We start from the raw sequence: 243127 nt of genomic DNA on the forward strand, positions 1-243127 counted from the left end.
TCCTACAGCTGATTATAAACCACATTTTAAAGAGGATCAAAACAAGACAGTTGTCTGTGAGTGACAAAAAAATCTTAGGACAGTCACTATTAAAGCCAAAATTGACTAAGAAATTGGGTTACTTCTTGCTGGCTGTCAAGATGGCTGAATAGGAATAGCTCCAGTCTGTAGCTCCCAGTGAGATCAATGCAGAAAGTGGGTGATTTCTGCATTTCCAACTGAGGTACCCAGCTCATCTCATTGGGACTGGTTAGACAGTTGGGCGCAGCCCATAGAAGGCAAGCCAAAGCACGATGGGGCATCGCCTCACCTGGGAAGCGCAAGGGGTCAGGTAACTCCCTCCCCTAGCCAAGGGAAGCTGTGAGAGACTATGATGTGAGGAATGGTGCATTCTGGTCCAGATACTATGCTTTTCCCACAGTATTGGCAACGTGCAGACCAGGAGATTCCCTTGGGTGCCTATACCACCAGGGCCCTGGGTTTCAAGCACAAAACTGAGCAGCTGCTTGGGCAGACACTAAACTAGCTGCAGGATTTTTTTTTCATACCCCAGTGGCACCTGGAATGCCAGTGAGACAGAAATGTTCACTACCCTGGAAAGTGGCTGAAGCCAGGGAGCCAAGTGGTCTAGCTCCACAGATCCCACCCCCATGGAGCCCAGCAAGCTAAGATCCACTGGCTTGAAATTCTCACTGCCAGCATAGCAGTCTGAAGTCCACCTGGGATGCTCGAGCTTGGTAGGGGGAGGGGTGTCTGCCATTACTGAGGCCTGAGCAGGTGGTTTTCCCCTCACAGTGTAAACAAAGCCACCAGGAAGTAAACAAAGCCACTGAACTTGGCAGAGCCCACCAGAGCTCAGCAAAGCCACTGTAGCCAGACTGCCTCTCTAGATTCCTCCTCTCTGGGCAGGGCATCTCTGAAAGAAAGGCAGTAGCCCCAGTCAGGGGCTTATAGATAAAACTTCCATCTCCCTGGGACAGAGCACCTGGGAGAAGGGGTGGCTATGGGCTCAGCTTCAGCAGAGAAACCTTCCTGCCTGCCAGCTCTGAAAAGAGCAGCAGATCTCCCAGCACAGTGCTCAAGCTCTGCTAAGGGGCAGACTGCCTCCTAAAGTGGGTCCCTGACCCCCATGCCTCCTGACTGGGAGACACCTCCCAGCAGGGATCGACAGACACCTCATACAAGAGAGCTCCGGCTGGCATCTGGAGGGTGCCCCTCTGGGACGAAGCTTCCAGAAGAAGGAACAGCCAACAATCTTTCCTGTTCTGCAGCCTCCACTAGTGATACCCAGACAGGGTCTGGAGTGGACCTCCAGCAAACTCCAGCAGACCTGCAGCAAAGGGGCCTGACTGTTAGAAGGAAAACTAACAGAATGGAATAGCATCAACATCGACAAAAAGAATGCCCACACAAAAACCCCATCCAAAGGTCACCAACATCAAAGAACAAAGGTAGATAAAGCCATGAAGATGAGGAAAAACCAGTACAAAAAGGCTGAAAATTCCAAAAACCAGAATGCCTCTTCACCTCCAAAGGATCACAACTCCTCACCAGCAAGGGAACAAAACTGGATGGAGAATGAGTTTGACAGAAGTAGGTTCAGAAGGTGGGTAATAACAAACTCCTCTGAGCTAAAGGAATGTGTTCTAACCCAATGCAAAGAAGCTAAGAACCTTGAAAAAAGGTTAAAGGAATTGCTAACTAGAATAACCAGTTTGGAGAAGAACATAAATGACCTGATGGAGCTGAAAAACTCATGAAAAACTTCATGAAGCATATACAAGTATCAATAGCTGAACTGATCAAGTGGAAGAAAGGATGTCAGACATTGAAGATCAACTTAATGAAATAAAGTGTGAAAATGAGATTAGAGAAAAAGAATGAAAAGGAACAAACAAAGACTCCAAGAAATATGGGACTATGTGGAAAGACCAAACTTACGTTTGATTGGTGTGCCTCATAGTGACAGGAAGAATGGAACCAAGTTGGAAAACACTCTTCAGGATACTATCCAGGAGAACTTCCCCAGCCTAGCAAGACAGGCCAACATTCAAATTCAGGAAATACAGAGAACACCACAAAGATACTCCTCGAGAAGAGCAACCCCAAGACATATAATCAGATTCACCAAGGTTGAAATGAAGGAAAAAATGTTAAGGGCATTCAGAAAGGTCGAGTTACCCACAAAGGGAAGCCCATCAGACTAACAGCAGAACTCTCTGCAGAAATCTTACAAACCAGAAGAAAGTGGGGCCAATATTCAACATTCTTAAAGAAAAGAATTTTCAATCCAGAATTGCATATCCAGCCAAACTAAGCTTCATAAGTGAAGGATAAATAAAATCCTTTACAGACAAGCAAATGCTGAAAGATTTTGCCACCACCAGGCCTGCCTTACAAGAGCTCCTGAAGGAAGCACTAAATATGGAAAGGAAAAACCGGTACCAGCCACTGCAAAAACATATCAAATTGTAAAGACCATTGACACTATGAAGAAACTGCATCAACTAATGGGCAAAATAACCAGCTAGCATCATAATGACAGGATCAAATTCACACATAACAATATTAACCTTAAATGTAAATGGGCTAAATGCCCCAGTTAAAAGACACGGACTGGCAAATTGGATAGAGTCGAGACCCATCGGTGTGCTGTATTCAGGAGACCCATCACACATGCAAAGATACACATAGGCTCAAAATAAAGGGATGGAGGACTATTTACCAAGCAAGTGGAAAGCAAAAAAAAAAAAAAAAAAAAGCAGGGGTTGCAATCCTAGTCTATGATAAAACAGTCTTTAAACAAACAACGATCAAAAAGGACAAAAAGAGCATTACATAATCGTAAAGGAATCAATTTAACAGGAAGAGCTAACTATCCTAAACATACAAGCACCCAATACAGGAGCACTCAAATTCATAAAGCAAGTTGTTAAAGACCTACAAAGAGACTTAGACTCCCACACATTAATAGTCGGAGACCTTAACACCCCACTGTCAATATTAGACAGACCAATGAGACAGAAAATTAACAAGGATATTCAGGACTTGAACTCAGCTCTGGACCAAGCAGACCTAATAGACATCTACAGAATTCTCCACCCCAAATCAAGAGAATATACATTCTTCTCAGCACTGCATCAAACTTATTCTAAAATCGACCACATAATTGGAAGTAAAACACTCCTCCAGCCAATGCAAAAGAATGGGAATCATAACAAACAGTCTCTCAGATCACAGTGCAATCAAATTAGAACTGAGGATTCAGAAACTCACTCAAAACCATACAACTACGTGGAAACTGAACAACCTACTCCTGAATGACTACTTGGTAAATAATGAAATTAAGGCAGGAATAAATAAGTTCTTTGAAACCAATGAGAACGAAGACACAACATACCAGAATCTTTGGCACAGCTAAAGCAGTGTTTACAGGGAAATCTATAGCACTAAATGCCCACAGGAGAAAGCAGGAAAGGTCTAAAATCAACACCCTAACATCACAATTAAAAGAACTAGAGAGGCAAGAGCAAATAAATTCAAAAGCTAGCAGAAGACAAGAAATAACTAAGATCAGAGCAGCACTGAAGGAGACAGAGACACAAAAAACCCTCCAAAAAATCCATGAATCCAGAAGCTGGTTTTTTGAAAAGATTAACAAAATAGATAGACCACTAGCAAGACTAATAAAAAAAGAAAAGAGAGAAGAATCAAATAGACACAATAAAAAATAATAAAGGGGATATCACCACTGATCCCACAGAAACACAAACTACTATCAGAGAATACTATAAACACCTATGCAAATAAACTAGAAAATCTAGAAGAAATGGATAAATTCCTGGACACATACACCCTCCCAAGAGTAAACCAGGAAGAAGTCAAATCCCTGAATAGACCAATAACAAGGTCTGAAATTGAGGCAGTAATTAATATCCTACCAACAAAAAAAAGTCCAGGACCAGACGGATTCCCAGCCAAATTCTACCAGAGGTACAAAGAGGAGCTGGTATACCATTCCTTCTGAAACTATTCCAAATAATAGAAAAAGAGGAACTCCTCCCTAACTCATTTTATGAGGCCAGCATCAGCCTGATATCAAAACCTGGCAGAGACCCAAAAAAGGAAAATTTCAGGCCAATATCCCTGATGAACATCGATGCAAAAATCCTCAATAAAACACTGGCAAACCAAATCCAGCAGCACATCAAAAAGCTTATCCACCATGATGAAGTCAGCTTCATCCCTGGGATGCAAGGCTGGTTTGACATATGCAAATGAATAAATGTAATCCATCACATAAACAGAACCAATGACAAAAACCACTTGATTATCTCAATAGATGCAGAAAGGGCCTTCAATCAAATTCAACACCCATTCATGCTAAAAACTCTCAATAAACTAGGTATTGATGGAATATATCTCAAAATAATAAGAGCTATTTATGACAAACCCACAGCCAATATCATACTGAATAGGCAAAACCTGGAAGCATTCCCTTTGAAAACCAGCACAAGACAAGGATGCCCTCTCTCACCACTCTTATTCAACATAGTATTGGAAGTTCTGGCCAGGGCAATCAGGCAAGAGAAAAAAATAAAGTGTATTCAAATAGGAAGAGAGGAAGTCAAATTGTCTCTTTGCAGATGACATGATTGTATATTTAGAAAACCCCATCATTGCCAGGCACGGTGGCTCACACCTGTAATCCCAGCACTTTGGGAGGCCAAGGTGGGCAGATCACCTGAGGTCGGCAGTTTGAGACCAGCCTGACCAACATGGAGAAACCTCATCTCTACTAAAAATAAAAAATCAACCGGGCATGGTGGCACAAGCCTGTAATCCCAGCTACTCAGGAGGCTGAGGCAGGAGAATTGCTTGAGTCCGGGAGGGAGAGGTTGCAGTGAGCCAAGATCACACCATTGCACTCCAGCCTGGGCAACAAGAGTGAGACTCCATCTCCAAAAAAACAAAAAGGAAGAAAGAAAGAAAAGAAAACCCCATCTTCTCAGCCCAAAATCTCCTTAAGCTGATAAGCAACTTCAGCAAAGTCTCAGGATACAAAATCAATGTGCAAAAATCACAAGCATTCCTATACAACAATAACAGACAAACAGACAGCAAATTATGAGTGAACTCCCATTCATAATTGCTACAAAGAGAATAAAGTACTTAGGAATACAACTTACAAGGGATGTGAAGGACCTCTTCAAGGAGAACTGCAAACCACTGCTCAAGGAAATAAGAGAGGACACAAACGAATGGAAGAACATTCCACGCTCATGGATAGGAAGAAACAATATCATGAAAATGGCCATACTGTCTGTCCAAAGTAATTTATAGACTCAATGATATCCCCATCAAACTACCACTAACTTTCTTCACAGAATTAGAAAAAACTACTTTAAATTTCATATGGAACCAAAAAAGAGCCCTTATAGCCAAGATAATCCTAAGCAAAAAGAGCAAAGCTGGAGGCATCACGCTACCTGACTTCAAACTGTACTACATGGCTACAGTAACCAAAACAGCATGGTACTGGTACCAAAACAGAGATATAAACCAATGGAACAGAACAGAGGCCTCAGAAATAATGCCACACATCTACAATCATCTGATCTTTGACAAACCTGACAAAAACAAGCAATGGGGAAAGGATTCCCTATTTAATAAATGGTGTTGGGAAAACTGGCTAGCCATATGCAGAAAACTGAAACTGGACCCCTTCCTTATACCATATACAAAAATTAACTCAAGGTAGATTAAAGACTTGAACATAAAACCTAAAACCATAAAAACCATAAAAGAAAACCTAGGTGATACCATTCAGGGCACAGGCATGGGCAAAGACTTCATGACACAAAAAGCATAGCAACAAAAGCCAAAATTGATAAATGGCATCTAATTAAACTAAAGAGCTTCTGCATAGCAAAAGAAACTATCATCAGAATGAACAGGCAACCTACAGAATGGGAGAAAATTTTTACAATCTATCCATCTGGCAAAGGGCTAATATCCAGAATCTAAAGGAACTTAAATAAATTGACAAGAAAAAAACAAACAACCTCATCAAAAAGTGGGAAGAGGATATGAACAGACACTTCTCAAAAGAAGACATTTATGCAGCCAACAAACATGAAAAAAAGCTCATCATCACTGGTCATTACAGAAATGCAAATCAAAACCACAATGAGATACCATCTGACTCCAGTTAGAATGGTGATCATTAAAAAGTTAGGAAACAACAGATGCTGGAGAGGATGTAGAGAAATAGGAATGTTTTTACACTGTTGGTGGGAATGTATATTAGTTCAACCATTGTGGAAGACAGTGTGGCAATTCCTCAAGGATCTAGAACCAGAAATATCATTTGACCCAGCAATCCCATCACTTGGTATGCACCCAAAAAATTATAAATCATTCTACTATAAAGATACGTGCCCATGTATGTTTATTGCAGCACTATTCATGATAACAAAGACTTGGAACCAACCCAAATGCCCATCAAAGATAGACTGGATAAAGAAAATGTGGCACATATACACCATGTAATACTATGCAGTTATAAAAAAGGATGAGTTCATGTCCTTTGCAAGGACAGGAATTAAGCTGGAAACCATCATTCTCAGCAAACTAACACAGGAACAGAAAACCAAACACCGCATGTTCTCACTCATAAGTGGGAGTTGAACAATGAGAACCCATGGACCCAGAGAGGGGAACATCACACACTGGGGCCTGTCAGGAGGTGGGGGGCTAGAGGAGGGATAGCATTAGGAGAAATACCCAATGTAGATGACAGGTTGATGAGTGCAGCAAACCACCATGCCACATGTATACCTAAGTAACAAACCTGCACATTCTGCACATGTACCCCAGAACTTAAAGTATAATAAACTTTTTTAAAAGGAATTTGGTTACTTCTATGGCATACAACAATTTTACATAACAATTATAACTATTAACATACACTAAGTCATATCAGAATTATAGGAGTTTCCCATAATTTTGGAACACATACCAATAATATATTTATACAAATATAGCCCAAAGAAAGCCAAACAGCACTTCATATTTGAGAATAGTTTTTGTATGACTTTTATACCAAATAAGTCAAATTTCACCTTTAGATTAGTGTACTCTTATGTTAAATCCAATTCTTAATAAAACCTTATAGATAAATCTACCTAATTTTAATATTTGACCATAAAGTAAGATTCTCATAAACCTTTTATAATCCATTACAAATTTTTGTGAAAGAACAGATAAGTGCTCTAAGAAAAACCTGTTGTGTTCAATTTATGGAAAAACTAAATAATATCCCTTTTACTTTGGCCAATATGTTCATACAGAGAATTTTTTACAAGATTAATTTTTCACAAGCTTTCCACAACTTGTTCAAACTTTCAGCTTTATACTACCTAACTTAAAACAATCCTTTAGCCATCTAAACTAGGCCCAAGAAAACCCACAGTCCATTGCCTTCTTATAATCTCTTACCAAAAACACATTTCACTTTGCATGTAAAACTGTTTCTTCAGTAACCTACTAAAAGTCATTACAATTTTTATTTTTCTGACAAAATATTTGATTTAAGCACTTATTATTTTTAAGCCAATTAATCAGAGCTCTTTCATATATAAACATCACACACAGCACATATAAATACACAGACAGACAGAAGATCCAGTAGTTGTAGGGTTTTTCATTTTCCAGTTTCTTATTTAGATTACTGGTTTCAGGGTGGAGCCCTTGGAGGAACAGGGCCAGGAAAGCATGCAGTTTCTACAGCCTAATAATTAGGCACAACTGGAAGGCAAAAAAATCCCCAAAATTAAAGGTCCTATTTTTCATATTGGATCCTAGATCCCCAAAAGAGAAACACTACAGAACAACGTGCAAAGATTTTACCATGCATTTCATTGCAATGCAATCCAAAGACAATCAGCACATTCTATGATTAGCCCATCCCCCTGTGAGTCTTATCTCTCACTGTGGGGGTGGGGAGATTTTCATACCTTCTAGGTAGCCAAGAGCATGCTTCTCTGATCCAAACGTACAAAGAGCTGAGTATCTCCCCATAACTGCAATTAGCCACCCCTAAAAGTATATTTCCTACCTAGTCATTACACACCAAAGCTCTCTCACAATGTGAAGTAATATCTGGTACCCCCAGAAGTCAAAAATGTTGGCTAACACAATGCAAAACAGAACAGAGCTTTAGATTTTGAGAGAGATCTATCCACTTTCAGTTCCTGGGGTTTCATGAGGAAAACAGGTTTTTCCCAAAACAGGGTCTGTGGCACCTCCTATTTTTCTCAAGGAGTTCCAGGCTGTTAGAGCTTTAATATGTGGTTTTAATTAAGCTGACTTTTAACCACAGTGCTCTCTTTAAAAATCCTTTTAAACCTCTTATTACCCAACATTAGTCATGCCAAATCACCAGTATTTCTGGCTTTTGAACTTCACCAAACATAACCTCCCAGGTGCTCAGAGAAAGGAAAATTCAAGATGGTTCATGGAGGGGAGGAGAATCAACAAATGGTAAAGGTCATGTAGATATCAAACAAGGAGTGACTCATTCCCTAAGCCAGGAATTGAACCCTGAACCCAGGCTGTCATTGGAAACAGAAAAAGCCTTAGCCACAAAGATTCAGCATTGGGCAGTTTCCACTGCTATTCCCAGAAGGGGCCTAGAGTAGTCAGTTTTGAGCTTGCAATGACTTTTAACTGCTTAGGATAATTTTTAGAGCCAACTATGACATGAATTCCAAAATTCCTGTTCTCTGGATGGTGGAGACCAAGAGAAAATACTGCCACGTGGTTACAAGGTCAAGCTCCCGAGGACATGAAACAAGATGAGAGGGAAACTTCATCCAGTATTTTTTTTTTCAGAGACCTGCAGCAAGGTTTGTAACTGACCAGTTTGCTGGGCTGGCTTGTACAGCAGTCTTATGGGGTCCTAAGCCTGTGTTCAATCCTAAGATACTCCTCTTTATGACAGGACAATACAGAAAGACAAATTTATAGCACAAAGTACACCAGATTTGCCACTCCACTTAGCACCCAATATCAAACTGACAAGGCTCAAACTTGCCCCCAGATGGGCCCTGTCATGTTTAATCCACTGTACTCCAGTGGTGCTCATATGTGTAGGAAGAGAGCCATGGATCTCTTGGCCACACTTGTCTGTAACAGAGCTTCTGCAACATGGAGCTGGGGAGAGATGTGAGATGCCATCTACTATGGTGAATCCATAGCCCAAAGTCAGGAGCTCAGGTAGGGAGGGAGTCCATCTCGTTGACCACATCCACCTGGAGTCAAACTTCAAGGAGGGAAAGGAAGGAGATCATGGATCAGTGCCACATACCCCACCATTCTTACCAATATTTAGTAATATTCTTGAATAAATGCTTTTCCATTTGCAGTATGCCCTTAGGAGAATTTCCAGAGATTTTATGTGGCTGTTTCTTTTCAATAATTTTCACCAATGATGGTTGTTTTGCTTGGGAGAGGGTCTACAGAGCCCTTCATGACACCATTCCAGAAGTGCACCTCCAGGGGGCAATGAGTTGGGGCTGGTATAGCACTGTTTTGGCAATAGCTGACTAGTACAACAAGCCTACTTCCTTCTCCTAAACTACCATCTAGCATTCACTGTTTACTCTTTGCTACTCATGGGGTAGATATTGTTTTTAATCCCCATTTTGCACGTGATAAAAGTAAAGCTCAGAGAAATTGAGCTTCATCTCACCATCAAAGAGCTGCTAAAGCACAGTGGTAGAACATGAAGCAGAGCACATTTAAGTACATATCCTACTGAAAGAGCCGTGTTATTCACATGTTAGTGTGTGTGTGTGTGTGTGTACATGCTGATATTTATTACATATGAGGAGAGTCACCTTCTTCCTGAATTTGAAGTATTTTTTAAAACATATTATTTGGGGTCATAATGGAGTATGAGTAAATAGTTAAGATATATTGGCCAGGCATGGCAGCTCACACCTATAATCACTTTGGGAGACTGCGGCAGGAGGATTGCTTGAGTCCAGGAGTTCGAGACCAGCCTGGGCAACATAGCAAGACCCCTATCTACAAAAAATGAAAAAAAATTAGCCAGGCGTAGTGGCATGTGCCTGTGGTCCTATCTATTAATACTTGGGAGGCTGAGGTGAGAGGATTCCTTGAGCCCAGGAGTTCAAGGTTGCAGTGAGCTGTGATTCCACCACTATACTCCAGCCTGGGTGACAGAGAAAACCCTATCTCAAAACAAACAAAACAAACAAACAAAAAGATCTATCAATTATAATAATAACTTTTCTGCATTTAATTCATAAACAAGAGGCTTCCAAACTTACCTAATAAAATGCACTTATGTCAGGGTCTCTCCCTCTTGACAGATTTGGAGGGAAAATGGGGGCTGCGGGATGTTCTCCTGTCTGAGCCTCCTCTTCATGATGGGAATGCAGTGCTCAGCAAAGCACATCCTGGCCGATGGGAGAAGGGAGGGAGTAGGCTAGAATAGCTCTGAGCTCCCTTTCTGCTCCCAAACTTTAAGATTCCATGAGCTAGGATGTCAGTGACTCTTTGCCCTATGGCCTTCAGACCCTAGTTTTCCAGCACCAACTTTAATCAGCTCCAACCACCAGCATCTCATCTCTGTGCCAGAACCTGCAAATGCAGCAGGTCAGACATGCAGAGGGATTCACACTCAACAATGACTGACAGGACCCAGTGTATAAATACCCCAGCTCCCTCCTGCCTCAGGCTCCACATCCTAACCAAGGCAGCGTGAATCCAGAAGTGTTTATGTGAAGCAGAGGAAATGTGACTGAGCAGAAAGCAGGAGCAGAGTTGTGTGAAGCCAGGAAGAGGAGGGCACAGCCAAGGGCAGCCCCTGTCTGGGCAAACTGTGGGGTCAGCAGTGCAGGAAGAGCAGGGGACTCCAGTCGGAGGCTCAAGGGTCAGCTCTTATTGCATGACATTCCAAAATACAGATCATCCCTTTTTGTTCATGATCTAAGGTGTGGCAAGCTCAAAATTGGGGGCACATCATGACCTTTCAAAAGTTACAAGGAACTTTGACACAAAATGGGACCTCGGAGCTGTAGTAACCTCAAGCCAACCCAGCCCTGGCTCTCCAGAGGGAGAGTGCCAGGCCCAGGTCAGCACCAGCCACATCTCACACCCATCCTCAGCAGAAGTCACCCCTGTGGGAATGCCAGGGTCCAGGGGACACCATGCCCAAGCAGACATGACAGAGGAACTCCAGGCTTAGCAGCTCCGCATTGACATTTCTGCCTACCCACTGTTACCCCTCTTTCAAAGCCAACCTCCTCCAGGCCCAGCCACAGCACTCTCCCTCCTATGCAGTCACTAGGAGTACTTGCCTGGAACCAGGCCCACTGGGTTAGGATCCTGGCTTGTGAGTATGACTTTCAGCAAGTCTTTTTTTTTTTTTTTTTTTTTTTTTTTGAGACAGGGTCTCACTTTGTCACCCAGGCTAAAGTACAGTTGCGTGATCTCAGCTCACTGCAGCCTCGACTTCCAAGGCTTAAGCAATCCTCCCACCTCAGCCTCCCAAGTAGCAGGGACCTCAGCCTCCCATGTAGCACCACCACACCTAGCTAATTTTTTATATTTTTGGTAGAGAAAGGGTTTCACCATGTTGTCCAGACTGGTATCAAACTCCTGAGCTCAGGCGATCTGCTTGCCTCGGCCTCCCAAAGTGCTGGAATTACAGGCATGAGACACCGTGTCCAGCCCTGGCAAGTCTTTTGTGCCTCAGTCTTCTCATCTGTAAAATGAAGATAATAATAATTATCTCAGGAATTGATTTAAATAGTGCAGTTACCAAAGTCAAGAAACCTGGCAGACACTGTCTTAACTAAGTGATCAAAGTTAACATCACCAACAAGGAGACATATTGACATCACAGGCCTCCTGAAAAGATGCATTACTTCTGTGGCATTACCACCGAAAATGTATAATCTGAATTTAATCATGAATAAACATCAAACAGACTCAAACTGAGAGGCCTTCTACAAAGTAACTGGCTCGTACTCTTCAAAAATGGCAAGGCCGTGACATATACAGAAAACCCGAGGAACTCTTCCACATTGTAGACAACTAAATGCAGTGTGTGATCCAGAAGGCAGTCCTGGGGCAGAAAGGATGGGGGAAAAGGAAAGAAATTTTTGGTTCTGTTTTGTTTTTGCTTTGAAAGACAGGACTGGTACAGTCAGTGAAACTTTGGATGCATCGATTGGATGGCCGTGTTGTGTCAGTGCTAAATTTCTGGTTTTGATGAGGGGACTGTGGCTGTGTAGGGGAGTGTAGGAGCCTAGGAAGAAGACTGACTCTCCAGAGGGAGAGGGCCAGGCCCAGTTAATAACTGTAGTTATTAAACTCTGGAGCAATTGCTGTCTGCCCCACACAGTCTATGATTATAGATAGTCTTGTTGCTTAACTGCTCAGCAGACAGATGCTTGATTCCTGGGGCCATTGCATATTTGTAACACCTAGGAGGTCTAAAATATTGGCAGGCAAGTTTGTTTATCCAACACTGAATGAGATCTGGATTTGCCAGTCACTGTGCCAAGCACAGGGAAGCAAAGGGACCTGAGGCCCAGACCCAGGCCTTTGTAGAATGTGCCCATTCCAGCAGGAGTGGCTGGAGGGCTCCCCACAGATAAGGACAGGATGGGGTGCTCTGTGCCAACTGGTGAAATGAGAACAACCACAGGAATGCAGAGGAGGAAAAGGAATGTGTGTGGAAAAAAGACAAATGACACGGAGAAGTAGTAAGAGCAGAAAGACCCTGTTTAACGTGACCTTCAATGCATTTTCTTTGAGATGAGTGTGGGCTTGCCTGAAAAGGTGAGAAGACAAGATATGTTCAAGGCATTCAGCCATGATGGCACCATTACACTCCAACCTGGGCAACAGAGCAAGACCCGATCTCTGAGGGAAAAGAAAAAAAAAGAAAAAAGAAAATATATATATATATATATAATAATGACTTTTCTGTATTTAATTCATAAGTGAGAGGCTTCCAAACTTACCTTAAAAATGCACTATGTCAAGGCACAGTCTCTCACTTTTGACAGAACTTGTGAGGAAAATGGGAGCTGCAAAATGTTTTCCTGTCTGAGCCTCCTCTTCACGATGGGAATGCAGTGCTCAGGGAAACACATCCCAGCTCCATGAGAGAAGGGAGGGAGTGGACTAGTATAGCTCTGAGCTCCCTTTCTGCTCCAAAACTCTAAGATTCCATGAGCTAGGGTGTCAGTGACCCTCCCCCAGTGGCCCTCAGACCCTAGCTTTCCAGCACCAACTCCAGTCAGCTCCAACTGCCTGTATCTCATCTCTGGGCCCGAAGGCTCTTTCAAGAACTTGAGTGTGCAGCAGGTCAGATATGCAGAGGGAATAACACTCAACAATAACTGACAGGACCCAGTGTATAAACACTCCAGCACCCTCCTGCCTCAGGCTCAAAGCATTATGACTTATGACTCAAGGCATTGAGTCATCATTTGTAATAGAAAAACTTGGAAATATATGGCAAGATATGTAATAGCCACACAACACCTCTCTCTTCCTTTGGAGTGCAGTGGTGCAATCACAGCTCATTGCAGCTTCTCCAGCCTCAGCCTCTCCAGTAGCTAGAGGTCTTGCTATGTTGCCCAGCTGGTCTTGAAATCCTAGGCTCATGTGAACCTCCTCCCTGACCTCCCAAAGTTCTGGGATTACAGGCATGAGCCATGGTGCCAGGCCAAAAAAAAATGTGTAGACAGCCCCAGCCTCCTCCTTGTGATACTATACTGCCGCCTAATGTCCTCTCAACAAATGACACCAAATACATTCTCCACGTGGATTCAGAAATAATTGTATAAACAAGGTTGAAGTTGAACCATTTTATTGTGATAGAAAAACATTTTGGAAACCAGTCTGCACATATGCACGTATGCTTGTGCATTTATGAAGTATATCTGGAGAACACAAATAAGCTGTTAACAGCAGATGCTTCCAGGAAAGGGAACTGGCAGGCTGAGAAATCTACCAAAATCATGGTGATGACGATGGTGATGACGTTATTTTGTATCTTTTAAATTTTGAGGCATACAATGTCCTGCTAATTGAAAAAAATTTTTAACTTAAAAAAACATTTATTAAATTTTGCCGCTATGATGACTAAGGGGCCATCTTTTCTTCATTCATTGATTAGTGTTCTTAACAAATACTTACTGAATGCTTCCTGTGAGGGGGGCACTGTTTGGAGGAAAAACAGTGAGGAAGACACGCTCCCACCCTCCTGGAGCAGAGATGCTCAGAGGACTGCCCGGGACACCGCATGGTGAAGGTGGCCGAGCCCACGGCCTGGGTCTTAGGCTGGCCGGCCACGTGGAGCGGCACCCACCCAGCCCTGCTGCCGTGAGTCAGTGCCGTGGGGAGCAATCACATGCATGGGCTTCAGACCTGCATTGGGCCTCTTTATTTGGGCACTTCAGCCTTATCCTAATTAATATGACACTTCACAAGCAGCATATAAGGGACATTTTATTCACCCAGCAGGTGCAGCACACACATTCTTCTCCAGTGCCATGGAAAACTTGCAAAAAGTTACAAAGAGGGATACAAAGCTCATGTCAACACCCTCCACAGAGTGGATATCAGAAATGACACTCCCTGGCCACAGCTCAATCAAGTGAGAATTCACTGATTAAAAGGTAAATTTAGAAATTAATTCAAAAATTTAAAAATGTTTCTTTTTTAATCTTTTTTTAAAGTTTATTAGCAATCTAAAAAAAATACTGGTTCATAGGACATAAATCAAAGAAACCACTAACTTGCTAATCTCTATGACATACAAGTTCCATTTATGGTCATGAACTTCATAGTAGGCCAAATTTAGGATTTAAAATCCAAGAAACAAAAAAAAAAATTATAGAATTTTAACCTCACAATTATTTGAATGTCATTTTGGAAAAGTGCTACCTGAGACGCAGACACTGAGGACATACCTGTATGTACATGTTGGTCCTGACCTCCACCTCCCTTTGTACTCACACTAAGAAGTACCCCAGTTACTAGAGTAAACAGAATAGAAGGAAAGAAGCTGTGAATAATTACTTATGAGAAAGGGGACACGACCATGGCACAGGTGCTTCCTAACTCGTACTGTGACATACTCTCTCTTCAAAAACTGTCCTTAAATGTTTGAGGTGATGTATATCCTAGTTACCCTGATCTGATCATTACACATTGTACATATGTATCAAAATATCACATGTACCTCAAAAATACATAAAACTATGATATAGCAAGTTTTTTTTATACGTTAAGTTCTAGGGTACATGTGCACAACGTGCAGGTTTGTTACATAGGTATACATGTGTCATGTTGGTTTGCTGCACCCATTAACTTGTCATTTATATTAGGTATTTCTCCTAATGCTACCCCTCTCCCTGCCCCCTTCCCCACAACAGGTCCCAGTGTGTGATGTTCCCCACCCTGTATCCAAGTGATCTCATTGTTCACTTCCCACCTATGAGTGAGAACATGCGGTGTTTGGTTTTCTGTGCTTGCAATAGTTTGCTCAGAATGATGGTTTCCAGCTTCATCCATGTGCCTGCAAAGGACATGAACTCATCATTTTTTATGGCTGCATAGTATTCCATGGTGTATATGTGCCACATTTTCTTAATCCAGTCTATCATTGATGGACATTTGGGTTAGATCCAAGTCTTTGCTATTGTGAATAGTGCCTCAATAAACATAAGTGTGCATGTGTCTTTATAGTAGCATGATTTATAATCCTTTGGGTATATACCCAGTAATGGGATCGCTGAGTCAAATGGTATTTCTAGTTCTAGATCCTTGAGGAATTGCCACACTGTCTTCCACAATGGTTGAACTAGCTTACACTCCTACCCACAGTGTAAAAGTGTTCCTAGTTCTCCACATCCTCTCCAGCATCTGTTGTTTCCTGACTTTTTAATGATCGCCATTCTAACAGGTGTGAGATGGTATCTCATTGTGGTTTTGATTTGCATTTCTCTGATGACCAGTGATGATGAGCATTTTTTCACGTGTCTGTTGGTTGCATAAATGTCTTCTTTTGAGAAGTGTCTGTTCATATCCTTTGCCCACTTTTTGATAAGTTTGGTTTTTTTCTTGTAAATTTGTTTAAGTTATTTGTAGATTCTGGATATTAGCCATATGTCAGATGGGTAGATTACAAAAATTTTCTCCCATTCTGTATGTTGCCTGTTCACTCTGATAATAGTTTCTTTTGCTGTGCAGAAGCTCTTTAGTTTAATTAGATCCCATTTGTCAATTTTGGCTTTTGTTGTCATTGCTTTTGGTGTTTTAGTCATGAAGTCCTTGCCCATGCCTATGTCCTGAATGGTATTGCCTAGGTTTTCTTCTAGGGTTTTTATGGTTTTAGGTCTAACATTTAAGTCTTTAATCCATCTTGAATTAATTTTTTGTATAAGGTGTAAGGAAGGGACCCAGTTTCAGCTTTCTACATATGGCTAGCCAGTTTTCCCAGCACCATTTATTAAATAGGGAATCTTTTCCCCATTTCTTGTTTTTGTCAGGTTTGTCAAAGATCAGATGGCTGTGGATGTGTGGTGTTATTTCTGAGGCCTCTGTTCTGTTCCATTGATCTATATCTCTGTTTTGGTACCAGTACCATGCTGTTTTGGTTACTGTAGCCATGTGGTATAGTTTGAAGTCAGGTAGCGTGATGCCTCCAGCTTTGTTCTTTTTGCTTAGGATTCTCTTGGCTATGCAGGCTCTTTTTTGGTTCCATATGAACTTTAGTTTTTTCCAATTCTGTGAAGAAAGTCATTGGTAGCTTGATGGGGATGGCATTGAATCTATAAATTACCTTGGGCAGTATAGCCATTTTCATTATATTGATTATTTCTATCCATGAGCATGGAAAGTTCTTCCCTTTGTCCTCTTTTATTTCCTTGAGCAGTGGTTTGTAGTTCTCCTTGAAGAGGTCCTTCATATCCCTTATAAGTTGGATTCCTAGGTATTTTATTCTCTTTGTATAACTGTCAATGGGACTTCACTCATGATTTGGCTCTCTGTTTGTCTGTTTATTGGTGTATAGGAATGCTTGTGATTTTTGCACATTGATTTTGTATCCTGAGACTTTGCTGAAGTTGCTTATCAGCTTAAGGAGATTTTGGGCAGAGACAATGGGGTTTTCTAAATATACCATCATGTCATCTGCAAACAGGGACAATTTGTCTTCCTCTTTTCCTCACTGAATACCCTTTATTTCTTTCTCTTGCCTGATTGCCCTGGCCAGAACTTCCAACACTATGTTGAATAGGAGTGGTGAGAGAGGGCATCCCTGTCTTGTGCCAGTTTTCAAAGGGAATGCTTTCAGTTTTTGCCCATTCAGTATGATATTGGCTGTGGGTTTGTCAAAAATAGCTCTTATTATTTTGAGATATGCTCCATCAATACATAGTTTACTGAGAGTTTTTGGCATGAAGCACTGTTGAATTTTGTTGAAGGCCTTTTCTGCATCTATTGAGATAATCACGTGGTTTTTGTCATTGGTTCTATTTATGTGATGGATTATGTTTATTGATTTGCATATGTTGAACCAGCCTTGCATTCCAGGTATGAAGCCGACTTTATCACGGAGGATAAGCTTTTTGATGTGCTGCTGGATTTGGTTTGCCAGTATTTTATTTATGATTTTCACATCTACATTCATCAGGGATATTGGTCTAAAATTCTCTGTTTTTTGTTGTGTCTCTGCCAGGCTTTGGTTTCAGGATGATGCTGGCCTCATAAAATGAGTTACAGAGGATTCCCTCTTTTTCTATTGATTGGAATAGTTTCAAAAGGAAGGGTAGCAGCTCCTCTTTGTCCCTCTGTTAGAATTCAGCCTTGAATCCATCTGTTCCTGGACTTTTTTTGGTTGGTAGGCTATTAATTAGTGCCTCAATTTCACAGCCTGTTATTGGTCTACTCAGAGATTCAACTTCTTCCTGGTTTAGTCTTGGGATGGTGTATGTATCCAGGAATTTATCCATTTCTTCTAGATTTTCTAGTTTATTTGCATAGAGGTGTTTATAGTATTCTCTGATGATAGTTTGTATTTCTGTGGGATCAGTAGTAATATCCCCTTTATCATTTTTTATTGCATCTATTTGATTCTTCTCTCTTTTCTTCTTTGTTAGTCTTGCTAGTGATCTATCAATTTTGTTGATCTTTTCAAAAAACCCGCTCCTGGATTCATTGATTTTTTGAAGAGTTTTTTGTGTCTCTATCTCCTTCAGTTCCGCTCTGATCTTAATTAGTTCTTGCTTTCTGCTAGCTTTTGAATTTGTTTGCTCTTGCTTCTCTAGTTCTTTTAATTGTGATGTTAAGGTGTTGATTTTAGTTCTTTCCTGCTTTCTCTTGTGGGCATTTAGTGCTATAAATTTCCCGCTACACATTGCTTTAAATGTGTCCTGGAGATTCTGGTATGTTGTGTCTTTGTTCTCATTGGTTTCAAACAACATCTTTATTTCTGCCTTCATTTCTTTATTTACCCAGTAGTCACTCAGGAGCAGGTTGTTCCGTTTCCATGTAGTTGTGTGGTTTTGAGTGAGTTTCTTAATCCTGAGTTCTAATTTGATTGCACTGTGGTCTGATAGACAGTTTGTTCTGATTTCTTTTCTTTTACATTTGCTGAGGAGTGCTTTACTTCCAACTGTCTGGTCAATTTTGGAATAAGTGCTATGTGGTGTTGAGAAGAATGTATATTCTGTTGATTTGGGGTGGAGAGTTCTGTAGATGTCTATTAGGTCTGCTTGGTGCAGAGCTGAGTTCAAGTCCTGGATATCCTTGTTAACCTTCTGTCTTGTTAATCTGTCTAATATTGACAGTGGGTGTTAAAGTCTCCCATTATTATTGTGTGGGAGTCCAAGTCTCTTTGTAGGTCTCTAAGGACTTGCTGTATGAATCTGGGTGCTTCTGTATTGGTGCATATATATTTAGGATAGTTAGCTCTTCTTGTTGCATTGATCTCTTTACCATTATGTAATGGCCTTCTTTGTCTCTTTTGATCTTTTGTTGGTTTAAAGTCTGTTTCATCAGAGACTAGGATTACAACCCCTGCTTTTTTTTTTGCTTTCGATTTGCTTGGTAGATCTTCCTCCATCCCTTTATTTTGAGCCTATGTGTATCTCTGCACATGAGATGGGTCTCCTGAATACAGCACACTAATGGGTCTTGACTCTTTATCCAATTTGCCAGTCTGTGTCTTTTAATTCGCGCATTTAGCCCATTTACTTTTAAGGTTAATATTGTTATATGTGAATTTGATCCTGTCATTATGATGTTAACTGGTTATTTTGCCGGTTAGTTGATATAGTTTCTTCCTAGCATCGATGGTCTTTACAATTTGGCATGATTTTGCAGTGGCTGGTACTGGTTGTTCCTTTCCATGTTTAGTGCTTCTTTCAGGAGCTCTTGTAAGGCAGGCCTGGTGGTGACAAAATCTCTCAGCATTTGCTTGTCTGTAAAGGATTTTATTTCTCCTTCACTTATGAAACTTAGTTTGGCTGGATATGTGATTCTGGGTTGAAAATTCTTTTCTTTAAGAATGTTAAATATCGGCCCCCACTCTCTTCTGGCTTGTAGAGTTTCCGCTGAGGGATCTCCTGTTAATCTGATGGGCTTCCCTTTGTGGGTAACCCGACCTTTCTCTCTGGCTGGCCTTAACATTTTTTCCTTCATTTCAACCTTGGTGAATCTGATGATTATGTGTCTTGAGGCTGCTCTTCTCAAGGAGTATCTTTGTGGTGTTCTCTGTATTTCCTGAATTTGAATGTTGACCTGCCTTGCTAGGTTGGGGAAGTTCTCCTGGATAATACACTGAAGAGTGTTTTCCAACTTGGTTCCATTCTCCCCATCACTTTCAGGTATACCAATCAAATGTAGATTTGGTCTTTTCACATAGTCTTGTATTTCTTGGAGGCTTTGTTCATTTCTTTTTACTCTTTTTTCTCTAAACTTCTCTTCACCCTTTATTTCATTAATTTGGTCATCAATCACTGATACCCTTTGTTCCACTTGATCGAATTGGCTATTGAAACTTGTGCATGCAACACATAGTTCTCATGCCATGGTTTTCAGCTCCATCACGTCATTTAAGGTCTTCTCTACACTGCTTATTCTAGTTAGCCATTCGTCTAATCTTTTTTCAAGGTGTTTAGCTTCCTTGTAATGGTTTCAAACATCCTCCTTTAGCTCAGAGAAGTTTGTTATTACCGACCTTCTGAAGCCTTCAGCTCATCAAAATCATTCCCCATCCAGCTGTGTTCCATTGCTGGTGAGGAGCTGCGATCCTTTGAAGGAGAAGAGGTGCTCTGGTTTTTAGAATTTTCAGCTTTTCTGCTCTGGTTTCTCCCCATCTTTGTGGTTTTATCTCTCTTTGGTCTTTGATGTTAGTGACCTACAGATGGGGTTTTGGTGTGGATGTCCTTTCTGTTGATGTTGATGCTATTCCTTTCTGTTTGTTAGTTTTCCTTCTAACAGGTCCCTCAGCTGCAGGTCAGTTGGAGTTTGCTGAAGGTCCACACCAGACCCTGTTTGCCTGGGTATCACCAGCGGAGGCTGAAAAACAGCAAATATTGCAGAACAGTAAATATTGCTGCCTGATCCTTCCTCTGGAAGCTTCATCCCAGAGGGGCACCCACCTGTATGAGATGTCAGTTGGCCCCTACTGGGAGATGTCTCCCAGTCAGGCTACACAGGGGTGAGAGACCCACTTGAGGAGTCAGTCTGTTCATTCTCAGAGCTCAAACACCATGCTGGGACAACCACTGCTCTCTTCAGAGCTGTCAGACAGGGATGTTTAAGTCTGCAGAAGTTTCTGCTGCCTTTTGTTCTGCTATGCCCTGCCCCCAGCAGTGGAGACTACAAAGGCAGCAGGCCTTGCTGAGCTGCAGTGGGCTCCGCCCAGTTCAAGCTTCCCCAGCCGCTTTGTTTACCTACTCAAGTTGCAGCAATGGCAGACGCCCCTTCCCCTGCTAGGCTGCTGCCTCACAGGTTGATCTCAGACTGCTGCACTAGCAGTGAGCAAGGCTCCATAGGCATGGGATCCACTGAGACATGTGCGGGATATAATCTCCTGGTGTGCTGTTTGCTAAGACCTTTGGAAAAGCACAGTATTTGGGGGACAGTGTCCCATTTTTCCAGGTACAGTCTGTCACGGCTTCCTTTGGCTACGAAAGGGAAATCCCCCAACCCCTTGTTGTTCCCAGGTGAGGCAATGCCCCGCCCTGCTTTGGCTCACCCTCTGTGGGCTGCACCCACTGTCCAACCAGTCCCAATGAGAAGAACCAGGTACCTCAGTTGGAAATGCAGATATCACCCATCTTCTGCGTGGATCATGCTGGGAGCTGCAGACTGGAGCTATTCTTATCTGGCCATCTTGGAATGGAGAGAGCAAAAATATTTCTAAATAACACATGGACAGAGAAACACTGTAATAGTGGACTTTAGAAAATGTTCCAAACTGACAATTACAAAAATACAACATAGCCAAATGTGTGGGACAGAGCTACAAGGGTGCTTATAGGAAATGCAAAGCTCTAACTGCATTTCTTATAAGATAGGCTGAAAGTTGACTTCGAGTAAGACAGCAGCACGTAGCTCCCACTGGGCAGCCTGGCTTGGGGCTCCCTAGTAGGGATGGTTTTTGAGGGGGACCTCGTCATAGTTCTGGGGTCATGTGGAGGACACTCTGGTGTTACTGTTTCCAGTGCACCAAGGGTGAGTGTCTTCTGGTTACCTAGCTACCTTGGCCCAAGCATTCTGGAGCCTGGGAGACTGGGAGCCAGGAGATAGGTGGGAGGAGGGGCAGGCCCCAGGTAATAGGAGAGCAGGGCTAAGGAACAAAGATAGCCAGCCTGAAGCAGCTCCCTCAGCCTCTGTGCTGAGAAATCTCGTTCTCCACTTCTCCGCCCTGAGAAACCTTGCTGTCTGGAATCCTGTCACCTGCAGATGCTCAGCCATGCAGGCCACTCCACACAGAGAAGCAGCCTGGAGCTCTCACCTTGGCTCACAGCCTCAGACAAGGGGCTTCCAGATACAACATGGTGCCTTTGTCTTGAGCTTGGGCCCCCAAGTCAGCCTCTCAGCCCAGTGTGATGTGTCGCCCTGTGACCCACAGCCCTGCTTTCAGCCTGTCAGAAATGGCTTCATTTTAAACTTCACCTGAACTCCTCCCTTCTCCGCAATCCTGTCTATCCCATGCTGAAGGCAGGAGGCCTCTGATGTGGCTTCCTCGCTGCAGTTACTAACCCTCACTTTGTCGTGGACAGCTGTGCCCTGGCGCCATTCACTGAAGGGGCTTTATCAGTCTTCGGAAACACCCTTCCTGAGGGTGAGGTGCTGGGCTGTAAAATATACATACATTCTTTAAAAAGGCAAATGCTTGATGATACAGTGCTATTTGGACTTCATTTTTTTGAACCTTAGCAATGCCCTTTCTCAACAAAACAAAACAAAATTTGACTTGGATTCTTAGATAATGGAATTGGCTGCAGGAAGCATTTGTTTTGTCACCCCTTGAATGTTAAAAATAACCCTGAGAGAGCTATCTGTACTGAGCATGAAGGAAATAATATATACAGTGGTCCATTTCCAAGACAAAGTGCCTTGAATTGGTTTAGGTCAGCAAACTACAGAAGAAACAGGATACACTAGGCCCCTGCTTGGATAGCCAATGCCTGCTTGTCGCCTCCCCACCCTCCCCCTACCCCACTGCCTTAGTTGCCCTCAGCCAAACCAAAGAAGTTTAGTCTAAGATGAAAGTTTACTAGCTTGCAAAATAGCTCACTTTGTCTGTTCTTATCAGCCTGCCCAGATACTTAGGTCATAAGTCAAGTACTTGAAGAGCCCTTAAGCTAACTAGGATTGCAATGTATTATGGCTGCAACAAAATGCAGCAGAACAATCCTAAAGAAAATGCCTAAAACCCCTACCCAACAACCAATAGGCAATGTCCAGGAAGACTGTGACCCCATAGTACTCAGCCTATGAGAAACCAAGGGAGGGACCTGCACACTAGGGGATAAATTGCTTTTGAAACTGTACTGGGTGTGCCTGCCCATCAGACACCCGATCTTGCAAGATTGTCATTAAAGTCTCGCTTCCACTGTTCTCTGGGTCTCTGAGCCCAAACTTTGGGTTTGGACCAGTGAGTTTGTTTCTCACAGCATGACCTACTCTCCACCATGATGTGCAGCATTGCAGCGAGCAGAGAACAGCCTCCCTTCCCACTCACCCACCTGCCTCTTGGTTAGACATAAGTTCTCTTGTAACTTCTTTTGCTTCATTTATTTTAAGTAAGAATAATAAAGTTTTAGTCTTTAAAAAAAAGAAGATAGGCTAAAAATTAATATGTGTTCAGCTTAAACTAGAAAATTTTAAAAAACAACACACTCTAAGTACAAAGAAAGAAATAATAAAGATGAAATAAATTTAAAAATATTAAACAAAGATACAGAGGAGTTCCACAAAGCCAAAAGTTAGCTCTTGGGGAAGAGAAGTAATAAAACTTAGGCATTTCTGGAGATGCTGACCAAGAAAAAAAGGAAAATTTACAAATTAATTATTATGAGTGAAATGGAGGCTATCGCTGCAAACGCTAAGAAGATGTGAATAATGTTATACCAATAACACTGAAAACTTAGGTGAAATGTGATGATTCTTTTAGAAAGATGCCAAAACTGCCTGCGAAAGAAGTAGAAAGCTTGATTAGAAATAGAATCAGCAGTTTAAAATATTTCACACAGAAAACAGAAATATTCCATCAAATATTCAAGAAATAGAAACTTCAAAACTTAAACCCATTTAGAAGATTTAAAGGCAGAAAATCTCCAACTCATTCTGTAAGGCTAATTTAATCTTGATAGTTTCTAAACAAGTACTATATTAGAAAGAACATTAGAAGCCAATCTTTTTGTGAATGTAGGAGCAAAGAACCTAAACACAATGTTAGCAAGTCAAATCCAGCAATGTATTTTAAAAGTACGCTTTATATTGGGAATGCGGGAATGATTCAACGTTAGAACTTATCATATTAACAAATTAGTGGGCCAGGCGCGGTGGCTCACGCCTGTAATCCCAGCACTTTGGAAGGTTGAGGCAGGTGGATTGCCTGAGGTCAGGAGTTCGAGACCAGTCTGGCCAACATGGTGAAACCCCGTCTCTACTAAAAATACAAAAGAATTAGCTGGGCATGCCAGCGTGTGCCTGTAATCCCAGCTACTTGGGAGGCTGAGGCAGGGGAATTGCTTGAACCAGGGAGGTGGAGGTTGCAGTGAGCCGAGATCATGCCACTGCACTCCAGCCTGGGTGACAGAGCGAAACTCCATCTCAAACAAAAAAGAAAATTAGTGGAGAAAAATAATAATATCATGTATAGATGAAGGAAATGCACAAAATAAAATTGAACATTCATTAATGATTTTTTAAAACTCTTAAACTAGAAATAGAAGAAAATTTTCTTAATCTGGTAGACGACAACCTATACAATGTAAAATGCTAAAGGCCCTCATGGAGAGAAGACATTAACAGCTACTCTAAATGGGACAATCTGTTCACACCAGTCTCCCCCTACCAGGACAGTCAACCAATTGCCAAGAACAGTATTACCTGTTTTACAGCTGCACTTCATGTGGTCCCAACAAGACTATCACTACAGTGCAAGGTGACGTCTGTTGGATCATCCATGGGGAAGCTAAAAGAGACCACACAATGGCCCATGTGGCAGGCAGGAATCATAAATGCCAAGTTCTCTTGGGGAAGAGCAGGGTTTCCCTCACATTTTTTCTTGTTTGTAGTAGATTTTGGAAAATGGAAGGCTAGCCATGAGCAGGGAAGATCTGACTTTTTTGGTGAGTTACAGGAAAAATATTTGGTAGAGAAAGCAGTGATTTGTGGTTATAGATTTCAGGGAACCAGAGGAAGAAATCAGAGCAGTGGCTAAGATGTTTTGTTTGATATTATTAACAAATGACCTATGAGTGATGGTATCTTAGGTTGAATTCTTCCAAAATAAATTCTAAAGAATGATTTGAGTGCAAGTAGTTTATTTAGGAGGTGACACCAGGAAAAACCAGTAGAGGAGTGGGGCAGTGAGACAGGGAAAGGAGGAAAGCCAGTATGGGTTACCGCTCTGGACCACTGTGTTCAATTCCAAGTAGACATGCCGGAGAGTTGTCCTGAGTGGAAAGGGAGCCAGGGTCTTTGCACCTGACATGGGCTGAAACTGCTCTCAGAAGCATTACCTCCTGGCATTTCCTCTGCCAAAAGAAGGCCCTGCTGTGGAGAGTCACGGGAGCACACAGTGGGACAGACACGGGCAGGAGGCCTGACAGCCTCTGCTACAGAGACACTGCACAGTCCATGTTCTGTTCCTTCACTGAGCAGACAGCTTTGCAGCTGTCCTCCTGGACTTTTGTGAGTAGGTGGACACATGTGAGCAAGCCACACACAATAGAGGGCTTCCTCCACTATTACTCAAGTTAGGTAAATTGAGGCAGCTTGGTAACTCACCAACCTCTTCTAAAACATTCTCACCCCCAAAAAGCAGGGCCAGGCACTCCCCCCTGCTGTCAGAACACTTGCATACATGTTCTGCTGGAGCCCATGTCTCAGTTATCTGCTCCTGCATTCCTAGGGCGGGTGCCAATTGGCTTCCTTCACCTTCTGCCTGCAGGGCTGAGCTGCTTCTGGCTGACAAGTGAAAACATTAGAAGCACCCTCATCAATCCATCCATTTCTTCAAGAAATATTTTGTATGTTGACTTCATTTGAGTTTACCCAAAGGCAGTTTGAGTCAAGAGCTTAGATGCAGGTAGTTGACCTGGGAGGTGATTCCCAGAAGCAGGAGAGAGAGAGAGAGAGAGAGAGAGAGAACCGAGGAAGATCGGAGGACCAACCCAAGGGGGCATTACTGAGCTGATCACCACTAAGGGTCACTGAGGCTCACTTCTACTGAGGACTCAGAATTGGTCCTCTGGGGACAGAAGGCTGAGGTATATATCCCCAGTTAGTTAAGGGTTGCTGGGAAGGAGGTTCACTGTGCACTGGTTACCAACATGTCTGTGTTCAGTGAGAGAGAACGCATTCATACTCAATAAGTTATATGAAGCAAATTTATTACTTACAGACAGGCAGCAAGGGACAAGAGGAGCATTCATTGCAAGCTGGTTGCCCAAGGCTCAGGAAATCTGCTCAGGGCAAATGGAGTCTCAACTGGCCATGCCCCACTTGCACCACAGACGAGGAATGCCAGAGAGCAGCCTGCCCTGGGTTTAACATCCCAGGGTAATGTGATTTGCTGGGCAGTGTTGAAGGACAACCTATTTTCAGCAGGAAACTGGAACTGACCTTGGGCTGTTCAGCCAGTTCTCCCTTATCTCAAGATGCTGCAATCCTAGCACATTCTGCAGTTATTCCTGAGAACTACATGGTAAAAAGGGGACTGGGTCTGTCCAAGGCCACCCAAACTGCCCTGCAGTTGCCCCAGGGATGTTAAATTTCCCTGAATTCCAGGCTGCGCCTGCTCCCAAGGCTTCCGGAGAAAGTCGTAAGATAAGCCCTAAAGAGGACAGCAACGAGATGCTTGAGGTGGCAGCATTCAGGGGAACTCTCCACAACAATCAGAGAGCTGACGGCAGAGGCAGGCAAGGGACATTAGCACCAATAATGTATGCTACAGGCACCTACCATGTTCTAGACAGAGTGCCAGACATGCAGCAGTGAGCAGCACAGACCAACTTATTTGTTCTCATGGAGCTTCATTTCAGTAGTGGAACAAAGAATTTACCAATAAACAAGTCGGCAAACAAGTAACGACGGTTGTTGTGTCTTTGCAAAAATTATGACAATAAGAAAAATATGACATAGGAAAATTACAACAGTGAAAGAAAGCTGGCCTAACCGACTCCATCTTCTAACCTCCAATCTGCCTTTGCACATTCCTGGGCATAGGCCAAACAAATCTGTGGAGAAACTTAGTTTATAATTTCACTTTAAACCAAATATAACAGCCCCTCCCTGAAACAAACCTCCTTCTTGCTTGGGGACCAGACCACCTTTGTGAAACTAACAAATTAGCCACAAGATTAAAATTTATGGGCCGGGCGCGATGGCTCACGCCTGTAATCCCAGCACTTTGGGAGGCCAGGGTGGGCAGATCACCTGAGGTCAGTAGTTCGAGACCAGCCTGGCCAACATGGTGAAACCCTGTCTCTACTAAAAATATAAAAATTAGCCGGGCGTGGTGGCAGGTGCCTGTAATCCCAGCTACTCAGGAGGCTGAGGCAGGATAATTGCTTGAACCCGGGAGGCAGAGGTTGCAGCGAGCCGAGATCGCACCATTGCACTCCAGCCTGGGGGACAAGAGCAAGACTTCATCTCAAAAAAAAAAAAAAAAAAAAAAAATTATGGCTTAGGAGTCATGCAGCCTGAAGCCACAAGATTCCTAACCTCCCTAATTGCTCCAATAGATAATATTACTATTATATAACATAAGATTGGTGTTCAAGGTATTTTTCAGACCCCACATTGTGATGGACTAGCCACCCAGACTGGTAAACTGGCTATCTGGTCTTGTGACCCCAACCCAGGAACTAACCCAGAGCAAGACGAAAGCTTCATCTCTTCAGGATTTCATCCCTAACCCAACCAATCAGCACTCACCATTCCCTAGCCCCCTGACTGCTAAACTATCTTTTAAAAACCCTAGCCTCCAGACTGGCACAATCCCAGCACTTTGGGAGGCCAAGGAGGGCAAATCACTTGAGAGCAGGAGTTCGAGACCAGCCTGGCCAACACGGTGAAACCCTGTCTCTACTAAAAATACAAATAATTAGCTGGGCATGGTGGTGTGCGCTTGTAATCCCAGCTACTTGTAAGGCTGAGGCACGAGAATCGCTTGAACAGGAGGTAGAGGTTGCAGTGAGCCTAGACTGCACCACTGCACTCCAGCCTGGACAACAAAGCAAGACACTGTCTCAAACCACCCCCCCAAAAAATTCCTTAGACTCCGAATTTGAGGAGAGGCTGATTTGAGGAGTAATAAGCCTCTGCTCTCCTGTTTAGCCAGCTCTATGTGTATCGAACTCTATTGCAATTCCCATCTTGAAAAATTGGCTCTATCTGGGCGACAGGCAAGAAGAAGCTGTTGGGTGGTTACAGTGTGATGAGTGCTATGAAGGAAATAACATAAAAGGTGACAGAGAATAACTAGAGGAGGCCATTCTAGATAAAATGGTCTGAGGAGGTGACATTTGAGCTGAGTATTAAACATTGAGAAACAATCTACGAAGGGAAGATGTGGTGCAAGACCTTTCCAAGCAGTGTATAATACACACAAAAGCCCATGCCAGCAAAAAGATTTTACTTTCACAAATTCTAGAAACTCTAAGAGTAAACAGTGGTGAAAAGAAAGGAAGTGATAACATATGTTGCCCAGTGCAGCAAGCAGAAACAGGGCCATCACCACTTCACGACAGGATCTCAAAATACTAGGAAGTGTAAATTAAAACCGTGAGATATAGTTTTGTCATTATTGGATTGGGAAAGATCCAAAAGTTTGGAAAGACCCCACTGGTGAAGATGTGTGGAAACCCACAGTCTTACACATTATTTGCCAGAGTGTAAATTAGTAGTGTCTAAGGGGGGCAATTTAGCCATGTTTGGCTAATATATTACTTTAAAGGACATATCCCACCATAGCCAATTCCACCTCTAAGAATATTTCTGACAGATATACCCACATGCATGCACAAAGACAGTCCACGGGATCCAGTCACATTATTCCTAACCCAAAGCAACTGGGAAACACTTCAAGGTCCATCAGTGAAGGCCCGCATAGGCTAACCTCTGTAATAACCAAATCTCAGTGGCAGTGTCCAACCAGGTGCTTGTGGGCAACCTTCCAACAGGCACCGCATTGCCCGGCTGCCAGGCCTGGTCTGTATGCTGTCCCCGCATCCCATACAGCTAGCACTTATTCACCCTCAAAAGCGTCCCATCCTGAAAATAAACTCTTGCCCACTTGGTGCTTCAGGAACCTGGGCTTATTCCACCAATAGCTCTCCCAGGTGCCCCAGTGCGCAGGTGGGGCCGTCCTCTAGGACCAGGCCTGGCTGGGGCGCACCCACACCTCCTTGGCCAGACGCCATGGGCCGGGAAGGGGCTCTGGCCCTTGCGGGAATGAGGGCGCCTAGCACAGGTGTGCACGTGGGCAGCCCCCACCGTGGGGTCCCTAAGTAAGCTGGAGCCTGTGAGCCAGGACAGTCAGGAGTTGCAACCTTGGTGATTTCTAGGAAGACAGAAAATGGGGTCAAGGGCCGGGTGTGGTGGCTTATGCCTGTAGACCCAGCACTTTGGGAGGCCGAGGCAGGCGGATCACCTTAGGTCAGGAGTTCGAGACCAGCCTGACCAAAAGGGTGAAACCTCGTCTCTACTAAAGGTACAAAAATTAGCCAGGCGTGGTGGCGCACGCCTGTAATCCCAGCTACTCAGGAAGCTGAGGCAACAGAATCGCTTGAACCCGGGAGGCAGAGGTTGCAGTGAGCCGAGGCCACATCACTGCACTCCAGCCTGGGTGAGACCCTGTTAAAAAAAAAAAAAGAAAAGAAAAGAAAATGGGGTCAAGAAACGGTGGGAGGAGGGCAGATTTCATGAACCTGCCTGCTATGATGTGGCTGCATTTCCATCATGCATTGTCCTAAAAAAAGAAAAAGAAAAAAATAAAATGTAGACGTGGAGGGATGGGGGAAATTGCACAGGCCGGTCCAGGCTGTGAGGCTGCCCCCTGCCAGGGACGACGAGGGCCAGCTCCGCCGCGCCGTGAGGAAACTGGCCAAGGGAACCCCTCGAATCTGGCGAGGGCCCGCCCTGAGACGCTCGGGGAACCAGACTGCCGAGCCCCCCTCTCTGGGCCGACGCCAGCCCGGCTGTGGACTGGAGAAAACCGCAAGACCACCGCAGAAAGAAAAGCCAGCCACCGCGCCTACGCAGCTGAGAACCCATACTCCGCCCGCGCCTGCGCAACTGGGTCCCCCGACCCCCACCTCCTCTCCCGCCTGCGCCTGCGCGGCTGGGTGCGCCCGCCCCGCCCAGCCTGTGACGCCACGTGCATGGGGCGGAGCCCAGGCCCTAGGGAATCGTGGGGTCGTATCCCGCGGGTGGAGGCCGGGGTGGCGCCGGCCGGGGCGGGGGAGCCCAAAAGACCGGCTGCCGCCTGCTCCCCGGAAAAGGGCACTCGTCTCCGTGGGTGTGGCGGAGCGCGCGGTGCACGGTAAGCGGCGGGCCGGGGCGCTGGCGGGGGCGGCCGGGGATCACCGACTGCAGGCGGGCCTCCCCACGCGGGCGCGCTGCGCTCCGGAGGACGGCTTCGGGGTCACTCGCACCCCGGGTGGGTCACTCGCACCTCCTGCTGCCTTCCTGTCCAGGCTCCATTAGGGCTCACTGGATGTCTGGGCTCCGCTGACCGGTGGGGGGCAAGTCCAGTGTTTTGGGCCACAGGGCGGGCCAAATAGCAGGGGCCTCTAGCCCCAGGGGGCCCCAGCCCTGTTGCGTTCATTCATTCAGCCCGCTTTTGCGGACCCGCCCCCAGTCTGCGTCAGGGACAGGCCCCTCCGCCCTGGATGAGCCCGGCGGGGAAGCTTCGCGTAGCACTTTCTGGGAAACAGGTAGGATCAGGCCGCTCGGACAGGACTGAGGGTGTAAGGACGATTCACCCTGGCATTGGGGTGGTGTCCCGAGGAGCTCATAGGTGGTCAGGGCGGTTCTGCCCGCGCTGACCTGTGAGCCGCGGATGCCCTGGACCGAGGGAGGGAGAGCCCCCTAGGTGGACAGACTAGACTCCTTCAGTGGAAAACATTCAACAGCCAGGAGAGCGTGGAAGAGGAAGGAGAGATGGGAGGGCCCAGGGGAGCGTGGAAGGGAGGGTGTTTTTATTATAAGTGCACCTGTAAGTGCAAAGTGCAAAGGAAGCAGCCACCGGGAAGTGCCTGGGCAGCTCTGGGTGTCCCTCCAGGCACCTGTATTCCAGCCTTACCTGCGCGAAGCCACACATCCCACGTCACACAGGATACGGGGAAGTCAGCCATAGCCTGCAGGCGAGGAATCTGAAACCTCGCGCAGGAGTTCCTTGGGAGAGGTGGATTACAAGGACTCTTCCTCCCACCCGCTGTGCAAGAGCCATGGGCGGCCGGTAGTCATTTTTGAAGGACCTGGCAAGCACGGTACAAATCTCAAAATTGCTTTTTGTCCCCCTCCCCTTGCCTTGGAGAGAGTGGCTGGCTAGTGTGTGTGTCGTCTGCCTCCTGAAGGTTCGGGTAAAGGACCAGGGAGGTGGGCAGCCCTTTGTGTCAGGAGATCTGGAAGCGCCTCCCCTCCCACCGCCTCCTGTGTAAAGGAAACAGCAGGTGGTGTTGACGGGCGGTTCACGCACCGGTTTTTGCCAAGGAGAGAAAAACCTACTGAAACCCACCAGGAGGATGAGTGGAAGTTTCTAATGTGCTTCATTTTTTGATACAGCGTGCATGGCAGGCATTTGCATTCATGACCCTTCCGTGTACTTGAACTGAAAACCTGAAGAAACTGGCCAACAGATTAGGCAGCCATCAATCCACATCAGATGGCCCCTGTATTTCCAAGAGGTGGCCTGCCATCCCCATCTCCTAGAAAGCCAACCAGGGGACAGGGTAGCTCCTACCACCGACAACACTGCTCTACCCTCAGATTCTCTTCTCTGACTCCTGCCTCCACCTGCTGGAGGGTGGCCTCGGCAGGAGCCACACACCTCTCTGTTTGCCTGTGTTGCACCCTACTTCCTACCCCTGCCTCCCCTCAGTCCCCACCCGCTACCTTCCTTACAGCCTCATCCCACCCTGTCTCTCCTTTAAAGAACAGACTGAGATGACATTGTTTTCCTCAAAGAGTCTGTCAGGGAGAACCTGATCAACACATTCACGCTGTGGTGTTAGTGGTTCCCACAGAAACCCCATTTCCTCTCCTGCAGGTGTCTCAGCCATGGGCAAACACCTTAACCTAGTGGAATGAAATTGGTGTTTAGATCTGGGACACAGGTACATGGAGATGACCTGTTCCTTGGGGAGAGGGGATGGTGAACATGATTATAAGAACTCTTCTTCCCACCCTTGTGCAAGAGCAAGGCTGTTCCTGGTTCTGTGCTCTCTCAGTACTGTGTTCTAGTTGGACTCTTGCTTTTGTCTTCCTGAACTTGGTGTGTAACTTCAGTAATTATGTCTATGTAAGGTATGTCTATGTATGTGAGTGTTTTTTGGATCTCTAAAGTCGTGATAAAGCACGTTCAATTTGCGGACTGAAGCCAGGGACTCTTGTGTGCTCCGCCACACACTGACTGCAATCTCAGACAGTTTCGTTTACACACATTCCCAGGGCCTTGGTGCTGTCTTAGGGAAACCCAGGGCTGTGAGGCAGGCTTTGTGGGGCGCTGGACACAGGGCATGGCACATAAAGGGTTTTTTAAAATGGGTAGACAATAAATAACGAGCAACTTTGCCTCTAGATTTAATATACCACCTGTGAATCTGATCATGTAGAATATGGTTCTTAGACTAACATAGGACATGATAAGATTTGATAATGGGCCAGGTGCGGTGTCTCACACCTGTAATTTCAGCACTTTGGGAGGCCGAGGTGGGCAGATCATTTGAGGTCAGGAGTTCAAGACCAGCCTGGCCAACATGGTGAAACACCGTCTGTACTAAAAATACAAAAATTAGCCTGGCGTGGTGGTGCATGCCTGTAATCTCAGGTACTTGGGAGGCTGAGGCAGGAGAATTGCTTAACCTGGGAGGCAGAGGTTGCAGTAAGCTGAGATTGTGCTACTTCACTCCAGCCTAGGTGATAGGTGAGAGAGTGAGACTCTGTCTCAAAAAAAAAAAGTCTTGATTACATAAAGAGGATTTTATTAAACGTATTCACAGTTGTAGGGTGTTACTATTGCTTTTTGTCCTCACTATTCATCCCTGGAGTGTTTCAGAACTTTCTCAAGAAATACTGTAATTTAATTAAACATTTGATGATTACTTAGAAACCTGAAACTTTGGGTTATAGTCTGCTAAGGAAGGGAGGCTGTTGTGGTATGGGAGGTGCTACTTTGGAACGGACATTCCTAGTGCCACGTCTCTTCTCCCAGTCTCAGCTAACGTTGCCTTAATGTGCATCATTCCCAGCCCCAAACCTGTCACCTCTCATAGGGCCTGTCCTGTTTCCCACTGATGTCCCGCTGGCATATCAAACTCAGCGTGTCGAAAACCTGATCACTGCTGCCTCCTGCCAAATGGCCCCTTCCCAGATGACCTGTTTCAGTTCATGGCCATCACCCAGTCCTGTGGCATCTGTGATGCCTGCATCTTCCTCCTACTGCCCGTTCTCCCCCTCAGTACACTGCTGAGCCATCAGCGGACCCCCTTCAACAGGTGCTGGCTGAGCAGCTGCTGGGATCTGGTTTTGTGTTGGGTGCTGGAGGTTCTGGGATGGGGGCTGGTCCCTACTCCTGGAGTAGGCGTCATCTAACCAGAGCCAGAGGGGCCTAGAAGAACTGCACATGTCATGTGCTGTGGAAATGGCAGAGCAGCCAGCAGCCCAAGGGAGGAGCTCCGCCAGCACATTTCAGCAGGAAGAACCTTAGTCAGGCATAATCTGTCTCCTTCGTTGAGAGAGTAGGGCGTGAGTGTGATCAGAATTGTAAAATGTTTTGTATTTGACACAGTGGGTGGGCCCTGCCCTCTTTATCCCCATCCCTCACCCCACAGAGTGCCTTAAGTCCAATACCCACAGAACTTCTTTCTGTTACCTGCCTGGCCTAGCCATTGAAGGATTTTAGAAGTTGCCATAAAATACACATAACACAAAAATTAGCAACGTAATCCTTTTTAAATGTACAGTTCTGTGGCATTAAGTACATTCACAACCACCATCACCATCCGTCTCCAGAACTTTTTCATGTTCCCTGACTGAAACTCTTTACCCAATAAGTCCTCCTCACCCACTGCCCTCAGCACCTGCCCTTCTACTCTCTGTCTGTGTGATTTGACAGCTCTGTAACTCATGTAAGTGGAATCCTACAATATTTGTCTTTTTGTGACTGGCTTATTTCACTTAGTGAAATGCCTTTAAGGCTCATCCATGTTGTAGCACATGTCAGAATTTACTTCCTTTTTAAAACTGAATAATATTTCATTCAAAATTCAGTTCAGCTCTAAATTGAATTTTGTGTATCCATCTGTCGATGGATGTTTGGATTATTTCTCTCCTGTCTGTTGTGAATAATGCTTCAGTGAATGTGAGTGTGTAGATATCTCTTTAAGATCCTGATTTCAACTCTTTTGGAAGTGGGATTGCTGAACCATATGGTAGTTCCAGCTTTGATTTTCGGAGGAAGCTCCATGCTGTTTTCCAAGGCAGCTGCACCATCTGACTTTCCCACCAGCAGCGCACAAGGGTTCCAGTTTCTCCACATCCTCACTAATACTTGTTATTTTCTGTTTGTTTGATAGTGGCTGTCCTAATATATGATGTGATAGCTCATTGCAATTTTGCACTTTGCTAACGATTCATGATGTTGAGCCTCTTTTTGTATGCTTTTTATCTGTTATTTTTTAAACAGATTGCTATTTTTGTGGTTGACTTTTAAGAGTTCTTTATATATTCTAATTATTAACCCCTTTCAGAGCAGATGTACTATTTACCTATTTTCTCCTGTTCTGTAGGTTGTGTTTTCATTTTGTTGATTGTTTCTTTTGCTGGGTAGAAGCCATTTAGTTAATGTAATTCCACTTGTTTATTTTTGCTTTTATTGCCTGTGCTTTTGGTGTCGTATCTAAGAAATCATGGCCAAATTCTTTATTATTTATCTTGGTGGATTTTGTGTTCAGGAATTTGTCCGTTTCATCTAGGTTATCCAGTTTGTAGGCATACAGTTGTTCGTAGTAGTCTCTTATAATCATTTTTATTCTGTAAAATAGGTAGTAATGTCCCCTCTTTCATTCCAGATTACAGCTATTTGAGTCTTCTTTCTTTATTCCTTAGTCAGTCTAGCTAAAGGTTTGACAGTTTTGTTGATTTTTGAAGAATCAAATTTTAGTTTCATTTATTTTCTCTATTTTTCTATTCTCTATCCTCCTGTAATCTTTATTATTTTCCTCCTCCTTTTTTACTTTTTTCCTCCTCCTTTTTTCCTCCTCCTTTTTCTAGCTTTATGTTTAGTTTGTTCTTTTACTAGTTACTTAAGGTGTACAGTTAGGTTGTTTGAGCCCTTTCTTCTTTTCTAAAGCAAGTGTTTACAGCTGTACATTTCCCTATTGGCACTGTTTTTGCTGCATCCCATAAGTTTTGGAAGGTTGTGTTTTTGTTTTCACTTATCTCAAGGTATTTTCTAATTTTCATTATGACTTCTTCTTTGACTCTTCAGTTGTTGAAGATTGGGCTGTGCTGAATTTCCACATAATTGTGAATTATCCAGTTTTCCTTCTGCTGTTGATTTCTGGTGTCTCCCCATTGTGACTGGAAAAGATGCTTTGTATGGTTTGGATTGTTTAAAATGCATTAAGGCCTGTTTTGTAGCCCACCGTCTGGCGTTGCATGTAGGGCGCTCCGTTACACTCTTGCTCTGTAGTGTCGTTTGAGTCCTCTGTTTCTATATTGATCTTCTGTCTCATTTTTCTGTCCATTATTCAAAGTGGGACATTTCAGTCTCCTAGTATAATAATATTACTATTATTGATAGTTGTCTATTTCTCTTCAATTTTATCAGTGTCTGGTTCATATATTTAGGGGTTTTGATGTTTACTGCGTATATGTTTATAATGGTTTTATATTCCTGGTGAATTGACTATTTTATCATGATATAATGTACTTCTTTGTCTCTTGTGACAGTTTTTGACTTAAAGTCTCTTTTGTCTGATATTGGTACAGCAACCCCTGCTCTCCTTTGGTCACTCTTTGAATTGACTCTTTTCCATTCTTTTACTTTCAGCCCATATGTGTTCTTAGATCAAAAGTGAGCTTCTTGTAGATAGAATATACAGCTGACCTTTGAACAACATGGGTTTCAACCCCTCACCTGCAGTTGAAAATCCAAGTGTAACTTCAGTCTAGAATGCAGTGGTGTAATCATGGCTTACTGCAGCCTTGAACTCCAAGGCTCAAGTGATCCTTCCACCTCAGCCTCCCCAAGGAGCTTGGGACTACAGGCGCACACCACCATGTCCAGCTAATTTTTTTATTTTTTGTAGAGACAGTGTCTCCCTATGCTGCCCAGGCTGGTCTCAAACTCCTGGGCTCAAGAAATCCTCTCGCCTCCGCCTCCCAAACTAGTAGCCTACTGTTGAAGAAGCCTTACTGATAACATAAATAGTTGATTAACACATAGTTTGTATGTTATATGAATTATAATCTGTATTATTACTATAAGGTAAGCTAATGAACAGAAAATGTTATTATAATAAGAAATCATAAGAAAGAGAAAATGTATTTGCTATTTATTAAGTGGAAGTGGATTATCATAAAGGTCTTCATCTTCATTGTCTTCATGTTGAGTAAGCTAAGGAGGAGGTGAAAGAGGAAAGGTTGATCTTGCTGTCTCAGAGGTGGCAGGAGTGGAAGAAAATCTGGATATAAGTAGACCTGTGCAGTTCAAACCCATGTTGTTTGAGGGTCAGCTGTAGTCAGGTCTTGTTTTTTAATCTATTCTGTCAATCTGTGTCTCTTGATTAAGGAGTTAATCCATTTATATTTAAAGTAATTACTCATAGGGAAGGACTTGTTTTTGATATTTTGTTATTTGTATATATTTTATAGCTTTTTTTGTCCTTCATTACTACCTTATTTTGTATTTAGTTGATTATTTGTAGTTTCCGTTTTTGATTCCCTTCTCAGTTCCTTTTGTGTGTATGCTACAGACATTTCCATTGTGGTTACAACCATAGGGATTACATACATAACAGCCTAAAGTTATAGCAATCTATTTTAAATTGATATCAACTTAATTTCAGTCAGACACAGTAACCTCTCCTTTACAATTCCATCTACCCCCACTTTGTTATTGATGTCACAGATTACATCTATATATATTGGGTATGTACCCATTAACATAAACCTGTAATTATTTTTATGCATATATCTTTTAAATCCTGAAGAAAATATTAAGTAGTGTTGCAGACCAATTGTACACTAATACTAGTTTCTATATTTGTCCCTCCATTTGCCTTTGCTGGAGATGTTTGTATTTTCTTACAGCTTTTAGCTGCTGTCTAGTGCCCTTTTGTTTTAACTTTCAGGACTCCCTTTAGTAGTCTGGTAGGGCAGATCTAGTGGCAATGAACACGCACATCTTTTATTAATCTGGAAGTGTCTTAATTTCTCCCTCATTTGTGAAGGACAGTTTTGCTGAATGTAGAATTCTCTGTTGACAGATTTTTTTGTTTGTTTGTTTTAGCAGTTTGGGGGTATCATCCCACTGCCTCTGGCCTCTGAGGTTTCTGCTAAGACATTGGCTAACAGTGTTATTGAGGATTCTTTGTACATGATGAGCCATTCTTTTGCTGCTTTCAATATTCTGCCTTTGTCTTTACACAGTTTGATTATATTGTGTCTTCGTGTTGGTCTCTTTGGGTTTATCTTATGTGGGGTTTACTGAGCTTCTTGGATGTTTATATTCATGTCTTTAGTCAAATTTGGGAGGTTTTTAGCTATTCTTTCTTCACATAATTTCTCTGCCCCATTCTCTCTTCTCTTTCTTAGACTTCCATAATGTGCATGGTGCACGTGAGGGAGGCCCCTAAGTCCCTGAGGCTCTGCTCACTTTCCTCATTCTTTTTGTTCCTCTGACTTGATATTTTCAAATGTGCTATGTTGAAGTTTGCTGATTCTTCTACCGACTCAAATCCCTCTGGTCAGAGTTTTCAGTTCAGTTTTGTATTTCTCAGCTCCACAATTTCTGTTTGATTCCTTTTTATAATTTCTCATTTTGTTGTCATATGTTATTTTCTTGATTTCTTTTCATTCTTTATCTGTTTTCCTTCAGCTCTTTTAGCATATTTAAGACAGTTATTTTTAAGTCTTGGTCAAGTACATCCAGTGCCTGCATTTCTTCAGGGATGGGTTCTGCCACTTCATTTTCTTCCTCTGAATGAGCTGTGTTTTCCTGTTTCTTTGTATGCCTTGTGATTTTTTTGCTGAACATTGGGCATTTGAAAAACAGCTCCTTGTCCCAGTCTTTGAAGACTAACTCTGTATTGGGAATGGCCCCCACCAAATAGCAGGATCTGCCTAAGCGTGGGGATCAGCTCTGGATGAAGGCCAAAGTTTCCTCTGGTTTCTTCTGAGGATGCATCTTCCCTGGGCCTGTGTATGTGTTTTTTTCAATTTCCCCATATTGGTGGCTGTTTCAAAATCTCTTACTTTCATTATGAATACTTTCAAGCTTCCCTTTGGAATATACCAAGAAATGCATTTGAGTTACCTTTGTTTTTCTATCATTGTAAATTTAGATTCTGGAATTGGGGTTTGGTGGTGTGATGTGTTGCTCACATGTGGCCAAAACTCCTGTTCCTAAAAGGACTTTGAGATCAAGGAACACATATTTAATCTCCCCTTTATGCCTTGGTTTTAGTTCCTCTTTCCAAGTTGAATAACCAATTTGTCATTGCTGTTTGGTTTAAGTTGGTGCTTTGAAGCTTAATCTCAGTACCCTTAACTCTGAATTGTCGAATTTTGATAAAAATGTGTGCCCTTATTTTTTGGTAAGAGAAAGCAGGTCTTAATGTCTGCCGGAACACAATTTATTTGCCTTGTTGGCTCCATTAAACTTTTACAAAGCTTTATATATATATATATATATATATATATATATATCTTACTTTCTCAAAGTCTCCCCCAGTCCCTCCTTGGGCCTCAGATGTTCTACTGTATTTCTCACCTGTCATTCTTGCCCCAGGTATGCGTGGGGCTATAGTCATCCTACAGCTTTGCCTAGCAGTGCCCATAACCATTTCCCTGACTTCCTATCTGGGCTCTGAGCTCAGAGTCAGGTGAAACAGAGATCTGTTCCTCAGGCAGCCCAAGACAGATTAGGATGTTGCAGAAAGGTCCGCTCTGCTCCCTCCAGTTCAAGGGAAGGAATTGGGAACCGGGCTGCCGCTTTCATCAGGTGGTGCCATGTTGGGGAGGCCTGGGGCAGGGGTAAGTGAAACACCCCAGAGTTCCTGACATCCTGAATGTGGCTGCTTCTGGGCTGGGCATTCTCTTGGTTGCTGTAGATCGTTGCCTGTTTTGCAGAGCTCCTGTGCAATATTTTAACCAGTCTCTAGTTGTTTTTAGTGTTTCTCTGTGGGGGAACAAGGGCCTTTGAGCTTCCTCTTTTGCCGTCTTGCTGTGTCCTCTCCCTGTTTATGGATTTTCTACAGGACTCTGTTGTGTGTCTGGTGACGTTATAGAAGGTGCGGGGGTAGAGGAGCAGCCTCTTCCATTCTAGAGAAGGGCTTGGATGCCATGCTGGGCAGCAGCAGCACAAGACATGCTGAGTCCCTGCCCTGGGGGCTCATGGCCTAGCGGGGAGACACAGACCTACAGGAATCAGGTCTATGAATACTGGTTTCATCACTGCTGGTGGTGGGTAAAGGGAGCTCAGAGAGTGCGTGATGGGGCATGTGCAGGTTGGGGGCATCCGGGAAGGGGATGGCAGTGACATTTCAGTGGAGGTTTCAGAATGAAGACACGGTGCCAGTGTGGTGGGACAAGTATTCTGGGAATGCGTATCACTCTGTGCCAGGGGCCTGAGGCAGGGAGAGGCTGAGTTCTAGGGGCAGAAGAAGGCACTGTTCTCAGAGCACTGTGGGCAAGGACAAAAGAGGAGTGCGATGAAGCCACAGGGGCCGGCAGGGACAGGGGCCGGCAGGGACAGGCCCAGGCAGAGGCTGCAACATGATCCTGAGAGCTGTGGGAAGCCCCCGAGTGTGGTGGGACCCAGGCCCAGAATAGGGCTGGGGAGGGGCTGCACGTTGGCACCTGCCAGGAGAGGCTTTTTGCAGCCCTGCCCGTGGCAGATGCTCAGGGAAGGGTGGTTTTTCCTGTCTCCTGCTCCAGTGTGGGCGGCCAGGCCACTGGTGAGGCCTCTCCCCTCAGCACGGGGCACTGTGGCAGTGCTTGTCTTACCTCTCTGGGCCTGAGGATATCCAGCTGTGGCCACAGGCGGGACCTCAGGAAGGAGGGGCCAGGAATGGCCTGCTCCCCGTGCTTTGCCCCGCGGGCCCTGTCCTTCCGTTCTGCTGTGCCCAAACAGCCTCAGGTAGCGCAGGTCGCTGCGGGCTTGCTCCTTTGACTGCTACTGCCCCCTCCTCAGCAGTGCAGCCATGCTGTCCTTGGTTCCACAGAGATGTCACCTCCTGCTGCCCTTCTGTAAAGCCCGCATGTGGCACGTACTTTCCCTGCAGCCTGTTCTGAGCACATTGAATCCCCACAGTCACGAGGGGCTCTCCAATGAGCAGCCCCACCTTGCAGATGAAACTGGCCCCCTTGAGGGGCATGTTGCCCACTGTCACACGTAGCTGCGGGCAGAGCCGGTGCCACTTCCAGCCCGGCATCCTCCTGATCCCTGCTCCCCTAGGAGTGGCCACTCACCAGGACCGACTGAGAGAGTGAGGGAGGGACAGGCTGATGGACGTTCCCCAAGGTTGGGGGCCCTAGAGTCGGCCCGCACTTCTTGTCCTTTGAAGCCTCAGGTTCCCACATGCTGCCTCGCACTGGAGCAGCCAATGAAACTTGAACAAATGCTTTCATTTTGGGTATATCGAACCAAAAACAATGGCACCCAGTGAATTTATTTTGCTACTCTAGTAGAATTTTTGTAGGCTTTGGAAGTACACAGACATTATTTTCTCCTTGGCAGGAATGGGCTATGTGAATGAAAAAAGGTATCCGTTATGAAACTTCCAGAAAAACGAGCTACAGTTTTCAGGTTTGTCTGGGGCTCTCAGTAGTTGCCCAAGGGACGGAGTTTAAACCTTTCGAAAAGTAAATTGCCTAAATAGAAGTATAACTGAGGATTGAAAGACTGAATCAGATACGCGCTTCTGTTCCCATGAACAGTTTGGGGACACCATTTACATGTGGCTTCTTTTACATAAATCGCCATGTGTCCCAAGCTGGTGGGACCCTCCCTTAGAGGAGCCAGCCACTGTGGTCTGTACACCAGGTCAGCACCTGCAATGTGTGCGACCTTGAGCAGGCTGTCCTGCCTTTATAAACCTCAGTTCCTCTTCTGTAGGATGGGGATCACACCTTCTGGAATAATTATGAGGCTCAAATGAAGCTTCTGATTCCTGGGGGGAACACAGAGCAGTTTCAGGTTGAACATTTTGTCCCTGGGCCTGGGGACGTCTGACTCTCCTTGGATCCTGGCACCCTAACGTGCTTTTCCTGCCTCTCCCCCCTTCCCACCAGCAGCCGCAGCACGGTCCTTGGCAAACAAGGATGAGAAAAATATCCAACCACGGGAGCCTGCGGGTGGCGAAGGTGGCATACCCCCTGGGACTGTGTGTGGGCGTGTTCATCTATGTTGCCTACATCAAGTGGCACCGGGCCACCGCCACCCAGGCCTTCTTCAGCATCACCAGGGCAGCCCCGGGGGCCCGGTGGGGTCAGCAGGCCCACAGCCCCCTGGGGACAGCTGCAGATGGGCACGAGGTCTTCTACGGGATCATGTTTGATGCAGGAAGCACTGGCACCCGAGTACACGTCTTCCAGTTCACCCGGCCCCCCAGAGGTACCCGCCTCTCATGGCAGGGATCTCCTCCCCTATGCTACAGTGTTGGCCGGGTCCCCTGCCACAGACTCACCTGGGAGCTTGTCTAAATGCAGTTTCCCAGAGATGCTGACGCTGGTATGGGCTGGGGTCCAAGCATCTGAATTTCCCGGGAGTCCCAGATCACTCTTACACTAGTGAGTGGTGACCATGCTGAAGGGCAGCTGAGACCTTGAGGTGTTTGGTGGCCTGTCCCCTCCCCACATTCACCAGGAGGTCAGGTGGCTAGGACCATGATTTAGGCCAGTGGTTGTGTTTGGGGCTTTGTGGGGAGTTCAGGCAGGAAGTATCCCCAGATTCAGTCCCATGGGAGCCAGAAAATCAGGAAAGTCAGATAAATAATAAAGGCTCCTGGGCTTGACCGGGAGCTGCCAGGTGGGCCAAGATGGCCAGGGGCAATAGCCGAGAGGGGTCTCAGCTGGATAAGGGAGCTGGAGCCTGGGCTTCGTTGGCTATGCTTCTAGGGTGGGCCTCAGGCCGGGGTGGGCGGCTTCTCTTGAGGGGTCCCCCTCGCTACCCGGTTCCTCTGCTCTCCAACCACCCTCTTCCCTTGGTTCCCTGATGCCCCTCTCGTGCCCGTGACCCTGAGGTTCACCCTCCATGTCTCTCTAGCTGTAGCCAGTGAGAGTTTGCAGCCCCTGTCAGGCAGGTCCCCTGGGTGTCCCACGCTCTTCTTGGCTGACCTGGAACCTGTGGGGTAGACACCATCCTGGCATTGCACGGTTCTGCTGGTGCTGGACACTTCTAGCTGCTGTCTCCAAAGCTGAGTGGTATATTTTATTTACTTTTGACTCCATCTGCGTTATTTTTTAACTTATTACAGTAGTGAAATATTTAGATGCCATATCTGCTTATCTCTAAAAGTGGCTTCGAAGCCTGTAATCCCAGCTATGTGGGAGGCTAAGGCAGGAGAATCGCTTGAACCTGGTAGGCGGAGGTTGCAGTGAGCCAAGATCACACCATTGCACTGCAGCCTGGGCAACAAGAGTGAAACTTGATCTCAAAAAAAATTTTTTTTTAAGTGGAACTTTTTAAAAATTAGTAATTAATTAAAAAGTAAAGCTTCTTCGAAGCTAAGTGTGCAACAGACATCAGCCTGCGATGCTTTTGGAGCCATGTCCCAGGGTTTTCTCTTTGGAGAGAAAAGACTTTGCAAAAAGTTTTGTCCCTGATCTTTTCTGGTCCAGTCTTCGCGTCTGAATTTAGTATGCCTCCTTATTGTACGCACAAGTTCATACCACTCCTAATAATTTAAAACACTCCATTTTTTAAAATGAAGAAAATACCCTAATCTTGAGAACCCTTTAATAAATTCATTTCAGAATCAAGGAAACGGTGTTCCTATTTTCAGTTTGGAGTCACTTATCCTATTCCGCTGTTTATTGAATTGGCAAGAATTAACTATGTTAAAATTTAACACTGATGCAGTTGTTTTGTATGTAAATTATCTTCAGTAAAGTTGGATTTTTATTTTTTATTTTATTTTTATTTTTTTTGAGACGGAGTCTCGCTCTGTTGCCTAGGCTGGAGTACAGTGGTGCGATCTTGGCTCACTGCAACCTCCGCCTCCTGGGTTCAAGCGATTCTCCTGCCTCAGCCTCCTGAGTAGCTGGGACTACAGATGCCCATCACCACACCTGGCTACTTTTTTTTTTTCTTTTTTCTTTATTTTTATTTATTTATTTATTTTTTTGACATGGAGTCTCGCTCTGTCGCCCAGGCTGGAGTGCAGTGGTGCAATCTCCGCTCACTGCAAGCTCCGCCCCCCGGGTTCATGCCATTCTCCTGCCTCAGCCTCCCGAGTAGCTGGGACTACAGGCACCCGCCACCACGCCCAGCTAGTTTTTTTGTATTTTTAGTAGAGATGGGGTTTCACCATATTCGCCAGGATGGTCTCGAACTCCTGACCTCGTGATCTGCTCACCTTGGCTTCCCAAAGTGCTGGGATTACAGGCGTGAGCCACCGTGCCCAGCCGTAAAGTTGGATTCTTAAAAAGTAAAATGCAGGGCACATAGCTTGCACCTGTAGTCCCAGCTACTCAGGAGGCTGAGATGGGAGGATTGCTTGAGCCCAAAAGTTCAAGACCAGCCTGGGCAACATAGCAAGAGCCCTTCTCTTTAAAAAAATTAATTATAATAAATATAATCTTTAAAAAATAATTATAATAAATAATAATTTAAAAAAATAATTAATTAAGAAGTAATGTTCTGGCCAAGACATTACGTATTATACTCATCTTGTTCTGATGAACAAAGAGTCAGAATTTAGACAAGGAATAGCTGAAGGGCCCCTGCCACTTGGGGATTGGTCTGTGTTAGTGTCTGTCTTTAAAAAGTGTGGCTAGTCATGATTGTATGTGTTCTCCTGTGTGTATTCATAGTTGTACCCTTTTCAACATGTTTTCCCCTTAGAAACTCCCACGTTAACCCATGAAACCTTCAAAGCACTGAAGCCAGGTCTTTCTGCCTATGCCGATGATGTTGAAAAGGTAAGGATCCTCTCCCGTGTCTCCCTGTTCAACTGCGGAATGTGTTCAAGCCCGTTCTTTTCCTTTGAATGTGGTAGGCTGTCTTCACAAAGGAAGGGGGCTTTGACAGTGCTGCCTGGGCATTTCATGCCATTTGGGATGGTCAGAAGAGAGAAGTTGTGCAGCGCGCGAGCCCAGAGGAGAACGCGCCCCCACCCGGCCCCATCCTCTGACTCCACCGTGCCAGCGCTCACTTCTCCAACGTGGGGGTCCCGAGGTCTTGGTACAGGTCAGAAGCACAAATCCTGCAAACTTACAAAAATCATTATTTGATAGTTTGCTTATTCAAATTTTTACACTAATTTAGTCTTGTGAATTTTGCATAATACATTTTTAATTTTTTGTTGTGGTTTCTGATTGAAGATAGCAAACATTGACTGAAAAAAAAAAATTAATGTTGGCCAGGCATGGTGGCTCACACTTGCAATCCCAGCACTTTGGGAGGCTGGGGCAAGAGGATCTCTTGAGCCCAGGAGTTCAAGACCAGCCTGGGCAACAGAGTGATAACCCTATTTCTACAAAATTTAAAAATTAGCTAGGCATGGTGGCACACACCTGTCATCCCAGCTACTTGGGAGACTGAGGTGGGAGGATCACTTGGGCCTGGGAGGTCAAGGCTACAGTGAGCCATGATTGTGCCACAGGTGACAGAGTGAGACCTTATATTTAAAGAAAAAAGTTAAAAACGTATTACAGGCCAGGCACAGTGGCTCACGCCTGTAATCCCAGCACTTTGGGAGGCTGAGGCGGGTGGATCACCTGAGGTCAGGAGTTCGAGACCAAGCTGGTCAACATGGTGAAACCTTGTCTCTACTAAAAATACAAAAATTAGCCAGGCATGGTGGCGCACGCCTGAAATTCCAGCTACTCAGGAGGCTGAGGCAGGAGAATCACTTGAACATGGGAAGCGGAGGTTGCAGTAAGCTGAGATTGCGCCACTGTACTCCAGCCTGGGGGACAGAGTGAGACTCTGACCCCATCCAAAAGAAATGTATTATGCAAAATCCACAAAACCAAATAAATCGAAATTTAATTAAAATTGTCAAATAATGATTTATGTAAGTTTGTAGCATTGCTACTTCTATCTAAAGTCCTTAAAGCTTACAGCTGCACTAATACAGGATGCCTGGTTTTCTACCAAGGCACTCACAAAATGGGCTATGGAGAGAGTTGTAACTTCCTTTTGGTTCAAGCATTTCTTAAGTCATGAACTAGTACATTGCTCTTGTCCACAAACGTGTCATGGTCTCAGACAATGTAGTTCAAGCCTTGCTTTCCTGTAGCTTAGTTAAAAAAGAAATTGAAATTAGTGATTCTAGAGTGACCTTACAGTTAAACCTGATTAAATTAGATAAATTTAGAATAAGCTCCTAGGATTTTTAAGGCCTTACTTGTTTGAGTAGGTGACACACATTCAAGTGGGACAAATGTCCATGCTCCCCAGGGTAATAACACAGATGTCCCTCCTACTCCAGGCTGCCTCGGAGGCCCATGTCCTGGCTCTCTTAGCATCCTTTGAGGCTGGTTGATGTGTATGTAAACAGAGTCACCTGTATTCTTCTCCCCATTTTTACTTCACACCCATGGTGGTGTCCACACCGAGGCCTTTGGCTTTGCTGCTGAGCAGGATAATTAGAGAGCGTTTATGTCGGCATGTGCAGAGCCTCCTTAGTTTTTTTGGCTGAATGTTATTGCATGGATGCTGCACACTTACCTCATGGAACCAGTCCCCTTCTGAAGGACATTTAGATAATGTCCAATCTTTCTCTCTTGACAGTAGAAAAAGGCTGCACCTGACACATACTTCATTACCCACACATGCAAGGGGCATCGCTCAGATGAATTCTCTATTTTTTTTCCCCGAGATGAGGTCTCTCTCTATCACCCAGGCTGGAGTGCAGTGGCACAATCACAGCTCACTGCAACCTCTGCCTCCCAGGCTCAAATGATCCTGCCACCTCAGCCTCCCAAGTAACCGGGACCATAGATGCACACCGCAATGCCCAGCTAATGTTTAAATGTTTTGTAGAGATGGACATCTTGCTGTGTTGCCCAGGGTGGTCTTGACCTCCTGGGCTCAAGTAATCCTGCCACCTCGGCCTCCCAAGATGAATTACTGGAGTGGAATTTCTGGATAGGAGGAACGTGTTTTTCCCTTGGACAGATGCAACCCACGTGTCCCCACAGAATCACACCTGTCTACAACAACCGGCCACATTCCCAGACCTTCACTTTCATGCACACACTGACATAGGACCTTATCCAGCCTTGGGTTCTGGATCCAGCACTCTGGCAGGTGAAGTGGCTCCTCGTTGTAGTTATCATGGGGTTTAGTGCCAGGAGGGACCCCAGAATTGCCTAGTGCCACACCTTTGCAATGTCCAGCGGAGCTGAGGCGCACCTGAGATCACCCGTGAGGATTGGCACAGGTCTGGATGTGGGCTTGGGTCACCAGGCTGCAGTAGAACAGCAGGCTTATTCTCCTGACCTGTCCTCCCCCTGCCATGTTTCACCTGGTCCCTGTGTTCCCACACACCTGCCAGTACCACTTGCATCACTGTTTCCTGCAGATTTTGAAAATCAGAAAAAAAATATTTATAAAAGCAAAGGCCAGGGATGGTGGCTGACACCTCTAATCATAGCACTTTGGGAGGCTGAGGCAGGAAATGGCTTGAGGCCAGGAGTTCAAGACCAACATGGGTAACACAGAGACACAGCGTTTCTATAAGAAGTTTTTTTTTGTTTTGATTTGTTTTTTTGGGATGGAGTCTCACTCTGTCACCCAGGCTGGAGTGCAGTGGTGCCATCTCGGCTCACTGCAAGCTCCACCTCCTGGGTTCATGCCATTCTCCTGCCTCAGCCTCCCGAGTAGCTGGGACTATAGGTGCCCACCACCACGCCCGGCTCATTTTTTGTATTTTTAGTAGAAACGGGGTTTCACTCTGTTAGCCAAGATGGTCTTGATCTCCTGACCTTGTGATCCGCCTGCCTTGGCCTCCCAAAGTGCTGAGATTACAGGCGTGAGCCACCGTGCCCGGCCAGAAGTTTTTAAAAATTAGTCGGGCATGGTGGCTCACGCCCTTGTCCCAGCTACTTGGGAGGCTGAGGAAGGAGGATCACTTGAGCCCAGGAATTCAAGGCTGCAAATGAGCTGTGATCAAGCCACTTCACTCTAGCCTGGGCAACACAGTGAGACTCTGTCTCCAGAAACCAAAAAAACCCAAAAGGGTGGAAGCAGCACGTGTGACCCTGTATGCTGCACTTGACAGACCCTGCTTTGCTCTTACCACGTTCACAGAGCGCTCAGGGAATCCAGGAACTACTGGATGTTGCTAAACAGGACATTCCGTTCGACTTCTGGAAGGCCACCCCTCTGGTCCTCAAGGCCACAGCTGGCTTACGCCTGTTACCTGGAGAAAAGGCCCAGAAGTTACTGCAGAAGGTGAGCCTGGCCATTCCCCAGTGCCATTAGCCAGCCCTCAGGGGCAACTGATGACTGAAAACAACTGCTGTCTCACCAGTGCCGCACCATCAGGCAGGACACAGATGCTTCTGAAGAAAAGTTTGCAGCATCACTTTTAGGTGGAGGGATGGTGGGCAGATGATGCTTTGTTCCTTGTGACATTTAAGGTTATTCATGTTTTCTAGAGTGAATCTGTGTTTTATAATAAGGAAAGCAACTTGATTTTAGAAGTGTACTGTGGGCCGGGCGTGGTGGCTCATGCCTGTACTCCCAGTAATCTGGGAGGCCAAGGCGGGCGAATCATTTGAGCCCAGGAGTTCAAGGCCAGCCTGGCCAACATAGCAAGACCCCATCTCTACCAAAAACACAAAAATTAGCTGGGCATTGTGGCGCATGCCTGTCATCACAGTTACTTAGGAAGCTGAGGTGGGAGGATCGATTGAGCCCAGGAGGTCAAAGCTGCACTGAGCTGTGATTATGCCACTGAACTCTAGCCTGGGCAGCAAAACAAGACCTTGTCTCAAAAAAATAAGTAAAAGCGCATGGTGCCTTCAAGGGACTTGATCCTGGTCAGAAGTTTGTGTGTGCTGAGCCCCGGTGCTGCAGCTGAAGCCTGCTTGTTCCCCATGGCAGCTGCTCATCCTGCTCCTGGTCCGATGCTCAGATGTGACTGTCGAAGGGACCCTGTGGCCTCTCCCAGTCCCGGCACGTCAGGGCCAATGTGTCTCCAGCTGCCCAGCATTCCGCAGTGGGTCCTCCTCACCCTCCGTGCTGCCTCCACTCATTTACCTGCAGGAGGAGGGCACAGGGCACGCCTATCACGGTCCCTCACAGGGTTGGATTGTGCACACGTGCAGGTGGGGTGTGCAGAGGTGCTGAAGCTTCTGTGGGTAGATCTTGCTGAAAGGTGGGCAAGGAAATACCCCCCGAGGCCAGGGCCCTGGTGAAGGTGGCCATCTGCCTTAGAGGGCTTCCGGCTCCTTTATCTCACATCCCAAAGCAGGGCAGTGTTTGGAGCCCAGCAGGCCCAGTGTGCCCCAGCTTCCCCCAGTCTATGCAGCCCCCAGAGCCCTTCTAAGCCCCAGCGGGCTTAGGACAGGGTCTCCAGGGCAGCATGGGCCTCAGCGAGCCCGGGCGGTGGATTAACTTGCAATGGATTAGAGAGGCCTGAACACACTCACAGAACATGGCAGGTGCCCCTGGGGTTTCGTTACTGCCTGCCAATAGCATGATGCAAAACCCTTAACCATAAATTCTAAAGGATGAAGAAAGCCGGTCTGAGTGCAGTGGTATTTACAACTAATTGATCACAACCAGTTACAGATTTTTTTGTTCTTCTCCACCCACACTGCTTCACTTGACTAGCTAGCTAGCTAAATAAATAAATATATTATTCATTCATTCTAAAGGATGAAGTAACATCTCTCTTTACATTTAGGTGAAAGAAGTATTTAAAGCATCGCCTTTCCTTGTAGGGGATGACTGTGTTTCCATCATGAACGGAACAGATGAAGGTAAATGGCTGGAAGCACCTCTGTACAGTGGGGCTGTGCAGTGAGGTGGGTGGGAGCAATCCTGCTGCTTCTAACCATCCCCCACCCCTCCCTGCCCCATGTGGGAGCCTCCTCCCCCGTCCGATGCTCAAGTAAAGAATCATGGCTGTTACAGCCCCGTTCTGATTCACAATTGACATGTCACAAAAGGATCTTTTTGGGGTCAGTGTCAGAGACAGATTATCATCTTGACCAACCCAAAACATGGCATGAATGAAGCTTCTAAAAACATTGTGTTTTTAGTTTTAAGAACATTTGGAGAGAATCTCCAGTTGCCACCACATTTAGAATGTTGTTGCGTTGTTAATTCTAAGAGACATTTAAGGTTCCTCACTAGCTCCTGATAGGTCTTCAGTATGACCTTGAGAGTGAGTGTGTCTGGAGGAGGAAGGGGAGCACTGGGTTCTTTTTCTGCTTCTTCCAAAAAGAGGAGGCCAGTAATAACCAGAGGAGAGATGCAGCATTTGGTGAAGTGCTTTAGGATTCAGCATGCTGTGTCTCAGGACAGTCGGCCATAGCTGCTGGATTCATTTATGAGAAATGCTCCTCTCTGCCGATGATCTGAAGGCTGGGTGTAGTGCGGAAGTGATCCCTTTATGCTCCCCAGATCTGCAAATAGTCATTTAATGGTCCTGTGTGTTATGCTTTCAGCATCTCAAGTGATTAAAATAATGCCTGTGACACTCTCTTGCAGGCGTTTCGGCGTGGATCACCATCAACTTCCTGACAGGTGTGTGCACACTGCATCACAGAGGCTAGCCGATCACAGACACCTGCGGAGGGCTCGACTGGGCCTTTCAAGAGCAGGAGCCTCATTTCTGCTCTTTAAGATAACCCCTCAGGGTTTGGCAGTGTTGCTGACTGACCATAGGGTGTTGGGGATGGGTGGGGTCACCCACCTGACTCACAGGTATAGATGCTAGGAGTGGGGTGCTTCTCTGCAGGTCTGGGGCATTTTTCTCCCAGCACAGCCCCTGCCCTGTCCCCTGCAGAACATCCACCAGGACCCCCATCCTCTCATTTCTAAGAGAAGTAACGAATCAAACCAGTCATATCTTCCAATATTGAATGTGATGTGAATGCTATTCACCTTCTAATTGGATTCCTCTGCTGTAGGTGGAACAGGGAACAGAAACATCTGTTTTTAGAAACAAGTGACAAGGAGTCATTTTTCTTAGTGCATGTGGATTTTTTGTCCCTTTGCTGGAATTATGGGAAAGAGCAGTGTTTCTGATGTACAGACAAAAAGGAAAGAAGTTTCCTGTCAGGTTTGCCCATTTGCCACTTTGGGGGATAGAAATGTTAGGAGGTGGGTTGGGAGCCTCCGCCTGAGATGCTCTGGGGAGTGGAGATGGGCTGATCAGAGCAGGGCCCAGCTCTTCCTGGGAGCTAAGCCAGCGGCCTCCCTCCCAGCTGATACGGCAGTTTCAGTATCTCCCCTGAAGGTTCATGCTGTCCCGTCAGGATCCAAATTAAACCACAGCTGGTGGAGCCATTACTCTTGTCCCTTAGATATATAGTGTACCCTTAAATGGAGATTTGTCAATAGCTGAGCTACTTCTCTGTCTTTTCTTTCCCCTGAGGGCCTGGCTTTCACCCTGGCTTTTCTGCTGTTCTCGCCATCTTACTAATGCCCCTGTGCTGTTTTTGCTTACTGTGCTCCAGGCAGCTTGAAAACTCCAGGAGGGAGCAGCGTGGGCATGCTGGACTTGGGCGGAGGATCCACTCAGATCGCCTTCCTGCCACGCGTGGAGGTAACAAGCCCTGCCGACCACAGCGCTCTTTCTACCCCGAGGCCACACCGCCATGGGGGTGCAGGGTGGGGCCTGCTGAGGTGCTGCGGGGTGGGGTGGGGGGTGGGGTTGGCCAGGTCTCTGGACCCCTGCGGTCATTTCCTCTTCTGAGAGCTGGACTCACTCACAGATGATGCTTCTGGCTTGGAGTTTTAATTCCACCAGGAAAAAAGCCAAAAACAGAAATTTGATCTTTAGAGGGGTGATAAATTAGGGAATAACTGGAAACGTTTGGGCCAGAGGATATGAAGTGCTGCCTCCCTCCCCTTCAGGGTTCCGAGAGGAACAAGAGCAGAAAGATTTTGTCCAGTTCATAGGTTGGGAGGAAGCTTCCAGCCTTTTCAAGATAAATATCCTAAAGGAGATGAAAACACTTCCCATTGAGGCACCTGCTGCTTTAAAAACAGTTCTCTCCTCACCCACTCATCCTCCTGTTATGGGTAGTTTTCCATGGAAGGGTGGGCTCGTAGGTACTGATATGATCGTCGTCATGTCTGGGCCGTGTTTGTCAGCATGGGAGAGGTTGCCTGTGGGAAGGAAGCACCGTTCTTCACTGGGATATTGGCTCCTCATTGCCTGCTCCTGTCTCGCAGCCAGCGACCTAGTGAACAGCTCATTTAATTGGCTGCACCTGACCATCCCCTTTCTTTCAAATGAATTCAGTGGGTGGAGGAGAATTTTCTAGAAAGACCAGCAGGAAACATAGTTACCCTCGTTCTTCTCCAGGGCACCCTGCAGGCCTCCCCACCCGGTTACCTGACGGCACTGCGGATGTTTAACAGGACCTACAAGCTCTATTCCTACAGGTCTGCTTTCGGGAACAGGCGTGGGGAGGCGCCATGGGGTGGGTATGCAGCTCCCAGGGACTCGCATGGCCCTCTTGAGGTCATGGATGGCAGATCTGGGAATCCGTGCGCTGGGAATCCACCCAGACCTCTCTCTCCTCCTCCTCCTTCTCCTGCCTCCTCTGTCCTCCTCCTTCATCCTTTAATGTGTCTACAGTATACGCACATTCACCCAGACCTCTCTCTCCTCCTCCTCCTCCCACCTCCTCTGTCCTCCTCCTTCATCCTTTATCTATAGTATACGCACATTCACCCAGACCTCTCTCTCCTCCTCCTCCTCCCGCCTCCTCTGTCCTTCTCCTTCATCCTTTAATGTGTCTACAGTATACGCACATTCCTCCTTGTGCACATTCCTCCATGTGTGCTTATTCTGCTCTACTTTGGAGAAGATTTGAGAAGTGGGAGGGACCATGGGCCACAGGAGTGTTCCGGGCCACCTATTGCCACGTGCAGTCTTCAGTCGATTCTTGTTATAAAGCAGGAGCATCCCAGACTGGTGTCGAGTCGGTCCCACTCACCACAGTGTCTGCAGCTCCTGGATGAGCTCCTGCTGTATGATAGGCCCTCGTGTGTTGAATTAATTAGCTAAGTTTCCTCAACTCTACAGAAAGAGGCTTTTAGAAGGAGCAGAGAAGCTCACTAACTGCCTTGCTGCAAGCTCCCCCTTCCCCACTCGGGCTGGGTCTCAGAGGTGAGCCTGCCATGACCTGTACCTGCCATGGCAGCTGCTCTCACTGAGGTGTCGCTCTCACTGAGGTGTCGTTCCCACAGCTACCTCGGGCTCGGGCTGATGTCGGCACGCCTGGCGATCCTGGGCGGCGTGGAGGGGCAGCCTGGTGAGTGGACATGTTGCCCCGGGCCCACTTTCACAGCCTCTGCCCTCCATTCTCAGTGGGAACGAGGAGCCCCTCGGGAGGGCAGCAGCTTGGCCCTGCAGGAGAGGTCCCTCCGCCCCTCCCACCCCACTGCTGTCCCGCTGCATGCTGGGCACCCAGCCAGGCCAGGGCATGCGAGTGGAGGGGTGTGCTGCAGATCTTGTTGGTGGCACCCTGATGGGGCAGGAACCCAGGGTGGTGTTGTACCTGTCCACCTTCCAAGGTATTTCTTTCTTTATTTTGAGACAGTGTCTCACTTGCTCTGTCACTCAGGCTGGAGTGCAGTAGCATGATCCCAGCTCACTGCAGCCTCTGCCTCCCGGGTTCCAGCAATTTTCATACCTCCGCCTCCCCAGTAGCTGGGACTACAGATGTGTACCACCACTCCCAGCTAATTTTTGTGTTTTTAGTAGAGACGGGGTTTCACCATGTTGGCCAGTATGGTCTCGAAATCCTACCTTCAAATGATTGCCTGCCTTGGCCTTCCAAAGTGCTGGGATTACAGGCATGAGCCATGACACCCAGCCCCAAGTTATTTTTTAAAAGATGCTGATGAAATCCCTTCTGAAGCACTGAGCTGAAACTGAGGGAACCAGGGAACTGCACACTCATCCCCTACATTGGGAGCTGGCTTTAGGGATGTGAAGACAGAACCTTGTACAGACAGCACAGGAGGGCTGTGGGGGGTGCTGGGCTCTCGCCTTCAGGGAAAGGTTTTCTCTCTCGCTCATGATTCCGGCCTTGCAAGAACATCCCTCCTCCCTTGCTCTGCGAAGGGTCATGAAATGTGGGCTTGGCCCTTCCTGAGACATGGATTTGACCTGGGGACACAGCCTGCATCAGGGCCAGGGCCTCTGCTCCTTATAATGGGCATCACAGCGGGCATGGACTCTTAGGAGATCTCAGGATTGCCATGGTCTGCTTCAGGGGCTGGGGCACGGCCCTGAGGCTGGTGGTGCCTCTCTTCCCTGATGGAACTGGCCAGGCCAAAGAGGCCTTCCCAAGGCCTTAGTGTCTGATGTGTGTATGAGGCGCTCACCAGCACCTACATGTGCTCCAGCCAAATGCCCTTACCTCAGCCCCCAGTGCCCCATTGGCCCAGCACCCCTGCCCACTTCTTCCGAGGGCCTGGTATCTGACAGGGTAGGATGTTCAACTGGAATTTTCATTCTCCCTTGCATGCCCTACTTCAGTTCTTTCTTTCAAATCCTGGTGTTTATCTTCATAATGGTATTCCTTTTGTTGCAAACAAAAACCATGTCTATGTCTCAGAAACACCTGCAGCCCTTATTCTGGGGCCAAAAAACACCTATTATTTAGCCAATGAGAAAAGGCAGGTACCTCTTTGCCCTTTGTGGTTCCCAGGGAGTCGTGGCTCAGACCCTGAGTCCTCTCACACCCAGCAGAGCAGCAAGAAGGTCTCATGGTCTCCTCGTCAGGCTGTACAAAGTGCCTGTTTTAGACATTTGGGGGCTGTGAGGACCCAGGAGAATGAGTCTCTGTTTTGTTACCGGTTATTGCGTAACAGACCCCCCAAGTAGAGTGAAAGAACAGCAAACAGCAGTCACGGCTGGAATCTCACGGCAGACCACACAGGCTCATCTGGGCAGCACCTCCGCTGGGGTCCTGGGGATCTGTGCAGCTGCATGTGGCTGTGGCAGCTGTCTAGACCCTCCCGCTGGGGTCCTGGGGTTCTGTGCAGGTGCATGTGGCTGTGGCAGCTGTCTAGACACCCCCTGCTGGGGTTCTGGGGGTCTGTGCAGGTGCATATGACTGGGGCAGCTGTCTAGACTCCCTGCTGGGGTCCTGGGTGTCTGTGCACATGCCTGTGGCTGTGGCAGCTGTCTAAATCCCCCGCTGGGGTCCTGAGGGTCTGTGCACGTGCCTGTCGCTGGGCGGCTGTCTAGACCTGGGCGCTCTTCCACATGGCCTTGCCCCAGCAGAGCAGCCTGGGACGCTTTTGTGGTGGCTTCAAAAAAGGAAGGCTACCCTGATGCCACCATTTCCTGCCCATTCCATCAAGGAAAGCAGGTCCAGGCCAGAGTCCAGGGATGGGACCAGCACCTTTCGGTGGGACAGCAGCCTGCCATCCTCGAAAGGTGATACTGGGGCCAGCCCTGGGACCAATACGCTTCCTTTGCTGGTTTTGAGCCCCCAGCTTGTGTGTATTGGAGCAGCAGATTCCATTCAAGGCATGGTGGCACCTGGTGGCACTTGTCCTGGCCCTGCCACCAACCTACCAGCTACTCACAGCCTCAGTCACCTATAAAACTGGGTAATGATGGCTCCCCTCCTAAAAGGACTGTCGTCACACTTCACTGAACAGCCCTTGGCCCAGTGCCTGGCACCCGGTGTGCCCAGGGCCGTGAGCTGGGCATGGTCCTGGTAGCGGTGTGCTTCCTGGCCAACGAGGCTTTGCTGCCACTTCCCAGGGAGGTGTTGCCTTCCCAGTGGACCTGGAAGCCACTCAGGTTCCCCCATCCTGTGTCAAGCCAGGGCCTCCGCGACTCCTAGCTCAGCCCTAGTCCATGGCGTAATATACCTTCCTTTCTCTTTCCTTTTTAATCTCTGTTTCAGCTAAGGATGGAAAGGAGTTGGTCAGCCCTTGCTTGTCTCCCAGTTTCAAAGGAGAGTGGGAACACGCAGAAGTCACGTACAGGGTTTCAGGGCAGAAAGCAGGTACGGGGAGGGTTGCTGCTTGTTGGTTTCTGCGGGTGAGAGTGGTGGCCTCCTCTCCCCCTTGCCTTTCCCACATCCCATGGGACGTTCCACGGGAGGCTCCTGACCTCTCTTTGAAGAGCCTGTACCTGCCCTGGAAGTGAAGGTGGTTTGGCTGCAGGGGCCTGTGTCTGTGCTGAGAGCCAGCTCCTTCCCTCTGCCTCTGTTCAACATTCCCCTGACTGTCACCAGAAGCTTCCTCCTGAGGGCTGATTTCCTAACAGGCCTGCAGGGAGGAAGGACTGGACCAGCTTGGGGCTGAGATGCAGGGCTGGGACTGGGAGCCCAGGCACTCTGTGCTGTGCTGGGCGGGAATAGAGGGAGGGTCTGCTTCCACCCATCCTGCTCGAGGCTCTGGAGCCCGCTGGCCCTGGGCAGGCTCTGGTGCTCTGCACCCTTGCAGTTTCTTCTGAGAGAAATGTTCAAACGCCATTCCCAGACTGGGCACTCGGCATGAGGGGTGCATGCCTTCGCGAACCGTTCAGGTCCTTCCAAGTCAGTCACCCACTGGTGCGTGTACCGGGGGGCCGCATCAGGCACAGCAGGACTGCACAGCTGTGTCCCACAGGAGGAGCCAGACAGTGAAGCTCATCGGGAAAGCCTTCCAAGAGAAATAACACGGGGCGGGGATCTGAGAGGGCGATCGCAGCTGTAACTAGGACAGCCAAGGATGGCCTCGTGGGGTAACATGGGATCTAAGACAGGAGGAGGTTTCAAGAAACTGCGCAGATCTGAAGCAGCAGCACCCCAGGCCACGCAAGCAGCACACACCGGGGCCCTCTGGCAGCTGCTGTGTTTAATGAACGAGGAGGAGGTGGTGTGGCTTGGTGAGGGACACCAGGAGGAAATGAGATCGAAGGGTTGGAGCATGGGTCTGTGGACCATGAGAACCCTGGAAGCACTCGGAAGGACGGGGCCTGGTGGAGGAGGACTGGGAAAGCCGGGAAGCCGGGTCAAGGTGTGGGGTGTAGAGGCGCCCTCAGATGTCCACACGGTCCATTGGCCTCCGGGGTCCTCTGTTCCTGCTCTCCCTCAAGCCACGGGAGCTTGGCAAGTGAGCTGGGCCTCCACTTCCTTATCTATGACATAGGGAGGGTGCAGGCCCCCCTGAGGAGGTGGGACTCAGGGCTGGCGGAGGGGGAATGTAGGGCAGATGGTCCCAACAGGCCAGAGGCCACTGGTGTCAGGCATCAGCAGCTTCCTCCTCAGAGTCCAGGTCTGCCGCTGCCTTCGTGCCCACGGTCTTCACTCCCTGCGCCGGGACCAACAATGCCCTGGCTCCTGAGGGCTGCTTTTGACCTGTGCGGGGAGCAGCCCCAACTTGGGGTGGGGTCTTACAGGCTTCTGGACCTGCCTTTTCCTGACAATTCAGGTCAGAGTCTCAAGTCCCCTGGGAGGGGCCCCAAGCAGCTGTGAGGCCTGGGTGCTCGGAGCCCACTGACCGCTAGCCTTGTGCTTGTCCCCAGTGGCAAGCCTGCACGAGCTGTGTGCTGCCAGAGTGTCAGAGGTCCTTCAAAACAGAGTGCACAGGACAGAGGAAGTGAAGCATGTGGACTTCTATGCTTTCTCCTACTATTACGACCTTGCAGCTGGTGTGGGCCTCATAGGTAAGGGGGCCCGGATGGGCTGAGCAGGAAGGTCAGGGCGGCAGGGGGCGGGGGTGGAGGGCGTGTGCTCCCCGAGGCAGAGGGCTGGTGGCAGGCAAGCAACCCTGTTGTCACATCCCTGCAGGAGGCCAGAAGCAGATGTGAGAAGGCGTCTCATCCTGAGTAGGAAAAGATCAGTTCTTTGAGCCCTTCAGTAAAACCTCGTGGCTGGTGACTTGCTGTTGATTCCAGTTCCTGCTGGAAGGCAGGTCCTGCCGTGCACTGGCCCACGTTGTCTCAGACTCAGCCACTCTGCCCTACCCTGCAGCCCTGGCTACAGGAGGCCTCCTGTGACCTGCAGGTGGCTGCCCTGTACCCATGGGAGGGATCAGCTCACTGAATGTGGAGTCTCTCTGACTCACCCTGCACAGCCCAGGAAGCCAGATTAGGGCGGAAAAAGGTATTCAGAGTTTGCTGAGGCTAGTGGTGGTCAGGCTGTGTGGGAACTCTGGAGGGGGTTGCAGAGTCACTATCATGGTGAGAACATCAGAATGTATGGCCTGTGGTAAGGATAAGAACACTACTGTTTTAAATAAGCTGACATGGTGCCGGCTCTCTGGGCCCTGCGGCCTCCGGCGGGTCTCTGTGCTGACAAAGCTACCACTGACTGGGCCTGGGTGGAAGGTGGGTGGTCAAGGTGGAAGGCCACCAATAAACCACCCCTCAGTGTATTTTTCAAGAACTTTTTTTTTTTTTTTTTACATTTGGGAAACTGATACCAGAATACTGTTGCTGAGCTCAGTTCTATGGCTTCAGGAAACATTTCAATTTCCCTACTTTTATTTTTCTTAACTTAAAATTTTACTCAATTTGGGGTCCCGGGTTCCTGGTGAGCTTTCTCGGGGGGCACTGCAGGGTTGGGTTGTGGGGTGACCCTCTCAGCCCCCAAACCTACCCCACACCACATCACCCAGAAGCCGTCCTCAGAGCACGTGAGTGCCGCCTACAGCTGGAGGGCCTGCCTCAGAAGCCAGTCAGTGCCTTGGGGCTCTTGGGCTGGCGTTCCCCGTGCCAGCCTCACGTCTCAGTGGCATCGCCAACCTCATGGTGCTCCTGCAGACTGGGTGTTGTGTCTCCCACAGATGCGGAGAAGGGAGGCAGCCTGGTGGTGGGGGACTTCGAGATCGCAGCCAAGTACGGTGAGTGATGCTGCAGGGGCCATCTCAGCAGGGGCAGGCGCCACGTGATGCTCGTGACGCAGGCGCTGGCCCTGACTCTCCTGGGTGTAGCCCCTCCTAAACAATGGCCACAGGCAGGGGCCTCGGCCCCAGCTGAGAAAGGACCACCGTCCTTGTCCCACCCTCATGGGGTCGTGAGGAACTGGGTCCCTCGATTCCACTTCCTCAGATGCCATTTTACTGCTACTAGGGTAACCCCAAGAGTGATTTCCCCTGGGATGTCCCAGTAAGTTCATGATTGTCACACAACCCTTAAGAAGCCAAGGCCCTACAGAATGGAGCCTGGGATGTGGGGTGGATGGCTGTCCCCGGGGTCGCAGGTGACCAGCCCAGCAGACCCTGTGCCACACACTATGCCTCTCCACTGTCTCCTTCACGCCTGGCCCAGCAGCCAAGCCTTGGTGAACATGTCCTGCTCTTGGTTGCCCTTCCCAATGTGTGGGTCCAAAGAGCTCAAATTTGTACATCTTTCCAGAAAAAGTACTACCCTTCCCCTCCCCCAAAAGTGGCTTTTTTAAAGCTTTCGTGTCATTTTCCCATTTGTGCCCATGGACACTGGGTATCCACAACTACAGCAGGAAAAGGCTTTGAGCAGAATCCCAGGACAGCTCTTGGTGGATTTGTCCTTCCTCAAGAGCAGGAGTGGATTGTTCTGAGCTGGCTTTGGTGTTTTCTTTCCCCAGAAAGCTTAGGTTTTATGCAGCTTGACACCTGGGAGAGGTGTCCAGGGTCTTAGATGTAGAAATGTGGCTTGGGAGACATTGGCCCATGACCCTAACACCAGGCATGCAAATCCCCTTGGAGCCCAGACCCAGTGGCGGCCGGGGTTGCCGCCCACCTGCCTGTGCTGTGCACTGGGTGCCTTCTGCGCTCAGCTGCAGCCTTGTCTGTGAATCCGGAGTGCGGAGCCAGCGGGTGCCTGTAGTGGGTGGAATTGGGGTCTGCACTTGCCCCTCCGCCCCTGGGTGGGAGTCACCTGGAGCGTGAAGGGACGTGTCTCATCCCCAGTGTGTCGGACCCTGGAGACACAGCCGCAGAGCAGCCCCTTCGCGTGCATGGACCTCACCTACGTCAGCCTGCTACTCCAGGAGTTCGGCTTTCCCAGGAGCAAAGTACTGAAGGTAAGGGTGCCCTCAGGTCACGCCCCAGCCCCTTTATGGAATGAGGGGCCTAGAACCACTTCTCCAGTTGCTGGGGTCATGTCCCCCAGCCCATCCCTGGCTTCCAAGGAGCCGCAGCCTCCTGATGCACAAGGCTTTCCTGTCTGTGTGATGGTCCCCTCTCCCTCTCTGTCTTTTCAAGCTCACTCGGAAAATTGACAATGTTGAGACCAGCTGGGCTCTGGGGGCCATTTTTCATTACATCGACTCCCTGAACAGACAGAAGAGTCCAGCCTCATAGTGGCCGAGCCATCCCTGTCCCCGTCAGCAGTGTCTGTGTGTCTGCATAAACCCTCCTGTCCTGGACGTGACTTCATCCTGAGGAGCCACAGCACAGGCCGTGGTGGCACTTTCTGCACACTGGCTCTGGGACTTGCAGAAGGCCTGGTGCTGCCCTGGCATCAGCCTCTTCCAGTCACATCTGGCCAGAGGGCTGTCTGGACCTGGGCCCTGCTCAATGCCACCTGTCTGCCTGGGCTCCAAGTGGGCAGGACCAGGACAGAACCACAGGCACACACTGAGGGGGCAGTGTGGCTCCCTGCCTGTCCCATCCCCATGCCCCGTCCGCGGGGCTGTGGCTGCTGCTGTGCGTGTCCCTGCGATGGGAGTCTTGTCTCCCAGCCTGTCAGTTTCCTCCCCAGGGCAGAGCTCCCCTTCCTGCGAGAGTCTGGGAGGCGGTGCAGGCTGTCCTGGCTGCTCTGGGGAAGCCGAGGGACAGCCATAACACCCCCGGGACAGTAGGTCTGGGCGGCACCACTGGGAACTCTGGACTTGAGTGTGTTTGCCTCTTCCTTGGGTATGAATGTGTGAGTTCACCCAGAGGCCTGCTCTCCTCACACATTGTGTGGTTTGGGGTTAATGATGGAGGGAGACACCTCCTCACAGATGGCAGGTGCCCACCCTTCAGGGAGTCTCCCAGCATGGGCGGATGCCAGGCATGAGCTGCTGTAAACTATTTGTGGCTGTGCTGCTTGAGTGACGTCTCTGTCGTGTGGGTGCCAAGTGCTTGTGTAGAAACTGTGTTCTGAGCCCCCTTTTCTGGACACCAACTGTGTCCTGTGAATGTATCGCTACTGTGAGCCGTTCCCGCCTAGCCAGGGCCATGTCTTAGATGCAGCTGTGCCACGGGTCAGCTGAGCCACAGTCCCAGAACCAAGCTCTCGGTGTCTCGGGCCACCATCCGCCCACCACGGGTTGACCCCACCTCCTCCATGGACAGTGTGAGCCCCGGGCCGTGCATCCTGCTCAGTGTGGTGTCAGTGCCGGGGCTGAGCCCCTTGAGCTGCTTCAGTGAATGTACAGTGCCCGGCACGAGCTGAACCTCATGTGTTCCACTCCCAATAAAAGGTTGACAGGGGCTTCCCCTTCTCTGGGATTCCTCTCGTTGAGCGACAGTAGCATTTGCCCACCTGGCACCTGAGATCCCTGTTTACTAAACCTTAGAAAAGCTGCCAAAGGGGGTGGCGTATTTCCAGTCCTGTCGACATCCCTCTCGAGGACGCAGCAGTGGAGGGCCCCTAGGGGCTGGGGCTGGTGAAGGGTCTGGCTGGTGGCCCCGGCCCTCCCAGCGTCTGTTGAGCACAGAGCTCCTCCTGTGCCAGGCCAGCAGCCCACACCACGGCCAGGTGAGGCCTGGGCACATAACCTCGAGTGAACTGCAAGTCCCCACGTCATTGTGTTCAGCAAGGATCTGGTTTTGGTCTGGAAGCATCCCAAAGGTGTCGCATGCCAGGGAAACTGCAGACCAGCCCACACCCCGAGTGCTTGTGCCTGAAGCCCCCCCCCAACCAACTGTCACAGGAGGACAGGATCTGGCCCTAGGGCCTCCCAGGGCTGCAGCGAATGCTGATGGAGCCACGTGGTGGAGGCCTGCACAGAGCAGGAAAGGACAAAAGACAAAAAGAGGAACAGTTTCCTCCCTCCCGCCTGGGCTGGGTCCCCGCCAGCGCCTTTACTTCCATAATATCCAACAGCTTAAATATTTAAAGAACTCCGGAGGCTGAGAATCAGACGCATGAAGGTAAAGCCAAAATCAATTTGGTCCATTTAAAGAAGGTCGGTGACCTCATGCCTGAAAAAGGCAAACAACTGGAAGTTTTCCAAAAGTGCACCAAATAAGTCATGGAATATTTCTGGGCCCGGCAAAGTATGCAAGTCATTTCTCTCTGAGTGTCTTTTGTGATAATGAAGTAGGCTCTCATTTGTCAGAAATAGCTACACATGCACATCGTAAAAGAAGCAAACTAGGGTTGCTTGAAAATTCTGTTCCCTCAGGATGTGTGCATTGACAAGCTCAGACAGGTCTCACACGCCCCACATGCCACCCCAGCCCGCGTACCCCACATCACTTAGCACCCATTGCTGCCCACTGAGCTGCCTCAGTCCTGCAGTCCCCGTGTTTGGATGGCAGGATCCCAGGGCAGTGAGTTTCAGGGCATAAGCAGACGTTGCCACGTTGCCTTCAATCCTACTGCACAAGCATCGGTGCTAGCCTCCCCCATGTCCTAACAGCTACAGCCAGTTTAATCTTTGCCATTCTGGCAGATTTTAAAAAATGATAACTGGTAGTTTTAATATGCATGGATCTAATTCATCTGGTATATCTAAGTTGTATTTCCGTGAAACATCTGTTCATATCCCTTGCCAATTTTCTATAAGATTGTCATCATTTTTTTGTTAATTGTAGATCTTTATTTATTAAGGAAGTTATCCCATTATGATAGAACGGGTCCAAAAATTTATCTTTTTGTGACTTCTAGGTTTCATGTCATAATTAGGAAGGCTTCTCCACAGAGATAGTTTTAAAAGTTAACCAAAAGGTATTTTTATATTTTAGTTTCTTAACTTTTGTTAAGAAACTAAACGTGCCTGGCCTTGTTTTTTAATTAATTAATTACTTTATTTATTTATTTTTGAGATAGAATCTCCCTTTGTCACCCAGGCTGGAGTGCAGTGGTGCAATCTGGGCTCACTGCAGCCTCCACCTCCCAGGTTCAAGCAATTGTCCTGCGTCATCCTCCTGAGTAGCTGGGATTACAGGCACCCGCTACTGTGCCCGGCTGATTTTTGTATCTTTAGTAGAGATGGGGTTTTGCCATCTTGGCCAGGCTGGTTTTGAACTCCTGACCAGGTGATCTGCCCATCTGGGCCTCCCAAAGTGCTAGGATTACAGGTATGAGCCACCATGCCCTACCTTAACATTTTTAAATATGTTCAGGCACAACAAATCATTGTTGCAGGGTGAATTTTATTTTTAGAACCATTTCAGAGTCATCAGAAGGCAAATGTGGCCAGGCATGGTGGCTCACGCCTGTAATCCCAACACTTTGGAGACCGAGGCAAGTGGATCACTTGAGGTCAGGAGTACGAGACCACCCTGGCCAACATGGCGAAACCCCGTCTCTACTAAACATACCAAAAAAAGAAAGAAAAAAAAAAAGCCGGGCATGGTGGTACGCTTCTATAATCCCAGCTACTAGGGAGGCTGAGGTACGAGAATTGCTTGAACCCAGGAGGCAGAGGTTGCAGTGAGCCGAGATCGCGCCACTGCTCTCCAGCCTGGGCAACAGTGAGACTCCGTCTCATTTAAAAAAAAAAAGGTAAATGTGATATTCAGACTAGGGTAATACCATTTTTGGATAAAATTAAGGACGATGGTCGGGTGTGGTGGCTCATGCCTGTAATCCCAGCACTTTGGGAGGCTGAGGCGGGTGGATCACGAGGTCAGGAGTTCGAGACCAGCCCTACCAACATGGTGAAACCTCGTCTCTACTAAAAATACAAAAAATTAGCTGGGCCTGGTGGTGCATGCCTGTAGTCCCAGCTACTCCAGAGGCTGAGGCAGGAGAATCACTTGAACCCGGGAGGTGAAGGTTGCAGTGAGCAGAGATCGCACCACTGCACTCCAGCCTGGGTGACAGAGCAAGACTGAGACTCCATCTCAAAAAATCAAGGATGATGAAAGAAATGAGGCAGTTCCAGGAAGGAGCTCTCAGGAGTGTGCAGGTCGCAGCCATCAGTGGCAGAGTCCCCAGGCAAGGTCTTTGAGGAGCCACACTTGGCGTGCAGTCTCCGGTAGAGGTGTTTAATACGACCTGTGTGGAGGCCATGAGATGTGGGGCATGTTTGAAACAACTGGGGCTGTTCATCCTGCAACAAGGAGCTTTTGGCTGGACAGCAATATAACAGGTGTCTTCACTATTACTGAAGGATTGTCAGACGCTGGCGTTTGCCGTGTGGCTCCAGAGGCGGCGGAAGTTATGGGGACACCGCTGTCAGGTTTCTCACTCAAGCATTGCTCACTCGCGCGATGAATGATGTCCAGGGCTAAGGCGGGCTTGTCCTTGGCATGTGCCCCTTCACCTGCGGGCATCGGGGTGCTTGAGAAAGGAGCCTGCGTGATCAGGTTCTTCCAGTGTCTTCACACTCATCAGATTCTTGGATTCGCCTTGAAAATGATTTTGAAAATCATGGTCAGGTAAGCATACTTACCTCTTTCTTCCTTAATTGTAAATGAATAACGGTAGTCGTGTTTATGGAGTGCTTCCTGTGTGTCAGGCATGAGGCGGACTGGACTGTGCGTTGTGTGGTCAGAGATTGAATCCTCAGCCTCAAGGCAGGTACCGTGCATCTCCGCCCTGCCGCCGAGAGAGAAGCAGGCCTGCAGGAGCTTGGGGACTTACCTGGACCCACTCAGATGCGGTTCTGCAGGCTTCCTACACCCAAACAGTGGGCTGCCTTACCTCCCAAAGTGGCAGGTGTTTCCAGAAGAATGTTTACTGATCACATCAGGCCGTGTGCTCATTATCAAAGGCAGGTCTCTCCACTGAAGAATCAGCCGTCTCCATAACAGTGTGCTTGTAATGCTTACAAAAATAGTTACACAGTTGAGAGAAATAATAATTCCCTCTAGGCCTCACTGCCGCTTTATCATTTTGACAGCCTCTGATTATTTTCCTGTTATTGATTCAGTGGATAAAGGTTTCCGTTTAGGAGCTTAAGTGCAGCCTTGTGAATCTTAGTACCTGCCACATGATTTACATATTTCAGAAGCAGACATCCCCCTATAAGGCCTCCTGTTTCAAGAAGCCTCTCTAGAGGTCAGAAGAGCCCACAGCCAAGTTTTATGGCACAGCACAGGGTGGTAGGATGGCTCTAAATACGGCTTCCGAGAGGGTCGAGTGCTCAGCTGGCACAGAGATGTGGTTCCTGCAGACCCACCAGGGAGGACAGCCAGGGATCGCATGGTTTTGTAAATTAAAATGCCCAAGCTCAGAGGCCTGCAAGGACTTAGCTTAAAGCAACAGGCAGGCCAGGTGCGGTGGCTCACAACTATAATCCCAGCACTTTGGAAGGCTGAGGTGGGCAGATCACAAGGTCAGGAGTTCGAGACCAGCCTGGCCAATATGGTGAAACCCCATCTCTACTAAAAATACAAATATTAGCCAGGCATGGTGGCAGGCGCCTGTAGTCCCAGCTACCTGGGAGGCTGAGGCAGGAGAATGGCTTGAACCCAGGAGGCGGAGGTTGCAGTGAGCCGAGATCAAGCCACTGCACTCCAGCCTGGGCGACAGAGCAAGACTGCGTCTCAAATAAATAAATAAGGCAACAGGGAGAGTCTGGATGCAGTGGCTCATGCCTGTAATCCCAGCACTTTAGGAGGCCAAGGCAGGCAGATCACAAGGTCAGGAGTTCAAGACCAACCTGGCCAACATAGTGAAACCATGTCTCCATTAAAAATATAAAAATTAGCCAGGCATGATGGCCCATGCCTGTAATCCCAGCTACTTGAGAGGCTGAGGCACAAGAATCACTTGAACCTGGGAGGCGGAGGTTGCAGTGAGCCAAGATTGTGCTGCTGCACTCCAACCTAGGGGGCAAAGCAAGACTCTCAAAAAAACAAAAAACAAAAAAACAGGGAGAGTTTTCCTGTTGATAGTCACCTGGGCTGTTTCCTGTTTGGAGCTTTATGAATAAGGCTTCTGTGAACATTCTTGTGCAAGTCTTTTTATAGGCATAGGTTTTTATTTCATTTGGATGAATATCTAAAGGCAGAATGGCTGGGTCATATGGCATGTGAATGTTTAACTTAATAAGAACCTACTGGGCTCGGCACGGTGGCTCACGCCTGTAATCCCAGCACTTTGGGAGGCCGAGGCAGGCAGATCACGAGTGTCAGGCCTCTGAGCCCAAGCCAAGCCATCGCATCCCCTGTGACTTGCACGTATACATCCAGATGGCCTGAAGTAACTGAAGATCCACAAAAGAAGTAAAAATAGCCTTAACTGATGACATTCCACCATTGTGATTTGTTTCTGCCCCACCCTCACTGATCAATGTACTTTGTAATCTCCACCACCCTTAAGAAGATTCTTTATAATTTCCCCCACCCTTAAGAAGGTTCTTTGTAATTCTCCCAACCCTTGAGAATGTATTTTGTGAGATCCACCCCTGCCCGCAAAACATTGCTCTTAACTTCACCGCCTATCCCAAAACCTATAAGAACTAATGATAATCCACCACCCTTTGCTGACTCTCTTTTCGGACTCGGCCCGCCTGCACCCAGGTGAAATAAACAGCCATGTTGCTCACACAAAGCCTGTTTGGTGGTCTCTTCACAGGGACGTGCATGAAAACGAGGTAAAGAGATCAAGACCATCCTGGCCAACATGGTGAAGCCCTGTCTCTACTAAAAATACAAAAATTAGCTGGGTGTGGTGATGTGTGCCTGTAGCCCCAGCTACTTAGCAGGCTGAGGCAGGATAATCGCCTGAACCCGGGAGGCGGAGGTTGCAGTGAGCCAAGATTGTGCCACTGCACTCCATCCTGGCAACAGTGAGACTCCATCTCAAAAAAAAAAAAAAAAAAAAACCTACCAAGCCATTTTCCAACACGCCTGTAACATTTTACACTCCCATTAGCAGTGTGTGAGAGTTCCTGTATAATATAAACTAGGGTTTTCAGCTTTCTATAAATTAAAGAGATTTCAAAGGACTTTTTTTACTGACTCTCCAGGCACTGGCATAGTATTCAGCCTTAAAAAGAACTGAATTTCTAGCCGGGTGCCGTGGCTCACACCTGTAATCCCAGCACTTTGGGAGGCTGAGGTGGGTGGATCACAAGGTCAGGAGTTCAAGACCAGCCTGGCCAACATGGTGAAACCACGTCTCTACTAAAAATACAAAAATAAAATTAGCTGGGTATGGTGGTGAGCACCTGTAATCCTAGCTACTCGGGAAACTGAGTCAGCAGAATCACTTGAACCCGGGATGCAGATGTTGCAGTGAGCTGAGATTGCGCCATTGCACTCCAGCCTAGACAACAGGGTGAGACTCCGTCATAAAAAAAAAAAAAAAATTAGCTGGGCGTGGTGGCACACGCCTGTAGTCCCAGCTACTTGGGAGGCTGAGGCAGGAGAATCGCTTGAACCCAGTAGGCGGAGGTAGTGGTGAGCCGAGATTGCGCCACCACACTCCAGCCTGGGCGACAGAGCGAGACTCAGAAAAAAAAGAATTGAATTTCTGACCCATGCTGCAACATGGTGAACCTTGGAAACATTATGCTAAGGTGAAAAAAGCTAGACACAAAGGACTCTGTAGTCTATGATTCCATTTATGTGAAATGGCCCGTCCACAGACTGATTGGTGGTTGCCAGGAGCTAGGGTTGGGAGAAGGAAGAGTAACTGACTGACTGGTGCACAGGGCTTTTGAAAAAGTTTAACACTTAGATTATGGTGCTGCTCACACAACTCCGTAAATATACTGTAAACCATGGACTTGTGCACTTAAACAGGCAGCTTTCTGGTATAAAAATTACATCTCAGTAAAGCAGTTTGAAAAATGAAGACTCGAACTCTAGAAGGCAATAGTCTGAAAACAATAGGTTTCCTCCAGAAAGTTCCGCTGAGGTAAAGCTCATTCTAGTCTGAGAGCAGATGACCTTCTCTTGTCTTTTCAAACCTTAGACGTCAGTGTTGTCCTTGCCTCACCTTAGACCCTGAGAGGAGCATCAGACCTGCTCGTTCGCTGGTGAACCCAAGTCCAGCAGGTGCTGCCCTGGGGCAGGGGTCCCTCAGCCACCTGTTGAGTGACGGGAGGTTGCCTCTAAAAAGGAGAGGAATTGAAATCCTCACACTGGGGATATTGGTCCTCCTCCACACCCCCACCCCGGCATTTCCTAGTGCAGCCAGCGGTCCTCCTGTTTTCTCAGTGGGTGCGCCTGGCCTGGACTCCACCCAAGCCAAACAGCCGAGGTGAAATGGTTGGGCAGAGCAAACAGGCTTTTGCCAGGAGCCTTGCTTTACTTCCCCTTGGACAAATCACACTGGGCTTAAAGCCTCCACTGGAATTCCTCCTGCTGCTGTGAGGCCCAGAGTGGCCACATCCCCTGCCTGATGGGGTCGTGAGTCACTAGCTCTCTCTAGGTTTTACCTTGACCTACTGAATGTTTTTCTAAGAATATTTTATTATTGAGGTATCATTTTCATATAATAGTGAAGGGGTGGGTTGCCCCTCCACACCTGTGGGTGTTTCTCGTTAGGTGGAACGAGAGACTTGGAAAAGAAAGAGACACAGAGACAAAGTAGAGAGAAAGAAAAAAGGGGGCCCAGGGGACCAGCGTTCAGCATACGGAAGATCCCACCAGCCTCTGAGTTCCCTTAGTATTTATTGATCATTCTTGGGTGTTTCTCGGAGAGGGGGATGTGGCAGGGTCATAGGATAATAGTGGAGAGAAGGTCAGCAGGTAAACACGTGAACAACGGTCTCTGCATCATGAACAAGGTAAAGAATTAAGTGCTGTGCTTTAGATATGCATACACATAAACATCTCAATGCCTTAAAAAGCAGTATTGCTGCCCTCATGTCCCACCTCCAGCCCTAAGGCGGTTTTCCCCTATCTCAGTAGATGGACTGTACAATCGGGTTTTACACCAAGACATTCCATTGCCCAGGGACGAGCAGGAGACAGATGCCTTCCTCTTGTCTCAACTGCAAAGAGGCGTTCTTTCCTCTTTCACTAATCCTCCTCAGCACAGACCCTTTATGGGTGTCGGGCTGGGGGATGGTCAGGTCTTTCCCTTCCCATGAGGCCATATCTCAGGCTATCACATGGGGAGAAACCTTGGACAATACCTGGCTTTCCTAGGCAGAGGTCCCTGCGGCCTTCCCCAGTGTTTTGTGTCCCTGGGTACTTGAGATTAGGGAGTGGTGATGACTCTTAAGGAGCATGCTGCCTTCAAGCATCTGTTTAACAAAGCACATCTTGCACAGCCCTTAATCCATTTAACCCTGAGTTGACACAGCACATGTTTCAAGGAGCACAGAGTTGGGGGTAAGGTTACAGATTAACAGAATCTCAAGGCAGAAGAATTTTTCTTAGTACAGAACAAAATGGAGTCTCCTATGTCTACTTCTTTCTACACAGACACAGTAACAATCTGATCTCTCTTTCTTTTCCTCACATAATAGGACACACAGATCTTAGGTGTACAGTTCAAATCATTTTGGCAAATGCATGCACCCATGTGGCTCACACCCCCATCAAAATAGAGAACATTGCTATTACCCCAGAAAACTCTGAGAGTACCCTGCCCCTGGACTCTAGCAGCCCCTATCTGATGTCCGTCGTGACATATTACTGTCACCCGTTCTGGAACATTATGTAAATGGCATCATCCAGTGTCTGCTCTTGTGTGTCTGGTCTTCAGCGAAGCATGATGTTTGTGAGATTCATGCAGGTGGATGCATGCAGCTCATTCCTTTTCATTGTTGAATAGTAATCAATTATTTCAACATACCACACTTTGTTTCTTCATTTGCCTGTTGATATTCCCCTGGACTGTTTCCTCTTTGGAGCTTTAATGAATAAGCCTTCTGTGTCCATTCTTGTGCAAGTCTTTTATAGGCATATGTTTTTATTTCTTTTGGATGAATATCTAAAGGCAGAATGGCTGGGTCATATGGCATGTGAATGTTTAACTTTATAAGAACCTACCAACCAGTTATAACCGGTTATAAGAACCTACTAATGGCCGGGCGCGGTGCCTCACGCCTGTAATCCCAGCACTTTGGGAGGCTGAGGTGAGCGGATCACGAGGTCAGCATATCGAGACCATCCTGGCTAACACAGTGAAACCACGTCTCTACTAAAAATACAAAAAAATTAGCTGGGCGTGGTGGCGGGTGCCTGTAGTCCGAGCTGCTCGGGAGGCTGAGGCAGGAGAATGGTGTGAACCTGGGAAGCGGAGCTTGCAGTGAGCTGAGATGGTGCCACTGCACTCCAGCCTGGGCGACAGAGCGAAACTCCATCTCCAAAAAAAAAAACCTACCAACATGGCTGTAACATTTTACTCTCCCATTAGCAGTCTGTGAGGATTCCAGTTGCTCCACATCCATGCTAGCACTTGGTACTGTCCGTAATTTTAATATTAACTGTTCTGGGGGGAGTACTGCTGTCCTATTATGCTGTTGTCATTTTTTGAACAGATAGGGTCTCACTAAGTTGCCCAGGCTGGACTCAAACTCCTGAGCTCAAGTGATTCTCCCACCTCAGCTTCGGAGTAGCTGGAACTACAGGTGCATGCCACCACACCTGGCTCCATGGAGTTTTAATGTGCATCACCCTGAGTGAGGCAGTGAATTTTAAAGGAGCCTCCAAGAATCCTCCTGCCCAGGCCAGCCTGCCTCCCCTCCCAAGCACCCTGTTGCCTGGCATGCTGCACAAAGAACCAACGGGACTCCTTCCTGAGGACTCACCTGTGAGCCTGGACGTGCAAGGCAGCGCTACGGATACAGGTTCCTCGCCCAGAGGTCCACACTCCAGGGTAGTGAACGGCCAACTCTTTCTGTAAAGAGCAGCCGGTAAATATTTCAGGCTTTGCAGGCCATGCAGTCTCTGTTTCGGCTGCTCACCTCTGCTGCCGAAGGGTGACAGAAACTTAGACAACTGTAAATGAATGAGAGAAGCTGTGTCCCAACTTGATTCATGGACACTGAAATTCAAATTTCATATCATTTTAACACCATGATTACTTGGATTTTTTTTCAATCATTTAAAAATGTAAAAGGTATTCCTAGCTTGAGAGCCGTACAAAAACAGGCAGGGGATCAGATCCAGAGGCTCCTGTGCTCAGTGCCCCGTTTTAGGCAGGAAGAGCAGCCAGCTCGGGGCACTTCTGCACTAGGCAGGCTCTCAGGAGCGGCTTCGCAGAGAACCAGGCCGGCCACACGGAGCTCCAGCATCCTGCCTGCTCCAGGAGGCAGCTTCCTCAGGATGATTCCAGGTAGGGACCCACACCACTCCCAAGGGAAACACCGAAGGGCCAGAGGAGGGAGACAGCCAGGCTGGGAAGGGCTTGAGAGTGCCCGATTGGTGTCCACAGCTCCTCCCTGCCCAGCAGGCAGCTCCCAAGCTCCCTGATTACGGGCTTCCTCTGTCTCCCTCCGGCCTCCCTGACCTCAGTACTGCTCCCTGCTCGCCTGGCCCCTTTGGAATCCACACATCAGGAGGCCCACTGGTTTTGGCCCAGTGTTTGTCTTCACCCTGGTTACCTCCTCAAGTCTGTCTTTGCTCTGCCCATGCCCAGCCTGAGGACCTGCCAGGAAGGGGTCTGGGTTGGGGGTGTAGGATTCTTGTCTTTTTTGTGAGGTAGTGGTTTGCAGGAAGGGTGCCGGGCTCAGACCTCCATCTGGGGAGTGGAGTCTGCGGCCTGTGGAGGCTCTGAGGAGGGCCCAGGAGGCAGGAGGACCTGTGTGGAGTCTACTGCAGGGCCCCCAGCAACAGGACCCCAAGAGCAGTAGCCACGGGTTGGAAGAGGGATGTGCATCCCCACAAGCAACAAAACACAATGGCTGGGCGCGGTGGCTCACGCCTGTAATCCCTGCACTTTGGGAGGCTGAGGTGGGTGGATCACCTGAGGTCAGGAGTTTGAGACCAGCCTGGCCAACATGATGAAACCCCGTCTCTACTAAAAATACAAAAAATTAGCCAGGTGCAGTGGTGGGTGCCTGCAATTCTAGCTACTCAGGAAGCTGAGGCAGGAGAACCGCTTGAACCCGGGAGGTGGAGGTCGCAATGAGCCTAGATCACGCCAAAAAAAAAAAAAAAAATGCAAGGCAAGTCCTGAGCCGGTGGCCCCCGGCCTCCTCCTGGGAAGACTGGCTGCTGGGCAGATTCCTTGTAGCTTGTGGAGAAGGCCTGGGTGTCGGTACCACTGGCCTTAACAAAGGACCTAGAGCCCTGCTGGGTGTGGGGAGGGCCAGGAGGCATTAGATAAGGTAGGGAGGAAGATGGTGGAAGGCCCATGACCGTGGGATGTGGGACCCCACAGGCCCATGGCCCAGGTCCAGGGAGGTCTGTCACCCACAGATGCTGCCCACAGGTGGTGGTTGCCAAGTGTGCCCATAGTACACTGTCACACTTGTATACACCAGACTGCAATGAAGAGCTTCTCCAGACCCCACTCCTCACAGCCCCTCCAGTTGCATGCAGCGGGAGGTTCAGCCACTGTCCTTCCTAACAGGGTAGAGGTCTGACGCCTGAGGGCTTTGGGGAACAGGATGTGCTCTTTTGGGCTGGTCCCTCACACAGCATTACTCATCCATGTGGGAGAGCGAAGTCATAGGTGACTCATCCTTGTGTTGGTGTGAATATGCCACAGTGTATTTATCCATTCCAGTGATGACAGACGTTTGCATCGTTTCCAGTTTGGGACTGTTCTGAATAGGGCTGTTCTGAACGTTCTTGTACTTGCCTTGGGGTGAGCATAAGTATTCATTTCTGTTAGGTGTTTTCTTTGGAGTAGAATTGCTGGGTCATAGGGAGGCATTTGTTTAGTGAACACTGCCAGTTTTTCAAAGGGATTGTACTAACCTATAAGGAGTTGTGTTGATGTGGAAACTGAAGGCGCTGAGAAGCACATTAGGGTTAGTGGGTGACATCAGGGACACCCCCAAACTGATATTGAGGGTGTCCAACTTGAGGTTTCAGGACCATTTCACAGGTGTCCCAAAGGACAGGGGCTCCAGCTGACACTGTCAGTCCTGACAAGAAAGGACTGAAATAGAATCTCCGGCATTTGCTGTAGGATTTGGATTTGAGGGGCTGTGAAAGGGGAGAATATTGGAAATGCCAGGCTGGGAGTCTGGAGATGGAGAGCAGCATGCTTTGATGCAACTGTGGGCCGTAGTGACACAGGCTGAGGAAGGAGTCAGAGCCCAGGCAGTCTGGCATGCTGGGCAAGTCCCACGGGTTCAGAGAAGGGGCAAGGGTTTGAATGCCTTCCCCTCCAGAACTCGTGTTGAATTTCGATTGCTGGTGTAATGGTATTGGGAGGTGGCGCCTTTAAGAGGCGATTAAGCCATGAGAGCTGCACCCTTATGGTGGGTTTAATGCCTTACTGAGAGGGCTTTGGGAGTGGGTTCTCTCTTGGCTTTTCACCTTCTGCCATGTAAGCATGCAGCCTTCCTCCCCTCCGGGGGACGCACCGTGCAAAAGACACCATGGAAGAAGCAAAGAGCCTCACCAGGCCCCAAACCTGCCGGCATCTTGATTGCGCACTGAGAAGGACACTCCATCCTTAGACTTTTCAGCCTCCAGAACCGTGAGGTTGTATTAGTCCATTTTTGCATTGCTCTAAATACTTGAGACTGGGTAATTTATAAAGAAAAGAGGTTTAATTGGCTCATAGTTCTGCAGGCTGTATAGGAAGTGTAGTACCGATATCTGCTCAGCCTCTGGGGAGGCCTCAGGAATCTTACAATCATGGTGGAAGGCGAAGGGGAAGGCAGGCAGATCACATGGCCAGAGCAGAAGCAAGGGGTGGGGCGCACACTTTTAAACAACCAGATTTCGTGAAAACTCACTATCTTGAGAACAGCATCAAGGAGATGGTGCTAAACCATTCATAAGAAATCCACCCCATCATCGAGTCACTTCTCACCAGGCCCCACCTCCAAAACAACTCAACATGATTACAATTCACCACGAGGTTTAGGTGGGAACACAGACCCGAACCGTATCAGAGGTCTTTGTGTTTTGTGCGGATGTGAAGCTCAGTGCCTGGCTGGCAGTAGGTGCAGTGCAGATGGAGCCAGTGTGTGATGAATGAAGGAAGGGTCCTTTGCTGGTGGGGTCCAGGTCTCACCAACCTGGTGTCCCTTCGCGGCCTAACGGGTGGGAAGTGGCCAGATGGAGGACTCCTCCTGGGTTGTCTGAGGACGCTGGGCCGGCGCACTTGGGTGGCGCAGAGGCAGTTCCTAGGGACACTTGCTTTCCAGCGCCATTTCCACAGGTGCTGTGCTCATCCTTCTCACGTTAATTCAGGCTAGCTGGACAGAGCCAGGCTTTCTCAGCGTGAACTTAACCTGTCCTCTGGAGAGGCCGGACATTTTAACAGCCAGGCCTGTGGGTGCACTGGAACCTTCCACTCAGTGCTATGCTGGCAGGTTTGTGTTGGCCAGACGGGTGGGAGGACCCCTGAGCGTCTAAGTGACGATTTCATCCCGGGCCTGATACAGACTGAGCAGGAAGTGGTGGGGTGCAGACATGCATATCGGTGGCTCAGCCTGGCCTTCTGAGCCCTGCCTCTTGGATGAAACCACCCACCTGGTCACTCTGGGGCAGCGAGGAGTGCAGCCCAGTGCTCAGCTCCACAGTGACCACTACAGCTCCCAGGGTGGGCCCGTTTAACATATACCCTCTCCCCCAAAGTCAGGACATGTTTCTGACTTGGAAGACAGAAGGGTGGTGGCCCTAGGCTGTGACCAGCTTGCTGTCTCTTTAGCATGCTCACCTGTCCCTTACTAACTCCTGTCAGGGGAGGGCTGGGGCAGGGTACCAGGCCCACTCTCGTCCCAGCTCTGGGACTCATCTCACAGTCATTCAGTAGCGGTGGTTAGGCCTAGCTCACAGATGCCTTGAGGCCCCCCCAAGAGTCCCTGTGCCCCCATCCACATACTGGGGAAGTCCTGCTAGAACCGGGCCACTGGGTTAGAAAGGCAGCCCACCCTGTGGCAGAGATTCCCACATTGCACAGTAAAAATATGCCCTAGAGATGGCCGAGCGCAGTGGCTCGTGCCTGTAATCCTAGCACTTTGGGAGGCCAAGGCGGGTGGATCACCTGAGGTTGGGAGTTCAAGACCAGCCTGACCAACATGGTGAAACTCCATCTCTACTAAAAATACAAAAATTAGGTGGGTGCCTGTAATCCCAGCTGCTCAGGAGGCTGAGGCACGAGAATTGCTTGAACCTGGGAGGTGGAGGTTGCAGTGAGCCGAGATCCTGCCATTGCACTCCAGCCTGGGCAACAAGAGCAAAACTCCGTCTCAAAAAAAAAAAAAAATGCTCTGGAGGTGCTCACTAAGCAGGTGGGATTCTGGGTTTGGGGCTTTGGGAATGTGCTAGTCACAAGCCCTGTGGAGAGTTTTTATTTGCAAGTTTGGGAAACTGCCTCAAGTATTATCTGCACTTCTATAAACTGTGTCCTAGAAGCCTGTACTATGTTATTATGTAATGTAATATACTACATATGTTAGTGTATAATATACTGCGTTATGTTACAGCAGAGTAAGTGATGTTTGTCCTTCTTGGTGCACTGAATCAGACTCATAGTGTGGGTTTGTCCCCTGGGTGGCAATGCTAAGTTGTGTCACTTCATGAGGCTGGAGTCTGCCATAACTCTCCATTGCAAATCCCTTTTCCCTTTTATAGCTAATAAAGATAATGTGTAGGGTGAGGCTTTGAGATGGAATGAATCCCCTGTTCCCCTGTGGCCGCTGTCCAGTAGTTCTCAGAATCTCCTCCTGCATTGATTTGGCATCCTGTAGAGAGGAGCGGCTTCCTTCTTCCCCATCTCCATTTCATTTCTTCTCAGTATCACTCTGGTCTCATAGATTGTGGGGAAAAGAAAGAGAGATCAGATTGTTACTGTGTCTGTGTAGAAAGAAGTAGACATAGGAGACTCCATTTTGTTCTGTACTAAGAAAAATTCTTCTGCCTTGAGATGCTGTTAATCTATAACCTTACCCCCAACCCTGTGCGCTCTGAAACATGTGCTGTGTCAACTCAGGGTTAAATGGATTAAGGGCTGTGTAAGATGTGCTTTGTTAAACAGATGCTTGAAGGCAGCATGCTCATTAAGAGTCATCACCACTCCCTAATCTCAAGTACCCAGGGACACAAACACTGCGGAAGGCCGCAGGGACCTCTGCCTAGGAAAGCCAGGTATTGTCCAAGGTTTCTCCCCATGTGATAGTCTGAAATATGGCCTCATGGGAAGGGAAAGACCTGACCATCCCCCAGCCCGACGCCCATAAAGGGTCTGTGCTGAGGAGGATTAGTGAAAGAGGAAGGAACGCTTCTTTGCAGTTGAGACAAGAGGAAGGCATCTGTCTCCTGCCCCTCCCTGGGCAATGGAATGTCTCGGTATAAAACCCGATTGTATGTTCCATCTACTGAGATAGGGGAAAACTGCCTTAGGGCTGGAGGTGGGACATGCGGGCAACAATACTGCTCTGTAAGACATTGAGATGTTTATGTGTATGCATATCTAAAGCACAGCACTTAATTCTTTACCTTGTCTATGATGCAGAGACCTTTGTTCACGTGTTTATCTGCTGACCTTCTCTCCACTATTATCCTGTGACCCTGCCACATCCCCCTCTTCGAGAAACACCCAAGAATGATCAATAAATACTAAGGGAACTCAGAGGCTGGCAGGATCCTCCGTATGCTGAACGCTGGTCCCCTGGGCCCCCTTATTTCTTTCTCTATACTTTGTCTCTGTGTCTTTTTCTTTTCCAAGTCTCTCGTTCCACCTAACGAGAAACACCCACAGGTGTGGAGGGGCAACCCACCCCTTCAATAGATTCTTTTTCCTTTAATGTCAGTGTGTTAAAATCATTAATGTCACTAAGAATATCTGTTGACACACCCCAGTGGAGGGAGGGCATCAGTTCCACAGTGTCATTCCAGCTGGTGGGCTCTTTATTCCCTCGAGCTTTATAATTACCAGCCTCTCAAAAATAATGCATTTGTTATTTATCTCTGTTTCCTGAAAGCCTGGGTCTCTGTTCATTTGCAAACACGAAATTGACCAGCACAGATCTGCCAGTGGCGTTGCTGGGATCCCAGAGAGATTTTCCCTCCGCACCTGCGGTCTCAAGGGCCGGTGGTGCTTCTGAGTCACTCATTTCACCAGCGATCAATGAGACACTCTTCAGGTCCTCAAGAAGCTTAAGCCTAGCAGACCAAAAATGTCTGTTTTCCACACCCCGCTTCTAAGTCCCACAGCATCTTCTTCCATTCACAAGACATCTTTCATCTCTTTTTCTGAGGCAGATGACAGGGGACTTGCTACAGACAGAATCTTAAATACCTATTTAAAAGAACTTTACGCTGGGCACAGTGGCTCATGCCTGTAATCCCAACACTTTAGGGAGACCGAGTTGGGTGGATGGCTTGAGCCCATGAGTTCAAGACCAGCCTAGGCAATATAGAGAAAGCTCATCTCTATAATAAATACAAAAATTAGCTGGGCGTGGTGGCATGCACCTGTAGTTCCAACTACTTGGGAGGCTGGGGTGGGAGGATAACCTGAGCCTGGGAGATCGAGGCTGCAGTGAGCCGTGATCACACCATGGCATTCCAGCCTGGGCAACATCATGAGACCCTGTCTCAAAAACAGAAAGATAAAAGAACTTTAAAGGTAATGTATTATCTCCAACAACACGGAATAGCTCCCTACAACAGTAACGAAACCAGAACCAGCATCCATCCCTTCTTAGTGATTTTTTAAAAATTACCTCCCAAAAGGAGAAGACAGAGATGTAGAGGACAGTCTAAAACAGGGATTCCCTGATGCTGAGGTTAGCAGATGCTCTGGCCTGATCACTGCTCTGATCCAGGCTGCCAGAACAATCTTTCTCTATAAACCTGCTTTTCAGCTTTATATAAAATAAAAGCATAGCCCAATTTCTTTCCATTTTGCCTGTTCCGAAGCCTGGCAGTTTTGTTGCTAAAATGGAAGATGAAGCTGAATCCAACTCTTGGTTATTTACAGAAGGAAAAAAATCTTTTCCCCAGCCCATGTTAGGGTCTCCAGCTAGGGGGCCTCTAATTACACCAGCCAAAGACAATTCAATCAGGCAAGAAAAAAACAAGTTTATTGGCATGTGCATTGCACTTACATGTGGCAGTACCTGGCAATGAATAACCCAAAGTGTGGTCAGGACTTGGGTTCATCTGTCATCTTAGGCTGACATAAAGGAAAAGGCCTGGAGCTTCTGGGCAGGGGAGGCATGTAGTGGGAAGGTGTCTTGGTCTATTTGTGCTGCTGTAACAGAATGCCACAGACTGTGTAATTTATAAAGAAAAGTGGCTTATCTGGCTCATGGTTCTGAAGACTGGGAAGTCCAAGAGCATGGCATTGGCATCTGGCGAGGGCCTTTTATGCTACATTGTCCCATGGAAGGAGGGTGGAAGTACAAGAGAGGGTGAAAGAGACAGAACAAGAGAGGGTCAAACTCATTTTTATAACAACCCACTCCCACAATGGCATTAATCTATCCTTGAGGGTGGAGGCCTCATGGCCTAATCACCTCTGAACAGTCCTACCTCTTAAACAATGGCAATTAAATTTCAACATGAGTTTTGGAGGGTATATTCAAACCTCAGCAGAAGGTGCCCAGGAAAAGTATGGTAAACAAGGGTTGTTTAGGAAGGTTTGTTATGCAGACTTAAGTCAGTACTTTCTTCCACTGATAAGAGTTGTTACAAGATATCCTTTTCCTTGCATGGAAGACGGAGACGTGGAAATTTCCTTTATAATAAATGTGAATTTTTTTTACAAAATGAAAATGGTTTTTAGAGCCTTTCCTATGGTCTGCTGGTTCTTAATGGGCTTTAATTCAAAATAATCCACATGCGAAGAGGCATATTTTGGGGTGGCGTATCCCAATGCCCCTCAGATGCCTCTTTTGTGAACTGTCCAAGTGGATGCCCACCTCAGGACCTTTGCATTTGCTATTCCCCCAGATTCATTCATGCCTTTTTTTTTTTTTAGATAGAGTCTTGCCCTGTCGCCCAGACTGCAATCTCGGCTCACTGCAACCTCCACCTCCGGGTTCAAGCGATTCTCATACCTCAGACTCCCAAGTGCTGGGATTACAGGCATGCGCCACCACGCCCAGCTAACTTTTGTATTTTTGGTAGAGATGGGGTTTCATCATGTTGGCCAGGCCGGTCTTGAACTCGTGACTTCAAGTGATCCACCCACCCTGGCCTCCCAAAGTGCTGAGATTACAGGTGTGAGCCACTGCACCTGGTCCATTCTTTCATTTTTTTTTTTTTAGTCTCAGCTCAGATATCACCTCCTGTAACTAACAGCTCAATCTGCTTTTCTTTACAACACTTAAAACTATCTAAAAATTATTTATTTGAAAATGATGGCCAGGTGCGGTGGCTTACGCCTGTAATCCCAGCACTTTGGGGGGCTGAGGCGGGCGGATCACCTGAGGTCAGGAGTTAAAGACCAGCCCAGAAACATGGTGAAATCCTGTCTCCACTAAAAATACAAAAATTAGCTGGGCATGGTAGTGAGTGCCTATAATCCCAGCTACATGGGAGGCTGAGGCAGGAGAACTGCTTGAACCCAGGAGGCGGAGGTTGCAGTGAGCGGAGATTGCACCACTGCACTCCAGCCTGGGTGACAGAGCAAGACTCCATCTCAAAAACATTAATAATAAATAAATAAATAAATTACCTGAAAATGGCTGAGATAATTAATACTGGGACTCATTTAGCCACTTCAGCAATATTAGCGGCCAGAGGAGGTGAGGAGACATGATGGTGAGAGGGCTCCTTCCTGCGTCAACCATGCGCATTATGAAGAGTCACATCATGAAGATTCAGTATTGGACTAAGTGCTGCAGGAGAGGGGAAGGACCATGGCGGCTCCCAGGAAGAGGAAATGACATCTGGGTAAGATAACTGTTAAAGAAAAAAAAAATCAATAGCATTTGTTAAAGCATGGTACCAAAGACTTTATTCACAACCATCATGATAGGTACAGGGACCACTGCAACGGGATCTTGCAGCAGGGGAGAGAGATTGGGCTCAACTCCGAAAACAGCATGGGCAAGTGGGCATTTATAGCCAAGGACTGGGGGAGGGGTCAGTGGATGGACAGTTACTAAGAGGACACTTCAGGGGTCCAGGTGATTGTGTCTAAACCACCTCATAGGATTCCTGTTGAAGGCAGGCCAGGGTGATTGGACAGCATGGGGGATGGTGGAGCATGGGGAACCTGATCAGATGTCACCAAGGGGGATCAGATATCAGGGGCAGGGAATCCTGCTAAATTGACAAAGCAGGGATTGCTAAAACAGATGTCACAGGGAAGTGTATGATGGCCCTAGAAGTCTCAGAAGCCTGACTAGAGTTTGGTCAAAGAATTTTTGTCAGGATCATGGAAAATTTAATAAAGTGTAGCTATGAAAGAAAGGACTTAAAATTTATTTAAGCAGAGTAACAAAGAATTAAAAGTCAATCCAGTAAGAGAATATATAGGCCTTAAATCAGCAACCATTAGTGAAGTCTGTGGCCTCTAGTTTTTCTTACTAAAACTTACTCCACTTACAAAATAAATATTGTGGAAAAAACAGGAAATACAAAATGTATGGAGAAAATAAGAAAACCCCCCTGATAATTCTTCCATTCAGAAATAACCAATGTTTAGGTTTGGATATACACCTGTGTTTCTAACACAGTAGTCCCTAGCCACATGTGGTTATTTAATTTAAATTTAAATTGACTAAATGAAAGTAATATTCAAATCATTACTGTCATTTCTGCATTACATCCTTATTTTTGTGTTTCATTTATCAGTATTGTGTCATCAATCACACCTTCCTAGCTAGCTATTAAAACAGTCATTCCTTTTAGCAGCACAATGGTTTATGATATTAACTTTGAGCACAGATACATTTTTCTGGGCTTGTGCAGTGGAGCAGGGCTTGGCTGGGGTGAACCTTGGCTGTTTCCCTTATTAGCTGTGTGGGCTTAGGGAAGAGTTAACTTCTCTGTGGCTCACCTTCTCCATTGTCAAGCGGGGGTAATAGCAGGCTATTTGCAGGGATCAGGAGTTAATACGTGTACACTGCAAGTAATGATCAATAAGTGTCAGCGCCTCCATTCTTTGCCAGGTGTGCACCACAGCTGGGGGATTAAACTTTACCACACCACAGCAGAAAACATATTTGCATAACTTGCTTTTTGTCTTCTTAAGCTTTCCTTGAACTCAATTCCCCAGAGTGGTAGAAGTGGTCATAGGGCACTATCATTTTTATGACTTCTGAATTGCCAGATCACCCTCAGAGAGATTGCATCAGTGTTCGGAGCTTGCAGCCAAGCTGGACCCTACAGCCCTGCCATCTGTGCCCGAAGTTCGATCTTGTTGGCTCCAGAATCCCTAGGACATAGTGCAGGAGTGAATCCCGAGCTGGAGCTGGGTGGGCTGTGGGGTCATTCCAGATTGATTAACCTCCGACCTCTGAAGTCTGCAGCTGGAAGGGGCTCCAGGTAAGAAGATAACTTTGAAGCATCACACCAGGAAACCTACTGCACCTGGACTTTCATGACATCTCCTGCGGGCAATTTTTACCTCCATGAAATTCAGTAACCTTTGCAGCCCCTTCAGCCCAAGACCACCAGGAGCAAACCTGTGGTCCCACAAAATCGGGTGTACTGACCCACTGCAATGAGGGAGCGCCTCCCAAGAACGAAGGGAAAGGCAGAGTTTGAAGGGGTTGAGGGAAGGCAGAGTTTAGGTGACCTTTACATGAAGCAGGGTTCCCACAGGCTGAGGCCAGCAGGACTGTGTTCCGCGGGGCCAAGTGCGGGAAGCTGTGTGCAGACGCCCCCTAGCTGGAGCTGCAGCCTGGATTGGGATGACAGAGGCTAAGTCTCGGTTAGTGGCTGAGCTCCCCGGCCAGACGGGCATGTTTCCTTCTCCCTGCTGTAATCTCAAAGCGGACAGCGTCTGCCGGGTGGTTTCGGGAACAGGGTTTCTCCGAGGGCTAGGGGGCTGCGGTCCCTCCGAGGCGGGGTCGTGGTGGCACTTGGCTGTGGCTGCCTCGCGCCCTCGGGAACGGGCGTCTCCAGCTCGCTGGCAGCTGGTTTTCTCCACGTCTGTCATCGGCCTGGAGTGGCAAGCAAGTAGCTGGTATTTTCAGAGCCGCCCTGCCCCGGACAGAGAAGACCGGGCCCAGCAGGCGTTGGTGGATGCCTTTCAAGCTGTAATCAGTTTCCCCGAACGTGTACCAGGTCTCGGCCACAGCCCGAGCCCAGCGCGCTCCCGCGGGGCACCTGGTGACCCGGTGCAGGGCGGGAGGGCAGGTTCCAGGAACCCGAGGGCCGGAGGGCAGGGCCCCCTTCCCGCACCGTCCCCGGGCTGGCAGGCGCGCCCACGACGGCACGCTCCGAGGCCCCGGGTCCCTTGCCCCCTCCAGTCGCTCCCACTTTCTGCCGGGCTTGCCCAACGAGGGGGCAAACACCACTCTCAGGTGGCGTGGACAGGTAGCTGCCGCCTCGGACTACACCAGCGATCTCAGCTATGAGCCTGGACGCCCGCCCCGCCCTCCCGAGGCCCCGCCCCGGCGCGGCGCGCAGGCGCGGCCCATCCCGCCCGCAGAGCCGCAGTGCCGGGCGCCAGAGCAGCGGCGCCAGAGCAGCTGCACCATCCCGGCGTTCGCGTGTGCCGCCGCTTTCCTCCTCCATCTCTTTTCCTCCGCCTCCGCCGGCGCGATGGCGAAGCCGCTGACAGACAGCGAGAAGCGGAAGCAGATCAGCGTGCGCGGCCTGGCGGGGCTAGGCGACGTGGCCGAGGTGCGGAAGAGCTTCAACCGGCACTTGCACTTCACGCTGGTCAAGGACCGCAATGTGGCCACGCCCCGCGACTACTTCTTCGCGCTGGCGCACACGGTGCGCGACCACCTCGTGGGCCGCTGGATCCGCACGCAGCAGCACTACTACGAGCGCGACCCCAAGGTGAGGCGCTGCCCCGCCCTGTGCGCCCGGGCCCGCTGAGAGGGCGCCGGTCCCGGAGCTGCGCCAGCGGGGGTCTCTGCGGGGCGGCCCGTCGGGCGTTACCCGCGCCCCTAGCCGGCCGGCGGCCAGGCACAGCCGACTGGGGAGTCGCCTGGAAGCCGCAGTCGGCGGGGGCCGGGCGTCCCCTGCGCAGGGCCGCGGCCACGGGTCCGCCCCACTGGGAGCCCGCGCCTGGCGGGGTCCGCCGTCCCCCGCAGATGATGCTGAGCCCGGGAGCCTGGCGGACGTTCCTGGTCTCTTTCTGGCCGTGCGCTTCCGCGCTGGCTGCAGAGCCCGTGCTCCCCGCCCCTGCCTCCAGCCACTCTTTGTTTTCCTGCAGCAGCCTGTGGGAGAAAATGGGACTGGAACCAGGCCTGGGCAGCCTTGTGGGTTGGAATGGGGTGAGCTCGGTAATCTGCAGGGAATTGTGAGACTTTTTTTTGTGTACGCTGCTTAGAAGAAAATCACTGAAGATGCCTGCTTCACGCAGGGAGGGGTATGAAGCTCAGAGATGGAGATGGAGCCCTCGAAGAAGGCTCTGTCCGGAGGTTCCCACACCTCCCTTGGAGAAATTTGCTTGGGTTGAAGTTGACAGAGATCATCTTACTAATTGTTACTTTTTATGTCTTGCAAAAATTTGTTTGAGTAGTGAAACGTTAAAGTCACTGATTGTCCCCGTTACTCTTAACCATGTTTACTATGGGCCTGTGTTCTTGCTGTGTTTTTGGTATTCCTAAATATACATACACATTTTTAAAAAGTATAATGCACATACAGTTTTTTAGATTTTCTGTTTCATTCGTAAACATTTGTAACTTTTTCACTGATAAACAGCTTTGCAGGTCAATGGATAGGATGGTAGTTTTCAGTTTGATAGGTACATGGTAGTCTTGCACAGCCCCCTGTTGCCAGTTTTTTGTTGTTGTCGTTTGCTTTTAAACTCTTGACCATGGAGAATTGTCTTTCTACTACACTAACGTAGAGGGAGAACTGGTGAGGAAGACACACTTCCAGACCTGAAGCCACTTGGCAAAGATTTTACTTGCAGTGTACATCTAGGCAATGAGCACTTGCTTTATGGATTATTTTAGAATATTTTTGTAGGGCATTAAGATATGTTTAATACGGTAATTGCTAAGAGATTGACTGCTTTTCCAAACTTATTCTGGGACATTCTTTTTTCTAAAATAGAGATGGTGAAAGGGACAGATTTGTTAGAATACCAACTGGGGCTCTTCATATTTGGTATGCAAAACATAGAAAGAAGTGGCAACGAATGGCCAAAACAGGTTATAACAAGGGCTTGGGATGACTTTGCCAGGAAAAGCAGCCAAGAAGCAGTGGCTCCCCCAGAATTCCCTGCTGTTGGGAGAGTTCTGATGCACAGCACCATTTTTTTTTTTTTTTTTTTAATTCTGAGTCTTGCCCTGTAGCGTGAAGCTAGAGTGCAGTGGCGCGATCTCGGCTCAGTGCAACCTCCGCCTTCCGGGTTCAAGCAATTCTCCTGCCTTAGCCTCCCGAGTAGCTGGGATTACAGGCGCCTACCACCACGCCCGGCTAATTTTTTGTATCTTTAGTAGAGACGGGATTTCACCATGTTGGCCAGGCTGGTCTCAAACTCCTGACCTCGTGATCCGCCCGCCTCGGCCTCCCAAAGTGCAGGAGTTACAGGCGTGAGCCAACGCACCCGACCCGCAACATCATTTTTATTGTCTAAGTGGCGGATGGCAAGGACATAGCTCTGCCTTCACATTCAAGGGCATTTCCTTGGAGCTGGACCAGGACTCAGCTCTACACCTTAGGGTGCCCATTGGAGTATTTATGTATAATCAGATCCTGGAGAGGCCAGCGATGGGCTCAGGGATTACGGAAATGACCTTCATGAACAAGATAGTCCCTGCAACAAAACAGGTTTTTTGATCCTCCGTGAGATCTCTTTTGATTGTCTACTGTGGTGGCTCTGGGTGGAAACCTTTCTCTTAAACCGCACAGTCTGTAAGTCGTAAAGTTGTAAACTTTTAGATCTCACAGTCTGTAAATAAGCTGTGTGCCTATTCTGAATAGGAAGGACATGGAAAATTGGGATTTAACTGCTTCTTTTCGCTAATTCATGATGAAAATAAGCTTGCAATCCTTTCTTTGGAAAAGTTACATGCTTGCTGGTGATGGACCAGCAACCAGTCCCACCAGAGCCAATGAGAGGAGGTGTGCTCCCAAGAAAATAACTGCTGTGCCTCCCCCTCAGCCAGAAATGACCTCAGACATTCACCGGCACACTGCAGACTGTGGTAATGTGACGCTCTAGAGCTCCTAAATAGAACGCTTTTATTTTTATTTTTGTCTTTTTTTAAATTATGCAAGTCCTGAAGGAAAAATTATTACTGGAGGAAAAATTAGAAAATATAGATAAGCCAGAAGGAAAAAAATTAACTGTAATCCTGTAACCCACTTCTGTTGCCCACTTTGTGCTGTAAATATTTTGTGTTCTACATTGTTTTTTCCGTATTGGCAGAAACTTGTTTTTAATACATAAAATAGCATTATACTGAACCTATTGTTTCATAACTCGTAGCACTTTATTTGTGGTACATAGCAGAAAGAGTAGAAGTTGGGGTGTTCGGAGGAAGATTTGTCAAGCTTTGCCATGCTTGGCAAATCAGCACGTCAAAACATCTGGCTAACATGGAGAGCTTTGTGCTTGGCAAGAGGTGGCGGTTGGTCATGAAGACATTTAATGGATTCTCTGAAGTGGTGGCAAGGTGGCAAGAAGAGTCCAACCTGAAACTGCAGAGCCTGGGATTGCGCTGCATGGAGAAGAAAGAGTGTGCGTGATTCCACGCTCCTTTTCATCCTGGCCTTTCCATTCGGTCTGTGCAACTGTGGGCTTGGGCGGATTTCTTTGCCTTTATTGGCCTCAGTTTTCTCATCTTTAAAATGAGGGGAATCAAGCTGGTGATGTTTCCGAAATCTGTTGCCATTCTGAAATGTTAGAGTTAAAATGTTTCTATTTCATGTTGAATTGACATTCTGTCTCTATCCAGAGAGAATTTGAGGATGCTTATGCTAGATACAGCACAAAAGGTTCGCATTAGAAGGCCTCAGAGTGAGGGTTGGGGTGGGACAGTGAGGGTCAGGACACAAAACACAGACCAGGATCCTGGCAATGAAAGCAGCCCATGCCCAGTTATGAGAGTCACGGGATCCCTTCTATAACATCCTGAAAGGACAGTTGCACGGTTTATTCTGTGGGCCTTTGTGAAGCAGTGTTGTCGATGTGCTGAGCCACTGACCTGCAGCACCCCTGCAGTGGATGTAACAATCAGTTTTTGAGACTCTTCCCATAAGCTCCTGGCATGACTACAACACAGATTAAGGAAAAGCAGCTCTACCTTGGGGCCCACACTGCTGTCCTAAATATTCCTAATGAGATAAACACAATGAAATACGATTAATCTTTTGGTTTGGCTGGACCCAGGAGTTAAAGAAAGATGATCTAGAGAAGTGTTTTGCAGACCCTTCTGCTCTGTGATCCCCACTTCTGGGATTTGTTTTAATTAGTCAGTTGTGGTACCAGCCTCCGGAATCCTAACACTCCCAATTTTTCTGATGTATTTCCACTTTTATGTGTGAAGTTGAGCTTGCATCTCCTGGGCAGGCTTCCCTGACAGCAGATCGCTCAAAGTCATTTTCTCTGACCAGTAGCTGATGGTGGGTGCTGTTTTGTGTTGCTGACAGCTAGCCACTTGGAAGGTAGGCCCCAGCTGTCATTTTAGCAGATGGAGAAGCCTACAGTGTGTGCCTTCATTTTCTGCAGAAGACAGCCTGGCCTCTGCCCTTGCAGGCTGTGGTGGCTGGTTTTATGTGTCAACTTGGCTGTTGTGCCTAGATAGTAACGTGGATGTCCCTCTCGGGGGGTGGGGGGGTGGTGTTTCCCACACTGACTGAGCATCTTACAATTCAGTTCCGTTCTGATGCTGTCTACCTGGATGTAGCCTCGGATCCCACAGGCTAAAGGCTCAGTCCCACAAGACTTCTCCACCCCAGATGTCAGTTGCACATCAGGACCTCCCTTCTGACCTCTGACCGACAGCCTCCTCAGGTTTGATGATTTGCCAGAATGGCTCATGAAACTCAGGGAAACACTTCACCTGCGTTTACCAATTACTTACAAAGAATACAACCCAGGAACAGCCAGATAGAAGATATGCAGAGGGCAGGTCTGAGGGAGGGTGCAGGGGCTTCCATTCCCTCTGCAGGTGCCACTGTCCCAGCACCTCCAGGATTCACTGAACTGGAAGGAAGCTCTTCCATCCCCTTCAGTTGGGGATTTTATGGAGGCCGCAGTTACCTAGTGTGATTATTGGCCATTGGTGATGAGCTCAGCCTTTAGCCCCTCTCCCTTCACTGGAGGTTGGGGCTGGCGGGAGGGGTGGGCCTGAAACTTCCAACCCTCTAATTACAGAGCTGGTTCCCCTGGCAGCCAGCCTCTGCCCTTAGGGGCTTGCCAAAAGTCACCTTTTGGTGACCACATCAGGCATGGTTGAAAGGGACTTGTTGTGAATAACAAAAGACACTTCTTTCATTTTTATTGCTCTTATCACTTAGGAAATTACAAGGGTGTTAGGAGCACTGGCCAGGAAGAACAAATAAGTATATCTCATTACATCACAGTTTCACAGCCTCCCATGGGGGAAGGCCTTGCAGAACAAACCCTGCCACCAGCTACCTTGCACCGGAGCTGCAGCTTGCCTGGGTCTCCAGCCTGCTGGCCCACCCCACCCTGTAGGTTGTGGCCTTGCACTTCAGAATCACTTGAGCCAATTTCTTAAATCTGTCTCTCTCTACACATACCTTACTGTTCTGTGTCTCTGGAGAACCCTGACTAATCCACAGGGGCCGTGGTGGCTTTATAAAATATGGCCGGGCGTGGTGACTCACACCTGTAATCCCAGCACTTTGGGAGGCTGAGGCAGGTGGATCACCTGAGGTCAAAAGTTCGAGACCAGCCTGACCAATATGGTGAAACCTGGTCTCTATTAAAAATACAAAAATTAGCCGGGCGTGGTGGTGGACATCTGTAGTCCCAGCTATTCGGGAGGCTGAGACAGGAGAATTGCTTGAACCAGGGAGGCGGAGGTTGCAGGGAGCCAAGACTGCGCCATTGCACTCCAGCCTGGGCAACTCTGCCTAAATAAAATAAAATAAAATAAGGTAACCGACCTCACCTCCACATCTCAGCCATATTTCCTTTTAAACTTTATGTGATTTCAGACCCTTAAAAAGTTGCAAGAATAATATAGAGATTTCTTGTAATTCCTGTTTACCCTTCATCCGGATTCCCCAGATGTTAAACATTGCAACACACTTGTTAGATCATTTTATCACTGTAAGTTCATTTTTCTCTGAATCATTTGAAAGTAAGAACCAGCCTGACCAACAAGGTGAAACCCCATCTTTACTAAAAATACAAAAATTAGCCAGGCATGGTGGTGGGCGCCTGTAGTCCCAGGTACTTGGGGGACTGAGGCAGGAGGATTGCTTGAACCTGGGAGGAGCAGGTTGCAGTGAGCCGAGATCATGCCACTGCATTCCAGCCTGGGCAACGGAGCGAGACTCTGTCTCAAAAAAAAAAAAAAAAACTGAGTCGTAGCCTTGTTGCCCCTTCACCCCCAAAAACGGCAGTGAGTACTCCGGAAAAACAGGGAAGCTCTCCTACACACCCACAGTAGAGCAGTTAAACTCTGGACATTTTAATCAACACAGTGCTGTTGTCTGCAAATCTTTTCAGTGTCACCAGCTGTCCTGCTTAATAAATACAAATAAAATGCAATAATACAATTGTAAAAAATACAAATAAATAATTGGGAGAACTTTAGAAGTCTTTTCAGATTATATCTTTTATTATTATTATTATTAAACGGATCAAAGCTTTAAGCCATTTGGAAATTCAAAGCATCCTAAGACATGCAGCAAATAACCACAGGAGATAGGAGCTGGCTTTTTCTCACCCATGCAGAATGGCATTCTTAGGATACGGTGAAGGGAAGAGAAGTGAACACAGATTTAGAAAGGTAATTGGACAGTAAGAGAAGTTTGGTTAACAGTGTCTTCAGCAGTACCTTGAGTAGGAATGACATGTAATTTTAGGTATAGCTAAGTGGCATTTCTCGGCCTACAAACAGTTAAAATGAAAGATTAAAGTAGTGTTTAAAAACGATGACTGGTAGCTCACTAGTTATAAATATAGTTTGACACGGTCCAGATCACTTAGTGTATGTTGATTAGGCTCTGTCAGTGATAAGGAGAAGGCTCCCATCGCTTTCTGGCTCTGGATTAGTACTGAATAGACTTTTTGTGGAGCTTAATTGCATAGAAGGCGGGAGACAGTGACTTGTGGTAATGTGTGTCATGGAGTGTAGAAGGAATTTGTTTACTACAGAACCAAGTGATCTCTTAAGATCCCCATAAGTTCTAAAGTTCTATAATTCTTTCACATTTGACATTTTCAAAATTGAGCAAACAGACCTGTGTTTGAGTCGTAGGTACTGGAGTGAGAAGGAAATCCACGATCCACGTTGAGAAGCCTGCCCACTGTTCATGGGAAGCCAAGTTTCCCTGGCAGTTAATTCGTTAAGAAAGTACCGTGTGACTTCACAGGCTGGGAGCTTGAGAGATGTGCTAGCTAATCCTCACATCCTTACAGCAGATACAGTAGTGGATTATCAGATTGCTCTGTGAGCAACTCCCCAGAAGCCCCCTCAGACACAGTGGAGTGGACACTGTGACACTGTCAAGGAAACCAAAGACCAACCTCAGCGTCTGGCGGGTGGGAGGCCCCTCAACATCTCTCCTCCCACAGGACCTCGGTTCCCCTGGATGGTATCTGAGACTGCTCAGCTCACCAGCAGGAGCCAGCAGGTCCAGCCCAGGGAGGTGGCCCCTTTGTGTCTGGAGGGGCTGGGAGCCCCCCGCTCCAAGGCCTGGCTGGTGGAACGTGGTGCCCACTGGCCTCTGGCTGGCTCAGTGGCCTGTGTTCCTGTGTCTTATCAGGGCCAGCTCTGTCCACAGTGCCTGGGTGGCAGGGAGGGACACTCTGCCCTGTGAGTCACTCTGTGCCCATGTAGGAACCAGTAGAGGGCGGCTGGTCTGAGGCATGCTGGCACCGATAGAATCGAATACACAAAAGGAGAGTTGCTGTGCTTTCCTGGGGACAGGAGGACCGGTTTCAGACCAGATCTGCCTGCAGAATGAGGCTCTTCATCTTGGTGAAAGCAGCCGCCCAACTCTTTTTTTTTTTTTTTTGAGGTGGAGTTTCGCTCTTGTTGCCCAGGCTGGAGTGCAGTGGCACAATCTCTACTCACTGCAACCTCCGCCTCCCGGGTTCAGGCGATTCTCCTGCCTCAGCCTTCCGAATAGCTGGGATTACAGGTGTGCACCACCACGCCCAGCTAGTTTTGTATTTTTAGTAGAGACAGGGTTTCACCATGTTGGCCAGGCTGGTCTTGAGCTCCTGACCTCAAGTGATACACCTGCCTCAGCCTCCCAAAGTGCTGGGATTATAGGCGTGAGCCACCACACCTGGCTCCAGCTCTTTCTTTTGTTTCCCTGAATGTTGGGAAAGTTCTTTCTTTTTCCACCAGAGTATTAAGACACCAACGTTAAATGAAGACTCTAGTTAAAAATCCCTTCAGAAAAGGGAGAAAAAATTGGTGGTCTCCACAGGCCCAATTCTGTGAATCTCTGTCTGTAAAGAGCAAAATGAGGCTCTGCCGGTTGGTGTTACACTCTCTTTTCAGAGTCTGTTAACTCCTAAGGTGTCTTTAGATGATTGGTATGTTGTGTACTGTTCGTGTTGATCATATTTTCATCTATTTTTGAGCTTTATGTTTTTCTATTATTTGCCTGGTTGTGTAGGCTTTGCATGTGATAAACTCTGTTAAAAAAAAAAAAAAGCGGAGGGCCTGGCTTGAACCCAGGAGGCGGAGGTTGCAGTGAGCCAAGATTGCACCATTGCATTCCAGCCTGGGCAACAGAGCGAAACTCTGTCTCAAAAAAAAACAAAAAACAAAAACAAAAAACAGGCTGGCTTTAGGCTACTTAACACTTGTTATGTCATATTGCAAGAAGGGACCATGGTAGAAAGATCAATGGCCCAGTTCAATCCCAGGCGGCAGGGCCTCCTTAGAGCAGAGCTGCTGAGCAGGGAGGTTAAGGGATCGTGTTGGCATTTTCAGGCTGAAGCAGGTGAGTCCGGTTCTCCAACCAGCGCTCCCTGAGCAGGGAAGCCCTGTTCATGGTTGCACAGGAGGAGCCAGAGGGGAGTGAGTGGAAACAGGCTGTCCTGCAGCAGCAGGATTTGGGGTCATGGAAGAGCTAGGTCCCTAGGCTGTTGCTTGGACAAAGCCTATCCCTTTACATGGTTTTTTTCAGAACTGCCACTTGACAACTTTCTAGGCTTTGCATTTCTCCTTGAAAAGTCTGGTATGGTGAGGCGAACCAGCCTTGCCTGAGTCCTAGCCTAGCCCTGTGCGAGCCCACAGGTGAATGTGGTCCTCTCAGAGGCTGAGTGACTTGCCCAGGTCACCCAGCTAGCCAGGGCAGGGAGCTGGGATGAGACCCCAGCCTGTACCATTCAAGTCTGCATTTTCTTGGCCAGCTCCTCCAGCAAGCCTCTTTTCAGTTTCATGGTTTTCACTCTGAACCATATTAAGGTAAAAGCAAAATAGACACATCTCAGCAAATGATGAAAGTTCTTAAATTGAAACAAGTTGCAGAAAAACCTCAAAGCAGCAAAACACATTGCAGTCCCCAAGGACAGAGCCTGTGGCCCGGCAGGCCCTGGGCAGTGCCTTGGGGGCTGTGCTTCAGCAGGAGGCTGCAGAACCCTCGATGTCTGCATGCAACCTGGACAATTGGAGACGCACAGGCTTCGAGTCTAGGCCCAGCACTTCCTGTGTCAGTCCTGTCCCTTACAAACAGAGATAATCAAGCTCTTGGGACATAACTGGTAAACCTTTTCCCCACAGTAGAAAAGTTCTAAGTAGAAGTTAGGAACTTTTGCAGAGAGAGCAAACTACAACCTAAAAATCCACATTTTAGCCAGGTGTGGTGGCATGCCCCTGTAGTGCCAGCTGCTTGGGAGGCTGAGACGCGAGGATCACTTGAGGCCAGGAGTTTGCAGCCAGCCTGGGCAACATAGTGAGACCGTCATCTCTTAAAAAAAAATACACATTTTTAGTTAAAGGCAAAGTAAAAACATTCTGGTCATGTTCCTGGCCTGTCAGCTTTTTATAAAACCTCTTGTTGATACTTGACCCACAGTATTTTCTCAGACAGCCAGGGTCTAGTTGGGCTCAGTATGATTTCGCACTGGTTAATAAACGCTGCCTGGACAGTGCCTGTGGCTTCCTCTGCCAGAGGGGGGAGGCAGGTGCTATGGAAACCCCATAGAATGTTAAGTTCGTTCAAATGTAGTGTAAATAAAATCCAGCATGATGAAAGTCCGCAAGAGGCCTGACTGTGAGTGACAGCAGCAGTAGTTGTACTTATAGTGGCTATGAGGACTCATTAATTATGCTGCTGTAATTTCCTGTGACGTAAAGGACTTTGGAATTTATACAGTAATGTAGAAGCCTATATTCAGATGATCAAAAAAGTAAAAACAGGCCATTGAAGACAGAGCTATCATTTGTGTGTGTGTGTTCTTTCAATTTGTAGATTTAGGTATTTATAGAGTATTCTTAAATTATGTATTAAAAACTTTATGGGCCTCACCGGCGACCCATGGAGAATTCCAGGGAATCACTACATGGTGCCGGTCAGCGTGGTCAGCTATCTCCACTGTCAAGTTGCTGCCGTTTCCTTTCTGTGCTCCTCAGCAGGGTGTCGCTACATCCAGCCCACCCTCAAGGTGGCAGACAGGGAAGTAAGCTCCTCCTCCTGGAGTGAAGAATATCAGAAAGTGTTTGGCCCCTGGTTAAAACCACCACAGCAATTAGTAAATATTTCAGGGGAGATGTTGGCTGTGCACATATCCTGTTAGTCCTTGGAGTTGTGCCCACTGATCTTAGCATTCAGCCCTGGCTGCTGCAGGCCCGTGGATGGCCGTAAGAAGTACTCGGTAGAGAAAGTAGGGCACCTAGAACCCCGCTCAGGGCCCAGGAGGCACTGCATGGGTGGCTGTCCTTGATACAGCACCTCACTGGCATAGAGCTGGCTCATGTGGCAACCCCAAGCCAGCCAGCCAGCAGGCATCAGCCAAGAGACTTCTGCTGGGGAACATGGATGCATCCATTCAGCTGTCTGTGCTGCGTTCATTGGTGCTTCACGTGGGTGCTAGAAGTTGTGCTCAGGGCTTTCCATTGAGTACTTGAAGACATGGCCTGTGTTACATCTGTGTTAGAGATGTGAAGTAACTTGCCCAAGGGCACATGGCTGGTAAGAGGCTAAGTGCAGACCTGGGTCTGTCCAGTTCTGGGTGCCTTGGCCCCAACCACCAACCTGCCCTGCCTCCCCACACATCATGGAAAGTTAGTGTGTGTTCATCCAGGGACTGGAGGGTCAGGGAAGAGAAGGCCGTGTTGAGGAGGGGTCTCCTGGGTGGGCTGCTTTTGGGGGCTGCAGTCAGCAGGCTGCCTGACAGAGCAAGCCCAGTTTTTGTGCGTTGGGTTGACATAAATGAAATCCCGAGTGGGGGCTTGGCTTCATGGGTCGTGTCATCTCTGTAACCTTCCTAAAGTGTAGAATGGAATGAGAAATCTTATTCTTTCTTCTGCTTCCTCAGCGCATTTATTATCTTTCCCTGGAATTCTACATGGGTCGCACGCTGCAGAACACGATGGTGAACCTGGGCCTTCAGAATGCCTGCGATGAAGCCATCTATCAGGTACAGGGCTTCGTGGCCGGGCTTCTGGGTGGCCCCTCGTGGTGCTTTGAGGTCTGAATCCATTTTCCCACAGAGGTGAGCCCTGATGTTAAGACTAGCAGCTATCTGGGAATCGGGAGATTTACGGCCTGTTCTCCCCTCCTGGAAGGAATGGGTTGGCGGGGCTGCTCTCTGTTTTTGAGAGTAGAAAGTAAGAATCGAACGGACCGCAAGCATGGGGTTGAATTGGGATGCGAAGGTGTGGAGGTTCTAGAGGCCATCCCACACCCCACCCCACCTCTGGGGCGGATTTAGAGCACTGCACCAGTGGTTGGTATTATTCCATTTTGACTTCATCAAACTGCTAACCCATGTCTGGTTTCCCTCCCTCCACCCCTGAGATGACCTCCGGAGCTCACCTTAGTTGTCTAGTTGTAAAAGCACTATTTCTCCCCTAAAAACAAAACCTGCCTTTTCTTGAGAGTTCTTCATTAGCACTTGTTCACTTTGAACTTAATCCTTTCACAGTTCCTTTGTGGTTTTAGAGCAGAACAGCCATTGGCTTCCTGGTCTGTCTTCGCTTCTCTTCCCAGCTGAGTCTCTAGAGTATAACCCTTTACCTGTGCATAGATGGGTGCCTTCATGGCGGGGCCCCTCCACCTCAGCGCCCTGCCACCGCCTTTGCTTTGCTTGGGTTTGGATGTGTGTGTGGGAGGAGTGGGGGTGTTTTGTTGGGGGCAAATGTCTTGCATGGCTGGGAGGCAGCTCAACATTGCCTGGGGCTCCGTCTCCCCCTGCAGGACCTCATAGCTGTGTCTGTGCTCAACAAAATGCAACAAAAACTTCACTCCGCATGTTCGAAATTAGCTAATGGCGCTAAAGGTTACCCTGGCAGGTGACTTGTCATTTACGTCTGTTTACTGAGTGTTAACATTAGGGCATGTCTGTAAGAAGTACAGAACATGTAATATCTTAGTCTTGTCTTTGGATTTTACCATTATAGAATGCATTTTCTTTTTCGAAACACTTTATGCAGTTCTTACATATAGTAAAAATTTTAGGGAATAGTTTGCCTCATAAACATGCAATATGTTTATAATTTTTATTCACAGAAAATGAATGTTAATTATAGAAATTTAGAAATTGCAGGCAAGCATGTATCCTTTTAAACTTTGTACACTTGATGGGAGGTTCCAAGATGGCCGAATAGGAACAGCTCCAGTCTACAGCTCTCAGCGTGAGTGATGCAGAAGATGGGTGATTTCTGCATTTCCAACTGAGGTACTGGGTTCATCTCACTGGGGCTTGTCGGACTGTGGGTGCAGGACAGTGGGTGTAGCCCACCGAGCGTGAGAGCGTGAGCTAAAGCAGGGCGAGGCATTGCCTCACCCGGGAATCGCAAGGGATCAGGGAATTCCCTTTCCTAGCCAAGGGAAGCTGTGACCAATGGCACCTGGAGAATTGGATCACTCCCACCCTAATACTCCACTTTTCCAATGGTCTTAGCAAATGGCACACGAGGAAATTATATCCCGCGCCAGGCTCGGAGGGTCCCACGCCCACGGAGCCTCACTCATTGCTAGCACAACAGTCTGAGATTGAACTGCAAGGCGGCAGTGAGGCTTGGGGAGGGGCGTCCACCATTGCTGAGGCTTGAGTAGGTAAACAGAGCAGCCGGGAAGCTTGAACTGGGTGGAGCCCACCACAGCTCAAGTAGGCCTGCCTGCCTCTGTAGACTCCACCTCTGGGGGCAGGGCATAGCTGAACAAAAGGCAGCAGAAACTTCTGCAGACAAATGTCTCTGTGTGACAGCTTTGAAGACAGTAGTGTTTCTCCCAGTACAGAGTTTGAGATCTGAGAATGGACAGACTGCTTCCACAAGTGGGTCCCTGACCCCCGAGTAGCCTACCTAACTGGGAGGCACCTCCCAGTAGGGGCCGACTGACACCTCACACAGCCGGGTGCCCCTCTGAGATGAAGCTTCCAGAGGAACGATCAGGCAGCAACGTTTGCTGTTCTGCAGTATTCACTGTTCTGCAGCCTCCGCTGGTGATACCCAGGCAAACAGGGTCTGGAGTGGACCTCCAGCAAACTCCAACAGACCTGCAGCTGAAGGTCCTGACTGTTAGAAGGAAAACTAACAAACAGAAAGGACATCCACACCAAAACCCCGTCTGTACGTCACCATCATCAAAGACCAAAGGTAGATAAAACCACAAAGATGGGGAGAAACCAGAGCAGAAAAGCTGAAAATTCTAAAAATCAGAGTGCCTCTTCTCCTCCAAAGGAACGCAGCTCCTCGCCAGCAATGGAACAAAGCTGGACGGAGGATGACTTTGATGAGTTGAGAGGAGAAGGCTTCAGACGATCAAACTTCTCCGAGCTAAAGGAGGATGATCGAACCCATCACAAAGAAGCTAAAAACCTTGAAAAAAGATTAGACAAATGGCTAACTAGAATAACCAGTGCAGAGAAGTCCTTAAATGACCTGATGGAGCTGAAAACCATGGCACGAGAACTACATGATGCATGCACAAGCTTCAGTAGCCAATTCGATCAACTGGAAAAAAGGGTATCAGTGATTGAAGATCAAATGAATGACATGAAGTGAGAAGAGAAGTTCAGAGAAAACAGAGTAAAAAGAAATGAACAAAGCCTCCAAGAAATATGGGACTATGTGAAGAGACCAATCTACGGCTGATTGATGTATCTGAAAGTGATGGGGAGAATGGCACCAAGTTGGAAAACACTCTTCAGGATATTATCCAGGAGAACTTCCCCAACCTAGCAAGGCAGGCCAACACTCAAATACAGGAAATACAGAAAACGCCACAAAGATACTCCTCGAGAAGAGCAACTCCAAGGCACATAATTGTCAGATTCACCAAAGTTGAAATGAAGGAGAAAATGTTAAGGGCAACCAGAGAGAAAGGTTGGGTTACCCGCAAAGGGAAGCCCATCAGACTAACAGCAGATCTCTTCGCAGAAACTGCAAGCCAGAAGAGAGTGGGGGCCAATATTCAACATTCTTAAAGAAAAGAATTTTCAACCCAGAATTTCATATCCAGCCAAACTAAGCTTCATAAGTGAAGGAGAAATAAAATCCTTTACAGACCAGCAAATGCTGAGAGATTTTGTCACCACCAGGCCTGCTCTAAAAGAGCTCCTGAAGGAAGCACTAAACATGGAAAGGAACAACCGGTACCAGCCACTGCAAAAACATGCCAAATTGTAAAGACCATCAAGGCTAGGAAGAAACTCTATCAGCTACCGGGCAGAATAACCAGCTAACATCATAATGACAGGATCAAATTCACATATAACAATATTAACCTTAAATGTAAATGGGCGAAATGCTCCAATTAAAAGACACAGACTGGCAGACTGGATAGAGTCAAGACCCATCAGTGTGCTGTATTCAGGAGACCCATCTCACATGCGGAGACACACATAGGCTCAAAATAAAGGGATGGAGGAAGATCTACCAAGCAAATGGAAAACAAAAAAAAAAGCAGGGGTTGCAATCCTAGTCTCTGATAAAACAGACTTTAAGCCAACAAAGATCAAAAGAGACAAAGAAGGCCATTACTTAATGGTAAAGGGATCAATTCAACAAGAAGAGCTAACTATTCTAAATACATATGCACTCAATACAGGAGCACCCAGATTCATAAAGCAAGTCCTTAGAGACCTACAAAGAGACTTAGACTCCCACACAATAATAATGGGAGACTTTAACACCCCACTGTCAACATTAGACAGATAAACGAGACAGAAAGTTAACAAGGATATCCAGGACTTGAACTCAGCTCTGCACCAAGCGGACCTAATAGATATCTACAGAACTCTCCACCCCAAATCAACAAAATATACATTCTTCTCAGCACCACATTGCACTTATTCCAAAATTGACCACATAGTTGGAAGTAAAGCACTCCTCAGCAAATGTAAAAGAACAGAAATTATAACAAACTGTCTCTCAGACCACAGTGCAATCAAACTAGAACTCAGGATTAAGACATTCACTCAAAACCGCACAACTACATGGAAACTGAACAACCTGCTCCTGAATGACTACTGGGTAAATAAAGAAATGAAGGCAGAAATAAAGATGTTCTTTGAAACCAATGAGAACAAAAACAACATACCAGAATCTCTGGGACATATTTAAAGCAGTGTGTAGAGGGAACTTTATAGCACTAAATGCCCACAAAAGAAAGCAGGAAATATCTAAAATTGACCACCCTAAAATCACAAAAGAACTAGAGAAGCAAGAGCAACCATTCAAAAGCTAGCAGAAGGCAACAAATAGTAACTAAGAGCAGAACTGAAGGAGATAGAGACACAAAAAACTCTTAAAAAAATCGAAGAATCCAGGAGCTGGTTTTTTGAAAAGATCAACAAAATTGATAGACCGGTAGCAAGACTAATAAAGAGGAAAAGAGAGAAGAATCAAATAGATGCAATAAAATATGATAAAGGGGATGTCACCACCGATGCCACAGAAATACAAACTACCATCAGAGAATACTATAAACACCTCTATGCAAATAAACTAGAAAATCTAGAGGAAATGGATGAATTCCTCGACACATACACCCTCCCAAGACTAAACCAGGAAGAAGTTGAATTCCTGAATAGACCAATAACAGGCTTTGAAATTGAGGCAATAATTAATAGCCTACCAACCAAAAAAAGTCCAGGACCAGAGGTACAAGGAGGAGCTGATATCATTCCTTCTGAAACTATTCCAATCAATAGAAAAAGAGGGAATCCTCCCTAACTCATTTTATGAGGCCAGCATCATCCTGATACCAAAGCCTGGCACAGACACAACCAAAAAGGAGAATTTTAGACCAATATCCCTGATGAACATCGATGCAAAAATCATCAGTAAAATACTGGCAAACCAAATCCAGCAGCACATCAAAAAGCTTATCCACCATGATCAAGTGGGGTTCATCCCTGGGATGCAAGGCTGGTTCAACGTATGCAAATCAACAAACGTAATCCATCATATAAACAGAATCAAAGACAAACCATATGATTATCTCAATTGATGCAGAAAAGGCCTTCAACAAAATTCAACAGCACTTCATGCCAAAAACTCTCAATAAACTAGGTATTGATGGAACATATCTCAAAATAATAAGAGCTATTTATGACATACCCACAGCCAATATCATAGTGAATGGGCAAAAACTGCAAGCATCCCCTTTGAAAACTGGCAGAAGACGGATGCCCTCTCTCACTACTCCTATTCAACATAGTGTTGGAAGTTCGGGCCAGGGCATTCAGGCAGGAGAAAGAAATAAAGGGTATTCAGTGAGGAAAAGAGGAAGTCAAATTATCCCTGTTTGCCGATGACATATTTGTATATTTAGAAAACCCCATCATCTCAGCCCCAAATCTCCTTAAGCTGATAAGCAACTTCAGCAAAGTCTCAGGATACAAAATCAATGTACAAAAATCACAAGCATTCCTATACACCAATAAACAGACAAACAGAGGGCCAAATCATGAGTGAACTCCCATTCACAATTGCTTCAAAGAGAATAAAATACCTAGGAATCCAACTTAGAAGGGATGTGAAGGACCTCTTCAAGGAGAACTACAAACCACTGTTCAGGGAAATAAAGGACGACACAAACAAATGGAAGAACATTCCATGCTCATGGATAGGAAGAATCAATATCTTGAAAATGGTCATACTGCCCAAGGTAATTTATAGATTCAATGCCATCCCCATCAAGCTACCAATGACTTTCTTCACAGAACTGGAAAAAACTACTTTAAAGTTCATATGGAACCAAAAAAGAGCCCGCATTGCCAAGACAATCCTAAGCCAAAAGAAGAAAGCTGGAGGCATCACGCTACCTGACTTCAAACTGTACTACAAGGCTACAGTAACCAAAACAGCATGGTACTGGTACCAAAACAGAGATATAGACCAATGGAACAGAGTAGAGCCCTCAGAAATAATACCACACATCTACAACCATCTGATCTTTGACAAACCTGACAAAAGCAAGCAATGGGGAAAGGAGTCCCTATTTAATAAATGGTGCTGGGAAAACTGGCTAGCCATATGTAGAAAGCTGAGATAACTAGAAATGGAATTGCTGGATCATATGGCAGTTCCATTCTTAATTTTTTTTGGAACCACCAAAATGTTTTCCACAGCAGTAGCACCATTTTACATTCCTACCAAAAGGACACAAGAGTTCCAGTTTCTCTACATCCTCACCAATGCTTCTTTTCTGTTTTTTGACAGTAGTCATTCTAAATGGGTGTAAAATGGTATGTTATAGTTTTTATTTGCATGTTCCTGATAACTAATGATGCTGAGCATCTTTTCACGTGCTTGGGGGCCATTTGTATATCTTGTTTGAAGAAAAGCCTATTCAATTCATTTACTCATTTTAAATCAGGTTGTTTGTTTTTTTGTTGTTGAATTTTTTTTTTTTTTTTTTTTTGAAATGGAGTCTTGCTCTGTCGCCCAGGCTGGAGGGCAGTGGCATGATCTCGGCTCACTGCAGGCTTCACCTCCCGGGTTCACACCATTCTCTTACCTCAGTCTCCCGAGTAGCTGGGACTGCAGGCACCTGCCACCATGCCCGGCTAATTTTTTTGTATTTTTAGTAGAGACAGGGTTTCACCATGTTAGCCAGGATGGTCTTGATCTCCTGACCTTGTGATCCACCCGCCTTGGCCTTCCAAAGTGCTGGGATTACAGGCGTGAGCCACCGTGCCCGGCTGATTTTTGTTGTTGAATTTTAAGAATTCTCTATTTGTCCTAGATATTAATAGCTTATCAGATATGTGATTTGTGGATATTTTCTCCCATTCTATGGCTTGTCTTTTTACTGTGTTGATAGTATATATTATATTACTCTATATATAAAGATGAGGTTTCACCATGTTGGTCAGGCTGTTCTCAAACTCCTGACCTCAAGTGATCTGCCCGCCTTGGCCTCCCAAAGTGCTGGGATTTCAGGCGTGTGCCACCGCACCTGGCTGATAGTATCTTTTGATTCACAAAAGTTTTTAATTTTTATGAAGTCTAGTTTGTCTATTTTTCCTTTTGTTGCCTGTAAGTTTGGTGTCATATAGATCAATTGATTTTTTTTAAAAGGAAATAGGTACCAAAAAATTCAGTGGAGAACGATGTCTTTTCAACAAATGGTATTGGGATATTTGGATATCTACATGCAAATAAATGAAATCGAACCCCTACCTCACATTACATACAAAAATTAGCTCAAAATGGCTCAAAGACCTAAATGTAAGAGCTAAAAGAATACAACTTTTAGAAAAATATATAGGGATCAATCTTCATGACCTTGGATTAGAATGATTTCTTAGATATGACACCAAAAACCCAAGCAACGAAAGAAAAAATAGATACATTGGACTTCATCAAAATTAAAAACTTTTGTGCATTAAATAAAGACAACTACAAAATGAGAGAAAATATTTATAAATCCTAAATCTGATAAGAGTCTAGTATCCAGAATATATGTAAAGAACTCTGACAACCACAAAAAGACAACCCAATTGAAAAATGGACAAAAAGACTTGGATGTTTCTCCAAAGATGATATCCACATAGCACAAAAAGATGCTAAATGTGATTAGCTATGAGGGAAATGCAAATCAAAACCACAATGAGACGCCGCTGTATTCCCACAAGAATGGCTATAATCATAAACACAGAGAACAAGTGTTGGTGAGGATATAGAGCAGTTGGTGTGACTGTCAAATCTTGCAGTCACTTTGGAAAATAGTCTGCCAGTTACTAAAAAAGTTAAGCATAGAATTCTCATGTAGCCTAGCAATTCCATTCCATGGTACAGGCCTCAGAGAAATGAAAACATATGTCTACATGAAAAACTGTATATGAATTTCACAGCAGCATTATTCATAACAGCCAAAAGTGGAAACATCCAAATGTTTATCAATTGATAGGGTAGGTAAACAAAATGTGGGCTTAGCCATACAATGGAATAGTATACAGCAGTACAAAGACGGGAAGGGCTGACACATGGCACAACATGGATGAAGCTTGAAAACATGCTTATTGGAAGAAGCCATGAAATATCCAAAATAGGTAGATCCATAGAGATGGAGAGTAGATCAGTGATTGACAGAGGCAGGGGAAATAGGTTATGACTGCTGATGGGCACGGGGCTGCTTTTTGGTATGATGGTTTGGAATTAGTGGTGATGGTTGCACAACTCTGTGAACATACACTTCTAAAAGGCGAATTTTATGGTTAATGAATTATATCTCAATAAAGAGATAAAGGTTATTGGGTGTACTGCAGTGCTCTTTTTCTGTCTTCAGTTCAGAAGCCCACTGCAGCAGAGTTTTGGACTTTGTCAGCTACTTTTTGTGTCGTTGTTGTTGTTGAGACAGGGTCTTGCTCTGTCACCCAGGCTGGAGTGCAGTGATATAATCACGGCTCACTGTAGCCTCAACCTCCCGGGCTCAAGCCATCCTTCCGCCTCAGCCTCCCGAGTAGCTGGGACTGTAGGCGTGCACCACCGTACCCAGCTAATTTATTTTTTATTTTTAGTAGAGACATCTCATTATGTTGCCCAGGCTGGTCTTGAACTTCTAAGCTCAAACGATCCTCCCACCTTGGCTTCCTAAAGTGTTGGGATGACAGGCTTGAGCCACCGCACCCAGCCTTTTTATGTCTTTCTCGAATGCTCACAAAATCAAGGTGACATTTGCCCTCCTAGGTAGGATGAGTGTGCTGTAGGCACTCAATTTAAAAACAGGAAGGAACTAAACATCTTTGATTATGTTGACTCGTAGCCTATCTTTAGAAAAATATGTAGAGATTTTTTAAAAATTTAATGGATTTTTGAATTTAATAGATTTTTTATGAACAAGAGGTTTTATGGTTGGTTAAGTTTAGACCATAAACTTAGAAGTTTTCTGGTTGGTTATGTTGTAGTTAAACTTATTTCTTAACTTTGAGCCAGTAATGCATTATTGAGTAAATCCTAGCACCCCCCTCCCTATATCCAAAGTATTGTTGGTGGAATGTACCCTTTGAAATTGCTTTAGGAATTAAGTTCAAGTCACAGTAATTTGAAATTTTACCCTGAATCAAATTACTGTATGTGTCAATATCATTCAGTTGACTTAGTGTATACTAAATCATTTGTAACTTTGCTGTTGTTATTTAAAATACTACCACTCTTCTCAATGGATATTTTTTTGGTTTCAAAAATGTCCTTTTTTTTTTTTAATTAAACTTTGTTGTTTATGTTAACATGTATTGGGTTTATTATTTTTAAATGAATTCATATGTATACTTTAAAAAGGTCTGCATTTTAATTTGTAATTTGATAAATATCAATATATGTAATTCAAATCAACAAAAGCTCTTTGGATCCTTCTGAGACCAAAAAGTTTAAAGTCTACCAGTCCAGGTAATGTGAGCAATTTGTCAAGTTCGTGCACTAAAGCCAGATTAATGGAATATTTATCCATATGCCATAATGAGAGTACTGAGTTCGGCTTCTGGAATGGCTTTAAGTGTCAATCGTGATTTTATTGCTTTTTCTCTAATTTTTAGCATGACATTGTTTGAATACAATTGGAATCACCACAGGGAAAGTGCTTTTAGGTTTTAGTTTAAAAATATGTCACGTAAATATCTTTAGCCCATGTGAAATTAGAGAATGACAGAACCATTGGTTTCATTTTTAGGATACATGTTATAATTTGTTCACTGTTAATAGGTTAACTACCTGGCAATAAATGTTTTTGAAATATTTGGAAACTTTCATTTCCATGCATTGATTTAACATCAAATTTTAACATTGGATTTTCAAGTCTAACAGAACCCAGACTCTAACTTTTAGCGTAAGCTCACAAGACTTACACATCTTTCAGCCTGTCATTCAAGGGAAAATATTGAGTAACATTAAAATGCTGCCTGTGTTTTTGTTTGCAGTTGGGGTTAGACTTGGAGGAACTCGAGGAGATAGAAGAAGATGCTGGCCTTGGGAATGGAGGCCTGGGGAGGCTGGCAGGTAAGTTGCCCCATCCAGGAGGAGCTCTCTCGGACCCGTTGGCTTGGTTGGAGGCCACGTGGTGAGGCCAGGGTCAGGTAAATTGGCCTCAGGGTAAATTGGCTTTGAATGGATGGGCCAGTGTGTTCTTCAGATTGAAATCTTGCCACTATTGGGGGGAAAGGGGGAAAATGTATGTTTTCTTTCACACAAGGGACGTGTCATCATTATCACGAAGACCAATCTTGCCAGCATGGAGTAAGCTGGTGTTGGGAGGGGCTCCCGATAATGCTGACCACTTTCCAGGGCACAAGAGCCAGTGATTGGCAGACAGCCCAAAGGATGGAAAGATGATTTCTGAACGTGGCCCTGCTTGCAGCAGGCAGTTTCAACTCTGATACAGTCAGCAGATTGCCTTGAAATAACAGGGCTTTGAGGGTCTTCAGCCCTCTCCACCTCCCGGCCTTTGTGACATGTGATGGGTCACGACCGTCTTCCTGTGAGGTCCCTTTTCATCAAATGCAAAACTGGGCTTCCTACGCTCAAGGGAATCTCCAGCCTCTTTTGTCCCCATCTCCTGACAGCCCCAGGGGTGGCCATTCACCGCACGTCTCACCTCCAAGCTGGAGACTATGGACTGCTCCCTCCCCGGCCCCGAGACCTGCTTCCTTTTGGGGTGTTCCAGGTCCTTGGGCTTTCCCAGTCACCTTGCCTGCCCCTTGCCTTCTCCCTCCATCCTTCTCCATGGCCAGATATGAGTAGAGCCTTTGCCTTCTGCCCACAGGGTCCTGTACCCACAGACCCAGGCAGCACTGAGCCCGCCATGGCTTGATGTGCTTCCCTGCTGCAGGCGAGTCCCCAGAACAAGAGTCCGCGAGGCTCCATCATCCCTCTCCCTCAGCAGAGGGCCTGACAGGCATCTGTGTGTTCCCTGGATTGGGCATTTTATTTTAGTTACTAGTGTTCCAGGTGGGTGTGTTTTTGATTTTTTTAATCCTGAAGTTTTTTTGTTTTTGTTTTTGTTTTTTTTTGAGATGGAGTCTCACTCCATCGGCCAGGCTGGAGTGCAGTGGGCGATCTCGGCTCACTGCAAGCTCCGCCTCCTGGTTTCACGCCATTCTGCCTCAGCCTCCCCAAGTAGCTGGGACTACAGGTGCCCGCCACCATGCCTGGCTAATTTTTTGTATTTTTAGTAGAGACGGGGTTTCACCGTATTAGCCAGGATGGTCTCAATCTCCTGACCTCGTGATCTGCCCACCTCAGCCTCCTAAAGTGTTGGGATTACAGGCATGAGCCACCACACCCAGCCAATCCTGAAGTTTTAATAAGGTTGCATCTCACTGTGCCCAGGCTGGAGTGCACTGGCACAATCTTGGCTCACTGCAGCCTCAACCTCTTGGGCTCAAGCAATCCCCCAACCCCAGCCTCCCGAGTAGCTGGGACCACAGGCATGCGTCACTATGCACAGCTAATTGTATTTTTTTATAGAGACAGGGTCTCACTATGTTGCCCAGGCTGGTCTCAAACTCCTGGACTCAAGCGATCCTCCCACCTCGGCTTCCCAAAGTGCTGGGATCACAGGTGTGAGCCACCACTCCTGGCCTCTAAATCTTTATTCAAAACATTGTTTTGTTTTGTTTTTCTTTCAAGACGTTTTGATTGGAACAAGGGCTGGATTTAATGACATGTGCTATAGCGCCTTGGGGCCCCTGGTACTGCGGTGTTTGCACAGGTGGACATTGATTTATATGCGGCCAGCTGCCACTGCTGTGCCGGCTTCACTCAGGAGTAGGGTGAGGCTTGACGTGTTGATGTGTCCCTGCTGTCAGAACAGCCTGGGTTTCAGTGGAACGTGCAAGGGATTGGCAAGGCCTCAGCCTCAACTGGGATGTCTGAGAGTGGGGCAGTGGGGGGCTTCGTGCTTGGAGAGGTTCCAGGCCTGGCCGAGTTCTCTAGGATTCTTCATCCCCCCCATCCTCCCACGCCCTTCGAGTAGCCACCACGTTGATGTCTTCTGCGTGTGGCCCCAGGCTCTCATGGAGAGGCTGAGGGCTCCAGTTTTCCTCTCAGTGAAGCCTGAAGTCAGTGTGATCCCCTCTGAATTTCTGCCTTGCGCCCTGTGGGCTGCCTCCGCATGGGATCTTGGTGCCGTGCCTTCGATTCTGACTGATCTGTGATTGATTTTTTCAGCGTGTTTCCTTGACTCAATGGCTACCTTGGGCCTGGCAGCATATGGCTATGGAATCCGCTATGAATTTGGGATTTTTAACCAGAAGATTGTCAATGGCTGGCAGGTGGGTGAGATTTCATTTCTTTTTTTTTTTTTTTTTTTTTTTTTTATTGATCATTCTTGGGTGTTTCTCGCAGAGGGGGATTTGGCAGGGTCACAGGACAATAGTGGAGGGAAGGTCAGCAGATAAACAAGTGAACAAAGGTCTCTGGTTTTCCTAGGCAGAGGACCCTGCGGCCTTCCGCAGTGTTTGTGTCCCTGGGTACTTGAGATTAGGGAGTGGCGATGACTCTTAACGAGCATGCTGCCTTCAAGCATCTGTTTAACAAAGCACATCTTGCACCACCCTTAATCCATTCAACCCTGAGTGGACATAGCACATGTTTCAGAGAGCACAGGGTTGGGGGTAAGGTCACAGATCAACAGGATCCCAAGGCAGAAGAATTTTTCTTAGTACAGAACAAAATGAAAAGTCTCCCATGTCTACCTCTTTCTACACAGACACGGCAACCATCCGATTTCTCAATCTTTTCCCCACCTTTCCCCCCTTTCTATTCCACAAAACCGCCATTGTCATCATGGCCTGTTCTCAATGAGCTGTTGAGTACACCTCCCAGACGGGGTGGTGGCCGGGCAGAGGGGCTCCTCACTTCCTAGTAGGGGCGGCCGGGCAGAGGCGCCCCTCACCTCCCGGACGGGGTGGCTGGCTGGGCGGGGGGCTGACCCCCCCACCTCCCTCCTGGACAGGGCGGCTGGCCGGGCAGAGGGGCTCCTCACTTCCCAGTAGGGGCGGCCGGGCAGAGGTGCCCCTCACCTCCCGGACAGGGCGGCTGGCCGGGCGGGGGGCTGACCCCCCCACCTCCCTCCCGGACGAGGCGGCTGGCCGGGTGGGGGGCTGACCCCCCCACCTCCTTCCCGGATGGGGCGGCTGGCCGGGCAGAGGGGCTCCTCACTTCCCAGTAGGGGCGGCCAGGCAGAGGCGCCCCTCACCTCCCGGATGGGGCGGCTGGCCAGGCGGGGGGCTGACCCCCTCACCTCCCTCCCGGACGGGGTGGCTGCCGGGCGGAGACGCTCCTCACTTCCCAGACGGGGTGGCTGCCGGGCGGAGGGGCTCCTCACTTCTCAGACGGGGTGGCTGCCGGGCGGAGGGGCTTCTCACTTCTCAGACAGGGCGGTTGCCAGGCAGAGGGTCTCCTCACTTCTCAGACGGGGCGGCCGGGCAGAGACGCTCCTCACATCCCAGACGGGGCAGCAGGGCAGAGGCGCTCCCCACATCTCAGACGATGGGCGGCCGGGCAGAGACGCTCCTCACTTCCTAGATGGGATGGCAGCCGGACAGAGACGCTCCTCACTTTCCAGACTGGGCAGCCAGGCAGAGAGGCTCCTCACATCCCAGACGATGGGCGGCCAGGCAGAGACGCTCCTCACTTCCCAGACTGGGCAGCCAGGCAGAGGGGCTCCTCACATCCCAGACGATGGGCGGCCAGGCGGAGACGCTCCTCACTTCCCAGACGGGGTGGCGGCCGGGCAGAGGCTGCAATCTCGGCACTTTGGGGGGCCAAGGCAGGCAGCTGGGAGGTGGAGGTTGTAGGGAGCCGAGATCACGCCACTGCACTCCAGCCTGGGCACCATTGAGCACTGAGTGAACGCAACTCCGTCTGCCATCCCGGCACCTCGGGAGGCCGAGGCTGGCGGATCACTCGCGGTTAGGAGCTGGAGACCAGCCCGGCCAACACAGCGAAACCCTGTCTCCACCAAAAAAATACGAAAACCAGTCAGGCGTGGCAGCGCACGCCTGCAATCGCAGGCACTCGGCAGGCTGAGGCAGGAGAATCAGGCAGGGAGGTTGCAGTGAGCCGAGATGGCAGCATTACAGTCCAGCTTCGGCGGGGCATCAGAGGGAGACCATGGCAAGAGAGGGAGAGGGAGACTGGGGGGAGACGGAGACGGGGAGGGGGAGGGGGAGAGGGAGATGGAGATTTCATTTCTTCATTGGTTTCCAGCTCTCGTTCACACAATAAAATGGCAGCACTTGCAGTTTGTCTTTTTATACTTCCCACGCCCCTGCCGGGGGACTGCAGGCCGGCCAGGGCAATGTGGAGCAGGTCAGGGTAGCTCCCTTGCTCCGGCTTCTTGGTCCACATGGCCTGGGAGAGCCTGGGCCCTGTGTGAGCTTTTTGCCAGCTGCCTCTGCCTGGTGACAGGGAAGTTGGGGCGTGCAGGACACAGAATCCTGGGTGAGCCTTACAGCAGCTCCCAGACAGGGCCAGTAGCAGCCGGGCAGTGAGGGTCACTCTGGTGACCCTCTGCACCAAAATGCAGAGTGCAGGGTTGTACTTTTGGGGTCAGCCTCAGTGGGATGTTGGCCCTAAGTAGTTAGAAGAGCAGTTGTAGCTTTTGCTCCCACCTTCTCCCTTCACTCCCTGACCCCAGTGAGGGGACAGTGTCCTTGGGGTTAGAGGCTGGACTCTGCATAGTACAGTGGCCCTTGGAAGGAGTGAGCCTCGATCTTGAAGCCTCACACTACAGCTAAGTGAGATGGTTGAGACCATGGCCGGGAGGAGGGCGTGGTCTTAAAATGCAACCTCCTCCTCCCTGGCGAGCAGCTCCCTTCCCATGTGCCTCAGAATGAAAGTCACCACTATTCCATTCGGTTAGAAAATGGTTTATTTAATATCATTTGGGGCCTAAAAGTCACAAATAAAGCTGGTCTGGGATTAGAATCAAAAGATTTGTAGCATCAGAGTGTACAACCCCAATGAATGTGTGCATGACGGGTAGTAGAGATATCCCTGGGGCGGGAGTGGCAAGGGGGGTTGGGCCTCAATGGCAGGTGCAGCCTCCAGGGCTCATCCATGGCGTCTGTAAGACTCATGTATCTCACCATAGAGAAATTAACCCAAAACATAAACGCAAGGAGCTGCTGTCCATGACACGCACAGCCATGTGTTTAGTGGGAATGTGGACTCATATCTGCAGCTTGCTTTAAATGCAACCCAAAATCAATGGATTGGTGGACGGAGAAACAACAGACCATTTACAGCACCTAGGTGTGGGTGCATAATGTTTCTGCATGTTTGAAAACGCTCATAATAAAATGTTGGTAAAGAAAAGAAATGGCTAAAAGTAACCTAAAACGGACTCGGATCCATTGCTTGATTTGTGGAGATGCCCTCTGCAACCTTAGAAAGGCGCCTTTCTCCACTGCCTCCGGACAGCTCTGCCCCAGCCCTCCGCGTGCCTGAGCTCCAGGGCAGTCCAGTCCATGCACGTGTTGATGCTCTGATTCATTCTGGCCCCCAGCAGTCCCCATGTCACGTGTGGGTTTATAAGGCAGAAGCTCAGAGGCTCCCCTTCGCCTAGCTGGTGTTAGGGTTTCCAGCAGGAAGGTATTGGTGGTGGTTTTTGTTTTACCAGGGAGACATTTTTCCTTCTGGTGGTCCTCGTTCCTGTAACTCTTGCAACTTTGTGTGATAGTTTAGGATGATCAGTAAGTGAAGCTCACCCCTCCTCCCATCCCCTTTTCATGGGAACTGTTCAGATTCAGTGGGTTTTTAGTTGGCTTTAGCCATGGAAGAAGTAAATACAGGCAGGGTTGGCCAGCAGCATGTGGCCAGAGGGGCCGCAGGCCAGCCTGCTTGGCACCCTGGCCGAGGGGGCAGGGAGGCCCTGCAAGGGAGACTCAGGCTGCCTTTGTATGTGGGAAGCTGTTGCTTCTGCCGACGACTCCTGGACTAACTCTGCAGATGGCCAGGCCCTGGTGTTGGGGAATCTCACAGCGGACAAGGAGACGCCACCAGAAGGGTCTTGCTGGGAGTACCATGGGGAGGTGCCTGCTGTGCGGAGGGGCCTCCGGAAGAGCACAGCCCAGACAGTCTTGCTCGTGACTCTTGGCGTCTGTGTAGGAACCATGAAGAGGAAATCCCTCAGTGTAGCATACTAGGGCTGCCTGTTCATTCTGAAGAGAAGAGACTTGATCTCATTTCAGTTTTAGTAATTGAGACTTCAGAATCCGCCCTTGCTGCTGTACCAGATGGAGTTACTCTGTCACGTGGTGGTAAAGCAGCCCCCTAGTGCTTCTGTGCAAGGGTGGCTCGAATCTGCAGGGCCGCTTTTAGTGTGGGGATTGGTTTTATGTAGTTACTCGTCTCGAGTGCCACTGGGCACAGATTCTGGGAATAAGCTGCTTCTTGGAAGCCCTCCCGGAACAGCTTGTCTTCCTGGGTGCATCCAGGGCGTCCTCACTGCCAGCTGCCAACTTGGCCCCAGCACTTGCGGATTTGCAGCGTCACTTTCTTTCTTTTTTAAATTTAATTTAATAATTTTTTTTTAGAGATAGGTCCTGCCCTGTCGCCCAGGCTGGAGTGCAGTGGTACAGTCATAGCTCACTGCAGCTTCGACCTTGTGGGCTGAAGCAATCCTCCCACCCTGGCTTCCCAGAGTGCTGGGACTGTAGGCGTGAGCCTCCGCCTGGCCAGTGTGTCCCCGTCAAAGCAATGTCTTCTAGTGATTCTTCTATAACAGCTTTATTGAAATAGAGAGTCGATTTCAGTATATTCAGAGGTGGATAACCGTCCCCACTGTCTATCTTGAGAACATTTTCATCACTCCAGAAAGAAGCCCTGCACCAATTTGCAGTCACACCCAGCCCCTGACAGCCTCTCACCCGCTTTCTGTCTCTGTGCGGGTGCTTGTTCTGAACATTTTCCTGTAAATAGCCTCGTGTGATGTGTGGTGTTTTTGTCTGGCCTCTTTCACTGAGTGTAGGTTTTTCAAGCTCCATCCAGATCGGAGCATGTGTCAGTCAGTGGTTCTTAGTGTCTTTCTTTTTGGGCACGTGTTTCTAAATTTTGAGTTTGTTACTTTAGTGTCCACTGTGTTCATTTTACCCACGTGGGCTTCGCCAGAAGTGGGAATCCCGACCTGGTAAGTGGCTGTAGGTAAATTTCAGTGCCAGGCACTGTGTGATCTCGACCGCACGGTCTGCTGGGTCCAGGACAGGGCGGTGGCCTGGGACATCTGCGCTGGGGGTGCCCTCACAGCTGGCTTCTTTCCAGGTAGAGGAGGCCGATGACTGGCTGCGCTACGGCAACCCCTGGGAGAAAGCGCGGCCCGAGTATATGCTTCCCGTGCACTTCTACGGACGCGTGGAGCACACCCCCGACGGCGTGAAGTGGCTGGACACACAGGTACCTGGGCTGAAATGTCTGCAGGCAAGGCTGGAGCCAGGTGAGGGGGCTGCTGCGGCTCATTTGTAGACAGCTCAGCTTCTTTTGGCTTGGGGGGCTTGCTGCCTCCCTGGAGGACTTAAGGTAAAAGCCGGGGGAGGTTTATTCTCCTCACTCCCCAGTCTCTTACACTTTGATGGGAGCTTCCCAAACAGTGGAAGCGCTGAGCACAGCAGCGAGACTCCATGGGAGAAGCCCCGCTGGGCAGGAGCTGTGTGTTGGGGCTGGGCGTGTCCACTCACAGCCAGATGCTCACGAGAACCCTGCTGCTTAAGGGCAGGCAGGAGGGTGTTCTGATGGGATGGGGGCACGGACCCCCAGGGTGGGCGAAAACAGCTCCCACTATCTCTGTGGAGCACATGACAAGCTCGCTTGGCCTCCTGGCGCCATACGTGGCCCATGGCTCTCAAAGCGTCAACTGTCAGAGCCCCTGGAGTGTGTGCGAGGCCTGGGTGACATCCGGGGATGGGGCCAGGCCCTCCTGCCCAGCAGGGTGCTGATGGGGAATCAGGGCAAGAGCCTAGAGTGCTCGGCAGCGACGGGTGCCAGGCACGCAGAGGCCACGTGAGGGAGCAACCAGTCCAGGCTCAGGGCAGCTGGAAGCCGGGATGACTGGGGCAGGGCAGGGGCTGGCAGGAGAGGCTGCAGGAGAACGTGGGGGCATTGGTGAGACTCAGCCACCTGTGATGGAGAAGGACGGGCAATAACAGGAGAGCCTGGAGGCTGGGTGGTCACTGGTGTGTAGAGGGAGTTGTCCTGACTTTGTAGGACACAGTTTTAAATCAAATACATGGGCTTCGAGTGGCTGGGGCCATGCCATGGAGGCTGAAAATGCCCTGAAAAGTTGTATTTAACTTGCAAAAGCAGGGCAGGGGACCGGCGCTGTAGATGTGTTTGTGGATGAGCATGTCAGTGTGAGTGGGGATGCTGGAGAACCGGGACATTCCAGGCAGGCTGTGAAGATGGGCTTAGCCCCGAGGCCTGGCCAGGATGGAAGGGGCTAGAATGCCTTGGCGGGGACTTGTCGCTCACTTGGGTGTCGCCTTGTGGGGCAGGGGCAAGGGTTGACAGGAGAGAGGAAGGGAAAGGGATACTGGGGTTTTAGTCTTGGTGGCCCCGGTGCACCGCCTGTGTGGCTGTCAGAGCTGACTGGCAGTGCCACAGGCACGTGTGTGCCGGGATGAACCCAAGCATCCCTGAGTGCGCCTGCCGGGGAGCTGGGACCACAGGTGAGCCTCAGCTTTGTGAGCCCCCTCCTGCCCTTGGTGGGAGCGGAGCTGATGTCTCTGGATGCAGGGGAACCTGGGGGCTTGTCAAGGAGAGAGGGAGCCAGGCTGGTGTGGAGGGAGCGCAGCTGGGATTGTGCTGGGGGGCTGGGAACATCGAGGGTAGCAGGCAAGGCAGCTGCAGGAGCAACCTTCCCGCAAGTGGAGCTGAGAGAGGTGATCTGCGGGGCGAGCATCTGCGTGTTGGAGTTGCTAGAGCAGAGTTGACTGAGGAGGGGAGGCGCGGAGGGCAGAGGGTAAGGAGGGAGGTGGGGGTTGGTGCTGCAGCACCTCAGGGAGTCGGGATGGGGATGATTCTTCAGTCAAAGCCATTCCTGAGGAAGGTGAAGTGAGAAGATAGGTCTGGTCTGGGGAGGGTGGTGGGGCGGGTGGTCCTCTCAGGATGACAATGTGGGCACCACAGGGGAGGGCGCGGACGGAGACTGTGGTGCCGAGCACGGGCTGGGTGGATGTGTTTGGGCAGAAGGGGGAGACGGTGGGGGGCCAGCAGGGCGCCAGGTGCCCAGGAGGAGGCTGGGCCGGGGAGAGGCGCAGGGGCCGGCGGGGGCCCTTGCCACTCCGTCCTGAGCAACCCGTTTTGTGGCCAGGTGGTGCTGGCCATGCCCTACGACACCCCGGTGCCCGGCTACAAGAACAACACCGTCAACACCATGCGGCTGTGGTCCGCCAAGGCTCCCAACGACTTCAAGCTGCAGGACTGTACGTTCCGTGGTTCTTGGCACCCTTGTGTCCATGTGGGTGGCTGGTCCCGGACACCCTCGCCCACAGCCTTTACCGCGCCCTGTGGCTCACTGTCCTGGAGGCCGCGCGGCCCTCCTTTAGGGTGTCCCTGCGTCCCAGTGAAGAGCGAGGCTGGTGCAGCTTACCTGTGTGTGGGGCCTGCCCGGGAAGGGCCTACAGGCAGAGCGACCAAGACACCTGGGCCCTGGGCACCCAGGGTCAGCTTGTGCAGATCATGTGCCCTTGGGGAGGAGTGAGGGGGATGGAGTTGTGTGCGGTACATAGGGGAGCTGCAGGAGGGATCACGTTTACCTCCAGGGGTGGGGGTGAGGGGAAGTAATGCAGCGGCTGGGGGAGTCCTGTGCTCGAGCGAGTTTCCTTGGCCTTTGCAAGTAGGCCCCTGAGCGGTTGCGGTGCTGGTGCCAGGAGGCATGTGTGTGTTGACCCCGCTCCATTTCTTCTTAGTCAACGTGGGAGACTACATCGAGGCGGTCCTGGACCGGAACTTGGCTGAGAACATCTCCAGGGTCCTGTATCCAAACGATAACGTGAGTAGCTGGCCTGGGCACTCTTGTTCAGGCCGTATCGCTTTCTGGCATAGAGAGGTGGGCTGGCAGGCCAGGCTCCCCAGTGGGGCCTGCTGTTGGCCTTGGCAAGCAGCCACCTGGTGGCCCTCTCGCCTTAGGTGCACACACGATGCCCTTGGGGAGGAGAGGGTGCACTGTCCTCCATAAATCCCAAGCGGCTCTTCGTGTGCCTCTTGGCAGCTCTGTGGACCTCTCTCCGAGGACACTCTCTGCCACCTTCCCCTCTTATCCACTCCCCTCATAAACACACAGCCGCTCCTTGGGGCCAGCTGCAGCCCGTCAGCCCTCCAGTCTGTGTGCTGTTCTAGCCTGCAGTGCCACTTCCCCAAGCAGGTGATCTGTCTGTCCGGGGGACCGTAGCGCCTACTTGGCATTGATGCCTGGGGACATTTGAAAGGTCCTTGGCACATGCCCTTCCCATACTAGGTGATGGTGTCGCAGCCATGTTCCCCACTGCCACCTGCATTTAGTGCCCAGTGGCTTTCTTTTTGTTGTTGTTGCCTGACAAGTCCTTAGAAGATGCCCTAGTGGGCAGAGCATGTTTAAAAGTGAGCTTTTTGTTTTATGAAAGTAACCTGTGCACACAGGAGCAAAGGCCTGGGTGCCGGAAGGCTCATCAAAGAGTGCACTCCCCTGTCCCCATGAGACTGTTGGCAGACCCCAAGCCCCAGGTACAGAATGTTCCAGAAGGCCTGTGCTTGGACAGTGCAGCTCCTGAGCAGCACTGGCACTGTACTTCTCCTGACGGATGGACACTGTGTCCCGGGGTGTGTCCCACAGGCGGGGTTACCTTCCTCAGTGACCTGAGGGCACATAGGCAGGCCCCAGTGTCAGGCAGCTGGGCTGGGCTCCTCTCGGCCTTCTGCCTGCGCCTTTGAGCCAGGTCGCTGACCTGGGCTTCCTGGGGGAGGAGAATGGCCCTGGGACTGGGTCATGGGGCATGTGCCCCCAGCCTGCACCCTCCAGCTTGCTCTGCTGTGTGCAGTTCTTTGAGGGGAAGGAGCTGCGGCTGAAGCAGGAGTACTTCGTGGTGGCCGCCACGCTCCAGGACATCATCCGCCGCTTCAAGTCATCCAAGTTCGGCTGCCGGGACCCTGTGAGAACCTGTTTCGAGACGTTCCCAGACAAGGTGCATGGTGGCCCTGGGAGGGATCTCAGTGCCAGGGGCTGGGCGCCTTCAGGCTCTTGAGGTTGCTTTCTCATGTCCCAAAAGGGGCTAGAGTGGAATGGCACATGCCCCTTGTCTTGGGGTCTCGTCATTCTGGGCCAGGATCCCACCTGGGCCCTCCCTTCCAGAACAAGGGCCACCGGCCTTGTTAGGAGTCAGGTCAGCAAGGGACACGGTGAAAGGCTCCTGTGCAGTCAGATGTGCTGGGCAGGCTAAATGCGGTTATTCCAAACAAAGCCCTATAGTTCCAGTGAGAGAGCCCCCAGTCCCGGTGGCCACGGCTCCTCCCCTCTGGCTGCAGCACATACCCGCAGCAGAGCACACAGCTGTAGGGCACTCACCAGCAGGCACATCGGGCACAGCGCACACCTGCCACAGTGCGAGCCCGACTGTCCTCCCTGCTTCCTCCGCAGAACCCCTCCCTGTTCTCCAGGCTTCTCAGGGGTGGGGTGGGCTGGGCTGGCTCCTTCAGTTGGGAAGCTTCGTATGCCAACAACCGTGTGTGCCCACATGGGATGAAATGACTGAATGGCACCCCTTGTGCGACCTTCAGGTGGCCATCCAGCTGAACGACACCCACCCCGCCCTCTCCATCCCCGAGCTCATGCGGATCCTGGTGGACGTGGAGAAGGTGGACTGGGACAAGGTGAGCATGGAGGAAAAGGGCGGCACCTCCCCAGAGCCTGGAGCCCGTGCAGACCAGGGCTACAAGGAGCTGAGCTGGGGGGCCTCTTCCCTGGCCTTGGGAGAGCTGTGTGGTCATCATGCCCAGGAGAGACGCGAGCTGTGGGAGGGGTCTGGTTCCAGGAGACGGAGGTTCGGGGGGCCAGAGTATGGGGTCAGGGTGCGGGGGACAGGGCGCGGGGGAGATGATAAGGATAGGGCTGTGACACTTCTCAGGGTTTCCCGTTGGTGCATTCTCATCTTGAAATTTGGTGACAGCTCCCCAAAGCGTTAAGTGTTTAGAGCTCTGTGCTCTATTCATGCACCTGCCCTCGCGATTCAGTGTATTTTGGACTTAAATATGTTTGTGTGGTAGGATTTTCTTAATCTAACCGTTACCAAATCAACATGTGGAACCATAAACAGGCCAATGTGGTGACTCACACCCGTAATCCTAGTGCTTCGGGAAGCCAAGGCAGGAGGGTTGCTTGAGGCCGGAAGTTAGATACCAGCCTGGGCAATACAACAAGACACCACCTCTAAAAAAAAAAATAGCCAGGTGTGGCAGCACACACCCAGAAAAATAAAACCAAAAGAAACCATAAAACAATTTTTTTTTAACTCCGTTTTGTAGAAACCCAAGCCCCTCTCTGGTCTTGGGGTGTGTGCACTCCAGGTGAGGCTGTACCTGTTGTGGGTACCCCAGTTCTGGCCAGCATAGGGCAGGTCTGTGTAGTAACCAGTGTCCTCCCCACCATGTCTGGCCACTTTAGTGGAAATAAATAGAAAACTGCTCAGTGGTCTGTCCGTTTACCAGTGACGGCAGAGTGTGAAGGTGACTCCAGGTAGCAGGCGAGTGTGTCTTATTTGTGTGTGTGTCACGCACTGGACCATAATGTCACACTTCAGTGGGTTGCGTCAGCAGAGTGAGGGCTCTGGGCTGCGTGTCAGGCTTTCAGAGGGCTCCAGATCCACCTTGGAGAGCAGAGGGGACGGTGGCCCTTCCTGGGGTACCCAGCATCTGCCTGGGATCCTGGACGCTCACCCTGCCTAGGCAACTGGCCAGAGAGCTGCTTGTTTCTAAACAAACACATGGGAACATTCTCTAATGGCCTAGGCCTGGGAAATCACGAAGAAGACCTGTGCGTACACCAACCACACTGTGCTGCCTGAGGCCTTGGAGCGCTGGCCCGTGTCCATGTTTGAGAAGCTGCTGCCGCGGCACCTGGAGATAATCTATGCCATCAACCAGCGGCACCTGGACGTGAGTGTGGGCCCAGCTGGCCGTGTAGGGTGGCGGCTACACCCATGCCAATGGCCCCCCACCTGGCCTGGGAGAGGAGATGCTTTACTCCTTGAACGAGGCACCCTGTGTCCAGCAGAGGATGCTTGGGGCTGGGGGCTGTCTCTTGGCAGAGCTATTGGCTGATCCCCACGCCTGGCCCACAGCCTTAGGTTCCTCTTTGTAAATTAAATTGCACGTCCTCTCCCTCAGACCCATCTTCCTCAGACAGCAGCCCTGTGGGTCCCTGGGCCGGGCTGGGCCCTTTCTTGGGCTGGGCCCTTTCCTGGGCCGGGGAGTTGAGTGAGCGAGAGCCTCCTCCTCGAGCTGGGCCTGGGCCCTTGTGAGATGCCTCAGAGGTGCCTGCTGGGGCTGGGAGCACTTGAGGGAGGTCTGGCTGTTGCAGCCCCAGGACATCCCTGGAGGCAGCAGAGCTTCCCATGGGTGGTCATGGAGTGTCTCCTGGTCATGGGGAGTGCTGGGTCTCTGTGGGGCCTCCTGTGCCCACCCACCTGCCTCTGTGTTTTGGCACCAGCACGTGGCCGCGCTGTTTCCCGGGGATGTGGACCGCCTGCGCAGGATGTCTGTGATCGAGGAGGGGGACTGCAAGCGGATCAACATGGCCCACCTGTGTGTGATTGGGTCCCATGCTGTCAATGGTGTGGCGAGGATCCACTCGGAGATCGTGAAACAGTCGGTGTGAGTGGGGCGCTTGCCCGAGCGGGGCCAGCTCTGTCTGACACCCAGGCCTGCGTCTAGGACCATCCACCAAACACATGGACCCAGCTATACAGCATACAACCCGTGCCACTAGGCCCCTGCCTCCATGGGAATGACAGAGCTGCCCAGAACACCCTGTCAGGGTCACGCCTTGTTGTGCGTTCACCGACCAGCACACGGGGGCCTCTGGAGGGATCTGGCTCTGCGGGCAACGGGGAGACGGCTTTGTCTCCTGTTGCTCTCCTGCGCCCCTGCCTTCCTGGGGGTCCAGTCGGAGGCTCTGCACCACTGGTCCACCTGCCGCTGGCAGGGCTTGGACAGGGCTTGAAGGTGGGATTCTTAGGTCAGATCTTGTTCTTGCCCCTCTTAGGTGGGGCGTGATCTAGGAATTACTCCCACTCTTTCACGTAGCATGTGCTGAGCACCTACTGTGAGTACTGAGCAGGCAGCAGCCAGCGGGAGCGGAGGCTTCTGTGCCCGGGGCTGGGCTGCAGGCTCTGTGCGTGGCCCCCGCAGCAAGCTTCTGTGTCGGGCCCCTCCCCAGTAACTATGAGGAAACCGAGCGCAGCTTCTCAAGCCCTGAAGTCCTGCGGTCTCGGCTGTCATGACTTGGACACCTGTTTCCGCACGGACCGCTCTGGAGAATGGCCAGGCTCTAATGCCTGCAAGGTTGTGGTTGGGCAAACCGCACAGCCAGCCACAGATGCCCCGGGGTGCAGGCTCTGCCTTCATATGGCTCCCAGAGCCTGCAGCTGCCGCGGTCACTCTGTTCTCCTTAGAAAACAAAACAGAACAGAACCACTGAGCTTGAGGGCTCCTGGGACCTCCTTAAAAGGACCTTAAGGTCTGTTGCTCACCTGGTTCAGGGCACAGCATTTGTGACAGTTTCCTGTTCTCTGTGTTTGCAGCTTTAAGGATTTTTATGAACTGGAGCCAGAGAAGTTCCAGAATAAGACCAATGGCATCACCCCCCGCCGGTGGCTGCTGCTGTGCAACCCGGGGCTGGCCGATACCATCGTGGAGGTGAGCCCCAGGCCCCACCCGTGCCTGTGGAGATGCCTGGGCTGAGAACCGCGGGCCATGTCATCAGCCCCTGCTGAGCGGTTGCTGAGTAGGCAGGAGTCTGTCCCTCACATGTTGACCTGCAGGCTTCTGGACATGAGGGCTGAGCCCCTGAACATGGGCGCTGAGCTGGGCAGTCACCCATTGGGCCTGGCGGGTCCTGTGTGCGAGTTCAGAAGCCGAGCTTTAGGGAGGGCTGGGGTGTGGCTGAGTGCAGCCACGGGGCCACTGCAAAAGAGGCAAGAGGCAGCTGACTGCCAGCCAGGCTGGGCACCTATTTCCTGTTTGTATGTCGGCTCCTATGCGAGCTCCCCGAGGAAATGAGTGCTGAGGTGTCAGGCCCTGCGCTACAGGCAAGGACCAGCCGCTGGGAGGGTGGGACCGCCCACTTGGGGCTATGGTCAGGGAAGGCTTCCCAGGAAAGCTGAGGTCTGAAGAGGGAATGAAGAGAGAGGGAGCAGCGCTCTGGGGCAAACTGGTTCAATGCCCTGTGCTGGGGGATGGGCCCCTGGGACCTGGAAAGCAGCGTGGCTCCTGTGCAGTCTGAGATGGGCCTGGGCACAGTGAGGAGAGGTGGCCGAGTGTTTGCGGGCAGCACCTGGGTGAGGTGCTGGCTTTGAGGGGACCGCCTGCTGCAGGCAGGGAAGGTGCTGGTGGAGGGCAGCGGGAGGATGGCTTTGGGTTTTGGGTGGTGATGGGATGTTCAATGTCAGAGAACCCTGGGATCGGTGGCTGAGGGAGGGTCGTGTGTTTCCTGTGGACGTTTGAACTGGTGGGACTGGGCCATCTCGCAGAGCCCTCTCAGAAGAGGTAGGAGGGGCTGCTGGGGTAACCCTGTGGCCTGAGAGGTGGGATGCCCGGAGGGGCCGGACAAGCAGATCCCAGGGGAAAGCAGGGGCGTGGGTGACAATGGGAGGAGGGCAGGTGGCTAGGGGGCCCAGCCTCAGGAGGCTGAGGCCCACAGTGAGCGGAACCTTTACGTTCTCCAGAAAATTGGGGAGGAGTTCCTGACTGACCTGAGCCAGCTGAAGAAGCTGCTGCCGCTGGTCAGTGACGAGGTGTTCATCAGGGACGTGGCCAAGGTCAAACAGGTAGGCATGGCCCTGGCCCCAGCCCCGACCCCAGCCCTCCCACAACCAGGCAGGTAGGCCCTGGCCCCAGCCCTCCTACAGGCCCAGCACAGGTCCTGGGGTACCCACTGGGGCTTTAGTGGGGACTCAGAACAGGACTCAGGGTGAGGCTGTTAGGGTTGCCTGAGGTCTCTCCACCCCACTCAGCCTTTCAGATGAGGGCCCCGAGGAGGACAGGTCACATGGCAGATAGGTGAGTGCAGACCCCAGGCCAGCCCTGCCCGTGCCTCGACCCTCCGCCACGGGTCAGTTCTGTATGGAAGCCTCTAGAAGCCGATTCCAGCGTGGTGCCCTCTTTGCCCCTGGAGAGCTGTGCAGGTGCACGAGCTGTCTGCACCGGCAGCAGCCTCTCGGCTAGACCAGGGCCAGTCACGGCAGCCTTCAAACCTCAGCGGGCTGGAGGCCCATCTACACAGCCTGTCGAGCTTGGCCTCCTCATAGAGGCCAGAACTGGTTCTCCTTGTAGTCCTTTCAGCCATCCCGCTCCCGCGCTGCTCCCCCACCTGCACGCCTGGCTCTGCAGTGTCTTCTGCTTGGCTCCAGGCGTGCTCCTGGGCCGGCTCCTCACTTATCCCCTACTCCTGGTGTGGACCCACCTTCAGCATTGCCCTCTCCCCTTTTCCCATGAGAAGACCCCTGGTGCAATCTCTGCCCCTCAGCTCCAGCCTGTATACCCCTGCCCCCTCCCTGCGGCACTCTTCACAGGGCACTCGAAGCAGGAAGCCGCAGGGTCAGTGGATGGAGTCCTGGTGAAGTCTCCAGCCATCTTTCCCTTTCACCCTCCCAGGAGAACAAGCTCAAGTTCTCGGCCTTCCTGGAGAAGGAGTACAAGGTGAAGATCAACCCCTCCTCCATGTTCGACGTGCATGTGAAGAGGATCCACGAGTACAAGCGGCAGCTGCTCAACTGCCTGCACGTCGTCACCCTGTACAACCGTGAGTGCCGGCATCACCTGCACGACCGCGCTGCGGGGCCCAAGGCTTGCCCTTGCCCGCCAGCTGTGCACAGACCCTGGGCCTCTGTCATGGTGGGGGCTGTGTGTGTGTAGGCGTGTGCATGTGTGATGTGGCACGTTTATTTTAAGCAAAAGCCATGTTTTTCTGTGTGCCCCATGCCAGGCCTCACGTGAGCAGGTGAACAGTTAGACACCCGAAAGGCCCAGGCTGGAGTGCAGTGGCGCCATCATGGCTCACTGCAGCCTTGACCTCCAAGGGCCCAGGAAATCCTCCCACCTCAGTCCCCCAAGTAGCTGGGACTACAGGCGCACGCCACTATGCCCTTGTATTTTTTGTAGAGACAGGGTTTCATTATGTTGCCAAGGCTGGTCTCGAACTCCTGGCCTCAAGTGATCTACCCACTTCTGCCTCCCAAAAGGCTGGGGTTATAGGCATGAGCCACTGTACCGGGCCTTCAGTTTTTATTTTAAATTTAGTTATTATCTTTGTGAGACTAATCTTATTTAGAAAGATTATGCTTATTAGAGGCATTTAAAGTATACTTACAAAAATTAAGATAGTATGTGTTAAATTTACACATGCATCTTATATGTCTAAGGACATTTAATTATGAGACAAACATGAAACAGAGACCCCCAAAGGTCAATGTGAATATTTGCTAGGTTTAATAGATAATGAAACCTTAAGGAAAAACTAGGTTTCTAAAATTCTGTAATTTAATAAAGTAGGTATTTTAAAAACCAAAGGAACCACACATCCTCCTTTCCGATACAAAGCTCCTCCCGGGAATAGATCTCCTATTCCCAATGAGTAAGCCTCGATGGGGTGGAGGATCTGGGTGTGTTTGAGACACACATGGTAGGACAGAGGCTAGAGGCCACCCCCGCTGAGGACCCCTCTGCCGTGTGGGCACCATGGGAGGTGCTTCCCGGGGCTGTGGCTTCCCGGCTCCGAGGTGGTGCATGGGAACTTTGCATCATCTTTCCTTGCCCCATTTTCCTCCTGCAGTTGTGATGCTCTGTGTTCCCCTGGTGGTGACCCGGAGTCCTCCGCTTGCACAACGCTTGGTCCCACTTATGAGCGGCAGTGAGAGTCGCGGGTCACCCCCTCCCTTCCTCCCGCTCCGCCGCCCCCACAGTCAGTTGCTGCATCGTCTTCTAGTGTTGGCCCTCAGGCTTTCCAGATGCTCCACTTCTGCTTGGTTGGTTCATTCGTTTTGAACGACATGCTGTGATTTCCAGCCGTTCACAGGAGGCAGCCAACAGGCTGGTGCTCGCTCCCACTGGTCTTCCCCCTTGCTCCATGTCTGTGTGTGCACGCATAAATGTATATGTGCATGCCTGTAAACATGTGTGCTTGTGTCTGTGCATGTACGTGTGGACCTGCGTCTCCTTCCCCCACTGTCAGAGCTCACAGCATCAATACTTTGCCCTTCCTCCTGTCCCCAGCTGTATCAGTTTGAGTCTGCTGGTGAGTATGTTCACTGCTTCTCACGGTCCTTCTGCAAAGTGCTGCCCAGCCCTGCTGGCCGCTTTGTGTCTAGTTCATGACTGGCTCATGGGAACAACCTTCCCGAGTTCTTGCTTGTTCAAAACGGCCTGGACCCTTCACCATGAAGGTCGGTTTGGCTGAAGATGCCAGTCTTAACTCCACTTCCTTCCCCCAGTGCTTTTTAGGGCCCTACCAGGCACTGTCTGGAGGGTGGGTGTGTGTGCAGAAGTCTGGCGATGTCTGAGTTCTCGATCTCATCAGTGACTCACTGTCATTGCTGTGTCTTGGTGTTGGCCGTTACAGGGCATTTTCGCCAATACTCCGGGTGCTTGTTGAACGTGTTGCTGGACTTCAGGGAAGTTGTCTGTTTGAAACGTGTGTTTGGTTCTGTTTGATTTTCTGCTTCTGGGCTGCAGTGTGGCGTGAGGGGGCTTTCTCTGGCCTTCTCCTTGGTGCCTACTTCTCTCAGGACTTGGTTTGTCCTTGTCCTGTGGAGTGGCACTGCTTTCTGGAGTCTCTGCCGGCTGCACTCTCCTCCCGTGCCCTCTGCTCCTCTCCTCTGCTCTCTGCCCCCCTCCCTGAGGACTTGGCATTTGGCTCCATGTCTTTCCAAGTTGGTGGTCACCAAGGGTATGTGATTTGCGAAGGGGTTCACTCCCCTCCTGTGGCCTGTGGCGGGGCTGGGTGCTGACTTCCATTGCTACGTTGGGGTGAGCTGGATCACCTGGGGCTATTCGGAATAGGCTTCTCAGCCCTCCAAGGCAGCTCCTCTGCTGGGCCAAGGCCATGCTTCCCCAGCCTGTGGCTGTGCCTCTGCTGTCTCTCAAGGTCTCACCTGGGTGGGAGGCTCCCCTGGAGGCCAGGACCTGCCTTGTGAGGGTGCCCTTGTGGGAGAGGCACTTGCCCGAACCTGCTGTTCCCCGGGGGCTCCTTGGTGGCCCCCAGGACTGGAGCTCTCTGCCCAGAGTGCCCCTCCCCAGAGGTTAGGACTCCCATGACCCTGTCCCCTGCCCACTGTGACCTGGGGTTTGCGTGGTTTCCTTCTTTCCTAGTTGTGGTGAAATCATCACTTGTGTGTTTCGTTTTTCCTGTTCTCTGCTGATTTCCAGAAGTGACAAGATCCAGCACTTAAGGGGCAGCTGCATTCCTCCTGGAGCCTGGGGCCGGGTGGTACACATCAGCCCGACTCCCTGCTGCCTCACCCAGGCCCGGCTCGCTGGTGAACGCCTGTCCAGGGTGGCCGCTCATCCCCTTTTTGTAGGAACCTCCCGTGAAATCTGCAAACCAATGACCTGGCGAGGACAGCCTGTTTGCTGGGCTGGCAGTGAGCCGGCCGTCATGGCTTGACCCTCCATCCACTTCTGTGAAGAACTTCGGGGGCCCTCACCCGTTGTCCCAGTGAGGCAGAGGGGAGACACGAGGTCTCACCCAGCGCCCCTGCAGGCTGATGGCACCACAGCCACAAGGCTGAGGTTGCCACTTTTTCTTCGTGTCATCCAAACAATGTGTTTAAAACACAATTTAAGGCCTGTGTGGTGGCTCACCCCTGTAATCCCAGTGATTTGGGAGGCTGAGGCCTGATGACTGTTTGATGCCAGGAGTTTGAGACTGGTCTGGGCAAAAAAGTGAAACCCCATCTGTACTAAAAGTGAAAAAATTAGCTGCATGTGGTAACCTGTCGGTGCCTGTAGTTGCATCTACTTGGGAGGCTAAGGAGGGGAAGATCACTTGAGTCCAGGAGTCTGTGGCTGCTGTGAACCCGGATTACACCACAGTACTCCAGCCTGGGTGGCAGAGCTAAACCTTAACTCTTAAAAACAAAAACAAACAACAACAAAAAAAACCCAAGAGTGGTAGAGTGCGAGGCGCGGTAGCTCACGCCTATAATCCCTGCACTTTGGGAGGCTGAGGCGAAAGGATTGCTTGAGCGTGGGAGTTTGAAACCAGCCTGGGCAATGTAGAGAAACCCTCATCTCTACAAAAAATTAAAAAATTAGCTGGGCGCAGTGGCACGTGCCTAGGATCCCAGCTACTCAGGAGGCTGAGGTGGGAGGATTGCTTGAACCTGGAAGGTAGAGGCTGCAGTGAGCTACGCTTACGCCACCGCACTCCAGCCTGGCGACAGAGTGAGCTGCTGTCTCAAGAAACAAAACCAAACAAAACCCACAAGTGTGCCCTTCATGTACAGGGGCCTTGAACACTGGTGACCAGACCCAAGGAGGCTCCTGTGTTGGGCTTTTCTGGAAACTGAGGTGCAGCTTTTCCTCTGAGCCCCAGGGAATAGCATCTTTGCTCGAGTCAGCTGCTGGGTTCGTCCATGGTCCTGGCTGGCCTTCCTCACCAGCTGGGAACCTAAGTGCAGACCTCAGGGTGGCCTCACTCCCTTGTAAGTGGCAGGTTCCTGGTGGGTGGGCAGGTGGGTGGCCAGTGGCCCTGTGCCACTGCCACCCGTGTCTCTGGGGCTTGAAGTACATGGCGGAGCGTGCCTGTCCTGCCTCAGGGTCGGCCTCTGATGCTGCTGGGCCCCGGCAGGGGCTCGTCCGGCTCGCGGTGCCTTGTGTGAGTCTTCTTCCGTGTGTCCTGCAGGAATCAAGAGAGACCCGGCCAAGGCTTTTGTGCCCAGGACTGTTATGATTGGGGGCAAGGTGAGTGACTTCCTCTGCAGTCCTCTCTGTGGTGTTTGGTCTGGGGATAGTGGGTGGGCAGCCTGCACGCTTCTCATGGTGCCACCACATCCATACTCGGGAACTGGATGCCCAGCGGTCACCGGCCGCTCTGGTGTGCCTGTGGGGGTGGGGACCCTGTAGAGAGTCAGAATGGGATGGAAGCCTCCTGCCTGCCCAGCTCACTGGAGGGGTCCCCAGCCTAGAGGGCCAGTCCCCAGTGGGCTTGCTGGTGCCCACCTCAGAGAGGGCAGTGTCCTTTCTCTTTGTGCCCAGTGGGCACAGGGCATTGTGGCTGCTTCATCACCTGCACATGCCCTGAGCATTGCCTGGTTTCAGTTCACTTTATTTACTATGACACATACTTTCAGAGTCCTAGATGTGCTGTCATCGAGTCCCAGGTCACATCGTCACACTCATCAGCCCTCTGCGGCCAGTGTCCCCACCTCCTGCCATGTTTCCCTAGTAGCTTGGTCTTTATCCAGAACTGTGGGGCTGCTGTGGGGTGCAGCGTCCTTAGGAGGGTCCTGCTGGAGCAGTGGCCCTAAGTGAGTCTGGACTGTGTGAGGCACCCCAGCCCTCCACGGCAAGGCCGGGGCCTGGGGGTGCTGGTGCCTATGTGCAGCCTGAAGGCTGCCCTCTTGCTGCCTTCAGCGAGTGGGAAGCTGGTCAGAGGGGTGGGCACTCCTCTGGGCTCCGCCACCTCCTGGCACACCCCATTTGGTCTCTGTCCACTCCTGTCACCTGCTGTTTTTGAAGCAAATTTTGGAATTGTGTCATTTTATTTGTCAGTATTTCAGTATGTAAAGTCCATAGAGATACGGAGTTCGAAAAAGTTTTAAATGTTATTATGAAAATTTTAGGCTGGGCACGGTGTCTCACGTCTGTAATCCCAGCACTTTGGGAGCCAAGGCGGGTGGATCGCATGAGCCCAGGAGTTCGAGACCAGCCTGAGCAGTGTGGTGAAACCCCATCTCTACAAAAAAATGCAAAAATTAGCTGGGCATGGTGGTTCATGTCTGTAGTCCCAGTTACTTGGGAGGCTGAGTAGGAGGATCTATTGTCCTGGGTGATTGAGGCTATAGTGAGCTGTGATTGCACTACTGCACTCCAGTGTGGGCAGCAGAGCCAGACCCTGTCTCAGCAAAAAAAAAGATAAAAAAAAGAAGGAAACATTTGAACCTGGAGAAAAGCAGGAAGAACTGTAGCAAAACCATAAACCTGTCACCCAGACTAGCTGAAGCATTTCACAGTAAACTGCAGACACTCTAGCTCTTCACTCTTACATACGTCAGCATTCCTTTTCATAAAATGATGTTTTCCACCAGAATCACAATGGGAGTAGACTGAAACATCACCACACAGTACCACCATCCGTTACACCTAAAGCATTGGACAGGAGTCCTCCGTGTCCTGAAATGTTCACTCGGGTACTTCATGGGTCCCCTGCCCAGTTGTCTTTGTAAAGTAACAGACATTTCTAAAAGTTGGTCTGAGTGAGGGCCCAGTGAGTCCTCACCTTGGACTGGCCGTGGTGTCTCAGTTCTCTGTAGGTTTTCCCCACGGTCTGTCTGTTACAGACATCAGGTTGTCTGTCCGCCGTAGCCTGGCTCTTTCCGAATGTGTCCCTCCAGTGTGCCCCAGTATGTCCCTAGGGACAGTTCTCTGTTTCCTGTCAGTCGGCAGCTCTAGAAATCCTGGTCTCTTTTACCTTGTAATTTCTGAAAACCTAACAACAACCAGAAAACCAGACTTGAGGCGGACACGTTTCTGGATGTGGTGAGGTGGCCACCATCGTGAGCGCGCAGCAGAGCTGGGGCCTTGGGGCCGGGGGGCCTCCCTAGCTCCTCTACTGACCGTCCCGACGACAGGTTCCTGTGGCTCTAGCCTCACCCCCCTACAGACCCCAGGAACCAGGAGCGCCTCCAAGGGCCTGAACAAGGCGTTTTCGTGCTAAAAACCTTCACCCTCTCCTTCCAGGCAGCGCCCGGTTACCACATGGCCAAGCTGATCATCAAGTTGGTCACCTCCATTGGCGACGTCGTCAATCATGACCCAGTTGTGGGTGACAGGTTGAAAGTGATCTTCCTGGAGAACTACCGTGTGTCCTTGGCTGAGAAAGGTAACCCTGGAAGCCTGTGTTGGACAGAAAACTCACTCCTGCCCGGGAACAGGCGTTGTACTGGCCCCGGGCCTTTCATCCTCAGCCAGTTCAGCTCTGCCTGGACACCCAGACCTAGCCAGCCGGGCTGCAGGCGAGCAGGGAACGGCTTTAGGGAGTGCTCCCCGTGCAGTGCGGAGGACTCACAGTGCGTCCCGGGGCACCTTGCATGTCACAGGCAGTGTCATCCCCCAACAGGGCACCCTTACTACCGCGCCTGCCTGGCCTGCCCTCTGTACCCTCCCTCCCCTGCCCTCTCCTCCTGCCCCTCAGCCGTGCCTTCTGCCCTGGGCCCCTCTGCTGGCAGGACCTGCCTGGCCTGCCCTCTGTACCCTCCCTCCCCTGCCCTCTCCTCCTGCCCCTCAGCCGTGTCTTCTGCCCTGGGCCCCTCTGCTGGCAGGACATGCACCAGGCCAGTGGGGTTGTGGGCCCCCAGCTTCCCCCAACTCCACTGCCCCTCCTCCGCCCACATCCTTGCTCCTCACTGCCTGCCTGCTCTTGGGCCCACCAGTGATCTCAGGTGGCAGCACCTGCCTCATCTGTGCTTCCTGAGGGCAGCCTGGGTCAGTCCTGGGGAGACCCTGGGATGTGCTGCCATGTGCCCTGGAGCCCATCAGTTCCCACCCCTGTGGGCTCTACTGGGCAGGAAAGTGATTTGCCCACCAGATGGTGGGAGATCTGAGCCTGGCCTTCTTGTGCTCCCCTCCTGCCGCCGAGGGCCAAGGGCCCCCCCTAGTTCAGGCCGCCTGGGCTTCCCAGGCTGCCGCAGGTGAGAGGGCTGATCTGCTGTTGTTCTGCAAGCTCCGTGGTGCAGGGGGGGGGATCCCTGGGCACCGTCCCCGTGGCCTGGCTGCTGCCTTGGTGTCCATGTCGCTCCCCCTCTTTAGTGGTGCCTGGCAGGCGAGGTCCCTTGAGGCACTCACGGGCCGGCTTGCCTCCGGCTTGGCCAGGAACTGTGGCTCGTCCTTCCCTGCTCCTCTGACCGAAGCATCTCCTCTCCCCCGTGCTGCCTGAGGCTCCCCTCCTCATATGTGTTTTGGGGCCAGCTGACTCCTGCTCATCTTTAGAGCAGGCCTTCAGGCACCTGGTCTGGAGTCTCGGTGCTGGCGTCAGGGCCCCGTTCTCCCCGGCAGTGTTGCTGTGGCTGACTGGGCTGCAGCCTGAGGTGAGGGTGGAGAGCAGGTTGTATAGTCACTGTGTGCACTCACAGCATGTCTGGGAGCGGTGACCAGTCCCGAGGGACAGGCACAGAGAAAGCGCAGGGCCATGGCATCTGGCAGCTGCTGGCGCCCAGGAGGTCGCCACCCCTCAGCCGCTCCAGCCTTCTGGCTCTATTCCAGTCTACATTCCTCCTGAAAGGATCCAGGGAGCCGCTGGGGCTGATCAAGGTCGCGGTGATCCAGGGAATGACATTGTCAGCGAGCCAGGACTGGCTCCTTGGCTAGGCCTGGTTTTGGGGAAGGTTTTGGTGCACAGATCCTTTGCCACCTGGCTCCTGAGGAGCCCCCATCTTGGACCTTCTGCCTCAAGGCTGCCCCAGTCACGAAGGGGAGCCCTGCAGAGGCGGGTGGCCGTGTCCAGCCTGGGCCCCTGTGGGAGCGGGAGTGGGAGCAGGGAGTGGGGGCTGGAGCGGGGCCACAGCATTGGTCCCTCCATGACCCAGCCCCGGGTGGATGGGCCGGCTTGTCCTGCAGTGAGCCTTGCGGCTGAGGACATTGGGGTCCTCACAGTGATCCCCTCCACGGGCTCCCCTCCACAGTGATCCCGGCCGCTGATCTGTCGCAGCAGATCTCCACTGCAGGCACCGAGGCCTCAGGCACAGGCAACATGAAGTTCATGCTCAACGGGGCCCTCACCATCGGCACCATGGACGGCGCCAACGTGGAGATGGCCGAGGAGGCCGGGGCCGAGAACCTCTTCATCTTCGGCCTGCGGGTGGAGGACGTCGAGGCCTTGGACCGGAAAGGGTGCGAGCCTGTGCCCCTGGGCACCTGGCACCGTGAGGATGGAGAATGAAGGGTGTTGGGCTGGGGGCATTGGCTGGACCGGGCTCTTGGGGCCAGGCCACTGTGTGCTAGGGTCAGTGCCCACCCAGGGCTGTGTGCCTGCCTGCAGGGGTGACCATTTCCAGGTGCATGGAATGGACAGGGTCCGGGCTGTGGGCGAGGCCCATGTGGGGGTGCTGGGCTGCTGCTGTCTCGGCTCTGAGGCTGAATCTGTGGAGTCCAGACCAGGGGCTCCTCCTCCAGGAAAGGCCTTTTCCCCTGGGGAGGGTCTCCTAGAGGGACACCCCCTGGGCACAGGCAGCCCCACAGAAATGGGCTGGGGCTGGGCAGGACCCCACTGCCAGGGGCACTCTGCCAGGGGCACTCTGCTGATTTGGGGCTTGCCTGCTGTTGAGGTTCCCTGGTCTAAGTTGTAACTGTTAAAATTGTTTAAAAATAGTATTTTGGAAACATTTTAAATGTGTAGGCCAGGGTCAGGGGGGTGGGGGGGATGGGGGGGTTGGGGGGTGGCAGAGGGGAGGAGGGAATCCTGAAGACAGCACCCAGAGCTTCATCCACCTTCTCCCCGCGCCCCTCCATTGGCTGCACTGAGCTCAGAGCACTGGCCCTCCTGCAGCCCACACTCCATTCCGACTCCACCGGGGTTCTGTTACTGTCTTTCCCATCCCAGGATCCCATCAGGGCACTCCACTGTGTGTGGCCGTCAGGTCTCCCCAGTGTCATTTGGTCTGTGACAGCTCAGTTTTTCCTTGTTCTTCATGATCTGGACGTTCATGAGGAATCCAGCATGGGCCTGATTCCAAGCGATAATTACAAAGAAAAGGCAGTGTTGCCTGATTGCCTTGAAGCACCGGGGAGCCCGTGAGGCCTTAAGTAGGGTCAGGTGAAACCACATATGCCATCTGAAGTCAGAGCTGTGCCTTGCCGGCCCGAGCACACAGGCCTGTGCTCCCTTTCTGCGCCCTCACACAGCTTCTTCCGCCCGGGCCCCGTCCTGGGATGCCCATGTCTGCCCGTCCGTCCCTCTCCCACTTAGCTCTGCCTTGTCCTGTCTGGTCTTGCTTGCGTTTTTCCTTTTCCATCTTCGAGGTCCCAGCCAAGGTGCTCCATTTCACTTCCTGCCCCTCCGGCCGTCTGTTTTTCAAAAGCTCTGCCCAGGACTTCACAGTGAGCCAAGTTCTGAGTGGCCCTCTCCACTAGGAATGTGGCATCAGCCACTATGTCCTAGCAGATCTGCTAGTGATGACATTTCTTTAACGGTCAAAGGAGCAGGTGGGATTGGCTTTAGACTGACTTCACATCTCTGCTCGAGCAGGTCCCTGCTCAAGGGCCTCGTAGCCACCCATGGCCACTGGCTGCTGCCCTGGACCGTGCAGGCCTTGAGCTCCCAGGGCCATCCTGGGGCAGGGGCTGTGCCAGGCACCAACATGGCTTGTTCTCCAAGGTGGCCCACCTGGGGCGCTGGCTGCTGACTCCTGGCCCATTGCCTCACAGGTACAATGCCAGGGAGTACTACGACCACCTGCCCGAGCTGAAGCAGGCGGTGGACCAGATCAGCAGTGGCTTTTTTTCTCCCAAGGAGCCAGACTGCTTCAAGGACATCGTGAACATGCTGATGCACCATGACAGGTGGGACTGACTTCCCTGGTTGGGTGGCTGGGAGGGAGGGAGGGAGGGAGGGAGGGGTCCTCTTCGTGGGTTGGATATTCCACCTTGTTTGGAGAGCAAAACCCGTGCTTTCAGGACGTCTTCTCCACTGTGCCCATGAGACCTTACTGGGCAGAGCCTTAGACCCCAGCTGGGAGTTTGCGATGGCCTCTGGCAATGCCAGGGGGCCCTGGGCAGCGAGACACAGCAGCACAGTCCAGCCCCCAGGCCTTGTGGACCAATGTGCTGAGCAGGAGGGGGTGTCCTCTGCTGGTTGGAGGTCCCAGGGGCAGCCGTGTCCCAGTAGGCCAGTAGAAGGGAGCATGGGCCCAAAACTCCCTGGGGTGGGGTAGGGGGCGCACAAGGGCTGCGGAACCGCGGCAGGCGTCAGTGCCAGTGACAGGCAGTGGTGAAAATGGATTTCACTTGCAACGATGTCACATTATAATGTAGTTAGTGTTTTATTTCAGTGCAGTTAGCACATGGTATGGTTTATCTAGAGTTACAGACTTTGTAAGGTTTGCAGCTCAGGGCAGTTCTTCACCATTGGCAAAAGTTGAATCCGGCGAGGGCTGGGAATTCACCTGCCCTCCACTTTCAGCTGCCTTTGGGTTAGTTTTGTCTGCTGCTCTTCGATGACCGTGTCACCTGTTGGCTTCAGTCACACCAGCTCTGACCACATGCTGGGATCTGGGCTGGAACCTGGGCCCTGCTGAGGTCTGTGATAAAGGAAGTGCTTTTAAAATTGTGAACTCTGCATTTCGTGAAGTGTGCTTCTGACTCGATAGTGAACCGAAATGCATTTGTAGATTCATAAATCTGGCATTTTTGTTCAGCACATCAGGAACTGCAAGTCAGTATTTCCTGTGTAGGCAAATCCCAGTTAGACTTAAGACGGCAAATGGAGATGCCGTTCCCCAGCGAGTGCCCCCTGCCCTGAGGAGGCGCCATGGGCTCTCCACTGTCTGCCCAGGAGGCCTCTCCCATGTGCAGCTCTAACTGCCCTGCGTGTGGAAGACACATTTTAAATGCCAGTTTATTTAAAGGAGTGTTGGGTTGAAATAAGGTTTTTCTAAAATATTGTCCCAGGACATAAGTGTTGCTCACAGAGAAGCCCTGTGGCCAAATGGGCCTGGTGCAGCCTGGCTCTGACCAGCTGCGTGGGCCCCTTCGCTCCAGACAGGACCAGGTGGATGGTGCCGGCCTCCTGCCCTGGGACTCTCCCCTCGGGGCAGCTCCCTGCTGCCCTGGCCCAGCCTCCTTTCTCCCATTCCAGGTTCAAGGTGTTTGCAGACTATGAAGCCTACATGCAGTGCCAGGCACAGGTGGACCAGCTGTACCGGGTGAGGCTCCTGGGTCCAGAGGCTAGGGGAGCAGCTGGGTGGGTCCATGTAGACGTGTTGGGTCAGATTGTTTATTTCCCAAGCTGAGTAGATTCTTGGCCTGGGCCAGAGGGGTTTGTGATTCTGATCTGTCATCAGTCAGCTATGCCTGCCTTTAGGGAAGCTGTCACTGTCAATGTCACTCCCTCCGTTGAAAAAAACAGCTCCTAATGGCCAAGAAAGGAATGTGCGGCCTGGAAACTGAGTGATGGGCAGGGCCCTGGGAGGGACCTTCTCTTCCCTCAGTCAGGGCTGGCCTCGAGGAAAGGCTGGCCTGGTGTGACCTGCAGCTTGTGGCAGCTGTGAGGCTCCCTGGTGGAAGGAGACTGCCTGGCCATGTCCCCTGGCACTGGATCTGCCTGGGCAGTTCTTACCTGGTGCTATCCCTATCGTCGTCCTGGGGGCCATGCCGTAGCAGGAATTTTCGAGGCTGGGACCTTCTCTCCAGCTCCTTGCTCCCTAGATCTAGAATGTGGTAGCTTTCCTGGTCCGTGGGGTCCCCTTTTCAATGAACAAGTAATTGTAATGTCCTCCTCTTCCAGCGGATGGCCCCAAGGCTCGGAGCTCATTTGGAAACAGTCCTAAAGTTCTGGAATCCCATGTTTTTAGCAGCCCCTAGCCCTGTGACGCCAGAGACTAATTTCATCTCCTTCCCTGCAGAACCCCAAGGAGTGGACCAAGAAGGTCATCAGGAACATCGCCTGCTCGGGCAAGTTCTCCAGTGACCGAACCATCACGGAGTATGCACGGGAGATCTGGGGTGTGGAGCCCTCCGACCTGCAGATCCCGCCCCCCAACATCCCCCGGGACTAGGTGCACCCTGCCTTGGTGGGACCAGCGGGCATTTGTTTTCTTGCTGACTTTGCACCTCCTTTTTTCCCCAAACACTTTGCCAGCCGCTGGTGGTCCCTGCTTTTCTGAGTACCATGTTTCCAGGAGGGGCCGTGGGGGTCAGGGTGGTTTTGAGAGAGCAGGGTAAGGAAGGAATGTGCTAGAAGTGCTCCTAGTTTCTTGTAAAGGAAGCCAGAGTTGACAGTACAAAGGGTCGTGGCCAGCCCTGCAGCTTCAGCACCTGCCCCACCCAGAGTGGGAGTCAGGTGGAGCCACCTGCTGGGCTTCCCCAGAACTTTGCACACATCTTGCTATGTATTAGCCGATGTCTTTAGTGTTGAGCCTCTGGATTCTGGGGTCTGGGCCAGTGGCCATAGTGAAGCCTGGGAACGAGTGTTACTGCAGCATCTGGGCTGCCAGCCACAGGGAAGGGCCAAGCCCCACGTAGCCCCAGTCATCCTGCCCAGCCCTGCCTCCTGGCCATGCCGGGAGGGGTCGGATCCTCTAGGCATCGCCTTCACAGCCCCCTGCCCCCTGCCCTGGCTCTGCACCTGGTATATGGGTCAGGTACCCAGATGGGGCTTTCCCTTTGTAACCATCCAATGGGCATTGTGTGGGTGCTTGGAACCCGGGATGACTGAGGGGGACACTGGAGTGGGTGCTTGTGTCTGCTGTCTCAGAGGCCTTGGTTAGGATGAAGTTGGCTGACACAGCTTAGCTTGGTTTCGCTTATTCAAAAGAGAAAATAACTACACATGGAAATGAAACTAGCTGAAGCCTTTTCTTGTTTTAGCAACTGAAAATTGTACTTGGTCACTTTTGTGCTTGAGGAGGCCCATTTTCTGCCTGGCAGGGGGCAGGTCTGTGCCCTCCCACTGATTCCTGCTGTGTCCTGAGGTGCATTTCCTGTTGTACACACAAGGGCCAGGCTCCATTCTCCCTCCCTTTCCACCAGTGCCACAGCCTCGTCTGGAAAAAGGACCAGGGGTCCCGGAGGAACCCATTTGTGCTCTGCTTGGACAGCAGGCCTGGCACTGGGAGGTGGGGGTGAGCCCCTCACAGCCTTGCCCCTCCCCAAGGCTGGCAACCTGCCTCCCATTGCCCAAGAGAGAGGGCAGGGAACAGGCTATTGTCCGTCCCTGTGGAATTGCCGAGAAATCTAGCACCTTGCATGCTGGATCTGGGCTGCGGGGAGGCTCTTTTTCTCCCTGGTCTCCAGTGCCCACCAGGAGGATCCGTGCACGGTGCACAGCCCACCAGAGCACTACAACCTTTTATTAAGTGGGGCAAGTGCTGGGCTGTGGTCGTGCCCTGACAGCATCTGCCCCAGGCAGCGGCTCTGTGGAGGAGGCCATACTCCCCTAGTTGGCCACTGGGGCCACCACCCTGACCACCACTGTGCCCCTCATTGTTACTGCCTTGTGTGATAAAAACTGATTAAACCTTTGTGGCTGTGGTTGGCTGACATGGGTTCTATGTTTCACTAACTAACTAACTGCAGGTGGTGGTGTGAGACTGTGGGAAGCAGAGAACACAGGCCTGAGGCCCAGGGTGGTGCCAGTGCAGGGATGAGACCTGCAAGTGGGCCACAGGTCCCCCGTCTGAAACTAGAGCCGGGGCTGAATTACACCCCATCATCATTCTGGGATTGAGGGCAGAAAAGTTTGCATTTCCACTAGGTGTGGGACCCGGGGTCATGTGTGCCTGAACGGCTAGTTTTGTTTTTTTGTTTTTGAGATGGAGTTTTGCTTTTGTTGCCCAGGCTGGAGTGCAGTGGCGCGGTCTTGGCTCGCTGCAACCTCCGCCTCCTGGGTTTAAGCAATTCTCCTGCCTCAGCCTCCCGAGTAGCTGGCATTACAGACGCCCACCACCACACCCGGCTAATTTGTATATTTTTAGTTCTGCCATGTTGGCCAGGCTGGTCTCAAACTCCTGACCTCAGGTGATCCGCCTGCCTCAGCCTCCCAAAGTGCTGAGATTACAGTTGTGAACCACTGTTCCTGGCCAAGCTATTTTCTAAAAATCCTATCAATCAAATCCAGCCATTACTAAACATGCTATCTGGGGATAAGAAACACACACACCTTTCTGGTGTGACTTGTGCTGGTCCCTTTGCACCTGCGACTTTTGTCTCCCACTCCTGGCCCTGCGGACCAAAACATCGCCCCTCAATTGTACAGTTGCAGATTAAGAAATCAGGAGAAACGAGCCTAGGGCTCTGTGCTACCCTGAAGACCCAAGAACTGGGATGCTGGAGTGCCATGGGCCTCCTCGGCCTCAGACCTGGTCGTGCAGGGGTTGGTGCTGCCAGGTTGTCCTCATCCCCACACCCACCATGCACCTGGGTGGGCAGCACCAAGATGGTGCCCTGGGAGTCTCTGCCTCCCCAGGTCTGTGGGGTTCTCTCCCAGGGATTAGTTGCTTGGACAACTGAGCTCAGCACCCTGGGTAGGGCACTTGGATGTAATGAGCTGACAGGTGATGGTGGAGCAGCTGCCACACAGTGCACCCTTCTCGCTGTTACCTGCATCATCTGTCAGTTTTGTAAAAAAGACACTAGTAGCTTGGCTGAGTGCAATGGCTCATGCCTATAATCCCAGCACTTTGAGAGGCCAAGGCAGGAGGATTGCTCGGGAGTTCGAGACCAGCCTGGGCAACATGGCAAAACCCCATCTTTACAAAACATACAAGAATTAGCTGGGCGTGGTGGCACGTGCCTGTAGTCCCACCTACTTGGGAGGCTGAGGTGGGAGAACTACTTGAGCCCAGGAGGTGAAGTTGCTGTGAGCTATGATTGTGCCACTGCACTCCAGCCTGGGCAACAGAGTGAGACTGTCTCAAAAAAACAAAAAACCCACCAGGAGCTTGTATTTTTAGTTTGTATCTTGCCTCAGTCCCCCAGCCAAGTATCCAAAGTAGCTTACATAGACAAAAAAAAAAAAATGAGGGAAAGATGAAGGCCAGCCCAGGTAGAGCGGGTCACCTCTGTTTCGTGGTCAGGAGCCGAAGTGTGCGACGAGGCCAGGAGACCAGCCTTGGGCTCCGTGCTGGAGTAAACCTATGTCCTAAAGAAGGGGCTGCCTGGCTCCCCTAGGGGTTCCTATAGCCTCACAAAGACATTCTAGGATGCCACGTGGGTCCCCGGCTCAGATGGCCATGCAAGGAGATCCCAACCCTGGGGCAGGTGGTGTCTCTGGGGCCATGGGTGGGTGGAACAGAAATGACACCCTAATTAGGGACCAGGAGCTGGGGCACACCCTGGCCAGGAGGGGGACCAGTGTTCTCATAAACTGACCTCAGAAGTAATGTCTACTCAGCTGCTCCCCTGCGTAGGAAAAGTGTTTTGTAGATCTGAGAACCGCTGTAGGTAGCTCAGGGTACCCCAGCGAAGGAGTGTAACCGCAAGGACCTCTGGGCTCCCTGCCAGCCCACAGCTGCTGATGCTGGGACTGCAACTTGGAGAAAGGGGCGAGCAGGTGAACAAAACTTCCTACTCCTGGCAAATTTCTGAGCTGCTGGGACTTGAAAATTTCATAGTCTGAGGCTGAGTCATGGAGTGGCTCCAAAGCGGCTGGAGGCTGGGCTGTGGGTGGCTCTGGGGCATGGAGGAGGCAACATTGACCCTTCTCGCGCTGCAGAGAGACAAAAGGACCACCACCACGATTTTATTCTTAAATAAAGCTCAGTCTAAGGCCAGGTTAGGCGTACAGGTAGGTGAAAGGGGAGGAAGTGCAGATCCTGGGCACCTCCACTGTGGGTGAGTGGGCCAGCCCAGGGGAGGCGGGGCAGCTGAGAAAGGCAAGCAGGTACACAGGGCAGGAGGGGACGATGGGACCACTGGAGTCATTCTGCATGTGCTGGAAAGGCGCAGAAAGAACCTGGACCCCACGTTCTCTGTGGGTGGTGCCAAAAAGCTCAGCATGGTCCCGAGCCCCAAGAGTCCCCTGCCCGGGCTCCCCCTGTCCAGCTCAGTGCAGCATCAACCAGGCAGTGATGGCTGCCTGCTGCCATTAAGTCTCCCAACAAGATCTCAGGTTGAGGGGCGGCAAGGAGAGCCACATGCCTGCCACCCACGCTTTCCACACAGCCATGCTCAGGCCTCCGGGCACTGCAGGCCTGCAGGGGCCTCCCCGCCTGGGATCTGAGGTGCTCTCCAGGTGCGAGCTGGGCTCCTGAGCATTGCAGGTGCTGGCCCCCTGGGGCTTCAGGATACCGGGCTGCTGACTGGAGGAAAACGGGAGGAGGGCACAGGTCTTCATGCTTCCTTCCCACGGCCAGGCTCAGTGCTGGTGCTCAGGCTCCGACTTCCCCAGGAATTCCCTAGACCACAGGACAATCAGGAGCCAATCATTTGAGATCAGACCAAAGATCCTTCTCCACAGTCCTCACATTGCTATCTAAGGAAGCAGAGGCTGTGCAGAGAGGAGGCAGCCAAGAGCCCCGTGAGGATGCGCTGTAGCCCAGAGCAGCACTCAGTGAGTTAGGCAGGGAACAAGCAGTGTGGTGCCAAGTCAAAGCCCAACACACAGGCACGGAGACAAGGCCTCTGATTCTTGACCCTCAACTTCAGAGCTATTCTCTGGTCTACATTTTCTACACATATCTTCCTTTTATAATGGGGAAAATTATAACCCCAAAGCAAACCCATACTCTGAGCCCACTGCCCCCTTAGCAACCCAGGTACCTGTGCTAAAGGGACACAGTTTTGCCTCTGGAACTTCCAAAGGCAACTGGAGAAAAGTAGAAGTTTGCAGTAGAATTACTCACAGGATATACAGCACTGGGAGGCAATTCAGGCCACCACTTTCAGTCCCCTGCAGGGAGAAACTGGCACCTTGACCTACTTTTTGGAGCTGACTGGCACAACACAACAAAAAACTCTATCACCATTAGCAGCAGCCCCTCCGTGGGTCCAGTGCTCAGGGTCGAAGTACCACATGCCCTCCTCGGCTCAGAAGCCTTGTCCCATGCACAGGGAGGGTTAGCATCTTGCCCAAGGCCACACAGCCAGGCAGTGGGGTGGGGGCCTGTGTCCTCTGACAGGCAGGTAGGCGAGTCTGGGCAGCAACCTGCATAGGGCCCAGGGCAGTACAGAGGAGGCCGGGGGTTGGTCCATTCCACACACTGCCCTTGTCACTACTGCCAAGGCCTCACCCTCAGGCTTGGGCTCTGCACTCAGGCCCAGGTGGGTACTCAAGGCTCTCTGGGCTGGCGCCCATGTCCTGCCAGTGCAGGGCAGTCAGGAGCACCACGTCCCTTCAAGAAGCAGCTGGGGACAGAGGCTTTTGAGGAGCTGTGTACGTCTGAGAGGTGTGTGGAAGAGATCCGAGGCCTGCAAGTGGCTGTGGTGTCTGTGTCTGAGTGCTCCCAAACATGGCCACCTGTGAGCATGTGTGCCCCGCCCCGTGTGGGTCTGTACATCCTGTACAACATGGAGGCGGCTCACCCTGCACGATCATGTGAACAGTCCTGGAGCAGGAGAGAGGCACTCCCTCAAACCCCTCTGCCAAGGAAATGGAAGGCTCCCAAATCACTGTGACTCTTGGCCCCCGAGCAGCTTCAGCAGCTGCCACCTGCTGCACGTTAGGTGTGAGCCAGTGCTGCCCAGACGAAGCCCCTGGGTGGGAAGAGAATGTCTCACCTCAGTATCCGTGGCAGCTCAGGGCTCTTGTAAATGTATTTGTGCCTGTAGCCAAGGTCTGAATGAAAGGGCACAAACTGAACTTTGAAGTCTCGGAAGCTTCGAGCTGGTGCGGCGATGCTATAGAGCTGGGGAGAGAGGGGTCAGAGCCTGAGGCATGGGGGTCCCAGCCTGAGGAACACCAGCTTGGCAGCCTCCCCTTCAACAGAAACCAGTCCAGAGTCCCACATACACTGCTTGTTGCCACAGCCGGTCACGACCAGGAGGCCCGGGGGTGGGCTGGGAGGAGCCAGGCCCCAGGCTTGGCTCCTGGGCACACACCACTCAAGATACTGTCCTCACACCTTATAGACTACCCTTCCTCTGGGGAGTGGCTAGGTGGATGAGCCAGACCAGGTGCCTGGGAGGCTCTGATGGCAGGGATGGCACAGTCTTGGGGAGCTGGGACAAAAGGTATGTGCCTCAGGCTTAGCTAAGATGGGCTTGATGTACCCATCTCAGCCCCCTCCCTCTCATTTCGGCAAGGGTAGGTGGGCCTGAGCTGTGCGCTGCTGGGCGGCTCTGCATTCTGCCCCTGCCCTGTGTGGCTCCGTCATCTGTGTGCCTTATGGAGCCTGACTGCATGGGGGCTGTCAGAGCAGGAAGTGCTCCCAGCCCTGGGCTGAATCCGTGGACGAGGCCTGCACACACCCAACTAGTTTGCCCTGCCATTACCAAGACCCAGGCTGCCTTCTCTTACCCTACTCTGAGCCACAAATCCAATCCAACTTGCTGACAGTCAAAGCAAATTCAGCAAAAGCAAACACTTAGGCCCCACAGACAGCATGGTCTGGTTCTGGTATCAGCGCAATTCCAAAGGCAAGGAAACAGGCTAGAAGTTTCTGTATCAATTTTGACTGTGACCCCTGCAATGGGCTTGGGAGATCCTCATCAAGGGGTTCTTTGCCTTCAGCCCATAACTGATGAGCCCGTCCAGCTGAGTCCCAGGTTGGCCTGGGCTCTGATAACATACGCAGCCCACTCTGATAACCCCTGTGTGAGGACTGGGAACTATCTGCTTATTTTTCATAGTTCTTGGAGACAGCATCAGTGGGCCCCTGCCCCAACCTTTACACCAGACCTCCCATGTCCTTCCGAAGCAGCCTGCAGGTGACGCAGGGAGGATGAGGTGGCCTCCTGAGCCTGACGTGGCTGGTGCGCAGCCCGTGATGCAGCATGCAGGGGCTGCCTTCCCGCCTGCCCACTCCCAGCCTGGTCCACACACACTGGCTGAGTGTGCAAGATGCCAGCTACACCAGAGGCAGAGGTCAGGACCCACCTTTCTGCCAAGCTGGAAGGGCACCACCGGGTCGTCCTCAGCGTGCAGGATGAGCAGGGGACAGGAGATGTGCTTCACGCTGTGGGAGGGAGAAGGGGCTAGACCAAGACCAGGGAAAGAGCAGAGTTGCCCAGACCCTCTGTCCATGGCAGGGATCCGGGTTCAGGGTGTATTTTGCGAAACAGCCTGATTTCTGCTGGATTTCTTTTTACTAGACAACTGAAAGTTAACTCTTCATTATCTCTATGAACATCTATTACAGCTAGATGACAGGTGTCAATCACAGCTATATAACTGGCCCTCGGAATGTCTTCTGAAAATTGAAAATGATTATTTTTCCACCAGATATATATATTTTTAAGCGGAATAATTCAGGTGGGCCAAGAAACTTAGTGTAAATGAATGTTAACAGGAATCTGTTGGTAAAAAAAGTCAATGTTCTCTAATTTATCTGTGTAAGTGACATTTATGGTCACTCCAACTCTAAACACTTAGAAGTGATTTAGGATTTTCAGTAGGTTTGATAGATCCAAATCCTTCAGCAAACCACATAACAGAAGCATGGGCTGCCAGGACCGGCGGAGCCTGGGCTCTCCTGTGCAGCCCTCACTGAGGTGGCGCTTGACCCAAGTCTCCTTTATCCCCAACAGGGCTGTGTGCTCCGTAAGGGCAGCGCTGGTGCACTCCTGGCACCTGGAGCAGGACCCGGTGGGGAGCCCCCGCCCTGTCTGTGCTGCTGGCAGGAGGCACACACTCTTGCTTCCCAGTAAGGCTTGTCTGATGTGCGAGTCCCTCTCACCAGAGGCTCTGGAGGAAGCGGCAGTACTTGGGATTTCCCAGACCACGGCCCACCTGAGCTCAGGAAAGCCCCTCCTGCCCTCAGAGCTGTGCCCCTAACTTCCAATGAGCTGAGGGGTGGGGGTCTCACCCAGGGTCACCTGTACTCCATCTGGCTCAGCTGGGAGGGTCAAGGCCAAAGGCAGCTTCAGGGGCACGGTACTCAAACTTGCTTTTTTTGTTTGTTTTTATTTTTTATTTTGAGATGAGTCTTGCTCTTTCGCCAGGCTGGAGTGCAGTGGTGCGATCTCAGCTCACTGCAACCTCTGCCTCCCGGGTTCAAGTGATTCTCCTGCTTCAGCCTCCCGAGTAGCTGGGACTACAGGCGTGCACCACCATGCCCGGCTAATTGTTTTGTATTTTAGTAGAGACAGGGTTTCACCATATTGGCCAGGATGGTCTCAAACTCCTGACCTTGTGATCTGCCTGCCTCAGCCTCCCAAAATGTTGGGATTACAGTGGTGAGCCACCACACCCAGTCACAACCTTGCTTTTTAAGAAGGAATCCAGTTCATTCAGATAATTCTTTTTTTCTTTTCTTTGTTGCCCAGGCTGGAGTGCAATGGCATGATCTTGGCTCACTGCAACCTCCGCCTCCTGCCTCAGCCTCCCGAGTAGCTGGGATTACAGGCATGTGCCACCACACCTGGCTAATTTTGCATTTTCAGTTGAGACGGGGTTCACCATGTTAGGGTGATCTTGAACTCCTGACCTCAGGTAATCCACCTGCCTCAGCCTCTCAAAGTGCTGGGATTACAGGTGTGAGCCACTGCACCCAGCCCAGATAATTCTTTTTCAAGTTCCAAAACAGTAATATTTACAAACAAGCAGGGTTTGTTGCTTAAAATATTTGTTCAACTTTTAATTTGTTCTATTTTTATTTTTAGAACCAAAACATACTTGACGGGAAAAAATACTCCATTTTTTTTCATATTCTGTTTCAAATTAAATTAAATATTTATAGGGTGTTTTACTTTCCCTCTTTTTTTTTTTGAGACGGAGTCTCGCTCTGTCGCCCAGGCTGGAGTGCAGTGGCGCGATCTCGGCCCACTACAACCTCTGCCTCCCAGGTTCAAGCGATTCTCCTGCCTCAGCCTCCTGATTAGCTGGGACTACAGGCACGAGCCACCACACCCGGCTAATTTTTGTATTTTTAGTAGAGACAGGGTTTCACTGTGTTAGCCAGGATGGTCTCGATCTCCTGACCACGTGATCTGCCCACCTCAGCTTCCCAAAGTGCTGGGATTACAGGCATGAGCCACCACGCCCAGCCTACTTTCCCTCTTTTTTTAAAGAAATCAAAATTCATGATATAAAAATGTCACAAAGACAATATCAATACAATCTGAAAAAGGTTTAAAAAAAGAACCCTTAACTAGAATACTTAACTTTTGGTTTACCTAATAGATTTTTAACAATAAATTTTGTAATATATTTCTATAACCAAACACAAATCAAATGGCTGAGGCAAAGTCATTTTCTGATTAAGTCAGTATCAGCAGGGCGCAGTGGCTCACGCCTGTAATCCCAGCACTTTGGGAGGCCAAGGCGAGCAGATCACCCGAGATCAGGAGTTCGAGACCAGCCCGGCCAACATGGTGAAACCCCGTCTCTACAAAAATACAAAAAAATTAGTGGGGCATGATGGCGGGTACCTGTAATCCCAGGTACTCGGGAGGCTGAGGTGGGATAATCACTTGAATCCAGGAAGCAGAGGTTGCAGTGAGCTGAGATCGCGCCACTGCACTACAACCTGGGTGACAGAGCAAGACTCCATCTCAAAAAAACAAAAAAAAAAAAAAAAAAGAAAAATCAACCAGTTAATATCACTGTTTTAATATGTGTTTTGGTTTTCACAAACCATTTTGAAATAAAACAACTCTATGGACAAAAACTATGTTATTTTAATATTGCTTTACTTCTATAATCTTTTCAGATTTCTTATTTCTTTCTGTTACAGTTCTTTACTTGCCCCCTGGCCCACAATTTTTTGTTTTGTTTTGTTTTGAGACAAGGTCTCACTCTGTCACCCAGGCTGGAGTGCAGTGGTGCAATCACGGTTCACTGCAGTCTTGACCTCCCCAGGCTCAGGTGATCCTCCTAACTCAGCCTCCCATGTAGCTGGGACCACAGGTACACGATGCCACCATACCTGGTCAATTTTTGGATTTTTTGTAGAGACAGGGCCCTGCTATGTTGCCCAGGCTGGTCTCAAACTCCTAGGATCAAGCGATCTGCCTTCCTCAGCTTCCCAAAGTGCTGGGATTACAGGTGTGAACCACAGTCCCTAGCAGGCTTTCCCTTTTTAAAGACCTGTTTGCTAGAGAATGACCCTAAATACACTGAATTCCATCCTATTTGATTACTGTGACTAAAGAGGCTCATCCAGGGGTTCTCAGAGTTTTTCTAAATAGGAAAATTAGTTCCTGTCCCATAATACTCACTTTTCATCATTTGCAAATTTAATTCCACTACTTGTAATAGGATCAAGGAAGAACCAGTCAAACCCAGGGAAGTATCGATATATCTGGAGACAAGATGGAAACCATTTTCAGAAGCGTTGGTTAAGATATCCAGGCACAGGTCAAGGGTGCAGACAGTTTAAGTTCAGAAATCTACAAGGCGTTGCCCATAACTACCCTACCTAAGGGAGCAGGGGTGACATTGCCAAGGGGCCACCAGAGCTGTGCCCTGGCACCTTCTGCCCTGGCCGTGTCCTGGCTTTGCTGCTAGGGACAGAAGAATCACCCGCCAGGCCCCACAGACTGGCATGGCAGGGGCTGCCCTGCAAATGGGGCTCCCGCACCTCCCAGCCAGGCCAGAATCCACCCCAGAAACCAGTCTTCCCGCAGACACCAGGGCCGCCACCCCTGAGAAAGTGGGGTCTATGGACAGTTTCCTCACACAATTTAAGAAAAGCTGCACCAAAAAGTAAGATAAGATAAAAGGCTCTTCTGGTTGGTAACAGAACAGCATGAGGCCAGCATGGGCTGACACAGGCCCGAGAATCCATGGCCAGTGGGGAGCACATGGATCACAAACCAGAGTGAGAAGGAGGGGAAAATAACTGGCTAGGTTTTAAGGGAAGGTCCAAGGTTCCATTCCCAGCTGGGGAGGGCACAGGTTGGGTGGGGCCTGGCTTACCCAGAATTCCCACTGGGGTTCACCTGGGCCTTTCCCCAAGATAAAACTAGAAGGCCAGACTCCCTGGTCCACACAGTCCAGCCCCCCAAGCACTGTCTCATACACAGAGAGGGGGGCACCCCCAGCTCCACTCCTGAGCAGGAAGGCAGGGCTGTCAATACAATGCAGTTGATGACACCACGTGAGCCCGGCCTCCACTGGGTCCAGCTGCCCTCAAATGACCCAATTATGACCTGTCATTTCACCTGGCTGCAGGTTATAAACTTCTTGGGCAGCTCTGTGGCCAAAACTAGTATTAATTTTTAATGAAATCTGTATTCATTAGAATATTTAAATAATAATTTTTAATAATTATTATAATGTATCCTGTAATTAGTTATTTCTATAATTTATCTTAATAATGAAAAGTTAATTTTTAATAAAATCTGTACTTGCCACTGAAAATGGATGGCTCTTAGCTTCTTCGCGGATATTAGTGAATGGAGATTCCAATATAAGGGCATCTGGAGGCGTCTCTAGATAAACAAACAGTGAGAGGTAGGCAGGAAGCCAGCCACATACATGTGGCCTGTGGGGCTCTGAGGGGCCCCCAGAAAGCACAAGGAGACCACAGCGCCTCCCACCAGGCAACCACCTCAGATAGATAGCAGGCCTCAGATAGATAGCACCAGGGGTGCCCGCCAGGGGACCAGAGATGGCTCTGGTCACTCCTAAAAAGCAGACTTGCTGATGCGGCTCTGGGGCCAGGCCTGTGTGTGTGAGGCTCCCCAGCTCCTCAGGTGTATCATGGGAAGGGTGGCTGGTCAGCCCCGGGCCCCCCAGAATGTGCAGCTCATGCTGCTCCATGAGGACGCTGAGCACTTGCAGCAGGGCCGGGACTGGGGAGCACCCTGAATGCTCACTGCCACGGCTGGGGCCCAACAAGGCACTCACCTCGCTCACAGAGGCGCCGCACCAGATTTGTCGCCACGCTAGGAAAAAAGAAAAACAGCTTAGTTGAGTTATGATAAAATTGTCTGAGATGATATGGGCCTTATGCTGGAAAGTGCTCAGAGGAGCCATGGGGTCTGTGAAGCTACTGGAGTTTCAGGACAGAGTGGGGGAAATGGAGATCCCTCTAGCACTGGGGGTGACCTGGCTGCCCCACCATCAGCTGACCCCTGCAATGAGGGCTGTACCCACAGCCAGTCAGCTTGTCCCCGAGGTGTGTCCTGCTGCCTCTCACTGCCCGTACCCTCCCATTGGCCGGGCCGCCTGTCGGCTGGGGGCGGCCAGCGTCTGCCTGCACCTCTCCTGGAGCCCACCACACCCAGGGCCTCTTGCCATCCCAGGACCACACCTGGTGGACCACGCAGATGGCCAAAGGGATGGCTGGTGCCCCCCACCCACTCCTCTCCTGACGCTTCCCAGCCTGCAAGAGGCCATTCAGGTGCTGGGAGAAGGGCTGCCCCGAAGGGAAAGGCGGCAGAAAGGGAATGGCAGTGAAGGTCTGGGGACTGGGGCCCTGAGAGCAGAGGTTCCCGCAGAGACGTGGACCTCGCATCAGCAGAGATGACTCAGGCTGCCCACAAAGGGAGTGTGGAAGTACCTCCTGTCCTGGCCTCTGTGAGAAGCAAACCACCCACTGTGCCCTCCCTCAGCTCTGAAGACGCTTCTTCCTCAGAGCCAAGTCTCCCTAGGGAGACCCCTCGACCTCCACTGCCTATGTCTGACCTGAGCCACTTCCTGGACGAGGAGCTCAGATCCTTTGGAGTCTCTTTGTAACTTCCCCTCCTGCCTCTGCCATGGGGATGGGAGCGAGGCTGGTCGGGACTAATGGTGCCACAGGGTTTGCAGGGATGGTGGACTCTCTAGATCCAGGCATGGGAGTCACCAGGAATACTGACTCCCACTAAAGGCTGCCTCCTGCTGGGGTCCCTTACCCAGTGCCCAGAGAGTGGCCCCAGATGTACACGGGGTTGTCACCACTTCTTGCTTTGATCCAGTCAAAAACGTGGAGTGCGTCATAGGTCATGCCCCGCTCAGATGGCGTTCCCACTGAGTCACCCCAACCTGGGAGGGAGAAACGGCAGGACGGGGAGGTCAAAGGCAGCTCACAAAACCTGGACAAACACACCTCATCAAGGGGGCCCAGGGCCAAGAGGAGACAGGGAGGGGCCCGCTCGGCCCACCCTTCCAGAGTCCACAGACCCACCCAGGCCACTGGGCAGAGCAAGCAGTGGGGAGAACGGGCACAACCCCACATCCCCACCAGCCCTGGGGAAGGCAGCCCAGCAGCAACCCTGCCCTGCCCCTGCTGACTGCACAAACCAGATGTCCCCTCACAGGGTCACTCTAAGTTGGTGAGCTGCAAATTTGAATGGCAACTAACAGCAAGCTGAGTCAACAGAACAGATCACAGAGCTTCAGAGCTGGCACCGGCATCCTCAGGCCAGGGCTGGGACTTGCCCCACCCTCTAGGGCAGGGGAGTGAGCTCACTTCTCCCTCTCTCTTTCTTAACAGGCAAGCTAGTGAGGTCTAAGGCAGTGAAAGCCTCTGCCACCACCATCCTCAGCTCTACACTTCTCCCCCATCCCCCAGCAGCATCCATGTGTCCCACTCCGAGCCCCAACAAGCAGCAGTGCAGATGGCGTGGTCAGATGAGCAGCCCCCGGGGCCGCTGGCTGGACACCAACCTCCTCAACGCCGAAGGCTTGGTCAGGGGCAGGACAGGGAGTGGAGTCCGGAGGCTCCCAGAACAGGGAGGGCATTTCTGGGTTCAAGGCAACCCTGACCCAGGAAGGGGAAAGGGGCTGTTTCCCCTTAGGGTCTAATTAGCATCTTGTTTCCATAACAGAAAACACTACCATCTCTGCCCCCAAAAATTACAACCTCCCAAGGGTCCCTCCCCCGGTCTCCAGCAAAGGTGGAGTGCAATTATCTTTCCAGCAGCCCAGCAGTGAGTCATCATCAGATGATCTGAAAGCACCACAAAGGTCAGAAAGAGCAGGTTGTGCAGTGTAAGCAGTTAGTGCAGAACTTGCTGTTTCCCGACTCAGACACTAGAGGAGGGAGGAGGCCATGCAGAGGGCTAGGGCCAGGCTGGGAGGCAGGGGTATGGGGACATGAGACAGAAAGAAAAGAACAGAGACAGGGACAGGAGACAGAGACAAACAGGAAGACTGAGAGACAGGAACAGAGAGGCACAGAGACAGGCAAGAAGACTGACAGGGACAGCCAGACAGGCACAGAGACAGGGACAGGAGGCAGAAGGATGCGGACAAAGAGGCAGATGCAGTGAGAGAGACAGAGGGACAGTCGGAGATGGAGCTGGCAGTCTTGGTGCCAATTAGAAACGCAGACTCCACGAGAACTGAAACAGAAAGTGCTGCGTGGGATTTCATTTCCTGACAGAAGTGCGGGGAGATGAATGGGAAGAAGCCACCCCTTCTCCCTCTCCTAAGGTCTCTAGCATGCAGCAGAAGAGAACCAGTGTCAACATGGAGAGAAGGAGAGGGCAAACCACTTCCTTGCTCCTCATTCTGGAGTTTTTCCCAGCCCACAACTGTCATCCTGATGGAACTTTCTTCCCTGTGGTTGGCAGCATGGTGGCCCCCAAAAGTGTCCACGACCTAATCCCTGGAACTTGTGAACGTGTTGGGTCACATGGCTGGGGAATGAAGGGTATGGAAGGAATGAAAGCTGCGAACTGCTTGCCTTGAGATGGGGGTGATCCTGGACAAGCTGGGTGGGCCCAAAATAACCACAAGGGTCCTCATCAGAGAAAAAGGGAGAGGAGTCAGGGTCAGAGCCAGATGACCTGGGACTCAATCACAGAAGGGCTGTGAGCCAAGGAACACAGGTAGCTGGAAAGGGCAGCCAGGCATTCTCCCTGAGAGCCCTGCTCCCACCCTGATTCCAGCCTGGGGGCTGCAGATTCTGAATTTCTGACCTCCAGAACTGCAAGACGCTACATGTGTGCTGGTTTAAAGCACTGTTTGTGGTAACATGTTATAGCAGCAAGAGAGAATTAATACAACCCCCACATCCAGGTGACAGCCTCTCTCCTTTGTCCCTCCCATATCTCCTCTTGGTCTGAGGATAGACACGCCACCTGCCCCCACAAGAAGGTGAAGGCAGCCAGCCACGTTGCCATCAACTCTTTAATCTCTCCAGCTGACGACTACATGGTGGAATACACTTTTTGAAATTTTTGAGACAGGGTCTTGCTCTGTCACTCAGGCTGGAGTGCGGTGGCATGATCTTGGCTCACTGCAACCTCCGCCTCCTGGGCTCAAGCTTTCCTCCCACCTCAGCCTCCTGAGTAGCTGGGATTACAGGCACCTGCCACCACGCTCAGCTACTTTTTTTTGTATTTTTAGTAGAGGCGGGGTTTTGCCATGCTGCCCAGGCTTATCTCGAACTCCTGGTTTCAAGCAATCTGCCCATCTCAGCCTCCCAAAGTGCTGGGATTACAGGTGTGAGCCACCGTGCCCAGCCAGAATACACTTTAAAACAGTCTCGCAGTCAGTTGCAATGGCTCACTCACACCTGTAATCCCAACACTTTGGGAGGCCAAGGTGGGCAGACTGCTTGAACCCAGTAGTTCAAGACCAGCCTGGGCAACATGGCGAAACCCTCTCTTAAAAAAAAAAAATACCTCTCCCTCTCCCTCTCTTTCCACGGTCTCCCTCTGATGCCGAGCCAAAGCTGGACTGTACTGCCGCCATCTCGGCTCACTGCAACCTCCCTGCCTGATTCTCCTGCCTCAGCCTGCCGAGTGCCTGTGATTGCAGGAGCGTGCTGCCATGCCTGACTGGTTTTCGTATTTTTTTGGTGGAGACGGGGTTTCACTGTGTTGGCCAGGCTGGTCTCCAGCTCCTAACCGCGAGTGATCTGCCAGCGTCGGCCTCCCCAGGTGCCGGGATTGCAGACGGAGTCTCGTTCACTCAGTGCTCAATGTTGCCCAGGCTGGAGTGCAGTGGCGTGATCTCGGCTCGCTACAACCTCCACCTCCCAGCCGCCTGCTTTGGCCTCCCAAAGTGCCGAGATTGCAGCCTCTGCCCGGCCGCCACCCCATCTGTGAAGTGAGGAGCGTCTCCGCCTGGCCGCCCATCGTCTGGGATGTGAGGAGCCCCTCTGCCCGGCTGCCCAGTCTGGGAAGTGAGGAGCGCCTCTTCCCGGCCGCCATCCCGTCTAGGAAATGAGGAGCGTCTCTGCCCGGCTGCCCATCCTCTGAGATGTGGGGAGCGCCTCTGCCCCGCCGCCCCATCTGGGATGTGAGGAGCGCCTCTGCCCGGCCGCGACCCCGTCTGGGAGGTGAGAAGCCCCTCCGCCCGGCAGCTGCCCCGTCTGAGAAGTGAGGAGCCCCTCCGCCCGGCAGCCGCCCCATCTGGGAAGTGAGGAGCCCCTCCGCCCGGCAGCCGCCCCATCTGGGAAGTAAGGAGCGTCTCCACCCGCCCCGTCCGGGAGGGAGGTGGGGGCCAGCCCCCGACCGGCCAGCCACCCCGTCCGGGAGGTGGGGGGCGCCTCCGCCCGGCCACCGCCCCGTCCGGGAGGTGGGGGGCGCTTCTGCCCGGCCGCCCCTTCTGGGAAGTGAGAAGCCCCTCTGCCCGGCTGCCACCCCGTCTGGGAGGTGTACCCAACAGCTCATTGAGAACGGGCCATGATGACGATGGCGGTTTTGTCGAATAGAAAAGGGGGAAATGTGGGGAAAAGATAGAGAAATCAGATTGTTGCTGTGTCTGTGTAGAAAGAAGTAGACATAGGAGACTCCATTTTGTTCTGTACTAAGAAAAATTCTTCTGCCTTGGGATGCTGTTGATCTATGACCTTACCCCCAACCTGGTGCTCTCTGAAACATGTGCTGTGTCCACTCAGGGTTAAATGGATTAAGGGCAGTGCAAGATGTGCTTTGTTAAACAGATGCTTGAAGGCAGCATGCTCATTAAGAGTCATCACCACTCCCTAATCTCAAGTACCCAGGGACACAAACACTGCGGAAGGCCGCAGGGTCCTCTGCCTAGGAAAACCAGAGACCTTTGTTCACTTGTTTATCTGCTGACCTTCCCTCCACTACTGTCCTATGATCCTGCCAAATCCCCCTCAGAGGAACACCCAAGAATGATCAATAAAAATAAAATAAAATAAAATAAAATAACATTAGCCAGGTGTAGTGGTGTGTGCCTGTGGTCCCAGCTACTAGGGAGGCTGAGTTGGGAAGATCACTTGAACCCGGGAGGCAGAGGTTGCAGTGAGCTGAGATCACATCACTGCAATCCAGCTGGGTGACAGAGTGAGACCCTGTCTCAAAGCAAAACCAAAACCAAAACCAAAACAAACCAGTCGCTCATTGTTAACACCAAGTATTTCTGTTGCCTATTAAGCCACAGTGTCCTTGGTATATATCAAACTGTGGATTCTTGATTTGTTCAGTGGCAAGCCCTGGTTCATTCAAAAAAGCAGAAACGCTGAGGTGCAGAAGAATCTATCTTCTCTCTTAACAGTTCTTTTTTTTTTTGACATGGAGTCTTGCTTGTCGCCAAGGCTGGAGTGCAGTGGTGCAGTCTCGGCTCACTGCAAGCTCTGCCTCCCAGGTTCAAGGGCTTCTCCTGCCTCAGCCTCTCGAATAGCTGGGACTACAGGTGCGAGCCATTACGCCCAGTTAATTTTTGTATTTTCAGTAGAGATGGGGTTTCACCATGTTGGCCAGGCTGGTCACGAACTCCTGACCTCAAGTGATCCGCCTGCCTCAGCCTCCCAAAGTGCTGGGATTACAGGTGTGAACCACCATGCTCAGCCTCTCTTAACAGTTCTCACTGTCTTCGTAACTTTAACAAGACAAGCTTTGATGAGCATAAACCATGTCTGATGTCCAGCTCTGCAGTCTAAAAAAGACAGTATCTTCTAATTTAAAATGCTGCAGGTTGGGTGCAGTGACTCCTGCCTGTAATCCCAACACTCTGGAAGGCTGAGGCAGGAGGATCGCTTGAGGCCAGGAGTCTGAGACTAGCCTAGGCAACACAGCGATACCCCATTTCTACTAAAAACAAAAACAAAACAGCGGGTGTGGTGTCGCATTCCTGCAGTCACAGCTACTCGAGAGCCTAAGGCAGAAGGATCCCTTGAGCCAAGGAGTTCAAGGCTGCAGTGAGCTACAATCATGCTACTGTACTCCAGGTTGGGTGACAAAGTGAGATCCTATCTTAAAAAAAAAAAAAAAAAAAAAAGTTGCTGACAGGGCATCTGCTGGGGGCTCCAGGTGCTAAGCCTCCCCTACCAGAAGGGGCTCTCCCGACAGCTCCATCAGGGTCTTTGTCAGGACCCAGGACACCATCACAGCACAGCCAAAGCAGGCGCTGGCCTTGCTCCGAGCCTCTTCGAGTGAGGCCTGCCCATGGGATACCGCCAGCAAGCAGTGGAATTGTGCTCAGATGCTCTTGCAAAAGAAATCTCACCTCTGTAGTCAAAGGTGACCACATGGTAACCAAGGGAACTCAGCACCTGTAAAGTGAAAAATAAACATCTTTGGCAACAAATCCAAGCATCTGTATTGAGGGCAGCTTGCCGCTTACTAAACTCATCCAACTTTCTCTCCTCTGCCTTGTACGTAGTGGCAGCTTCATAAAGACTGTGACATGCTGCCTGACTCCTGGCTGGGTTTTATGAAACCCAGATGCCAACTGCCACTGCAGGACTTGCTGACATCCCTGCCTGGGAGCGCAGGAAGGCTCTCCCTTCCTCCTGCTTAGACGCTAGGGGGCCAGGAGCAGTGTCCGGCCGCAGCTCCACTCGTGCTGCAGGGCAGCCTCTGGGGCGGCCTCCTCTGGAGGCAGACAGCTCTCGGTGCTGCAGTGTGATGGTAGGCCCCCAGGAGGAGGGCTATACTGTGCAGAGACCCCATCTGGGGACCCTTGCTGCAACCCAGTATTTCTTGGATTTTAAGCTCTTGTCAATTTTTTTTTTACTGTTATTTTTTTTTAATCCCTACAGACTAGCTGACCTCTTTCATTTAGATCACTCCTCAAACACCCACCCCTGTGCCCTTGCTGGGGTGTGCCCAGAGCAACATGGGAGGCTGCCGCACCATCATGTCACCCAGAATCACAGCTCCCTTCTTTGGGGGGTTGTTGGGTGCTTCACCAGGGCAGCCTGCACTTCCCTGCCAGCTCCTAGCCACCGCAGAGGCTATAACCAGAGCCAACCTGCTCCAGCCCTGTTGACCTCAGCAGGGTGAATCATTTCTTTTAACAGAAACCTGAAAAAAGGACCAATCACTTCTCAAACTCTCCCCACATTTCCTGACTTAATGCAATTTACTCCAGGGGTAAAATCCTCCAATAGCTCAGAGCTGGGTGTGCCCCCGCCTCTGTCTGTGCCCCTGCCTCTGTCTGTGTCCCCTTCTGCCCTGTGGGCCAGTGCAGATGGCCCTCTGAGGGGAGGAGAGTGAGGCTGTTCCAACAGTATCTCTTGGGCTCCAAGACCCAGACAACCAGATGAAGAACAAAACCAAGCAACCAAGCACAAGTGAAGGTCTGCATGCCCTGCCCTAGGCACCCCCTGAATGTGGGGAGACCTGCAGGCGCTCCCACTGTGTGCCTGGAAGCTGATTCAAGTCTCGCCTGCAGCCCTTGCTGGGGTGAGCCTACAACCTGGCAGTCAGTGTAGCACCTGGAGCACCTGGTTTCTCTTTTCTTTTTTTTTTGTTTTTTGAGACGGAGTCTCGCTCTGTTGCCCAGGCTAGAGTGCAGTGGTGCCATCTTGGCTCACTGCAACCTCCGCCTCCCAGGTTTAAGCAATTCTCTGCCTCAGCCTCCTGAGTAGCTGGGATTACAGGCGCCCGCCACCACGCCTGGCTAATTTTTTTTGTATTTTTAGTAGAGACGGGGTTTCACCATCCTGGCCGGCTGGTCTTGAACTCCTGACCTTGTGATCCACCCATCTTGGCCTCCCAAAGTGCTGGGATTACAGGCATGAGCCACCACACCCGGCCGTCTCTTTTCATTTTATACACAAGTAACATAACATTGAAAAACAATTTCCAGTGCTGCTTATGTAGTCTGCCAATATCTGCACTTGGTCTACAAAGCCCATACATTCTGATGTTGGGGCCCAGGCCTAGAAGCAGTGTGATGGGCAGTCACAGCAGAGGCAGCCAAGGCCCTACCTTCCAGCACGCCCATCCAAAGGCAGTGTTAAAAAGCTCAACACGCCTGTCATCCCAACACTTTGGGAGGCCAAGGTGGGAGGCCCAGGAGTTCGAGACCAGCCTGAGCAACATAGGGAGACCTCATTTCTACAAAAAAACAAACAAAAATTAGCTGGGCGTGGTGGCGGCATGCACCTGCAGTCTCAGGAGGCTGAAGCAGGAGGATAGTTTGAGCCCAGGAGGTCAACGCTGCAGTGAGCTGTGACTGTACCACTGCACTCCAGCCTGGGCAACAGAGGAGGAGGACCCTGTCTCACACACACAAACAGCCCAGCAATAGTTAACTCTCAAGCTGTGAGTCTTGTGACTCCCTTCACTTCCTGCCCTGGAAAGAACAGCCCAGGGAACAGGTGTGGGTGCTGCCTGCACTCACCTTGTAAAGCTCCACGCGGTGGTCGCCTCCTCTGGAGAAGAAAACAGGACATGGTGTGAGCACATCTTCTCAGAGTTGGGCCCCAGGTCAACCTGTCCTCCATACCCCAAACCAGGGAGAGGCCAATAAAAGAGGGCAGAACCTCTTCCTTGGGTCCCCCTAAGTAGCCCCACACTCGCCTCTGGCAGTGCTGTGCCAAGGGGGAGATGGTCTTAGCACTTTGGGGGAGATTTCTTAATGAATGCTTTTATTTTTCAGTAGGTAATGCACACCTACAGCCCCAAACTAGAAAGACACTAAAGGAAACACAGCAAGGCCTCATCCACCACACCTCAGCCCCTCCCAGCTTCCCTGTGCCAAGGACACCCTGTGTGGACAGAGGCTGTGCTCCAACAGGACCCGTGTGGGTGACTTCTGCCCTCACTTCTTGCTCTGCACATCTCAGCCGACCTTCAGAACTCTGCTTAGCCACACCACCCTGGCCTCTCATGGTCATCTTGACTGTTTCCCACCTGGCACTAACTTCTGTTTGCTGCTGTGGCCACCCTGCCTTACAGCCCTTCACATGTGTGTGCTCTGCACATGGGATATGCTCCTAGAATCTCCCCAGGGAGACCCTGAAGTGCCGGAACGGCTGCCTCCCGCCCCTCACAGCCAACTACAGCTTCACCGTGCATGTCGCTACTGAGACTAAGTGGGCTCGGCACAAACCCTCCCATTTGTACTTCCTTGTCTGAGGCCTGTCTAGGCTCCCTTCTCTCTTTCTTTCCAGTTGTTGGCCAGCTGTTAACCTGGACCGACCCCACAGCAGGGACATGGGCCACCTGGGAGGAGGGCGGGTCCACACTCTCCACACTCCCTAGCCGTGCTCCTCCTTCCTCAGGAGCGGTCTCAACATTTCAGGTATGGGGTCAGGAGTGTTGCTGGTTGGACACCAGGATGAGATGGAGGAGGAAGCCAATAAAGTACAGAAACAAAAATATAAAGGGTCAGGTGCAGTGGTTCACACCTGTAATCCCAGCACTTTGGGAGGCTGAGGTGAGCACATCACTTGAGCTCAGGAGTTTGAGACCAGCCTGGTCAAATGGTGAAACCCGTCTCTACTAAAAATACAAAAATTAGCTGGCTATGGTGGTGGGTGACTGTAATCCCAGCTACTCGGGAGACCGAGGCAGGAGAGTCACTTGAACTCAGGAGGCTGAGGTTGCAGTGAGTCAGGATTGTGCCACTGCACTCCAGCCTGGGCAATAGAGTGAGACTCTGTCTCAAAAATTAAAAAATAAAGGAATGAGTTTCAAGACAAGGAGGAAACACTGCAAAATATTTTCAGTTATCACTGTAAGAGTTCACAGTGGCTCTAAGTTTCTAAAATTTCCTACATTAAGCAAAAAAGGAACAGTTACTGGAAATCCAGGGGGTCTACACCTCAGGGGGACCCGGGTGGTGGATCCCGCAGACCAGCGAAACCCCAGTGGGATGCACAGGACAAAGAAAGCAGGCAACGTGGGGGTGGCGAGGACTGCAGCCAGGCAGTCTCTGCAGGATTGGGAGGGGGCAGCAAACACTGAAAGTCACGGCATCCCTTTCTAACCTAAAGTTATAGGCAGGATCTTTTTTTTTTTTTTTTTAACCATGTGATGGGCACTGCAGAACTGAACCTTATTCACAGCCAACCACAGTTCTGTCATTTATAAAAAGATGCTGCAAGAGCTGTTTGTAGCCACTTGCTCTTTGAAAAGCAGAAGAGAAACCCGCTGCAGCTTGTCCCAGACAAAGAAGAAAGGAAACTGTGCAGCACATGCATGATTCAGTAGCTAGACACGCCATCCCTGACACAGAAACCGCCTCACGGGCCATGCCGCCAGGCTCTTTCAGCAATGCTCTCTGCAGGGTTCCACCATGCAGACCCCACCTAGGCCTGCTTTCCCCTCCAGAAGTGCCCAGCACAGCTCTCCTTGCTGGCTCTGCCTATAAAATGTTTGCCCCCAGCCCTGACATACCCTGGTGCCACATGGGACCTCGGCCCTGGCCCCGCAGCAGCCCTGTCTCCGTGCTGGGTCTGCCTCTGCGCTGGCTCCTGGCTGCCTCTCTCACACACGAAGACCTTGGTGGTTTTCAAACAATGCTTTGTTCAGAAAATGTATCCCCTCCGCACCCACCCTGGGCTCTCCCACAGAGGCTCTTCTGAACAGCAATCACATGGTGTGGAAGGAGCACCCTTTTAAGGCAGGGAGGCCAACTCCAGGGCAGCCAGTGGAAAGGACAAGCCATTAGACCCACTCAGGAAAAGCATCTGAGATAAAACTGGGCAGGGCTGATTAACCAAAGAGTGCATGAACTTCACCAACAGCCTGTTAGGGTGAGCAGAGAGCTCACACTGTAGGGCGGCCTGCAAAGACCCCAGCACCTGGTGCTTTCAGCCTCTCCCTCCTGCCCCTTCTCAGCACCTGCCACTTTTTTCCAGGAAGTGTGCCACCTCCTCCAGGGCTGCCCTGGCTCCGGCTTCACCTGTCTGCCACCTGGAGCTATCTTACAGGTAACAAAGATCTGCCTGCCACTTCAGGCAGCATGACAGATATGGAGAAAACCAGCTGCCAGTGAGCTGAAGCCGCCCATTCCCAAGAGCGCGAGGCACCCACAGCCAAGTGCCACTATGACCCCTCCTCGGAGGGACCCCAAAGCCCTCACTCTCCAAGAAACCCTGCTCCCCAAATCACATACCAGCAGATGCTGTGACCTTTGAGATTACAACAAGGAGAAAAAAACATGCCCCTCTGGCCGGGGAGCTCAGCTCCTGACTGAGACTCAGCCTCCTTCATCCCAATCCAGGCTGCAGCTCCAGATAGGGGACGGTCTGCACACAGCTTCCCACACTTGGTCCCCACGGAACACAGCCGTGCTGGCCTCAGCCTGTGGGAACCCTGCTTCATGTAAAGGTCACCTAAACTCCGCCTTCCCTCAACCCCTTCAGAACTCTGCCTTTCCCTTCGTTCTTGGGAGGCTCTCCCTCATTGCAGTGGGTCAGTACACCCAATTTTGTGGGACCGCAGGTTGCTCCTGCTGGTTTCCGGCAGACCGGGCCAGGACATTCCCACCCCAAAAAGGAGCCATGCTCCACAGCAAAGATGATGGGCTCCTCTCCCTCACCTGGTACCTGCGTTCCCATGCAGGTACAGAATGATAGGGTGGCTGGAAGCCAAGGCATCCTCATACCACATCTGGTCTTTGCCTTGGGCGTTCTTCCACCAGACTGCAGGGACGGTGTGCCTGCAGACAGAAGCAGAGGGGAGCGCAGGATCAGATGTCCCTTCCGTCCTCATCCTGGCGACTGCACGTGGTGTTACTTAATCAGCTCAAGTCCAGACAGCAGGGAGCTGCAGACCCCATCTAACTACAGGGGAACAGATGGGGGTGGGTGGTAGAAAACTATCCCCATCACTAGAATCAATAACCACGTAACTGCAGGCTGTGTGGATGGCACTGACAGCTTCAGCAGGAGCGTTCCCTGACTGGCACGCCAGCCTCCTCTGGGCCACAAAGGCTTGCAATGTGCCAGTTGCCACTGGGGCCTGGCAGAGAAGCAGCACTTAGTCCATCTTGAGTAATAGCATTTTCCTCATACGTGCCCCACATCCCAGTTAACCCCATGCTTAAATTGTCCACAGTTTAACTCACAATGGATTTTAAACAGTACATGCTGTCACATTTGCTAATTCAGCAACACCAATGTTTGTGAGCCAGACTAGAAACCGGGCCATCGCTGACGCCATTTCTAATGTCAAGTATGCACCACCTTCCCAGTCTGCTCATGGTCCACACCTGGCTGGGCACTCTGAAGCTGCTGGTCTATCTAGCCAAACCCTCCTTCAGAGAGATACTGAGGTTAATTTTAACTCAGGCCACATCGAATACTGTTAATCACTGGGGAGGGTCCAAATTAATCACTTTTCTGTTAAGCTTATTCAAATTCATTCTGGATACCAGTGACAAGAATCTTTAAAAAAATTTAATGGCCAACTTCTTATTTTCTAGATCTTAAGCTTCAGCATCTCATTTCTAACGTCTCTCTCTGATCCGTTCAAAAGGATCACATTTTGGGATGGTTCTAGTCACTATGATCATCACTCCCATACAGTTATAAATTTGAGGGATAGGACGGCACATTTTGAAGGTGCTGGGAGCAGATGTGCTTCCAGTAGCCAGCCGCCCCAAACCTGGGCTCCTGACAAAGAGCCAGGGAACTCCTAGCCAGCAGAGAAACCCATTCCTGGGCCTCTCCTCTCAGCAGACAGGCGATGGCCAGGCATGGCCAGGAATGGCCCCCAGGCTCCACTCTAGGCCTTGAGGCCCTCCTTTCAGGAAGCTGGTGGGAGGGTCTGATGAAGCGATGGTGGGGGCAGTTGGTGAGCTGGGCCTGCTGCTGCCTGAGGGCCCAATGTCATTGTGACTGCCTAGGGCATGAGAGTGGGCAGCAGCCGCACTCACCAACACGCACCCACCAACACACAGCAACACACAGCGTGGCTGTCACTGCCTTGACACTTGCCACTGGCATCACTAAACAAAACCTTTTCTGGTAGCTGATAATGTATGCAGGAGTTGTTAGTACTTCCAGCCTAAGTCTCACCACCATAAACACCCTCCTGCAATAGGACAGACTCATGTTAACCAAGAAGAGGGCTGACCAAGTCCCACTCAGCAGCTTTGTGCAAAAAATGTCATGCTTCAGACAGAAACCTGAGGAGTCCCACAGTCACACATTGGTCAGTAAATGCTAGATTAAATCAAATCAGGAAGTGACAAAAGACTTTAATCCCAGCACCAACTACTAAGAACAAAAATCTCCCTTCTTGTTTTATGTTCTTTACCAAGGACCACTGTTAGAAATGTCTGAATGTTCTCTCATCCACACTGGGAAGCTACTCACAGCATTTCATTTAGAAGCTTCTCACATACACAGTGGTTTGCTGAGACAGCGGAAAGGGACGTTATGGCTACTGAAAAATAAATTCAGCTAGATAAAAGGGCTGTGATTCAGGCTCACTTCTCAGAGAAAAAGGGAAATGCTACAGTGAGGTTGGTCAATTTTAATTCAGCTGTTCAGAAGCACCACTTGTGTACAGAAGAAAACATTAAAATGTATTCCAAGGAGACACAGAGAAGTCACAAGGCTTATGTCCAGTGTAAACTTATGGCTTAAAAAAGTAAATACTCAGAAGACAGCCAACACCATCATCATCAGCTGGTGTGAAGCTATATGTGAAAAGAAATCAAGCTGTTTTCAGTATCTAGATGTTCACCTCTTGGAAAAGATATATATATATATATATATATATATATATATATATATATTTTTTTTTTTTTTTTTTTTTTTGAGACAAGAGTCTCGCTCTGTTGCCCAGGCTGGAGTGCAGTGGCATAATCTCAGCTCACTGCAGCCTCTGCCTCCTGCGTTCAAGCAACTCTCTTGCCTCAAACTCCCGGGTAGCTGGGACTACAGGCGCGTGCCACCACGCCCAGCTAGTTTTTGTATTTTTTTTCAGTAGAGACGGGGTTTCACCATGTTGTTTAGGGTGGTCTCGAACTCCTGATCTCAAGTGATCCACCCGTCTCGGCCTCCCAAAGTGCTGGGATTACAGGCGTGAGCCACCGCGCCTGGATGGAAGATATATTCAAACCAGTGTTTGTGATTCTTCCCTTATATTCTCTTTTTTTTGGAGACAGAGTCTTGCTCTGTCATCCAGGCTGGAGTGCAGTGGCGTGAACTCAGCTCACTGCAACTTCTGCCTCCTGGACTCAAGTGATCCTCCTGCCTCAGCCTCCCAAGTAGCTGGGATTACAGGTGTGCACCACCATGCCTGGCTAATTTTTGTATTTTTAGTAGAGATGGGGTTTCACCTTGTCGCCAAGGCTGGTCTCAAACTCCTGGACTCAAGTGATCCACTCGCCTCAGCCTCCCAAAGTGCTGGGATTACAGGTGTGAGCCACTGTGCCGGCCACTTATATCCTGTTTCTAGCTTCTTTGTTTGCTTTTCGTTTTTCCTAGAAACAAGTCTCTCTAAAAATAATAATCTGTTCACAAAGCCTTTGCTGTTTTGAAAGGCTGGGAATAGAGTTTAAAGCCATTGAATCTCTCAACATTAGGATGGATCAAATGTACTGAGATCTTTCCTTTAGGAAAGGAAGAGGTGAAGATAAAAATGAACAACATTTCAGAGGCCAATGTCAAAGACAGCACCAGCTCAGTCATGTAGGGTCCTTTCCTGCTGCTGGAGGGGCTGCAGAGCTCACTGGCACTCACCAGACTCCAATGGTCACGTCTTCCTCTGGCTGCAGGTAGTAGTTACATGTGTGATTCAAACCTTGATCCTGTGGTTTTTTCAAATCAATGAAATAGGGAACTCTTACTGTAGGAAATAAAGAGATGGAAATTAGGATTACTGGTGGATGAATACACACATGTACACACAAACATGCATACTCACACACGTGCACAGATATGCATCCACATGTGCACACACACACATGCACACCCACATGCACACACTGCAGAAGCTCTCAGAAAGCACCAAGTCCTTTTCCTGTGCAATCTTACAATGGTGCCAGACCTGCAGGCCCAGCCTCAGGCAGGGTATGGGCTGAGGCCAGCCAGCATGGGCAGGGACAGATACTGCAGTGAGGGCAAGGTCTGTGTAGAGACTGGAACGCTAAGGTCTAAGGTCATTCAAGGTGTGAGAAGATGCAAATGAGGGAAGGAAAGATCCCCAGCAGGTCTGAAGGATGGGCCAGCCAGGAGGGAGGCTGGGGAGGCTGAGCCTGCGAATAACTCAGGTGCCTGGTGGAGTGGGAAGGACAGCAGGAAAGGGGATGGCGCTGCAAGACCTGATGACCAACGGAACGTTGGGTGGCAAACAAGGTAAAGGGGATTCCAAAGTTTCCAGGACTGCTGCCTAACACAGAAAAGACAGCAGAAGGTGAGGTGTGGGGCAGCAAGAGGATGAATCCACAGGACCCATGCAGAGCAGAATGAAGTCAGTGCAATGGCCCAGCAGAAGTCCTGCATCTACCAGGTCATCTGCCAGCAGGACAGCGAGTGAATTAACCAGCACCTCACACTGTGGAAGACCATGGGGCCCTTAGACCTGGAGGAACCTCCAGGACCTGCGGGCAGATGAGAGGAGCAAGGTGACTGTGGGTGCGGGTGCGGTAGCCCCACTTTGTTATTGTAAAAACATGCAAATGAAACACGACCTCCACATGTGGCTGGGAGGATATACAGAAAGACAGAAGCCAGGCTGCTCACACAGCTTCAAAGTGTGTGTGGGGGGAGAATGGGGGCAATTTTTTCCTTATATACCATTGTAGTCTTGCTGCTTTTGGTGAACACAACTTTAAAATAAGTTTAACTGAAAAACAAAAAATTTAAAATAAACGCATGAACCCTGAGGTGGGATTTGCCTGCTTTATAAAATGGCAACTCCCAAAAGAGGCAATGACAGAGAGCAGTGTGGGCCTGGCTTCCCTCTGGTGGGTCCTGCCCCCGGGGAAGCTCTGCTGCTGACAGCTGTCTCTGGTGAAGACAGGGGTTGCATGACTCCCATGTCCGTGTGGCACATTGCACATCTAGCCTCACTTCCTCAAATGTCACCAGGCTGGACTCACGAGGACATGGGGACATACACACTCCTTCCCAGAAACTCCCTGAGCGTCTGTCCCAGACCATGTGGGGAGACAGTTCCTACCACCAGGGCTGCTGTTCATACCCCACCTTCTTACTCCATCTCTTCCCCAGGAAGCAGATACATCTTCAAAATTTTAGTAAGAAGTTTCTCTCAAAATAAAAAATGGCAAAGGAGATGATCCACATCCCCATTAGCTCCAGCTGAGCCAGGCTGCACAGTCTCTGAGGCAAGCCACCACCATCACCATCTGATGGCTCCTATTAGATTGCCAGCTCACATGACAGAGCTGGATTTTTTGATACCAGCCTGGGCAACATGGCAAAACCCCACCTCTACAAAAAATATAAAAATTACCCAGGTAAGGTGACATGTACCTGTGATCCCAGCCACTTGTGAGGCTGAGGAGGGAGAATCACTTGAGCCCAGGAGGTCAAGGCTGCAGTAAGCCAAGGTTGTACCACTGCACTCCAGCCTGAGTGACAGAGAGACCCTGTTTCAAAAAAAAAAAAAAAAAAAAAAAAAAACTGGCTTTGAACCCGGCAGCCCGGCTGCACAGCCCTGCCTCCTGGCTGGCTGGACAGGAAGTCAGGGAGGTAATGAGCCTGGCCCCTGAGAGGCCTGGGAGGCCCGCCTGCCCTGTATGGGCTGAGTTGTGCTCCCCAAGAAAGACTATGTTCAAGGCCTCACCCCCAGTACCTAAGAGTGTGACCTTACTTGGAAACAGTGTCTTTATGGAGGTAATCAAGCTCAAATGAGGTCACTGGGTGGATACTAACCCAACATGACTGGTATCCTTATAAAATGGGGACATTTAGACACAGAGACAGAGGGAAGACCATGAGAAGATGACCAAGAAGATGGAGAAGATGGAGGCAGAGATTTGAGGGAAGCTTCTCCAAGCCGGGAATGCTGCCAGACAGACAGGCAAGAAGGGTCCACCTCAGCATCTCAGGAGGAGCTGGGCCCACCCACACTTCGACCTCGGACTCCCGGCCTCCACAACCATGAGAGGATACATTTATTTTAAGCCACTCAGTTTGCAGGTTTGTTTGAGCGGCCCTAAGAAATAAATGCAGCCAGCCAGGCGTGGTGACTCATGCCTGTAAACCTAGCACTTTGGGAGGCCGAGGCAGGTGGATCACCTGAGGTCAGGAGTTCGAGACCTGCCTGGCCAACATGGCAAAACCCCGTCTCTACTAAAAATATAAAAATTAGCCAGGCGTGGTGGTGTGCACCTATAATCCCAGCTACTTGGGAGCCTGAGGCAGGAGAATGGCTTGAACCCGGGAAGCGGAGGTTGCAGTGAGCTGAGATCATGCCACTTCACTCCAGCCTTGATGAAAGAGTGAGACTCTGTCCAAAAAAAAGAAAAGACAAAAGAAAGGAAAGAAGTGAAGGGGAGGGGAGGGGAGGGAAGGGAAAGGAGGGAAGGGAAGAAAGAGAAGAAAGAGAAGAGAGAGGAAGGAAGGAAGGAAGGGAGGGAGGGAGGGAGGGAGGGAGGGAGGGGAGGGAGGGAAAGAAAGGAAAGAAAGGAAAGAAAGGAAAGCAAGGAAGGCTCTTCTGCAACAGGAAACAATTGAAGAAACTGGTTATTTTACCAAGGCTTTGACTGGAATGGCCTGCTTTCCTTTAAGGATTCAAAGGACTTATAGAGCCAATAAAAGCCCCGTGGGTAAAACTGGCTTCATACCTTGTCTATACAGTCCCCATACAGGGCTCCTGACCTGTGGTAAAGAATGTCACTTTCTAATAGGCCCAGGAGGCCCAAGTTATTTTAGGACCTCAAGAGGAGAGGAATTTACCAAACTCATAGGTATTTGAGGATAGAAACCCATGGCTGGACTCAGCTTTTAAAAAGTCTTATCTGAGATTCCTTATGGAACAGAGTTCTATCAAAGCCAATTCTAGAAGCCTATGTAAAAAATAATTACTTGTGTTGCACTTTATGCAAATAATCAGGCCAAGTATATAATAAGACTAAAGTTTATTTTGCAAACAAATCAGTCCTATAATGATTTGTTTTTTAATAAACATAGGGACTGGAGAGAGAAAAATTATGCTTCAAAAACAACAACAACAACAACTATGGTATACCTGTTGTTAGCTGTTCTTGTATTTTTCCTGCAGTTTGGAAGGACTAAATCTTAAATTCTTTGTGGGCTACAAGTCACCAAACTAATGCATTCCAATCTTTACTTTTAAAATTGGGAATTGCACTCCTTACCTTAGTCCCCATTATTAACCTTATAGTACACTGTTCCCTTAAATGCAGTGCTAAAACTATAGATGACAATAGTAATGCCTTTGCCATGCAAGCTGTGGATCCCCAGCCATGCCTGTGTGAGTATGCCCAGAATGTTGCAAAGTGGTTCCATTCCTTTCACCTTAGGGTAAACACCTACCCCCACTACACCCCTGGCCAGCAGGAAGAAGTTAGAGCTGTCTTTGCCCTTTCTCCATCTTCATTAGCTAATGCCTTAAGATTAAGGTGTTATGAAACCCAAAGGGGTGCCAGGCGCGGTGGCGCATGCCTATAATCCCAGCACTTTGGGAGGCCGAGGTGGGCAGATCACGAGGTCAGGAGTTCGAGACCAGCCTGGCCAACATAGTGAAACCCTGTCTCTACTAAAAATACAAAAATTAGCCGGGCATGGTGGTGAGTGCCTGTAGTCCCAGCTACTCGGGAGCCTGAGGCAAGAGAATTGCTTGAACCCGGGAGTCAGAGATTGCAGTGAGCTGAGATCACGCCATTGCACTTCAGTCCGGGCGACAGAACAAGACTCCGTCTCAAAAAAAAAAAAAGAAAGGGAGGGATTGAAACTACCATTGCAAAACTATAACTGAGACAGTGAAAGAGATCTGACCTAACTGACTCCATCTAGCTTCTAACCTCCATGCTGTCCTTGTTCACTCCTGGGCATAGGCTAAACTAATTTTGGGAGGAACTTAGTTTATAGTTTAAAGCGAAGATGATACCCTTTTCTGGAAACAAACCTCCTTGCCTGGGGACTAGACTGCCTTTATAGGACTAACGTTTTGGCCACAAGATTGGAAATTGTTGTGGTTTAGGAGTCATGAAGCTGGAGGCTACAAGACTCTGACCCTCCCCAAATTGCTTCTGGTGATAAAATCACTATTGTAAAACCTAAGACCAGTGCTTGAGATATTTTGCAGACCCTGAACTTGATGGACCAGCTGGCACCATCCAGATTGATAAACTAGCTCATCTGATCTTGTGGCCCCCACCCAAGAACCGACTCAGCGCAAGAAGACAGCTTTGACTCCCTATGATTTCATCTCTGACCTGACCATCAGCACTTCCAGCTCACTGGCTTCCCCACACCCACCAAGTTGTCCTTAAAAACTCTGATCCCTGAATGCTACGGGAGAGTGATTTGAGTAATAACAAAACACCAATCTCCTGGAAAAAAAAAAAAAGAACACAGCCATACAAGAGTTTAGATTTTATCCTGGCAATGGGACCCGGAGAAGGCTCCCGACCAGAGGAATGCCTGGAAAGTGGGTCCACTTCAGGATCTGGAGTGGGAAAGTGAGTCCATTTCAGACTCTAGGGCCCACTCCTGCCACCTCATCCTGGGAATTCACCACACACTTTGGGAGCCTGAGAGCTGCAGCCCAGGGTGCAAGTCTATAATCTGACAGCCGGGAGCGGAGGTGGCCTCCTCAATACAACTGTGAATATCCACACCTGGGGCCCAGTGCCCATCCCACATCTAGACCCACTCAGCCAAATCCTGCCTCTGATGCTGGAACCAGCCCTGACTCTGACAGATGGGGAGTGGGCACCATTGAGGGCCGAGGACACTGGGCTTCCACTGGCTCCGCTTCAGGCCTCACTCAGTTCTGTGTCTGCAGAAGAATGCCAAGCTCTTGGAATACAAACTGTCTAAGGGTTCTGAGAGCATTCCCTGGCCACTGAAAAGTATTTTACAAGGATTAGCAGCTAATTCAGAAAACTTCCAAGCCCAAGAAATCTAAGAACTAGGAACCCAAATTCTGCTCCAGGATGGCCTCATTCCAGGAAGCTAGTCTTCCAGTTCACTTTTACTCATTTTAGAAACAACCATGAAAAGGAGGCACAGTGACTACTCTCCATGAAAAGCATCCCCCAGATGCTGCCTGGCACCTTCTCTTCCACAGCAGCACCTCCAACCAGCGTCAAGTGGCATGGGAAGCATGGAGCTTGGTTGGTCCCAGGGATCACACAGCCCCAGAGCGGGTGGCTGTAGGAACCCCGTGGCCAGTATTACTCTAAATGAGCAGAAATGCCTCAAAGTGAGATGGGTGGTGAGACGGGTTGGCATGTGCAGGGTCACAGGATCCACCCAGGGCCAGAAGCACTGCTGGCTCACTCCTGCAGGCCAGTGCCAGGCGAGTGCCAGGACCCTCTGGCCTCCCACGTGGTCAGATCACCCTTGGCCACTGACTCTTTGTGGCCCCCGTGACTCCAGCATGCTGGCTGGAGTCCACCCTGCCCAGGCACCTGCTTCATCCACAGGCCTGGGGTGGGGACAGAGTGCTAAGCCCTGTGGCAGCCCCACAGGAGTGGCCTGGGCGGTGTGCCCCTTCATGCTCCACCATTGAGGTCCAGCTCTCTCATGGCTCCCTCTCGCAGGCTCTTCTGAACCGGGAGCTCCTCATACAGGCCCCCGCACCATGGGCAAACAAGGCCCACAGGGCTGCTGGGACTGAGGCCTCTGGCTGCTCCTGCTTCCCCCAGTTTTCACTGTCCACCCCCCAGTTTTCATTGTCCACCCTCCAGTCATATCATCATGTACCAGCAACCACAAACATCAACGGGCAGGATGGAGAATGGATCCTGCACACATGGGTGCTGTGGAGGGTGAAGGAGTGAGAATGAGTGAATGGAAAACGACCTGCTCTGTCATACTTCTTTTAGCTCACCTGCAAAATATTTGTTGCGGGAAAGGCTGAAACTACTGAGCTGTGATGGTCTTTGAGTGCTGAGGGTCTGAACAGGGGGCTAAGTCTCATTCCAATCACTGAGTAACAGAGCAGCCTTGATACCGGCAGCCATAAGAGGTGTGGTGTCAAGGGAAAGCCTGGGTTGGTTATTTAGGTTTTATCAAATTCCAATTACCTGATGCAGGCTTACAGGACCTTCCATATGAAAAAAGGGGATAAGAAAAGAAAGGTAACAGGAGTTAACAGGGACTGCTCAGGGGAAGGAAAAAGAGGAAGCTGGCCCTTTGCTTTAAAAACAAATGCATGGAATTGTGTTGAGGCAGGAGGCAAGATGGCCAAATAGGAACAGCTCCGGTCTACAGCTCCCAGCGTGAGCGACGCAGAAGATGGGTGATTTCTGCATTTCCATCTGAGGTACCAGGTTCATCTCACTAGGGAGTGCCAGACAGTGGGCGCAGGTCAGTGGGTACGCGCACCGTGCGCAAGCCAAAGCAGGGCGAGGCATTGCCTCACTCGGGAAGCGCAAGGGGTCAGGGAGTTCCCTTTCCTAGTCAAAGAAAGTGGTGACAGACGGCACCTGGAAAATCGGGTCACTCCCGCCCGAATACTGTGCTTTTCCGACTGGCTTAAAAAACGGCACAACAGGAGATTATATCCCGCACCTGGCTCGGAGGGTCCTACGCCCATGGAGTCTCGCTGATTGCTAGCACAGCAGTCTGAGATCAAACTGCAAGGTAGCAGCGAGGCTGGGGGAGGGGCGCCCGCCATTGCCCAGGCTTGCTTAGGTAAACAAAGCAGCTGGGAAGCTCAAACTGGGTGGAGCCCACCACAGCTCAAGGAGGCCTGCCTGCCTCTGTAGGCTCCACCTCTGGGGGCAGGGCACAGACAAACAAAAAGACAGCAGTAACCTCTGCAGACTTAAATGTCCCTGTCTGACAGCTTTGAAGACAGCAGTGGTTCTCCCAGCACGCACCTGGAGATCTGAGAATGGGCAGAATGCCTCCTCAAGCGGGTCCCTGACCCCTGACCCCCGAGCAGCCTAACTGGGAGGCACCCCCCAGCAAGGGCAGACTGACACCTCACACAGCTGGGTACTCCAACAGACCTGCAGCTGAGGGTCCTGTCTGTTAGAAGGAAAACTAACAAACAGAAAGGACATCCACACCAAAAACCCATCTGTACATCACCATCATCAAAGACCAAAAGTAGATAAAACCACAAAGATGGGGAAAAAACAGAGCAGAAAAACTGGAAACTCTATAAAGCAGAGCGCCTCTCCTCCTCCAAAGGAACGCAGTTCCTCACCAGCAACGGAACAAAGCTGGACGGAGAATGACTTTGACTAGCTGAGAGAAGAAGGCTTCAGATGATCAAATTACTCCAAGCTACGGGAGGACATTCAAACCAAAGGCAAAGAAGTTGAAAACTTTGAAAAAAATTTAGAAGAATGTATAACTAGAATAACCAATACAGAGAAGTGCTTAAAGGAGCTGATGGAGCTGAAAACCAAGGCTCGAGAACTACGTGAAGAATGCAGAAACCTCAGGAGCCAATGCAATCAACTGGAAGAAAGGGTATCAGTGATGGAAGATGAAATGAAGCAAGAAGGGAAGTTTAGAGAAAAAAGAATAAAAAGAAACGAGTAAAGCCTCCAAGAAATATGGGACTATGTGAAAAGACCAAATCTACGTCTGATTGGTGTACCTGAAAGTGACGGGGAGAATGGAACCAAGTTGGAAAACACTCTGCAGGATATTACCCAGGAGAACTTCCCCAATCTAGCAAGGCAGGCCAACATTCAGATTCAGGAAATACAGAGAACGCCACAAAGATACTCCTCGAGAAGAGCAACACCAAGACACATAATTGTCAGATTCACCAAAGTTGAAATGAAGGAAAAAATGTTAAGGGCAGCAAGAGAGAAAGGTCAGGTTACCCTCAAAGGGAAGCCCATCAGACTAAAAGCAGATCTCTCGGCAGAAACTCTACAAGCCAGAAGAGAGTGGGGGCCAATATTCAACATTCTTAAAGAAAAGAATTTTCAACCCAGAATTTCACATCCAGCCAAACTAAGCTTCATAAGTGAAGGAAAAATAAAATACTTTACAGACAAGCAAATGCTGAGAGATTGTGTCACCACCAGGCCTGCCCTAAAAGACCTCCTGAAGGATGCGCTAAACATGGAAAGGAAAAATCGGTACCAGCCACTGCAAAATCATACCAAAATGTAAAGACCATCGAGACTAGGAAGAAACTGCATCAACTAACGAGCAAAATAACCAGCTAACATCATAATGACAAGATCAAATTCACACATAACAATATTAACTTTGAATGTAAATGGACTAAATGCTCCAATTAAAAGACACAGACTGGCAAACTGGATAAAGAGTCAAGACCCATCAGTGTGCTGTATTCAGGAAACCCATCTCACGTGCAGAGACACACATAGGCTCAAAATAAAGGAATGGAGGAAGATCTACCAAGCAAATGGAAAACAAAAAAAGGCAGGGGTTGCAATCCTAGTCTCTGATAAAACAGACTTTAAACCAACAAAGATCAAAGAGACAAAGAAGGCCATTACTTAATGGTAAAGGGATCAATTCAACAAGAAGAGCTAACTATCCTAAATATATATGCACCCAATACAGGAGCACCCAGATTCATAAAGCAAGTCCTGAGTGACCTACAAAGAGACTTAGACTCCCACACATTAATAATGGGAGACTTTAACACCCCACTGAGACTTAGACTCCCACACATTAATAATGGGAGACTTTAACACCCCACTGTCAACATTAGACAGATCAACGAGACAGAAAGTCAACAAGGATACCCAGGAATTGATCTCAGCTCTGCACCAAGCAGACCTAATAGACATCTACAGAACTCTCCACCCCAAATCAACAGAATATACATTTTTTTCAGCACCACACCACACCTATTCCAAAATTGACCACATCCTTGGAAGTAAAGCTCTCCTCAGCAAATGTAAAAGAACAGAAATTATAATAAACTATCTCTCAGACCACAGTGCAATCAAACTAGAACTCAGGATTAAGAAACTCACTCAAAACAGCTCAACTACATGGAAACTGAATAACCTGCTCCTGAATGACTACTGGGTACATAACGAAATGAAGGCAGAAATAAAGATGTTCTTTGAAACCAACAAGAACAAAGACACAACATATCAGAATCTCTGGGACACATCCAAAGCAGTGTGTAGAGGGAAATTTATAGCACTAAATGCCCACAAGAGAAAGCAGGAAAGATCTAAAACTGACACCCTAACATCACAATTAAAAGAACTAGAAAAGCAAGAGCAAACACATTCAAAAGCTAGCAGAAGGCAAGAAATAACTAAAATCAGAGCAGAACTGAAGGAGATAGAGACACAAAAAACCCTTCAAAAAATTAACGAATCCAGGAGCTGGTTTTCGAAAGGATCAACAAAATTGATAGACCGCTAGCAAGACTAATAAAGAGGAAAAGAGAGAAGAATCAAATAGATGCAATAAAATATGATAAAGGGGATGTCACCACCGATGCCACAGAAATACAAACTACCATCAGAGAATACTACAAACACCTCTACGCAAATAAACTAGAAAATCTAGAAGAAATGGATAAATTCCTCGACACATACACTCTCCCAAGACTAAACCAGGAAGAAGTTGAATCTCTGAATAGACCAATAACAGGAGCTGAAATTGTGGCAATAATCAATAGCTTACCAACAAAAAAGAGTCCAGGACCAGATGGATTCACAGCCGAATTCTACCAGAGTTACAAGCAGGAACTGGTACCATTCCTTCTGAAACTATTCCAATCAATAGAAAAAAAGGGAATCCTCCCTAACTCATTTTATGAGGCCAGCATCATCCTGATACCAAAGCCGGGCAGAGACACAACCAAAAAAGAGAATTTTAGACCAATATCCTTGATGAACATTGATGTAAAAATCCTCAATAAAATACTGGCAAACCTAATCCAGCAGCACATCAAAAAGCTTATCCATCATGATCAAGTGGGCTTCATCCCTGGGATGCAAGGTTGGTTCAATATACGCAAATCAATAAATGTAATCCAGCATATAAACAGAACCAAAGACAAAAACCACATGATTATCTCAATAGATGCAGAAAAGGCCTCTGACAAAATTCAACAACCCTTCATGCTAAAAACTCTCAATAAATTCGGTATTGATGGGACATATCTCAAAATAATAAGAGCTATCTATGACAAACCCACAGCCAATATCATACTGAATGGGCAAAAACTGGAAGCATTCCCTTTGAAAACTGGCACAAGACAGGGATGCCCTCTCTCACCACTCCTATTCAACATAGTGTTGGAAGTGCTGGCCAGGGCAATTAGGCAGGAGAAGGAAATAAAGGGTATTCAATTAGGAAAAGAGGAAGTCAAATTGTCCCTGTTTGCAGATGACATGATTGTATATCTAGAAAACCTCATTGTCTCAGCCCAAAATCTCCTTAAGCTCATAAGCAACTTCAGCAAAGTCTCAGGATAAAAAATCAATGTACAAAAATCACAAGCATTCTTATACACCAACAACAGACAAACAGAGAGCCAAATCATGAGTGAACTCCCATTCACAATTGCTTCAAAGAGAATAAAATACCTAGGAATCCAACTTACAAGGGATGTGAAGGACCTCTTCAAGGAGAACTACAAACCACTGCTCAAGGAAATAAAAGAGGATACAAACAAATGGAAGAACATTCCATGCTCATGGGTAGGAAGAATCAATATCGTGAAAATGGCCATACTGCCCAAGGTAATTTACAGATTCAATGCCATCCCCATCAAGCTACCAATGACTTTCTTCACAGAATTGGAAAAAACTACTTTAAAGTTCATATGGAACCAAAAAAGAGCCCACATCACCAAGTCAATCCTAAGCCAAAAGAACAAAGCTGGAGGCATCACACTACCTGACTTCAAACTATACTACAAGGCTACAGTAACCAAAACAGCATGGTACTCGTACCAAAACAGAGATATAGATCAATGGAACAGAACAGAGCCCTCAGAAATAACACCGCATATCTACAACTATCTGATCTTTGACAAACCTGAGAAAAACAAGCAATGGGGAAAGGATTCCCTATTTAATAAATGGTGCTGGGAAAACTGGCTAGCCATATGTAGAAAGCTGAAACTGGATCCCTTCCTTACACCTTATACAAAAATCAATTCGAGATGGATTAAAGACTTAAACGTTAGACCTAAAACCATAAAAACCCTAGAAGAAAACCTAGGCATTACCATTCAGGACATAGGCATGGGCAAGGACTTCATGTCTAAAACACCAAAAGCAATGGCAACAAAAGCCAAAATTGACAAATGGGATCTAATTAAACTAAAGAGCTTCTGCACAGCAAAAGAAACTACCATCAGAGTGAACAGGCAACCTACAAAATGGGAGAAAATTTTCGCAACCTACTCATCTGACAAAGGGCTAATATCCAGAATCTACAATGAACTCAAACAAATTTACAAGAAAAAAACAAACAACCCCATCAAAAAGTGGGCAAAGGACATGAACAGACACTTCTCAAAAGAAGACAGTTATGTAGCCAAAAAAACACATGAAAAAATGCTCACCATCACTGGCCATTGGAGAAATGCAAATCAAAACCACAATGAGATACCATTTCACACCAGTTAGAATGGCAATCATTAAAAAGTCAGGAAACAACAGGTGCTGGAGTGGATGTGGAGAAATAGGAACACTTTTACACTGTTGGTGGGACCGTAAACTAGTTCAACCATTGTGGAAGTCAGTGTGGGGATTCCTCAGGGATCTAGAACTAGAAATACCATTTGACCCAGCCATCCCATTACTGGGTATATACCCAAAGGACTATAAATCATGCTGCTATAAAGACACATGCACACGTATGTTTATTGTGGCATTATTCACAATAGCAAAGACTTGGAACCAACCCAAATGTCCAACAATGATAGACTGGATTAAGAAAATGTGGCACATATACACCATGGAATACTATGCAGCCATAAAAAATGATGAGTTCATGTCCTTTGTAGGGACATGGATGAAATTGGAAGTCATCATTCTCAGTAAACTATTGCAAGAACAAAAAACCAAACACCGCATATTCTCACTCATAGGTGGGAATCGAACAATGAGAACACATGGACACAGGAAGGGGAACATCACACTCTGGGGACTGTTGTGGGGTGGGGGGAGGGGGGGAGGGATAGCATTGGGAGATATACCTAATGCTAGATGATGAGTTAGTGGGTGCAGCGCACCAGCATGGCACATGTATACATATGTAACTAACCTGCACATTGTGCACATGTACCCTAAAATTTAAAGTATAATAATAATAAAAAAAAACAAAAACAAAAAACAAATGCATGATGATAGATCTGACCTATTTCCAAAAAAGCCCTCCCTAGCCTCTGAACCAAGACATGACTTTCACTAAGAGATACCTTCTTGATCTGAAGGCAAATAACAGCTGGGAAGATATTCTAGGCTTCATAAATGCTGAGTCTCATCCAAACATCTTTTGGATGGAATCAGACTGTGCATACAAGTATTGAAAAGCACATATATTTATGTGCATGTAAACAGACACATATAAAAAAGGTCAGTAGGAAATAAACTACGGTGTTAACAAGCATTTTCTCAGAGTAATGTTCATTGTCTTATTTATACTATTCAGGGTTCTTTTTTTTAGCTAATTCTTTGTTTTTAGAATAATCATGATGTTTTGCTTATGAAAATGTATTTAAAGTAGAATAATGCCTTACATTGTAGGTGCTATGTTTCTTTAAAAGCTTATTTATCTAATTTATAAATTTGGTTTCAGATAGATTTGCTGTGAAGAATATTTTAACCACATTCTGGGGCCCAAGAGATTGCTACTTTTCCTGTAATGTTGAATGGATGCCCAGGTCAGGCTTCTTGTCTGGAGACAAGAGCAGAGGCACCTCCCCAACAAAATTCCAAATCACTGCAGGGCCACGCCACAGACCCCACCTCCTCGGCGACGCAGACAGGCACAGACCTGTAAACCTTGGACGCACATTACAACTGGAAAACCAACAAGCTCCATGCTGCTCCTCTGAAGACTGCCCTTCCTCCCAAAGGGGGAGACAGAGAACCACACTTGGAAGGGCCTCATGTGCTGATAAAACACTGTGGCTTCCCGGGGAGGACAGCGGGGCCTGGAGATGAGGGTCGCTCATCATGGAGAGGCAGGAGGAGTGGGGTGTGGGGGCCAGGCAGATGCCCAGGGGGGTGAGGCGAAAGGAATGTCCAATCGCTGCTCCCAGGGACACTGTTTCTTGGTGCTAGACCTTTGGCAACTAAAAATCTCTTTCAGAAACACCACAGGGCTGGGTGCAGTGGCTCACACCTGTAATCCCAGCACTTTGGGAGGCCAAGGCAGGAGGACCGTTTGAGCCCAGGAGTTTGAGGCCAGCCTGGGCAACATGGCAAAACCCCATCTCTACTAAAAATATAAAAAATTAGCCAGACGTTGTGGTGGTGGGTGCCTGGAGTCCCAGCAACTCAGGAGGCTAAGGTGGGAGGATCACCTGAACCTGGGAGGTCGAGGCTGCAGTGAGCCGTGATCATACCCCCGCAGTCCAGCTGGGGCAACAGAGCCACGCCCTGTCTCAGAACAAAACAAAACAACAAAACAAAATGCCACTGTAGGCTCACCTAACTCCAGTGTGGCAAACAGGTGGAAGGAAATCGTTAAGGATGGGCAACACCTTGGGAGGCTCAGCCTCCCCTTGCCCAAGCCCAGCCCTCCTCTCCCATGCCATGGGGCTGGACCAGGAGAACCCAAAGTTCTCCTCCCTCAGAGCAGTCTACCACCTCCTTAGGAAACCCACAGAACAAAATCTGTAGGCTGTGTGTCTACAGTAGCCCAAACAATCAAGCTAAAGAAAATCTATTCAATTCAAACATTTGCTGGGAGCCCACAATGTACCAGGCCATGCAGGGCAATGCACCCCACACACCCTCCCTTCAAGAACCAGCTCACGTGCCTGGCAGCAAAGGCACCTGCCCAAGCAAAGGTAGAAAAGCCATGAGGGTCAAGTCTGAGGTCTGCTGATGGTGAATCTGCAGCCCTTGTAGCTTCGTGTTTATACCTAAGCCCCAAATGCTTTCTGGGCTGTACTGTGTACATTTAAGGAACATTAAAGTCAGAAAAACAAAACTCCCATCATTTTGGTATACTGTTAGTTTCTTTTTGAGTTTGTGTTTCTCACAAGTGACAAAACTTAGAGATGAAAAATTCCTAGAAGTTCTACTTTTCCATTAGAAAAATCAAATGCCTCTTAGTATACTACATGTGTTTTACAGTTATTTTAAGACACCCAAATAAAAACTCAGATTTACAAAGTATTAAATAGCCTTATAATTTCTGTTCTTCTTACCAGCATTAAAAAAAACAAAAACAAAGAAACAGAAATTCCTTTTTTAGCCAGTCATCTCCTAAGTTTCTGTGATTAAGTCTATTATAGACTGAACACCCAAACTCATAAGCGCAGATGCCTGCAGAGGGAGTCCGGCACCTCTCAGTACCTCCTGTGTTCCTCTGCGGCCTCCTCCTTTCCTCCTCCTCCCACTCCACCAGCTCACCGGCTGCCTCAGCAATATCAGGCCCAGCTTTCCAAGCCTCAAACTCCCAAACACATAAGGCCAGACTCACTATGTGCAAACCAATCTAGCCACAGAGTGACCCCAGAGCCCCTGCCTCATCCTGTTCTAATGCTGTCAGCACCTGCCTCTCAGGCTGTCCTTCACAGAACACTCACCATGTGCGAGCCCCGTTGTTCTCAAACCTCAAACCCACAGATGCGGCCCTTTCCTTGGAGCCTCGCTTGTAGGACTGTTCCCAGGGCCATGTGCCCAGAGCCTCTGCCTTTGACCTCATGGGCTTGATACTTCTGCACCTTTCTCCTCCCACGTCTCCAAAAGTAAATACACAGCGTGAAAAAACACACAAGGTCCAAGTTCACTCAAGGAGACTACAATACCTACAAGGCCAGCACAAAATTCCACAGAAACCAAAGTACTGTATATCTGGATTTTTTTAAGGGTATAAAAAACTAATTTGTTTTAAAAAAGAAAAAAGGCCTCATTTTTTTTTAAAGGTACTATATTTTTCAGTGGTCATCTTTTCCAAGGGCAGCTAGGCTCCTGGAATGCACAACTGACAAGGCATCTCCAACATGATGGCTTCAGCTGACTTCTCATGTTGTCAACATTTTTACTCACCTCAGCTGAAGACAGATACGCTGGTCCCCCAGGGCAGTGTAGTCTTCTGTGGACAGAAATCCAGTGCTGGGGAGCAACACTAGCACAGAAAGTCCTCCAGCTGGGAAGGGGCACAGGGATCTTTCTGAGTAATAAAAGCATTCTAGTTCTCAATCTGGGTGGTAGCTCTACCTATCTATCTCTAAAGATATAGGTATATAAACTGTACACTTAAGATATGTACCCTTCACTGTATGTAAACTAAATCTCCATTAAAGTAAAAAGACTCCCCCTAAAATCAGACATCACCATGAAAATGAACCCTTACTAAAATTAAAGGAAAAATGGACACATACCACTTACCGAAATTCAAGAAAATCAGTTTGGCCTGTATTCCAGGACATAGTTTGATGAGAAATGGAATGGCAATGTACAACCCCAAAACACAGAAAAGTATCTTCCTCAGGCGCAACCACACGCCCTTTCGCCTGCAAGAGAAAAGCAATGAATAGGTCAGAAGGCAGTAGGTGCCATTTTGCTGTAGTTTGTTAATAGTGTTATCAAAATCCCTAAACAAGAGCCACACGTATTTTTTTTTCCACAAGGATACTGCCAATAATAAAAGTAGCCTCCCACCTGCCTTCACTCAAGTAATTATTTTACATAGTCTTTTAATTTGAGCTTAGAACTCTACTGGGGTTAAGAGGAACTTTTTTTCTTGAAAGACAAAGAAATAGCTAATGATTTCTTACATTCACCCTTGCAGAAGAATCCAGCAGAGAAAGCAGACCCCACCATGCCCCCCACCTGACATCAGACCCCAGCTGTAACCTCATATCAGGAAAGAGCGGCCTCCTCAGGCCTCCCGATCAGTCTTCTGTGAGACAACTGCAGGCAGGCGTAGGTTACTTATTAGCTCCTGGTAGGAAGCACGTAGACCAAGGACATCAACAGAACCTGCCTGACCAGGTCCTCAGAGAGCAGGAGGCTAAGAACTGGCACGGTGTGTCCTTGCATTTACGCGTGGGCGAGCCCCTCTGTACCCACCCAACAGAGGACCCTTTTCCAGGCCCGTCAAGCCAGGTCGCCAGCCCAGGGTCTCATGACCCTCTTCTAATTCCTCTCCAGCTCCAGAGTTCTTATCTTGTTCCCAAACCCCCTTTCAAAACTATCTCTAACCCGGTGATTCTCAAATTCCTTGGTCTCAGGACTTCTCTACAGTACAAAATTGAGGACCCTACAGAACTTCTGCTCAAAGAGCTTCTTTACTTCTTATTTGACAGACAGTCATAAACAGTTTATATTTATGATGATCTGTCATATGAGAAATCAAAGATAAGATATTTAAAAATGTCTATTAATTCATCTAGTAATAACAATCCATTACATGTTGCTATAAACAATATTTGTTATGAAAAATAATTTTCCAATACAAAAAATTTTAGTGAGAAGAGTGACATTAACATTTTTATAAATTTCTGTAAGCCAGAGAGTTTAACAGAAAGATGGACTCTCCTATCTGCTTCTGCATGCAATCTGCTATGAATCCACATATCATGTGTCATCTGGAAAACCTCACTGCACACCCATGAGAGGAGGGTGAAAAAAGGCAAATCACACCTTGGCATTATTATGGAAATCAGTCTGACCTTACTGACCCTCTGCAAGGATCTGGGAACAGAAAGAGTGCCAGGGGCACACCTGCAGGACCACTGCTCTAACTTGCCATATGACTCTAAACCTAGTGGGACAAGCTATCTCTGGACAATTTCCAAACAGTCTTAAAACCACATATTGAACTGCTGATACAAGCAACAATACAGATGAATCTCAAAAGGACTGTTATGTTAAATAAGACATCCACAAAAGACTGTATACTATATAATTCCACATCTAAAATTCTAGAAAAGGCAGAACTCTAAGGACAGAAAAACAGAACAGAGAGAGGTTGCTGAGGCTGGGGGTGGAGCAGGAGATTGACTGCAAGGGCCAGGAGAGGGTCTTGGAGTGATGGAACATACTTTACCTTGATGTGGCTGTGGTCACACGATGGCACACATTTATCAAGACTCACTGAACTGTATACTTAGAATCCATGAACTTTGCTATATGTAAATAATCTCAATAAAACTGATGTAAATAAGTTAATAAAGCTGACAAACACCTCAATAAAGCTGATGACAAATATGCACATCCGATAATGTAACTCATTCACTCATTTTCCTGGTTCATTCAGAGATCATCATCAAGCGCCTGGCACTCTGAAGTGGTGGACAGTCAGGGCAGCAAAGGATGGCGCCCGCACTTGTGCTGTGCTCACAGCCCAGTGGGCGTCAATCAAGCACAAGGGCCATGGCAGCCTGGGTGAGAGGTACCTGCTGCTGGGGATACTGCTGCTGGGGTTACTGCCCAGGGTGATCTGAGCTAGCCGGGCTACCAGGGACAAGGCCACTGGACTGACACAGTAAGTCAGGAATACAAGAGTTAACTAGATGATGGGGAAAACAGTTTAAAATGGCATCTTAAACGCCATACATGATCTAGCTTTTCAATGAGGGTACATTAATTACAATATTGAGGTTCAAAGTGCCAGCTCTGAAGTCTGGTTCAACATCTAACCCATCACTTACTAGCTGTGCAATCTTGAACGAGTTATTTAACCTCTCTGAGCCTTGTTTTCCTTAATGCTTGGTGGGGATGATAATGGTACCTCCTTTGTGTAAGTTCCTGGAAGGATTACACACAGTAACACATGTAGACTGCACATGTGAATCCTTGCACCAAACCTGCAACACATCTTAGCTTCCATCACCAACTCTTTATTCTTGTTAGAGAAAAGAGCAGGGTCTGACACAGCTAATGGCCCTGGCAGGGAGAAACTGGGTATAATGTGAGAGGCGGGAAGAGGACCAGAAAGACTCAGGACGTTATCCTGAGAGAAAATGAAAAGCCCATTAAAAAGAAAAAAGCCTGCAATCAAGTGTGCCACCACTTCAATGCCTGGCGCCTATGCTTGGATCATCTGCTCTGGCACCTGCAGTTACTTCTGTGTCCCTCCCACAATCTACTTACTCATCCTTCAGCACCTGCACAGATCTCTGCCTTACTGTAAGGCATCAAGTGGTTTGCAATTTTGTGCCTCAAGAGAAAGGAAAGCCTATGTCCACACAAAGACTTGTTCAAAAATGTTCACAGCTTCAGCCTGGGCAACAACAGTGAAACTCTGTCTCAAAAAAAAAAAAAAGTTCACAGCTTTACTCACAGTAGCCAAAAACAGAAACAACCCAAATGTCCATCAATGAGTGAATGGATAAACAAACCATGGTATGCCCTTAGAATGGAATACAATGCAGCAATAAAATGGAATAAACTATTGATACATGCAACCACGTAGATGAATCTCAAAATAATTCACTAAGCAATAGAAACCACCTGAAAGATGGCCAGGTCACTGGCAGATTTTCACTGATACATGATTTCACCCAAAAGGTATCTCTATTCATTAGCAAAACCAGTACAGACACACCACATTTTATTGCACTTCACTTTACTGCACTTTGCAGATACCACATTTTTTTTTTTTTTTTTTTTTTACAAATTCAAGGTTTGTGGCAACTCTGCACTGAGCAAGTCTGTCAGTGCCATTTTTCCAACATTCCAACAGCATGTGCTCACTTTGTATCTTTGGGTCAGTATTTTTTACCGGTAAAGTTTTTTTGTTGTTGTTGTTTGCTTTGAGATGAGGTCTCGTTCTGTCACCCAAGCTGGAGTGCGGTGGCACAATTATAGCTCACTGCAGCCTCAACCTCCCAGGTCCAAGCCATCCTCCCACCTTGGCCTCCCAAGTAGCTCAGACCACCATACCCAGCCAGGTTTATTTTTTATTTTGTAGATACGAGGTCTCCCTATATTGCCCAGGCTGGTCTTGAACTCCTGGGCTCAAGTGATCCTACCATCTTGGCCTTCCAAAGGGTTGGGGTTATAGGTGTGAGCCACAACCTCCCAGACTCAAGTGATCCTCCCACCTGAGTCCCCTGAGTAGCTGGGGCTGTTATAGGCATGTGCCACTATGCCCAGCTAATTTTTAAATTTTTCGTAGGGACAGTGTCTCCCTATGTTGCCCAGGCTGGTCTCAAACTCCTGGGCTAGGGCAATCCACCCACCTTGGCCTCCCAAAGTGCTGGGATTACAGGCATGAGCCACCACACCTGGCCTAAAGTATTTTTAAATTAAGGTATGTACACTGTTTTCTTAGACAAAACCTGCCAAAACTCACGTAAGAAATAGACAATCTGAACATGCCTGTTTCTATTAAATACATTCAATCAATAATTAACAACCTTTCAAAACAGAAATCACTGGGCCCAGATGGGTTCACTGGGGAATTCTACCAAACATTTAAGGAAGAAATTACACCAATTATCCGCAATCTCTTCCAAAAGATAGAAACAATCTCTTTTTAACTTATCCTATAAGCTCAGCATTACCCTAAATCAGACAAAGACATTACAAAAAAGAAGGCTAAGCTGAGCCTAGTGGTATGTGCCTGTGATCACAGCTTCTTGGCAGGCTGAGCCAGCAGGATGGCTCCAGCCCAGGAGCTCAAGGCCAGCCTGGGCAACATCTTCAAAAAAAAGAATGAGGCCAGGCGCGGTGGCTCACGCCTGTAATTCCAGCACTTTGGGAGGCCAAGACGGGTGGATGACCTAAGGTCAGGAGTTCAAGACCACCTGGCCAACATGGGGAAATCCTGTCTCTACTGAAAATACAACAATTAGCTGGGTGTGGTGGCAGGCATCTGTAATCCCAGCTACTTGGGAAGCTGAAGCAGGAGAACCTGGGAGGTGGAGGTTGCAGTGAGCTGAGATCGCACCACTGCACTCCAGCCTGAGTGACAAAGGAAGACTCTGTGTCAAAAAATAAAATTAATTAAAAAATAAAGAAAACTAAAGACCCATATTCTCATGAACATAAATGCAAAAATCCTCTAAAAAATATTAGCAAAGCAAATCCAACAATGTATAAAAAGAATTATACACTATGGCCAAGTGGGATTTGTCCCAGGTATGCAAGGCTAGTTCAACATATGAAAATCAATTAATGTAATACATCACATCAGCAGGCTAAAAAAGAAAAATCACATGATCATATAAATAGATGCACAAAAAGCATGTGACAAAATCAACAACCATTCATGATTAAAAAGCCTCAGCACACTAGGAATAAAGGGGAACTTCCTCAACTTGATAATATCTACAAAAAACAGTTAACATCTTACTTAATGATGAAAAGCTTGAAGCTTTCCTGCTAAGATTAGGAACAAAGCAAGATTACACAATAAGATAAGAAAAGGAGATAACAGGTATAGAGACCCGGGAAGGAAAAATAAAACTTTGCAGATCACATGACTGTCTATGTATGTAGAAGATCTAAAACTTGGAACTAATTAGTGATTATAGCAAGGTTCCAGGATACGAGGTTAATATACATAAGCCAATAGTTTTCATATACACCAGCAATGTGAATCCAAAACATATTGCCATTTACATTAGCAACCCCCAAAATGAACTACTTAGATACAAATCTAACAAAATATGTACAAGATCTAATGAGGAAAACGATAAACTCTGATGAAACGTATAAAGGAAGAACTAAATAAAGAGATATTCCATCTTCATGGACAGGAAGGCCCAATATTGTCAATATGTCAGTTCTTCCCAACTTTATAGATTCAATATAATCCCAGTCAGATCCCAGCAAGTTATTTCCCGGATATTGACAAACTGATCCTAAAGTTTATATGGAAAGGCAAAAGACTCAGGATAGACAGCATTAAAGGAGAAGAACAAACTTGGAGGACTGACACAAGCTGGCTTGAATACTTACAATAAAGCCACAGTAATCAAGACAGTGGTGTACTGTCAAAAATACCAACAGACCAAAGAGCCTAGAAATAGACCCACATAACTATAGTTGACTCATCTGTGACAAAGGAGCAAGGGCAATACAACGGAGCAAAGATGATCTTTTCCACAAATGGTGCTGTAACAACTGTACATTCATATGGAAAAAAATGAAAGTAGACCTGATACCCTTCACAAAAATAAAACTCAAAATGAGTCATAGACCTAAATGTAAAAACAGAAAACTATAAAACTCCTAGGAGATAACAGAGAAAAAAATTTAGGTGAACTTGGGTATGACGAAGACTTTTTTTTTTTTTTTCTGGAGATGGAGTCTCGCTCTGTCACCCAGGCTGAAGTGCAGTGGCGCCATCTCAGCTCACTGCAACCTTTGCCTCCCAGGTTCAAGCTATTCTCCTGCCTCAGCCTCCTGAGCAGCTGAGACTACAGGTGAGCGCCACCACATCCAGCTGATTTTTTGTATTTTTAGTAGAGACGGGGTTTCACCGTGTTAGCTAGGATGGTCTTGATCTCCTGATCTCATGATCCGCCCACCTCAGCCTCCCAAAGTGCTGGGATTACAGGCGTGAGCCACCGCGCCCGGCCGATGAAGACTTTTTAGATACAAAACCACCAAGGTATGATCCATGAAAGAAATATTAACAAGCCAGGTTTCATTAAAATTGAAATCTTCTGCTCTGTAAAAGACAATGTCAAAAGAATGAGAAGATAAGCCACAGACTCGGAAAAACATATTAACAAAAGTATATCTGATGAAAGACAGTTATACAAAATATACAAAGAACTCTTAAAACTTGATAATAAGAAAATAAATAACTGGATTTTAAAAGGAGCAAAGGACCTGAACAGAACCTCTCCAAAGAAGATACACAGATGGCAAGTAAGCATATGAAAAGGTGTTCACATATGTAATCAGAGAAAGGCAAATTAAAACAATATACCACTACACACTATTAGAATGGCCAAAATGCAAAACACTGATAACACTACATGCTAGGAGAATGTGGAGCAACAGGAATTCTCATTCATTCCCAGTGGGAATGCAAACATGGTACACAGACACTTGGGAAGACAGTTTGGCAACTCCTCACAAAACTACACATATTCTTACTATATGATCCAGCAGTCAGGCTCCTTGGTACTTACTCAAATAAATGAAAAATATATGTCCACACAAAAACTTGTATACAGACATTTACAGCAGCTTTATTAATAACTGCCAAGAGTCTGGCAGTTATTAATAAAGATAAGATAACCAAGGTAAGATGTCCTTTGATAGGTGAGTGAATAAATAAACTGGTACATCCGGACAATGGAATATTATTCAGTGCTAAACAGAAATCAGCAATCAAGCCATGAAAAGAACATGGCAGAAACTTAATATTACTTAGTGAAGCTTATTACTAAGTGAAAGAAGCTCATCTCAAAAGGCTACATACTATATGACTCCAACTATATGACATTCTGTAAAAGGTCAAACTATGGAGATGGCAAAAAGATTAGTGGTCATCCAGGGATGGGGTAGGGAGGGATGACCAGGAAGAACACAGATTTCTAGGGCAGTGAAACTATTGTGTATGATATTACAATGGTAAGTAAGTATTATACATTTGTCGAAATCTCATAAAATGCACAACATCAAGAGTGAACCCTACTTAATGCAAACTATGGATTTGGGGTGATGATGTGTCAATGCAGGTTCACTGATTCTAGCAAACATGCCATTGTCGTGCAGGATGTGGATAGTGTGGCATACCATGTGTGGTAGGGGCGGGGCAGGAGTGTATGGGAAATTCTGTACTTTCCACCCGATTCTGCTGCAGACCTAAAACTGCTCTAAAAAATAAAGTTTATTTATTTATTTTGAGACAGAGCCTTGCTCTGTCGCCCAGGCTAGAGTGCAGTGGCGTGATCTCGGCTCACTGTAAGCTCTGCCTCCTGGGTTTGCACCATTCTCCTGCCTCAGCCTCCCGAGCAGCTGGGACTACAGGCGCCTGCCACCAAGCCCAGCTAATTTTTTGTATTTTTAGTAGAGACAAGTTTCACTATGTTAGCCAGGATGGTCTCGATCTCCTGACCTTGTGATCCACCCGCCTTGGCCTCCCAAAGTGCTGGGATTACAGGCGTCAGCCACTGCGTCCGGCCAAGTTTATTAATTTTTTAAAAAGTCAAAAACAATAAAATGTTACTCATAGCTGTCAAGTGTCTTTGGACTCCACAGAAAACCTGAAGCACAGGATGAGAGACGAGGGTGGTACGAGAATGGCAGTTAGTGTTCAGAGACTTGAGATGGAAACAAAAGTAAATATTACACGAAGAAATCCACAGAACCAGAAAGAGAAAACTACCTAATTTTGAAACCTTCACAGCTTACATATTAGAAGTTTTATATCATTATTTTTACCAGATAGACATATATTCCTGTAAATAATTAAGTTTTGCAAGAGTCTCATAAGGGACAGGAGTTTGTCATCTGGAAATACTGCCAGCATGGTGTTTTCAGCAGGGTACTCCCCAGCACCCTTCTCTCTCCTGGACTGCAACCATTATCTGTCTTTAAAACTGTACCAGGATGTGTGATTGGGGTATGCCTCTTTCTTTCTCTCTCATCCTGTGAGTTTTTTCTTCATTTAATTATGAACTACTAACTATATTATTTTAATACCTAAGAGTATAGTTCCCATAATAAAATTTATTTTTCCTAGATTCCATTTCAGTCAGTGTTATGGTCAAGGATAAATCTTGGCCAGGTGTGGTGGTTCACACCTGTAATCCCAGCACTTTGAGTGGCCAAGGCAGCAGGACGCCTTGAGCACCTTGAGTTTGAAACTGGCCTGGGCAAAACAGGGAGACTCTGTCTCTATAAAAAAAAAAAATTAAAAATTAGCTGGGCACAGTGTGCATGCCTGTGGTCCCAGCTACTTAGGAGGCTAAGATTGGAGGATCACTTGAGCCCAGAAGGAAAGATAAATCTCCTCAGCAAGTCTGAAAATCTCTTGGAAAGGCAAATTCTGTAAGTCTATATTATACTTGAAAGGCATATCAGAAAAATAAAAATGTTTTCATGTTTTTAAAAAAAGTTCACATATGATGTTGGCTGTGGGTTTAGAAAAAAAAAAAAAAAAAGGAAAAAAGCCTGGGCGCAGGGGCTCACGCCTGGAATCCCAGCACTTTGGGAGGCCTAGGTGGGCAGATCACGAGGTCAGGAGATCAAGATCATCCTGGCCAACGTGGTGAAAACCCGTCTCTATCAAAAATACAAAAATTAGCTGGGCGTGGTGGCACACGCCTGTAGTCCCAGCTACTCGGGAGGCTGAGGCAGAAGAATCGCTTGAATCTGGGAGGCAGAGGTTGCAGTAAGCCGAGACGGCGCCACTGCACTCCAGCATGGGCAACAGAGCAAGACTCTGTCTCAAAGGAAAAAAGTTCACAGATAAAAACAACAAATACAAGAGCTAGTTCTTCGAGAAAAAGCAAGAAATAGACTAATAAGTTTTGGGCTAGAAAGAGAATATGAATATACAAAATCAGGGATCAAAAAGGTCAGATGGCCATAGAAGAGATTTTTATTTTTAATAAAGAATACTATGTACTTTGCTAAGCCAATACAATTTTGATAATTCAATGACACAAACCATTTGGTAAAAAAAAAAAAAAAAAAAAAAAAACAAATGCGCTGGGTGTGCTGACTTGAGCCTGTAGTCCCAGCTACCCGGGAGGCTGAGATGGGAGGATTACTTGAGCCTGGGAGGTTGAGGCTGCAATGAGCTGTGACTGAGCCTGTGACTAGCCATGACACTCCAGTCTGGGCAACAAAGCAAGGCTCCATCTCAATAAATAAGCAAGTAGCGACAACTCACTCAAGTTGTGTGGAAAAAAACTAATTAAACCTTTCTCCAAAGGAGGTATTAGGCAAAGCTATCAAAGAATTACATCCCTGAAAGCCACTAATCCCAGAAGGACTGACAAGCATTTCCCCCTAAATTTTAAGAAATAGATATTGGCGGTTGTGGTGGCTCACGTCTGTAATCCCAGCACTTTGGGAGGCCGAGATGGGTGGATCACGAGGTCAGGAGATTGAGACCACCTTGGCTAACACGGTGAAACCCCGTCTCTACTAAAAATACAAAAAAAAATTAGCCGGGCATGGTGGCAGGCGCCTGTAGTCCCAGCCACTCAGGAGGCTGAGGCAGGAGAATGGTGTGATCCTGGGAGGCGGAGCTTGCAGTGAGCCGAGATCGCGCCACTGCACTCCAGCCTGGGCAACAGAGCAAGACTCCGTCTCAAAAAAAAAAAAAAAGAAAAAGAAAAAAAGAAACAGATATTGTATCATACAATCTGGCAAAACGGGGAAAATAAGAGAGCACATTAAAAATCAAAGCTGGCTTTAGTATAATGTGAAAATGGAATCAATATAGCACCACAAAGCAAACTACCAAGAGTTTCAAATATGAAGAGATACACACATGCTGGGAGTATAAAAACAAATCAGGTAGGAATATAAAATAGTCCAGCTGCTATGGAAAACAGTTTGGCCATTCCTCAAAAAGTTAAGCCTAGAATTACTATATAATCTAGCAATTCCACTCCTCGATATATACTCCAAAGAACTGATATCAAGGACTGAAATAGATACTTGTAGACCAATGTTCATAGCAGCATTATTCATAATAGTCAAAAGGTGGAAGTAACCCAAGTGTCCATCAGCAGATGAATAAATCGACAAATGAACAGATGAATGGATACACATGCAATGGAGTATTATGTAGCCATAAAAAGAATGAAATTTGGATGCATGCTACAACATGGATGAACTTTTAAAACATTATGCTAAGTGAAATAAGCCAGACACAAAGGATAAATATTATATGATTCCATTTATGTGATGTACCTAGAATAGGCAAATTCATACAGACAGAAAGTCTAACAGTGCTTACCAGGAGTTGTGGGAAGGGGAAAATGGGGAGGTATTGTTTAATGGTTTCAGAGTTTCTATTTGGGATGGTGAAAAGTTCTGGAAATGAATGGTAGTGATGTTTGCACAACAATGTGAAAGTATTTAATGCCACTAAATTATACACCTCAAAATGGTTAAAATGGTAAGTTTTATGTTATATATATTTCATCCCAATAAAAAATGAAATCTAGGGAACATAATGAAAGGCTAACATAATACCACCAAATAGGTTTTATTTCAGGAGCAAACATATCAGCTGCATCAATAGTGAGGATAAAAGAGGGGCTTACAAAGTTAGTAAAATTCAACATGTAGTCCCAATAATAAAACCCCTAGTGAAATAGGAATACAGGACATTCCCTTAGGATGATCAAGTTTATACCTGTTTCAAACCAGTAATCAAACCGAAGCAAAACATAGCAGTAAAATACTAGACAGAGATAGGATATTCACTAGCATCACTGTAATTAATACTACTCTGGAAGTGCAAGTTAAAACAATAAGGCAAGAGAAAATACAAAGTATAACCATAAAAACTGGAAGATAAAAAAACAGTTGTCGTGTTATGATTTGGCTGTGTCCCCACCTAAATCTCATCTTGAATTGTAATGATCCCCATGTGTCAAAAGTGGGGCCAGGTACAGATAACTGAATCATGGGGACAGTTTCCCCCATACTGTTTCTCATGGTAGTTAAGTCTCACAAGATCTGGTGGTTTTATAAATGGGAGTTCCACTGCACAAGCTCTCCTGTGTGCCGCCACGTAAGACGTGACTTTGCTTCTCCTTTGCCTTCCACCATGATAGTGAGGGCTCCCCAGCCATGTGGAACTGTGAGTCCATTAAATCTTTTTCCTTTATAAATTACCCAGTCTCAGGTATGTGTTTATTAGCAGCGTGAGAACAGACTAATACAGTAAATTAGTACCCCAAGAGTAATAAACATAAAATCCTAAGCCCCTCAACAGACTCAATGGACCCCCTTTGGGGATCCCAGAGAAACCTGTTAACAGAATTACAGCAAATGCAGAAAGACATCTTATCTGAACTTCCCTTATCTGACTAGAGCAGAACTTTATGACAGTCAGCTGCCACAAACCTCCTGCTCTGGGAAGATCTCCAGTCAGGCTGATGATTGACCTTGGGTACCAGAGCATTTAAAAAAAAGCTGTAAAAAAGCCTCATCAGAGGCTTCCATCCTACGAATCCTTCACACACACACACACACACACACACACACACACACACACCCTTATTAAGCTGGTATATAAACCTTCACCTCTTCTTCAGAGAGCTACTCTCTCTTAGAGTATTGCCATATGCATAATAAACATTTCTTCTGTTAATCTGTCTATTGTCATTTAATTCACAGTCCCCCTAACAATTTGGATCTAAGTTGGTGGAAGAAAGGTTTTTTTCTTCCCAACAGTGACATCATTGGATCTGGTTGTCTTTCTTCTCCAATATGATGGATTCCTGCCAGCAAAGACTTTGTCTTTCACCTTTGTCTCCAAGGCACTTAACTCAATGCCAGGCTCATAGTTTGTGCTTGATGAACCCATAATCAAAGAATTACTGTCCCATGATTAGTGCAAAAAAAGGATCAGAACCACCATCACTTTCTTTGGGCTTCCACTGTACTTAAGAGTTTCACACCTTTTTCTGTTTCACAGTGTGTGTCTTGTTCCCATTGAAATAATTGCATTGGAAGTCACTTTGCTTGACAGTCACTTGGCTGTGTACTGCAGCCTCCTGTAACATTTACAAAATACTGATGCTTGGGACTTGCCCTGGAAAGTCTAATTTTATTGGCCTCAAGTTGACCCTGGCCCTTAGGCTCTAGACTAGGACTTTTATTATCATTTAAAATAAACTGGACAGCACAGTGGTTCGCCTGTAATCCCAGCACTTTGGGAGGCCGAGGCGGGTGGATCACCTGAAGTTGGGACCTGACCAACATGGAGAAACCGTCTCTACTAAAAATACAAAATTAGCAGGGGGTGGTGGCACATGCCTGTAATCCCACCTACTCGGGAGGCTGAGGCAGGAGAACTGCTTGAACTCAGGGGGTGGAGGTTGAGGTGAGCTGAGATTGCACCGTTGCATCCCAGCCTGGGCAACAAGAGAGAAACTGTGTCTCAAAACAAAAAAACAAAACAAAACAAAAAAACTACACACTGTATCTAACATGGTGCTAGGCTCAGTAAACAACCACATTTGATTACTTTTTATTTTATTTTTATTTTTTGAGACAGAGTCTCTCTCTGAAGCCCAGGCTGGAGTGCAATGGCATGATCTCGGCTCACCGCAACCTCCACCTCCTGGGTTCAAGAGATTCTCTAGCCTCAGCCTCCCAAGTAGCTGGGATTACAGGTGCCCGCCACCATTCCTGGCTAATTTTTGTATTTTTAGTAGAGATGAGGTTTCACTACATTGGCCAGGCTGGTCTCAAACTCTTGACCTTATGTGATCCACTCGCCTTGGCCTCCCAAAGTGTTAGGATTACAGGCACGAGCCACTGCACCTGGCCTTTTATATTATTTTTGAGACGGAGTCTCGCTCTGTTGCCCAGGCTGGAGTACAGTGGCAGGATCCCAGCTCACTGCAACCCCCACCTCCTGGATTCAAGCGATTCTGCTGCCTCAGCCTCCCAAGTAGCTGGGACTACAGGCACGTGCCACCACACCTGGCTAATTTTTGTATTTTTAGTAGAGATGAGGTTTCACCACATTGGCCAGCCTGGTCTCAAACTCTTGACCTCATGTGATCCACTCGCCTTGGCCTCCCAAAGTGTTAGGATTACAGGCATGAGCCACTGCACCTGGCCTTTTATATTATTTTTGAGACAGAGTCTCGCTCTGTTGCCCAGGCTGGAGAGTACAGTGGCAGGATCCCAGCTCACTGCAACCCCCACCTCCTGGATTCAAGCGATTCTCCTGCCTCAGCCTCCCAAGTAGCTGGGACTACAGGCACGTGCCACCACACCTGGCTAATTTTTGTATTTTTTAGTAGAGACAGGGTTTCACCATGTTGGCCGGGCTGGTCTCGAACTCCTGACCTCAGGTGATCTACCCACCTCGGCCTCCCAAAGTGCTGGGATTACAGGCATGAGTCACCATGCCTGGTACAACCACATTTGTTTATTAAAGTGATATGCTAAATGAAGGGACTGCTAATGAAGTGACTATCTGTATCTCTCAAGCTCAGGACAGTGTTCTTGAAAAGCGTATCTATTTATTGTACATATCTATCAAAAAGATTTCTCAAAATTAAAATGAATTCTAATTAAAATACATACAGGCCAGGCATGGTAGCTGATGCCTATAATTCCAGCACTTTGGGAGGCCAAAGCAAGAGAATAGCTTGAGGACAGGAGTTCAGGACCAGCCTGGGCAACACAGTGAGACCAGGTCTCTTAATTTAAAAAAAAAAAAATTAACGAGATGTGGTGGTGTGCACCCATAGTCCCAGCTACTCTGAAGGCTGAGTCTGTAGTGAGCTATGATCACGTCACTGCACTCAAGCCTGGGCAACAGAGTGAGACTCTGTCTCTATTTTTATAAATAAACAAACAAACAGAGCCTCCAAAATTGGTGATTTTAAATTAGCAGCTCTATCGCCACCACAGTTCTGTCATCTAATTATGAAGGACACATACAAAGAATCTGTAAATGAAAATTAGCTAGTTTAAAAATTGAATCTCTAAGTAATACCAAAATAACAGACAAAATAAATCAGAAATCTCATATAATGCTTTTTCCAAATTCTAGAGCTGAGGGCAAGCCGTAGGTTTTTTGTTTGTTTGTTTCTGTTTTTTTTTTCCTGGCAAACATGCCATGTTTAATATACCTTTAAAGTTAATTCCCAAAGTGTGAACAAGTATCTGTAAATGAAAGTAAATAACTCAAAGAAAAAATTTAAAGAATAAGCAAATTTATAAGCAGAATATGTAAATATTTAAGCAGAATATGCAGCATTACCTTCTGACTCTTCCAAAAGACAATGCTCTCAAAACATGTGTTTGGGAATATGGTTATTTATGCAGCACTCAGGAGGGCACACAGATAAAGGCCCCAAAGGGAAAAACACAGCTGAACCTAAGCCTGACCCAGCCATATTCTGTACAGGCTGGGCTGCTGCTGGGTCCACTTTAGAGCAGGACTGAATGTTAGCTTCTACCCCCGGCAGGCAGACCCTTGGCTCTTACGGGAGAGTTGCTGTGATCCTTCCAAGGTCCAGGAAATAAGCAAGCACCCGAGGCATAGAGAAATTAAAATTTGTCTTGGGCCTAGAGACCATAGCCTGCCTGGGCCAACGGCTGTCTGCACACCTTAGGACACACTGCTCACTTCACCTTCCTGGCCTTTCCTTCTGTCCTCTGCAGAACCAAACTCAACGTCAGGCCATGGTTTCTGCTCATCAAAGAATGACTGCTGCGTGATCACTAATGTGCCACCACCTGCACTTCAGTGTCTCAAGGTCTCCCCTGCTGCTGACATTTGGAACAGGCTGGTCAGGATACTGAGGATGCTGGACTCTCCTTCGCAGTGGTCTTTGTATAAACCCAAGGGGAATGGGAATTTGGAGACAAAGGAAGCCATCCTGGAGCAGCCAAATAAAGCCTTTAATCTTTAAGGACAGGGAGGTTCTTATTTCAAGACCTAAAGCAAATTCCTAAGTGAATAAACAAATGGGTAGGAATTTATAGCCTCAATAAATCAACTAAGTTGAATGTAGCACTAGATCATATTTGGCAGTAAAGCAAAAACCAAAAACCAGAATCTGGCCTGAAGGGCTGTTCCCACCTGTGGTGCCAGTTCACAGGTGTAGCGGCAGAAGATGGACACAGGGTGCACACTGTCCTGGAGGCAGGAAACAGGCAGGCAGGAAGGTCTGGGGAGAATTGGGGGGCAGGGAGGCAGGGAGGGGGTCACCCCACTGACCCCAGCTCTGGTGACAGAATACGTTCTACGTTTTTATGGCCCAGTTTTTAAACATTCTGGTTTTTCAGCATCGATTGCCACTGTTTGCTATTCATGCCTCATAGTCTAAAAGGCTGCACATAAGCCACGTGTTACAGATGAAAAGCCGAGGCTTGTGTACAAGATGCACTGTCCATTGGAACTGGACACAGCCCATCTTTCCTGATGGCCATGATGAGGATCCTTTTGGTTCCCCATTTACACAACCACAGGATCCCAAATGGACGGTGAAAGACAGTGACACCAAAAGAAATCTGACAAGCCAAACTATTAAGTGCAATAAAATCCTATCTAAGATAGAATTGTTATAATTAGAAAAAAATAATTACTATTTTAGAAAAAAAAAATTAACTTGTCTGGTTTCCTCAGCTTTTGACTGTCGTATTTTCTTAGAATGACAGTGTTTGGCCTCCCTCCAGCAGTTCAGAATTAGAAACCTACCCCAATCATATCTATCCCTTCTTTTACCTGACTTTGCTTTCTCTTTCCTATCTCTTTCTTCTCTTTCTGTACTTTCTGAACAGATACTCAAGCATAATTAGACTACTTTGAAGAACAAAGACATTATTTCCTAAGAGGTCTGAGCTGTCAATGATTTTGTATTTGGATCAGGAAACGGGAAAAGTAAAGGTACAATCACTCCAGAGGGCCCCCACTCTCAAATAATGCAGCACATTCCTGCTAAGCTACAGTGGGGTGTTCTGGGCACCACTGGATTCACTGGTGCCACATCATGCACGTACACAACTAATGTTTTCCATCCTGACGACCTGCAGGCTGGATGACACTTAATGCAGCCCCTCAAGACTACAAGAAGAGCACTTCCATTCCCTGCTGCTGCCTATCAAAGAGAAATATGCAGAAAACAAAGATTTTAAAAAACAGACCCTGTCCCCAGTTTTAAGGGCAATATAGAAAAAAATGACGCTGAGCTCATCATGCTTAAGAAGAAATGCTGTGTCCCTGAACTCAATCTAGAAAGCTTTCTGTTGCCACTTCCCCCTTTTTGTTTTTACCATTTCCTGCTAAAAGAGTAAAACATTTTCTTTGGGCAAATTTAAAGGGTTTTTTTGTTGTTTTGTACTTTAATTTCCCATACTGCATTTGACAAAGTATAAACGGTTTTGTGTGTGTGTGTGTGTGTTTTTTTTTTTTTTGAGACAGTCTTGCTCTGTCACCAGGCTGGAGTGCAGTGGCACGATCCCAGCTCACTGCAACCTCCGCCTCCCGGGTTCAAGCCATTCTCCTGCCTCAGCCTCCCGAGTAGCTGGGATTACAGGCACCCACCACCATGCCCAGGTAATTTTTGTATTTTTAGTAGAGACGGGGTTTCACCATGTTGGCCAGGATGGTCTCGATCTCCTGATCTCGTGATCCACCGGCCTCGGCCTCCCAAAGTGCTGGGATTACAGGCGTGAGCCACTGCGCCCAGCCCATAAAGGGTATTTTTTAAGAAAAAAAAGTTTCACTGCATGCCACCAAATAAAAGTTGTCATTTATATTTCAGGAGGCTGACTTCCTTTTGCATGCTTTGAGCTGTGAAACTGGGCCAATAATAGGAGGTACTGATGGACAGACACAGAGTCCTTTCCTGAGAGAACAAAAGCCATTCTAACAACCAGGGGAGCCCACAAGATCATCTGTGTTGATGAAGCCTGTTTCTATTGATGCAGTTTCTGCGCTTGGTGGTGATGAAGAAGGGCATACCCTGAGTGTACTATGTAAAGCCTTCCCATCAAACAGCATCTGTAAAACTGCAAGGGAAAAAACACATCCAGGGTCAGGCATTTATGGCAGCTCCTCTAGGTCTCCACTCTTGCACCTGAGACTGCAGAGGTTTTGCTTCCCACGGGGGCACAGGGCTCCTTAGGTTGCCACATATCAATAAACACTCAGTGCCTGCAAGAGGCTTTTCTATCAGCTCAGTCAGGCGGATGGCCACCTGTCTGCTTTCAGAGGTGGCAGATGGCTTTCCCAGGCGCTGCTCTTGCACACTTTCCTTGCGGGGTGCAGGTCCCTCTGTGGACATCCCTTAGATTGCAGGACTGGGAGTTGTGGGCCTTCAGGGCCTTGCTGAACAGCAGCTGGGCAGGGAGTGTGGCAGAGGTGCCAGCGTTCCCTCTGCCAGTTTGACGGTGATTTCCTTTTCCTCCTACTGTCCAGGGTAACTGTTTGAACAACCTGCCCTAGTTCCTTTGACGGGGGAGGAAGAGAGCGCTGGGCCCTCAGTCTGAGGACTTTAAAAGCCCTGCGGAGCACCAGCAGCACTGTGGCAGAGTGGCAGGTGGCAGAGTGGTAGGAGAGGGGTCTCCAGAGCCTCTGACTGTGACGGAATCTGCCCTAATGGGCTGCTGTGCATATGAATGAGGCAGGAAGGGAAATGCTTAGCGAGGCAGGCATCTCGAATGAGGACTGGGCAGTGAGCAGCACAATGAGGCCGCACAGTGCACGCACCCGTAATCCCAGCACGTTGGGAGGCCAAAGTAGGAGAACTACCTGGGACAGGAGCTCAAGGCCAGCCTGGGCAATATAACAAGACTCTGCTCTCTACAAATGAACAAAGTAAACTGAACTAAATAGGTCTCCTCAGAGGTTGGGGAAATATAACTAGAAGGCCTGATATTTCCTTCCCAGACCCCAGAGACTATGTCTGGGGTCAATGCCCCCTTAATCCTGCCAAGGGCCTCTAAAACTGGTCCAGGACCCTGTGCCCCATGCTGCTGTCCCCTCTCTAGCACTTGCTCACCCAACCCCTGACTCTCCAGCGCCTTTCAGTCTCTCGCAGGGGCCCCAAATCTTCTGCCTCCTCCAAACATATGCTTCACTGCTATTCTCGAAAGTCCCCTGGCCATCCAGCCTAATCAGGCTCTCTCACCATGTTGTGTCAGACTCACTCCTTTCCCTTCTGTCTGCAACAAAACATTTATCTCTAACATGATGGACAGAATCTCTCCCCACGAATAAGTAGCGTAGCTCTTGTTGTCGATACTCTATCACCAGTGCCCAGAATTTGGATGCTCAAGAAGTATTGGTGGGATGAAGCTAATGAATGAGGTCTGCAGTTTCTATCGTGAACCACTTTCTCATTAGGTAGAAAAATTAGTTCTGTAGGATAAGATGAGTTTCTTAAACACAACTTGGACCATTCAAAATATGTTCAAGGGAAAGTAAGAATTTATAAAAAATTTAAGATTCAAGTGATATAAATATTATGCAACATATATATAAAAGGCAAACATCACACAAATTTCAATCTCACCCATCAACTGACAGACATTCATAATAATATCACCTAATGGCCAGGTGCAGTGGCTCACACCTGTAATCCCAGCACTTTGGAAGGATAAGGCAGGAGGATCACTGGAGCCCAAGAGTTCGAGACCAGCCTGGACAACATGGCAAAACCCTGCCTCTACAAAAAATACAAAAATTAGCTGGGTGTCATGACACGTGCTTGTAGTTCCAGTTACTCAGGAAGCTGAGGTGGGAGGATTGTTTGAGCCTGGGAGGTCGAGACTATAATGAGCCAAGACCATGCCACTGCAGTCCAGCCTGGGTGACAGAGGGAGACCCTGTCTCAAAAACAGTAATAATAATAATACCATCTAATGACAGCAGGGGTGGGGGAAATGGGCACTGAGGCTCTCTTGGTAGGAAGGCAAAATTTCCTAATCATGTTGGAAATCACCTTGGCAACAGTTTCAAAATTTTAAATATTCATACTCTTTGACCCATCAAATCTCAAATTACGCTAAATAATTGGACACTAACAAAGGAACAAAAGTTAGACATATGAAAGTTGCTAATAATAGCAAGAAGAACTAGGAAGAAGCCAGTTGTCCATCAATAGGAAGCTAATTAAATAAACGATGAGCCCATTTAGCACAAGGATGCTGGGTGCACATCATATAGGATCTTTACTGGCAAAGTCAGTGACTATTCTTCTAAAATTTCCCTGAAGTCATGATATGCTGCAGGCAGGAGTTTCTTCCAGCTACCATTCCACCAACTGTTGGTCTATCCTCATGGGCAACAGTGAAGTTTGTGAAGGCCTCCTAACATTACTGCCTGTTTCCTCACTGGTCTGCATTTTATCCCTCTTTCTTTGCTTCTGTACAAGCAAACTAGCACCATCACCTGCACACCCTCTTCAGTATGTGTCAAAACACAGCAAGTACCCACAAGAGGCAACAAAGGTACAAACTCCACATCTGCAGGCCTCAGGCTAGGAGGTGGCAGGAGACCTATGCAGACCTGTGCAGAGTGCATAGGGTGGCACTCCGGGCACACGTGAACTTGGACCCCTTGTCCATATCGGCCACCCCCCAGAACACCTTTCAGGGTCAGACAGCACTGTGCCACACCAGTGCCAAGGGAGGCTGGCATCCATGGGATAAGCAGGTGCTATGTAGTCATTCAAAGCAAGGCCATCTCTGTGTGAAGACCTGGATGAAAATCCAGAATATAGTGGTTTTACAGCTTATAAAATCATATGTGAAAATGCAAAAATATAGGTGTATGAACAGTGTGAAAAGTTATAACCAAAATGTTAACAATAGTTACTGTTAAATTAATCTGGAATTATTTTAGCATATATGAGATGACAAAACTATTTTCTCCCAAACAAGTATATAATTACCCTAGCCTGCATTAATGATGCCTCCTTTGTAAAAAAAAAAAAAAAAAAAAAAAAAAAAAAATTGCATATAACATTTCTATTTCACTGTTTCTTCTATACATTTAAAAAAATCAGAATAACATGCTGCTCTAATCACTGTGGTTAATGACAAAATATCTCATATTATCTTCTCATTACTGATGTATAATAACTTTGTCTAGGTGGGGGTAAGCAGGGAAAGAATTTTGCTCTGTCGCCCAGACTGGAGTGCAGTGGTGCGATCTCGGCTCCCTGCAACCTCCATCTCCCAGGTTCAAGCAATTCTCATGCCACAGCCTCCCAAGTAGCTGGGACTACAAGCATGTACCACCATGCCTGCTGAGTTTTTTTATTTTTAGTAGAAACAGGGTTTCACCATGTTGGCCAGACTGGTCTTGAACTCCTGGCCTCAAGTGATCCTCCCACCTCAGCCTCCAAAAAGTGCTAGGATTATAGGCGTGAGCCACTGTGCCTGGCCAAGAACTTTTTATATTAAGGATGCTAAATCTTTGTCTGACACTATAGAAGTGTACGTTAAAAATATTTCCCTCTATCATTTGTCTCTTTTATTTAGGATTTTTTAAATTAAGGAGCACTTTAAATTTTTATGTATTTCTACTCTATTCATCTTTTTCTTTATGGTTTCTTGATGTTCTCCTCTGTCCTTAAGAGTGGGTAAATATTCTTTTTATTTTAGGGCTTTACACTTTACATTCAGTCTCTCTGGAATTTATTTTGGTATATAGTGGGACGTAGGGTTCTAAATTTCTGTATCTCTAAATAGTTACCCAAGCAATTCTTCACTGTGTTTAAATTGCCACCTTGAACACGTTACTTTTTTTTTTTTTTTTTTTTTTTGAGATGGAGTCTCACTCTGTCACCCAGCCTGGAGTGCAGTGGCGCAATCTCGGCTCACTGCAACTTCCGCCTCCCAGGTTCAGGCAATTCTCCTGCCTCAGCCTCCCAAGTAGCTGGGATTACAGGCATGCACCAGCATGCCCGACTAATTTTTGTATTTTTAGTAGAGACAGGGTTTCACCATATTGGCCAGGCTGGTCTTGAACTCCTGACCCCGTGATCTACCCGCCTTGGCCTCCTAAAGTGCTGGGATTACAGGTGTGAGCCATCACGCCCCGGCCACACATGTTACAGTTTTATGTTTGAGGCTAAAGATGGTAGATTTAACTATTTCCTCTTAAAATGCCACTAAAATAACAGTAAAATTTTAAAAGGATATAAAACCATAGTGGTCAGAATGAGAGGAGAGACACCAATACCACGTTAGAAGCTGGAAAACAGAAGGACAGGAATTAAGGTGACAGATCCAGAAAAGTCCAAAACCAGCACAGGGGAAGACAAGGCACATGAACCAACAGCACCAGGTACCCGTGGCGGGAGGATCAGGTGGAGGCCAGGATCAGGGGGACAACTGGAAAAACCCCTCTGGGCTTCTACCTCACTGAACAGAGTGGGGCCACTGCCCCAATTCATCAAGAGACTGAAGATTTATTCTCTGCAGAGGGTAAACCATAGAAGGTTTGGACTACGAAGGCCAGATACACTAAAAGCAGAGGTATGTTAAAGTTTAGAAAACAGTGTGGAGAACCCCCAGCCATCTTCCGCAGCTCTCAGAGAGCTGGAAGCTGGACGCAGGCCAAGGTGAGCTTAGCAACAAAAGATACAGGGCCCACCGCCCCTGCAATCCCACGCTATGCGTCTGCTGAACCTCCAGTCCCTGGTCCACACTGAAGCTTGCCGTCTGCAACCACAGAATCCCCATGTTGCCAGACTCACTCAGGCCCCTGCACTCTGACTTCCCTAGATAGGAAGCTGAGTCTGACCAATCCCAGCCACAACTGCATGAAATCTATTTGAAAAAGGAACAATATCTTTTCAATATTGTATGTTCTCATCTAAAAACAAACTGTATCTTTCCACTTAAATATTATGTCTCTCAGTAAAGTTTAATGATTTTCTTGATAAACAAGTCTATGTGTGTTTTTTGGTTTTTTTTGAGACAGAGTCTTACTCGCTCACCCAGGCTGGAGTGCAGTGGTGCAATCTCAGCTCACTGGAATTACAGGCATGCGCCACCTCGCCTAGGTAACATTCTATGTATTTCTTATGTAATTCTTAGATGTGTATTTTGTTGTTGCTATTGCTACTGTGAAATAAAAGTTTATCCTGTTCCATCTTTCCAGCCAGCTGGTTACTGGTATATAAGAAAGCTATCAGTTGGTATATTTATTTTGCATTTGAAAATCTTACACCCGGGACCGGGCGTGGTGGCTCACGCCTGTAATCCTAGCACTTTGGGAGGCCGAGATGGGTGGATCACGAGGTCAAGAGATCGAGACCATTCTGGCTAACACGGTGAAACCTCGTCTCTACTAAAAATACAAAAAAATAGCTGGGCGTGGTGGCGGGCGCCTGTAGTCCCAGCTACTCGGGAGGTTGAGGCAGGAGAAGGGCGTGAACCCAGGAGGCGGAGCTTGCAGTGAGCCAAGATCGCGCCACTGCACTCCAGCATGGGGGACAGAGCGACACTCCGTCTCAAAACACACACACACAAAAAAAGAAAAGAAAATCTTACACCCGGGCATGGTGGCTCATGCCTGTAATCCCAGCATGTTTGGAGATCGAGGCGGGTGGATCACATGAGGTCAGGATTTTGAGACTAGCCTGGCCAACATGGTGAAAACCCGTCTCTACTAAAAATACACAGAAAAAATTAGCCGGGCGTGGTGGCACATGCCTGTAATTCCAGCTACTCAGGAGGCTAAGGCAGGAGAAGCACTTGAACCCAGCAGGCGGAGGTTGTGGCGAGCCGACATTGTGCCATTGCACTCCAGCCTGGGCAACAGAGCAAGACTCCGTCAAAAAAGAAAGAAGAGAAAAGGCTGGGCACAGTGGCTTACAATCCCAGCACTTTGGGAGGCCCAGCTGGGTGGATAACGAGGTCAGGAGTTCAAAACCAGTCTGGCCAAGATGGTGAAACCCCGTGTCTACTAAAAATAAAAAAATCAGCCGGGCGTGGTGGCGGGTGCCTATAATCCTATCTACTCGGGAGGCTGAGGCAGAGAATTGCTTGAACCCCGGAAATGGAGGTTGCAGTGAGCTGAGATCGTGCCACTGCACTCCAGCCTAGGTCACAGAGCGAGACTCTGTCTCAAAAAGAGACAGAAGGGGAGGGGAGGACAGGGGAGGGGAGGGGAGGACAGGGGAGGGGAGGACAGGGGAGGGGAGGGGAGGGAAGGACAGGGGAGGGGACTCCATGAGTTTTGAGAATTTTTACTTGTTTTTTTTTTGTCGTTGTTTTTTGAGACGGAGTTTCGCTCTTGTTGCCCAGGCTAGAGTGCAATGGCGCGATCTTGGCTCACCACAACTTCCAACTCCCGGGTTCAAGCAATTCTCCTGCCTCAGACTCCCGAGTAGATGGGATTGCAGGCGTGCACCACCACCCCCGGCTAATTTTGTATTTTTACTAGAGACAGGTTTCTCCATGTTGGTCAGGCTACTCTCGAAGTCCCAACCTCAGGTGATCTGCCCACCTCGGCCTCCCAAAGTGCTGGGATTACAGGCGTGAACCACTGTGCCCCACCTTTTGCTTGATTTTTTTTTGGAGTTTTTCAAGTAGAAAGTCACTGCAATCAATGGCAATTTTGACTCCTCCTTTTTATAAGGGTTATCTATTTCTCATCTTCCAATAATGTCTAGAACATTCAGAGTATTTTATAGTAGAGGTGAGAACAAATAAAAAGTATTATTTATTTGAATTTCCATTCATTTAACAAATATTTATCAAGTGTTCACCAGGTGCCAGCAGTAAATAAAATGATTGACATTTTACTTTTTTTTTTTTTTGAGACAGTCTCGCTCTGTTGCCAGGCTGGAGTGCAGTGGTGCAATCTTGGCTCACCACAACCTCCGCCTCCCAGGTTCAAATGATTCTCCTGCCTCAGCCTCCCGAGTAGCTGGTACTACAGGTACACGCACCCACGCCCAGCTAATTTTTGTATTTTTAGTAGAGACAGGGTTTCACCATGTTGGCCAGGATGGTGTGCATCTCCTGACCTCGTGATCCACTCGCCTCGGCCTCCCAAAGTGCTGGGAGAGCAGGCGTGAGTCACCGCGCCTGGCTGACATTTACTTTTCATTATAATGTTGGTTGATGAGATGGATGCCTTTAATCAATATTTAATTTTAAGGGGGCAGGCACGGTGGCTCATTCCTGTAATCTCAGCGTTTTGGGAGGCCAAGGCAGGTGGATTACCTGAGGTCAGGAGTTTGAGACCAGCCTGACCAACATGGTGAAACCCCATCTCCACTAAAATACAAAATTAGCTGGGCATGGTGGCACATGCCCGTAATCTCAGATACTTGGGAGGCTGAGGCAGCAGAATCGCTTGAACCCAGGAGGCGGAGGTTGCAGTGAGTTGAGATTGTGCCATTGCACTCCAGCCTGGGCAATAAGGGAGAAACTCTATCTCACAAAAAAAAAAAAAAAAAAAAAGAAATTAATTTTAAATGCAGTATGTGGGCAACTTATCAATGAAGAATTAGAAATGAAGGTGCAAAAAAAAGCTTTAGAATAAACAAACACAAGCATCTGCATTTTCATCCAGTTGAAAACCTCTAAGCCCTAAGGCTCCTTGTGCTGAGAATGGAGCAGGAAAACCTCCTCCCCACTACTGTATCCCACAGGCCTGAACATCAGGACAGGTCACAGGCCCCAGGACCCTGCCTTTCAGCCTTCCGGGTCAAGGCCATACTAAGACTCTCCTAAACTAGCTCTCAAAATCATTCGCCTTCACTTTTTATTCAAACAAAACAAAAACTCATGATAAGGCAATATTCTAGAAATTTATCTTCAGATGACAAAGGTGCCTTAGTCCATTTTTTGTGTTGCTATATTAGGAATACCTGAGGCTAGGTAATTTATAAAGAAAAGAGGTTTATTTGGCTCACAGTTCTGCAGGCTAGACAAGAAGCATGGTGCCCACATCCACATCTGGTGATGGCTTCAGGTTGCTTCCACTCAGGGTGGAAAGCAAGGGGATGTGGTGGGCAGAGATCACAGAGCAGAGGGGAGGGAAGGTGCCAGCCTCCTTTTACAGGAACTCAGAGTCAGAACTCATTCATTCCCATAAGAGTGGACCCAGCCATTCATAAGGAATCTTCCCCCAGGGTGACCCAGACACCTCCTACCTCCTGCCAGGCCCCACCTTCAACATGAGGATCAAATTTCAACATGAGACTTGGCAGGGCCAAACAAACCATATCTAAACCATACCTAACGGCCTACAGAGCTATTTTGTTATATTTCCTGTTCCCAAAACATACGTCACTAAATTAAGATGACACATAGAAATGCAAATTAAACCATGAGGTTCCATTTTCACCTAAATTATTGGCAAAGAATAAGAATATAAGAATACTGACAGTATCAAAAGAGTAACTCTGGGCAAACACTCTCACACCGCCAATGGGAGCTGCTCTCTGGCCCTCTGAAGAGGTGACCATACAGATCGGGGGCCCAAGTCCTGAGGCGGAGATGGCTAGGAGACCACCAAAACCTTGTACTGTCCCTTCCCTATGGAGTGTAGAGTTGGGCATGGGAATGGCTGCCTAGCTGGGGGCTACATTTCCAGCTCAACATGGAGGCAGGTGTAGCCAGGTAAGTAGTTCTCACCTATGCAACGTGAGTAAGGCCTCATGTGGCTGGCTGCTGGTACAGCACCAAGTGTTATCCTAACTAATTCTTAAAGATTAATACTCTACATGGTCATTTTTGTTTCTAGCTTAACAATAGCTTTTTTGAAAAAGGTCGTATGTTTACACAGTTCAAAAACTAAAACAAAGTCTCACTGCCAACTTGTCACCATGTATCCTGTCCCCATCATGCCCACAGATAAGCATTTTTATTTGCTACTTATTTATCCTTCCAGTGTTTCCTTACACAAATACAGGTACATGTTCTCATTCCTTTTTCTCATAAAAAGGTAGTATTGTAAACTGTTTTACACCTTGATTTTTTTTTCTATCAACAAGATATCCAAGAAATTTCTCCACATCAATGCTTACCTATTTTACAGCTCCTAACTGGGTTGGCATAACATAGGTTATTAAGCCAGTTTCCCATTGCTGGACAATCAGGTGGTTTCCAGCAATCAGTGCTACAATGAATCACTCTGTACATACCTAATTTTATATGTACAGATAGGACACTCTTAGAACGGAAATTACTGGATCAAAGAGTAAATGCATTTATATTATTAAAAGATTATCCTCCCAAATCCTTGCTTCCCTCAGCCCTCACTAACAAAGTGGTTGTCAAAGATGCATTTTCTCCAATCTGATAGGTGAGAAATGGCATCTTGGTGTAGTTTTGACTTTCATTAATTAATAAAGTGTTCACCAGGTGCAGGGCCTCACACCTATAATCCCAGCACTTTAAGAGGCTGAGGTGGGAGGATTGCTTGAGGCCAGGAGTTCAAGACCAGCCTGGACAACATAGGTTTCTACAAAAAATTTAAACATTAGCTAAGCATGGTGGTGTGTGCCTATACTCCCAGCTACTCAGGAGGCTGAGGTGGGAGGACTGCTTGAGCCCGGGAGGTCAAGGCTGTAGTGAGCTGAGATCGCACCACTGCACTCCAGCCTGGCTGACATAGTAAGACCCTTAAAAATTAAATAAATATTGTTAATTCTTTCACATATTGAAGGGTTATATTTCCTTTTCAATGAATTATGCTATCTTTCGCATATTTTTCATTGGGCCTTGAACTTTTTTCTTTTCAATCCCTAGAAGTTCTTTATTATTACACCTCTTTACCTATGAGTTGCAAATATTTGTATTTTGTCATTATTTAAGTCATGCAGATTTTTTTCATATTACAAAGTCAAATTTATTCTAAGTCTTTTCTTTTTTTTTTTTTTTTAAGAAGGAGTTTCACTCTTGTTGCCCAGGCTGGAGTGCAATGGTGTGATCTCGGCTTACCGCAACCTCCACCTCCCAGGTTCAAGCGATTCTCCTGTCTCAGCATCCCTAGTAGCTAGGATTACAGGCATGTGCCAACACGCCTGGCTAGTTTTGTATTTTTAGTAGAGATGGGGTTTCTCCATGTTGGTCAGGCTGGTCTCGAACTCCCGACCTCAGTTATCTGCCTGCCTCAGCCTCCCAAAGTGCTGGGATTACAGGCATGAACCACTGCACCCAGTTTTCTTTTCAGCCATCTTAATAGAATTTGGACTCTTGAGTTATAGTTAGAAAGCCCTCCTCCATTTCAAGACTTTAGAATTTCACTCCTGTTTTCTTCTAGTACTTCTTGGTTTCTTGTTTACAGAGTAAGATATGGATCCAGATTTATTTTATTTCAAATGGCTACTCAATTGTCCCAAAAACCTTTATTAACAATCAAAATCAACCTTGACTCCACTCAACTATTATTCCAACTTCACCTCAAACTAAATTCACAAGTGTATTTGGGTCTATTTGGGAATCTCTGTCCTGTCACACTGGCCTGTTATTCCTGAGCTGAGCACTGTAGCATGGACCAGACCCCACACACCTCTCTTCTTTTTCCAGAGGCTCATGGCACTTCTGTAGGTCATTTTTTTTCTTTTTTTAATATACCCTTGGTACGAGTACGAGATCTCTGTATATTTTTTCATCTGAACTTCAGAATCAGCTTGTATTGAACAAGAGAGAAACAGATGGGCATTTTAAAATTTGGGATTCTGTTAGATGAATAATCTGAGGAAGGTTTTTTGAATTTGTCTTCTCTTCCTTTATATCTTACAACCAACTACTGTTGTTTGTATACAAGAAAGCTACAGATTACAGCACACTAATTTTACATCTCTTTAATAGGGGATAGTGTGTCCATATACTGAGATGACATGTAGTCATTAAAAAACAAAGAATGAGTGTTCATACGGTGACATGGAGGGAGCAGAAAGGGCTTACAGTTTTGTGGGAGGAGGGACCATTCATATTAAGAAAGGGGAAATGGGGGGCAGAGAATTTGCCACATATACTTCAGCAATTTAAAAAATTTTACACATTTTTCCAATTTTTTTACACATAACAAAATTTACCATCATAACCATTTTCACGTGTACAGTTCAGTGGTAACATGTTCATATGTTCATACTGTTGTGTAATCACCACTACCATCCATCTCTGTAACTCTTTCCATCTGTAAAGCTGAAACTCTGTACCCATTAAACAGTAACTCCCATTCTCCATCCCCCAGCCCATGGCAACCACCCTTCCACTTTCTGCTACTAGTACCTTGACGACTCTAGTGCCTCACGGAAGTGGAATCATACAGTACTTGTCTTTTTGTGACTGGCTTACTTCATTTAGCATAATGTCTTCAAGGTTCATTCATGTTGTAGCATATTTCAGAAATTCTTTCCATTGTTCAGATATACCACATTTTGCTTATCCATTCATCCATGGGTGGACATCTGGCTTGCTTCCATGTTTTAGCTATTGTGAATAGTGCTGCTATGAACATGGGTGTACAAATAAATGGCTCTTAGAGACCCTGTTTTCAATTATTTTTGGTAGATACCCAGAAGTGCAGCTGCTGCATTATACGGTAATTCTATGTTCAATTTTTAAAGAGACAGCCATATTGTTTTCCACAGTTTCTGTACCATTTTTATTCCCACTAACAGTGTGGAAGGGTTCCAATTTCTCATATCATTGCCAACATTTACTATTTTTTGTTATTTAGTTTTTATTCATAAACTTAACACTGCAATCCAGCTAGGCACGGAAGGGAACAAGGAAAACATGGAACCCAAAGGGAACTGCAGCAAGAGCACAAAGATTCTAGGATACTGAGAGCAAATGGGGTGGAGTGGTGCTCTCCTGAGCTACAGAAGGAATGGTCTGGTGGTTAAGATAAAACACAAGTCAAACTTATTAGAGTTGTTCACAGTCAGCAATGGTGATCTTCTTGCTGGTCTTGCCATTCCTGGAACCACAGCGCTCCATGGCCTCCACAATATTCTTGCCTTCTTTCGCCTTGCCACAGACCACATGCTTGCCATCCAACCACTCAGTCTTGGCAGTGCAGATGAAAAACTGGGAACCGCTTGTGTTGGGTCCAGCATTTGCCATGGACAAGATGCCAGGACCTGTATGCTTTAAGATGAAGTTTTCATCACCAAATTTTTCCCTGTAAATGGACTTGCCACCAGTGCCATTATGGCGTGTGAAGTCACCACCCTGATACATAAACCCTGGAATAATTCTGTGAAAGCAGAAACCCTTAAAACCAAATCCTTTCTCGCCAGTGCTCAGAGCATGAAAGTTTTCTGCTGTCTTTGGAATCTTGTCTGCAAACAGGTTGAAGGAGACGCGGCCCAAGGGCTTGCCTTCGTCAGCAATGTTGAAGAACAGTGGGGTTGACCATGGCTGATAGTACAGGGCTCCCAGCGGCGGTGGCATCTGCAAAGCCTACTTTCTTTTAAAAAAATTATTAGCCATCCTCAGACAGGCGCAGTGGCTCATGCCTGTAATTCCAGTGCTTTGGGAGGCTGAGGCAGGATTGCTTAATTCATGAGTTTGGGACCAGCTTGGGCAACATATTTAGACCCTCTTTCTATCAAAAATTAAAAACCTAGCCAGGTGTAGTGGCATGCACCTATAGTCCCGGCTACTCGGGAGGCTGAAGTGGGAAGACCGCTTGAGCCAGGGAGATCAAGGCTGCAGTAAGCCATGATTGCACCACTGTAGTCCAGCCTGGGTGACAGAGAAGGACCACATTTCAAAAGTAAAAAAAAAAAATTAGCCATCCTAATTGGTGTGAGGTGGTATCTCATTGTGGTTTTGATTTCCATATTTCCCTAATGGATTAGTAATGTTGGGCATCTATTCATGTGCTTATAAGTCATCTATCCGTCTTTAGAGAAATGTCTCTTCGAGTTCTAGGCCCATTTTTGAATTGGTGTTTTGTTGTGGAGTTTTAAAATTTCTCTATATATTCTAGATAAAGTTAAAATGCAGCAACAGCTACCAAATCTAAGAGGCCTAAAGAACCACAGCTTATTTCTTCCTCTAGCTATGGGTCCAGCACAGGTCAGCTGGAGTTCTACTAAACACATTACTCAGGAACCTGTCTTGCAGAAACTCCATCACTTTGCGACACTGCCACCTCCACACAAGGCTTTAGGGTTTGCTGCAGCAGGGGCAGAGGGCACGAAGGATCACGTACCTGCTCTTAACCACTTCTGCCTACCGAAGTGACACGTCACTTCCATTCAGATTGTGAGACCGCGTCTCAGTTCAAGAGGGTAAGATCCCAAACCAGGAGTGCCAGTGAGCACTGATGCTGTGTCCACAGGTTTAAATAGCTACACATGCATGCACAACACATTAAGTAAGCTATTTTATAACTTCACACTGGAAAAACTTGCTCTTTAAAGGAGCTCTGGCCAGGCATAGTGGCTCACCCCTGTAATGCCAGCACTCTGCTGTAATGCAGCACTCTGTGGGGGCTGAGGCGAGAGGATTGCGTAAGGCCAGGAGAATGAGACCAGTGTGGGCAGCACAGCAAGACCCTGTTTCTCTGTCTCTGTTATAAAAAAAAAAAAAAAAAAAAAAAAAAAAAAAAAAGCCCTTTGTAGATTTTTTGTTAACAAAGGACATTTTTAGATATAAGTGGGTCCTTGCCCTTTGTTTTTTCCTATCTGGAAAGACTGGGCTTTCAGGTTATTTTCTTAAAGAAATGCACATAACCACTGCGGGAATTCCTACTTAAATTGATTACAGTGGACCCGAACACACTCATCCTTCAAAGCTTTCAATGCCTTGGGGCGCTGACTGTGGGGGGTCCCCTTGAGTCACAGTGATGCATCAGATCTCTCATGCATCCCAGTGATTACTGGGGTACACAGGTCTCCCTGGAGGTCTTGCTTCCCTACACCCTCAGCTGGCACCCAGAGCTTCCCAGTCACAACCAAAGCACTGGAGGTTGAAGGTGCCAAGACAACAAGGGGGCCACAGAGAAGGTCACCAACTCCAAGACAAGGCTCTGTGGAAGACTCAGAGGCCACCAACTCCAAGAAAAGACTTCTGTGCCCTCAGAAGCCCACCCCTCAAGCACAGCCGCAGAGTCACCAATGCTGTCAGAGAAGGAAAGCAATATGCTGATGAATAAACTATTTCTCTCAAGTGACACTGGCTCAATATTTTCAACCCATAATAATTTCCCCTTGTAATAGTCAGGATGTATAAGAGAGACAGCCCTAAGCAGGGGCAGGAGAGCACAGCGATTAGAGCATGAGTAGTGGAGATGGCAGGTCTGCCACTTGGATGGGTGTGCGACCCTGGGCAAGCTACTTAACCATCCATGCCTTGGCTTCCTCATCCGTGAAAAGGGTGACCCACCAATCTCATGAGGCAGCTGTGAGCATTCCATGAATTCACACACCTAAAGCACTTAAGGAAATGGTATCTGGTACACAGTTCTCAATCAATGTTATTTTTATTAATTCTTCTTGTGCCTTTGTTTATTGACTTTTTTTTTTTTTTTTTTTTTTGGTAGAGACAGGTTTCACCATGTTTCCTAGGCTGGTCTCAAACTCCTGAGCTCAAGCAATCCTCCTTCCTCAGCCTCCCAAAGTACTGGGATTACAGGTGTGAGCCACACACCAGGCCCTTCACCATTTATTTTTAATTGTTCTGCCTTTACTGTTCTACTTCCTCTTCCTTCCCTCCCATCATGAGCAAGCACCAACTTACCAGAAGCTATTTCTGAAAGACACTGGGGAGTCCAGGAAGAACGAGAGTGATCAGCTAATTAGGAAGATTCCTACTTTAAAGGAGAGACCACAGACTGAGACACTGGACTGGTGGTCACGGTTCCTACACAAAAGGCCCCCAAGGAGTGTCTATGTCCCCTCTCGTCCCCATGGGCAATGCGTACATTGGGGTGTGGGACACTGGTACCAAGCCGCTCTATCAGGATGGTAGCCCTGCGCTGGATTTCACTGTGGCTGGCCCTTAGAACACTGTTTACAACCTGGAGGCAGCAGCAGGCTCTAATGCACAGAAATGCCTGATTTTTTAAAAACCAAAACACCTGGTTATAAAACGCTTAGTAACCATCTTGACTGCTTCATCTTCAACCCTATTCATCTCTCTTCAGAAGTGATTCCTCCCAACATAACCCTCCCTGCTTCCTGACACTCCCCAAAGAACTGGTTCCTAGATTTTTATGTTTCATGAACTAATAAAATGTTCTATAAAATGGGGACTGACCTAATATTGCCGGGTTTTTATTTTGCCAAGTAAGGATCTCAGAAACTTGATAGAAAGGCCACTGTCTCAGGGTTCAATCATTATACAAAGTTAGCTTCATGCCAGTTCTCTACATTTATTTTCTCATTTCCCTTCCTCACAGTAAAAAAGTAGTCCAAAATACTGTGGATCCCAAGCTGGTCTCGAACTCCTTGGACTCAAGTGACCTGCCTGCCCCAGTCTCCCAAACTGCTGGGCTTGCAGGCATAAGCCACAGTGCCTGGTCGCCTAGATTTTTAATGTGAAAGCTAAAGTCATCAATTGAAGATCTTTCTTTTTTACTATAGGCATTCAGTGCTATATTTTCACTTTCCTCAAGCATGCTTTCGGGGCATACGTGTGTCTTCCTTTTCATTCCATGTGAGCTACTTTGTAATTTCACTTGTTGTTTTTTTAGAGAGGGGATCTTGCTCTGTCACCCAGGCTGGAGTGCAGTGGCACGCTCATAGCTCACTGAAGCCCCAAATTCCTGGGTTCAAGCGATCCCACCATCTTGGTCTCCCAAAGTGCTGGGATTATAGGTATGAGCCACCACACCTGGGTGTTAACATTTCTTAAAGCATGGGTCTGCTGATGATGAATTATCTCAGCCTCTTCTTTTTTTTTTTTTTAAGAAACAAGATCTTACTCTGTCACCTGCGCTTAAGTGCAGTCTCCACCTCCTGGCCTTAAGTGATCCTCCTGCCTCCCAAGTAGCTAGGACCACAGGTGCACACCACCATGCTCAGCTAATCTTTGACTTTTCGTAAAGATGGAGTCTATAAAACATAGCCAGTTTGGCTATGTTTCCCAGGCTGGACTGGAACTCCTGGGCTCAAGTGATCCTTCCATCTTGGCCTCCCAAAGTGTTTGGATTACAGGCATGAGCCACCACACCTGGCCCTCTTTCGGCTTTTTTATATCTGAAAACTTCACTATTTTGCCTTTGAAGATATTTGGGGTGGGAGGAATGACAACATAAAAAGGTATTTTCACCTGGTCAAGAATTTTGGACGGATAGCTTTTTCTTTCAGTACAGTCATGCAAACTGCATAATAGCATTTCAGCCAACAGTGGACCACTTATACAATGGTTGTCCCATATGATTATAATAGAACTAAAAAATTCCTATTGCCTAATGTCACGGCTGTAGCGTCACAGTGAAAAGCATTACTTACATTTGTGGTGATGTGGTATAAACAAACCACTGCAAGTTGTATAAAAATGTATATTCATGTCCTAAGCCTTCACATTCACTCACCACTCACTAACTGACTCACCCAGAGCAACCTCCAGTCCTGCAAGCTCCAATCATGGTAAGTGCCCTATACTGTACTGTTTTTTATCTTTTATATTGTATTTTCACTGTACCTTTTCTATGTGTAGATACATAAATACTTAACATTGTGTCACAACTGCCTACAGGACTCAGTACAGTATCATGCTGTGCAGGTTTGCAGCCTAGGAGCAATAGGCCTTACCACATAGCCCAGGCGTGTAATAGGCCGTACCACCTATCTTTGTGTAAATACACTCTGATCTTCGCGTGACAATGCACTTGCCTAACAACGAGTTGCTCAGAAGGTGTACCTGTTATTGAGTGACATTACTATATTGAGTGACATTACTACATGGCATGACAGCATCAAAGATGTTGCTTCAAGGCCAGGCGCAGTGACTCAAACCTGTAATCCCAGCATTTTGGGAAGCCGGAGCGGGTGGATCACCTGAGGTCAGGAGTTCAAGACCGGCCTGGCCAACATGGTAAAACTCTGTATCTACTAAAAATACAAAAATCAGCCGGGTGTGGTGGCGGGCACCTGCCTGTAATCCTGGCTACTTGGGGGGCTGAGGCAGGAGAATTGCTTGAATCCGGAAGATGAAGGTTGCAGTGAGCAGAGATTGTGCCACTGTGCTCCAGCCTGGGATACAGACTGAGAAACCATCTCAAAAAAAAATTAAAAAAATAAAGATGTTGCTTCACTGAATTCTTACTTGCTTTTCTTTTAAGAAACCTTCTTTGCCCATATCTTTGTTCCTGTGTGCACAGTATGTCTTTTTTCCTCTGGTTGGTTTGAAGGTTTTTTTTTTCTTTATCACTGATTTTGAGCAATTTGATTACGAAGTGCCTTGGTATAGTGCTTCATGTTTCTTATGCAGGAGATTAATTAAGCTTCTTAGCAGTGGGTTTACAGTTTTCACCAAGCTTGTAAAGTTTCTGGCCACTATTTCTTCAAATATTTTTTCTCTCCTTTCTCCTCTTCTTTGAGGACTTTAATTATCAGTATAATAGGCTACCTGAAGTTGTCCCATAGCATAGTGATGCATTTATTTATTTATTTATTGACAGGGTCTCACTCTGTTGCCCAGACCAGAGTGTAGTGGCTTGATCATGGCTCATGCAGTCTTGACCTCCCAGGCTCAAGCAATCCTCCCATCTTAGCCTCCCAATTAGTTGGAATCAAAGGCGTGCACACCACGCCTGGCTAATTGTTTAATTTTTTTCTTTTTTGATGAGGTCTCCCTTTGTTGCCCAGGCTGGTCTCAGATTCCTGGGCTCAAGTGATCCTCCTTCTTTATCCTCCCAAAGTGCTAGGATTACAGGTGTGCTGGGATTACACACATGGTCGGAGTACAGGTGTGTGCCACCACACCTGGCCTAGTAATGATGCTTTTGAAAATCTGTTTGGTTTTCTTTTCCCCAGGTTTCATGTTGAATAGTTGAGCTCTTTCTTTAGCAGTGTTTAATCTGCCCTTCAATGTAATTCCCTTCAGTGTAAACTTTACCTCACACATTGTGGTTTTCATCTTCAGAAATTCAATTTGGGTAATTTTCAGATTTTCCATGACTCTCCACTTAACTTCTAGAACATATGGAATACAATTACAGTAAGTTTGTTTGTTTTTGAGATGGAATTTCGCTCTTGTTGCCCAGGCTGGAGTGCAGTGGCACGATCTCAGCTCACTGCAACCTCCGCCTCCCAGGTTCAAGTGATTCTCCTGCCTCAGCCTCCCGAGTAGCTGGGATTACAGGCATGTGCCACCACACCCGGCTAATTTTGTAATTTTAGTAGAGACAGGACACAGGGTTTCTCCATGTTGGTCAGGCTGGTCTCAAACTCCTTACCTCAGGTGATCCTCCTCCCTCGGCCTCCCAAAGTGCTGGGATTACAGGTGTGAGCCACCACGCCCAGCCTACAGTGTTTTAATGTGCTTCTCTTCAACACTAACGTGCGTGTCAGTACTCAGTCGGTTTTCATTGATTATTCTCTTCATTATATACACATCATAGTTTCCTCCCACTCTGCATGCCTGTGCTATGGGCTGAATAATGTCCCCTCAAAATTCGTATGTTGAAGTCTTAACCCCTAGCACTTCAGAATATGACTGTATTTAGAGAGAGGGTCTTAAGGAGGTAATTATGCTAAAATGAGGTCATCAGGGTGGACCCTAATCCACTATGACTCAGCTTTGTAAGAAGAAATGCAGAAAGAGCCACACACAGAGGTTAGACCATATGAAGACACACGGAGAAGGTGGTCATCTACAGGCAAAGCAGAGGGGCCTCATGAGAAACCAGCCCTGCTGACACCTCCATCTTGGACTTCTGGCCTCTGGAATCAAGAGAAAATAAACTTCTGCCATTTAAGTCACCTGGTCTGTGTTACTTTGTTATGGTAGCCCTCACAAACCCATACACCTGGAATTTCCCACTACTGAAGCATGCTGTTCCTGAATGTTCTACCAGTAAATTATAATCTTGCTCTAAGTAGCAGGGACTGTATCTTCTGATCTTTTCAGACAGTTCTTTCCCCAGCCACAGAGAGTTTCCTCACACACATGTGCTGATCAAGTGGACCCTCTGCAGACCCCAGGGTCTCTCTCTGTGTTGCTCTCTCCTCTCTGGTACTCTGTCCTATAAACTCTAGCCACATTGGTCTCTCCAGATTCTCAGCTCCACACCCACAACCCTGGGAGTCCACGTGGCTCCCCTCCCTGTGCCATGGCGTGGAAGCTCTCTCAAGGAGATCAGCTAGGGTACTGTAGGGCTCACTTCCTTTGTCTGTCACTTCTCCGAGTTTACTGTCCTTTGTTGCTTGGTGCCCAGTGTTTTAAAAATTGTTTCGTGTATGTTGTCGTTTTTGTTGTGGCTGCTATTTGGGTTATTTCCAGGTAAATTCAGCCACCTTGGTCAGTAGTGGAAGTTCTATGTTTCTTTTAAAATATGTCTATAATTAGCTGGGTGCAGTGGCTCACGCCTGTAATCCCAGCACTTTGGGAGGCCAAGGCAGGTGGATCACGAGGTCAGGAGATCGAGACCATCCTGGCTAACATGGTGAAACCCCGTCTCTACTAAAAATACAAAAATATTAGCTGGGCGTGGTGGTGGGCGCCTGTAGTCCCAGCCACTCGGGAGGCTGAGGCAGGAGAATGGCATGAGCTGGGAGGCGGAGCTTGTAGTGAGCCCAGATCGCACCACTGCACTCCAGCCTGGGCGACAGAGTGAGACTCTGTCTCAAATAATAATAATAATAATAATAATAATAATAATAATAATAATGTCTACAATTAGTTTTCATCAACTCCTTCATTAATGTAACCATCAAAATTGTTGAGGAAAAGTGTTTTATCATTTAATTCCATGGTATTCTCTTAGAAGGAACAAGAGAGTAACGCCAAATCTCATTCCCCAAGACTAACAGATTAAATTCTTCTTAGCTTTTAGGCGGAAATCTTAACAACAATCTCCATAATCATATTCAAAAGCAGTCAGTGTTGAGAGCAATTTTCACTCTACTGAATTGAAAACTTTAAGGCCTTAATAAAACACACAAGAGCAGTCCATAAATGTCTCTTTGTTCCCAAAGAAGAAAACAAAAAATCATGAGGATTCAGTCGGCAGAACTGAACAACTGGGTATCCTACTGTGAGAAGGCCTTATTTTCCTGGCAGAAACAAAAATATTTTACCACTGTGGTACGGCATGTTTTCAGGTGCTTTACACACAGCCACATAACCTTACCTTGCTTTATTTTTCTTTATAGCACTTTATCACCCTTTGAAATTTTACTGTATACTTATGTGCTATCTTTTTTGCTGTGTTTCTCCTTCATGAGAACAGAAGTCCCACAAGGACTGGGATTTGTCCCACTCTTGTGCAGCATTTTATCCACTCTAGCCTTCAGTGAAGGCTAGGTCAACGAAAAAGACATACTTGCTAAATGGATGGAAGAACACAGGAGCAATACTCTCAACACAGGCCACACTGCTCACAGCAATTATCCAGAGGGAGTTTCACTTTCTCTGTTTTAAATTTTTATTAAGAACTCTTTATTACTTTGGAATCAGAAAAAAAAATCAAACTGTTTGAGAGAGGAACAGAGTGAGAGAGAGAGGGCCCCTCAGAGGCCGCCCTTCACCACAGCTATGACATCTCCCAGGCGACCTCATACCTGGAGATGCTTCCCTGGGCCCTGCAGAATCTCCTTCAGCTTTTTCCTGAGGCCCTGGGGCTGCACTGGCAGCCTCCCAGCTGGCCTGTACTGGCCTAACAGTCCCTTCCTTCTGGAACCCTAAGCCAGATATTGAATGTCCTAGAATGGCAGTCTTTTTTGCTTGCCTTCTTGTAGGTTATGCCATGATGTGCCTTGTCAAGGTGTCCTGTGTCCCCAAACTGAGAATTTTTCTCATGTCTTTAGATGGCTCTATTGGCCAGCAATGCATTTTGCACTACATCCTGTCAAGCAAGAGGCTAAGAGACCCTATTCTTAGTCCGTTTTTTGTTTCTATAACTAAATAACTGAGGTCAGTAATTTATAAAGAAGGAAATTTATTTCTTAGCATTCTGGAGGCTGGGAAGTCCAGGGTCAAGGGGCCATATCTGGTGAGGACCTTCTTGCTGGTGGGGACTCTGAAGAGTCCCAAGGTGGCTCAGGGCATCACATGGTAATGGGGATCAGAGGAGATGGCCACACTGCCTTTTACAACAGTGATAACTCTCATGATAACTAACCCAAACCCTCAATAAACCATTAATCTATGAATGGATTCATCCACTCATGAGCGCAAAGCCCTCATGACCCAATCACCTCCCAAAGGTCCCACCTCTAGTTTTTTTGTTTGTTTGTTTGTTTTGAGATGGAATCTTGCTCTGTCACCCAGGCTGGAGTGTAGTGGCGTGATCTCGGCTCACTGCAACTTCTGCCTTCCAGGTTCAAGCGATTCTCCTGCCTCAGCCTCCCAAGTAGCTGGGATTACAGGCGTGTGCCACCACACCCAGCTAATTTTTGTATTTTTAGGATAGACGGGGTTTCACCATGTTGGCCAGGATGGTCTTGATCTCTTGATCTCGTGTTCCGCCCACCTCAGCCTCCCAAAGTGCTGGGATGACAGGCGTGGGCCACCGCGTCCGGCCAGGTCCCATCTCTTATATGTAGTTAGTACTACATTGAGGACCAAGATTCCAATACTTTCCAACACATGAAATTTTCGGGGACACATTTAAACCATTAAACCATCAAGCCATAGCAGATACCCTGAAGATAAATCAGTACATAAAAATGTCAGAGCAACACAGGAGTCTTTAAGAAAGGATAAATGTGAATGAAGGTAGACTAACCTTCTCCAGCCATCCCTGTATTTTCTCTTTGCCAAAGGCATCATCAAAGCCTGAGTATGCAAGAGCTGATGGTTGCCAAGCATAAAACATGACAGACAACTAGCTCCCTGAGGACAGGTACTATCTCCTTGTATCCCCAGGGCCTGGCACAACATCTGGCAAACAGCAGGAATACAGTAGCTACTGAATAAAATGACCCATGGGCACTTGGCATTGACAGGGCCACTTTCAGGTAGGAGCAATGTGGTTATCCAGGACCAGGAGTGGCAAAGGTCAAGGATGAAGGGGTAGGGCATATATGATGTACACATTATTAAGAGAAAAAAATAGTTGAAAGTTAAAAGCCATATCTATTCTAGTGATCTGAACTACCACATCAAAATGACCGGCATCGACCCTGAACATTCTTACCTTCCCATTACGAACAGTTCAGTCAATATACCCCAAGCTTTGTTTGAAGACTCCACCAGCCTGATAAAAACTGAAGATAATTTGAACTTTTTTTTTTTTTTTTTTTTTTTTTTTTACCATGAAGCTCAGGACAACTTCTTTCAGGCTTCAAGAACAAACCCTAAGTTTCAGCACCCCTGAGGTATGCGTGTATTCCCTCACTGACAGCCGTGTCCACGTTCACCTTTACAAACCCAAAAGTCCTGGCTTTCTCAGCCTCTCCCACACCGACACCCATCTGCCCTCTGCTCTCATTATCTCAGGACATTTTCTTATCCGCTAAACTTATCACAAGTGAATGAGGCAACTCAGCCCACAACTACCATATGAAGATTAATTCTATTTAACAATGAAGACACTTAGCAATCTGTGTACCAGCAAGCCCTGGGGGCCGAGAGTTCTGCCCGGTCCCACCTGATCACTCTGTCATGACCTCAGTTCATGTGAACCTTTCGCCCACCTTCGTCTCAAACCCAGCCCTGAGCCCCTCCATGCTGGGATGTGTGCAGGGACCCCGTGCAGGCTTCCCAGAGCAGGGGAGCACTCAACTATGCAGAACATGTCAACTCCACAGATACACAGCAGGTCGCGACTGAAATGACTTCCCATGGGAACTGTCTTTGTCATCCTTTTTAAAAACATTACATGTCAGAAAGACGATATGAGAGCTCAGACTGCGCCCGCGTGGGAAACTGAGAGAGAGAGGCCCAGTACCTCCTTTTCCCTCTGCCCTCCTGGCAGATGGCCTTGCTGCTTATTTCCTAAGGACAGCACAAGCACTCAGAAGAGAACTGGCAGATTCCTTCACCCACAAATAGATCAACTTACCCATGTCTTTCCCCACAGCCTTGGCCTTCCTTCCTATCTGAGGGGAACTCCTCTGCTCAGCCTCAGAACACTGGGTCCCATCCCTTCTCACAGGCCCAGAGACATCACTGCACCTACTCTGTCCCATGCCGTCCATCTTCTCCTCTCCCCTGGATTATTCCCATGCACACTCCAGACTGCTCTAATATCGCACATTTATGATATCATAATTATCAATATAATAGGCTGCTTGAAGTTATCTTATAGCATAATGATGCTTTTATTTATTTATATATTTTTTTGAGACAGGGTGTCACTCTGTTGCCCAGATCAGAGTGCAGTGGCTTGATCATGGCTCACACAGTCTTGACCTCCCGGGCTCAAGCAATCATGCACGCCATGCCTGGCTAATTCTTTTTTTTTTTGGTCTAGATGAGGTCTCCCTTCATTGCCCAGGCTGGTCTCAGATTCCTGGGCTCAAGTGATCCTCCTTCTTTATCCTCCCAAAGTGCTAGGATTACAGGTATGCTGGGATTACAGGCATGGCAGGAGTACAAGTGTGTGCCACCGCACCTGGCCTTGTAACGATGCTTTTGAAAATTTGTTTGGTTCTCTTTTCCCCAGGTTTCACGTTGAATAGTTGAGCCCTTTCTTTAGCAGTGTTTAATCTGCCCTTCAGTGTAATTCCCTTCAGTGTAACCTTTATCTCACACATTGTGGTTTTCATCTTTAGAAATTCCATTTCGGTAATTTTCAGGTTTTCCATAACTCCACTTAACTTCTGGAACATATGGAATACAATTACCATTGAGTGGTTTCTTTTGTTGTTTTTTTGAGATGGAGTTTCGCTCTTGTTGCCCAGGCTGGAATGCAATGGCGCGATTTTGGCTAATATATCACATAACTATCATAATATCATAATTATCAATATAGTGGGCTGCCTGAAGTTGTCCTATGGCATAGTGATGCTTTTATTATTTATTTATTTTTTGATATCTAATATCACTGCTAAGAAAACTCACCCCCTCCAGCCATCCCTCCCTGTCTTTCCCCCTTTACTGCACAGCTCCCTGGAAAAGCTACCTGCATTTCCTCTCTCCACTTCTTCCTTGAGCCCTCGCCATTAGGCTTTTGCCCCCACCACTGCAGTAAGCCACTCCTGTCAATACTGATCTCGTGTCACCAAATCCAATTGCAGATCAGGCTTTCTTCTGCAACAGGCCTTCTTTAGGTGGCTGCCTTGACACCTTTTCCCAGCAATCCTTCTAACTCATTGCCCAGGTCCTGACTCCTCTGTCCTGACTTGTCTGCTGGGAGAGTCTGCTGCAAGGGTCTAGGTACCACCTGTCACAGCCATGGTCAGGTACAGGCCCTAACCTCCCCCTTAAACTCTATCCCCTATCCACCTGGATGTTTAACAGGCACCTCAATATGTCCAAAAGCAAACATTACTTCTCCTGCCCCAAAGCACTTGCTCTTTCCACATCTGTCCCCATCTCAGTATCTGGCAACTCCATTCTTCCTGTTGCTCAGAAAGTAGTTTGTGAATCCAGAATCACATGCCTCTTCTTATCTCCACAGCTGCTGTCCCGGCCCGAGCCCGTCATCTCTTGCCTGGATGACCCTGGCAGCCCCTAGCTGGTCTCCCTGCTTGCCCACCGCAGTCTGTGCTTGTCACACAGTCAGAGTGACATGATGACACACACCATGCCATTTCTCTAGCAGCCAGTGGCAACCATTCACATGTCTCCTTGTCAGAAACATCCCCTGTACACCCAGACTGTGCACACACAGCCACAGGGCCTCATCTGCGGCTATTCCCTCACTGGCACCATTTTCCTCCTTAGTGCCCTGAGCACATGACATCATGTGTTTCTTCATGTGTTATCTGCCTCCCCTATCAGAATGTAAAGGCCAGGAGAACTGCAACGGCCTCAGCATTCACAAGTGTTACTGGGCATAACAGGTACTCAAACTGTTAAATGAGTGGCTGAAAAAAAGTGTTAAATAAGCAAATAGTATTGCTACAAATGCTCTAATACCAACAGACACATTAACTGATCAGGATGGACCCTATATGCACGACTGGCTGAGAAGCCAGACTCTTAATTGTTTGGGGCAGAAAAGGGTAGAAGAAAATCCTTCTAGACATGAGCTAACAGATCTTTCTCAGTACCCTTTTTTTTTTTTTTTTTTTTTGCTTGTTTTGTTTTTGAGACAAAGTCTCGCTCTGTCACCCAAGCTGGAGTGCAGTGGTGCAATCTCGGCTCACTGCAGCCTCCACCTCCTGGGTTCAAGCAATTCTCCTGCCTCAGCCTCCCGGGATTACAGGAGATAATCCCTCACCTGGGATTACAGGTGCTCACAACCTCACCTGGCTAATTTTTGTCTTTTTAGTAGAGATGGTGTTTCACCATGTTGGCCAGGCTGGTCCTGAACTCCTGACCTCAACTGATCTGCCTGCCTCGGCCTCCCAAAGTGCTGGGATTACAGGCACGAGCCACCACACTGGCCAGTACCCTGAGCTCTTAATATTATAATCATCATGGAGCTAGTCATCTAGAAGATGTCACTGACCAAGCACTCACCATGTGCCAGGAACATTCCACACACCTGGGCCTCACCACAATCCTACAGGGAAGACACTCTTATCCCTACATCACAGATGAAGAAACAAACTCAGAGTGTTACACAACTCACCCAAGCCAGAGAATCTGAAAACTCACCTGAGACCTGGGTCTCTATGAAGGCTATCCTCTGAAGCAGTAAATCACAATACAAACGGGCTGAGGCCTAAATGAGAAGTCTTGCTGGTAATGGGACAGTTTGGTTCCGGCTTCCTGGCTCTTGGCCCCTGTTCACTGACTGACACTCTAGACGCTGGCTCTCGGTGTGGCACGAGATAGATGGCTTACCCACTCTCATGCTGAAAGGGCCCCTGCCAAAGCACAAGCACACTGAGACCAAAGTCCTGTGGCGTCATCTCTGGGTGAAGAGCATTGACTTCATCTGTCAGCTTTTGAGGTTATATTTCAATAAACATTTTCCCTGCAGATTTCACTCTGGAAGGACAAGTGTTCTAATGGAAGAGGAGAGAAAGGAGGGGAATGAAGAGGAGGAGAAGTCGCAGCAGCGGGAGTCTGAAATGAGGTCCTGTCTCCATCGCTGTTAGCACAAACCTGACAAGATGACCCATCTTCCATGCCTCTCTCCAAGGCTTCCTCCATGAAAGTGCCTCAGGTGCTTTCAGCCTGCCCAAAGATACCCCTCACAGTTCAGGCCTGTCTGCCAAAGTCACCATAGAAGGCGGACACTCCCTTGGGAAGGGTCACTGTGGCTGAAAGGAACTAGGAACCAAGCAGAGATACAGGATGCAGAGTCCTAATAAAGCAGAAGGCAGTGGCAAAGCACCAAGTCCCAGTGTGGCCAGTCCCTGGCTGGAGTGCAGCATTGATAAGGTACACTGAGTTAGGAAGAGGAAAACCAGTACCAGTTGAGCGGGGGGCCAGCTCTGGCGCCATAAACAAAGCCAGCCCCGTGCCTTGTCACAGTCCTGGCACAGACTGTACTAAGGGTGGAGCAAAAGGAAAAAGGAGATGGATGAAGCAGACTTTAACCACAAAAGCTAGCTCAGAACTTGCTCCCATCTTCCTAATCTGTAAAGAAAAGATGAAGAGATACCATACAGGGACACTTAGAGGGTGAGATTGATACTGAACCTCGGGAAGGCTGACACTGAAGAAGACAGATGTTAACCTCAGCCACCCACTCTTCTGGGTTAGGGGGAAGCCATTAGCAACCTTGGATAAAGTATCTTCTTTGGGTAAAGGAAGAAATAGGTGTGATGACTGTGTTCTTTGGCATTTACGTATGAGGGTGATCTGGCTATGAAACCTCCCATGCAGCCCACTGATCTCTGTCAATCCAGCAGATCTGGCCTGTTGGTTGGGAGTTGGAGGATAAAGACTAGGTAAAACACAGACCGTGTACATCTCATGACTGCCTTCTCAGGGTCCAAATTAGACCAGTCATGCCTTCAATGCACATTCCCAACAATTCCAGGGCTAATGAAAGGCCCACAAAATCCCTCATTTGGGCTGGGCGCGGTGGCTCACGCCTGTAATCCCAGCACTTTGGGAAGCCGAGGCGGGCGGATCACAAGGTCAGGAGTTCAAGACCAGCCTGGCCAATATGGTGAAACCCCGTCTCTACTAAAAATACAAAAATTAAGGCCGGGCACAGTGGCTCACCCCTGTAATCCCAGTACTTTGGGAGGCCGAGGCGGGCGGATCATGAGGTCAGGAGTTCAAGATCAGCCTGACCAACATGGTGAAACCTCGTCCCTACTAAAAATACAAAAAATTAGCCAGGCATGGTGGCGTGCACCTGTAATCCCAGCTACTCGGGAGGTTGAGGCGGGAGAATCACTTGAACCTGGCACACGGAGGTTGCAGTGAGCTGAGATCACGCCACTGCCCTCCAGCCTGGGCAACAGAGGGAGACTCTGTCTCAAAAAAAAAAAAAAAAGAAAAAAAAAGAAAAAAAATTAGCCGGGCATGGTGGCGGGCGCCCATAGTCCCAGCTACTCGGGAGGCTGAGGCAGGAGAATCGCTTGAATCTGGGAAGCAGAGATTGCAGTGAGCCGAGATCATGCCACTGCACTCCAGCCTGGGTGACAGAGTGAGACTCTGTCTCAAAAAAAAAAAAAAAGAAAAAAAAAAAAATCACTCATTTGCCCAGTACCTCCTCACACCAGATACCATGCAAAGCAAAACTGATCTAGTTCCTCGTCTCAAGGAGTACAGAGTTGACCTATGAATGAGATAAATATTTACCTTTAAAAATTATCTTTTGGCCCAGAATTTAAAAACAAAAAAACTGGTTTGGGTTTTTTTTTTTTAACCTCCAAAATTGTTCTCATCTGAATTACTTACCAATGTTAAAAAAGTTGGCAATACTACACACACACACACAAGCACACACACTAAGACAAAAAAAAAACTATATAAACAAACAAAAGGCCAGGTGCACTGGCTCATGCCTGTAATCCCAGCACTTTGGGAGGCTTAGGCGGGTGGATCACTTGAGCTCAGGAGTTCAAGTCCAGCCTGGGCAACATGGCAAAACTCTGTCTCTACAAAAAATACAAAAATTAGCTAGGCGTGGCAGTGGGTGCCTGTAGTCCCAGCTACTTGTAAGGCTGAGGTGTGAAGACCATTTGACCCTGAGAGGCAGAGGCTGCAGTGAGCCATGACTGCACCGCAGCACTCCAGTCCGGGTGTAGAGCCAAACCCGATCTCAAACACAAAACAAAACAAACTAAAAAAACACCAGCTAGTCTTTTCCAGAAAGACTGGACAATCTGGCCACTCTGGGACCACATTCCTGCCAGGCAGCAACGGGACAGGGTGTGGTAGCTGCTGTCCCCTTCAGAAAGAACCTGTTCTCTCCACTTCTCAGCATCCCCCAGAACTAAAAAGAGATATTTTCTTTGATGGAGCACAAAACATGTGTGTGTGTGTATATATATTTCCCCACTTCAGTGTATGTATGGATATTAGATATATTACTGACTAGCCTAAATCAAGAGGAAAAAGCAGGCCAGGCGCAGTGGCTCACGCCTGTAATCCCAACACTTTGGGAGGCCAAGGCGGGTGGATCATCTGAGGTTGGGAGTTTGAGACCAGCCTGACCAACATGGAGAAACCCTGTCTCTACTAAAAATACAAAATTAGCTGGGTGTGGTGGCACATACCTGTAATCCCAGCTACTCGGGAGGTGGAGGCAGGAAAATCGCTTGAACCTGGGAGGCGGAGGTTGCAATGAGCCAAGATCATGCCATTGCACTCCAACCTGGGCAACAAGAGTGAGACTCAAAAAAAAAAAAAAAAAAAAAGAGGAAAACGGAGGAAAAACCCTAATTACAAAAAACAGGGAAGAAAACTAGGGAAACGGCCATAGCTACAGAGGAGAAAAGGTGAATTAAATTGGTAATTTTATAAGAATACATAAACCACCAAAACTGAAACCAGGACATAGCAAATTCTAAACAGACGTAGAAGACACTGTAGTAGTTACCAAAGTGCTATATTCTGAAACAGCACTGGCTAGGGTGGTGGCTCATGCCTATAATCCCAATACTTTGGGGGACAGAGGTGGAAGGACTGCTTGAGAGAGAAGTTCAAGACCAGCCTAGACAACATGGCAAGACCTGCCTGTACCAAAAAATTTAAATAAATAAATAAATAAATAGAAAGGCACCAGGCTTAGACAGTTTTACAAGAGAATTTCTACCAAATTTTAAACAAATAATTTAAAAAATTCTTAAGCTGGCTAAAAGTTTAGAATAAAATGGCCGGGTGCGGTGGGTGACACCTGTAATCCCAGCACTTTCGGAGTCCAAGGCGGGCGGATCACGAGGTCAGGAGATTGAGACCATCCTGGCTAACACGGTGAAACCCCGTCTCTACTAAAAAAAATACAAAAAATTAGCCAGGTGTGTTGGCGGGCACCTGTAGTCCCAGCTACTTGGGAGGCTGAGGCAAGAGAATGGCGTGAACCCGGGAGGCAAAGCTTGCAGTGAGCCAAGATCGCGCCACTGCACTCCAGCCTGGGCGACGGAGCGAGACTCCGTCTCAAAAAATAATAATAATAATAAAAATAAAAGTTTAGAATAAAATGTTATATAAGAAACTTTTTACAAAGCTATAGAAAACACTAAAACAACTTGATAAAGGTTGCATAAGAGAAAATTACAGACTATTCTCACAAATGATGTAAAATTTCTTTTTCTTTCTTTTTTTTTTTTTTTTGAGATGGAGTCTTGCTCTGTCGCCCAGGCTGGAGTGCAGTGGTGCAATCTGGGCTCGCTGCAAGCTCCACCTCCCGGATTCATGCCATTCTCCTACCTCAGCCTCCTGAGTAGCTGGGACCACAGGCGCCCGCCACCACGCCCGGCTAATTTTTTTTGTATTTTTTAGTAGAGACGGGGTTTCACCCGTTAGCCAGGATGGTCTCGATCTCCTGACCTCGTGATCAGCCTGCCTCGGCCTCCCAAAGTGCTGGGATTACAGGCGTGAGCCACCGAGCCCGGCCTCATGATGTAAAATTTCAAAATAAAATATTAATAAATAGGCCAGGTGCGGTGGCTCACGCCTTATAATCCCAGCACTTTGGGAGGCTGAGGCAGGTAGATTATCTGAGGTCAGTAGGTCGAGTCCAGCCAGGTCAACATGGCAAAATCCCGTCTCCATTAAAAATACAAAAATTAGCCAAGCATGGGGGCAGGTGCCTGTAATCCCAGCTACCCGGGAGGCTGAGGCCAGAGAATTGCTTGAACCTGGGAGGCAGAAGTTGCAGTGACCCGAGATCGTGCCACTGCACTCCAGCCTGGGCAACAGAGTGAAACCCCACCTCAAAAAATAAAAATAAAAAATAAATTAATAAATAGAATCTGGCTATACAATAAGAGAGTTTATCCCAGGAATACAATGATGATTCAATAATATAAATCCATTACTATAACTCATTATGTTAACAGACAAAAGAAGAAAATCTCTATGATCATTCCACAGATGTACACTGGCATTTGAGAAAACTCAATCACCATTTTTTATTTTAAAAACATCAGCGAGGGAGCAGGAACAAAAACAAAAAGCTCCCCACAACATTAGCAACACACCCCAGCATGGCACTTAAATGGCAAAAACACTAACAGCATTCTCATTAAAGTCAGGAATGAAACAAGTTACTCAGTGTCATCCCTATTATTTAACTTTGTTCTAGAAATACAATGCAATCAGAAAAGAAAAAGAGGTCAGACATGGTGGCTCACACCTGTAATCCCAACACTTTGGGAGGCCGTGACAGGGAGATCACTTGAAGTCACGAGTTGGAGACCAGTCTGGCCAACATGGTGAAACCCCATCTCTACAAAAAATACAAAAATTAGCCATGCGTGGTGGCACATGCCTGTAATCCCACCTTCTCGGGAGGCTGAGGCAGGAGAATTTAGGCCTGGCACGGTATTTCACACCTAACACTTTGGGAGGCCAGGAAGAAGGATCGCTTGAAGCCAGAAATTCAAGACCAGCCTGGGGGCAACATAGTGAGACTTCATCTCTATTAAAAAAAAAAAAAAAAAAAATTAACCAGGAGTGGTGGCATACACCCAGCATCGATATGGGAGGATCGCCTGAGCCCAGGAGGTCTGGGCTGCAGTGGGCCATGATCATGCCACTGTGCTCCAGCCTGGGTGACGAAACTGTCTTAAAAAAAAAATTGTTTAAAAATATTCCAGGCCGGGCGCTGTGGCTCACGCCTGTAATCCCAGCAATTTGGGAGGCCAAGGTGGGTGGATCACGAGGTCACGAGTTCGAGACCAGCCTGGCCAACATGGTGAAACCCCGTCTCTACTAAAACTACAAAAATTAGCCAGGCACGGTGGCGGGCGCCTGTAATCCCAGCTACTCAGGAGGCTGGGGCAGGAGAATTGCTTGAACCTGGGAGGTGGAGGTTGCAGTGAGCCGAGATTGCCACTGCACTCCAGCCTGAGCGACAAAGCGAGACTCCTTCTCAAAAAAAAAAAAAAAAAAAAAAAATCCAATCCTTCATCCTACAAAAAAAAGGAGAAGAGGGATGGATGATTCAAAATTGGCTAAACACTGAAAACTTTTAAATGATGGACACATGAAGGCTCATTAGATTGTCTTCTCAACTTCCACGTATGTCGACAATAAAGAGTTTAAAAAATGTGCGGAAGAATCCAAAGAAGGATCATAAAAGACACAAACGAGCCGGCTCTGTGGCGCAATGGATATCTGTTCTATGGATATTTGTTCATTCAACAAGTATTTTCTGCCACCTACTACGTGCCAGGTACTGGAGAAACTTAAGTGGAGAAAACAAAGCTCCTGTTCTCATGGCGCTTCCATTCTGGTTGCGGGGGAGGCACACGAGCAAAAATTACAATCTCGAGTGATAACAAGGTCGACAGGGGTGGGCTGGTCTGAGAAGGCCTCAGTGAGGAGGTGACGGTGGCGCAGAGCCTGAGCGAGGAAGAGGAGAAAGCTCAAGGATGTCTGAGACAGCCAGCTGGGAAGGAAGACAACCTAACAAATTTGGTCTTCTTTCCCTTTGTTTTGCTTTTTACCCCTAACAGCCTTTTGCTTATCCAAAGGATATGGACACCACTGGAATGTCTCTCTTTGTCCTGACACGAAAATAAAAATTAATCGGGTAATTTTAATACAGTACATTCTTCAAGAAGGTGCCAGGTCGCCGCTGTTTCCCCAAACGTTGTGTAAAACAATTTGATTTTCTTTTTCTTTTTTTTTTTTGAGACGGAGTTTCGTTCTTGTTGTCCAGGCTGGAGTGCACTGGTGCGATCTCGGTTCGGCGAGATCTTGGCTCACCGCAACCTCCGCCTCCCGGATTCAAGCGATTCTCCCGCCTCAGCCTCCCGAGTAGCTGGGATTACAGGCATATGCGCCACCACGCCCGGCTAATTTTGTATTTTTAGTAGAGACGGGGTTTCTCCATGTTGGTCAGGCTGGTCTCGAACTCCTGACCTCAGATAATCTGCCCGCCTCGGTCTCCCAGAGTGCTGGCATTACAGGCGTGAGCCACCGCGCCCGGCAATTTGGTTTTTTCGAAGAAAGAATTTTCCAATTTATCTAAGCGTTATGCCATGTCTGTTAATAAAATTGTATTAAAGTTAAATCATGAGTTTTTAATGCAGATAAATCTTTCCATAGCAAAGAGAACAGATTAGTTTCACAAAAGATATTGATCAGATGCTACATAATTTTACACACAAAGACACAAAACTATCAGTCTCCGCCCTTCTATCAAACCATCGACTTAGAAGTGTCTATAGTTTAATTTCATGATTTTTTTAAGCAATGAAGTTGAAATTCTACTTTTCCTTAGGAGCGATATGCATATTTTACACTCAAGTGGCCAGCGTCAACTAAGGGCATTCCAGATGGTCAAAAAAGAAGTGCCTCTGCTACAACGCCTGAGATCATCATATAGTAACTTCTTCAAACCACCACGAAGTAGCAAGGCTTCAAAAGCTTTTAGGAATGCTACGTTCTACAACAGCCAGATAACCAGGAAACCAGCAGATGGGAGGAGAAATCTGTCCCTATGAAACACGTTCCCATCTCAGTTTTGAAAGTGGCTTTATATAAACGCATTCATCTTCTACCCAATAACCCAAAGGTTATTGAACGCCAATAACCAAACGACTCAGGACTGCGAGATGATTCCCAAGGAGGCGAACTTGTGCGGACAGATTTCAAGTACCACGAACCATCACCAGCAGAGCGAAGGACAGGTTTCCCTCCGACGGCTGCGATGCTCCGAGTCCCTCCTTCCCCTAGCACCCCGCGGCCCACTGAGCCCTTCCCCAAAGGTCCCCGAGTTCTGAGCGACGCACGCCCCCGACCCTAGTTACCGGGGAGAGCCGCCGAGGGCCCAAGGCGCCAGTAAGGCTCCGCGCACGCAGCCCAGCCCGAGGGGCGCCCGCCCGGGCGCTCGGTGTGGGGCCTGATGCAGAGCAGGAGGAGGAGGTCCGAGTGGGCCCCAGCGCTCTCAGGGTCTGGCGCCGGCCCCTCTGCGTCCCGCCTCTGCTGTGCTTGGCGACCAGGGATCTTCCAAGGACTCCCCACCCCCTAACCCTGCTCTCCCACGCGGGGTCATGACTTCGGGCGGCGCCAAGCCCCCAGCGTAAGGGTCCCCCCGGCTTCCCCGGGAAAGGGTCGGGGTGCAAGGCTAGGCCGGGAGTGCCTGGCGATAGGGCCGGATTAGGACACAGGGGGTCAGCTGCAGGGCAGGGCGCTCCCGCCGCGGTGCCTGGGGAAGGGAGCGGGGGTGGGGCTGCCGCGGGCCAAATGCGGGACACAGGCGCGGACGGGGGCGGCCGCGGATCGGGCGGACGGCCACTCTGGGAGGGGCTGGGAGGTACAGCGGCCCCCTGCGGGACGCACCTGCGCAAAGTGAGGAACCGCCCCCCCCGCCCCCGCTCCGCGCGAAGCCTCACCTGCCCAGCGCCCGCTTCATTCCCGCGTCGGCTGCGCAGCGCGGCTCAGCCGCCGCCGGGCCCGTCAGGCGTAGGTTCTGCTTCAGGCGGCAGTCGGCGTCCAGCGCCGCGGCGGCCGAGCCGGAGGAGGACGAGCCCGCGGCGGCGCAGCGCTCATGCTCCAAGGCGACGGGCTCGGTCCGCTTCCTCATCCCGCGGCCGACAGGGCCAGCCGCCGACGGCGCCCGCTGGCCTCCGCCGCCTGCGCCGCAGTGCCGCCGCTCACAGCCGCCGCCACCCGGAGACCGGAGCCCGGAACCCGCCGCTCCTCACATCCCAGCCCAGGCCGCTGCGCCGGCTACGAACCAGCGGCGGGGGCCCGCCAGCCAGGCCAGCCAATCAGCGCCGGGCTCCCGCCGGCTCTGCCCTACCCCCCTCCCCCGGCCCCGCCCCGGCCACCTCCTCTCTAGTTCCAAGGAGCGCGCGCCCAGCATCCCTGGCGCCACCCGCAGCCATTTTGTGGGAGGGTGGGCGAAGCTGCAGCGGCGCGTCATCTGCAGGGCAGGGCTCTGGGCTCCATCCCCAGGCTGCAGCTGTGCTCGCCCGGGCGCTCGGTGTGAGGAGCACCCGCTCCCGGTCGTGCCCGAAAGGGGTGGCCCAGCGAGGCAGAGCCGCAGCGCTGGGCCCCTCGCGCTTCTGTGAACGGAAACCCAGAGGTAGCAAATAGCAGTTCCGTTCTCGTGATTCTTAATTCTTTTAAAGGACATTACCTTTAAAAGTATGCTTTCCGGTCGTCAGTTTTTAATTTGAAGTAAATGTATATACTGTTTACTTTTGGGCCGAACATCTGGAAATGAACTGCTTGAAAAATTTACTTTTTAAAAACCTGTGTTAGATTTTAGATTTTTATAAAGCAATTAAGACTACCTGATGGGAGGAAAATCCATTTCAGAGATAAATTCGCCCTTATGAAACCCAAATTTAGTACTAATTCAACCCATCCTAGAAAGAGAAAAGGAAAGAATAAAGGGCTGTTTCACAAATTTAGTTTTATAACTTTGGCTTTCTTCAATATGGCCTTAGTTTTACAGATGATCTATAACCAAGAGAGATATTTGCTTATTCCAAAGTAACGTTAGAAATTTCAGTATTTGTCACTTTGAAAACTATTGGCAATTGATAAAGGTCAATTGGAAATGCGTTTAGAAATTCAACAGCTTTTGATATTAGTGGTTTTTTTTTTTTTTTTTTTTTTGAGACGGAGTCTCGCTGTCGCCCAGGCTGGAGTGCAGTGGCGCGATCTCGGCTCACTGCAAACTCCGCCTCCCAGGTTCACGCCAGTCTCCTGCCTCAGCCTCCCAAGTAGCTGGGACTACAGGCGCCGGCTACCATGCCCGGCTAATTTTTTTGTATTTTTAGTAGAGACAGGGTTTCACTGTGTAGCCAGGATGGTCTCGATCTCCTGATCCCGTGATCCGCCCGCCTCGGCCTCCCAAAGTGCTGGGATTACAGGCATGAGCCACCGCGCCCGGCTGCTTTTTAAATTAGTTTTGTAATGATACTTTGAAATTGCAAAATAATTTATTGACTGTATTACTAAGTGTTACAGCCTGCATTCATAATTGTGTCAATATCTCCAGATATACTTTTTAAAAACATTATGGGCCGAGCTCAGTGGCTCATGCCTGTAATCTCAGCACTTTGGGAGGCGGAGGTGGGTGGATCACTTAAGCACAGGAGATGGAGGCCAGACCAGCCTGGCCAGCATGGTGAAACTCCGTCTCTACTAAAAATACAAAAATTAGCCGGGTGTGGTGGCACAAGCCTGGGTGACAGAGCAAGACTGTGTTTAAAAAAAAAAAAAAAGGCTGGGCGAGGTGTCTCAGGCCTGTGAGCCCAGCACTTTGGGAGGCCGAGGCGGGCGGATCACGAGGTCAGGAGATTGAGGCTATCCTGGCCAATGTAGTGAAACCCCGTCTCTACTAAAAACACAAAAATTAGCCGGATATGGTGGCACAACCCTATAATCCCAGCTACTTGGGAGGCTGAGGCAGGAGAATCGCTTGAACTTGGGAGGCGGAGGTTGCAGTGAGCTGAGATCACACCATTGCACCCCAGTCTTGGGGACAAAAGCAAACTTCTGTCTCAAAAAAAAAAAAACATTAGCTGGGCATGGTGGCGCGTGCCTGTATTCCCAGCTACTGAACCAAGGAGTCGGAGGTTGTGGTGAGCCGAAATTGTGCCACTGCACTCCAGCCTGGCGACAGAGGGAAACTCCTCTCAAAAACAAACAAACAAAGAAATTAGCTGGGTGTGGTGGCACACGCCTGTAATCCCATCTACTTGGGAGGCTGAGGCAGGAGAATTGCTTGAACCCGGGATGCTGGGATTCGGAGGCTGCAGTGAGCCGAGATTGCACCACTGCACTCTAGCCTGGGTGACAGAGCTGGACTCCATCTCAAAATAAACAAACAAACATACTATGGAATGTAAATTATAAATTCTTTATAGTGATGTAGTAACACATCCTGGAGAGATTGGAAATCTAGGAAATAACTAAAACTTAAAAAAAAAAAAACAAAAGAGGTTTTGACTCTATCGCTCACTTCAATTAAAAAAAAAACAGCCAGGCGCGGTGGCTCATGCCTGTAATCCCAGCACATTGGGAGGCCGAGGCGGGCGGATCACAAGGTCAGATCATGACCATCCTGGCTAACACGGTTTCACACCCCGTCTCTCTGATAACAATATAAAAAATTAGCCGGGCATGGTGGCGGGCGCCTGTAGTCCCAGCTACTTGGGAGGCTGAAGCAGGAGAATGGCGTGAACCCGGGAGGCGGAGCTTGCAGTGAGCGGAGATCGCGCCACTGCACTCCATCCTGGGCGACAGAGTGAGACTCCGACTCAAAAAAACCAAACAAACAAACCAAAAAAAAAAAAAAAAAAAACAAGGAAGGAAGAGCTGGAGAGGAGAAATCTGTACCGTGTATTGAATCTTTCTTACAGGCACGAGGCCCTGCCCACACAGTGCTCAACTCTTGGTGGTTGAGCCCATGCTAGTGATGCCCACATTTTTATCATTGGTCCACACCTCTCCTTGACCCTTAGGCTCCTCATCATTTCTGCTCTGATTTCTGACAAGCACCACTTCAATGCTGAGCTCCCAACTCTTCTCCCACCCCCAACTCCATCCATGACCTTCTCTGGTAATTCTATTGCAGTTCCTGGGGCCACAATTCTGGGGTCATCCTTGACTTCTCCTTTCTTGTGCTATAGCATGTCTATCACCAAGCCTTGTCAGTTGTGCTTTCAAAATCTATGAGAATTTAACCATTAAATTTTACCGCCTCCATGGCCCCCACCCTGGGCCAAACTGCTGTCATCTCTCACCTCCATTATTTGAATAGCCTAACTGGTCTCCTGCCTCCACTTTGCCTCACTTCTGTCCACTTAATTCAGCTGCCACATAGGGTTTTCTTGTTGTTACAAGGTCTAATTCTGTCATTTATTTGCTCACAACACCTAAGTGGCTCCCCATCTCACTCAAAACCCAAGGCTTACAAAAGGGTTTAACATGGCCCTCCCTGACTGTAGAGCACCCGATTCTGTCATTGATCAGGGGTGCCACTTGCAACCTGCATGGACTTAGGGTAACAACAAAGGGTGGTGAACGTGAGAATAAAAGACAAGAGACAAAAGAGTATATTTGGAAGAAGGGGTCAGGGGGCACCTTGCCTCTAGTGGACAAGGGCCCTGAGCTTTACACAGCCCTCCATATTTATTAGGCAAAACAGATAGGGATAAATGGGGGGTGATTGTGGGGTAATTGTCAGTCGGCTGCTTGGTTCACAGCAGGCTTGCCAGACTGCATCCTTTGAACAATAGATACTAGATTTCTCAGTAGATAACTTCAAGGAGCCCCGTGCCAGGGAGTGAGGCCCTCAGCCAACCTTTTGGTGGCAGGCACAGTGTGAGTTTGCTCACATCCTGCATTCGTGATAGTGATAAACAGTTTACTATTTGATCATATAGCCTCCAGTGGAATGCTGAGTTGATCATGATCCCTTTGGCCTTTTTGGCTCCCAACATCTCTCCCTTTGTGTTTATGTATTAATTGAAAGAATGTAAGGCCAGGCTGGGCATCTCTCATTCTCTGATTGGCAGTCCATCCGATTTTACAGACTATGAGCAGAAGACAGAGACAAAACAGCATGATTCCAAGAACTACATATAAATTGTTAATGTGGTGCTTTAGATAGGTCCAAGGGTTGAGGCTTGCCAGGCGTTGCTGGAATTTGGTCCAGTCTTCTAAAGCAGGCTGAAATTTTTGAGTTTGCTTATTTAAATCAAGAATTTTGTTTTGTAATTCACCAATATCAAAGGTGATGTTGGATGTGAACGCTCCCTGTAAATGGGCTTTCACAAGGTCCCATGGATAGTCACTTTGGTTATATTCTAAGTTGTTTACACAAATATGAGTGTGGTTAAAATGACAATGCAATTGATGCTGCAACTGCAAGCTCTGTACTTTTTCTCCTAACCAAAGGACCGTGGATTTTAACATTGCCACTTCAGTTTGTAACTCAGTGTTAATTTTATTCTGAAGTAGCCACGGTTGGTCAGCTGTGCGCGTCCAGTTCTCCAGGTACTGAGCTGTTTGAATAGAATTATGCAAAGCTACAGAGGACATCACAACAGAAGTTATTAGTGTGACTAAGGAAACAATAGCAAAAATTATGCCTAAGTCTCTACAGACACGATGCGTAAGCTGAGTTAGAAGAAGTTTCACAAAATGCAAAGCAGGTGTGGCAGCCCAAGGTTCGGACAGATTAACAGGAATCCATAGCCCAGGGATGTGACCCAGAATCATGAAGGTAGAAATACTATGTGTTTGCAATGTGCTGTGATTAATGCAGTGATAAAACTGGCAAGATTTACAGGTCAATTGGGTATTGTTTACCTGGAGCTGGTTCTTCTTAGCTGCCAAAAAGACATAAGAATTAAAAACAGAAACTGTAAATTGAGTGGTGATATTCTTTACAAATGCAACATTAAGATTGTGTTGCTTACTATTGCTATTATTGGATAGTATTCCAGTCCAGATGTTGCCATTCATAAATGGGAGTGCTGCCTTCCATATAGTCTCTTGAATTGGTCCTTTCCTCCCTAGATAATGCCACTGAGGAAGAGGTGGGCTAAAGCCTGCTCCATGCCAAGCAATCTGGGCGGCAGACTGGGATTGGATCCCAGTACTGTATAAAGAAGAAGCATTAAAAGCTTGCCACCAATGCCAGTGAAGTTTGTGCCATGATTTCTGATTTTCATCTTTTCGATCTAATTGACCTTTAGGTTCCCAATCCACAATGTCTCCCGTTAACATAGATTGTTTTCTAGCCAGTGGACCAAGACACTGGGTCCATGGAGGTGGGTAGGAACTACTGAATGGAATCCATTCCGTATATTCAGCACAACTAGGGCGATTGGGCCGGGAAAGGTTGGTTAGCACACCAGTTACATTAATAGAACCAAGACTTAATAAGTGCATAATTTTTCCATAATGATTCAACCATGTTTGAGCTTGAATTGTAAGACAGCTATGGCTGAGCGATGTCTTTGTGTTGATTCACAAAGGAAGTCCTTCCAGTGGAGCGGTATAATTAATGACATTATTCTGAGAGTCTAACTGTTCTATGTCAGGGGGAGTTAGGGGTCCTGGAGCCCAGTCTCCTTGATCATGATAAATCTCAGGAGGAGTGTCGCTCCAAAGTATAGGTCGTACTGCTGGGAGATTGAGAACGTACGTGCAATGTTTTTGCCTCTGCACAGCGAAAACATACCGCACGGGACACTATGGCTAACATGGCCAAGAACATGGAATCAGGGGTTTTTGCCTGTCACTGATGCTCCAGTAGTTTCTCAGCTTCCCGCGTGGTTTTCTTGAGTTCTCCCCAGGTTGTGGGGGTTGATGTCATCATCACTCTGCTCGGCCTTCTCTCCATCTTTGGAGTCAGGCTCAGCTGGCTCATGGCTCTTATCGGAGGGGCCGGGCCCATGGTTGGCCACCCTGGGTTCCTCCAGTCTCCTATTCCATGGTCGCGTGCACCTTGAGGGCACCCACACAGTTTGTCCATCTCCTGTAAAAACACAAGTATACCCTCTTCTCCATGTCAGTAAATCCACCGGACCTTTCCATTTTCCTTCTTCCAGGGGTTTCCATAACACTTTCGGATAAACTTTCCTCTTTTCCTCTAACACTGGCCAATGTCTTTCTGCTGGAGTCTTACCATGCGTACCAGGAGTCAAAAAATTTAAATAAGGCTAAATGTAGTTTTGATTGAGGTGGTAGTTGGCCTCCTATACCCCCTTTTCGTATTTTCAACATGCATTGTAATGTTTGATGTGCCTGCTCTATAATGCCTTGTCCTCTAGGATTATAAGGAATTCCCATTTTATGGGTTACAGCCCAAAGCTGTAAGAAATTTTGAAAAGCATGACTAGTATAAGTGGGTTCACTGTCAGTTTTTAATTGCTTAGGTATCCCCATGTGAGCAAATGATGACAATGTCACTGTACATGACCAGCTGTCTCACATTTGGCATGTAGCATGCAGCATATGAGAATAAGTGTCTATAGTTACATGAACATAGCTAAGCTTACCAAAGGTTGCTATGTGTGTAATATCCATTGGCCAAATATCATTTGGAGCCAAACCTCGTGGGTTAGAGCCTTCTACAGGTGTGGCTCTAGGGACATGCTGGCAAGTAGGACGGGCTTGTATTATAGCCCTAGTTTGGCTGCGAGATAAAGGTAACATGCGAGTAAGGGCGGCAGTATTTTGGTGCAGAAGCATGTGAGACACTTGAGCTTGCTGAAACACAGAACCAATCAGCTTGTCTGCTTTCTCATTACCTAGAGATAGTGGCCCAGGAAGTTGTGTGTGAGAGCGAATATGAGAAATATGAAAAGGAGCTTCGGGAGAGCAAATAGCTTGTTGAAGTCTTACAAATAAGTTAAGCCGGCTGGGCGTGGTGGCTCACGCCTCTAATCTCAGCATTTTGGGAGGCCGAGGTGGGAGGATCACAAGGTCAGGAGTTGGAGACCAGCCTGGCCAATATGGTGAAACCCTTCTCTACTAAAAATACAAAAAAATTAGCCGGGCGTGGTGGTGGAGGCTGAGGCAGGAGAATTGCTTGAACCCGGAAGGCGGAGGTTGCAGTGAGCCAAGATCATGCCACTGCACTCCAGCCTGGGCAACAGAGCAAGACTCTGTCTCAAAAATGAAAGAAAAGAAAAGTGAAAAGGGAAGGGAAAGGGGAAGGGGGAAGGGGGAGGGGAAGGGAGAGGGAAAGGGGGAGGGGAGGGGAGGGGAAGGGAAGGGAAGGGAAGGGAAGGGAAGGGAAGAGAAGCGAAGCAGTTCTGGGTCTAGTGTACTTTTAATTGTAGCAGTTCCTATGCAACTGGCTACATTTACAACATAAGCTGAATCACAGACAATGTTGATAGGATCTGAGCTGTGAGCTGTAAAACCTGAATGACTGCAATTAGCTCTGAGTGTTGAGCTGAAACCCCAGAGGTCATTATTGAGTATGTTTTGGTCCATAGACAGCAGCACAACCTTTGGAAGAGCCATCAGTAAAATAAGTCTGTCCACCTGGAATAGGCTTGTGATGAGTAATCACAGGAAGAATGAAAGAATGGATTTTATAAAACTGTAAAATTTTGTCTGAGAGGTAGTGGTTATCTATAGCACCCATGAAGTCTGCAAAAGCAGTTTGCCAGGCAGTCAACATTTCCCAAGCTTCGGCTTGTTGCTGGGAGTCTAAAGGAACAATAATTTTGTCGGGGTCATATCCCGTAAGCATTTTTGACCTATGCCTGCCCATAGTCACAATTTGTGTAATTAAAGAAAAATAAACTTGCAAGGTTTTGACTGTTTGATTAGGTAAAAAGAGCTATTCTATTATTGTTACAGACTTGTCTATGAACTGTCCCAAAAGTCCTGTTGGAGAGTGGGGGGTAGGAAGAATAAACAAAAGCAAGGGTTTTTGCAGTTGTAGCCTTGAGGCATGTCTCTGCTGTAACCTTTGCTCTACAAGCCATAATTCAGCTTCTGCCTCTTTAGTTAATTGCTGCAGGGAATTTAAAGAAGAATCTCCTTGCAGGGTTTGGTAAAGATGTGTAAGTTGATAGGTAACAATACCTAACATTGGCCATAGCAAATTAATATCTCCTAATAATTGCTGAACATCCTTTAAAGTTTGTAACCTGTCTTTATGGAGAACTACTTCCTGAGGCCGTACACTTCTCTCTAACAATAGTTCCTAAGTACTGGAATGGGGAAGTTGTTTGTACCATTTGTGGAGCTATTTGGAGATTCCATTTAGTCAAAGCCTGCTTTGTTTCTCTGAATAACTGATGTAGGATTTGATCTGTAGGAGCAGCCAAAAGAGTATCATCCATAAAATGAATGATGCAAGCAGTAGGAAACGTATTCGGAGGCTCTAATGCCTGCCCTACGAAAGGCTGACATAGCATAGGACTGTTAAGCATGCCTTGGGGTAAAACTCTCCATTGATAACGAGAAACAGATTCTCTTTGATTAATAGAAGGCACAGAGAAGGTAAACCGAGGCTCGTCCTTGCCGTGTAAGGGCATAGTAAAGAAACAATCCTTAAGATCTATTGCTGCAAGAGGCCTGTCTCTTGGAATAGCCACTGGAGATGGTAAACCTTTTTGTAAGGCACCCATCAGTTTTATATGTGCATTAATAGCTCTTAAATCATGTAGCAGTCGCCATCTTCTGGACTTTTTTGTAATAACAAACACTGGAGAATTCCAGGGGCTGACTCCTCTCTGAGTCCGGCATCCCATTGTTCTTTCACTAGCTGCTGAAGTTGTGTCAGCTTCTCCTGAGATAGGGACCATTGATCTACCCATATGGGTTTGTCACTGAGCCATTCTAATGGTAAGGCAGTGGGTGGAGGAGAAATATCAATGACCCCCATCAGAAATCCTGATGTCCTAGCCCTTTTCTGTTTTTCCAGTTACTGATATCGGGTTAGGATTTCCTTGAAATTTTCCTAAACCTTTTCCCCTCTGATATCCCGTGTTCTTCAACATTTTAAATCCTGGGTTATCGAAGTTTTCATTTGTAAGTCTCATATCCCATGCTGTAAGTAAGTCTCGACCCCATAAATTGATAGCTATATTTGCAACATAAGGCTGAAAAGTACATGACTGTCCATCTGGACCAAGACAAGACAAAATCTCAGGGCTCTGTTGAACACTTTGAGCTGTGCCTACTCCCACTAGGGACATAGAAGTTAATTGCAAGGGCCAGGATGGGGGCCAGTTGTCTTTAGAAATTAGTGATACATCAGCTCCTGTATCCATAAGCCCATAAAATTTCTTTCCTTTAATTTGTACTACACAGGCAGGTCTATTAGAGGCTATGGGTTGGGATACATAGATTTCCCATGTAGTTGTGCTCCCAAACCCTTTATTTCCTTGTTTCTCCTTTCGTGGAGAAGGGTGTAATTTGCAGGGAATAAGCAATAATTAGCAATATATTCTCCCGGTTCAAAAACCCAAAGATCTTGTGACATTAAAACTACTTGAATTTCTCCTTCATAATCAGAGTCAATCCCTCCTGGGACTATAGTGATGCCTTGCAAGTTAAGATGGCTTTTGCCTAAAATTAGTCCCATGTATCCTGTTGGTAAAGGTCCCCAAATACCAGTGGGAACTTTGATAGGTTTGTCTCCCCCTACTAACGTGATTCTTTCTCTGGCGGGTAGATCTAATCCTGCACTTTGTGGTGTTCCTTGGGTGAGGGAATCAATGTGCCTCTGGGAACTCATCCCTGAAATGGGGTTGAAGTCTGGGCTGGGAATGCCCTCATTGTTTGTGGGGTCCGGGTCCAGGCCCCGTCTCATTTCCTGGCATGGGGGTCCCATTCTGATGAAATTTTGAGCGACACTGATTAGCCCAGTGATTTCCTTTGTTACAGCAAGGACAAAGTCCTGGCATTTTTTCCGCTGGGTGGGGCACTGTATTGTAAGGTCCTTTCTGTCCTGAGATCTGGCTGCATTCCTTTTTAAAATGTCCAGTTTTTCGACAATCATAACATTTTCCCATTTTAGGGTTTGACCCTTGGCTCCTTTTAGATTTGTCAACTGCTAAATTAGCCATTGCTTGCGCTAACATTTCAGAGTGATGAAGCTCAGTTCCCACGTCCTGACAAGCTCTGAGAAAATTTCCCAAGTTTTTTGTACACCTCACCGGTGCCAGTGCATGTTTATAATCCATGTTTGCATTCTCAAAAGCTAGAGTTAAGATGAACATTTCTGCAGCTGTGGTATGAGGAATTTGACGCTTCACTGCTTCTTGCAGTCTTGCAAGAAAATGTGCATAGGGTGGCCAGGTGCAGTGGCTCACGCCTGTAATCCCAGCACTTTGGGAGGCCGAGACGGTCAGATCACAAGGTCAGGAGATAGAGACCATCCTGGCTAACACGGTGAAACCCCATCTCTACTAAAAATACAAAAAATTAGCCAAGTGTGGTGGCGGGTGCCTGTAGTCCCAGCTACTCCGGAGGCTGAGGCAGGAGAATGGCATGAACCCGGGAGGTGGAGCTTGCAGTGAGCCGAGATTGCGCCACTGCACTCCAGCCTGGGCAACAGAGCAAGACTCTGTCTCAAAAAAAAAAAAAAAGGAAAAAAGAAAATGTGCATAGGGCTCTTGCAACCCTTGCATGATATGTAAAAAGGATTGTACTGGGACTCCGTCTTCAGGAATTGTGGCCCAGGCGCCTTTAGCGGCCTGTGTTCACTGCTGATAAGCAGCGTCTGGGAGTGCCATTTGATGTTCCAGGTCTGAATAAGGGCCATTACTTAATAGCGTATCCTCTGTAATGTCTCCATGTCCAGCAACATGATTCTGTCTAGCCTGGTCTGCACACATTTCTTGCTAATTTAAATTCCATGTCAGATATGTGCTAGCGGACAAGCAAGCTTGCACCAAGTGTTTTACATCAAAGCGTAAAAGACTCATAGCACCAAACACGGATTCTAGCAATCCTAAGGTAAATGGGCTCTGTAGGCCATTATTTACCACACTTGCTTTTAATTCCTTTAACAACTTAAACTCTAGTGGAGTGTGTTCATGAATAACCTGCTGTGGATTATTTGGATGAGACCTTACAAAAATAGGAAAAGCACAGGGTTCTAAGGGCTCTCCAGCTATGGCAGCAGAGTGTAAAAATCTTTGTATTGGGGTCTCTATTTCTGCTACTGAAGGAGGCAGTACAGATGTTTCTGCAACTGGAGGAGGCAGTATAGGCCAATTTTTATCCTCCTCCGTTTTTTATTTTCAATTGGAGCTGTGGGTGGGACAACAGATTCTTTCAGATTTTTAGATTCAGCCTGCTGCCCCACAGAATAATAAGGAGATAATGGCAGAAGTACAGTACAAATTAAACTCCAAGTGGAAAAAACAGAAGAATCAACTTTAGGACTTTTTTGATGAGTCTGTTTTAATCCTTCTCCTGCTTTAGCCCAATTTTCCACATCAAGAGTGCCTGCCTGGTGGCTGGGCGCAGTGGCTCATGCCTGTAATCCCAGCACTTTGGGAGGCCGAGGCAGGCGGATCATGAGGTCAGGAGATCGAGACCATCCTGGCCAACATGGTGAAACCCCGTCTCTACTAAAATACAAAAAATTAGCCAGGTGTGGTGGTGCACGCCTGTAGTCCCAGCTACTGGGAGGCCGAGGCAGTGGAATCGCTTGAACCCAGGCAGCAGAGATTGCAGTGAGCCGAGATCACACCACTGCACTCCAGCCTGGCAACAAAGCAAGATTCTGTCTCAAAAAAAAAAAAAAAAAAAAAAAAAAAAAAGAGTGCCTACCTGTAGAAACCATGGGTTTTGTGTAATACCTTTTGTGGCTTCTGCAGGAGGTTAGTTAGTGCCTGTGAATTAACCTGAGCTCCAGATTGTCTCAACCGAACTTTAAGCAACTGCACATAATGTTTTTCTTTAATAGACAAATTCTGCCCCTGTTACCCTGAATTCAGAAAACTTCCCATTCCCAGTACTTCTTTAAAGCACTGCTCCCAGTACCTCTTTAGGGCACTGACCTTATATCCGCTACCGGCAGACTCATCCTGGGATCCCTGTTCACCTTGTCAATTTCAGTTCCTCTGCTCCAGCAGACCTTCTTCTTCATGTCCTTGAAGTCCCTGTTTGGGCGCCACTTTGTAGAGTACCTGATTCTGTCGCTGATCGGGGGTGCCACCTGTAACCTGCATGAACCTAGGGGGACTGAACAAAGTGGGGGGTGAATGCGAGAATAAAAGACAAGAGACAAAAGAGTATATTTGAAAGAAGGGGTCAAGGGGCACCTTGCCTCTAGTGGACAAGGGCCCTGAGCTTTACACAGCCCTCCATATTTATTAGGCAAAACAGATAGTGATAAATGGGGGGGGTGATTGTCGGGTAATTGTCAGTCGGCCGTTTGGTTCACAGCAGGCTTGCGAGACTGCATCCTTTGAACAATAGGCACTAGATTTCTCCGTAGATAACTTCAAGGAGCCCGGCACCAGGGAGTGAGGCCCTCAGCAAACCTTTTGGTGGCAGGCACAGTGTGAGTTTGCTCACATCCTGCATTCTTGATAAACAGTTTGCTGTTTGATAATATAGCCTCCAGTGGAATGCTGAGTTGGTCACAATCCCTTTGGCCTTTTCAGCTCCCAACATCTGACCTGACGCTGGCCTCTCCTATCATCAACCTGCTCCAGCATCACTGCCTCTTTGCTCATCCTCAGCCGACCTTCCTGGGGCCTTTGCAGCTTGATTCCTCTGCCTGGAATTCCCTGCCTTCCCTAAGGCCCATAACCACTTGGGTTATTTTCTCCCCGTTCAGGTCTGTGCCTTCTCTGAACACTTGAACTCAAAACCCTGACTCTTTCACCTTCACTCTATTCATCTTCTTTGGGTTATTCTTAGTGCTTTATCACCAATATATTTCTTATCAGTGTATCTGTGTATTGCCGTTTTCCCACACTGGAATGTAGACTCTGTAGAAAGGACTTTGTTTACTGCTTTATTTTCAGTATCTAGGTCAATGCCAGGCTAATACTAGTGTAAACCAAAAATAAAATCCCAAACCCTCCATCCCCTGCTGACTGGATGGACCCCTTCTGGGTCAAGGGGACCCCAGGGAAACCTGAAAAAAAACAAAAATGGAATTATCGGCTATGACAAGAAGCAAGATGGGACGCACCTTGTTGTACCCCCTCCCTTTTGGAGTATAGGTGCAACTGGCCAGCATTAACATTAAAATAAAGATCCTAAGACTCACAAACACACTCTTAGTGGCAATAAGGTCCAAACTCCAACCTGACTGATGTAGCATCACATGACAGATAGCAGACTCTGAAGGAAATCAAGGTGTTTTACCCCAAAATATATTTCTTTGAAATATTTTGAAATGGCCCTGGAAAGCCATCTTTTGTGTGGGGAATTTGCATCTATAAAGAATCTCCGTTAATGCAGCCAGGTCTTTCCTGAATCTAGGAGAGGTTAAACAAGAGTTTAACACACCTTTTAAGATCCGAAAAGAGACATTTACCATCAATTCTTTCAGAAGGCTGCTGCCTATGAGGCTTCTCCCACATAACAAGAAACTTGGTCTCCACAACCTCCCCCTTAACTCAATAATTTCCTTCTATTGACAGTCTTTAGACAAAACTTGACTCAACCAATTGCTAATCAGAAAATCTGTAAGCTCCCTGCTTCAAGATATCCCACCTTTTTAGGCTGAACAAAAGTACACCTTCCATGTGTTGATTTATGATTTTACCTATAATTCCTGTCTCCCTAAAATACATAAAACCAACCCGTAACCTGTAACTGCACTGCCTCAGGCATGCTTTCTCAGGACCTCTTGAGGCTGTTCCTGGGCCATGGTCACTCATTGGCTCAGAATAAATCTCTTTAAATATTTTAGAGTTTGGTTTTAACTTCAACACTAGGCATTTCATAAATATTTGCAGAAGGTATGACTGAATCATCTTAACACCTTAGAGGTGGTTCCACTGTTCTCATTCTACTGTTAAGGAAGTGAGTCTTGGGGTCATTAATGAACTTTGCCTCTGTGCTGAAATTAAAAAGGCCTATGGCTGAGGAGGGTAGCGCATGCTGGTCTTTGATTCAGTCCTGCAGCATAGTCCAATCTAGAGTTGTGTATTTGGGAAAAACACCTAGATAAACTATTCCTTGCTGTAGAGATGAAAATGTAATTGCCCAAGGGATTCTCCTTGTCCGCTGCCCAGACAGAGCTGATTTATCAAGACAGGGGAGTTGCAATAGAGAAAGAGTTTTTTGGTTTTGTTTGTTTGTTTGTTTGTTTTTTGAGACAGAGTCTTGCTCTGTCGCTCAGGCTGGAGCTCAATGGCACAATCTCAGCTCATTGCAACCTCCGCCTCCAGCGTTCAAGTGATTCTCCTGCCTCAGCCTCCCAAGTAGCTGGGATTACAGGCATGTGCCACCAGGCGCAGCTAATTTTTTTTTTTTTTTTTTTTTGAGACAGAGTCTCACTCTGTCACCCAGGCTGGAGTGCAGTGGTGAGATCTCGGCCCACTGCAACCTCCACCTCCCAGGTTCAAGCAATTCTCCTTCCTCAGCCTCCCGAGTAGCTAGGATTACAGGCATGTGCCACCATGTTCAGCTAATTTTTTTATATTTTTAGTAGAGACGGGGTTTTGCTGTGTTGGCCAGGCTGGTTTTGAACTTCTGACCTCAGGTGATCCATCCACCTTGGCCTCCCAAAGTGCTGGGATTACAGGTGTGAGCCACCATGCCCGGACAGGCTAATTTTTGTATTTTTAGTAGAGATGGGGTTTCACCATGTTGGCCAGGCTGGTCTCGAACTCCTGACCTCAGGTGATCCACCCGCCTCAGTCTCCCAGTGTGCTGGGATTACAGGCATGAGCCACTGGGCCTGGCTGAGAAAGAGTTTAATTCACGCAGACCCAGCTGTACAGGAGACTGGAGTTTTATTATCGCTCAAATCAGTCTCCTAGAAAACTCCAAGATAGGGATTTTAAAGGATAATTTAGTGGGTAGGGGGTCACAAAGTGAGGGGTGCTGATTGGTTGGATGAGAGATAAAATCATAGAGAGTCAAAGCTGTCCTCTTGGGCTGAGTCAGTTCTTGGGTGGGGACCACAAGACCAGATGAGCCAGTTTATCGATCTGGGTGGTGCCAGCTGATCCCATCAAGTGCAGGGTCTACAAAATATCTCAAGCACTGGTCTTAGGTTTTATAATAGTGCTGCTATCCCTAGGAGCACTTGGGGAGGTTTTAGAATCTTGTAGCCTCCCGCTGCGAGACTCGTAAATTTCTAGTCTTGTGGCTACTCTGTTACTCCTGCAAAGGCAATCTAGTCCCCAGACAAGAAGGGTTTCGCTTTGGTAAAGGGCTAAGTATTTGTTTCAAAATTAAACTATAAACTAAGTTTCTCCCCAAGTTAATTCGCCCTAAGCCCAGGAATGCACAAGGATGGCTTGGCGGTTAGAAGCAAGATGGAGCCAGTTAGGTCAGATCTCTTTCACTGTAATAATTTTCTCTATTATAATTTTTTCAAAGGCGGTTTCAAAAAGGCAATGTTTGCTGGGCGCGGTGGCTCACGCTGTAATTCCAGCACTTTGGGAGGCCCAGGCGGACGGATCCCTTGAGCTCAAGAGTTGTAGACCAGACTGGCCAACATGGTGAAACCCTGTCTCTACTTAAAATACAAAATAGCCAGGTGTGGTGGCCTGAGCCTGTAGTCCCAGCTACTCTGAGGGCTGAGGGGGGAAAATCACCTCAGCCCGGGAAGTGGAGGCTGCAGTGAGCTGAGATGGCGCCACTGCACTCCACCTGGGTAACGGGAGTTAAGACCCTGTCTCCAAAAAAAAAAAAAAGGCAATGTCATTATTCAACATAAGCCTGAGTAGGCCATTCCCATGCCCATTCCTTAGATGACATATCTACTGTATATTTGCAAAAGATCAACATAGTTTCTAGGGTTAGCTAGAATTAATCCAAGATTGCGCCGGTTGCGGTGGCTCATGCCTGTAATCCCAGCACTTTGGAAGGCCGAGGGGGGCG

At 48.3% G+C, this 243127-nt stretch overlaps 4 protein-coding genes and 2 long non-coding RNA genes across 36 annotated transcripts; 2 read left to right on the forward strand and 4 right to left on the reverse strand.

The window, feature by feature from the left end:
- Positions 1–13901: 13901 nt before the first annotated feature.
- LOC112437987 (uncharacterized) lies at positions 13902–31234 on the reverse strand. Of its 2 annotated transcripts, none has more exons than XR_008622321.1 (3): positions 31112–31234; positions 21374–21456; positions 13902–20637 (listed from the first exon to the last, which is right to left on the reverse strand). It is a non-coding gene; the product is annotated as an uncharacterized LOC112437987 (long non-coding RNA). The 2 variants fall into 2 exon arrangements; XR_008622322.2 differs by lacking the exon at positions 31112–31234 and adding an exon at positions 22330–22424.
- On the forward strand, positions 29925–66263 carry ENTPD6 (ectonucleoside triphosphate diphosphohydrolase 6). Of its 27 annotated transcripts, none has more exons than XM_063600920.1 (17): positions 30660–30743; positions 40994–41062; positions 41551–41869; positions 44321–44397; positions 47735–47878; positions 49338–49413; positions 50147–50182; positions 51118–51206; positions 51972–52051; positions 52698–52781; positions 52862–52926; positions 55543–55644; positions 57150–57290; positions 58412–58468; positions 59516–59628; positions 59810–61687; positions 63877–66263. In XM_063600920.1, exons 2-16 carry the CDS (start codon positions 41009–41011, stop codon positions 59906–59908), a joined length of 1536 nt encoding a protein of 511 aa, XP_063456990.1. In that variant the 5' UTR covers positions 30660–30743; positions 40994–41008; the 3' UTR covers positions 59909–61687; positions 63877–66263. The 27 variants fall into 27 exon arrangements, with proteins under 27 accessions (XP_063457009.1, XP_034803481.2, XP_057156864.1 ...); XM_063600917.1 differs by having other exon boundaries at positions 30664–30743; positions 41548–41869; XM_063600916.1 differs by lacking the exon at positions 30660–30743 and adding an exon at positions 31160–31298 and having other exon boundaries at positions 41548–41869.
- An 11544-nt stretch (positions 66264–77807) lies between these two features.
- Positions 77808–82107, reverse strand: LOC129394927 (uncharacterized). Its single transcript, XR_008622323.1, has 2 exons — positions 80757–82107; positions 77808–79654 (listed from the first exon to the last, which is right to left on the reverse strand). It is a non-coding gene; the product is annotated as an uncharacterized LOC129394927 (long non-coding RNA).
- A 205-nt stretch (positions 82108–82312) lies between these two features.
- On the forward strand, positions 82313–134322 carry PYGB (glycogen phosphorylase B). The gene is made up of 20 exons (XM_034947581.3): positions 82313–82711; positions 93534–93635; positions 103587–103665; positions 105835–105938; positions 110932–111063; positions 112976–113087; positions 113574–113656; positions 114681–114824; positions 115417–115509; positions 116644–116790; positions 117344–117507; positions 118437–118551; positions 119580–119681; positions 120508–120655; positions 124754–124812; positions 126811–126952; positions 128751–128958; positions 130492–130626; positions 131921–131987; positions 132687–134322. Exons 1-20 carry the CDS (start codon positions 82469–82471, stop codon positions 132837–132839), a joined length of 2532 nt encoding a protein of 843 aa, XP_034803472.1. The 5' UTR covers positions 82313–82468; the 3' UTR covers positions 132840–134322.
- On the reverse strand, positions 131082–227369 carry ABHD12 (abhydrolase domain containing 12, lysophospholipase). Of its 4 annotated transcripts, none has more exons than XM_055104951.2 (14): positions 226999–227362; positions 175618–175749; positions 161415–161530; positions 159660–159765; positions 156506–156625; positions 153359–153389; positions 151235–151280; positions 145720–145849; positions 144731–144768; positions 144233–144312; positions 143098–143180; positions 139817–139895; positions 138499–138626; positions 131082–131363 (listed from the first exon to the last, which is right to left on the reverse strand). In XM_055104951.2, the coding sequence occupies exons 1-14, from the start codon at positions 227187–227189 to the stop codon at positions 131306–131308; spliced, it is 1338 nt and encodes a 445-aa protein (XP_054960926.1). In that variant the 5' UTR covers positions 227190–227362; the 3' UTR covers positions 131082–131305. The 4 variants fall into 4 exon arrangements, with proteins under 4 accessions (XP_054960926.1, XP_034803483.1, XP_054960927.1 ...); XM_055104952.2 differs by lacking the exon at positions 131082–131363 and adding an exon at positions 136507–137177 and having other exon boundaries at positions 226999–227356; XM_034947592.4 differs by lacking the exon at positions 161415–161530 and having other exon boundaries at positions 175625–175749; positions 226999–227355.
- On the reverse strand, positions 189318–212610 carry LOC129394926 (peptidyl-prolyl cis-trans isomerase A-like). The gene has a single exon (XM_063600941.1). The coding sequence runs from the start codon at positions 205244–205246 to the stop codon at positions 204719–204721; it is 528 nt and encodes a 175-aa protein (XP_063457011.1). The 5' UTR covers positions 205247–212610; the 3' UTR covers positions 189318–204718.
- Positions 227370–243127: the final 15758 nt, after the last annotated feature.

The sequence above is a fragment of the Pan paniscus genome, chromosome 21 (assembly GCF_029289425.2).
Source record: "Pan paniscus chromosome 21, NHGRI_mPanPan1-v2.0_pri, whole genome shotgun sequence".
Lineage (NCBI taxonomy): Eukaryota > Metazoa > Chordata > Mammalia > Primates > Hominidae > Pan > Pan paniscus.

Bases quoted from the DNA above. Each gene is read 5' to 3' on its own strand.
- ENTPD6 (XM_063600917.1), top strand. From the start codon at position 41,009: ATGAAAAAAGGTATCCGTTATGAAACTTCCAGAAAAACGAGCTACAGT. The intron at 49,414-50,146 runs GTAAATGGCTGG...ACTCTCTTGCAG, and splicing joins CATGAACGGAACAGATGAAG to GCGTTTCGGCGTGGATCACC. The intron at 52,782-52,861 runs GTGAGCCTGCCA...TCGTTCCCACAG, and splicing joins ACTCGGGCTGGGTCTCAGAG to CTACCTCGGGCTCGGGCTGA.
- LOC129394926 (XM_063600941.1), bottom strand. From the start codon at position 205,246: ATGCCACCGCCGCTGGGAGCCCTGTACTATCAGCCATGGTCAACCCCA.
- ABHD12 (XM_055104951.2), bottom strand. From the start codon at position 227,189: ATGAGGAAGCGGACCGAGCCCGTCGCCTTGGAGCATGAGCGCTGCGCC. The intron at 144,313-144,730 runs GTGAGTGCCTTG...TTGTTTATCTAG, and splicing joins GCGGCGCCTCTGTGAGCGAG to AGACGCCTCCAGATGCCCTT. The intron at 139,896-143,097 runs GTGAGTATTATG...TCCCTCCCACAG, and splicing joins AAATTTGCAAATGATGAAAA to CGTGAAGCACATCTCCTGTC.
- PYGB (XM_034947581.3), top strand. From the start codon at position 82,469: ATGGCGAAGCCGCTGACAGACAGCGAGAAGCGGAAGCAGATCAGCGTG. The intron at 120,656-124,753 runs GTGAGTGCCGGC...TGTGTCCTGCAG, and splicing joins CGTCGTCACCCTGTACAACC to GAATCAAGAGAGACCCGGCC. The intron at 128,959-130,491 runs GTGCGAGCCTGT...ATTGCCTCACAG, and splicing joins GAGGCCTTGGACCGGAAAGG to GTACAATGCCAGGGAGTACT.